This window comes from Poecile atricapillus, chromosome 5 (assembly GCF_030490865.1).
Source record: "Poecile atricapillus isolate bPoeAtr1 chromosome 5, bPoeAtr1.hap1, whole genome shotgun sequence".
Classification (NCBI taxonomy): Eukaryota; Metazoa; Chordata; class Aves; order Passeriformes; family Paridae; genus Poecile; species Poecile atricapillus.
In genome coordinates, this window is record NC_081253.1 from 5,250,203 (window position 1) to 5,527,108 (window position 276,906).

A 276,906-nucleotide genomic window follows, 5' to 3' on the forward strand; every position below is an offset into this window, starting at 1 on the left:
TGATATTTTTTTTTTAAATCTTTGTTTTCATTGCACTTAATATAAAAAGCCCCACAAAAAAAAAAAAAAAAAAAAAAAAAAAAGATTGGTTAAGGTTTGCATTTATCCACTTCTTAATCAGAGAAGAGTGAAATGTGTGACAAATGCCAATACATATCAAAGGGAAAGTTTTAACAGCACTATCTATTTTATTGCTAAATTATTTCAGAAGTCTCAGAGTCATGAACACTGGAAACTAAACTAGACAACACACTGATGAAACAATAGGCAAAACAATCCTGTGCTAATAGAAAAGTGAACAGGATGAATCTTTTCCATTTTCTTTAGGGGTTTTCTGCTTGGCCTGGAAGTTATTGCAACCAAAGGACAGATAAAATTTCTTGTTGAGATTTTGCTGGCTCTTTCAATATTATTTTATTAAATGATGCTGCTATTAGACTTTTTTGAATGACAAAGTAAATAATTTTAAATAAGGGACTGTAATATGTTGTTCTTTACCAAGACAAAGGTTGCTCATGCTGTATTTGTTGACTTTGAAGACAAATAACCTTGTCAGGGAATGCCTAATTGCCAGCCATTACCATATGTGCTTGCAGCGTTTGAAATATGCACTTGTGTTCGGAAACGAAACTCAAGCCAGAGTCAACTCTCCACACACAGCCAAATTTTGATTTTCTGGTAGAATTTTCCTGCCTGCCTCTTCTGAGGGCTTGCATTTGGATGAAATGCACTGATTGAGCCCCAGCAGATGAAATATTCCAGGTGTGAAGGGCTCCTGCAGTGCAGCCATCTCCCAGCACAGCTGACTCCCAGAGAGCTCGGATACTTGCCCCACTCAGGGCCCAACCTTTTATGAGACACAGATTCTCCTTCAAATAGAAGTTAAGCCATTAAGACATTTTGTTTTTGTTTCCATCTTGCAGAAGATGTTGGGTAGAATGTGCTGAAGTGGCAGATGGGCCATACCCAGAGCAGTGTGTTGCAGTGCTTAGCGAGAGCTGGTAATTCATCCAGGACTGATACAACTTGTTTATGAATTTACTTGAGCTTGGGACAATGCTTTCTGCTGCCTCACTTGATCACCCCTGAAATTCAACATGTTTTCACTAGAAAGCCAAACTGAAAAGGAATAGGTAATATTGTGTGAGTAAAAGTACTTTCAATGGATATTTTTAAAGCATAGTAGATAACTTTTAATTACACATTCATGTACATTGCAAGCGTTGCAGCACAAAGCCAGTCCAAAGACCAGCTAGAAGCAAATAGTATTTCCTGCTCTCATTATTTAAGCCAGTCAATAATTTCTAAAAATTTTAAATAGGCAACAGTCAGGTCATGATGCTGATTAAGTTTATGGATGTAAAGAGCAGCTACACAGGGACTGCATGGAAACAAGCAGGGAAGATCAAGGACATGCATTTACTTACCCTTTCATGTGCACAAATTTCCTTTAATATTGACAGTTCTTAACAGCATTAAGTTAAAGGATCACCAGCTTGTAAGGGGGCTGGCTCTCCAAATGCCATCAGGACATAAAAATCCTCATCCTTGCTCCAGACTGCTTTCCTACTACAGTGGTAGTATTCAAACCATGCCTTGTAATTGCTTATCTCTTTGGTGTCACACACATACACGTGGCATTATTGATATTTCCATAAACTATCTTAGTTATTCCCACTCTGACATATTTATTTGCTGTACTCGATTTTTTAAAATATTTATTTATATAGCTATGAATTAAGTAGCTACATGCAGACTATAAATCAAATCATGTTGATCCCACACAGGTAGATTTCAGTGCTAATATTATCCTACTGCTGCATTTGTGACAACGGGAGGAGTTTTATCAGAGAGGAAGAACAAAACTGCTCCCAGGCTGCTACTCTGGAATTGTCAGCAGCTCAGGAACTGCTACATGAAAAAGAAAATTTTGTTGAAAAGTCAACTGTCTTCTTAGATGGAAAATATATTTTATGGTGTCCTTTTTTTTTTTTTGCTTCTGGTTTTGTTTTTGTTTTTTGGGGTTTTTTTTGTTGGCTTTTTTGTTTGGTTTTTTGCTGGTTTTGGGTTTTGTTTTCATTTTTTTTGAGAGTTTTTTTATTTTTATTTTGGGGGGGTGTATATTTTTTTTAAATAAGCATCTTCTACCATCTCCCATTTCTATCAGTTGCAGGTTTTGGATCAAAGACACTTACGGGGAGCAAAATTAAGACCCAGATTCAGATTTGCACCCCCAGAAGAGTTCCCAGGCAAACATGAATCAAAATGAACTTTTGAGGATTTCAAGGTTCCTGAGATAACCTCTTTAAAAGGTTAAGCCTAGCCTAAAGCCCTGCAGTGTCCCCTGCTCACAGATGATGCCATGCAGGCTGATTTTGTACCCCTGAGAAGCAGGACCAGGGGAATCCAGAAATGTCTCTTGGAGGAAGACCTGGAGGTCATCTCCTCCAGCCTGAATGAAGCAGGATGATCACCAGGAGCAGAAATAACAGGAATGTGCAGGATGATCACCAGGATCAGGTATGGCCAAGACAGGAATGACTCCATGTCCCCCTGGCCAAACTGTGCAGTCAACACTGGATTGCAGAGGGCAGGGATGCAGAAGAGAAAGAAAGAAAATGTTTTCAGGCTCCTTCCTCCTCATGTTACAGCTGAGAGCTTAAGCCTCTTGCAATGAGCTAAGTGCAGCCTTTATATAAATCATGACTTTTGCCCACTAATCAGCTGCATTAAAATTAATAAAAATGTAAAGAGAAGATCTTAGATTAATTAGCAATTGAGTATGGACTACATTTTTATTATCTGTAGATTTTAGGCAGCTGCAAGATCTCTTTAGTGCATAGCACACAGCCAAAAAGCAAAGACACGCATCTATAAATCTCATAAATTTATATTGCACTCTGTCTATATAGAATTGCTGCTTCTATGTAGCACACGCATTATTACAGTACTGAACAAAACTGCTGTCCCAAAATTATGCTTTGCAATTCACCTTCCTAGAAAATATTGCAATAAGCAATGTCCAGTTTTCACTCTGGGTCTGTGTTGCCTCTACTTTTCCAGTTTGCTTGAATGAAACAGAAGAAGGTCAAGTGACTGGTCCAAAATTCTCAAGCCACTCCAAGGCTCAGCTGGGTACCAGGGCTTGCTTACACCACACAATCTCCTTGCAGCACACAGCATCCCACAGGGCAGTGACAGCAGAGGATAATGAGATTGCCAGTTATTTTTCTCCATCAAATAAAGTGAGATTGCCAGTTATTTTTCTCTATGATGTAGTATTTCTTATATTCTAGTTTTAATTTAGAAACCTTCTGAGCTGAGGCTGCTACACAGATTTAAGAGAGGAAATACCACAGAAGTACTCTAAGTAATAAACAGTACCCAACCCTTTATCATGACCTGCTTGTCACAGCTACATTTGTTTTGCAGTCCTCCTGATCTGAATTTGTGAAATGGAGTTCTTGGATGAAGCACTGCAGAAGGGATTTTGAAAGCACACTTACAAAGGGATGGAGAGCTGGAGTCTGTTCCCACAAAATCAGCAATAAAATTGACTTCAATGAGCTCAGGGTGAGGTTGGGAATGACTCGAGGCAGCAGTGCACCACTGGTTCCAGTGACCTGTTTCAGTGGGCTTGAAAGCCACTTTTTGAGGCAGGCAGACTCCATCCTGCTTTGCCATCAAACTGAGGTCAGACAGAGCCGGTGAAGGCTGGAAGATCTGACACTGAGAACATCTAAATTCCTTTGTAGGCTGATCACATTTTTCAAATGCAAACATTGAGGCACTTTGGAAATGAATTGCACATGAGAAATTTAAATAAATTAAGAGCTGTAGCTTACCGGTATCCCAGCATTTTTTAATGTAATTAATAGCATATCAAATGGATTGCTCTTCTAAGATAGGTGAATTATCAGAGAGATGGCTCTTATCTACTACAAATACTCTTTTGTTACGTGCTGGGTTTTCTGAAGGTCAGCCATGCTGTGATGTGAGTGACTGTTGCAAATATCACAGAGTTCTATCTTGTACTGTTCCTCTCATTATTACAGGAATTGTATAAATACTCAGCCTTTGACTCTCAGTTTTGACAAAAAGCGTGGTGTGTCCCCGACACCGAAACTACAACAGCTGCAGGGGGAAAACCAGGAAAATGGGTTGGTGTTTTTTTTCCATTTATTGAAACTGTAGAGTGAAATGACAGTTTGAGAGGTTAAATCCCAGTCTGAGTTGCAAGTCAAGTTAAACAAGGAAAAATTTTGCTTTGATGAGTCCCATTTAAGAATGTTGCTGTAATGAAGGATAATTATGATGATGGAAATTAAGGACAGAATGATGATAATTGAAAACTCAGTTGTGGCAGATATTAAAAGACCCCGGAGTTCTGGGGCTGTTAAACATTACCATTAAAATCCTGATAATTAGAAACACTTGACAAAGGATGGGTGAACATTTAGTAGAAGAAAATCTTGGGTATTACTTCCTGATAATCCTGTTAAATTGCACACTGTATTACATGTTTATGTCTTCTGTGGCTGAGACTGCTCCATGGCATTGTTGCTTTCCAGCATCTAAACCTTCCATCTTACTGCTTTGGAAATAGATTTAACTGGGAAAAAAATGAGAGAGAGAGAGAGAAGAGAAAATACTAGAAAATTTCTTGCACTTCATTGTAGTAATCAAGCACAGACAAGATATATAAAGGCCTAATTCCCATGAAAGCCAGCTTGTGACCCCATTTTTGTTTTGTGCACTGAAATGTCCCAGTACCTCTGCAGCTGTCTAAAGTTCATTTCAGGGATGTAGGGTATGCATTATTCCACTCTCTTTGGTGAATTTATTTGGCTGTTTTTTTCTCTAAGTAAGGAAACTGCTTCTGTCTTCTACTTTGAGAGATCTCCTTAGTTTATTTGTCTTTGGGTTACAAGGAAATCTTCTTCTGATCATCTGTGTGGAGACCAAGTGCAGTGAAAGGTCATGTAAAAGACCAGGGAGATGTAAGATTCAAAGGTAATATTCACAGTGGAGGGGACCAGGATGGTTAGGTAAGACTTGATTAGTTTATGAATTATTTTTAACTGTTTGAAAATGAAGAGGTTTGGGGCCTGGAACACAAAGAAGAAAGAAATCATTAGACTATTCCTATTTGAGCCGATTTAGAAGAATTTACCGCTTGACCATCAACTAGTTCCTATTGCTATAGGGTCCAATCCTACAAACCCACAGTCCTGGCAGCCCCAGTGAAGAGTCCTGGTGCCCACAGCAACATTCTGAAGTGTGAAATATTTCTGCACCCCCAGGCTCCCATCCTGGCACTGCTGGGGTCTGGGATCAGCTGTGCATGACTGATCCTGCTCAAGTCACCACTATTTTAACTCCACATCACAAACCTGGTTCCCCTCACAAAGAACACCTCCTCTCTGAGTGGCATGTTTTTAATGTGCTGTTTTATCATTGTCAGATACAGGTTTTTTATAGCTGAATTTTGAATACTGTATTTAAGGCACTTTTTTTTTTTCTGATTGCAAACATTTTACATAAAAATTGCCTTATATTACAAAAATTATATTCTGTAGTTCTCATGAGCAGTCTCCTCATGTCCCTCACGTTTTGATGTGCACCTGAATATTTAATATTCATAATCAGTTATTGCTTTCTTAGCATTCTGATATAGAGTCAGTTAGACCCAAACAGGTATGACAAATTTCTGCTCCTGCTGGCATCAGGAAAATTACCTGCATCATGTTCCAGACTTTGGGTTCATATAAAGTATTCATGAAGACACACAGCAGCTAGCTAAATACGTGCAGCCTCTCATGAAGTCTGCACTGAAATATGTCCTTCCTCACTCATCTGGAAAGCCCCCAGATATTGTGTCAGGCCACAAATGATTGAATATTATCAATTATTATTGAATATTGTTCAGCAAAAAATTTTTTCCAGCTGCCTTTGGATGATCACTCCCAGCTGGTGACTGACCACGTCAGGCTTCAATGGCTTATAATAGTTTTTAAAGTAAGCAAAAGATTAAGTACAGCTTAAGAGAGTAGAGAGAGAGACTCCACCCTAAAAATGCTATTTCCCCTCTCCATCCAAAGGCACAAACACCATCAAATCTGTGATGGGGTTCACTACTCCCTTTGGGAATCTTGATCCATGGCAGCCAAAGAGCCAGGAGAGGAGCTGATGTTTGCCAGCAGCTTCACAGGGAAAAAGACACAACACAGACTGCAAAAAGGAGATGGAAGAGAGTCAGCAAATCTAATGAACTATCTGCTCAGGAGGGGAAAAACAGAGCAGAATAAAATGTTACAAGAACTGAAAAAGAAAGAAGCAGCTTATTGCTGGTAAAGGTGATGAGTAATTGGGTTATCCCACATAAGCTGTGGAAAAGGCTGGAACTCCCAGGAGGTAATGACACCACAAGACCATGGTTCAAATGCTGCTTGTAGCTGGAAAGGAGATATTTTAAAGAATTATTTCTTCCTGATAGTGAGAAGGGGATCTCCCTCATGTTGCCAGCATTTTATTCAAGACAGCTGTAAGAATTCTTAATTGAATAGATCATAGAATGTTGTTCCAATCCCTCTGCCATGGCAAGGACACCTTCCTCTACACCAGATTGCTAAAAACCTCATCCAACCTGGCCTTGAACACTCCCAGGGATGGGGCAGCCACCCCTTCTCTGGGTAACCTGTGCCAGGGCCTCACCACCCTCACAGGGATGAAATTCTTCCTAAAAGTCAATCTAACCCTGCCCTCTGCTAGGCTGAAGCCATTTCCCCTTGCCCTGTCACCCTCTGCCCTTGGAAAAGTCCCTCTTCAACCTCCTTGTAAGTCCCCTTTGGGTACCAGGAGGCTGATATATATCAGTAACATTTATTCCTACAAGAAGGAATATCAGGATGCTGCAGGAAATAACCTGTAAATGCAATAGCTGTGAAACCCTGAACTGACTTTTCCGATGGGATGGTTGTTGGGTTCCCAGGGAGCTCAGAGCAAAGTAGTTGAAATAATACCACCATCTGCTGGGCAGCTGGATAATTCAGGGAGTGGAGAGCTCCTTTGGAGATGAAAGTGTGTGTGACTCCCAGCCACAGCTTCTCTGGAGCACATCAGAACACGCCTGGCAAGCCCTCATCACGTAATTCTTAATTATTTCTGTTATTGATGCCGACTGATGCTTTCCCAGGCTGCTTGCTGTGTGAGACACAGCTAAATAGATACACAACAAAACACATCTGCCTCACACGACATGAGGAGGGAATTGGGGAACATTTTTCACACTCTTTCTGTGTGGGGAGCAGCACCCCTACAGCAGCTGTGCCCTGTAAAAGATATATGAATTTAATTCCCATCAGGACTGATATCATTTGCTCTCCCAGATCTGTTGCTAGGTCACATGCAGCTGCTCTCATCCAGCCTGGGAAGCAGGAACCCAGAAATAGCAACGTCCACTGACAAGTTGAGATGCTTGCCACGGCCAGATGTGGGGAACAGCATGTCACAAGGACCCAGGAATGATTCTTGCAGGAATTATAAATGCAGCACCACTTTCTGGTGGATGTAGCAGACTTACTGCAGCCTCATTTCTGACACAAGTATTTCCCAGGGAGGACGTGAGGCTCCTGTGACACATAGGTGGCATTCAGCAGAAATGAAAAGCCACAAGCCTGCCAGCTCAGCTAACGTGGGCAGGGCTCATCATCTCCTCTAGCCTAAGGCACAAACAGGGATGATGTGCCTGGCATTGCATGAAGCTTTTCCCCACCCTCCAGATGACCAAAGGCTTGCTAACAGTTGGATCAGGGGAGAAAAGCTTTCGTAGGAACCAGAAAAAAAGGCTAAATCATGTGCCTATTACTGTGAGGAGAAAATCTGCTGGGGTCTCTGGAATGAAGAGGAGTGACAGCCCTTGTGTGAAAGTCAGTGAAATTTCCCATTTCTGCAAGGGAAGAATTGTTGGAGCTACAAAAGACCTACCCCCACTCCATCAGCCCGTTGGTTTTTTAAAAAGTTGTAAAAGCTGTGATGCCACCAGCTACTTCAGACCCCCATGGGGAAAACGAAAAACAGGATGAAGTAATTCAACCTCCTGAAAATCCTGCTGGGTGCTACTGAAATTTAAAATGCTTCACTTTTTTGGAAAGAGATGCTCAGAGGAGATGGGATCTGCTACCTGAAGCACAAAGGTTTGCCTGGAGGCAGGACGGTGCTACATGCAGTGAAACCCTGCTGGATGAAGATGGGGAGGCTGGATGAAGAACCCAGCTGTTTTGTTATGGAATTCCTGGAGATTGGGGGAATTTGTGATGATGGAAAGGCTGAGGGAAGGTACAAGCTTAGGCCAGGTTCTGCAGTAGTGTGGGCATGGGTGTGGCTGCTGGGGGCTTTGCCAGGGCTTCCTCCTGGGATGATCAAAAAAGACTCCCTGGGGAGTTCTGTCTCCCTGGGGATATTTAAATTGCATTTTTCCAATGGTTTTTTTGGTGTTTTTTTTTTCTTTTAGGTTAGTTTCTGTTCAGTGTTAGTGTGTATCTTTGCAGCTGTTGGTAAATCCCTAGCCTCCAGAACTTACTATGACTCTCATTAAAATAATAAAAATCCTTCCACTATATTTATTCACTTATATTAACTTATAAATGAAAATTAATAGCATCAGATAGCTAAGATGCAACTTTTCCAGGTAGCAGGAGCAGCAGTAGGTCCTGTGCATTTATAATGATGTATAATGATGAAATAATGATTAAATACCTTTGGTGTCTGTCACACATGAATGAAGCTGTACCAGGAACTATCTTACCCAGAAAGGACTTGGCTGACTGTTTTTTATGTGTTTTTTTAAGCCCAGTACCTGTCCCCCAGCTATCCTCTGGTTCATGCCTAGATATCACTACAGGAGATGCACCTGCTTCAGCACAGTTTCTGAAACAATGCAGAGGATGTGGTCAGAAAGGCTCTGTTAAAATTAAGAGTCCATCACAACTATCAAGGAACTCTTTTCCTTGAGACAGCTGAGAGCAATCACATTACTTAATATCACAGTGTCAATTTATGGGAGAGATTATTGCCAAAATACTTACCAAATAAAGTGGGGAGAGGACATTTTCAGCTCAGCTGTGAAATGGCCACATCTGAACACTCCTGTGAGTATTGCTGACCTGAATGACCTTCAGGCTGTCACCCTCAGACTCTGCTTATTATATTTGTAAATAAAGTCAGGGTGCTGCTTCTCCTGGAGCAACTGCTTCAGAAAGCATCATGTGGAGGAAGGAGATATATTTAAATACAGCATTACAACTGGGTCATCTGAGACAGTTCATGTGCTTTGCAATAGTTTTCGTGCAAATACCAAGTGCCAGATTTTTTTTTCCATATTTTCCTTCCCCAGATTTTTGATTTTAAGCATCCTGTTTCTTTTTAAAGTGCCAGTTTAGCTGAGCCACGTGTTACCATCAAGGCATGCTGCTGTAGTTAACCCAGGAAAATACTGTTTTCTGGGAATGCAAACACTAATAAAGCTATTGGTGCAATAAATTATTTTCTCTTGTATGGAGATCAAGTAATTCAGTGCTTACTTCAGAAAAGACAATACAACATATATTGTGAGTCCATTAGCAGCAACAACAAATGTTTTCTGGCTCTAGAGGAAGAATTAATTATTTACATGTTTCTCATTAACTTTTTACCTACTGTTAACAGTAGGTTTTAAAAAAAGTCCTTTTCTCTCTGTGATCAAAGTTTTCAACAAGCCCATCTACAAGCAGCATATTTAGCCATTTTAAATTATTTGCAGCCTGTCACAAAATGACACTAGCAATTTGTAGGCACTGCTGAAATGCTGCAGGTATTCCAGAAGTTCCTCACAAACCCTTTTTGAGACACCAATGCTTTCATCCACTGTCCATGACGTGCTGTTGGACGTTGTGCAAATGTTAAAATACCACCAATATCTTGTTTTCACCTTATAAAATAATAACAAACCTCATGAGAGGCTGGAAGCTGCCTGTAGACTCATCCATGGATCTGGTGGTCATGTATTTCTCCAGAGTTTAATCTCTGTTTAGCACCTCCTGGTAGAACAGGTAGTGCACAGGTAGTGCAATATTGGCCAACAGAAAATGGGTTCATACTGCTGTTTTAGGGGAACAATTGCAATTTTTTTCCAGCTAAACCTGGAGTCGGTTTTGGTAGGACAGTCTCAGAGAAATTTGTGATAAAATGGTCTTCATAATTCATCTGAAAATCTTAGAGAATCATCAAAATTCTCAGTAATTTCAGCCAAAAAAATGGACCAAATTGTGTTGTGTTTTGTTACCATTTGACTCAGATCCTAAAACACAGAGAAATCCAGAACTTATCAAAAATATTTCCATTTATTCTTTGATTTCATGAACCACTTAGACCCACATGTCTCTGTGAGCTTGTGCAACTGAATCTTTTACTAATTGATTTACCTTCCAAATTATTTAAATAACTTAAAACCAAAACCACAACAACAGAGAAGGTTAATATAGTGGGAATTTAGTGATTCACACCAGAAAAGGAAGCATGCCTTTCCAAACTGGCTGATGAGATTTGGCATGGCTGAAGTGCCTCTTTCCCCGCTCAATCACCTCCAGGGCCGGGCTCTGCAGGGCCAGGAGCATCCTCACTCAGGAGCACTGGGGTGGGGTTTGTCCAAAGGCTGAGAGTGTGGCTGAAACCCCAATCCCTGCTCCATGAAACTGCCAATTTCTGCTCTGTGACCCACTGCAAACACCAGGAAGCATTTGTGATGTGACAAGCCAGACTGTTCATTTTATCAGGCGTTGCCCAGCACCAGCTGCTCCTGAGGAAAGTTCAGCAAACTTGATAATGAGCACTGGGGGAATAGCAGAAGTTTCCTCTTCAGCTGAACGATAGTTGGCTCATATCTTAAATATTTTATGTCCATTATACGCTCAAAAATGCTGTGAAAGGTCTGTGTAAGCTCTTGGTTTTCATATTGGTGTTTGGCCTGCATTAAACACACAGAGAAAATTCAGTGTTGTGTAATGCTATTGAATATCACAGATTTAAGATTTATTACCGAAGGAAATTGCACTGAAAGAGCTTACTGGAAACAAAACAAAACCTCTGACTCGGTGATGGATGACTTGGTTCTCTAGTCTTACACCAATTATTTAACAAAGCATTTGTTACATTTGACTTTAGGCCAAGCAACGATGTGAGCTGACATTTTCTAGAATATTTTAAAGAATTGACAATTTGCAATACATTAGCAAGGCCAAGAAAGAGCAAAGCACGTTTAGATGGAGTTATAAAATCAGATACCTTGATAACTTTGCCAATAGTATTTAGTCATAATTTAGCCATTGATATTGAGTCAGTTCTACTAAGTGTGTGACAAAATGCTGTAACAAAATGAATCATAAGCTCCATGTCCCTTAATGCAAATTATTGAGTTAACTCTTCAGCAAGATGCCGTTACCTGCAGTGATTACACGTTCACAGCATGCAAGGCAGAAGCAAATCTGGCAGGTGCAAACATCTGCTTCTTTTCTTTTTTACAGCTGCAGAGAAGTGTCCTGTGTGCTTCTACTTTACCAGAATTTTATAAAGCTCTGGGTGTGCTGTGGAATAATAAAAAAAAAGCTTTCCTTCCTCCTGTGCAATTTTCTGAGGACTTATTTAGCTTCATCCAGGTTTTCTAAAAGGGTTCAACTGAATTTTTGGAAGTTCTGCAGACCATTGTTTTAGGCTAATAAGTAAAACTAATATGTGCTAACAGGAAACACTGATCTGGGTGTTTTCTTGTGGAAAACACACACAGAGCAGGTCTGTCTTATTTGCATTGTGAGATAATTCAGAAAATGAGCTTTGAGCTGCTCTGACACCAAGTTTGAGCCGAGGGATCCGGTCAGCCCCTTCAGCCAAAGGTGAGGGGGGAGAGTTGGTTGGGATGAAGCCACAAAAATCACCTTTCCTGCACAGCTGTTAGAGAAATAGCTGCTTTAATGGCCTTTCAACCATTAAAAGGCAGAATTAGAGGCTGAATTAGAGCATTCAATTAACAAGCAGTCAGCTGTGTAAAACCCATCATGTGACACTGAGGCTGTAAAATCCGAACAGGTAAATGTTATTAAAGTCCCTGATAAAGTAAAAATTATTTTTCTTGGGTTTACATAAATAAATACCAGAATGTTTTTGTAAGATTTGCTGTGATACACCACTAATTTCATGTACTTGCATTTCACTTTGGTTTGAGCCACAATAAAAAATAAAGCTGAAATCTCTGCTGCGCTTGTATTGTTTTTGTGAACCTTCAGAAGCAGCAACTTCAGAATTTTTGGGTGGTTCATAGCAAAAATCATGTTACCAGTCCAACTGAAAGGACAGAAAAGCTACTGGAGAAGGGAACAACAGGAATAACTGGCTGAAGGCAAGATTTGAATTTTATGAATATTAGAAGCCAAGGGCCATTGCACTGAAGGTGAAATGTCCCTTTAAAAGGTGGCTAAAACAGCTAATCCAAAATGAGGTCATAAAAATGTCAAAATGGACAAGAAGGAAAAAAGTTGTGCAGAAGGAAAGGAATCATTCAAAAGCTAGCCTGAGGGAGGTCTGTGTGCAGGGAGAGACAGCAAGGCAATTATTTAAGAGCAGCCCATTATCTACTGCCCAAAGAGCCACACAGGTTTGTAACACAGAGTTATGATTCCAATTTATGTGATATTTGAAATGAATACTTACCTTGGTGAAAAAACCCCACATGAAATAAAACCTATTCTAGACCCTTCTAAAATGCTACTGGTCTATAACAATAAATATTATTCCATTAGTTTTATATTACTGGGTTTTCAAAGGCAGGTGAATTAGATGAGATCTCTTTACATGAGATGAATTTAAGAGACAACTGTTATTTATAAGAGCTGAAATAATGTGTTTGGAGTGCCTCAGTTTTTATTTAACACCTGCTTTTTCCCTGCACACAATTTTCTTCAGAAAAATTCAGTAATGAATTGATTTTTACCTGTCTCAAAAGATGAAAATCTGGATTTTGCAAAATGTGTGGTGGAGAATACTGAACGGAGGAAGCCTTGTGGAAAATAAATTATTGGGCTGGCTAGAAATTGACCCTTAGCTCCCATGAGGTCTTTCTGAGCTCTGTTGGAAACTTGCTTTTCCAGTGGGGTGATGTGTATAAATCAGATTAACTTCACTGAGAGCAAGGAAGTAAATATATCTGAGAGAATACAGCACTGTATTTCCAACATTTCTATGGTTTCTGGTGTTGTCAAGGTGGCCACTTGGAGGTTTATGACAGTATTAGCAGTAAAAGAGAGGAGACTTTGCAAACAGTGTCTGTGAGAGGTGGAGGAGAGTCTCCCACCCATGGCTGGAGCAGGTGTTTATTTCAGCAGCTCCTGTTCCACCTTCCAGGGCAGCATTAACCACCAAATCATGCATTCCCTAATAATTATAATAATTTATAATTTAATAATTTTGATTTCATACATTAAACAGAGGCTTATGAGGTTTTCTTTTTAAAATCTATGTACTCTGTGAAATCCCTAAAGAAGCTTTAGAAAAAAAGCAAAAGAAAAGCAGGGAGCAGCAGGTCCCTGTGGATGAGAGTTGAGGTGCCATGGCTGATTTATAGGCCTGGAAAATATTTGCAATGCCCATATTATACTTGTTCTGGGGATAAAGAGAGGATTTAATTCACTAGTGCTATCAATCTGTTACCTTTCAAGGCAGTAAATTCACTAAATTCAGTAAAAAAAGCAATTCAGCTTCATGGAGTTGTTGTTATAGTATATCATTTGTCATTTACTGTATGTAAGTACCAATAGCACAAACATTTAAAATCATCAAAAGAACTATAAAGAGATGAAAGAAAAATGTTTCAGAATAAATCTGTCTTTTCCAAAGCAATCTACTCTGTGATAAGGTTATAGAGTGAAACATATGTCACTAGGAGCTTGACATAAAATTCTTATTTGTAATTGCAAATGTTTTAACAAAATTGTTAAACCTCATTTCATATTTGTGTATGACACAGACTGGAAGAGGAGGAGTTTTAAGAGCACACATTGATGCCTTTACAGTGATGCAGTGAGGATTCTCCAGGGCATTTCTCAGGGGTCCTGAAACAATATATTATTTGTTCCTATGGGGGAACCTAACTCTCCTCCTAAATCTGCTGGGATGCCTGTCTCTTAGGGCTTTAATCTGATAGTGATGAATACTCCCATTAATACTTATATTAACCCATCGTCTCTGAAAAGAAATGATATTTGCGGCATTTTTCTGTCTTGAATGAATGTGGAAAGACAATTGAATCAAATTAGGGGAGTGATCTACACTGCAGTACACACATTGCTCTGCCACTTGTTTTCATTCACCCAATAGCTTTGCCATATTTTACATCTCACACCATTTATATCATATTTTCAGTACAGCTCTGATGGTTTTTTATTTACTCCTAGCATCCCTGGCCTGTTTGACATTCTGAGAGCCAGGAGGAGGCAGCATCTGTGTGGAAGAAGTGTCAGCAGCCCCCAGGGCTGCCCCAGAGGAGCCCTGCCAAGGCCAGGAGCAGGAATGGAGCTCTCTTTGAACACAACATCTGCTTGCACAGCCTCTCCTGCAAGATCAAATTGTAGCAGCCAGGATGGGAAAGGAGGATGAAAGAAGAGATGGCAGATATATGGACAGTCAGTTCCAGTGCTGGTTCTGGACTCTTTTCAATCCAAGCTGGTGGTTCTGCTCTGACTCTCATTATTACCCCTGTCTGGAATTGGCACTGCACTGGCCGCCCTTTAGAGTTTTGATTTCTTCAAAAAGGAAAGGTTCCAGGAGAAGGCTGAATGAAATGGTTCAAGGGATGGGCAACACCTTTCCACTTCATGCCTTTCCACTGCTAATGCTGATGAAAACCTCCTGTGGAATGTCTTTTTGCTGCCTTTTCAAAGGAAATTCTTTCCAAAATGGAAAGTTCACTCCATGGGAAAATTCAGTCAGAAACTTTCCTGAGCAGCAGTGACTGCATGAAGGCTAGGAGCAGCCATTTCTCTTTCTTTTACTATCCAGACAAAACAAGTCAAGACTTAGGGAAGAGAGGCAAAGTGTTTCAATTACACTTCCGTAATGTAATTCCATAATTTTGAAGAAGAAAGATCAAAATGCAGTTTGTTTGGTTTTTTAATCATGTATCCAGTTCACTCAAGTTGCACAGTAAATGATGTTTGCAGAGGCTGAAGCAATTCCTTATAGAAGGAATTCAGGCTGCCAGAGCAGTTTGTAAAAGTGAAACAAATACTGAGCTGATCTAGGAAGGAAAAAAAAAAAAAATATTTCTAAAAAATGTTTCTCTTTCATACAGATTTTGTGGGAATCATCTGCTTTTCTGAAAATGGATTCTGATGGGAAATCACCAGCCAGTTCCAATATACATAGTTTATACGTGAGTGTCTTCTTTATGAATATTTGGTAATTGCCAGTCTCTTCACACAGAATAATCATTTTTGGGTTTGAGCTGCTGAGCAGCAACAACCATTCTCAGACATGTCTTGGGGCACTCTGGAGCAGAGGCGAATTGCAATGTGATTTATTTTGACATCTCTGCAACAATTTGGGGTTCTCCATTAAACAAGGAGCTCGTATGAATAATTCACACATCAGTCCTGACTGTGCCCTGGCACCTGGCAGTGGTGCCATCCAGGAAGGGCACTGAGAGGCCACTCTGCAAATTTAATCAGGGCACGCTGTGCCCAGCTAAAGTTCAGGTGCTCAGAGCAGCACATGTGGCAAAAGAGAGAAGAAACAGAGGCTGCTGCCCCTGCCCTGCCAGAGCTGAGGGTGCTGCAGGCAGGTCAGGGATCACACCCTGCCTTGGTCCATGCCAAGGGGCACTGCAGTTACAAGGAACTGATTTATTGCCTCTAACAGGTGTGGTTATGCTGTGTCAGAGCCCAGGCACTCGTGGTCCTGCTGCCCTGAAGAAATCTGGAGATGATCATTAGATGATCATTCCTGCGTTTGTCTCTGCTTTAGAGTTTGGAGTCTCGTATTTTTGCTCACTGGCTAATGAGGAGTGATTCTCCAAAAGAGTTTTCCCTCTCACAAGGGAATTAGGAGCTGAAAGATAAACACACCAAACTATCTAACATAGAAATCATTCTCTGTAATCCCAGAGCTCTGAAAAGGGTTCTGTGATTATATATACACATGGTTATGTATAATGAATGATTACCCTAAAAATCACAACTAGTTCTCACTTAAATTAAGAGCTTGGTCCTCTAAATTACATTCAGTACTTCTTGCATTATTTTCTGAAGAACCAGCAGTGCTCTGTTCTGTACACAAGAACACAAAACAGAGGAAAACACAAGCTCTAATATATTTCCCCAAAATGGGCATGAGATGTTCTTCCCATCCCATGTCATCTGTGCAGTCCTAAGGTAAGAGATAAGGAGCAGGTTTTTTGGCTAACAAGGGGTTTGAATACTGCACTTTGGTGATCCTAAGATTTTTGGAATTTCTCTAAAATATGTTGACAAAGATGACTAAAAGAAATAAAGAGAGAGGATCCCAGAACTGATCCTTTTCTCATCCCTGTCAGGAAAATCCTTTGGTGGGAGGGGTCCTGACTGGAGGCTGCTGGGACTCACTCAAAATCCATTATGCCAAACTTTCCTCCTGCTCAGAAGCTGCAGAAAGGACTGGAAGAATCAGAAGACACATCCTGACCACACCAACAAAGAGGGGCCTGCCCTGGGGACACAGGGAGTTTATTTCTTGTCACTGGGCTTGGCAGGTATTTTCAGTCAGATGAAAAAAAAAAAAAAAAAAAGCAAACAAAAATGGACAGAAGAGGGTTTTATCACATGAAATGTGCAAATTCAGACTTGCAAAAAAAATAAAAATCTGTATAGTGAAGACATATTTTCCCTCTGAAGGACACTGTCCTGCTAGGAAAGTGTGTGTACAGGCAGGGCCATGCTCTCTGTGTCACCTGTGAATAACAAATCTCTTCTCTGCCTAGAAAGCCACCCCAGGGACAGCCTCGTGCTGAGGGTATTCCTCACAGAAAGCAGAAGGAAATAAAGGATTGTACAGCTCCCTGCTGGCTCGAGTGCAAAAGGAAACTGCTTGCCACACTCACTTTTTGAGAAGCAGAGCATGAAACACCCCTCTCCTTTCCTTCCTGGGGTACCCAAGTAGAAGGATACCTCTACCTGACCTTCAGGAAACACGTGAGGGATGGGATTCATCACTTACAACTCCATTTTAGCCCAGGCCTTCTGCAGCGACTCTCAAACCTCCTTAGTGACTCTGGAGCCTGAGTGTTTCATACTTGGAGCAAAGTGTCAAATAGGCACATCTTTGGAGGCCTTAAAGAATTTGCATTTTTATCACTGCCTTATCATTTAGCTCCATCGTGACACTTAGTTCTGCATCTGAAGAAAAAGGGAAAGATTGTTGCTGTTAATACTCTTCCTCCAGCCTTCCTCTTCCTTCTGCTGATCCCCCAGGCTGCTCCATCTTCCCTGCAGAGCCAGCCCATCTCCTGCAGCCCCTCCCAGCACCCAGCTCTGACACCCAGGAGGGATGTTCAAGCAGACACTGTCTCTTTCTTATAAAGTGAAGACATCTGAACACCCCACGTGCGTATCCATCAGGCAACTTTTGGCCATTTCTGAAATGCTCCAGCTGTGACTTTTGGCTTGATTATCTCCCTGTATCCATCCCTACCATAGAAAATCCATTTAATACTAGGATTGGTGTCAGGAATTCACTGTTGTGTTGTTGACAGTGAAGAGAATTGTTCCAAGCACCCACTACCCACACTTGACCACACCAGCTTTCTGTGGAGTTCCAGGTTCTCCTCTTATCCAGGTTAATAACTGTGGAAACTCTGAGGATATATTCTGATATTTTTATGCAGGTCCTCCATGATTTTAATTTCACTTTTTTTTTTTTTAAGAATGATGTTTGGGGTGGAGGGCTTGGGGAAAAGAGAAGCCAGTGTCATTCTTTTTATTCTTTTTTTCTGAATTCTGTAAGGTCTTGTCTTGGATTGGGAGAATGGGAAATATCTCATTGTCTGACCTGCCATTGTTTGTCTTCCTGAAATGAAGGAAGCCATATCCAGCCCAGGGAAAATTCTTACTTGAGACAATGGGAAGCTTCAATTTCATCTTTACCACCCTCAAAGGTTCCCTTTGATTAAATAGATAAGGGGATAAGTAAATCCAGGGCACCTTGAGAGACCAACCTTCAGATAAATATGATAGTGCTGATACCTTTCTGGGGCTACCTAAAACAGAGGCCAGACAAAATTAAGAGAATAAAAAGTGGGTATATTTGTTGAAGGGCCTACACGTGCATTTAGTGCAGATGAAGCCTCCCCTGGAGCTACACCCAAAACAGACACTGGGTCATGGGTTTTCACACTTTTATAAGTTGGGTCCATTTGCACATTGGGGGTTCATCTTCCAATTACAGCTTCAGGTAATGAAGTCATTTACCCCAAGTTTGCTCCTCCCAACTCACTTTTGTTTCCATCTCTCAGGGCCTGAGGCAGTGAGGTGTCCTTGATTCCCAGGCCCAGAGAGGAATTGTTCTGTCTGACCAAAATGTGAAGACAGCAGCTGACACTCCATATGGATTTTAGAGTTATACACTAAAGAACTGCAGGATTACAAATATATGAAAAATATAAAAGCTAAACTCCTAAGGCATCACTGCAGTCTGAGTGATGGAATCCTTCGCTGCTGTTCTCTGTTCTGTTGCTCTGGCTGGTGCAATGACACTCTGAAAAGCCTCTCATTGTTCAGGCCCCTCACACGTACGCACAACACCAGATATGACTGCGGCCATCATCACTCGGTGCTGCCTGCCTCAAAACCCTGAGGATATAAAAAAAAAAATAGCCTCAAAAACCTGAGGCTGGTTTATACCCCCAATTCCTGCGGGATCAGCTCCCAGCAGTGAGGCACAGGCTGTCCTGGTGCTGCGGGTGACACCGGGCGTGCAAATGCCAGCAGCTGTGGCCGCAGCAGCTGCAGGGACACGTGTGCTCTGGGGGGCTGTGGGAGGGGGAGAGGGGTTTGTCTGTGGCTGCAGGGCTTCCCTCCTGGAAATTCTGGGATTAATGACACATTCAGCCCTCTCCAGGAGAGTGGATTGAAAAGAACGAAAGAAAGGCGGAGGGGGAAAAAAAAAAATTGAAGCAGGCGGGCGGGCTGATGGCTTTTCCTGCAAAGTTTAGGACTTCAAAAGTTAACTTGTAAGCAACTACAGATGCATGGATAAAAGCTGTCTTGGACACTATGCAGCAGCCCTCTCCTTTCCATCAGCATCTCCAACTTGTTGCCTACCTCTGTTGGATTCCCTTGCTGGCCATTAGCTCTGAGTCAGCAGCATTAGGTAAGGATTTTGTGCTTTTTAATTACTTGATGGTTGTTTGGGGGATAGAGTTCATGTGTATTTGAAACTGAGATGATCTTGTTTACGTTTACTTTTGAATGTGGGTTGGAGTGACAGAGGGCTATTATTAGAGAGTCTCCGAAATAGGATGGAAGTAAGGTTAAAATAAACAACTGCAGTAATGAAGAAGGTCACAGTGAAAGCCAAGCACACTTTCAGCACATGATGTATATTGATCATTACAGGAGGACATTCTCTTCCCTTTGGCACATTTTAACAAAAAAAAAAATAAAACCTGTGAAAATTCTTACTTCCTGCTAGAAAAAAAAAAAAAAAGTCAAGTGATTTAGGGAATATACATAACATTTTCCCATAAATGGAATAAATGAAATGAACCATAAAAGAAAAAAAAAGGCTTTAAAATAACATTCTATTCCTCAAGGAAAGAATTATATACACCATATATCAGAGGAACATTATAGATTAGTTAATTACACATATAATAATCATACACAGCCCTAAAGCCTCTGGCAATAAAAAGTTCTGGAGTAATTTCTCTACTACTGTACACATTAAATGTAAGTCTTGTTTCACTCTAGGAGAGAGTTCGAAGGGGACATAGATTTTACATATGTGGCTTGTTTACACAGCTTTATTAATTGTACACAGAAATACATTGAGACTCATGTTAGACATTATTCAGCTAGTGAAAACTGGGTTAATAAAAGAAACTGAGAAAAGCAAAGAGCGTAGTGCTGTGAGTGATTATGGATTCAGCTTTGGCAAATTCTGCAGAGGCAGCCCCCCCTTAAAGGAAATGTGTTGTCATATTTTACAAAATTTAATTCCAGTAGAGTCCCAACTGGTCTGAACAGTGACTGTCAGCCAGCACTCATTAGCTCTACGAAGATAAAACAATTTAGAGCCCTCCTCACTTGAATATCAAAGGGTCACACAGAAAGTTTTGCAGGACTGAACACAAAGCAAATGACCTTATCGCCTTTATCTTCAAACAATGCCTTTAATTTCTGAAACCTTTTGAAGGGTTGCCAGTTTTCTGGAGTGTAGCAGCTACTTATCTGATAGAACAAGCTTTTCATCAGGGGAAACGACCTTTTAACTCCTAGTAACTAAGTAACTGTATTTGCCACTGTATTTTTCCTACTGCAGGTAATATATATGGACATATTTATTAAACTGAGAACACGAAGGAATTAAGTATTGTGCTGTCTCTTAGGTGATGCAGAAGGATTCCTCAGACTTGCTGTGGGTTTTTGTTTGTTTTTTTTCATAGAGTGAACTTGAAGTAAATGAAACTGCCCAGAAGGTTTAAATTCTGACAGATCGTGTTGTGACATTACAAGCATATTAACAGAGCTGTTTACTTTTGTAGTCTAACAAACCTACCAATCCCATAAGAATTTCATGGTGAATAAGAAAGATCTGACCAAAAAGGTCTTCACAGATGCTTCATTGAAAGAGAGAAGATGAAAAAGTAATTTAAAGACCGAGGAAGAACATCATGTTCTGCTCTTACTTTATGTAATGAAGCTCCCTGTGACTGAGTGAATTCTCAATATTTGGGGTTTTTGCATTATTTCCCATGACTGAGAAGCACGAAAAGGTTACCAACAACACCCGTAGCTGCTGTCTATTACAGGACTAAGTGAAGCACCAGGGACAAAAGCAACACAGTGAATCATAGATGTGGGAGGGCTGACACAACACAGAGCTTGTCAGACTGTTCTGGGATGAAATTCTGTAAATAAGTCAATCAAGAGAAAAAGACAATAGATCTTTTTACAGTGGTATCTTACAGAAAAAACATTTATCTTAAAATAGTTGCTTGTAACACCACCAGCGGAAAGGAATTTCTCCCCATCCCCTCTGGAGCCTTTTCATAATGTACAACTGAGAAAGTTTTTAATTTGGATACGAGTTTCCTGCAGAGGTACCCTTGAAGCTCCCGAAATCCACTGGGGCTTCACTGCAAGGTGTTACATATGTAATAAACTCAGATAGAGTTAATTGTTTCCAAGCTTACTCCTGTGCATTTCCCTCAACTCTGAAGCACCTGAGGAAAAATTTGAGCATATCCAGAGGTGAAGGAAGAGAGGAGAGGATGGTGTCAGAGGAAGGTAAAATGCCTACAGCCAGCATGGAAAGGTGGTGTGTTTTCCAGCCACCCAAGCGGTCTATTGATTTAAGAAAGTAAATGGAAATAGTCTAGAATGGCAAAAACCACTCAGTATGTCTTGTAATTATATGAGCCCTGGTCTTGCTTTGTACAGAAGAGTGAAATGAAGATCAGAGTATATAATTTGCTCCGTGTTCTACCCAAAAGCAACCCACGATTTCACTGTGAGCTTCTGCTGTAAAACCTGAGTGCCATGGACTGTCCATCCTGGAAACAAAAATCTGCTGGAGCTGAGAGAACATTTCCTCATGAGTACCTCAAAAGGAACTAATCAAACTATTCAGGACTTCTCCACCTGCTTCAAGTATCTGCCAGGGATGGCAAATTCTCCCCTCCCTTGGTCAGGCTGAAACATTCCAGGGCTTCTTCCACCCTCGGGGTCCCTGAGCAAAGAGGGGTGTGACCACCCCAGGGAATCCCCAGGGTCTGAAATCCCAGGCCTGGAAACAGCTTACAGGGATCAAGCTCTCAGGCCATGAGTGGGTTTGGTCAGACCATTCCTGTGCCTCTGGAAATAACACTGGGATTAATCTGGCTCCATGGTTTAGCTCTGTGGGAAGCGCCGCAGGCGTTTACAAACAAACAATAACCCACGGAATGCTTTCCTATGGAAGCAGAGCCAAGACTCCTGGCCATGCCAAAGAAATAAAGGGAGAGGAACAACCTTTACAGTATGCTTCTCTCCCTACATTACTTTTAATGTTAATCATCAAAAGTCATTTACAGGCTAATATTTTATTTCCCTCTTATTAAATCAGTATCAAGTACCAATTAACATGGAGAACAGTTTGATTTTTAACAAACAGTTTAAGTTTGACTTAAAGATCACCGAGTTCCAGCTCTCCTGCCATAGGCAGGGTTGCCACCCACCAGAGCAGGCCCAAATTAAGCCAGTTTGTATCTCTTAAACTAAGATTGAAATCTGGATTTATCTGATTTTGTGCTGTCAAAGGGAAGCAGGGGCTGTACAATGATTTCTGCTTGCTGATAACTTTTTTGTTCCACTCCTTTTTACCTGAAGTACAAGGGCTGTGCCACTTCAGGGAAATTTCATTCATAAGGAAGGAAGAATTGGGCACTGTTGCAGTCCAGGGGCGAGGGAACCTCTGTCACCTTAGTTTTTGACTCTCCTGACCTGTACTGGTATGTCACTATTGGATTTTAGGACTTTGGAATTTTTAGAGAAATAATTTTTTTGCTCACGCATTTGCCTTTTAATCCCCTGATGAAAATTAAATGATTGTTTTCAAAGTTACACAGGCTTAAAGATATGTTTGGTGTGAGAGGGCTGCCCTTCAGCTGCATCTCCCAAGCATTTGCCAATTTCCCATTGGCCTGCCAAGCATGTTCAAACCCCTTAACAGCTATTTACTACTCTGCACTGTGCTAAAATCGAGAATCAATTTATTAGACACTGCTCATAACAGTATAGGACATTCATGGCCAAAATGTTGCCTTTAATGGTCCAGTTCCTCAAAGTTATTTTGTCTCTGAATGCCAAACCTGAAGAAGTATTGTGCGCATCCAGCTTCCCTGGCAATCGATAGGAACCACGAGGAGTCGAGACAAATCTGTGTTTGCTCCTAACCCGACAAGACAGATCGCTGAGCAGAGGGAGCATCATCACTCTGCCTTACTGATGGCCTGGGGACCCAGAGTGGCTCAAGGTCATCAGGAAAATCCTTTGGTGAGGCCTCAGGAGTCACAGCCCAACCCCATCAGCCCTGGCACAGCTCAGAACTGGCACAAAAGCCAATACAGTAAATTGGAGGGCAATAAAAACACTCAGCCTCTGGCCATCTTCCCTGAAAAGTCTGAAGTCAAATGGCCACGCACAAACTCAAGGGGACACAAAGTATTTCTGGTAGGTTTTAATCTGTTTAACATGTTTTAGGTGGCCAATACTTGAAATTCCCCCCAAATTCCCTTTGTTTTAATTAAAAATGATCCATTTACCTTCCAAAATGCTATAAATTCTTTATCATACAGATATAGTACGGGAGCAGAAGGAAAAGTTAATCCTGAATTAACTTCATTAGAGACAGAATTTATTTTCCAATTGTTCCTAGACCACTTCTGTAGCCTATTAAAATGATTCAGGTTTTGGAAATGGCTCTTTCCTCTGGATCTATTTCCTCTGGATATATTTCCTCCCCTTTTTTTTGTGCCGTAGGCTTGCTGCCTCAGAAGGCTGGGAACATTGTGGAAGTACCATTTTGTTGCTTTTTCATTGGGTTTCCATTGCACCTCTTTGAATTTTTTGCTGAGAAAAGTCCTCAAGGCAGCCAGATTGCTTATTTTGTCTAAAAATTTGCTCCTCTGGAAGATTCATACTGACTTTTTTGCTACTTACTACCTGGATGAAGTGTCTTGTCACCTAGCAGATGGAAGTTTAGTGTTGGACTTTGCCAGTCCACAGCAGAAATGGATATTGTCATTAACGTGGTTTCCAGCATGTTGCTTGTTTAAGGATTTTAAAGCTTTTTTCAAAGTAGTATATTTTACCTTCAGTTATGACCTTTGTTAATGTCACTGTGGCAGCTACATTATGTGTTTTGCCTCAGGTAGAGATTATTTACAGTGAAATATGAAAAAAATGTGGATTAGATTGAAGAATATTTTTATTTGCCTTTGAAACAGCAATAGAACCATGTGTTAGTGCATGCAATTGTTTGTACAGCTTTTCTGGGAAGAGCTTTGTACATTAAGCTCTTAGGAGATTTACTTAATGAGAGTATGTACTCATTTGCTTCTTTCTGACACATCTTATTTTGATTATTCTGACATCCATTACTTTGATTGCTGTGTTCACACTGCATGGCATCCATGGGGAGCCACGAGGGAATATTCTACATATTGAAATGGAAAAAAAAAAATTGATTGCCTAATAAAGCTGAGGGATTGTAGTAGTCTGCTCCGCTCCTTTTGCTGGTTTTGTATTAATTCATTGATTGAGAACGAGTTTGCTTATTTTGCTTATTCCCCTATTTTTATTTTTATTTTTTCTACGAAGCAGCTTCCAAAAGCAGGATAGCAAATTATCTGCCTACCACAATAATGTAATGCATCTCCTGTGGTAGCTGAAGTGTTTTACAACTCAGCTGTCCCTTGGCAGCTTTGTGTGCTGACTGTTCCACTAAATGCCCCCTCCTGCAGTATTTGCTAATCATTTCAGTAGCCACTGCACTTCCCCAGACTGGTGCATGCCCCAACTTTTCCTCTTCCTCACGCTAATAAGTGGAATAAAATCCTCCAGCAAAATAAATCTAGAGGATGATACAAAGACAAGAGGGTTCTCAGAAGTTCCTGAATAGCTCTCTAATGATTTTAATGAAAATATGAAAAATAATTTGGGATCTGAACTAGACAATTCCTTTACAGGAAGGAGCCTGTCTTATGTCAACACTTTCTTCCTTCTCATCTCCATTTGAAATTGTATTTTGCTGATGTTTGACCATCATGCAAACTTTTCATGGAATTTTATCTCCCTGATTTCCTGAAGGTCTATATGTAGAGCAAAGGAAGGTAAAATTCAATCAGTGGCTTATTTAACACCTAAGCTAATTTTTTTTAATTCATAACTTAATAATTAAAAATTTTCTTAGAATTAGCTTTATTAGATTTCACTGCATCCATCAGATGTGTTATTTGTTGAACTGGCCTGGGTGCCAAAACAGACCAATTCACAAACATGATTCAGACATGACTTTAATCTTCTTTGTCCCTTTCCTCCAATTATTTACTTTATAATCAACCATGGACCTGCTATAAAACTAGTTGTCTGTGACTGAGCCTCCCTCAACAGCACAGCACAGATACTTTGATTCACTCAGGCTGACTTATCATCAGCTCTGTTCTTTTCTTAATGGACTAGAGGAAAAAAAAATATAAAAATTCACAGAGCCATTTGCTCAGTTTTTCTATTAGATGTTAAGATTAAAGCTAGCAACAAAGACATAAACAGGATGAAATCTAATTAATTCCTTGGTTTTCTTTTGCAAGAAATAGAAGGAAAATGAAGAGAAGGCTATTTCCTACCCCACTGTGCCTGCAACTCCCTCTTCAAATGCTAAAATACATGGACATTTGATTTTCTGAATGTGTATAAAGCAGAATAAAGGTCAAAGAAATCTATTCTTTTCCTTTAGCTAGCCCAGAACCATCCCAGAAGTTTTTTTGTATCAAGCCTTGTGGGTGCCAGACACCCCCATCCCACAACCTTCCTGAAGGATTTGGGCTTCTTTTCTCCCATATTATCCTTTCAAAGTCTCACTCATAGCTGCTAAATATACAAACCCTCCAGTTTCAGATAAATTTCATTTTTTTGCCAGTTTTTTCAATTGATCATGCAAGAGAATTTCCCTGGGAAATCTGGAGTACCTGGCAGCATTCCCTGTCTGGAGCAGAGATGGGTTTGGCTCACCCTCCCCTCCCTGGGTGTGGGTGCCATCACCTGTGGGCTCAGCCTCTGCCCAGGCAGGACTCATTTGTGCCCCTCAGCACAGCTCAGAGCGAGGAAGCTTTGGCATTCCCTTAAGGCATCACAGCCAAAGACCACGAGCATGTGGAAGTTCTCAGTGCTGGATGTGGAGGGATGAGGTTTGACTTAACCCCTGTCCCTGGTGTGATCTCCAAGCACTGATGCGCTTCAGGACAGCTGGACTGGGGCTGCAGGTGATCCCAGCACAACCCATCATCTCCCAGAGGAATTTTACAACTCTTTTCTCCTCTTGACATGATTACTGCCTTACAGTACAAACAGCTCTGACATAAATCATAAATCCACTACCCGCCCCAGTCCCTCGCTGCTGCTTCGTGTTTCCCCAATAACTGATGTCTTCATCATGAAAATCCCCCACAGTTATTCCTGCTGCTTCCCAACGTCTGTTATCCACGAAGATCTCTTCTTCTGTTTGCTATTACCTCTACTCTGCATGGGTGTGGTGACACTTCCTCTCATTAATACACCTCTGACAAAGTTATCCATCAGCTCTTTCCAAACAACTTCATCCTCTGTCTCAGATCTGAGCTTGCAGCTTTCCTCCTGAGGATACCAGCACCCCCATTAGGTGCTGGAATGATGTGAGGGGACCTGGAGAGCTGTCCTTGGTCAGCCCCACACTGCTCCCAAGGGCCCTGGCACAGAAACACTCACAAGGGCAAAAAAAAACATGTTGGAAGAAGGCAGAAGCCTCTTCCCCCCTCAGAAAAGCTGGAGGCAGAGACTCTAAATATCTGTATACATGATGATGAGTTGGAAAACAATCACCTCTGGAAATAAAAAATCAGGGGGTTGTGGTAGCATCAGGCTTCATTTTTTTTAAGGCCCTTAGCAGACAATTTAATGTTGTTCTCAATGGGGCTAAACTGAGTATGAAACTAAAACACTGCAGTCAGTGCAAAAAGGCGACACAGGTGGCTGTGTGGGGAACTAAGCACAGGAAACATCCCTTTGGCCACCACAGTTATCCCTGCTTCGTGCAATTATCACAGCAATTAGTGCTGCAGAAATGCTGTGGGAAAATTTATGGTGACAAAAAATAAACCTCACAAATCTGCCCATTAGAGGGGGTTTTGCCGCTGAATTCCATCACTGCTGATACAGCCCAGCTCCTCACTGTGCTTATCTGTATAAAAGCTATATGTCTTCCCAGAGATATCCTATTTTAGCATGAGTAACCACTGCTGATCCACACAGAAAGGCTTTCTTCTGTCTGATTGCTTCCACAACTCCAAACATTTAAACATTTTAAAACTTTTCCACTGAGACATAAGTAGGAAAAGCCAAAGTGTTAACTGATAGTCTGATCTTGTGGTAATCACTGACAGGAAAGATGTTTTAGGGTACAGGAACTGGATCAATCTCTTCTGTCACAGACAGGTGCCCTCAGAACTGCTCCATCGATTATGCCAGAGAGAATCTCTTATCTGAACTGCTTCACTTTCTATTAGTAATTAAATGCATCTTGAAATGAGAGCTTTGCTGTCAGTCTCCCATGTGTTCAGTAAAGGTATAAATACCTGTGATGGACAGCAGCTTCAACCATTGTATGGCATAATGGATATATGCTATTTATATATAAAAAAATAATAATAAAGCAGTTCCAGCACACTTAAATGAGTAGATAGACTACTCATCAATTGATCAATACATGTTTTTATTGGTCAAAACCATATGCCCAAGTGCATGAGCCTTCAAATTCTTCCTAACATGAAACCTTCACCAACAATGAAAATTGCATTCAAATTTCTATGAACAGTTTCATTAACAGCATGTAAAATAAACAACACTTAAATTCCTGACCAGCTCTAACCAAAACATACTTATTTTCTTTTTTAGAAGAACGAACAAGCTAAATAAAAGGGGTAATAAATTTCAATATTAGTAATGATACTTGTTTGTGAGTCCCCAGCAGTCCAGAAAGAAGTGATTTATGTTCATTTGTGCTTGGGAAGCAATGTTTTAACACACCAAATTTCAACTTCTTTTTTTAATCAAAGGTCCTTTTCTGCCAAAAGAAAGCCATTGAGTAATCCTACATCCCCTATTGTTTTATGCTTAAGGGAAGGCATAAGGCAATTAGATATTTTGCATAAAGAAAAACTGATAAAGTGAACCTAATTTCTACTTTACAAAGAGCATCATTTTGCTTAAGGCATGGAATTCCTTAATTTTGGAGGTTCTGGAAGGGTTCAGGGGCAGGGGCAGCAGGCACCCACTGGCACACAGCAGACAGGGATATTTTGGAGCAAACTCTGTGTGAAGGGCTGGGGGATCTTGGGTTATTTGTGCCATGAGCTGAAATATGACATCTTAAGAACCCTCATAACTTGAATAATATTTCAGCCGGTAAGATAAGCTTGGGAACACCCATTCTTTAATTTCTGAGGCTCTGAGCAAGGGACTGGCAATATATTCCCTGCATCCAGAGTGGGCAGCTATGGATTACAGAGGCTGCTCTTGATCTTGCTCTTTATTCATATCCAATAACTTCTTCAAGGCCACGAGCTTATTCCTGCTCTTTAAAGCCACCTTCATTTCCTAAAGTGTTGCCTAGCACTAAAGTGCTCTGTTAAGCTGCTGCCATGTTTTTCCATTCTGTTAGAAATTATTGTCCTATATAGTTTGATTTTAAGAGTGCATTCTGGCATCCATTTGGGGAAAAGGCACTACGTAAAAGCAAAATCAATTCGAGGGACAGTTATATTTCCGGAGCTTTTTCATTAGCTGTAAGATAGATACATTCGAGGAGGGAGGAGGAAAGAATGTCATTTCTACCCAAACTGAAGGAGGACAAGACAAAGCATGGGAGAACTTGCATAAATGTTCACTGAGGGGAGCACAGACTGTGCAGCTTTCTCTGGGCAGATCTCTGTTCTCAGCACATCCCAACACCCCTAAGGACACTGGCCTCTCCTGTGACAGGCATCAAGCCATTGGAAAAATGCAGAAATTGATGTATTTTAAAAAGAGATTGATCTCTTGACCTGTTCTTAATTTTTGTTAAAGCCAAATTACCACTGGCTGAATATTCACAGGAAAATTTTGCCTTTATTCAGCAGTAAGAATTTGGCTTGGCATCATTTTATTGTTCTTTCCTTCATTCTTTTGCAAAACCCCACTGAACTCCACCCATGTTATCTTTGCTCTTTTCTCCCAAAATATCCTGAAAGATCCATGTTTCTACCTGAGCAGACTGTCCTTGCATAAAGTCCTCACCACCTCATGTGATATATTTTCTAAGATTTGCAAGCAAAGAGCTAGAACAAATTATGAAAAGCTGTAATCTGTATTCCTACAATTTTGAATTTAAAGATATTGCAGTAAGTTTTTATCAGAGTCAAATCATTGAGGCTTTGTTAAAGCCCAGCTGAAAAATTAAAATTCAGACTGCTAAATTAGCCAGTACTCTGACACAGGTCACCAAACCAGAAAGGCAAACATCTTATTTTAGCTTGGAGTAAAATTTCAAATCATGGTGTGTATACAGTATCAGCATGCAATTATGGGAGTGAGGAATTGCACACAAGCCTTTTTTTTTTTTTTCTTTCTCTTTTTTTTTTTTAATACAGGCATTCTATAATGGCATTTTCATTAGCAGGAAATACCTGTTGTCTGTAGAAAAATAATTTGTCTTGCTTTTTGAAAACCAAATTACCCTCTCTAAAAGATTAGCTGAAAAACACTGTATAAATTCATAAGCATTCCAGGTTAAATAACAAAGTTTTGCTTCTTTCTGGTGACCCCTAGTGATGCATTTTGTGAGAGAGTTCAAGAGTAAACCAAACACGTTATTTATTTCTGAAACACAGATAAGGCATCTGGAAGATTTTATCTGTGTGATTTTGCCACTAGCCCATAATTCAGGGAACTGGAAAATAAAGGCCCAGAAAACTTATCAGTGTGTGATTGTTGATTTGAAAGCCAAGTGAAGCTGTGGAGGAACGTGAGCTGGCACCAAGCAGCAGAGCAGCATTTGTAGGACAGCCACTGTCTAAAATCCGTCTCTTGGGTTTCAGGTACCCCTTTCATGGTGTGTTTATCATCAAGAAGTTTTATATATCTCTCCCCATATTATATATCTCTCCCCATATTTGCCTCATGATCTCAGCGTTGTTATTTAAAGAAAATCCCATCCTGTTCTGGCTCCTCTCAGGGCTCTCAGCGAGGCAAGATAGCCAAGCAAACAAGAATTGGGCAGCAAGGTGGGAGGAAAAGCAGCTGTTGAGTAGGATTCCATTTTTATTTTCACAGATATCTGACACAGAGATCAAAACTTATTTCCAAGCCGTTTCATGAGGGTGCATCAGAAGGATGCCTCTGTCCCTGTGTGCCCAGCCATTGTGTTCCATGGCTGAGATGAGCACGTGAACACTGCAGGAGCTCCGTGCCGTGCTCCAGGGAAAGGCTGGATGGGAGAGCAGGAGCCCCCAGCCAGCCCTGCCCTGCTCCTGCAGCCTCACACCATGGCCCAGACCCGAAAGAGACATTCCCCAGTCATTCTGCCCGAGCCAAGGGCTGTGAGAGGAGCTTGAGCAGAAGGTTTTGGAGCTGTTGTGCCTCCTATCCCTGTCCAGGGACTCTGCTGCCTTCCTGCCCATCCCAGCTGCTGTCCAGCTCCTGCTCAGTCTTTTCCTTGGACATTTTGTCTCTCTCAGAACCCTTGCTCCAGGGGAAAAGGGTAGGAAAGCATTTCTTGCTTCATGTCTAATCATAGCAACAAGGCAGGACTTTACATTTTCAGTATTATTCTAATGCTAATTCATCATTTAGTTCTGTTGCATGTCTCTATGCCCTGCTCAAACAATGGAGTCTCAGTTTGATGTCAAAAATAGAAGAGTGTGTGTCTAGTTTTAAACTCCTGTTATTTAGCATGCAATACCGTGTTAATTTAAGGCTGTTGGTCCTGTCCAGCTCCTCTGATTTTCACTGGGAACAGAGCAGCTAACAGTGAACAGGGTTTGGCTCATTTTTTCGTTGTAACAGCTGTTCTCAAACTCATTTTCATTAAAAAATAATTGAGACCAGCCTTACATGTCACAGATTCCCCTTTGCATAGTTTTACATTTTTTTCTCCTAAATCAAACTATTGAAAAAATAACATTCATCATCTTAATATTTGTATTACTAATGCAAAGGAAGGCAAGAAAATTCCCCTTCTGTTTTTATAGCAGAAAATTTATTGCAGCTTGCCAGGATCTGGAGTGATTAAGTCATATTAAAGACATTTCTGTCTTCTGAAGTTTTATATTTGGTTAAAGAACACGTTTTGATTTTGTATGTGACAATATTTCTTCACGGTAATACAAATATTTCTGTCCTTCCCCAATGGGTCACGATGAAGTCAATAAAATATGCACAGAAGAAATGCGAGCAGCATTTGGCTCAATATAAAGATTGATAATGTAACCACCTAAAAAAAGTACTTTTTATCATCATAAGTCTCTCCTGGTTTTTTATAGTTTTCAGTCAGCAAAACAATCCATCATACTTGAACTTCATACACGTTCCTGGAGCCAACATTTAGTACAAGTCAATTTTTAATTATGATATTTTTATAAAACCTACAATTTATTTCCTGACTTTGTAAAACACTTTAAACAGCAAGTCATCGATATAAATTATGCAGATCTCGAGGGACCCCAAATTCATTAATCTGACTGGATTTCCCAGCAAAGCAGAATTACAGCACAAGTGCCTGGCGCTCCCTCTGACACCCCAGAGCAGCAAAGATGGGTACAGCAACGAGGCACAGTGGGAAATCACCACTTTGCTTTACAGCAGTGCCATTTTTAACCTTTTAAATAAAGTGCCCATTATGCTTAGAATACCTGTTGCACTCTCACTTTTAGGGCTAAAGGAAAATTGTTCTTTTAACTGTGAAAGGAGTACAAAGGTTCTCATCCACAGTACTGCACAAAGAGCGATGAGCCCCTACTCCAGAACACTGAGCTTTACAGCGAGCCTGCTCATGAACTTGTGGCTGTCCCATTCCTACAGAAAACCACAGCCAGCCCTGTTGGCAGCAGAAGGAAATCTGGGAGCAGCAGCAGCCCTTTGGGAGCAGCAGCCTCTTGCTGCTTTCCCCCCTGATTTTCTGCTTTGAAGGGAAAACAAAAATGTCTCTCGTGCTAAACCCCTTCCCCATGGCCTTTTGCTGCTACAGTCCAGAGGCTGCAGAGCTGCTAGGATGGTCTTTCCCCCAACCTGTGTGAAGCACAAACTCTCTTTTCTCCTTCCCATCTCCCGTTGCTGCTCCCTTCCCAGGGTCCCCCAGCCGGGGACTCAGGCAGCCTGCGAGGCGATCTCACCTCTCTAACCCAGCACCTGCTTCTCTTTCTTAAACCTCCTGTCTGTGCCTCCTTTAAAATCTTTTTTTTTGTTTGTTTGTTTGTTTTCCAGCTGTTGTCTCTTTTGGTGGCCACCTCAGTCCTCTCCAGCCCTATCTCTTTAGGCACAGCTGTGCTGGCTCCATCCCTTCCTTTGTGTGCATGGACATGGCCTGCATTGAATCCTTCTGGAGCTGATGCTGCTAAAGCAGCACTGAACTGTGGAAAGGACAAGAACACAGCGCAGGGATGAGTGAGGATAAGTTTTGCTCAGGCACAGGAGAGAGAATTGCAGGATTTAGCCTGTGTGCTTTAATAAAAAGAGTAATTTGTGTGTCTATTTTTTTCTTTCCAAAGTAGGATGTGGTTATTGTCTGGGTCTCAGTCTGCATGAACTGACATCACCCAGGCTCCTGTAGACCAAAGAGAAGAGGAGCTGTTAGAAGGCAAAGCGTCCTGGCTGTTAACCCTTTCCTGCTTCTCTTCTTTCAGTGCCTTTTCTTTCACTTTGTGAAAGTCTGTGCAGGAGACCAGCAGGTGAGAGGGAGCAACTGCAGCAGCTGAGGATGTTTGCTAAAATGTGGTTGTAGGGTAGAGCACGATGGCTTAAAAGAAAAAAACTCCAATGGTTTTTTTACCTTTCCTAGGGGACAATTCCCACACACTCCATTCTTTTTTCAGTGCTTGAAACAGTTTCTCTCCCTATTTACAGAGTAAGATATACAGTCTGTGCTTCAGTTCATATTTTCTGAACTTCAGATGCTCTTCCCCATATTCAAACAGCTCACAGGCAAATGCATATCCTTATTTATACTTCTTCTATTAACCCAGTTACATGGTGACTATAAAATTCCATAATAAGAAATAAGAGCTCTCATTGCACATTCACAAAGCCCTCCAAAGAGCAGAGGAAGAACAGGCCATAAGACTCATAAATCCAACTTAATTTATTCATAGTAAGAGCGTAAAAATTGGATATTTTTATATTCCAGGATATTTATGATAAGATGGTGAATGTGTAAACCTCTCCCAACAATAATTCGATAACTGATGATAAAATAACAAAATAGATAACAGGTTTCAAAATTCCTCCATCAGAAGAGTGAAATATTGTAAGCAATGACACGATTTGTAAGCATTCAATAAAATCTGCAGTGGGTGAGGGGAAGAACATAATTTCAAAACTTTCAGAGCTCTCTGATCCCCTGATCCAGAATCTTCCAGCTTCACTCCTTCAGGGTCTGCAGTAATATGCAGGTATTTTCCTTTCATTAAAAATACCCAAGTAACCTGGGGGTACAGATTCTTTGCATCACCCTCATTTTTGGTCCCCAGAAAGTTTTTCAGGCATTATATCCATAGGAGAAAGGGGGTGGAAGGAGAGACCTGTCTGCCCAGTCAGCATGCCTGGGGACATCTCTGGTTTCTTGCCTGCCACACAGAGGACTTGTTTTAGTCACACCCATTTTCAGAGAGAGAAAAGAGAGGATTTGGCAAATGCCTCCACACAGAGCTGCCTCAGAGACAGGGTAGAAGCCCCTCCTGAACCAACCATGCCATGGCTCAGTTGGAGTCCCCTGCTGTAGAGGCAAGGGACAAATCCATCATGGGAAAAAGATATTTTGTTCAAATCACTTAGATCTTTACCTTTCAAAGGAAAGAAATTCCTTCTTTTCCACCTCAAATATCAAATATAACATCAAATATGTTCACAGCTGTTGCTCTTAAAGCAGATGTTTTCACAACATTCTCCCTTACCCCAAGTTCCCCTCCCTGCTGTGCACATATCAGCAACACAAAACTCATCCTCGTTTTCCCTTTTGCTAGGCTAAGCAAATTAATTTCAACCCATACTTTAAAAGCAAGCTCTTCATTCTCCTGATTATCCTAATAGCCTTTCCCACTGCTTGTGCAAATCAGAACAAGCAGGCAAGGATCCAAATGAGCTCTGTACAGTTGCAGTAATTTAACTGTTGCTCTACTGTATTTCCAGCACTGAAAGCAGCTTTTCACATTGCAGTGGAAACATTCACCTTGTGATCAGATAGTATATCCCTTTTTTATTGACCCAATTCTACTGTTAATTCTCAGCCTTGCTAATGTACTGCTCTGCCCTGGAAGTGTTCAAGGCTCATTTGTGTGTGTGTAGGACTTTGAAGGGTTTTTGGAGATGATTCTAGATAACTGTATGAGACATGTGCCTGCTCAATTCAATGTATTTGCTAGAGGAAGGAGGGAAATGAATGTGCAGCAACAAAGGAAATTCTGTGACTCAGCTAGAAAGGCAAAAAGCAGGAATCCAGTAAATATCAGTCTTTAAGGATAATAGCTTTCACTGTTCAGCTATTCTTCACAGGTTCCTTATCTAAAGCCTCTGTGGCAATCACAGAGAGAGAATTCAACCCACTGAGCCTCACAGGCGAAACGGATGTACATTCTGGGCCCACTTTTCAACCACTCAGCAATTATGAATTCTTTTTCTTGATCATTTAGATTAGAAATCAAGCAAACAGGACTTTCCTACCTGCAAGCAAGGTTCTGATTTACAGTATTTCTGCTCATAGAACTGGTTTCTCCCTTTTAAGAATGTTCAAGTATATGTCAAGGTCAGTTTTCTGTCAGGGGCCAACAATGCAAAATTTGTGTGCTTGCATAATTTTGTGTGATTATGAAATCCTCTCGCTGCTCTCAGAAACTGCAGCACAAGCAATCATTCCTGCTTTGTTCTTTCCCATTTAAGTGGCTGCGAAACACTCCACGAAATGCAAATGCAGATCCTCCTGCTTCCTGCCTGACAGCAGTTTACAAAACTGATGGAAAATCTCTTCACAGCTCTGCTTTATTTTATTTTTTTCCCCCCCCCAGACATCCTGGTGAGTCTATCTTTCTCTAGGAAAGATAAGAATTCCTGCCTGCTTTGTTAAAAGTCAGTTTAGGGAGCAACACCCAGCACCACCAAAGCCCTGTGGTTTGCCTGCCTGCACCTCCAAGAAGAAGATGCCATCCACACATCTCTCAGGGACCAATCCTACCTTTCCTTCATAATCTAAGAGGGGTTTTATGACAGCAGGAGGTGCTACCTGGGGCTTCAAGCAGCAGAACAACAATCCCATAGCCCAGATGGCCTTGGAGGCCACCACAGTCCCTTGCTGTGCATAAAATACAGAAAAGTCAGACAAAATATAGACATGTTGAAATAAAACACCTTTTTCTAGAGTGAATTAGATAATAATTTGATCCAAGAACTGAAGGAGAAGATTACTTATAGCTGTGTGGTGTCTGCAGAAAGCTACAGTTTCATCTTAATGATGCTCTGGCATTCACACTTCAGTCCTCAGCAAGCACTCACAATTAACATAAAAAGGGTGCTACTTATGCATCAGTTTCTGTATTTGACTTGAAGAGGAAGATGAATAAAACTAAATAAATGTGAACTTTTAGACCATGGGACTTAATATGGTTTTGGAAGCAGGCGATGGAAGTTTTAATTGCAGACGGAAAGATTTTGAGATCATTGAGATCGCTTCCATTTGACACTAATGACTGTGGTTTCCCAAAGCAAAGCCCAGAATTTACACTTTGCTTAGATCCTTTTCTACAAGCAGTAATGACCACTAATGAAACAGCCAAAAGCCCAGGTGGCTCTCCTGCAAATGTACATTTCAGAGCCTTGAGACCTGATCCTGCAGCTGCCAGCTTCACCCTGGGAAAGCCATTAGCAGCTGGCTTCATGTCTAGGAAAAGAAAATGAAATATGTTGCATTTTCACTGCCATCAATCAGCAGATGCAGTGCCAGGAAAGCTCCATAATGATGTAGATATCACCAGTTGACTTTGCAAAAAAGAAAAAATAAAATAAAGTACTTTTCAGGGGAAAACATATGTAAAAAGAACCCAAACAACAGATGATCTCAGAGCATATTTGTGTGTGTGGTGCCTCCCTTGCTTAGCCAGGAGAGGATTGAGGTCAGAAAACAGCTCCCCAGCCAGAGGACAGTGCTCACCCTGCTCCCCAAGGGTGGCAGCAGCAGCAGGAGGGAACATTTCTCCTCAGCTCCTTGGTACCACCTCACTGGAGCCATGGCAGGGGGCTCAGCCCCAACCTCACATGATTAAATAAATGTCTTTTCCTGTCCCGCTGAGCTTTCTATTATTCTGTGGAGAAGAAAGTTCTGAGAGCAGAAGACCTTAAAATGAAAAAAAGATGGAACTTTAGAGTTGCGCAATGATGCAAATAAGCCCAGAAATAATTTTTTTTAAAAAAATAAAAAAAATCAATGAATAAAATGTCACTTTTGGCATTTTACTGGGTTTTCTTTTCCTTAATGTTCTGCAAAATGGCTGAAAATTATCAGCAGTATCACTGTTCCTAAGTGTTGTATTTCCAAATGTTTTTACGCTTTTACCCCTTTTTATTATCTTTACTGTTTTCCTGAGAGAGACACTGAAATGCCTGGCATGACTCATGCTGTGAGCAATCCTTCTGTGAGAACTGAATGAAAACAGGCTGATAACAAGGGTGATTTCATTAAAAAGAGCTCAGCCCGGTGACTGGTTACACGGGATGTTATTGAAATTATGCATGCAGAACTCCAGCTCTGTCATATTGGTTTAGCTCAAGCTTTCCGTGGCACAGAGGAAAGTACCTTTGTCAGTTCAGTGGAGAAAGGTTGGAGATGATTGAGGTAAAACAGCAGGAGGAGACCAATATGATTAAGTCACACAGCCAACTGCCCATGTATAACACAGTAATGGAGGGGAAAGTAGAGGGCAAACTAAAATTAAGTCAAAAGGACACAGGAGACAAAAGGCTACACATATAGGACATGGAGAAGATGGACAGTGAGCTGATTTGTACAACAGGCAGAGTGCAGAATTGTCATGCCCTGTATTTAGATATTTCCTGTTAATATTGATGGGAGCTCTGTACTAACTAGTGCTGGAATGAAGTCTGTTTAGTGAACATGCTTAGAGAGAGGCATGTTTAATTAATTTTACAGTCATGGGCAGAAAGGTCAGATGACAGCCTGTGAGCAAAATCCCCAGCAGCCAGACTGGACAAGAGAATAAAAAAATGTACAAGGGAAAAAAAAAAAGTATTTGAGACAAAAACAAGATCAAGTCTGGACTGACTCTGGTGGTTGTTCACACCTCTTCAGCAGAAAATAAGGTCTTAATTTTACTGCAGGTCACCAGGTAAGAACAGCCTTATTGCAGGAAACCCTGGTCACTTCAGAGACAACACAGCCCACTGGAATTGTTTCCCTCTGGGAAGAAGGGTGTGGACACGAGTCACAGCACAGGTGCTCACATGTGGGACAGGCAGGGTTCCAGCCCTGGGGACAGCAGCACTGCTGCAATCAGTCCCAGCACACACCACAGCACTGGAAATGTCTGCAAATGTTCACTAAGGGTATTTTTATCACTCTGTCCTTTTCCAGAGGATAAGGAGCTATGAAAAGATGGAGCAGTGACAGACACAAGGTACAGCCCCAGGCAGGAGGGAAAGCCCCAACTCCTCCCAAGGCAAGGGAGCACTCAGTGCCCTGAAGGACCTGGCAGGACACTGCCAGGGCAGAGCAGATATTTCCATCCATCAGCAGAGGAAGTCACAGTGGGAAGTGCTCACCAGGCAGGAAACCCCGAAGTGCAGCTGTTTGCTGCTCTGCAATTTACTCCTCGTGCCTGTAAATCGTGACCCAGCCCCTGTGGCATCACCATGCCCTGATTCCCTGCAGGACTGGTGCTCCCTGCAGCTCCCAGGAGTGGTGACACCCCACTGCAGAGCAGTCAGCCAGTATTTCATGTCACTCTCGGTGTGAGCACCTGGCTTTAATGCATGCTTTGCTCAAAGTAGCAAAACCCATCTTGGAAATCCCATTTATTTCCAGAAGGGATTTTTTTCTTTATTTTACTAACAGGTACCTAATTTGCAGTCATTCATTTACTTTCATCACCTTCATAGGGTGAATGCAAAATAATATCAGTGTTAAAGGTAAAGGAAAGTAGTGCAGATCCATTAACAGGGAAGAAGAGCAGGTAATATAAAGGGAATATAAATGCATTCAAAATCTTTTTTACTTCATTTTTCTCAGAGATGTTTCATTACAATCAGATATTTAGCAGTTTATTTCTAGACCTTAATAAGAACACAAGGTACAATAAAGAGAGAAATAACTAAAAATGGGTATACCACCATGAGTAAAAAACAAATCATTAGAAGCAACAGTTGCCTTCAAAAATGAACGCAGAACTTCTGACATCCAAAGGGCAAAAACAGAGACAAAAATTCAGTGCTTAACAAGAAAAAGTGAAAAAAAGTATGGTTTGAGGTGCTACAAACCAGCCAGACTGCCTTCCATGCAGGTTCCTAATGATTTGCAACTTGCAGGGTTATTAGGAAAAATTAAGAATTGAATTTGTTACTGAGCTTAGTGCACATAAAACACAGCGACTCATTAGACCTGTGTACATGGATTGGAGAGGCCACACCTGGACTACTGTGCTAATTTTGATCATCCTACTGAAAAAAGCTGGACAAATTAGAGTTCAGTTCAGAAAGTGAGCGGCAATGGTAACAAGGGACCTGGAAATGTGACCTGAAAGGAAAGTGAAAAGGAAAGAGGCTTACCTTAGAGAAGGGAGCACTGGAAGGGGCTGTGTTTATTCTTCTAACATGTGAAGCAGAGAGGCAAGAGCTGGCTACTCCTCACAGCCACAGATGGTGGAGAAGGAGGGAGACCACCCTGAGAAGGGCTGGAAAAGAGTCAGCAATGATTTAAATGGTGAGACTCTTTGTCTGGGGGATCACTGCACACAAAAGTGCCTTCATCTGGGACTAGGAGGAGGACAGGCAAACCCCACAGGTGCATGGCTTAACAACCTTAAATCCTCCCTCAGAAAACAGGGAAATAAGGAAAAGGCTGGTGTGGATTATGATGGATTATAGTTGCACCATGTGAGCCAATTCTCTTCTCTTACAGCATTACTGGTCAGTAGGAGGCAAGTGTGAGGTGTGGGGTATCCTGCCTTCACCAACTTCTCCAGGACAACAATTTTTGTTGCAGAGACAGGGAAATGGGGCTGGGTGTGTCCCATCTGCTGAGGTGTCTGTTCCCTGAACCCACAGCTGCCCAAAACACAGCCAGGCACACAGCTGCTCTTCCCTTTCATGAGGAGCACAGAGACCTTTTTTCACTCTTTCACACTGAAATGAAACAAGTTCTTTTGAAATGTTTAGTAAAAGCAAAGAAAAGAGAAAAAAAGCAAAGAAAGAGAGGGAAAGGGAGAAATATCCTCTTCTCCTCCCCTTTCCCCACATCTACAACCCCCTAGTAGCTATCAGCCCAGGAGGCAGTGACATTAATTTGGGAAGTTTTGCTCAGGCAGACCCAGAGCAGAGCCCAAGCCCCTCATTTTGTGGTTTCTCATGTGCTTTGATTATGCCAAAGTGCAGAACTTTCTCCCTTTTCTTTTCTCCCTTTTTCCCCTCCAGCAATTCTGTACTAAAAATCACACAACAAGAGCTTCAATGGAGAAACACACCCTGTGAAAATCTCAGCTGTGGCGAGTCAACATTTTCCAGCAGAAAATAAAAAGATTTTCATCAGAAAGCTCACAGCCAGCTCCAACATCGAGATTTCAGAGGCAGCTAAGCTTTAAGTGCCTCATATTTCTGCATACCAGGGTCGTCAGTCAGGCACCCAGAAAACAAGGAGCACAGGAGTAATGATCACCTCTGACACAGCTGGAGTGACTTATCCAGCATGACACGGCCCTGTGGCAGCCCTATCCATCACCTCCTCGGGGCAGCATTCCTGGAGTAATTTTTTTCCTCCAAAACATCAATACTAGCTAACATTTTTTAAACACTGTCATCCATTTCAGTCAATCTTATTCTTCATAATTTCAGTTTCTTTCTATTGGGAAATTGGAGTGTATTTCACAGTGTGAAGTGTCAGGAGAACAACTGCGTCAAGGAACAACATCCTTTCCCTTGCCACTTATATTTGTTTGCTCGAGCAAAATGTACACAATCACCCCAGCAAGAGATTAACTGTTCTGATGCACCACCACAGCCTGAGCATCTCTCAGACATACTAAAACCTCGACATTCAAAACCTCTGCATGACCAGAAATCAGATTTTTAGGTAGTTTGAACTTGCTACCCAGCCTTCTGCTGCTTATTTCTTCCTTCATAACATTGGATCATTTAGATAAAATCTTAATGGTGAAGCTACTGCTTGGCTAGGTTCTCCATGCCATTGCTTTAGTCTATTTATATGCAATAATCTCCCCAAGAGCTTATACTTTTCACTTTTATCAGCCAAAAAAGCATACTGGAATTAACATATAGTACCTGACTCTCTTTACTTGCAACTGAATCCAAATACTCAGGGACAAGCTGTGAGCAGGGAGAGAGTAAAACAAGCACAGAAAATCCATGCCAAGCCCTGACCAGAACAAGGCCCCCTTGGTGCTGAGCAATGGGGGACTGCCTGGAGTCCTCTCCTCAGAGGGACCTGCAGATATTCCCCAGGGCAGCTCTGGAGGTGCTGAGCAAATGAATTTCTGAGGTGTTTTAGGGAATTTCAGGGAGGTAAATCCTGCTCCAAAGCAACTCTGCTGAAAGCACACACCCAGCAATTTAGCAGCCCTAAAGTTCACAGAGGTTATCTCATGTGTGACAAATGGGGCTGTGCAATCCCTGGGGTGTTGTGTTGGATGCAGGGGGATTAAATGACCTTCCCCAGTCCTTTCCTGCCCTGTTTGCTTTGCCTTTCCATTGCAGTGCCCGAGTGTCCTGTGGTTCCCTGCTCCTGGCTTGGACCTCAGGACAGCAGGGACAGGCAGTCTGTCCCCAGAGCATCCCTCTCTTTCTCCTTCTAGCAAGGTTTTACCTCGTAGACAAAGATTTTTCCCCCCTCTCAGTGTAAGAGGTGCTAACTCAGCTGTTAATTTTACTCGGCCTGAAGAAGTGATTAATTGGTCTGTTTATTCCTTTTAATCTAGACATTGTTTGTTAACAGGTCCAACTTCTGCTTGTTCTGGCAGGAAAACATCAACTCTTGTTTTAATTATTATAAATATCTAATATCTGTATAATATAGTTATTATACACCTATCTTTTAAAAAGGGTGAAAAACAGTCTCTTCTGCATATTTCATGTGCACACACAGAGGATCACATGTCAGTTCTTTACATCCCACTCTCAGGGGAAAAGAGATTTAGCTTAATGACTATTTGCAGAAGCTTTTGCAAAGAGCTGGACTGTCACTTCTTGTGTAATCACAACCAAAATAACCTGCTGTTGTAAGAAATCTTGGAAAGGACTTTGGTGATGCGAAAATACTGCAAATAATATTTAATCTATATAAAAACCTATGTCATTCTTGGCATATACCCACAAAGTCTATCTCCTAAGAAAAGGTTTCCCTTGAAAGAGAAAAGGTAATTTTTCCTACCTTAGAAGAGGATTTTAAAAGATGGGACACATTCCAAGAATAGGTCTGAGAAGAAAATATGGAGACTACAATCCTATGATCAGAGTGATAATGTTTTTGGTCGCTGATTAAAGAGAAAAATTCCACTTTGATGTGCTCTCTGCAGTCAGGACTCATAATGAATAAGCAACAAATACCAAGAAATGAGCTTGAGAGCAACACAGAAATTATTTTGTGGCCAGCTGGAGTCAGAGCTGCCCTGCATTATCCGTGCCAGTGACTGGGACCCCAATGGCAGGTCAGTGTGGCTGCCAACATCAACAAATTTACATTGTGACCATGAAGAATTGCAACCCAAAAGGTCCAAATCTGTAGTAAGAGTAGCTGTCTCTCAGGATGGATGAAGACTGTTGTTCTGTTGAAGAAATATGTAAAAATCTTGCTGGAGTGTCTAGGGGAGGTATTCATTGACATGCTTGATCACTACTGTATGGGAGATAAATTAAAATTACACATCCTTACTTGAGGTGATCTGCATTTTGGACCTGGAATTTAAAAAAAATCAGAATTTAAATTTAAAAAAAAACAACACCAAGAGCTCATCCTACAAAGCAGCTCATGTGAATGAAGGAAATTGAGATAAGGAAAGCAGAAACAGAGGGATAATGCTCCTTGGTGCAAACCCAACTCTGTGAGCACCCTTGGGAGAGTGTTTTGGGTTAACAGGGGTTAAAATGGTATCAGTGACACTTTTTCCCACATCAGCAAGATCTACCATAATTTCATTTTGAATCTGACAAGTTATTTAGCCTAGAGAAAAAGAGCTATATTTTCAGAAAGTTTATTTTTTTTTTCCTTTCAATGTCTTTGCAAACAAAATGCCCCAATGCCTCCTGCTTCCAAGATGTTTAATTTTTGGTTGAAGAGGAGTTTAGCTTCAATTTCTATATTATCAATCATCCTTTGTGATTTTAAAGATTATATTTCTCTGGGAAAATGGAAAGATTTTACTTTAGATTGAAAAAAGTAACTTCTCCTCAGCAGACCAGTGAATTGCAAATCATCTACACACTAAATCTTCTGTGTGCTGGTAACATCTGTTCAACAGTTGCCTTCTCTCAAAATTTACAGCAGCCCACCACAATAGCCATGTCTTTCTGTCCCTCCTACATGCAATCTTTCACTTTCTGCTTTGCTCTGGGTGCTGTCTGCACTTATATTATTGCAGCAGGAAAATGTAGAACATTAGCATCTGTTAATCCTTTTATACCTCAAGCCTTCACATGTTTGTCCAACTCTGCTTTTCATTGTGCCTTCATGTCTCTGGAATAGTCTCAAAATTCCAGACACAGCAAAATAACCCATGAGTGTATCCTGGCCCTGTGGTGCTGCTGGAAGGCTATTTTAGAATTAAGACAATTCAGTGGTTTAAGCGTGTTTGCTGGATCCCTAGGAGCAAACTTTTACCCCACTTTGCAGGGATTTAGCCATTCAGATGTTATTAATATCAAGCCATGCTGCTGAATCTACAGGTTCTGTGTGGGAATAACCTAGATTTGAGTGCCTTGCTTAGCACCAGACATTTATTTCAGCAAATAATAGAAAGGATGAAATGGAACTTGACTTTAGCCTACAGTGTTACTGTGGCATGACAGAGGAGGAATGAGAGGCTAAGGAATATCTAGCAAAGATCTTCACAGTAAATTTGTACCCTGGATTTTCTTCCACACCACATTTTAAATCCTATGTGGGTTAAAAATAGAATCCTAGAGTAGCCTGAATTGGAAGGGACCCACAAGGATCATTGAGGGAGAGCTGAGATCATCACAGAGAGCTGCAGATCGTGGTCAAAGGGTAAAAGCTTGCTTAAGTAATATGGGGTGAGAATGAGAGTCCAGCAAAGAGGCAGCAGAACATTTTGGTATTAGACCTGTAAGTTTTCTTCAAGAAATCATGCATTTTATAAACAGAATTGAATATTCAAATTCAAAGACGGGAAACAGCATTGGAAGTTGGCAAAGTTAGAGTGTTCTTACTTATATTGATTAGTTTAAAAATATTATAGAAAAGAGTGGTTTCAGTGGGAGGGACTGTGCCATGAAACAGCCAAAGGCTCAGGCCATTGCCCCAGCACATGGCAGTCATGGTTTGAAGTCAGGAAAGATCAGCCAGCTCCAAATCTGCCCATGAAGCTCAAACCCAGCAGAAAATGTCCCCAAGTCACCCTGCTCCTGTCACCTGCTTTTTTACCTTCTGCTGGTGTTCTGTAGCCTGTGCTCCAAACACAGCCAGGGCCTCTCAGAGCATTTCTGCTGTTTGCAAGCAGCACTTAGACAACTCAGTTCATCATCAGGGCTACAGAGGGTTAACAGGCTCCTCATTTTGAATGCAAAAGATGAGCATTGTGAGGGATAATAAAAGAGAAGCTGCTCTTGAAGTCACCCGTGGGTAAATGTGAGGGGTGTAAGGGCTGCACAGCAAAGCAGGCACCACCACTCCCCAGTCACAGGCAAACCCTTTTGTTCATGGGCTGGCAGGTGAGTTATGCAAACCCTGGGCTTAAAAACTTCATCACATCTCTGTGCTACCCCACTGAAGGTGCAGTGGGAGAGGCAACAGCCACTCTTGCACGTGGAACCACAGCTGGCTCTGCTCTGCTGTCCACACTGTGGCTTTTAAAGTGGTGTTTGAAGTTTTAAGCGTAACTAAACCTTCTCTGAGCTGGGTTAATTGTAGAAAACTATAGCAATATTGATGCCAGGGTTTCCAGGCTATGTTTGCTTGTGCAGGGTATCAGCACATGTCAGACAGGTCTACCTATACAAAGCCTCTGTTCTCCAGCCAGCTCCTAGAATGGAATCACAGAACCACAGAATCATCAAGGTTGGAAAAAACCTCTAAGATGATTGAGTCCAACCTTTGGCCACACAACACCTTTTTAACTAAACCAGAGCATTGAGTGCCACATCCAGTCAATTCTTGAGCACCTCCAGCCAGGGTGACTCCACCACTTTCCCTGGAAAGTCCATTCTAGTGCTTAACAACCTTTTCAGTGAATAAATTTTTCTGATTCCCAGCCTGAACCTGCCCTGGCACAGCTTGAGGTTATGTCCTTTTGTCATAAAACAACTTATAAAACACAACACAGAAATGACCAAAGCTTGACACTCACCAGGTCTCACATAATCAAATTTTACAAGTTTCAGAAGCAACTCAGCAATGACTGCAAATTGCTAAAGAATAAAGTAGCAAATGATAAATTGATTGCCTGCTGTTTCTTTGTGCATTAATTTGTGTTATGGCTTTCCAATCTGAAATTGCTTGACTACATTTTTGCCAATTGTTTTTATTTTTAGCTCAAATTGCAAAAGAAATGACTGTGGTAACCTGAATGCATCAAGTCTAATGAAGAATTGATCAATTGTCATATTGTTTCTGAACACTGGTTTCTGGCCTATCTTCTCAGGATGAAAATTACAGTTATTAGCCAATTACCAACTAAGAATGCAAAACCGAGTCTTGTTTTGATAACAGAAAGATGGAAGAAAACCTGAAATACTGCCTTTCTGCCTGTAATCACCTTGTTTACCGAGGGATGGAGATGCCCAGATAACATTTCCAGCTGAATTATTCCCTAGCAAAAGAACAGATCTGGTTGCTTCCTCCTTCATCTCAGTAACGCTATTTTTTAAACCATGTATTTCACTAAAAGGTGTAACTTTATTTTATAATCTAAAAGCATGCCGTGGCTGTTATCAGGCAAAAAGGAAGTGGAAGAGTAGAATGAAAAGCTCAGCATGGAAATGGCTCCATGGAAATAAAAAATTGCTAGGATTCATCTCATCTGGTGAGAAGAAACTGTGCTGCATTGTCAGTGTCTGAGGAGGAGAGTGGTTCCCATTGAGAATACTCCATCTGGCAATCTGATTTTCTTTTATTTCCTTTCTAAAGAAAGGAAGTGCCAGTGCTATACCTCCTGTAAGAAACACCACGTTGATCGTGGTGGAAGAAATCCCCATCCCATTCCAGTCCATCCCTGCATGGGAAACCCTCCCACAGCCAGATCAGCCTGACTGAGGGACATTTCTGCTCATTTCCTCCCTTCTGAGGACACAGACCTCCCCAGCACATTTTTAAGACAGCAGAAGCTTTAAAACACACAAACCTACACTGTGATCAAAGTTAATTCAGTGTAAATGAGAAGAAATCAGTAGGTTTGTCTTCTGCACGGCTGGTCCTGATCAAAGCACAGCTGCCTATAATACTCACCATATGGGGCAACAATTGTCTGCTGTTTATTCCTGTGCCTCCCTAATCCCCCATGTCCCCTGTGATCGTGCTGATCTGTACCTGCAGCTCTGGCTGGATGGCCACAGAAAGGCATCTGGCTTTACATATATATATAATTATGGAGATTTTTTTCTTATTATTGTAATTACATCCTAAATGGTTGCACAGGTATCAGCTGTAAATGTGGTGAAGACCCAGCTGATTCCTGCTGAGCTGAATTTTCTTTTACATCAAAAAGCAGCTTATAGCTGAAGGCCTTATAGGTTCCTTAAACCTTGCTATTTTTATTGATGATCCTACTACCCCTGACAAATAAACAGAGATCTGTGGAGCAACCAAAGCAGAGATGACCCTGAACAAAAAAGGAAAATCAGTGCCTGTTAGAACTGGGAGCTAAATTCAACTAAATAAAAATAGCAAATACATTTATCTGGAGGGTTTTGTATACAGGAACTGAGAGAAACTGTTTCAGGGTGTGAATAGGCATTACCAGACCTCTGTCAGGTGCTAGACACACAACCAGGTGTGTGAGATTCCCTGGAATACCATCGTGGCTCAGGGAAAACGCCGCCTGGAACTGATACAATCCTGTTTCTAGGGGAGGAAGGCACAGATTTATTTTAGGTTTGAAGATACCATGACTATAAATACAGAATCTGTGCCTTCCGAAAGTTGAAGAAACAAACAGTGAGGATTGCTGATAAATTTGGATTTTAGAAATCTATTAGGCTTAATGTCGCAATTCCACGGTTGGGAGTACACAGCTTTATCTTATCACAGTGGCCAGGCAGGCTGCTGGCTATTTCTAGCTCATGACCTTTTATTTCAATATTTTTTAAATCCATCCAGAGTGCTACAATGCATGAGAAGAACTTTCTGCATCCACAGCAGGAGCTGCTATGTGCTTGAGCCTGTTTCACATCAACTCTCTCCAAGTTTCACACAGCAGGCAGGCCACAAGGGGATGAAGGACAGGGTCAAAGGAAACCTAAATTTTGGTGGGATGGAGAGATCCTTCGGTGTTTGTGCAGTAGCTGGGAAGTGGAGCATGTCTGTGTACATAATTGCAGCACTGTAACAAATAAAGCCTTACTCCAAAGGCAAGAGGGAACGCGGCCATTTATCCTAAATGTCAGAGCCCTGACAGAAAAGCCCATTATAAACACGTGAAGGGCTGAAGCCACAGTTGTGCCAGTGAATGGGATGAATAACAGCAATGAATAATAGCAAAACAATAGCAGGAAAAATTGCCTCGTCACCCTGCATCCATTAGGAGCTAAATCACAGCCGCGGACCTGGAATTTGGCAGCGCTGAGCCTCCCGCACTCTGAGTGCCCTTATCTGCTCTCCAGCCTCTGCTGCATCCTGGAAGCACTGGCAGCAAGGGAGTGGTGACACTGTCCCCAGCACAATATCACCCACATGCAGCACTGCATTGAGGAAATGCAGGAAAAAGCGGCCAAAATTCAGCATTGTCCATGGGAGCAGTCTGGAAAAATGTGTGGCTCCAGAATGGTAATGAGTGTCGTGGCTGAGGGGTAGGAACAGCTCCAGCTCTCAAGGGGGTAAACCATGGAAATCAAATTTCCATCTGAATAGAGCCCGTTGGCTTCTGAAATCAAAACCTGTGGGTTTGTTTTTGCTACTTCTATTTAGGAAAGCTACATCTGTGACTGTATGCTCAACTGAGATTAGGAGGTAAGAAAGACCCTTTTCCTTTGATATCACTTTTTCATTCTGAGGGATGAGAGCAAAAATAGACCAATCAATAACAATAATTATAATTACCTTTTTATTGATTGCTCAGAAGCCCTTATAGGCATCATCATTAACTTAGAGATAACTTGAGGAAATTTATGAGGTTTTGAATTCTGTTGTGACACAGCAATAGTGATTTCTATATTCAGATTCTCAGCCTTCCTGGCCCTAGGGCTGAGCCAGAATGAGTGAGGAGGAGACTTGGTCAAATCTAATAGAGCTATTGACACAATTTGGCTTTGCTGATTTTTTCTAACTGGCACATTCAATAGATGAGGCTGCATTTTGCAAAGTACTGACTTCACCTGGACTGTACAACTGCTTTATATCCTTGTGATGTTTCCTGTCCTTTTTGTGTCAACCACGTTATCCATGAGCAATTTTCACATTGATGAGAGATGCCAGACAGTGATTCTTGGAGACTGAAACATTTTAAAGGAAAACATTTCTGCTGGACACTTCTCGGCTCATTTACTTCAGCTGCCCATACATATTGTCCCTCAGGATAAAAAATTCTTTCATCTTCTCTATTTATGGAGCACTGCAGAAAGTGCTGTCCATCCCATCTGCTGTGACAGTTCTCTAAACTCCACTGTAACCTGCCAGGAAGCTCCTCAGCCTTTGCTCACACTCTTCACAGGGACTCTTTCTTTTCACCTATGTGGTCAGCCCATCTTGACACCTCTTCTGGCCCCACATAAAGTGCTTTTCTGCCTGTCTCTGCATCCTCCTGTGTGGGCTGTATACACCTTATTATTCTGAAAATTATTCAGGGGATACACAAACTGGAAGAAAAGTCTCACATAATCAATTCCTCCTTTTTAAACCACAAGTTAAAAATAGAAATGCAAGGCAAGATAAGAGATACGAGCATGAATAAATAATTGTTTGCTCTGGAACTGAGCGTTGGCCCTTGGTTTGTCAATAGTTTATTGCTTTACTCCACAGAAGAGCAGGATGACAAGTGACCTTGCTCCCAGACAAATGAAATTCAGATGCATGATAAAGCAACACCTTCGCATTGTAGGAGGGGTTTTTCTTCTCAGATCTGCCTGTTATTCAGTACAAATAACATGTATTAAATGTCATATTCTTTTCAGCAAGTGCTCAGCCTCTTGCCTCTTCCTGGGTCAGAATTTCTATAATTACATTCATTTTGCACAATGGTTCATTTATCTCTATCAATTTTGCCGTATGAATGCTTTGTGACTTGCTTAAGACCTGGCCATTATGTGTGTGTGGTGTTTGTACAATGGGCTTCCTTATCATTTCAGTTCAGTAGGAGGTTCCTCTCCTTCTGAAATTCCTGAAAATAGCTTTACTTATTAGCTATCAAGGTTTTTAAATACAGTTATTATGTTTTATCTACCAGAGGAGCACTCATGGTTCAAGCATTTTAATGTAGTGATCACTGTCATTCACAACAAATTTCTATCTCTGAATATCGTTAAGAATGAAATTTTTTGTCATCAACAGGCAGAATAATTGAAGCAAATTCTTTAAAGTATTGGTGAAATAAGGCAGGAACTTTGATCTTTAATAAACTGTCAGGTGTTCCTTAGCTACAAATATTTATTAATAGATGTTTGTTCACCTGGAATGTGCACCCACCAAAAGGAATTTTTAAATGTTGTCAGATCGATTGGATTCTATTTTTATTTTGAACATGTCTGTGAAGAGCTTGGAAAGAATTTCCCTTTCCCAACATCTGCCTTTCCTTCTCTACATAAACTCTCTTTCAGTGTGTGGTAAACCATAATATGGGGAAGTGATGGCACTGACATGCTGAAAGTTTCAGAAACTCTTATCTGAGCTTTTCAACATCACTGAAAGGCAGTCCCTGAGCATGGAAGGCTGGAGATTAAAATTTTCCTTGTGTTTCTAAAAGAGAAAGAGAAGAAAGGGAACACAACCTTTGTCTGCAATTAATTTGGAGTTATGAATTTTTAGCCTCAGCATTTCAGACTGACTTTTCCAAATGAAAATATTTCACAATTTTCCCGTGAAGAGAAAGTCAAACATGCTGGAAAAGGTTCTGTTTCACTGTGGACTGTAAGAAACAAAAAGCAGAAATATGAAAATCTGCCACAGAGGGAGGGACTTGACAAATTTACTGTATGCTATACAAATGTCAAAAACACAAGGACTCATACATAAGTTGATTTATTTTTTTTTTTTCATATATAGGTATGTATACATATTTGTATTTGGGGAGGAAACTCCAGATTGTGTTCCCACAATGTGGGAGATGATGGCAAGAAGGAAATCTGAATATATGTAATATATGTGGGGACACATCTCTCCTGGTCACAGAGCAATCACAGCCCGTCACCAAATGCTGCTGTTGGTTAGCATTGCCTGCATCAGCCACTGGCTTTTCATTCACCCTCCACACAAAAGTTATTTTACAATTTGCCAGCTATTTCCCCAGGCTTTAGAATGCCCTTTAGATATATTGTGTGGCTTTGCCCAAAGCAAACGTGCACCTCAGGCTTGTGGACTATATTTCTTTCAGGGTTTCCTGGCTGCCATCACCTATTGATATTATTTGATTTGCAGCCGCTATTCAAAGCAAACAAACAAATCTCACAACTTCTTAAACCTTCCTCCACGTAAGCCACTGATATTTACTGGGAGCAAGAGGGACAGGTAAAGCTCTATTACACTTGTACTCACCTGTTTTCAGAAATGAAAGCAAAGGTTTAGCAAGTTATTTCCTTATGATTTTTCAGCCTGCCACTCTTAAATTTCCTAGCTTTATCTCTGATATGGCTGATGCTTCACCCCACAGCCATGAGCACCAGCCAGGAGGGACAGACCCTCAGCAAGTGCCTGGTGGTCCCAAAGCAGCATTTTTTCTGCCAATACCCCTGCCCAAGAGGTGCAGAAGTGACTCAGCTGCTTGCAGAGCATCCAGCTACCAACCTGCTTGGCACAAGCTGCAGCCAGCAGTGCTAAATGTGTGTGCAGGGAGGTATCCCAAAGCACAGAGCATCCCAAAGTGATCCCTAAAAACTCCTTTGCAGAGTTTTGTCTGGCTGGTGCCTGGCACAGCCCTGTGGAGCCTCACTGCCACCTGGTACAACATTGGCCAGCACAGAATGGGTTTCCAGGCTGTCCCCAGGACCTGCTGGCACAAATCATCTTCCTCCAGCTGTGCTCACATGGATATTTCCTTTAGCTGAGAGCTGTCCACAGCAGCATATTCAGTTCAGATACCCACCTCCTGCTCATTTTCCATGGGATACTTCTGGATGTTTCTGCCTCCTGTAGGAGGCTCTCCTCTCCCCAGCAAGCCCTCAGGCTTCCCCTCCTTTCCCACACATTAACAGGTGACTCTCAACATCCAGGCATTAACAACATCCTGGCTTCGATGGAGACAGGCTTTTCCCCAAGGAACCTGCACCAGAGTTACTCAAATGTCATTTTCACTTAGCAGATACAGCAGGTATTATTATTTGTTTGCTTTCAGTGTCAAAAAGGAGCTACTCAGTGTCTCTTAGCCAGAGCTTTCTGACAAAAAATTGTTACATTAAAAAAAAAACAACAAACAAGCTTTTGAGTGTAGTAAAGCAAACAAATCCTTATGTCTTAGCAACAGCTCCTTGTCTATACTGAGTTGGTGGCAGTTCAAGAAGCAGCTCTTTGCAGGAGACTAAAGCACCAGGTACACCCAGCATTTAATTCTAGCAGCTCTGGATAGAGAGCCACAAAATCTTACTGCAACATTTAATTTCTTCCTGAAGGAAAGCAGAATGGTCATAATGACCAGCTCCCTAAAAAGCCAGCTCTTTTTTTTTATTTTTTTTTTTTTTATGGTCCTCTTAAATACAATAGCAGTAATACAGGTGGATTAAATTAAATTTGTTATTTTAATGAAAGAAATATTTCCTTTTTAAGACAACATAATCTGCATGGCCCAGAGCAGCAGTGGTTCCATACTAGGCATGAATGTGGATGTGAAGGGGGACAACTGGGATGCTGAGCATTTCATGACTGTCCATAAGCTTGACACCTGCACCTGAATTAAAAATTAACAGCAAGGTTTTATCTGATTTGAATGGAGCTGCAGCCACCATAAGGTACAAGTGGGCATCTCTCAGATGAAGAACCAACAGGGATAGGCTGTGCCTTCTTGTTGTTTTCTTTTAAATAACATTTTTATAATAAAGTCTGTTTACAGTGATGCCTTTATTCATTTATTCCTGCAGGAAAGCCAGAGGTAATTAACTTGTACCACAGCCCGCAATTTGCATGTTAAAGTTTACAATCATCCTGTCATGGGGCCATAATAAGCACCATTTTACAAGGGGAACTCAGTAATTGAGGGTTTGTTTTGCCCATGGCTCTCTGCAAAACCTGGGTGAGGGTTTTTGTGCCACCAGCTCCGCGTGCCTCGGTCTGATCCGCGTCAGGCAGGGAACAGAATCCGTCAGGTTGGCTCCAGGGGAGTTGACAGCAGATCAATTTTCCATCCTGCCTCCTCAATGACAGCCTGCCAGCATAACTAAACCCAGGCACAGGTACATGAACAGACTCTGGCAGGGAGTTCAGGGTAAAATACACCTTCAGAGGCGGCTGTTTGAGCCAGGGTTCCATCGGGACTGAACACATGGCTTTTGTCCCAAATCCTGTTAAATTTCCTGGATGAACACTGCTCTCCCTAGGGACCTTGCACTTCTCCCCCATGTGCTCCTCCAAGTGCCTCCCTGGCCTTTGCCAGGCCCATCTGCAGCGTTCAGCTCCTCTGGTGTCAATGTGAGAAAGCCTTTTCTAAACTACTGCAAACAAAACCATGCCAGGGATGAAAAATAATTAGCCATGTGTCAGTGTCTGATATATTTGCATTGTTTAGACAGAGTAGTTAATCACTGGTAAGACCACAACATGTGGTGTGAATTTGGATTATAACTAATACATATCGAGCAGAAGGCTATTAGTTACATCTAAAGGCACGATTTGATATTATTATTATTATTGAGAAAGTGGATGCAATTGATTATATCACAATGTCCTTGCAAGATTCCCGTGGCAATACCGTGCAAAGAGCTGTTTGCTTTTAGATTCCTTTTCCTTTTGTTCAGACAGGAGCTAATTCAGGCAAGCAAAAGGCATCAGGAGCCAAGATTCTGATCCCTTTAACAGAAGCTCTGAGTGGTACTGGAGGGGTCAGCAAGGGTCTGCATTTTTTTAAGGGCTTTTAAATAAAGGGTAAACTTTTCATTTTTGTAAAATAGTTGGTCTGCTGAAATGTCACATCTTCCCTTGGGTTGGGAATTAGCAAAGGACGTGTCCATGTGGTCTCCAGAAAGGACTTCTGAGGGAAGGAATTTGAGCCCAGATTTAATTAGAGGTGCAATATTTCCAAGTGTTCCCTCTCTGAAATGTCTCTTACCTATAGGAAAGGAAAGCTTAGGGCATTTCTTTTTTATTTAAAAAGGCAATTGTATTAATTCAGCTGAATTTTGCATTGGAATTACAATGGCTTTGACAGTTTAGTTCCCTGAAAATTTCAATAAAGCCTTCGTTACGCTACATTTTGTCCCCATTTGTCTTGTATACCATTGCCTTGCCTTTGGCACAATCAAAATAATCTTTAAAAATACCGCCATAAATGGATTGACTTTGACCTTCTGAGTATCTTGTCAATAAAATAAAAATGATAAATGTGTTTCAGGGTGCCACTGGCGTAATATTAAAGCAGAGTTACAATCTGAAAAGTGACATTTGAAAAATTAAGTTATGGGGAGGGCTCTGTCAGCAGTGCCACATAAATAAGCTCTATTTACAATGAAAAGAGGTGATTTTGCTCACTGCCAGGTTGTGCAATTCCTGTGATGTGGCCTCTGCCTCTTACATCATCATTAGCAATTAAAGATTACTGCAGCAAGAAATTAGCTGAGCCTTCTGTTGCTGAGGCACAGAGCAGAGCAACTCCACCTCGTCCCCTCCTGTGACCACTCTGCAGCGCTGACGTGGGGAAAAGGGACCTGGAACGCCTCAGATAATGGAGAAAAGGCCATTTTTGCTACATGATCAGCTCTTTGGAGATAAACAACTTCTAACAGAATCACCACAAGGCTTCTTTTTATTAGGTGAGAAGAAAAGAATTGAATATTCTGTAAAGAAGTCAAGAGATGTATGAAAAGAAACAGGGCAGGCGAGTAAACAAACACACGTCAAGGGGCAGCAGCTTTGATTCAGACTTTGAGATGCACACGCACAATCCCTGATGTGTTTGGCTTTTTGCCTCAAGTGAGTCTGACCTGTGGCTTCAATATTTGCAAGCCTAACTTGAGCTGATTTCCCAAAACCCTTTACAGTTGTTTCTATACCATTTCTCTTCTTTTTTTAACATTTCTTGTTCTGAATCTTCTCAGCACATATTTAAAAGCATGCAAAGTGCACTTTACACTTGAGCATCAATTTATTTCATGATTAAATCGCTCATGCATGTAATAAATTAAATTAAAACCCCACATACTTTCAAAGGTCACAAGGCTTTGGAACCTCAAAACACTACTTGATTTCTGAGGAGGAGTGACTCAGATGTTTATCCCAAAAATTAGGCTGAAATCACGTTAAAAGGTGAAGGGGCTTGGTCTTGATTCAGATATGACGAAAATCTAGATAACTAAAATCTTTCTATTACAAAATTTGCACTTTGATATATTTAAATCTGGATTTGTTTGCCTTGAAAGTTAGCCCAATCCTAAAAAGAATGGGGTATAGGATTTATTTATGTTATATTATGTTATATTATGTTATATTATGTTATATTATGTTATATTATGTTATATTATGTTATATTATATTATATTATATTATATTATATTATATTATATTATATTATATTATATTATATTATATTATATTATATTATATTATATTATATTATATTATATTATATTATATTATATTATATTATATTATATTATATTTATTATATATTTTATATATATAAATAAATATATATATATATAATATATATATTATGTTATATACAGAAAAGGGTATAGGATTTAAGCAGCTATTAGCAGCATCCAGTGGAATTAAAGTGATTAATTATTACTGATTTCCCTTTTCCAGGCTCCCCAGCCCCCGAGTGCTGGCCGGGGGGACACCGCATCCTCCGCAATCCCCACAGGAGCACCAGCTTCGACTCCCTGGAGCTGCAGCGAGCGGCCAGCCAGGACCTGGTGTGTGACCACTCCTTGCCACCGGCATGGTACCGCCTGATGCTGGGCCAGCGGCCCGTGGAAATGCCCACCAGATGTGTGGAGGTCAGGAGAAGCTGGGGAGATGCAGTAAATCCTCTCGGGGAGTTTCCCTCCCCATCCCTCTCTGGGCTCTCCTAGACTGTGTAACCAGTGGGGAGAGGTGGGTGGAAATGGGAAAACCACTTGGATGATGATGATGCTGATGATTGATTTATTATTTATTTATTTATGATGTATTATTTATTTATTATTAATTATTAATTACTATTATTATTGTTGTTGTTGTTGTTGTTGCTATTACTATTATTATTATTATACAAGAATAACAGCAACACCAATAAAACCAACAGCAACAAAACTGCCACCACCACCATCAAAACCAACAATACCACTGTCATATTCAAGGCATTAGTCAGAGACCAGGATCCCTACGGAGCAGCCAACATTCAACCAAGGCTAGGAAATAGCCCAACATAAAACCAGGTGTTTCCCAGCTCTACAGAGTAAACTATGCCACCTCAAGCTGTGCTTTTTCCAAGCAACTGTATGGCTTTAAGAATGGATTCTGCAACTTTACTCTTTTCCATATAAATTATTATGAGTTAGGGATTTCTTCTGCTGATGGAATCAGAAGGGAGAAACCATAAAAAAATAATATTTAAAGCGACCTCTGGGGAAACTGAAGGAAAAGCTAAAGTTGAATCTTTTTCTGCATTGAATAATTTCTTTAGTTTCATAAGTATGCTAATGGCTTTGTGGAGCAAAAATCCCTCCACCACATAAGACTACTTTATAAAAGAGACAAAGCAATAATTATCTGGTTTTATGTGTGTTTAATATGTATGACAATAATGTTTAACTTGCAATCATTGTTACCAGAGCAACTTGAGCCCCTCACTAAAGTCATTACCACCTCAAATATCCCAACTGCAGGAGGTTAGCATAATTCCAAACATAAAGTTAAAAATTATTCATAAAATAATAAACTAATTACCATAAATTACTTAGAAGATGAAATATTCAACCTAGAGTGCCAGGATGTTTGGTATGGGGTGAGTCTAACTGGAGAACCCTCTCAAAATTAGCAAAAACATTTCATACCCATTCAAACCGGACCTGTGAACTTGTCACAACTGAAGTTTATCTTAATTATTTAACATTTAATGAAATGTTAAGAGACAGCTGTTATTTCTGTTGAATTTCTAACACTTTGAGTATATAAACTATAAATCTTATTAACATTAATAATTTCGCAGGATTGTTATTGAAAGATTAATTTCATGGCATCCTCAAATCTCCCAATGTGCTATGAAGTTCTCCAGGTTGCTCTACAAGTGCACATATATATTCTATAATATTATTTAATTTTTCATTATATTTTAACAATTTTTGAGTGTGTAGCAATGCTCAGCTGTATGAGATTGCTGTCTAACAATGCATGCTTTGTTTCTTTTAATCTCTTCTCTGGAGTTTTTCATTCAGGTTTGTGAAGGTATATTCATTAGTTTAGTTTCTTATCTTGTAACATAATTCTTGCCATTGGTTTCTTCATTATCCTCTGAATGACAGTAAATCTCTGCTTCGCCATGCTGATGAAGGATTACATCTGTTAGATGTCAAAACTGGAAGAATACGCTTCTTTTAGATCTTCACCTTCTAAATCTGCCTCTACATTCTATCTCTTCCACTTAATTAAATCATTGTTTGATTTGGTTTTCCATTTAATTTCAGCAAAACCTCTGGAACAAAATAATTTAAATTAATAACTGCGCAGCTTCCACTCCTTAATAAGCAGTTATTATTGGACATTCCAGTCTGGCTGGAGCGAGCTGATTTTAATTAAAAAAGTCAAAGACAAAACCCTGAACAGACAGAAGAGAAAAGAGACCAAATAAAGCCTGACAATACAGGGGCAGAATTAAAAAGTACATTACCCCAGCACCTTGTAAAATATGTGCCCGGTGATATCGTGTTGATACTGGCCAGATACAATTAGCTGCTTATCGATGGATGAGATTAACTTCTTAATTCAAAGTGCTGGTAGGTAAGGATTGCTGTCACCCAATTGAGCTCAGGAGGGATTTAAGCCTAATGAAGATTTGGAGGTCCTGCCCAGCCTGGGAGGACAAATGGCACGTGCTGAGGGACACGAGGGATGGGAGCTCCCACAGCCCAGCTCCTCCAGACAGCCTCCAGTGCCTGCCTTCTGAATCTTGCCATGAAATAAACCTCCACAATAAAACATGTCCCTGTCTGAGTGTTGTTCCATAACCACAGGGAGTCCTACATTCAGCAGAGAGAAGAACCAGCCCACACACAGGGGTTGGGAGAGCCCCAAAATGCTGGGGCCACAGCCCAGGGGCACAGCAAGCTTGGCAGTGAAAACAGAGCAGCAGCTCTTAAAGAGCTGCTTCTCATCCCTCATTTAATAAAAAAAAAAAGGGGAAAAAATGGAGAAAAGACAGAAGAAAACCCCACAAGCTACAAAGGGGAAAAAAAAAAAGACAGAAGAAAAACCCAAAAGCTTTTATGTCAGAGAAAGTGAAAATATTAATTGCATTCCTGAACTTGCCATCCCTTGAATCAAACTGCTGCCCATAAACTTATTCCTCCAGTGGCAAAATGTTTTTGATTGAAAGAGCTTTCCAATTTAGGCTTTGCCTGCTGAATTTCTCAGGGCAGGTAACAAATGATCCTGACCTTCCTCCCTCTATTTCTTCCTTGCCTTCCCCCCCGTGCTCCCAAAGGAGGCACAGCAATTACTGGATCCTGGACATGCACTTCTGGCCACAGCCACTTCCCTATCCAAAAATATATTGTAGAAGTCCAATAAAAATTTACAAATTTTAGATCCTCAGGTACTGAGGCTGCTGATACAGATCATGGTATGTTCTTCAAGAACTGACTAATTTTCTGTGAAAGGCAAAGACACTAAATGAATAAAAGTGTGGTGAAGCTTTTACTAAGATTAAGGCAGTGTATTAAGAAGCAAGGAACAATACACAGACATGGCCAGACTGCAGTAAAATAACCTTCAGAGGAAGAACAAAAGATGGAAAAATTAAAGCTCAACAGAAAATCTATTAAAAATACAGAGAAGTACTTAACAGCCAGTATGGGAAAACATACATCAATTACAGAAATTCCAGCTTCTGAATTAAAATAATACAGGGTGTATACACATCTAGACTCATGTACATATGGGCAAACCCCATGGGAGGCATGAACACTAAAAAGAAATGTTGGGGAGCATCACATGCTAATGTTATTGAAGATCTGCTCCACAGTCAGATAAAAGATCAATCTGTGGATTACAGCAGACCAGCCCACACTGCTGCCTATAGTGTAAATCCAAATGCCACACCATGCTCACAGCAAAGCCAGGAATGGCCTGAAAATTCTCTTCTTCCCATGGACAAGTTCCACTGACCCCAGGTGCTTGTCCTCACCAGCAGCTGAATGTCTTTTTCTGGAGGGAATGGCAGGAATGAGGAATAATTTCATTTTTGCACATTGACAGTCTCCAGCAATCCCTGGTTCAGAAACTTCTGGGTTCAGGCATGGGTTGTTCAATTTTCTTGTGAGGGTAAGACGAAGGGCAGACATGGACTCTTCTTTGTGGTGACAGTGACAGGACCTGAGGGAATGGCCTGAAATTGTGCCAGGAGAGGATTAGGTTGGATATTAGACAATGGTTCTTCACGAAGAGGTGGTAGGGCACTGAAAAAGCTCCCCAGGGAAGTGGTCACAGCTCCAAGAACTCCAAGGAAGTTCCACAGATCTTGACAGAGCTCAAGAAGTGTTTGAACAATGCTCACAGACACTTGGTGTGACTCTTGGGCCAGGACTTGGACTTGATGATCCTTGTGGGTCCCTTCCAGCTCCACAGATTCTGTGATTCTGTGATTTAAATTAATTTCTTTCCCATGAACCAGCCCCATAACTGCAATTTTTTGGCATACACAATTGTGTAGCAAGCTTTTCTACAGGCTACTTATGGATATGAGACTGTTTGGGAAATGCCCAGTAATACCTGCCTGTGATGGGGTATCAAGATAACTTCCAGTACCCTTCTTCAGAAATTTCATCCTCTAAATGAGCAAAACCCTCTACAAATCTGAGTATGCTCTCAATTCGTGTACAGCTGTAAATGTGCATGTGTAAATGAATAATTTACATTGAATAATGTTATGCAGTTATGGATTGGTATTTCCTCAATAGTTTCATTTGCAATATAGGTTTACTTTTTTACATGTGTACTAGGATCAAACATAGTTTTAAATGTTAATCTTTGGTGTATAAAACAAGGCCATGTTAAAGCATGTCAAATCTAACCTGCTCATGATGCTTAATATGCCACTCCCTAGAGAAGGGGATTTATTTTTCTATACTTTCCAGTCCTCTTTAACCTCTTCTAGAGCATTTTATACTCACAATCAAAACACAGTACCTCAGCTGCATGCCATTAATCTATTATTTTGTTTCAATTATTATTTTGCTCTGAATCCAGCCCCACTTTGATTTGCAATTGTTCCATGAATTTAAAAGCAAGTGACACTTTCAAGGTATTATTTAATCTGTAATTCTTTCTTGAACATATACGTGAATATTCCAGATCATAATGGTAGGTATGAAGGACCTTTGTTTTTCTTGTTTGTTTTTCAGACATGCAAAAACCCTTCTGTAGAAATTACAATTACAGCCTTTATTGTTCAGAAGCATGTGCTTAAAAGAAAAACAAGACAGGCACCAGTTTAATTGCTACTACAGATATTCCTGACGTAAACTGATTTCTGTGGAGTTTGGCCCCAGACTGGAATTAAAAAAAAACCCCAAACTTATTTACTTTAACTAACTACAAAGAAATAATATATAAAAAAAAAAAGCTGAAGTAAAGTTTTGAGTGGATAACAGATGCAAAATCACAATGCTTTAACTGCCAACCAGCAGCATACCAAAAAGCCTTCCATCTCCATCCAACTAAAACAATGCATTCCTCACATATGGTGCTACTTATTTTTAACAGCATAATTTCAGCAGTACCCAAGTGACAAGAACAATCAAGCTTGATTTCTTTGTGCAGTTATGAAGAACCACAGTGTTCAATCAATCAACTGGTTGATACTCCAAACCCCAAGCAAAAGGAAGGAAACCTCATTGGATTAAACAATAATCGCTTGTTCCCTTGTTTTGGCAAAAGGGAAAAACATTTTTTTTATTGTTTAGGTTTTCTAAATTGGATTATTTAAATTATTATCTGATGCCTAATTAGGAATCAAAAATACTTAATGAATGCTTACCTGCTACACAGAGGTATTGCAAAGATTAATTGGGTAAGGTTGATTAAAAAAAACAATTATGATTGGATAAAGTATGGAAAGATACTAAAGAAGGCTGTCAACAGCCTAAAGTGTCCCTTTAGTGTTGGAGAAGTTCTCCTTTGTGCAAGCTGTGTCTCTGGACACCTAACCTCGTGGAGCTTGCTCTCCTGTAGAGGCAGCTGTGCAATTCCTCCTTCCCTTTGGAAATGCTGCTGGGTGGGGTGTGAGGCTCCCACGTCTCTCCAATATCCTTGGAGCAGCAGTGACTGCAGGTATTGCAGGTAAATGCTCTGTCTTAAATTCCAATCCTTCACTACCTCTGTATTCAGTTTTCTGGTACTCTCCCAAGTGACAGCTACAAAATTCAATGCAAATTATTCCACAGTGGGGACTAGAAAATTTTGTCTCTTTGAAGCCTCTTCTCCTAGATTGTTCTTCTAAGTTTCTTCGCTTCTTTGTTTTGTTTGGGGTTTTTTGGGTTTTGGCTTTGTTTTTTTTCTGTTCTTATCTCTATTGATTGAACACATGAATATACATTTGCCCTTGCCTTCCCAGGTCTGTCTTCTAATTCACAGAGGCCTCATGCAGCAAATCCTTTTGGCTAGTATGTGGCAACTTGCCTGACTCAGAAGGACCACATGCAGCTCATAACAGAAAATAAATTCATGTGTTTCATAGAGCTTTCAGGAAAACAGAAAAACTTGATTTATACCAAAATCCTTCCTTGGCTAGCCTGTAATCCTGTATTACAGTTTGGTACAATGACTTTCTGTCTCACACTCTGATTTTTTTTACCCTCATAAGGGTTGGTCATTGCTTGTAATTTGTGCACATTACATAACAAACTGCCTCACTCAAGTGGTTTTAGTGAAAGATTTGCCAGGGCAAACACAGAAGATCCCAGTGGGGGTTTATCAAAAAGCTGCACTCTGACGTCAGTGATGCTAATCCACACTTTCTCCAGCACTGAAATGGCTCACGGACTTCTGCTGAGGATAAAAACAGAGGGGGAAAATCACCATCCTCTTCTTCCAAGCATTTGTTTTTCCTCCATGTGTTAACAAGAGATCCAGGCCCACTTTTATGTATGGATCACTTTCTGTCTTTTTTCACAGCCAGAATGCACTCACATCTATTTATCTACATGGCCCCCAGCACAGCAGAGAGATGGGTGTCTCATTAATGAATTATCTTCCCAGCACTGCTGCAAGGCACCAAAGTGCAATTCCCATCTCAGCCACCTCCACCTCCGGTTGAGAGATAAGAAAGTGAGGTACACAGAGAGTCAGTGATTTGTTATTTGCCCAAGGTCAAGCAGCCAGAGAAACTGAGGCACTGTTTGTGCCTGGCCAGAGGCAGCCCAGCAGCTGCACTCCCAGTGGAGCAGCACTGACGTGTTGGCACCAATTACATTGGTAAAGGCAGCATCAGATGGATGCTATAGCTCATTCTAAGCAAAAAAAGTTCTTTTACAGAGAATTGTAAGAGTATTTTTTTCATTTGGGGTGGGTAGTCTGTGCTTTGTCTCCTCACCAAACCGTTTCCTACAAGACTCTCTGAGTTTGTACACATCCACTGAAATCCAGTGCTCACTCATCCCTGCTGCTCTGCTCCCATAACTAATTCTTCCCAGCTTGTGTGGTTCCAAATACCTCCAAGGTGAGCTCCCTAATGCCTGCATTTTAGTGTAATTTCAGACAGGATGCTCCAGTCCAGTAATCTTTACTCACACATGCAGAGGCACTGAAGCTTGTGGTTTCCCTGTCTAAGAGGAAATTCAGGTTGCAGGTATCACATCCAGATGAGCATGAAGCAGAGACCTCTGACCTCCAGTTTCCATCCTTCCCTCTTCACCCGTGCTGCTTCTCTGGATGTTGTTTTCTCCACTCTCCCAGGTCATTACAAGTGTATGCTTTGGAAACATGCTTCTTCACACAACATCTCGCACTCTAGATCAGAAGTTCATCACGACACAACAAATTCCCATCATCTGGATTTTTACCAGCAGAGAAAACACCCATGTACCTCAAAGCTGCAAACAAACAAACAGAACAAACATCCTAAAAGTTACTCACAACATGGCTTTTAAAGAAAGGAAGGGATTGGTCTAAAATTCCACCTGGAAGAATTTTTATCTTGGTCCCCTCTTCTCCTTTGCTCACACAATGCTGGAAGGCTTCTCCTCCCCAGGGAGCTGCTGCACTGTGTGAGCTCCAGTGCCACCTGTGGGACCACCAATACAGCCAACAGGGAAGGCAGGGTCAGCCTCTTTGCTCAGCTGCTGCCCATTTCCAGGGGGAAAAAAACAACAAACTTGGACAATTTCAACAGTGTCTTTCTGGAATCCTTGTTTTCAGAAGCCTGACAATAACTAGCTCCAAATGGAAATCAGACTGTGTCATGTCACATTGTTGATTTTTTTCAACTCCCCTTGCTTTCCCGGGTGTGCACCCCTTCTCCCCTAGTGCTGCTTTCTGGCTTGAATAACTCCCAGGAACAACTCAAACTGCAGGAGGGCACTGGTGCGTGAATGAATAAATTTATCCTTTGACTTTCACTGCTTCCCCTGCTGTCACAAATAACTTCTGATCTTGAAAGTGAAGCAGCAAACCTGGGCCAGTGGGGAAAAAATGGTGGGTTTGGCATTTGTTTTTTTTCCCCAATGTGATTTATGGCCAAGCACTCACACTGGGAGGAATGACATTCCCCAAGCTGGACTAGTAGAGATGGTTCACTGTCACTGGCTGAAGAAATGCAAAGCAACAGCAGCCATCATGCTCTGCTGAATATGGATGATATCTGAGAGAAAATTATTGTCAGTATTTGGTAATAATTTCCAAACTTTAGCTCAAATATCTCTGTGCTTTGCATATTGGCAAATGCTAGGGAATGGTGCAGAAAAATGAGTCACCATTGTAATTGGCTTTGTATATTTAATAGGACCCTGATTACACCTAATCTCCTCACCAAGGTGTTTAAATTAAAGACAGCTTTAGAGAACCATGTTCCTTTAGTCAGGGGAGGGAGCCTGACAGGTACAGAGGGCAGCTCAAATCTGAGATTCCTGAACATACATCCCTAAGATGGGAAATGGAAATCAGTCTCTCTCAGCCGTGACTCAACATGATGTCATTTAAACCATTTAGGACCAATGCCTTCTGCCTTGGGATTTCCTGTGTTAAGGGCATTCAGGGAATTTGTTAATAGATGAAAGCCTGAAAAAATAAAATTAATTTTTTTTTTTTTTTAAATTAAGTCATGCATATCCTGCACATATGTTTTGTTCACCCTTTACATGTGTCTCTCTTCAAGAATGAGGGAGAGGTACAGGCCCCACAAACAGGTCCAGTGTGTGCTGGAAGGACAGGAGCTCTCAGGAGCAGGGCAGCTGTTTTGGAGGCAGGTGATCTAGCCTGCTTTCACGCTTTCATCTTCTTCATACAAACCAATAAAAACCAGAGGAAAATACTTTGGAATCCTGTTATTGTGCCCTTTAAGCATTTTATCTGTGTAAAACCGCCTCTCAAAACTGAGCAAGACATTTTCATCCCCACTTACATGGCTTTTTCACCGACCCTCCAGGTTCACCACACTCAGGTCTTGGGTTTTATTGATCTCCACGGGGTCTTACCACACTTGTAAACAGTCCCTTTTGTGTGCACCCTCAGATGAACAAATGTGGGACACAAGCTCCGGTGTGGCTGTCGCTGAAGTCTGAATCCCTGCCGGCTCCTGGGGAAAGCAAGAGGCTCACGGGCTGTGCCACCTGGCAGGTCTTCGGGGGCACCAGGGACTGCTGCCTGTTCCGGATCCCCATCGCCGTCAGGAACTGCGGCGCTTTCTTTGTCTACCTCCTGCAGCCCACTCCAGGATGCATGGGCTACTGTGCAGAAGGTGAGGACCAGTAAAGAATTTATCAATAAGATTACTTATGCCTCTCAGGCTGGGTGTTCAAAGGCCTCGGTGTTGCAATGTACATCACAGTGACCTTGCGAGTCAAGCGTCACTCCCGCTAAGGCGCAGAGCGTGTAGAAAATAAATCAGTGGCAGTCCAAGGTGTTCCTGAAGAATAGCTCCTATTACCAGTGCAAAATGTAATCTGGTGTGTATTACTGAAGCCTTCTTTGCTTGGTTACAGCTCACATGTAACCTTTCCCACTGTCTTTGGCTCCACTTTGGCTTGAAGTTGCAAAGCGAGTGAGCAGAGGCATCTCGGCTGTACCGAGGCACTGTATCCAGGATACTGTCTCTAAGGCCTCTTCTTATCTTTAATAACCCAGTATCCCCCCTCAAAAACAGTAATTCTGAAACTCTGCAAGGAAAAAAAAAAACAAACCAAACTAAATTGATAACATCTTTTTCATGACATTTATATAATTGTTCTCGTCAGAAATAATTTTCAGCCTGCTACGAGAGATGCAACCCCTGTTTGGTAGCTAGGAAACAAAGGGAAAGCAGAATGCAATTGCTCATTCAGTTAAACCTCCTGAACTTTGAGGCATGGCCAGGTGCATATAGATTTCATCAGAAAACACGTTTCTTTCTCAATATGAAAAAAATTACCTTTATACTTTTCTTTTAGTGATTTTGGGCAGAAGCGCAACACTGAGAAGCTAAGGTTATCAGCTTCTCAATCGGGTAAAATCCAAGCTTAAATAAATTTTAAAGAGAAAGATAAATATTTTCTTATCTTTATCAATATTTTAATATTCCCACTTGAAGAAGAGGAAGGAAGAAAGGCTCAAAGAACATGAGATTAATTCACCATTTGAAATTTAAAAAAATCCATTAAAATAAATGAAACCAATTCTTACTCAGAAATTACATTTTAGCTCAACAGAGTCATTTTTCAGCTTATGCTTGGATTTTTTATAAACTATAAGATTTCCACTACTCTTGTTCAAAGGATTTTTTTGCCAATACATTTTGGGTGAATAATCTTGTCCTATTTGATGATTCACCCTGTTCAGTGATGTAAAGCAACCTGCATTTCTAATAAGAGAAAGCTTATCTCTTCCCATCTATCCCAGTCTCATTTTCAATGAGGTTCAGAGTCTAATTTCTTGCCTTTAGGATGTTTTTGCAGTCTCGTGCATTGGATAGAAAACACACAAATCTGGAGTATTTTTGCTGGATATTTTTACCTCACTTGCTTAAATTCAGCTGTAAATACTGCACCACAGGAGGCTCAGCTGGGTCCAGCTGGCATGGTCATGGCTTTGTGTCAGGGTCAATTCCCCAGCCCCTTCTGCTGGAGGTTCAGGAGCAGGACACCAGTCAGCTCAGCTTCTGAGTTGCAAAACAAAATGAATTTAAAACTCTATAACTTGGCAGAAAGGACACAACTGGGAAAAGCAGTGTTCATGTTTGCAATTCCACTCACATCCTCCCGTGAGCTGATCACCTAACTGTCCTTCTGGGATAACTTCCTGCTCACGGTCATGATGCAAGCTGCAGTTTGAGGCAGCTTCTCTCAGAAAACAAAATAGAAAAGGGCATAAACAACTAGTCTTTATCCCTCTTTTAAGTAACTTGTTTCTTTTTCTTACCTCTTGCTGTTTGCCCTGGACAGATGTTAACACATTGGTTTTCTGTTCTGCTGGAACAGATTCATATTTTATTCTCTTGGGTTCCCACATATTATATTTTCTACACTCCTCCAAAAAAGTTACTTAATTTATCCTTTCAAAGCATCTGAACCAGATTCATGTTTTGTTTGAGTCTGGGTCTCTAGAGATGAAAAACATCCCCTTACACTATTATACCTCTCTTTGTTTCTACTTTCCAGGTGAGTTTAACAGGAAGAAAGGTTTCAGACTTCATTAGTTGTTGAAGCCTACAGAAAGCAAGCTGTATTTTTAGAGCAATGACATTATTCTGGGCAGGGGGAGACTATACTGAGCAGACCTAGCCTAGATACATGCTAAAACAGCCTGAAAAGGATCTTCACAGTAAGGCAAGAGGGGCTGGCTGCTTTCTGGGAGTCAGTTTACCTCCGCAACATAATGACTTCTCATACCTCTCTGAGCTTATAGCAAAATTTGGATCAAAAGGATGTGCTCCAGGGAAATGCAAAGCTGATGACCTTTGCTGGAATAATTAATTTCTATTAATCTGAATGCTTCATTTCAATGATGTTTCTGTCACTGCAAAATAAAAAAAAAAAACACATTCAAAGCCAGGAGGTCAGATGGTATAACAACAATAGGTAGTCAGTACACAATTAACAATTTTTGCATTTCATGTGAAACACACCTTCTTAATTGCATGGTTACTAATTAAGTCACAGGAACATAAAATGTAGTGCTTCTCCCCTGTTTAATTACATTGACATCTTCTTGTTAGGTGAACAACTGTAACATCAAAATAACATTTTGTGCTACATCCCTCTTTTGTTTTCCTCTTCCAGACAAGCTCACAAGCCTGGCTTTGCAGCCAGTGATCACTCCCGAGCTCGTGCAAGGCCGAGTCCACCTGAAGTGCAGCTACAGCCCCCCTTCCCCTGAGCCCCCAGCGCAGTACAGGGTGCTCTGGTCTCGCCTCTCCAGCCCTGGGAAGAGGGAGCAGGTCCACCAGGAGACAACCCCGCAGCCCTTTTCCTACGTGGAGATGGACGGCGCAAATCTCCGCTTGGGAGACACGGTACTGCCACCCTGCCCTCAGCAGCACGGGTCACACACCCTGATGGGATCAAATCTTTTCATTAAATCTTTGTTGTGTTTTTATCAGCGCTGCTCCTTCCTCCTTATGCTCAGGGCTACTGCCCAAAAAAGAACAGAAACTGTTTCCCAACAAGATTATTTAATACCATTAACCTGGTTCAGGACCTGTAATATTTCTTTGAATTGCAGTGAGTTCTTGGAAGTTATTTTGCTACATTCTAAAGGCAAATTGAATATTTGCAGTTACATTACACCTTGAATGCTGTGAAGTTTGTATAAGTGGTGGGTACATGTGCCTGAGCCAATTTTTGCTTAGGACTTTTTGTATATTGCAGCAGTGAGATTTTGCAGCAGAGGCAGGCTCAGCTGCATGCACTCAATAATTTTTATATCCATGGATCAGAGACACAATAACATCTTTTCACATTAAAAAAAAAAATGGTACTTTTAAAATAGAGGGAGATTCATTTTATGGTTTTTTCTCATGTTGTTCTGCCTCTCTGATTCCAAATTCCTGGTTGAATAGCATACTGAAAGATAGAGTTCATTACAAAACAATCTTTAAGAAGTATATTTGATGGCTTACACAGCAACAATGATCTGCTCTCAACAACAACAACAAAACAGAAACCAATACAGATGTGAAAAAAATTGACTTGTGTATGAATTCATGGTCTTTTATGGTACAGAAACAAGACTTTTAAAGTTAAATTAGGTTCATAACTTTTACAGGCAAAGGGACATTAGTGATGCTACAGCAAACTGAAAGAATAAATAGGGATAACGGCCTGGTGTTAAAAGTAGGTTGGAAATAGTCTTGGCATTTTGCAGCTCTTCTTTGAGATCATGGAATCATAGAATAGCAGCCCAAACAGAGGGTTTAAGGTTCATCTAGTCTAAATTTTCTTGGCAAAAGCATAGTCTAGACAAGGCAGCCAAGCACCCTTTGCTGCTGAACCTGAAGTGTTCTGGGATGCCGGGAAATCCAACACTGCTGTGATTATTCCAATGGATAATTGATCTCATTGAGAAAAAAATATTTTTTGTGTTGAATCTGAATTTTCCCTCATCTTCTCCATGTTACTACTTGTAAAAAGGGACCTTCCATCTTCTTTGTATCCACTCTTTAAAAACTGGAACATGGTGATGAGGTCTCCCCTAAGCTTGCTTTTATCAAGGCTGAATGAACCCAGTTCTCTCAGCCTTTCATCACAAGACAGTTTCCCAGGCCTTGGCTCATCTTTGTGGACCTTCTCTGGTCTCTCTGCAGCCTGCCCACAAGTTTTGGTGTAGTGGTGACCCAAACTGAACCCATTATTCCAGATGTGGCCTGAGAAATTCTGACAAAGATAACAATTTCTTTAGCCCAGTTCAGAATCTGACTGATGATGCTCTCACATGTTATAACACGAGGCAGATAATCCTGCAAGTTTAAGAAAAGTTTGTGCTATGAAGATATAGTCTCATCAAAATAATTTCATTTGCAATCACTTCAAATCTTGTTTTAACAATCCTGAGGGATTCAGAGAAAATATGGTTCTGTTAACAAGTAGCATTGCCAAATCTCTCTAAGACTATTTTTATTGTATTAAGTTTCCAGTAAGCCCTTCTTTGTCCTCTGCTGTAGCTACGTGTTTAATTTAGTGGGTTTAGTGAGACTAAAGTGTTCTCTTCCTTGCTAGGCTTCTTTAAAGGTCTTCATGGCCTATTTGACTAATTATAATTATCCTTAAATCATCACGGGTGAAAACCAAGCAATGACGCTTCAGCTGCTACTGAGAATTCACTTTTACAAAATAAAGATTTTAAAAAAGCATTTCACTCTGTTTGCCATCCCAGTCTGGGTGTCTAACAGGAATCAAAAAGGAGAAGACTCTCACTTCCAGTGATACAAATCTGAAGAAATTCAGCATTTTTAGGGCTACCCTAGGGGAAAGGTGATGCCACTAAAAGGGAAATCAAACCCTGGGTACCAAACTCCGCCACACAGAGGCAATGGGTAACTCACCTGCCCAAGGAAGATGCAGGTGGAAGAATATTCTCTCAGGCAGCATTAAAGAGAGGCCAGATTCACACTGATAAAAGCTATAAGAGAGAGGAGACAATAAATCAGGAGCACTTTCCAGTACTTTTTCCCTTCTCCATGCAGAGCCCAGTGGTAGCATCCCCAAGGCTGTGGACTGCCAGGGTGCATGAGGGGTATTCAAGGCAGAAATCCCAGGACAGAGAATTTGCAGCATTTTGACAACTACTTGTCTTTTTTGAACCTTTTTAACTCATTATGTCTACCTGCACAATAACCTGCATCTGGTTCCATACATTCATGGCCTGAAATCAGCATCTTCTCTGTTCCTTTCTTGACAAAAAACTACAGCCAAGCAAGACAACTTTTTTTACATCACTTTCTGGGTGGTTGATGTCGATGTTATTCTTTGTCTGTAAAAAAGTCTCCAGATAATAGGTCAGTCACGTAATGGAACAGCTATTGATATATTTTAATACGCAGTCAAACCTTAGAGAAGAGTTGAGATTTACCAGCCAACATTCCTGAACTTGTATTGACTAAACAGCCAGTTATTTTTTAATAGCCATCATGTGTCCTTTCTTTCCCCCATCTTAGGGTTCCAATTTTGTTATTTCAGACAGTAATGCTGGCAGCATAATGTTCATGAAACTATTGCAGTCTTAAATAAATCCATAACATGCCACTATTTCTCTATAAGCTCTGAAAGAAGCCTACTCCATCTGATATGAAAATCCTGGCATTCCTAAGCCTTATTTATGTGATAGTGACAGAGGTCATTTCATTCCTCGAGGCACAGCCATCTATAAATTATAGCAGCACACTGTGAGTAATGAGTTATGCTAAAAAAGAAAGGTGTTTAGGAGAAAACTGTGCAGATTTTGCTCAGCGCAGCAATCCAAAAGTTCACACGGCGAGGAGCAATTGTCACCCTACATAAACCATGGTGCTCGTTGTAAAATAAGAATGTTTAAGCAAAACCAGCCTTTCTGAGCTCTCTGAGAGAAGTGGCTGCTTTGTGTGGAGGAGAAGGAGATTATGCCCCAGCCAAAAAGATATCAAATTATTGCCTCAATATATAAAATAACTATTTTTCTCTCACAAGGGAAAAGGCGTGAAATTTCATAGAGTGGTTTGGATTGGAAGAGACCCCGAAGATCATCCAGTTCCAACCCCCTCCATGGGCAGGGACACCTTCTGCTAGACCAGGCTGCTCCAAACCCCAATCTGGCCTTAAACACCTCCAGTGTTTAAGATGAGGCAAGAGATCTTACAGTCCTCTTGTTCTTGGTGCTGGAGAAAGCCAAATCTTGCAGAGCACTTACATTTCATCTCTCAAGGAAATAGGATTTCTGTCTTATTGTCAGCACTTCAAGAGATATCCCAGTTCAGCTCAGGGGAGAAAAGCAGCTCATACCAGATGATGGATCCACTACATTTATTGCACTTAGATAGAAAATCCTGGGCATACCAGCTCATAAATGCTAAATCATATTAAGTCTATACCTGTGGAAATACTCAAGCACTTAGAAGGCCTTCCTGAGGATTTGCCCTTTCTCCTGTCCCAGAAATAGTAAGGTCTCACCTTACAGACCCTCAGTCAACACTGACTGTCAGCATCTTGCCTTTTGATGAGATGAGATCTCAGCTCCTGCCCTTGGCTCAGCTCTCACTGACCCAGACTCTGCCCAGTTCAGAGGTCTGCACCAGCACCTGGACTCCAAAGTGACAAAGTGGCATTTCCCCTACTTAAGTACTAATCCCCTCCCAACCACTGGATTTGTCAAAATCAACAACAGCAGTAGGAAGACCTGCCTGTTTGTGGGTCACAGCTGAGTTTACAATTTCTTCCTCAACCTTCAGGTAGAAAATGAGAAACATCCCTGCAGAAACAGAACTCTAGGTGAACTTGAACAGAGATTTTAAAGCAGAAAGGGTCAGAGAGCTGATGAGCAAAACTCTGCAGATGATAAAACACCTTACTACTACCCTGGGAAAATTTCCTTCCTTAGCAGAATAATGACCTAGAGTCAGCTTCCACACACTGCCTGGCCGTCTGACAAGTGGGAAGAGCTGTCTTCTTCCTGTACAGCCAGCAGCAAAGTGAGCAGAGCTGGACTACCCACAGTGCCAGGTCACACAGCTGCACCTGCTCCCTCCTTTCCACAGCCAACAGCCCCTCACAGGGAGTGATTTGTGTTCTAAAGCTGGAAGGTCTAGTTCATTAATTAAATCAAAGACAGATTCTCCCTACTTTCCCCTTCCTGCTAACCCTTCTGGAAAGCCTTCCCAGGGACTTTGTTCCTACCCCTTTCTGCAAATACCTACAGCCAGATCATTTTCTCGAGCTAATGAGAACAATTTTTCTTTTCTTCCAGCTTCCCTAGAAATGTCATCCCTCAGCTCTGCTCATCCTTTGCTCCTTTCATCAAGGCTGTAAACCACAGCTCCCTCCCACACACCCTCGCAGCTCCCACAGAGTGGTGACTCCAGGTTTCCCTAACCCCAGCCCATTAGTGTTTCATGGAGAAGGCAATGGGCTCCAGTGCCCTGGCAGCCATCAGGAGACACCTTTCACCTGGCCTGGTGGTTCCAGCCCTCCACCTCCCATCCAGGGGTGTTAGCTGTGACTCTGAGCCCTGCAGGGGCTCTGCCCTCTGACACGGGGGATGCACCTCCAGGAGTGAGGTCCAGAGTCAATAACCATCCTCAGAACAGGCACCTGCAGCTTCCAGCAGCACCCAGATTTCCCTGCTGAGGCAATGGCCAGCAGTAGGTAACCCTAAATGGTTCCCTCTGTTGAGAAGGGAGCTTCCCACAGCTGTCTTTGTTAACTGAGCGCCTGTAGGAGCCCAGGGGGAGAGGCTGATGGACAGGAGACAGGGCAAAGCTGGATCTGCTGGCAAACATCCCATCCATGCCCCAGCCTGCACTCCCCATGCTACATTCAGAATTAGTTAGGGGAAAAGGTGGAATTGAAGACATTTTTATCATCAAAATAAGTAGAAACAACTATTTGTTTTCTACTATTTGTTTTGATTTGGAGGAAACTTAGGAAAAAATAGCCACATTTTAATGTTCAAGTTATTAGGGAGAAATTTTCTGGAGATGGCGACAGGTCCTAGGATTAAAATATTCTCCTAAATTGTTTCACAGAACTAAATGACCCTCACCAAATTAATAACTGACTTCTGCTTTTAGCTAAAGAAGCTCCTCATGGTGTTCATGTCAAAATGGGTACGACTCCATTTGAGTCCATGGAAGGGGAAAATCTGCTCCAACATACATAAAGGGAGACACTTCTTAGCTAAGAAGATTTTTTGGTAAGAGTTTTGTACCTAGAAGAAGTTTTCTGCCCTATGGGAAGTTTTCCCAGCACAGGAAAGCATCCCATGTTAAGAAGCAATCCAGTCACCCTGTTCAAGGACACCTCTCCCTTTAAAAGATATGATGAAAAAATATAATTTGATTTTTTTTTTTTTTTTAACAGATTCAATGAGTTTGTGGAAAAATACTTCCTAACTTGTCACGGCCATCAGCATACTGCTGTCAGTGGTGCTTTTATCTCTTTGCTTTAAAAAGGCTGCATCCTGAGATGGGTGTAGGGGGGGAAAAGAAAAAGAGAAAGAAAAAGTTGATTACTGAAGTGCAGAAAAAAGAGTTAGTATTTAGCTGAAGGCAAAAAAATACCTCCTCCTTGGAATGACTATCATAATTATGTGACAAACTGTCAACCTGTAGCTCAGCAGCTGATGAACATATCTGCTGATTGTGAGGTGTGCACCCAACAAGGAAGAGGCAAGACAAGGGAAGGGATGATATAAAAAGACATAAATGAAATGCAAATTGTGATGGCTGTCCATACATTTTGAATTTTTAAAGTTTGTGCTGACCTCCAAAAGCACTGAAGATTGAGCTGGGATGGACTGATGGTCTACAGATATCTCAGTGTATCATTAGGGAGTAAATTTTTAATTGAGTGTTTGGTGCCTTATCAATAAAATATACCTCTAAAATAAATATGAGAGGAAATACAACGAGGCTGGGTTCTGATATTTACCAGAATATCATTTTGGGGAAGATCAGCAGGCAATGCCTTTGGCAGTGCTGGGCATCCCTGTGCCTGTCCCTGCTGCCTCTGGCTGCAGCTCCCTCCCTGGCACAAACGCTCCTCGTGCTGTGCTCAGAGGGAATCTCAGTGTGAACGTTTTTGGTTAAAAGCACTGAAACCAAAAGTGCAAACAGCCCAGTGAGTGCAAAGACATCATCTGCAATGCGGGTGCATGTGATCTGCTCAATGAGCTCTGCAAGGGGGTCAGTGTTGTTTATTTTTTGTTAGGGGGAATATGCATTATCTGAACCCTTTCTCTGTTGTCACCGCCTTGTCAGATCCTGATTTTGCAGACTCTCCCTGTGGCAGAGGCAGGAGAAGCTGCAGGAGCATGATCAGCGCTCACTTTCTGCCTTCCCAGCAGAAGAACTGTTTTGAAAAGTCTGTAAGCTGAACATGAACCTTTAGGGAAGGATTGGAGATAATAAATATCTAATGATAACAGGGGCTTATTACCTTGAGGAGACAGCAACCTGCTCTCCTTCAGAGGCAAACAGGATAACTATGAAATATCTGAGGAATTTTAACTGTAAAGTATCTGGGTGAGGTGAGATCTGTGCCTGTTTTTTCCCCCAGTACACCCAGTTTGACCTCAAGGCTTCCATCTTGTTAATGTAACAAACGACACTATTTTCACTGGGCCAAACTGTCTGGGGCTGTCTGCAAGAGAGTGAGAAAAATTGTGACGGTAAAAACATCCCAAAGGGCACATAAGCCTGGGACTGAGCTGAACTGGAAATAATCCACTTGAAGAGCACAGAAAACACTTGTTTTTCCCCACAGCCCTACAAACGACCCTGTATTGCTGGTGGGGAATTTCTGCTGTGCACAAATGAGGTAGGAAAGAAGATTCTTCAGTTTGGAGGAAACTCATGATTTGATGGCAATGAGAAGCGATTTTTAGGGTGCTAAAGGAAATATTGCAGGCTGTAATTCAGCCCATACAACACATGAATCTGGGAATATCCTGATGTAGAAGCTGCTTTGCAGGTAGTGGTAGTGAGGGTCGTGACTGAGCCAGCAGGTGAGAGCTACAGGCATCATCAGCATGGCCAGTGAGTGATGCTGGAAAATCTATCCAAAGGTGTTTGTTATAATGGAAAATAAATTTGATTGGTCCAGTTCTTCCTCATGGGTTACTTGAGGCTTAAAAAAGGCAGCAGCTATAAATATGTCATCTGAGTATCTATAATTTGATTTAGCATGTCACAATCTGTTACTTCGTTTCCAAGCCTAAAAAAAAACATATTCAGAACTACAGTTTCAGAGTCTATTGTCATTTGCTTTAAGGAAAATTTCTGTATTTTAATCTTATGATCCTAGAAATGATTTTTGCAATTTGGTTTTTCTGAAACCAATGGAACATTAAGTTGGCAGATGGTGTGCAGGCTCAGCAGAGATAAAAGTTGTGTGGCTGTGCTAGGAATACAACATAAGTGTCCTGGTACATTGTGTTTGGGGGAGTTTTTGGTTTGGGTTAATTTTTTTTATTTTTTTTTTTTTTTAATACAATATAAACCCCGTAGGCACATCTGCATCATCTTTTATAATACAATAAGGAAAAAAAAAATTAGCTTCTCTTATTGCTGACACAGTTTCTGAGACTGGATGACTGTCAAACTAATTTAAACTTTAAAATAAAATGCTTACAAGCATGGTACAGAGAGAAGATATTTGCTCCAGTGGACAGACTGGAGTCTGGGATCCCAAGAGCAAATTTCTGAATTCTGACCCCTATGAACAATGTAATTCTTCCTTAGTAAAATGAGTTCCGATCATAAACCAAGGTGTTTAAAAACTGCAGATGAAAACACATCATAAGCATAAAATGTGATTAATTGTTGAGACAAAAGCCATACTTCTTTGCTTATTAAATGCATCAAAAATTCTTCCAAATCTAAAAACTTACACATAAATATTCTCAAAGCCTAAATCCCCAAAATATATTTCAGCAGTAGAACGAAAGATTAAAAACTCTGAGCAACAGGAAGATGAATATTTATATGAATGTTACTCAAGAAATGCTACAGCACGTGCTGTTTATTTATTTATTACAGGTATTTTGCACTGTCTCAGCTTTTAGGAGGGGCACTCCTGAGGAGCAGTCACTGCCTGAGGACAGCAAAGGTTTCTACGCTGGGATTAAGGTAACACCCGTGGCCCTGAGTCACTGACTAGGGAATATTTGAAAATTGTGAGAAGAAACATAAATTCTGATCATCACAAGCAGTGCTGCCTCGATGCTCACTTTGAGAAAATGGCTTTGTGTGATGGGAAGACACACCTACAAACCTGCAAGGATGCACAGTTCTGTTGTAGCTAAAGCAGAACAAAGGGAAGACAAAATGTGCATTTTTATCCATTGTCTTGTTATGGTCAGGCATTGCAAAGCAGAAGGTGCTGAAGATAAATTCTCACTGAGTGCAAGGACCAGGTCTAACCCCAGTCAAGGATTAGGCTGTCAGCCTGGCAGTCCAGAGATTTTGGGATCTGTGTAGTATCTGAAGAACAGTTTCTGAGGATTTTTTTTAAATGTCAGAATTTTCCAGGGACTTGAAATTCCCATTTCTTTCTAGCCCTGAGTGCTGTTTCTACTCTTTTCCCAGGACAAGAGGCAGAGAGAAAAGGCACAACCCAAGCTCTCTCTCCAGGGGCAGGGGTCTCCAAATCTGTGATATTTTATGTGCAGAGCAACTCTTCTTCCTGTCATAGCAGGGAAGGGGAATTGGCCAAAAATTGCAATTATTTTGCACCCAGTACAGACCACAAACATAGACTCCGTGACCATGAGGTTATACCAGACTTTATGCCATGGTATTTCTCTTCCTGTATTGGCATAGGAGCTCCTTTAAGCCAGGGATATTAAAAATTAAATAATTCCACTGTATTATTCTCAGGCTTAATAAAAGCCAGTTTTCAGATTTGGAGATGAGAAGCAATTACACATTATATATGGGAACTGCAAACATTTTCTTAATTGCCAAAAATGTTCAAGTATGTCAACAGCAATTTTACCTTTTACAGTTTAAGATCAATATTGAAAAAGTTATTATTATTGAGGAGATTATGATAAAGATTATTAATATTTTGAAAGTAATTATATATCTTTGTAATTGATTAAAACCACTTAAGACTTCATAGATATCAGTGTTGTCTGATTAATCTGTCATCTCTCTTACCTGTCAAAACTATCTAAAAATTGTTTTCTTATTTCCAGTTTTTACCAGAATCACTAGAAATTGCAGAGGATGGCAAGGAGCATGTTTTGACTGTCCTGAGCACGGTACCCATTGCCTGTCCTGGGCAGGATGATTCCTGTAAGATTACTTTGCAACTAAGTACTGAAGACTTGGGTAAGAGTTTTACATATTGACATCAAAACAATGTGATTATTTTTTCCACTGTTTAAGTACCAATGAATTCTAATAGAAAATATAATATATAAATAATACCAAAGGGCAGAAGCCATAAAATCAGCAAACTAGGCCATATTTTTATCTGCAAAATAAAACAGCTGATAATATCTGACAGGTTTTTGAGAGAAAAAAAACCCCAAAGCCATAAATCTGACTAGCAATAACCTGAACAGTAGTCTGTTGAGATTTATGGATGAAATAACTGAGAGTAGAAGAACTTATTTTAAATTCCAGGAGCGTAAAATTCCATTTTCCATTTTAAGTTTTTTTGTAGCAGGAATGTTCTTAGGTAGAATAATTTCATTAATTATCAATAAAAAGCTCCCCTGCAGATTTATTATTCAGTAAATGCATAGTGAAGCCTTTTTTCTTTCTTTTGCTGGCTTATAGTTTTTGTCTAACTTAATACAGAAGGAAAAAAGTCATTCTTGTTCTTATGCATTATTCTCTTTCTAAACATTTAGGGTTTTATTTTATTAACTTGAAAACATTGACAACGTCACTGAGAAAACTCTTGCCCTTTTATTCAGTAAATGCTGTCTTTAGGTCAATCAGGTGGAATACCCTTCCTGCCTAAGGGTGGCACGTTGGTATTTATTTTCCATTTGCACTAAATAAAACACCCAAGCCTTCTTCTAACAAGTCACTTCTTTCTCTTCCCTAAGTGTCTCAATGAGAGAAATGTTTAGAGATAGGATTACAGCTGCAGTTTCTCTACCCACAAAAAGCCAGCTCTAAAAAATGTTGGCAAAACCCAGGTCTGATATTTTTCTCTTTTTAATTCCCTTTCCTAGCTCTCCTCACCATCAGCCAAGTGCTTAGACAGAAGAAAGAAAAATAATTTAAATGACATCATAACACAATGATCTTAAACTGAGCAGCACCTTATGGTTCCAGCAGCTGTGTTGGCTCTTGAACGTGGAGTACTTTGCATTTCTCCATGGCTCAGTGCTGCTCTGTTCTACATATTGCTCTTGGCTTGGAGTCTGTGCTGCTCCATCAGGAAAACATCCACTGATCTCATGGGAAAGGATTTCCTTGGATAGCAGGGTAGAGGAGAGGCTGCCTCATGTTGAGGGATTGGAGGCTGGTATGTGCTGGGACATCCCCACAGACCCCGAGTCAGACACTGAGTGCTCTGAGGATCAGACAGGAATTAGCCCAGTCCAGGCCATTTGTTGAACTCACATTTTCTTAGGCGTCGATCAAGGCTTTCAGAATCTCCCTGACACTGAGAGTAAGGAGCTCCTGAGTGGGGGAGGCTGAGCTCAGCACATGGGACTGAGACTGACCCCTCACCAAGGTCTCCTCCAGTCCCACAGCGTGCACGTGGCTGGAAGAAAGAGAGGATACAAGACTTGCAGAAGCAGCTCTATTTTCAAGCTGTCAATGAGCTTGATGCCTTGGTGCCAAGAGGTGCCAGGAGGAAGGCACAACTCGTCCAATTAACTCATATTTGAAGGAAGTTGTCACTGAAGTGGAAAATTTCTGTTAGTTTTGATCAACTCATTTCTGCAGCTTAAACTAAAGGCAGCTCTAGCCCTTGGTTGCTCCATCCTGAGGCTATTTCCTCGGACGACACTGGGGCTGTTATCTATTGAGCTATCTATATATACTTAAGGCTGAGGATCTGCTGCTGGTTGTCTGCACAACCACGTTTGCTCTGAGACTTTATTGTCTTTAGGGTCCATTAGTTTATCTGAAGGAACACTGCAGGCTTCTGAAAAATGCATGCTGGCCACAGTGCTGGAAATTAAAAATAAAAACCATTTTAGCTGCAATTCGTTTATACCGAATAAATTAGCTGACAAGCTCCTTGTCTGGCTGAATCCATATAACTACACTGTTGTGCTAATTATGTAGGGAATAAGTGATAAGAAAGCTAATTACAAGCACAGAAATATCTCTCCAAGTTCAGACAATATCATAATGAATGCCAAGGCACAGCAGAGCCACTGGAGTTCAGCTCCTGTTAAGTTTATCGCTACTATTTTGACATGATGATTTTCTTTGATTTTAAACTTTTGTTCTGGGTTGTGAGCACAGCTCATGGGGCTGTAATGGCAATAACTATTCCTCATGGAAACCTCCAATTTAATTGAATCAAGAACCTTGAAAATGAGCCAGGACTTTTCTATAAGATGTGAGGTGAGGCAGCCTTTAAGGATTTGATATGAGGGATTATATGTCATTAATATCTGTAGATTTTAGTTCAGTTCCCATAGTACTGCACAGGGTTAATTTAAATTATATTTCATGAGATTTTTCCATAAGGAATAAGACACTGATTATTTGATTGTGTTAGAAATGTCATCTTAAAATACTTTAATGCCATTTCTATAAATTATTAAGCAATTCTACAAATGGGAAGAATGATATGAAAATCACTTATTTTAATATCAGAAAATCACTTGTTTTCATCTCAGATTAATTTTATGGCCACCATTTCTAGAACTTTATTCTTATCTGACGATAATTAGTGGTCTGGGACAGAAAACTAAATATTCCTCTAGAAACACTGTAAGTCCTGAAATCAGCAGTTAGATTCTGGCTGCTTCAATGGGACCACAGTTTAATTTTCTATCAACCAAAGGATTCATTAAAGCTTGAGTGGCTTCTTGAGAAGAAAGTTGGCTCAGAACTAAATGCTGTGGTAATTCAACGTGTGTAAGGGAAAACACACTTATGGAAATAAAAATTCAGGTTTGCCCTTTACCTGAGACCTGCACAGGAAGGGTCAGGAGCTGAGAGAAGTGGACACCGCCATTCTGGCTGTGTGTAAAGGTCTGTTTAGGAAAGATATGATGTGCACTACCATTGTCACACTGATTCTGTCACCACACATCATTTCTCTACCCACCATGGATACAGACATAGCCAGTATCTCCAAGATTATTTTTTCTCATTTTTTTAGTGAATTTATCAGCACAATACTTCTGTGAAGGATATAAATAAAACTATCATCGTTTTACAGACTGGGAAGCAAAACACCATAACCTAACTGAGCCAAAAAATACAAATACAGACCTGCTACATTTGCTTTGCTGTTGTGGATCCATAGCTCACCAAAAATTTACCTGAGAATCCTCCCTTTTCACATCAAAACACCTGTTTATTTTAAATTAAATAACTCTCAGCAGATACCTCCTTATACTCCAGATAATGAAAGAGAAATGTTTTCCAGAAGCACAGATTCATCTCTTTCTTTGTCATGAGAACTGCTTGTCTTTGTTCACTGGGCATGGACCCATAAAGATAACGCTGTCATCTCAGAAATATTAGCACCTGTGGAAAAATAAACACCACTGAGGTTTTAGTAAACTTTGGGGATAAGAAACCAGCACAGTGAAGAGGGCAGAGGGATGCCAGATTCAGTCAGACACAACTGCCTTCATGCAAAGCCCATCTGGTTCCAAGGCGTGCTTTCCCTGGAACGAGAAGAGTTTGTGTCGAACAGAACCCGGGGTACGGGCGACACTTTGGATAACTCTTGTCAGACTCTGTGTTTGTGCTCACTGCAGGCAGCCAGGTTCCAGGGCCCCCAGACATCGCCCTCTCGGCCTGCCAGGTGGATCTGCTTGGGGAGCCCTGCTCGGGGAGCAGCTGTGCAGCGGCCACGGTGACAGTGACGGCCGTGACGGACTTCGCGCAGGACGGGAACCGCCTCAGCCGCATCCGCGCGCAGCCAGTCACAACAGGGGATTTGCTCTGGAGGGCTTACACACCCAGGGATGTGAAGGTTAGGTCCTGAAATCAGTTGGAAATGTGGCAAATCTCAATGAGAGGTTATTTTCTTTTTTTCTTTCTTTTTTTCTTTCTTTTTTATTCTTTTTTTGGGGGTTGGTTTTGGTTTTTTTTTGTTGGTCGGGAGGGTTTTAGACTTGGTTGGTTTTTTCCAAAGACAATAAAATTTTAGGGATGGTTGTCATAATGGTTTGGGTTGGAAGGAGCCTTATAGACCATCCAATTCCACCTCCTGCCATGGGCAGGGACACCTTCCACTGTCCCAGTGTCCCAACCTGGCCTTGGACACTTCCAGGCAAAGAGCAGTCACAGCTTCTCTGGGAACCCGGTGCCAGGGCCTCCCCACCTTTACAATAAAGAATTTTTTCCTAATATCTGATCTAACCCTGCCCTCTGTCAGCAGAGTAAAGCAAAAGAGTCACTTTATACACCAAGAAAATTAACATGGAATTCCTTGTCCTTTGACAGATTTAGGGTTGATCATTAGTCAGCACATCAGTAAGGCCAAGAGCTGGAATACAGAGGTGACCAGGAGTGCTTCTGTCTACTGGAAAAGGGGAGAGGGAGAACATGAGTTAGAGAATGAGCACCCTTTTGGGGAGGGGGAAAGGGTTTAGAGAACATTTTCTGAAAAAGCAAAGGCAAAGCCTCAGAAAGGAGAGAGGAGAAGGGATTCAGCAGTGCCATGTCCAATTTGTGACTGTGCCATGAATCTCCAGGACACCTTCAACAGCACACGTGGCTGCTCCATCTCTTCATTTATACCATTACAAAATGTCCAAAATAAAAATAATAACCAATCAGGAAGGCAAGCCACACTTTCCCTGTAGAAAGCCTGGCCAAAGAAATGTGGTGAGCAAGGACCAGCCCTTTGTAAAGTTATTTCAGGACCTCGGGTGGGAGGTTTGAGCACTGTAATCCCACCAACCCAGAGAATTAACTGGAGCACAGATTTGAGTGAGCTAAATTTCTCAGAGCAGGGGCACATCCAAGCTGGCATATCTTGGGTAACTGAAAACACACCCCAGTGAAATCCAAAAATTCCCTGCCCTAATTTTTGTGGATTTTTTCATGACAGAATGAGATTAAACTGAAAAGACAAAAGAATTTTGTCTTCAAAGGTAAAATGCCTAGCATGAGTGTATAATATTTCATCTCCAGAAATGGCTTCTTTTAAACTTTTTAAGATTCTTAAACTAGAAATTACAGCTAATTCAGCATAGTGTGCTCACACACTCATATTTTTTCTTGAAATTACAAATGCTTTCATTAAAATATGAGGATTTATCAAGTGTGAAATTGAATTAATCAATTTTAATAATAAATTCCATTTATCTCAGTTAAAACTTGATCTATGGAAACATAATAGACAATACCTTCCCCCCACCATTTTCCCATTGCTGCTTTGTAGTTAATTAGAGACCTTAATGTAACATAATTCTTGCAACATAGCAAGAAAAAATCCATGTATTAAAATCCACATAATCTTTAATCCTTCTGACTTGTTTGGATATTTTTGATTTATCTGAAAACTGAACAGAAATTGTAGGCAGAACATCCTGACACATCTACACACCTGTAAACAGGATTTCCTCAGCAAACTATTCCTGCCTTCAACCAGGAATTGTGTTTTCTGCTGACATCATGCAAAAAACACCAGAGCAGGAAAGGCCAAAGGATTTGTTTGTGGTAATTTTTACTTAGGAAGTGTGAGGCTGTAGAAAAAATTGGAAAATTCTGAGAAGCTTCGTATCCCACAGTAAATCCAAATTATACAACTGACCCCAGAGTAAAAAGTTGTTCAAAGAAGGGTTCATTTTTTCAGTCCTCAAGACCATCATTCTAAAAGTTTGGTGTGCCAGACACAGGTGTGCATCTAGAAATGGTTTCTGTGTCATGGTTAAGGGGCATTTTGAAATACAGATGATGTATTGCTGCCAGGTGAGGAATGTTGTCACGAACTGAGGTTCTGTCTTCACCCTCTAATTCATTTATTTAATTTCACCCCTGTTCCCAAAAGCCAAGTTCTGCTTTGTCACTGAAAGACTGCACAGGGATATAGCTGCCATCCTTCTTCCCCGCTCCATGGACCCTGGTAGAACTAACTGAAGTGCACCTCTGGACTCCTCAGGGGCAAGGAGGGAGCAAAGAATTGACAGCCCTGGCCAAGAAATCAGTCTGTCAGGATGGATAATGGAAAACCATAACATTCCATCACTCCCACCAGTATGACTGGGAGCTCTTCATACCACAAATCACTACACAACCCACTTCTGCATTTTTGGGAACTGGACAGCAGAGTGCTCAGCCATTAAAAAAAGCACCCTCTGGAGCAGACCTGGCAGTGTGGGTCCAGCACTGCCTGAGATTCAGCTGTTACAGCTTCAGAGCCCTGCCTCTGGCTTCTGCAGGCACCTCTGCTCCCTGCAGGGCTCTCACAGCTCCTCTGTGACCCAAGGAATCAAGGGCTGATGCAGATGAAGAGCTCTGTAGCTGTAGTAGATCCTCTCCTGTTTCACCCACATAAAGCAGTGTGATTTGGAGCCTCCTCATCAATATCTGATCAATATCCATGTCAAATAGATAAATCAGCCATTCAGGTGCTGTAACAGGAAATTTGAGGTCAAATCAGGGGACAGGCAGCTACTACTAAAACGTGCTAATAATACTTAATTACAGCACAGCTTTTTACCATACTTCAGGCATTAAAATTAGTAAAATTTAATGAGCACTCTGTTCTCCTGGTAATTTCAGTGAATGATCTGCTCCTTAGAAAAAAGTTTTAATAAAAAACTTCATCTTTTACCAGATAAAGGAAGACATTACATCAGATGAACAGGAACACTTTGAACTCCCTTATTGGCTATGATTAAACTCCGTTGTTTGAAAGCGAAGCCTATTTTGTCCCCATCCACAATCATGTTTCAGGATTCAGATTGTAGTTTGTACTTAACCCTTGAATCCTGCCCTTAATGTTTTGTGAGGAACAGTAATGAAGAAAAACTGCTGTGTAGACTGTATTCATTGCACATTTCATTTTAACTAGGTCACAGTTCAAGACCTCCCAACAGGGAACTGCTACTCTTTCACTGATCCACACATTATCACGTTTGATGGATGGTGAGTATTTTACTTTGAAATAATTTGGCTCAATTACTGCAGTTATCTGTTTCTGGATGTGGCATGCATTTGGGTTTACATTAGAATATCAAAAAAGCATTGAACAAATTTGCTTACAATGAGGAATGTGCTCCTTCAGCGGCACACGTGGTTTCCTTCCAGCTGTGTACTCCTTTTAACAAAAGGACTAGAAATGGATTAATCTTTGAGAAGCAATGAGTTTGAATCTGAATAATTTTTACAAGACAAAGGTCCAAAATGTTCTTCAAATAGAACTATCACTAGTGGCCTTGAGAGGGTGTCTACCCCACATGGTGTTAGTGACACCCCAGTGCCACCCAAGTGACATGTTGTGTCACCAGGGCAGCACAGCACACAGGGACAGCCTGGTCCTTCCCAGAAGTTCAGCAACATCTGGTGCAAAGTCATCAGAAGGATGCTCTTGATTTCTTCTACTTCCAGAGCTGGTTTATGTCCAGCTGGAGTTGACAATCATAAAAACAACCAAAAAAACCCCATAAAGACAGCTCTAATGTCTCAGATAAAAAAGTCCAAAAATTATAAGTGCCAAATATCAGGAAAAGAATGCAAAAATAAAGTTGTACATCTTCCTGTAGTGTCCAGATGTCCTTCTGTATCACCCAGTAATAAGCTGCTTAAAGACTTACTTAGCCAAAGTGGTGTCTTTGTGTTTATCAGCCTGAACTGTACAGTTCAACTTTTCCACATTTAACTCCCCTAATCATTCATTAATCTATTTATCCCAGCTAATTGGCATCACTGAAAGTTTTTAAAATTTGCAGCTGGCACATTTGATCCAGTGTTGCAGATATTTCAGATGCCATTCCAAGTTTGTCACTCTGCCGTTAACCCCCTGGTGGCACAGACAATGATTTCGGGTGTGCAGCATCCACAAGGGCTTGGCAGGTGTGAATTTCTGCTATCCTGATATCCCAATTTCAGTCCAACATGCTCCGGAGGTGGCATCCGAAGTGATGTCAAAGCTGGAGAAATCTTTTGATGAAATGTGAGCAAGAATGGCAGTGACTCCATTAAAAGTTACACATCTGCTTGTAACAAAGATTTCAAGTAAATTGGGCAGTCTGAGGTAGGAGATTAGCTCTGCTTATCCATGGTTTCCCAGTCCCCCTTCTGCTTTGCTGAAAAGCATTTAAATGTGGTCAGGAACATGTTTCATACAAGTTTGGGCTCTTTTCTTGCTTTGAAAGCTTCATTAGAGCTGCAAGAGGTTCAAAGATATTCCCACGTCTCGTGTAGCTGCAATTATTTCAACTCTGGGATATTAAACTAGATCAGAGTATTATTTCAAACCTCTCTATACATTTATATTCTAAAATACTCCCTTTTGATTTAGGGCTGGGAACATACAGTGATCTGTCAGACTGTTGTGTTTAGGGATTTATAAACAGCTGAAAGAACCTCTTGGAATGGGAACACCCTTCCAGCCATGTAGCACATTTTTACATTGCCTCCATGGGAAAAAAAAAAAAAAGGTGTAAAACCAAATAAAGCAATTTTATTTGAATAACTCATTTTTTAATCCTATTGTTGATAGCACACAGAAATGTTTCTAAGCAATTTATGTGCTGTTTTGACACAGGGAGTTTGGGAAAGCCCATCCTTCTGTGTCATCCTGCCTCAGAGACACACAGACTCAAAAGAGGAAAAACCCAGGATCAGCTTGGCCCCTCAAAAACTGCACATTTTTCCTTGTGGACAGATATTCATCACTGCTCTGTCCAGTGCAGCTTTAAATGAGCCACGTTGATGGGGCTTCCTCCATCTCAATAACTAGGTTATTTCCCTAAGATGTATCACTTCTTGATATTCAGCCAAGTTTCTTACCCATCATTTCACAGTCCCATTACTCCTACTTATATTCCCATTTATTATTGTAAATAATTTCTCTTTCAATTATTATAATGATTAGGCTACCTTATTACACATCAGTTAAGTAACTTCTCTGACTGCCTATCTAAAAAGATTTTTACCATGTTAGCAAATGATTTTAAAGCTCTGTACTTAAGGAGTGAGGAATGCAATTCTTTCTTCTGTCCTGGTACAAAACTATAATCTGAAGGCAAAGGCTGACACAGAGGTCTGGAAGTGAGGCATTCCCCTTTTTTCATGGAAGGAAATGTGAAATGTGGTGGGAAAATGTGTTTGAAATGTGAACCTTCTTGTGGTTTCAATATTTAAATGAAAATCATTAAAAATTTAAAATTTAACTTCAATAAAAATAGTTCTTTGAATAAATTTTAAAAATTGAAAAATTATATAAAAATCAAAAGGCTGGAACTGCTTTTCTTACTGGCAGTAACATTTTCTTACTGAAACAGCCACCTCCAGCACATTTTTTAACTTCTATTGTGCTGTTTCCAATGTTTTTAATCTGACATAGTGAGCTCACATTAAATCTGAGGCAGTTAGCTATTCATTAGACAACTGAAATACCCAACTCCCACTCCTTAATAACACTCCCCTTTGCTGTGCCTCCTGCTAATATATGTCTGTAGGAATATTTATCTTGTAATCTTTTCATTCTTTTCACCAAAGGCAGTGACTGAAAATCAAAGAGGAATGTGTCATATTTTACAGCATAAGCACAATCAATTTGTGTATATTGGAGCGTAGATGTGAAATAACGTTAATTATAGCAGCTAAAATCCAGAGAGAGCACTTCCTTTTATAGCAAAGTACCTTCTAAATTAAACAAATGTGAAAGCCTGGTAAAGCAAAAGTATAGCCCTCATTACTGGTTATGGCACATTATAAATATAAAAGCTTTTCATGCCATAAATCGCAGATTCTTAAATATGAAGTACTAGCTTAAAACTAAATATGCAGAAAATCCTTTTAGGCCAAAGTAAAAATGGGAATATTTTTTGATTGGGGAGCTATATAGATCATTTATGTTATTTTGCATTTTACCTAACCAAAAAAAAATAAAAAATAAAAAATAAAAAAAAATTAAAATTAAAATATTTTTTCAGATTTCTCAAAAATTTACACTAATCTATATTATCCCACCAATATTATCTCCAAGGAAATGTCACTGTTTTCTGGTTGGCTTTAATGACTTTCCTCGAAGGACCTCACAGCAAAGTCCTGGGCATGAGCAGCCCTGCCAGGTGCTGGGGTTTTGATAGTCTGCAGCAGTTTAGTTGTCCCCAGGCATCCAGTGCTTTCTGAATACAATCCAACATCTGCTCTGAGAGCAACGTGATGGGATGAACACTCTGAAAACAGGGAACGTCCTTCAGCATCACCCAGCTCTTCAGAGAGTTAAGCCTACCACGAAATAGTTCCTTGTAGCAAGGAAAGAAGAAGCCTGGAGGGTCATACCAACAAATCAAATCATTTGATGGCAAAGCTGTGGTAAAAAATCTTAAAAAAAACACTGAATTAATACAAAGATGAAGTGCAGCTTGGTGAAGAGGAAGTGCAGGGTGTGAGTTAACTGAACACTACTAGATAGTAGTTGTTTACATATGTCTATACCCCCTTCTGTCCCTCTTATGATTTACCAATATAAATTATTCCTATAGAAGCTCACTGCCATAACCAAACACTCAGGAGTGTTTTATAATTATTGGACAAAGACATGACTCAAGCCATGACTTTGTTCCGTGACCAGAATTTGCTTCTTCCCTTGGAAAACAATCTAGGCACACAGAGGGGGAGGGAGGGAACCCCTTTTCACCCAGTCTGTCCATTGCTGCAGACTGTCAGGAGGCAGGATGGGAAGTGCACTGTGGAGGGAGAAATAGACACAAATAGTGGTGCTTGGTTCACAAGGAACATGAAGAACTCCCTCGTGCAAGAGCTGCTCCAGGTCTGCTTCAGGTATTTATTACTACAGGCAACTTCTCCAACATCATCCCAAGAATCATTAACACAATTACAGCTGTATAAACATCACAAAAGTTTACCTGACTACATCTAATTATCCATTCAACTGATTTGAAGGTGCCTGAAAGCTCTAATTTAGGCACAGGGCAGGTTTGTTATGTGCTATGCAAGCTATGCCATGACTTAATTGAAGGACTCGGGGTGACTTCCAGGAGGGTTGGGTTGGGTCCACTGTCAGGGATTATTAAGCAATAAATAGCTCCCCTTGATATGCAAATGTAAAACCAGCCAGAGATGATTAGTGTGGGTACAGCCAACCTGATGCCTTGTTTCCCATCAGCCTCCCTAAACACCTCCCCTCCGAAGCTGATCCTGTAGAAGGAAACTGTGGAGGTGCTCTCCTAAAATATCCTCTCTCCTCTTTCTCCCCCACAAAGGTGTCCAAATGGAGCAAGAACTCCATGTTTAAAGAAATGATCTATTTTTTATGGTGTCCTAAGTTCGGCTCAATCTTAGCAGCAGCATCTATGCAGCGTACTACAGGAATTTATGTATCTGTTTAGAAAATAGGATGAGACAGAACCATTCAAAATCTTATCTGGCCACTTCATGGCCAACCTAAGGTATTCAAGATGAAAGATAAAGTCAGATGTGTTTTCTAGAGAAAAGGAGTTGGAATTAAAAATTTTTACTGTGTTTTAAGCTACAAAGTTATCTACAGCTTTTATTCTGAAAAGGAACAAAATGTAGAAATATACATGTGAAAAAGTCACAATTCACAAGCTATTTGTTCATCAGTATAAGAAGCATTAATGGCCTAAAAAATGTGGATGTTTATATGGCACTGCTTTAAAAATAATCCTGTTATTTAGCAGAAGCATTTTATACATTTCTTTTTATGTTTTCTTTATTGTAGAAAGAATAAAGCTTATTATTATAAGCTTATAGTTTAGTTTCCATATTGCTTAATTTCATAAAAATCATGTTTAAAACTAATCACAGTGCCTTAAAAGAAAGCAGAATAATCCATTGTTTTTAAAGATGGAAGCTGTTGGCTTATAGGGAAAAAACATCAACAGCATATATTAAGTATATGGCTACTATTTCCTTTTATATAACAGAATAAAACAGAGTGAGAATTAGACAAGTTTATGGAGTGAGAGCACAAAGAACAAGCAGAAGAGGGTCCTCTCAGTTGTGGAAATCCCAGAGGTTCCAGATGGTTCATGTAGAGGGCAAACACTTGCAAAGTTATTAAAGTTATCCTGCTCTTGGCCTCACCAGATGGAGCTGGGACATTCCTTTCAGAAAAGAATGAAAGTCTTAAATCGTTCTCCACGCTGGTTTGTGCTGATTGCTGTTCCATTGAGTGTGAAAATCGTGCTTACAGGGAAGTCGTTAGGGGGGAGGAATAAACTTCATTTTAGCTGGCTTTCAGTAGAAGCCCAGATTTTCATAGGAAGCCTTTAACTAGCCACAGCCAGACTTGTAAAAATTGGTGATTAGTCACAGAACAGGTTATCTGAGCACTGATTTCCCTTTGAAGAACATCGTAATCTAAAAGCATCCAGTTAGAACCAAAATACACTTATTAAGACTCAAAGGCAGGAAACTTCTTCCCATTTGCTATGTATCAAATGTTTATCTGTTTTATCCATGCCCATTTCCATGGCAGCAGCTGGGACACAACTCCTGCTTTCCACAGGAACTCTTAGGCACTTCCAGCTAACAACTGCTGTGGCGTTCCCTTGGATACAGAGCCAGAGAAACTCTTCCCCATGTGTGGATGTGTCCCTCCTCCAAGGCCAGACACCAGGCTGCTCTAATCACTGCGGTACGAGTTCCAACAAACACCCAACGCAGGTGCACGCTGAGGCTCCCTAACCCTCTCTGGTTTTTGATTTGTGGCTGTTTAGGCGCTATGACAGCTATAAAATCGGGACGTTCCTGCTGTGCCGCAGCGAGTCGCGGGCGTTCGAGGTGCACATCCGGCAGTGGGATTGTGGCGGCCACCGCTCCGCCACCGCCTGCAATTGTGGCGTAGCTGCACGAGAAGGGGGTGACACCGTGGTGCTGGACACCTGCAATGGCCACTTCCAGGACAGCAGGCCCCAGCTGACCATCAAAAGCACCGAGGCATCGCCACAAGTCAGAATCCTGAAGTCTTACGGAGGCAGGAAAATAACAGTACGTGCGTGGATGGTTGAGCGCTCTTGTGGCGGCTGTGCTTTGAAAACACACGTTTAATATTTCTGAATTATCAATGAAGGTGCTACGAAAATATCTGAAGCCACCAGAGCACCTGCAGTCAAATGTACCGCAAAATGAGAGGCAGGGAAGTAGCTGGTTAAAGTGTTGGTTTAACAAACTGTAAAATAAAACTAAACAAATACCTCTGGAAATTTCTTGGCGACACAGTGGAGCTCTGATAGCACTACTTACTCTCTGCAGCACGGCAGCCTGTTTGCTTATGCCAGCCACTACCCAGCCACATCACATAAAGCAAATTTCTTTGCAGAGCTCAAGATATAAATATTCAAGGAAAGATCCCAGGTAGCAGAATAATAGAGTTTTTGAGTGGAGCAGTAAGACGCTATTAGTCAGATCCAGAGAGCCTCCAAAAGCTATGAAAATGGGTTGCAAATGTGCAACATTTGCTGTAACATAAAGCATTTGCCTAAACAAATATATGGCCACAACTTACTTTGCATAAGTATTGCTTATCAACACTAATCCACTGAAATCGCTGGAAAAATAAGAGCAGGCTGCACCAGGGATTTTGGTAAGGAAAAGAGCCGCAAATTATGGCCAAGAAGATAATTTTATCCTAGAGTTGTATCATCAAGATTTATTGCCATGACATATTTTGGATGAAGATCGGTCCAGGGCAGAGCCAGAATGATGCAGGAAGTGCCTGCGCTTGGCTCTCCTTGTGATCTCACTTGGAATAGATCTCAGGAAGGTAGTAATTGAAAGTCTGTTAATTATAGAATAGAGAAAAAGCAGGAATCAAGCTGTCATTTCATTTTGCAACTGAATGCAACATAATTACTGTTTTATTACTAGGATAATCTTTGCATGGAATCCCTGTTCTCATTTACACCTGAGGTAAGACTCAGGGAAACAAATCAGGGCAGAGTGGGGACACAATATTAATCCTTCTGTGACATGAGTGGGAATCTATAGGCACTGTGCAGCAGAGAACAGAATCCCTGAGCACACCACTGAGTAGGGTCCATCCCAATTCTCCCAGCACTTGTCCATCATTATCCTCATGCAGCCTGGGAACTGTCTCCCACAACATTCAAGGAGGATTGGAATGGGGTGAGGTCATGCCAAGTGGCAGCTTCCAGCAACCAGACACTAAATAACTCTGCAAACTGAGGTCTCAAAAAACCTTCTTTGAAGCCTCAATTAACAGCATTAAATCCAGGTGGGATGTATTGCCCGGAGCAGCAGGAAAGGAAAGGGTTAGAGCCCTCCAAACTCCTGAAATAAATCCACACCTGGAAATATTAATCTGGACAGCTCATGCAGTTCTGACTGCAAGGCTTTTACACAGGCCTCTAGAAAAAGCCTGAAGTAATGGGGAACTAAAATGGACAGAACTATAATTTAGTGAAGCCAAACTCAGAGTAAACTCTGGATTCAATTACAAGAATAAAGATGTGAGCTTGTTACTTCTTCACAGATATGAATTGATCTGGTGGGGAGGAGCTCCAAATGGACCAGAAAATCCCCACCCAAAAGAAAGGAAAACAAAGGACATTATTTGGATGCATAAATTATATTTAGGCAGGGGTCACTTAAAAAAGGAAAATAATTATTTCAAAATTATTGTAATGAGATGTTTGCAACTCTAATGTATTTTTAATATTAACTGAAAATATTTAATTTTGGATAAAAAGAAAGTATTAAGGTTACTTATCAGGATAGTATGTTCCTGCTCCCTCTTAAGGCCCAGATAATTTTCAAATAATTTTCTTTTTACCTGTAAAAATAAAGCAAATAAAGAAATACATTTCAGTTGAGCAGATATTTTCTTTTTGCTTTTTTTTTTCTTTTCCTTATTTGGTTAGTAAACCAATCTGAAAAATCCATTATCCACAAAGTTACTTCTTGTTTTGAACCCTGCCAAGAATTTTTTTCCTTTTAAAGGTCAGTGTAAGCCTACCGCTAGTCCTTTAATGAGAAAATCGCTTTATCCACTTTAAAACACAATCATTTTCTGGATAATCCGGCCTTGGAAAATGAAATGATTGTTCAGAAGGAAGAAAGATATTTTTCAATCTTGGCAGTTTCTCTAAAAAAAGTTATTATTGTGAAATTATTAATATAAAAGACACAAGGGTGGCCTTATTGTCATGGAAGACGCTTCAAAAATTAGCTGGTAACTTACCACTGGGAGAACTTCAATGGATGCAAATATTAATTTAAGAAGAAAGTACTCATGCAGTTATACATTTATGTAATGCTATCAGATATTAATGCCATGGCATCTGAAAGCAAGCTAAATAATAGCACAAATAAATATTTATAGTGTTTCTAAGTGATCTTAAATTACCTCCGCCATCGCTAACGTCCTGCTTTGATATTTTCGTTTATGGAAAGAGACTTTTTTTTATTGCATAAAAATCTTGGTAAGAGCTTCAATTCACTGGGTTGTTTGGGTTTTTTTCTGCCTCCTCAGATCCTGTTCCCTTCGGGAGCGTTTGTTCGAGCGGACCTGAGCGAGTGGGGAATGGGTGTGACAGTGAGGACAGCGGGCAGGGACTTCAACAGCACCCGGGGCTTGTGTGGCCTCTTTGATGGGATGGCTCACAACGACCTCAGCAACGTGCCCGAGGAAGACTTCATAGAGGAGTGGAGGTACAAAGCCAGAGAGATCCAACCCAGGGGATGCTCTTAGCAGTGTTTCAAACCGTCTTGATGGGTTTATTTCATTACACACTCCCCTAATGACCTGACAGAGAGATCTGCTTAACCTGAGGGAGAAGCCTGAAGACCCATCTCCATCCCAGCAGCACAGGGGTTTAATTTTCAGTCAGCACAAAACACATCAGCAGTCACCAAGAGAGGAATTTTCTATTCACAAGTCATGTCATGTTAACAGCTGTGTTAAGATCCCTCTCAGCTGTTAAAAAAAATACAGATCTCACCCACACTTGAAAATGTAGATAGCTGACAATAGGGATTAATTAAGGGTTTCGTATTTCTCTTGTTCTTTTATTCCTGAACACTAATTACAATATGTGAATATAGATTAAATGTTACATTTTGACAAAGTCTGGTAATATATGTACCATGCTAAAACTTAATATCAACTCTACTAATGATGACAGTGAGCTCTGAAAACTTGTACATTCTGAGACAGATGGTTTGGAAACAGAGCCAGGAGTCTGACTCTCTGACATGTCCCTGTCACAGTCCCTGTCCCTATCCCTATCCCTATTCCTGTCTCTATCCCTAGCTCACATTTTAATTCCTGTTGCTGAACTTCAAACATGCCTGATAGGTGTTCCTAAAACCAAAATGGATTTGCTTGTGTAGCCTGTTTTGTGAAGGAAAAAGAAGGCAAAACACTGTACCATGGCACTTAATCCATACATGGGAGCTCAGCAAAATCCTATAGGAACAATGAATTTTAGAATTCTTGCACTTCAGAAAATAAAAAAAAATACCTCTGCCATATTCTAGTTTTAATCAGTGGGCTATCTAATGTCTATTTTGGCCTGTCATTGTAAATTCTACTATTTAGAATTCAATAGCCATCATTAACATCCTAATAATGTGGTAATCAGTCAGAGATTGCTTCTGGGAAAGCAGATGGAGAAATAGCTTGGTGCAAGAACCAATAACTCACTACCCAAAAAAAGGGGCTAAAAGGGTCCTTGGGAGAACTTGCTCAAAGCAATTTTGTTGAAAGAGCTGAAGCCAAAGTGCAGTGCAAAGGAATTTACTTATGAAACAGTGAGAAGTTTTCTAGGGCTATATGATGGAGATTCTTCAGGGAAGGTAGAAGCTCCTGCTGAGTGAGAAGGGCAAGAGGGGTGGTGAGTTTCATCTTGCAGTACTCCCAAGGATGGATTCCCTCAGAACCTGGTTACAAAAACAAGCCAGTAGAGAAACTAAGGTCACCTCCAGAGGAGGCTGGATCGTTCTCTGATCCACTCACAGGGAAACGGCCCAGTCAAAACCAAAAGCTAGAGGATGATTTTTCTGCTGATTTTTAAATTTCATTTTAAATAACCCTGAAAGTGTGCTAGGTTTTCTCCAGCACCTGAAGCTAGTCTGAGTGCCCACCATCTGGCAGTGCAGAGCTTTCCCTGGCTCCCACCTCTCTCAGTCAGCTGCAGGGCTCTGCACACACGGATCAGTTTTACATGCCAGCTTTCCAACACAAAATTTAAACAATAAAACAACATCAGAGCTTCCCAGACACTAAATAGCAACCAGAGAAGAGATTAATTTTAAAACATGTGATTTAAGTAGGCAAAATAAAATTTTCAAACGTTTAAAAATATATAAAGAAACCAGCAGATGTGCTGTTAAATTTTGGACACTTTATAATAGAATCCAACTCAGTTTGAAAAACTTTAGTTCTTCCTAGATTATAGTAGGTGGCTCAGAAGAATAATAGTCTGGTCATCTCATGCAGGGGACAGAGGGCACATCTGAGCTCAGTGAGGAGCTGCTGGTACATGCATGGCTGTGAGGAAGGATGGGGTTTCCATTCTTTCCACATCATGCACCCCTCTTCTGTGGACAAAAAGAAGGTAATTAATTTCATGCATAAATAACAGAGGATTTTGTTTCAATAAAATATCAAGGCAAAAGAGTTTCATCTTACTGAAATTTTCATTGGTGTGTTAAGTTTCCGTCCTGATTCTGGACCAGTTTATGTGGTTGATTTATTGTTTTTATTAAATAAATTACATTTACAATGTCCTCTAGTTTATGCAGTATTACACCAAAGGAGGAGCTACTTCTGCTGCCTTAGTCTAGGTTTAAATTTACTTGATGCTGAGTCAGGGAAGATTCAGGGGCAGATAACTCCTCTATTAGAACCAGAGGAATGGAGCGTGAAGGACACTCATTCAGACACTAAAATGTGTTGTCCAAAGGACAACTCTCTCAATCATCAAAAATGTTTTATTTTCCTAGACTATAGGGAAGCGTAGAACAGCTTGTGCTGCTGTCACCATGAGCATGAAAACCACCCTTTTGTCTCGTATTGTCTCCTGCTGAGCCCACACTTTGGGCAAAACAGTTCCATAAATGTTTGTGCTCATGTTTCAGGAGGAGAAATAGGTTCATTTTGCCAGTGTCACTGAGATGTTTTATTTAAAAGTTATAATAGTGTCAATGATCAAAATAGTAATATCAGATATGCCATTTAAAATGTATTTTTTAAAAATTGGATAAAGGCAATTACAATTTCCAACAACAGTATCTAGTGTTTGGCTCCGATATGTTGGCGAATCCTTTCACTTTACTGAAACCCCAGCATTCTGGCTGCAAGACAAAATTAATGCCAAAATAATTTAAATTTTTGGTGCTATTTCAAATTTGTCTGCTAATGACATGCTGCCAAATATTGGGACCTCCTTTTCTCTGAAGCTCTAGGATTTCTCTTGTGCTGCACAAATAAGATCAGTAACAGATATGAAATTTCTAAAGAAACTTAATCATGGCTGCTTATTCAAACTGAACTCTCTAGAAGTTCATCCATCATTAAGGACTAAATTTAAAAGGGGGAGGAGAATCATCTCAGCTTATATGATAGCCTAGCCCTATGATCAATAGAAAACTGCTTTGTGTTGAAAGAAAAAAAAATAAAAAAAAACTCGAGTAGAAGGAAAGAATGAAATTAAGTATGCAAAAAAAAAAATAAAAGGGGGAGGAGACATTTAAAAGAAAAAATTTAGCAATCTACATCTTAGAGGAAACTGTTGGTAAGGAGAGAACAGGCACACAGATAAGGATAATTTCATGGTATAGGATTTGAAACAAATATGACTTTTTTGTCATTCTCCAAGAATTAGCTTGGTCACCTAGGGACAAATCCAAGACCTTATTTAATGTATAATACACAAAGGGTAATCCGCACCTCAGAGAAAGTCCTGCAAAGAGAAGTCAAGCAGCTAGGCAACACTAAACCACTTAAACATCTGGTACTAAAAAGTCTCCATGAAGTGCTAGAAAACACAGAGGACAACTTAAGCAGGGCAGTGTAAAAGTGACTAAAGAAAACAGAAGTTAAACTTCAGCATTTTCTCAAGTACTTTTTCATAGACTGGGAATTCGTGCTTACCCCAGCCTCAGGGAAAGGAAGTTTCCTTGTATGATAGACTAACATGTTGAAAGTTTCTTCTCTCTAATCCCTTCCTATTTTTAAATCAGAATTCCTCCAGGGAAGAGTTTATTTGACAAGACTCCAGCACCCTCTGAGAGGAAGGAAAGGAAAAGTTTCTGCAGATGCCAGAAGGGGAGCACCAAGCCTGTGCCCATGGCAAACACAAAGAATGCCTTTCAGACTCCTTCCCCTGAGCCCTCTGGTTGTCATCATGAGCATGTGGATCAAAGCTTTGCAATCCCATATCTGGATGTTACATCTGAGTTTGTCACTCACACAGAAACACAGCCAACTTTGAGAAAAGATGGGAAACCACCGACCAAGACTTTTGGTCAAGGATATTTTTCTAAATCAGTCCGAAAGCGAAGAAGCCCTGAGGTCCCACTAAAGCCCCTCACACACAATATTTCTGTGACTAGCAACAGTTCCATTGGCTCTACCAAACCAGCAGGAGACCTAAGGAGAGCAAAGAGGCAAGACCAGTATTATGAATACTCTTCCTTTCACCCGTTGCGCGGCCCAGCCCAGAGAGACTCAGAGAGCTTTGCGTATTTTTTCCCCGAGGACTACTTTGAAGGGGTACGGATGAAATTTCCACTTTCATGGCCCACGCCCAATGGCCTGACTGCCACCAAAGCTCAGGAGATTTGCCACCAAATTCTTGCAAAATCCACCATTGGCTTGGTGTGTAAAGGCCTCCTGGGGAAACACCTGGATGAAGCGATTGATATTTGCCTTTTGGACCTGCAGCTCAAAGATGACGTGGCTTGGGTGAGGGCACTGATAGCCCTTTTGGAAAATGAGTGTGAAAGGAGAGTGCTGGGAAACAGGAACAGAGAGTTCCCTGTTGGAAACCAGCCATCTGCTGCCAGGGAGGAAATCCTCACTGCTCTCCGCTGTCCCGCGCTCTGCAACGGCCACGGACACTGCACGGAACTGGGCTGCCAGTGCCTCGAAGGCCACAGCTCCTACGACTGCAGCATTGCCAAAAGTAAGTAAAGCATTCTTTCCATATTGGAATTATTAGGTAGAACATCTGCACGAAGTTGTTTGCTCTTCAAGCAGTGCTACCAGTAAGGCATTTGATGAATTAGTAATCAGGTTTTGACCTTTAAGAGCCGATCAAAATATCTGGTTGGCTGGTCCTTCACTTTTTTGCCTCAGTAACTTTTTAAAAATGGATTTTACAAGCCCCTTAGCAAATTGGTTTTGCAGAAGTGATTTTCTTTACATCTGATCTATCACTGGCATGCTGACAAGCGCGCTTCTCACAAAAAAAAAAGGAGCGTCCTGCTCACCTTGTGGTCAATATTCATGTAAACAGTGTAGAGATATGTCTTTCTTCTTTTTTTCCTGGTCAACAGAGGATAAAGTTTGAACATTAATTTCAAACACTGTGCTAGTAACAAAACAAAATTAAAAGTGACAACATGAACAAGTAACCCTGCCAAAGCCATCAAATAGCTACAGGACATACTCGAACCTGCAGACCTGATTCTGCAAATATTCATGAATTACATTTAGTCAGAAGACTGTCCCACTGGGTTTGTTTCATCTTTACAGCTCAGTCTCCCAAAGGGTGATTCCATGTGCCATGTGAGTGCTGAGTTCTTTAAACTAAGCTCATGCAGAAAGGTTTGTGGTGATTTCAGAACGTGAGCTCTGCCTCAGCAAACCACATAAGCTCACGCTTGAAGTGACAGAGGGACTTCAGGCTCAGCCATACAGCTGAGCTCCTTCAGCTTAAGGAGCCACGGTGTTTCAGCTAAACTGAAACTAAATGACAAGGCGTGCTCTCTTAACCCATCCCAAATGGGGGGGAAAGCCTTTTTTTGGGATATGTAGGTTGGTCTGTATTTAGGACAGGTAAAGGTCACATCCAGGGTCAGTCACCATGGCTTAGCTGAGACATCCAAATCTCCAGCCAGCCCCAGGAGCTCAGTGGCACATCTGATACCCCAATGGATTTACTGTCACAGATGGGATTGTGTTCTTCATTAAACATGAAACACGACTTTCATGGGCTTAAAGCAGTTAAAACATATCTTGACATCTGTTTTTTTTTGTTAATGGCAGGCTAAAATTTTGAAGAATAACTTCCCAAATATGGAGGAATTAATTTTCTTTCACACAGACAACAACTGACACCAGGGGCTGAAAAGTGAGTTGAGCAATTTTGAAGCAATTGTCCGACACACAATTCAATGTTTAACTTCATTTCTCTGTGATACAGAGGGGTTAGGGGGCTTGCTTAGGCCAAATTTTAAAATTTTGTTTTGCTATGGCTGAAATCTCTCAGATTAGAGGAAAATAGCTTCAATATGACCTTTCAAGTAAAAGCTAATGGCACCTTGTCTTCTTGCTGTGACATCAAATATAAACAAGGACAGAGAACAGAGCTCAGTCTGAGATTGCACAGGGAGGTGAGAACTGGAAAACAAACACACATCAACTGTGGCAAACACCCCCAAAGTCATTGCCTTCCTCTGCCCTGACTGCTTTGGCTGTCTCTAGCTGCCTCTGCATTGTACATTTTCAAGGTTCAGCTGGACAGGGCACTGGGCCATCCTGTCTAGACAATGCTTTTTCCTGAGTTAGAAAAAAATTGAGACTAAAAAACCCAGAAAAACTAAAACCAAGGTAACAACTGGCATGTTTATTTTTCAGGATATTCTCCCTTGTCTTTGGTATAAATGCAGAGAAGTTAGGAGAAAACTTCACACAATAAATTTATTTCAACATTAACTATGGAGAGGAAAAAGTACTGCCACAGTCTAGAGTGAATCAATGGAATGAACAGCAATGAGGTCCATCATTAAAGACTATTTATGAATTCATGTATTAGTGATTTAGAATATTTTTATATATATAAAAAATAGAGAAGCTGTTTATATATATATATATATATATATATAAATAAATAATTACCTGATATTGTGAATGTGATATAAAGTAGACCTACACTCCTCTACAAGGAGAAATAAAATCTTAGTTCTGGCATGCCAATCACCCTGACATTATAATACTTAGAAAAGGTCATCTAGATAATTTGGTACAGTCAATCAAGACAAGCTTCCGTGGGAGCTTCACCTTTAGCTGTTCTTGATTTTTGAATTTCATTCGGTCTATATTTAAAGATATTTTCTTGTTTTCACATTTTACATGCAGAAATGTTCTACATAGACAATAGAATCATTTAGATTGGAAAGGACCTGGGAGATCATGGAATCCAATCCTTAACCCAGTACTGCCATGTTCACCACTAATCCATGTCCCCAGGTGTCAGCTCTTAGGTGTTTTTTTGACCATTTACAGGCATGGTGACTCCACCACATCCCTGGGCTGCCTGTTCCAATGTCTGACCACCTTTTCAGTGAATACATTTTCCCTAATATCCAATTTAAACATCTCTTGGTGATGACAGCAACAAGATCCTCTTGTCCCATTGCTTTTTACTCAGGAGACCTGATACAACCTCCTTTCAGGTAGTGCAGAGAGCACTAACATCCCCCCCAAGCCTCCTTTTCTGCAAGTGAACACCCCCAGGGCTGTTCCCCTCCATATCCCAAGGTACACACATGATGGGACACCTCTTTCCAGGGAAAAGCACAGCAGTACTGCAGAGTAACAGCCAGCCTCTCAAATGTCACTCCAAAGGACTGGATGCACTCAGACCCGAGGTTCTGCTGACATACTAAAGCCAGGCTTTCACACCAGAACAGGTTATTAGAGATGAAGAATTAAGATCAATCTCAGAAATAAAGCTGAACAGCTTGAGCCCCATCACTGGCCTGGCTGGCAGAGCACAGGAAATCAGCACTGTGCAAGCACAGGCAGGATAAGCCCCCAGGCTTTGTGACTAATAAGCAGAGGTTCTGTAGAAAGGGAAAGAAAGGAGGAGAAATTAAGAATTGAATTAGGTTCCTGCAGGACATATAAAAGTGCTGTCTCTTTCACTTTCTTTTCAAAAACTCAGGACAGAAGAAACAGGAGAATGAGTGTTGATCTCAGAAATGCTGAGTTTTAAGTGCTATTGCTAGAGAAAAGTTATTTTCCAGGAAAAGTTACATGAATAATGAAGGAGAAGGCAACTCCTTTTGCTGGCTATATATTTTCCCATCAGTTCCAAAACAAATCTCCGTCTAATTTTCTCAGGTTGGAATTATAGATGTGAATTAAAACTCCCCCAAGATCAAGGAGGCCATCAACATAATTCAAACATCATTTCCAAGGTCACCCAACCTCAGTTGTGCTGCCAATACAAAACAATATATTCTGCCACTGGTTTTGGCCAGCAAACACACAAAAAGACGGCCCTGCAGTATTTTTAGGAATCAAGAATACAGGCCATAATATTTTTGGAGTAATTTTAAATGAAAACACAAATAGAGAAGATGTGAAGTGTGGCTTGCAGACAGGCTCTGCCTGACTCCAACAGGAGCAGTCCAGGTGGCCAGAGCTATAATTATCCTCACATGAAAATTGCTATTTGGAGTTGAAAGGCACCTCTGAAATTTGGCAGCACTCCAGAAGCTTAGAATTTCTTAATGTTGCTTAACATTTCATAACCCCCACCCCCCACAACACCTGTATAAGGTGCTTAAAATGTCATTACCACCTGTAATTAAAGGTAGAATCCAATTACAGCAGATAGCAAATCAGGTTGGTGCTTACCATTTGTATATATTGACCATGTTGCTTATTAAAAAAAATCGGGACTAGTAAAGCACACATAGAGCAATGTAATATGCAGATTATATGAAGCTCTAAAGAGCAATTACAAGATAAAAGGTAATGAGGAATAATAAGGACAAATTAGTTTCAGTGAAGTAATGACACTTGAAGTTTAAAATTCTATGTGGAAAGTTCTGGGGAGAAAAAAAAAAAATTAACCAGAAAAGAAATCAAAGCAAGCAAAAAATGGTGGTGAGAAGGGAACACTCACCTACCAGACTTACAGATATCCCATTTTCATATCAATAAATTTCATTGGTGTTATTAAGAGTGGCTGTGAACCCAACTCCATTTTCAGAGCTGTGAACCACAACTACACAGGTCCCCCAGACCCATCTGCCACTGCAGCTACATCGATTACACCCTGTTATTTTTAGAGTGGTTATATAGACCTTCCTGAAATCAGCAGTCTGCTTTGGGTCCTGTTCATGTGCTATAATTAAATTATATGAATTAAAGTATGCGATATTTTTTAAAATATATATATATAATGAGCAAAAGTATGAGGTCAGTTATTACAGTTCCTCAGGCTGGGTCTTCCAATGGAAAATGTCTCTCCCCTTTGGAAGAATAACCTCAAGAGTTTTGATCAGACCAGGAATGCAAGGTCAGGTACATATTATAGAAATCTGACTTTTTATATAATTGTGATTTATTTTCAAGTTTAATTCTCATTTTCAAAGATAAAGCACGAGGAAGATATTGAAAGAAAATACTTGAATTTTTTCAGGATCCCCAGGTGAAAAGGGGCAGAGTATTTCAGTTTCTACGCCAAACTCCAATCTGCTTTGGAGACTTTGTATGGGAGCATACTGACTGAAATAAATAATTCTCTCCCACTTGAATCAATTCAGCAATCTTTAAACTCTAGATCATAATGATTATGTAAGGGCTGTAAAGAAGTCAAGTAAACTAATACTTTTTGGCATTTTCAATATGTGTTTTGTTGATGTGATGAAGAGGGAGCCATCAGGGTGTACTGGCTCAATAGATGCTGTCCTTGAATAAATTCAGCTATACAGAGTAAAAAATGCATCTTAGACTTTTCAAAGGAAATATAATCCATTTCCTAAATCACCAGGATATCCACAATGAAAATACTACTCACTGTGTGTAAGGCTGGTGCTCCCTGAGGCTGGGACCAGCTTGTGGTGACCAGACCTTCAAGGGAGAATTCCATTTAATAGCACCACAAGGGCACCAAGAAACAGAGTTACCAGAAACTGTGACCCTTTCCACATGAATTGATAATTTTTCAAATTGTTTGGGTTAGTAAACAAAGAAAAAACAACCAACCTTTTTGCTAATATGCCAAAACATATTCTGTGGCAGAGAGGATGCAGTACACTTAAGCAATTCCATTGATTTTTCAAAATTCATAAGTCAAATATGCTTGTGAGAACAGCAAAAACCATGCTTACTGTTTTATTTTTTCTCACCAGAGTACTATTGCTATAAAAAAAATGTTAAATTGCATTATTCCTTAAAAAGTCCTTCTCCTTTTCAAATAATAAGTCATTGGGCTTAATGCTACTCTTTGTTATAACAATTCCATTGACTTTGGTGGACACAATAATAACAAAGCCACAGTTCCTATCACTTTGATGAAGTTACACTATCAAGACAAAAATCAGATCTCTTTTTCACAAATGTTCTTTTATTTTTCCCTTTTTCTCTTACTAATTGTTGGCTTTTACATTCCACAATATTGAATTTTCCTGTCTATCCAACTGAGGGAGGTTTGAAACTTTCCACTGCCTGTGGCGTCCCCATTCCCTCTCATGTCTACGGTTCTCTCAACAACTGATGGGTGTGAGGCAGTGTTCTTGTAGTAAAGTTGAGAAGCTGGGGCATCTCTTTCTATCAAATACATTTTTTCTTCAGTAGTGAATTCTGCATGGCAGGGAATGTTTCAAGGAGATCTCTCTGTACCAGCATAAACCACACTTTTATACACAGCTCCCATCCCACTGGGACTGTGTTCTTTGCACTGGGCTTAAAGATATTAAGGATATATTCTTATTTCCATAAAAGAGGTTCTATACAACTTGAAAATTAAAACTTTTCTTTTGAGACCTGTTATCTCCACTTACTATGATTTTTTCTTCTCAGCTTACTGAATAATATTGGAAAGTAGATAAAGAATAAATATGAAGATGCATATTATTCAATTCAAGATTACATTGGGTTCAGTTAGTCAGCTCTTTCCTAGTTAAAACAATTTGTGATTTAATACTGAAGGAAAAATGGGGAAAATATCTTTTAAATGTTCATTTACAAAACATACTTTCATTCTCCCAGCTATCTAGAGTGGAGTGGTCCTCATCATCACTGAGGGCCTGGCACAGGTTGCCCAGAAAATCAGTGGATCTCCCATCCCCGGAAGTGTTCACAGACAGGTTGGATGAGACTTGGAGCATCCTATAGGAAGAAAATGATTCTCTAGCATCTTCAGGTCTGGGCCATAAGAATTTACACAAATACATTCTTCTCAGGCTAAAATCAGAGCCAGTATTAGCAGACATGATTTTAAAAGGTATAACGATTAAATATCAAGCTTTGAGATTACTTGTCAGATTTTTGAACATAGGACTTGTCACCTTTTGCAAACCACACTCTTGTCCTTTTAGAGGAATGAATACCTCCAACCACAAAAGTTTTAGTAAGAACTACAAAATTTACAAAAGAAAAAATAGTTTAGAATGAAAAGAGTAAAAAAGCATGAACTTTAACAACCACTGATGCATCCTCACTGACACCCACATACTGTGCTCAGAGAATCATTTTTCTCAGTCACACAAAACATATTTGTGGGCAATTCTCAGGAATTGGGAACATCTTGCTAGTTTTGAAGCCTTTCTTATTTTCATAGCAATTTTTCTTTCATTTTTTCCTGGTGCAGATGCAATAAACAAGCATCTGAGAAGGAAAACATCAATACCAGCTTTAATCTCCTGGTTTAAGTCCCAGTTCTTTCCGTTTGAGGCACAGAGCTGGCTGAGCAGGAAGAGGACTATTAGCTTTACAGTTACAAAGCCAATAGAAAATTAATTTTAAAAGGATATCAAATCCTTGTGATAAGGGGCAAAGAAGGTTGAATGTTCAGTGATCCATCCATACTATTCCTGCAAACCAGATCAGGGAGATTAGTGTTTTCTGCTGATTGGTTTATTTTCTTTAATGCAATGTAGTGAAAACAGTCCAGTGAAACATGTAGCTAAACAAAGCCATTTTCCAAAGAACATAGAATCAAGTTGCTAGAAAAGTTTAAAAAATTATAGGTGTGATTCAAACTGACCAAAGCCAGACATCCCAGGAGCACACCTACAACGTTTTTACATCAGGCTGTTTACAGGTACCACAGGAAATTTCAGCCTTAAATCTTGTTAAATCCAAAAGAAAAGAAAAAGCCTTGAAAAAACAACTTCCTTCTCTAAATACTTACAATGCACATACAAGATAAATAACAAATTCACAACAGTTTATAAACCAGAATTAAAACTTGCAAACCATTCAAAGGTCTGATGTAAATTGACCAAAGCCCAAAATTTAGAGCAAGCCTTTAAGGCCTTTATATAATATTTTATGTTGTGTGAAGAGCCCACAATCCACTAGATACAGAACATTCAACCAACTGTAAACAAAACCCCGACTGTAATAACCAGATTTAATCTAATTCAGTAACTTTAAACATAGGAAAATTACTAAAACAAACTAATTGGGCACGAGAGTGGACATAAGGACCAAGATGACACCACGATGATCCAAATCCCCTTAGTGGCATCACTGCACACACTCACAGGGAGCCTCAGGATGCTGCCAAGGGTTCTGCCCTAAAGTGCCATTGAGGGACAGTAACTGAGACCTGTTTTGCTGTGCCAGTGAGCACCATGAATGTACAACAAGAACCTTACCTGAGGTCACCTCTCCAGTCTATCTGGAAAAGAAGAAATATTCTGTAGTCAACAGCAGAATTCTCTTCTTTTCTATTGCTGAAGTACATTGCTAGCAAGCCTTTTAAAAATAGAAGGATTGAATAAAACTAAAATGTCATAGCAAGATTTCTAAAGCAAAAAATAATCTACCATATTGTTGCAGCACATGGATGCTTTCAGTGTGAAATTGAGCCAGGCCATTTCTCACATGCAGGGAGTTCTTGCAAAATGCTTTTCCCCCACACTCTCCCAGGGCTCGTTTCTGCAATCCACACTGGATACCAGGGACTCTCAAAGCAGAAAACCAGATTCACTCCATGCCAGCCAAAGGTCATCAATCTAGAGTTTGGTACTATGGAAACAGAGCTGTTCACGTTGGAAAAAATCCCTAAGGTCAGTGAGTCTTACCATTAATCCAGCAGTACCAAGCCCAGCACTAAACCATGTCCCCAGGTGCCACATCTACACAGTTTTTAAATCCCCCCAGGGATGGTGACTCCACCACTTCCCTGGGAAGCCCTTTCCAGTGCTTGACCATGCTTTCAGTGCAGAAAGTTTTCATAATATCCCATCTAAACCTCCCCTGCTGCAATTTGAGTCCGTTTTCTCTTGTTCTGTCACTTACTGGTTGGGAGAAGAGACCAACCCACAACCTCCTTTCTGGGAGTTGTAGAGAGATGGTCCCCATGAGCCTCCTTTTCTCCAGACTGAACACCCCCAGCTCCTTCAGCTGCTCTGATCCTCTGAGACCTGGGTTTGGAAGCAGGAATAAAAAACAGTTTTCATTTAGAAACCAGGGAGGTCACTGATGTGCAAGACTTCTGGCAAAGAGCAAATGACTGCTGATAGATTTTTTTTTAGGGAGGATAATAAAATGAGCTTTGGGTCATGGACAGCACAAGTTCCAGGATAATGCATTTGATGATTGTGTCTGGGATTACCAAAATAACATTATATACAAAAAAAAAATACAATATTTGTGCAAACATTTGAATGGAGGCAGACTCAGACTTGCACTGTCCAAGCTGTAGAGATAATTAAGCATCAATTTGCTCTGATACCTATGGTAGCTGGAGGTCCACATCCACACCAGCAAGCTCTGGCATGGAAAGTTTTTCAACCAGCTACCTGATTCCAAGGAAGGGGCAGCTGGGCCTCATGGGCCATTTACTTTCACACTTCAGTAAAGATTTAACCCAATCCAGCACTTATGATCTGGTTCTTGGTTTGCTGTTCATGGCTTAGACTGCTTATTTATCATCCCCTTTTTTAAGAAAAGCCCGGCAGTTCCTTTCCTTCTCTTTATTCAAACAAAATTCTTGCTGGTTTCAATTTCAGGTTTGCTGCTCCAGCCCAAAGCTCATGTGTAGTTTTCAAACATTGCAGAAGAAAGTTTATTTGTGCTGGGATACTTTTCTAATCAAATGTGTAAATCCAACATGAACCATTTCTATCCATCAGTAAGACTCCAATAAATGTAGTTTTGCAATATTCTTGATTTTGTGTCAACTGTCTTCATTTTACTTCTACAACTGTGCATATTATTTACATAATACACAGTAAAAAATACCTGTAAAGCCAACTATGTATTTATGTGGGGGGTTTCAGTCTATTATTTAGCCTGTGCTCCTTGTCGGGTTTGATTCATGTAAATGATTACAGAATGAAACCGCACTGTCAGCAACTCTGAATTTACTGCTCTTTTCTGGAAATTCCTGCTGGAGATGGGAGGAGAAGGAAGGGAAGGCAGGGGATGTGTTGTGCCTTGAGGGGGGCACAGCACAAGCATTGAAAACCAAACAGGAAAAATCCTTTATTCTGGCACCTGAGGCCTGGATGCCTTTGAGATTCTCACCTTCGACTCCAGACCCTTCTCTCCATTTTATCTCAAGACAATTTCATTAAAACAAGACTTTTTTACTTTTTTTCCTCACCATTTCCTGCTGTTGATCACTGTCCCAGTCTGCCAGGTGACAGGTGCATTTCTTTGCATTTCCTTGCAGTGTGTGCAGACTGGGCACTGGCAATGCAGTGGGATTTCCTTGCCAGTGGATGTGAACACACAGCTCCTGGAATCCTCCTCCATAACTGCTGCACCCTGTCACACATCTGAGCCCAGGTGCCACCCTGAGCTTCAGGTTTTTTATCTTCTAGTAAAAGTCAAAGTACATTTTTTTGGCCTATAGGCCATACAGAGAAAGGAAAGATGATGCTCTGCCTGGATTTCGTTGTATTTTGACATTAACACTCCCTAAACATGAATTATTAATGTTCAAATATATCATACTTTTTACAAGCTCCTTTCAGGAACTGCCTAATTACCTACAGATTTCTCTCCTCTCTAACTTGCCCCTCTGCAGACATCAGACATCCATCCCAGGCATCCACAACCTCCACTTTCTCTGCATATCTGCACTTTTGCCCTCACTCTCGCCTTTGTGATGTTTCCCAGCTCTTTTTATTGCACCCATCCTTCTTCCCTCCAGTCTCCAGCTGAACTACTTGCAGCTCTTTTGCTGAGGTTTTTCAGGCTCTCCAATATTTCCTTCTGATGCCAGCACCTCCCTGGACTTACAACCACCCCTCTGCTACCACAGATCCCGGTATCCCCAGCAAGAACAGGGTCTGGATGTTTGAGTGCCCAGCTGTTGACTGCCAGGAGACTTTTCCAAAGGCAATGGCATGGAGATTTCCTCTCCCTTGTTTGGTTGAAACTGGCTAATGTGCAACACTAGAAGGCAGAGGGGAGGACAGACAGAAACACTCATTAAAACCAAATGCCTAAAATTCTTAAAATTCCTACACCCATTACATGTGGCACTTAAAAAAAAAAAAACAGATAAAAAAAGCAACTCTTGTCAATATTTATGTACTGCCTAAACTGAGATCTAAAGGCTGAACTCTAGTACCCATTTCTTTTAAAAAGTGACATTATAATTACTTTTATTTTCCGTCAGACTTAAAGCTGGTAAGAAGCTGATGGTTTTAGTTGTTGCCAAATAGTGTTTATAGTAAGGAGAGGACTTGCCAGGTCCTCATGCCCTGCCAGCAAGGTGGAAGGGGACACCAGCAGGACAGCTGACCCCACTGATCAAAGGGATATCCCATTCCATGTGGCATCACTCTCAGTACATAAACTGGAGGGAAAGCTGAGCAGGGATCACTGCTCAGGTACTGACTGGACATCTCTTGGCAAGTGGTGATCAACTGCATTGTACATCACCTGTATACTCTGAATATTTTATCATTATTTTTATCTTTCCTGTATTTTCTTCCTTTTCTCTCCCATTAAACTGCCCTTAACTCAACTCACACATTTTCTCACTGTCTCCCTTTTGATTTTCTCCCTGATCCTGCCAGGAGGGGCAATGAGCACGTGCCTGTGTGATACTCAGCTCCTGGCTGGGGTTAAACCCTGACAAGAGTGTACAGAATGGTTTGAGAGAAATAAATACAAAATGCTGAGCTGATACTGTAAGTCACTGGGCAAAGCACAGGGGCTGGGTAATCTTGCTCTGACCCTGACTCTGGAGTGTGGTCATAAAGATGTAAGGAAGCCCTCGGGGAAGTGCAGGGGTTTAATCAACAAGCAACTGAGCTGAGAGAGCTTTTGTGGAACAGGAAGGGCTGCAGGAGCACAATCCTGTGCCTCACTCCTTCCCAGGCTCTGAGATTCTACTTCAGCCACAGAAGCCTGAAAATCTGCAGTGATAATGAACACATCAATGCAATTCAAGCTACCTCAGTACTAGTGGGGCTAACTATTAAAATCTCATGAAAAACATAATGAAGCTTTTTTTTCTTATTTCTTTTTTTATTTTTATGCCCTAACCACAGAAGAAGGCAATTTATCAAAACCAGTCACCACATCTGACTAATAGCTTTGTACATTACAGGAATCCACCAGTAACTGATGAAAGCTGATAAGCTGTAAACGATTTCTCTTCTTGTAAATATTGCAAAGTGTCCAGCAGTGTTAGTAATACTGCTGCAATAAAATCAATTAAAAAAAAAAAAAATTAAAGAACAGCTAAAAGCACTTCAGAAGTGCAGGGAAAAAAAGTATTTTCATTATTTTTTATGTCTGTGTTGCCTTCTTTTTCTCTGGAAAAACATGAGTCATGCAGCTCTGTTGTTACAGACTGCAATCTCGTGGGATGGCAGTGTTTAAACAGCATTTTTCCTAATTACAGCCCAAATGGCAGAGCCCTAAAGGAACAGCGAGGTGCTGGGGAAGGTTATCAACTCTGCTCAGGGCATTTTGCCCCTCAAATCAGAGCTGAACTAAGGTACCATTAAAATATTAGGTGATGGAGAGCTGCTGTTTTAGCCAAGCTCCAGCTCAGAGAAAACTGATGGGCAACATTGCTCTGCCAGAGCAGTGGTGATGGGGCAGGGAAGAGGAAGCTAAGCAGGGATAACAACTGGGACTCCACTCTGCTGGTGAGCAGCATCCCTCCCAGGGCTCCTGGCCATGCCCCTGCTATTAAATGTTGTTCAGGAGACAAGAATAAAATGTTCTGCTTTGTGTCACTTATCATCATCGAGGCTTCTCCTGACCACTAGATCTACAAATACTATAACAGAAAATATGTAGCCATGACCCTGACCTACTGCTATTTTTGATGTATGATATTGGAGCCATTCTGAGTGCTGTACCACTCAAGAGCTGATGCAAATATCTACCAAATTATAATTTTTCTTAATTAAAGATGTGAATTCTGGCATCCAATGGACTTGCATTTTCCCTCTGTAGAAATAACCCCAATGTGAAAGCAATGAGCAATTTTAAAAGGTGAGTACCCAAAGTATAACAGAACCCAAATGAAACTTAACCTGAGAACCATAAAACATTTTAAAAACATTAATGGAGGAAAGCCAGGCGTGTAAGGGGGCCAGCACAGGCGGTACATCACTTAAGCTCTACTTAAGGCCTCAATGTAGGACTTAAGTGAAACTTAGCTGGTGCATGACCTTTGTGCTGACACAGTGCAGAGCTGAGTGCTACCATTTAAAATTTAACCCTCACAAGAAAGCTTCACTTTGAGAACCCTTTTACTGCCACCAAAACTATAGGGGGAAACAAACAAACAAACAAACAGAACAAAAACATAGGGCTGGCTTTTACCCTGCTTTTGAACACTCCAGGGATGCTGGTGGCATGGTCATCTCTTCTTCCCTTGTTTCTCTGTGCTGTGGGATGAGGCCTTGTCCTCTCAGCTGTGCTCCCATCCTGTTGCCTGGGTCAGCAGATGTATTACCCCTCTCACCTGGCTCAGCAGATGTATTACCACTGGATACTTAGGTCAACAGAAGTTTTACCCCTGGAGACCTTCTAACACAAAGCCACAGCCTCAGTGAATTGATTCAGGAGCCCTGACACTCGCTAATACATCTTGCAGCACTGGCTGCACAGGACAATATTTAATGGAGGTTTGCTTCTTCCCCTTCTGACAACTGCTGTTTCTCTGTTCAAAAGAAATCCACAGGGAGGCAAGGAGGACCCTAAGGAAAAGTATTAAACCGCAACAACCAGGAGCAACTACAACAAAATCTCTGATGAAGCAGAACGGAACAGCGTGTAAGTGCTGCTCTCTAAAGCTTTGTATCTCTCTCACCCTTGCAGAGCAAGCTTTGGAAATCAGGGCCTTGGAGAACGGGGGCCTCTGTGACGTCCGTGCCTCGGACTGCAGCAGGATCCGGGTGTTCGGCCTGGCATTCAAGGAGTCTCCCAACCTGCACTGCCACCTCACCAGGTTAATCGTAAGCAGCCTCCTCTTGGCTCCTAAAATATTGATGATACAATCAAACTTTGACATGTTTATATAGAAATCTTTGATCTGTGCTATCTTCCCTCACTGCTTCAGCAGGTTACAAGTACCTTCCAAGTCCAATGCCAATGGTGAGGGGAGCTGAGGAGCCTCAGACCTTTCCAGGACTGGTTCCCTGGAAATGCACAGCTATGAGTTCTTGCTCATTATCTCTGTGGAGTTTTGTTTGACTTCTGTTTGTTTCAGCTGCTCTGTAGTCCATTGAAGCCTGAAATCACATTATTTCTCATTTTTTACATCTGGAATCACTACATTTGGTTGTTTTCCTAAACAAATTTAAATGCTGCACTTTGTGATGAATATAGGGTTTCCTCAGCACGGTTACAGAGGCTCTTATTTTAATTTTCTTAGTCATACTTCAACACCAAATCAGATGTTTTAATGAGCATCAAACCCATCTCTTATGCTAGCACTGTAATTTTATCATAAACAACTATACACAGGCAATGCTGCAACTGAGTTATTTGGTGGATCAGCACCCTCAGATGTGAAATGTTTGATTAAACTCATAAATCCACCTCAGAGCAGCCACTCAGCCTGACTCCCGGTCGGTGCAGGCATGCTCACAAGTCACATCTGAGATTTGCTGTGTCCCCTTAGGGCTCCACAGGCTCTTACCAAGCTGGAATGTTTTGTGCAGCTGATCTGGAGGAACAGCTGACATCACCTTCAAGGAGCCACGAGCTTGCTGCTGAGCTCCAGGAGGATGCACAAAGTTACTCGATTACATCACCCTCTCTCATCCCAGCTGCTCATCCCAAGTGCAGAGCACAGCACTTCCTAAATCAATAGACCACCTGCATGCCTAGCTAAGCATGGCTTCCCCTTTACTGTAGCTATAATAACAACATGTTTCCTTTTAAATAAACCACCTAGGAATGCCTTATATTATTGATTAGAAATGTAAACATACATTGACAACCAGAATCTCTTTATGAGCCTTCAGTTTCTGCACTCTCCCTCTGTTTTACTGTAGCATCTCGATGGCAAATGGATATCAAGAGAACAAGAAAGCACAAAAGCAGATTTTCTGAGCTCTGAGGCTGTTGACTGCCAGATCCCACTCCTGAACATCACAGAGGCTGTGCACTTTGTGGCCGGTGACGAGCCGTTCGCAAGATGGCAAGTGAAAGTAGGAATTTTATTATGTTTCTAAGAAACGTTTTAGAAAGAGAAAATCAGTTGTCATGGTAAATTAAAATGCAAAGCACAATTTGCTTTCTTTCAGAAATTAAAATGCCTGTAGAAATACTCACAGTAATGTCACGTAGAGAAAAAAAAACAACACGCCACCAACCAAAACAATGAGCTAAACCCAGGTGTCTCTGTAGCCAATCCAAAAGTGCAAATTACAACCACTTCTAGAGGTAATCACCTGAGATTGATGCAGTTGTGCTAATCAATTTTTAATCATTACTGTTCCATTCCTGAAAACCCCAGCTCAGGCTCCTGATTAGGCAGCAAGTGTCAGAAAGCTTTGACTCCCTGGATGTGCGAGGTGCAGGAGAAGGGCACGGGCTGGCTCCTGGGCAGGCTTCAGCTGGGATGTCACAGTCAAGGTCTGAACGGCTGCAGGAAGAAGCAAGTGCAGAATCTGCTTGTTTTGGGGTTCTCTGCTGCAGTTTTAGCCTCTTTTGTTGACAAAATGGTATCTATTTTCTAAATATCCCCAGGAAATCAGTGCCTTCCCCACCCTGCACGCCTGCTGCCCTCAGTCTCGCTCTCGGCCTGGATGGTTATTTCCTCCAGATCAGTTGTTTTTTACAAGACTGAGATCTTTTAAAAGCTCTGAAGCTGAGAATATATTGCCATTGTAGAGAGACTGCAGATGTGCTCTGAAAATTGCATCATGCAAAATGAAACATGTAAAACACTCCCCTCACCACGGTGTTACTGCCTGTCCTGCACCCTGCAGCTGCCTGCACCCCAGCTGGGAACACATGCTGCCACTGGCCTGGGGGAAACACAAGGATGCTTGGCAGAGCACATCTTCCAGTCAGCCATTTATTTCAAAAAGATAAGGATTTGGGAGTTTAGGACATTAGGGTAAAACCCTGTGAGTGCAGAGCCTGACTGTTTGCTGCTGGGGTGGGCCTTGGACCTTCCTTGTGTCACACACCAGGGGGGAACCAGGAGGGAAGGTCTTCTGCTCAGGGCTCCAAAATTTCTCAAAAAAGGCATTGAACTCTGCCAGCTGTGAGATAAAATGCTGCCTCACAGTGGAAGGATCTGAGAGGGAGGCACCCTGGGCGTTCCTGGCCCAAGAGGACAGCTAAAATCCTGGTATGTGCACAGGAAGATTTCTCCAGCGTTCCCAGGACATTGTCCTCACAGCACAGGTCTATTACTATTCTGATTGTGCTTCCTTTCAGCCCTGTCTGTACAATTGTTCTCATTCTTTCCCCTCACAAACAGCTACAAAAACTCTTTCCATGCACTAAAGCTCCAGAAAACCTCTGCACCTGTAAGATTTCTGCCCTTTCCCTCTCCTTCAAGCCCTGCAGAGGAACCAGGCTGATGCCTACACAGCGAATGCTCAATTAAATCATCTCAGTCTGCACGTGAATCTGGTAGTCCTGTGGACCTTTTGATGAGCAAATTGGGAAGGCAGAGCCCAGTGCTCAGTTTCAAAGGCAGCTGGCCTTGCATGGCAGCACAGAGAACAAAATCATGGAGCTTTTCAAGATAAAAAATTACTTTCAATTAATTCCACAGGTGTTCAAAAATTCATGTTCCAGAAAATTCCTAAGACTTATTGCAGCTCATAAGACTTATTGGTGATCTGGGTTATGTATCTATGTATCTACTTTTCAAAACATAGCTAAAGGATTTTTTAGAACCAAAAGTCAACACAATTCTTTCTGGAAATATCACTGTTCAATATTTTCTGAATCTCTCCTGCTTCCTAAATCAAATTTCAAAGGAATCAGAAAAATTTCACTACAGCTTTTTTCACTGCCAGCACTGGGAGAGCAGGAGCTCTTCTCAGTGCTCTTTCATTTAATCTCCTCTTGTATTCATGTTTCAGATTTTGCCCATTGTTTCCATGACATGCTGCTGAATGCAGATAAGAAAGTACATGTGGCTACACCAGGGTGTTTGGCTTAATTAATTGAGATATCAAAATACAAACCCATGCTTGGGCAGCAGATGACTTGAGCTGTCCAGGCAGATGCCTGGGTGAAGAGGTGACAGAGCTTGGCAGGCACTTATCTAATTTGGGAAGCAGCTCTCATCCTTTTCATTAAGTTGTTGTTGCTGCATTTGTCTAAAATCACAAAAAATTCAGCAAGGCAAAAACTGAATTTGAACTCAGCACAGTTTTACACCTTCCTTTTTTTTTTTTAGAAACTTTCATACAAAGTCTAGAATGATGCCAGTAGCCAAGATCATTTCATGATGGATGAAAAATGTGAGGCAGAAGCAACGGAGCTCCTGAAATCCTTTGCACTTATACAGAAGCAGCTCCTTCTTTCCAGATGATTCCTTTGCCCAAGCAAACAAGGCCCAACTCTAAGTGGGTTTTTGCCTCTTAAAGTCCAAAAAAATTTGAGGTTTGCTCAGCTTACTTCTCATCAAACTGTTTGTTCCACATCACTAAGATGACTAATGAAAAAGCAATTAAAATAGCTATAAACCAGCTCAATTCTAAAAAGAAACCAAAATAGATGTTTATAATAGAATGGAGAAAAAAAAATACAGATTAAAAAAATAATCAAATTGCAGGAGTTACATTTCACTCACAACACTCACTTCAGACAGAACAATTAGTACAATTTTACAGCTTTTTATGTTTTTCCCTGTATAGCCATTTTTTCACCCATTATTAGTGCACCAGTATTTGAGACAACATTGGACATTCTGGTAAAATAATGAAATTAAATTAAATTTAAATTGCATTAGGAATAATAAATTACTAATGGAAGTCTTGCTGCCAGAGACTTTCAGTGGAGAGCAGGAGGGTTGCTTGTTTCAGTTTTTTCTCAAACTGCAGGAGAAATTCTTTATTTATTTCAAAAGCATTTTTACCTGCACACTATAGTCTAATATGTCAATAGTCTAATATTTCTCTTAAACCAATTAATTTTTCTAGATCAATGAATTATACTGAATTTTTGGACCAATTTATATAGTCCAAAGAAGTTATTACCCTTCCACAAGTTGAAATTGTGAATTTCCATGAATACTGCTTGTTCCTCTCCTTGTGGTGGTTTCTGCAGACACAAACACTCAGCTCACAGTGCATTTTGAGCTGAGAACCATCCCATGTCCCACTGTGGGAGAATCTGCTTTATCTTCCATGAACTTTCAACTAATTCATGATAATTGCTGCTTTTTATGAAACTTAGTATTTTTTCTCTTTGTATTTCTGTTTATCATTTTCCAATTAAACTTAACATTCCTTCTGTGAACTGAAAGAATTTATGGATGGATCAAAAATTTTATGGCCTCAATCTTGTTAAAATCCCCTGTAAAGGGACTGAGGATGTTTCAGCTTTGTGGTCTCAGGAGAGATGGAGGAAGGCTGGGGATTGTTTTTTTAATAGTAAGAAAACACAGGGGTACCAGATGAATCCAAAGCAAACCCTGTTAGATTTGCTAAACACCAGCTTTGTTTTGACTGTGAGAAGAAAAAACTTTAAAATTACCTGAGAAAAGGGCTTTGCTTTCCTGCTGGTTCTCATCAGTGTCTACAGCATGGCCTTCTCCAGGGTTTTGGGGTGCTCTTTAAGGTTCACACCACTCAAGATGTCTCACAAAGCATTCTCAAAAGCTAACCACTTATCTACACTTCTCTGGTATCTTTTCATTTTAACTGTGGAAAAAATTAAAATATAAATTTACTCCACTCTTTTGTATTGTGTAAGCATTCTTATATAAAAAAGGCCATGTTCAAGGCTTTCTGAATTACCCACATGTATCCATTATGATCTGGGACAGGTGACTGCTCTAATGTACTTTCCTACAGAAATGAGACTGTTTCTCATATCTGCCACCCTTGCATATTTTATAAAGTTAATTTCAAGTAAACCTATATAATACACATTCTTCTTTTTCTTTTCTTTTCTTTTTTTTTTTTTCCACTTTCAGGCCAAGGATTTTACTTTACTTTGATTTGCTATTAGTAAAAAAGTCATTCTGAGTTCCAGCCAAAAATGTTAATTGTGTTTCACACTCCTTGAAATCCCCCTGGTAGTACTTGAGTGCAGCTTCCATAAGGGTATGAGAAAAAAAAAAAAAAAGAGAACCTTCAGGATAAAACCTAATAGCAATGAGAAAGCTGAATGCCAGCTGAGCCTAAAGATCTTTTGGTTATTAATGAAGAGTTTCTAGTTTGGAGCATTAAGTAATTTGTTAGCTCGCAGAGCCACTCACAAGTGTTTAATTTATCTCTCTGGCACACATCCAGTTCAAGGGGGCAGTGGTATATGCTCCACAATGAGCAGACAGTCTCCATATGGAACATTATTACTTATAAAGATGATTTTTGTATCATTTAGATCACTAACGATGGCTTCCAGTACAGTAATTCCAGAGTGCTGACCCTGTACGACGCAGTCTGCCAGGTCTGCCAATTCCATCCGACCGGACTTTGTAAATTAAAGGTAATTTAAAGATCATAAAGGTTTAATACGGATCGTCCATCTCTTCCTTAGCCCTCCCCCTCCCTCTGATGTGCCGTGTGTAATAACTGCTCTGGAAGGGGAAAACCCATTTCACAGATCAGCTGCACAGCCCAACACTTTGCTTTTCTCTTTCACAACCTCACATCTACGATATTTTATTTCTTTTTCATATTTACGTGGGGTATGAACACCTGATAGAGCATGGATGCTTTATGATGGACCTTAATCACACAAACACCTCAGGAAAGCCCATGGCTGGCAGCATTTATCCTTTGCAGCTGTTACTGGGAGTAAATAAGAGTGAGGAGCCTGCCCTGAGAGGCTTAGCTTCACTTCTGAAGTGTCTCTGCTATTTTCCCTCTCCCAGCCTGTTTGGTGAGGGTATATCATTTCTATTCCCATTTTCTGCCTTAGCAAGAGGCACAAAAAGATGCATGTTATACAGTTTTTGTCATGTGAGAACACCCTTGAGAGAACATAAACCATTCTTGCTTGCATTAAACACTGCTAAGTACAAACATATAGTATTTTGACAGTTTCAAAACCGTACCAAAAGTCTAGAGCTACATTTTAAACAGCTAACATGTTAGAAACTGCCTGCAGAGCACTATAACTCTCTGTTTTCCTGGGGAATCATTGGTCTAACATCCCTTAAAAAGGTCTTCCCTTCTCTTTTTTCCAGAGATTTGCATTAAGCAAATTATCTGGTTTGCAGTGGGGCTTCAAAAAAATTTTGGAGGGTATTAGGTGGGATATTTGAATGTGATGATCCTGCTTTCCTGCCCTGAGGCAAGCATGAATTAATAGGAGGCCACCAGTCTGCTTTTTTATAAAATGAAGATTAATCAGGTACATCTTAACTAATTTGATTCACAGTTCTCATTAATGCTAATGAGAAAATACAGTTTTAAAACCTGCACTGATTGCAAGCACATACCAGTTACCAAAATTTAAACAGAAAAGTTCACCTTTTTTCCAAGTAAGTGAGTGAATAGAAGTTACTTGATAGGCCTATGTGGTAGTCTGGCCCTGACTGGATGTCTCAAAGTCCCTCCATCACTGCCCTCAGAGAGATAAGGGCAGGGAAACCCAACACAGCCCAACTGAGGGCAAAACCATTTCAGTTTCAGATTAAAATAATCGTGACAGAATCATTTCACTTAAAACTAAGGTGAGGGATTTTTGTCAAAGACTTTACTTATTCTTATGTTTTTGAAACCTAGAAATGTATATGGTCTCTCAATATGGTGTTCTCTAGGGATTATAGCAATTTCCATTCTAGGATGCTTCAAGGGAATATTTGAACCAGGCTTTCAATTGCATCAGACCACAGTCTAATTACTCCTTCTGCATTACTCTGCAGCACCTATCTTGTTTTCAGAAAAGGTGTTTCAATTAGGGGACATTTTATATCAGCCCATTTCACATTCTGTGTTCTTTTATGGAGCCCTTTCTGTACCACACTGTACCACATCAGAAAAAAAAATAAAAGCATCTTTTTTTTTTTTTTCATCAGAGCATCAAGCTCTTGAAAACAACAATGTAATAAAATCTAATTAACATCCAGGTTTTAAAGCTGGAGGTCTGTCATGTTCTATCATGTTGTGGCCATTATGAGAATGCTTTTTGTTTCTCTACCTTATCCATTACCCTAAAGTGGTATTATTTAAAATATTGACTAATGCAGTTTGCAAAAGAAGTTTGGGACACCAGTAAAGCAGTAGACAGAAAACACAGGGTCAGTAGCAATATCAGTCTCAGAAAAACAAAGGAAGGAAAATGAAAAATGTGTTTGGTAGTTCATCCATCCCGCAGTCCCACTGTGGTAAGGACATCCTCCTTGTTCCCAGAAGTATTCCATGTTTTTCTGGGAATCTGCATGTTCAGATAAAGTCCCACCTGCCTGTGTAGCGCAGCAATGGCTACAAGGCCTAACTCCTCTTCCCATGGGACAGATGTTAAACTCCAGCTGTTAATTATGTCCCTGTGTTCCCTTCTCACATAACCCAAGTGCCTTCAGCCCATGTGGGACCCACACACTCCCAGCTGGGAGAGGAGCAGGTCAGCCCAAAGGCTGCTGTGCCCACAGAGCATCACCTCACAGATGAGAGGGATGAACATTTTGGGATGTTCTGCTCCACCCATGGATGTGCTCAGCTCTCCTCAACAGCTCCCTCGTGGAGCCTAAATTCTAATGCACTTCTTTATTCTGCTTTTATAGCGTTGCTCTTGCAAATGTTCACGAAGAGTGGGATTCCAATATTTCAAATGAAGCTTTTGTCTAGTCTCAGGTTTTGTGAGTCTCGTGGAGCTCACTTTCATGGATTCCTGATGCTCATATTGACACTCACAGCTGGGAATGGTGACCACATACACCGCATGAGTGTGACAGTGGGAAAATAGTCACATTCTGTTGCATCCATCATCCATCTATGACAAAGCAACACCCCATTGCCTAAGCTAAAACATTCAAAGCTAAAAGGATCCCAAGCTGGAACTGGAAAACTTCCACAGTTTCCTCACTGTAAGCACAAAGCACCAACATTTAAATTGCTGCTTTTTCAAGGGACAAGTGAATTTCTGCTTATATCCAGAAATTATTAATTGCTAATTTCTTATGTTTCTTATTCTTTTTTTTTTTTTTTTATTGCCTTCACCTCTCACCAATTTTTATTCTTTTTTATTTTTTTCAGGAAAATACATGCAATATAGATGGACTTTGCTATGGTGAAGGAGAGTCAAGCCCTACAAGCCCCTGTCTTCTCTGTGAACCTGACATTTCTAAGTTCACCTGGTCTGTTAATGAAAGTAAGACAGGGGTTGATTTTCTAGAATTTAGAAGCACTTACCTGGGAATTTATGACTCACTTTATTAAATATATCCTTCCTCCACTTATCTAACTTGAATCTATTCTGGGCAGTGCACATGGACTGTTTGCAGTGGGAATAATTGGGTACATCAGAAATGCAGACTCCACTGCATGCACTGTACATCTTGTTCTGCCTGAAACCTGATAAATCTCAGATTAATAATGAAAAAAAATGCCTGAAAATTAAAATTTCATATTCCAGTGCCCCATGTCTGTCAGCTAAAGGTGATGAACCCTAAATATCTCTGTCAGCATCGTGCAGGTACAAATCTTGAAAGAGGCAATTTGGGGAAAATACTGTTTTTAAAACACTAGCGTATATTTTTGATGTCTGGAAGAATTGCTTCCCTTCACTGAGCCAAATCCTTTGAAACAAGCTCATAACAGAGCTTGGCTTGGCAGGGAGTCCAAGTGATAGGGACCAGCCACTCATTACCTGCCCTGCCACAGAACCCAAAGGCTCATTCTGCAGCCCCTCGAGGCAGGGGTCATAGAGAAGGCTGCCTTTTGAAGAATCTCCTGAAGGATGAAGACTAAATCACAGTTTTTTCATGGCTACATGCCCAGTGTAAACAACAACCTTTGCTCACCCCACGCTGTACAGACAAGCCATGTTTCCAGCAGCATTATCCTCACAGCCCATCTCCTCCCTTACCTGAGCACATTTGCATCCAGTCAATATAAAGATTATATTGCTGCTTTTATGAAAATCCATGTGGTGTTTCTAGAAGGAGTTTCTCTGCACTTTAGGCTTTGTAAACACAAACACATTACAGAAAGGTATGTGAGTCACAGAACCAGTCTGCTTGGTTTGTTTGTGGTTTTATAACATCCCCAAAGCTGGCCAACTAAAAATCCCTTTGGATATCACTTGGATGAGTAGTTACAATGCCTAAGGGTGAGTCAGATCTGAAAGAGAGCCTGTACACTTGAAAGCTGTGTGTTTTCCCCCAGAAAAATATTTAAGCCCAATGAGGGATATTATCTGTGATTCACAGAACTTGCCTCCTTTCTGTCACAGAATCACAGAATCACAGAATCACAGAACCACAGAATCACAGAATCACAGAATCACAGAATCACAGAAAGTTTTGAAGGGTTTGAAATGGACCTCAAAGACCATCTTGTCCCACCCCCTGCCATGGGCAGGGACACCTTCCACTAGACCAGGTTGCTCAGAGCCACATCCAGCCTGGCTTCCATTGTGTTACCCAGAGCAGCAGCATCCCTAGGGATGAGTTGATCGTGAGTGTTACACAGACAGACTCATTACTAATACCAAGACAGATTGATTTTAAAATTCAGGAAATGGTTTAAAAAGTAAAAACTGCATTTGTTGAAATGCATTGTGAAATTTGTAAAGCAAGAAGTGGTTTGGGAACTCTGAAACATATCATGGTTCACTTTTAAATGATGTCAAAATTTAAAAATATTTAGAAGAAAAGGTTTGTCAAACCTGTTTTTAAAAGTGTGAAAACTTCTTTAAAAGTTCTGCAGTAATAGGGAGAGTGTATATATATTTACTGTATGGCAAGCAGATCCCTGTAGGATTAGAAGCACTCCTCCACAGACTCCTTTCAGAACATCTGATTTTATGTTATTTTGTGCCTACCCCTTCCACTTACCATCCATTCAGTTAACACCTTTGTGTTTATCCATAAATGCATAGCCTGCATCAATATTTCATTGATTACTTTGGGCACAGCTTTTATGGGCTCCATGGCTTTAGTGTTTGGGAAATAAAAGGTAAATGAATAGATGGAAGCTTTCAACAGTTATGCCAGGACAATCTGCTGGACAAGCATTTTAGAAAACTCTCATAGCACAGCAGCAATAAAGGAGACACATATTTAAATAATTGCATCATCTAAGCCGTGCTATGGAAAGCAAAGTTGGATAAAAATTATATGCACCACAAAAAAACCCCTAATGATGATTTCCCATGAGCATAATGCAAGGAGTCCTTATGAGAACACGTATATAGTTCATAATGTTATAGCACAGCTCGAAATTAATCCTTGGTATTAGAAATGTGCTTTAAGTTAAACATAACTATGGTCAAATTACATTGTGAGAAGATTCCCTTAAATATCAATACCTGTCAATTTGCACTACTGGCTAAAAAGGAAAGATGCCTTGAGACTGAGGAGGCTTAAAACACGGAGATGAAATTCCTGGCCCTGAAAAGAGCTGCTGTCACCTCAGGGTACTCATCTGATCTTACTTCTCCTTGGTTTCTAATTATAAAATGTAATCATTTTCTCTGCCTTGTCCTCTTTACCTATGTACATTGAAAGTATCTTCAGGTAGCATTTATCTTCTGCTGATGAATAGCCTTGTAAAATTAGGGGTTTTTATCTTCATTAAGGAAATACTGAATGTAAACAGCAACCCTAGAAATAACAGTGCCAAAGGTGACATGATACACACCACTGTCACTGGGGATGGACAGTCTCAGCACCACTGATGTATCTCTGCTGGCACTGAAAAGACCTTTGTTCCTGATAAATGTCCAACTGAATTCACTGAAACTGCTCGTTTAATTACTCCTCATGGGTAAAGGCAGGAGAGCCTGCTCAATGGAGGAGTTACAATTTATTTTTCCTTCTGAGTTGCCCACCCAATTCATTTGTCATTCAGCATTTTGAGATTTATTTTGCTTATGTCTAAATGGATGCCTGGTAGGTAGATTATATATGTAAGTATAAGAAATATAGCTAATTACAGTTCTAGGAAGAATCAGGACTAGGGGAAGGTTATAGAAATCATATATTATTTACTACCATATATAGCACTACCATAGATAGCACATCAAAATTTACCAAAGTGCAGGATGGGACAAAAATTCAGCATAGAGCACAAAAAAAGGGGGAGAAAAAAGGCATTCTTTTGGTAAAGCTATTTGCTGCCTCTACACCCAAATCCCTTCCTTCATCAGCCTCTAGGTATGGTCTGTATATTTTCTTTGAGAGCATTCCTTCAAAGACCCACTCTGAGAATCTTTACGTGGGAGAAACCAGAGTTTATGTAATCATGGTTTCATTTTTGCTGTTTAGACAACCTGCCTCCTGTGTTCCAGGCCCCCTCCAGCCAGCTGCTGACATTTATTGGTGAGAATTTTGTTTACCAGCTAATAGCAATGGATCCAGAAGGGTCAGCTGTGCTATTCATCTTGGAGGCTGGGCCACGGGATGCCAGGCTCTCTCCTGCTGGCCTTCTCCTCTGGAAAGTTGATTCAGAAGAAACACAGACCTTTGAATTCACTGTGTCAGATGAGTGCAATGCACAGAGCAGATACTCTATTGAGGTAAGGGAAAGAATACTTTAAAGGAAAAACAAAACAAACCTGTTTGTCATGTCAATGCAATTGTGCAATTGTCATCATAGCTAATAATTTGTTACTGCCTTGAAAAACAAGGCTTCAGCTATTTCCTCGTAAGTGTATAATATCCAGCACAGAAATAATGATCAACTAATGGAATAAATATCTCTGAGAACATAGAAACTATATATACAGGGAACAAGAGAGAGTGCTATTGATTGCTGTTTGAAAGAACATTCTTGCAGAGCCTTTTAATGGTTCATTAATCTGCTTTAAAATTCACATTCTGCATCTGGATTGCACAAAAAAAGCATATAACATAAAAGACCAGGCTTTAGCTATAAAAGGGAGATTATAACTCATTCTCAATGATATTTTTAGAGGATGTCTTGCTCTTATGTCATTACTCCACAATCTAAGTTTTTTGGCAGAGCTTGTGCATGGCTTTGTCTTTATTGTATAGGCTAACATTAATCCTCTGATCGGATGAGCTAATAAAGCAGGATGCAGACTCTTGACATAAGAACAGTTTTGTGAAGAAAAGATTTTTATTCCTAGAGATTCCTATTTTTACTCATTCAAACCACAGAATACCAATCTGCTGAACCCACACAGCAGAGGGGAAACTGGAGCCTAGATATGGCTTTAATGGAAATATTTCAAACTAGACCCGTGTTATCTGGGGGAGATAATGCAGAGCTTTGAATCTGTAGAAATGCAGCTCTTGTACATACGTAAAATACAACCATGGATCTCCCTTCCCTGAAGAGAGAGACCAGATAAGGAATGCCACAGTCATGTTCCTGCCTGGGAGCCATTTGTAATGTGAAAGAGAAAGGTGGGAAGGCAGGCAAAGAGAAAAGATTTTTCCTTTCTTCTTTGAAGAATAAGGAACAAATTCTGCCTTCAGATACGATGTGAAATCTGCTGTTATAGCAAATAAGGTTGGGTTTTTTTCCTTATAAGAAGTCAGAATGTGCCCTTAAATGATGAAAAAAGAAATCCCTTTGAAGTCAGGCTCTCAGTCAAATAAATAAGTACAGTGAGCATAAGACCATCTATCTAGACAAAGGAAATTGGTTAGAAATAAGTTTCCATAATACTGGATAACATGTTTGTAGTGCAAATCTCTCCTTTCCTAAAGGGTAACAACACACCTCCCAGCCATGATTACTCACAGGAATCTTACCACAATTCCCTTTGCCTTCCCCAGGTTGGAGTGAAGCCCTGCAGTTGCCTCAATGGTGGCACATGTGTCACCAATATCAAATATCCTCCAGGTCTTGGTGAATACCTGTGCTTGTGTCCAAATGGATTTGATGGAGAATTCTGCCAGGAAGACATCAGGGACTGCAAATCCAACCCCTGTGGCAGTGGAACCTGTGTGGACAGCGTGGAGAGCTACTTTTGTAAATGCCCCCCTGGTTTGGGAGGTAACACCTCTCTGTTTGCATCTCTGGTTTAGCCACAGCTGTATTGAGCTACAGGATTTTTTAAGCACAACATCTGCCAAATGGACTGCAAACATAATCCTGCCCTTCTGCTGCCATGGCTTAGCTTTAGACATGGAGATGATCTCTCTATCTAATGATAAGGAAAAATGACCTAAAGCTCTGTTGTCCTGAAATGATTGCTCAAGGAGGATGTGAACCTTCCAGATCTCTGTTGCTTCCTGCTCATTTCCCATGGATTTGTCCATCCATGAGATGATCTAGGAGAAGACTGAGCGAAAGAGAGAAAAGGCAAAGATCCAGGGCGCCTTCGCACTCGACAGAATTTCACTTAATTAAGCTGAGGAAAGAACTAGGATTAAATGAGGTTTTCTAGGTCTAGGAAGAAGTAGATATAGAAAACATGAAAAAATAAATTGTCCTTTAGTCCTGCTTGAAGCTTCATTAAATTTAAGCATTAGAAAGTCACAGAGAGTGACTTAGAAAGCGCAGTGAGTTGTCAGATATGATGATGGAACAAAATCTAACCCTTGATATTCCTCAAGGCTGGTGCCCTGGTTTCAAAATGCTATCCAAGCCAAAACCAGAAGAGCTGGCCAAAATGGGATTTTAAGAAATTAAGGGAAGAAGATGATCACTTAACCCCCTGCTCTGCTCACACTCTCAAGCCCCATAAGGTTGGCTGCTGCAGGTGTTAGAGATTTGAAAAACAAAATAGACATAACATCAAATGCACATCATTATTACTGCTAATTGTGCATATATACAGAAAACCCCTAATTTTTAAACAGAAGCAGTGAACAAATTTTACTCAGTGGGCAAGGTACCCTTCCTGCCTGTCAGCAGTTTGTGAAAGCTTTATTGCTTTGGTCATGTGGGACTGCAAGCCCAGATTTCATTTCTATAAAATTCCAGCAGAAATGAAAAATAAAATTCTTTCAGAAGTCCATAAAAAGGGCCTAAAAGAGCTGTGACACCTAATCTGTGTTGACTCTGGGTAATGCTACCTAATGGCCAAAGCCTGCTGCTGTCCAAAGGCTCTACACCACCAGAGACCCCACTGAGACAAGAACACACAAGCCTAAGCATGGAGAATAAAGTCCTTACACAGAACTTTGATCAAAATATAAAAATCCCTAAGCCAACCAAACATAAGTAGAATGTCTTTAATCCCCTGGAAAGAACATTCCTATGAGCACAGGAGAAATTGGGAACTTTTTATGGTGAAATTTATGGAGATACACAATGAGAAACATTTGATTGCCTGTAAGGAGTTGGATTATATGAATAAAAATCAATATAATTCCATGAGTTAATAACTTCAGTGGACCTGCTGACTAGAGAGACAAAGGGCATACAACACCTTGATGGCCAGAGAAAAAACAGGTTTTCCTGCACCTTTAGTTCTTGCAAGATAAATTACAGTGCAAGAGTTTTGCTGTTCGCCTCTGTTTTTCCAAAAATACCAAAACAAAAGAAACAAAAGAAAATAAAATAAGGTATGATTGAGCGAAAAAGGAATACATCTCAAAGTTTTAATAGCAGGTGAAAAATTATAAACAAGTGGAGCTGCAAGCCAGCTGGGAAGCAGATGATTTTACTTTAGGGCAGGTTTGGTGACAACAATAAAAGCTCATTCTTGATGCTATGTTTATGTCTCAATTCCCCAGAAAACCATCAATAATCTAATGAGAAGGCAATGCTATGCAGCTCAAGTGACAGCACCACTTCACCATCAAATCTTTACAAATGACAGCAAACAGGCGACAGAAACAAGAACTTGTGAGAGGTTCCCAAACACCCCTGCAAGGGAAGCAGCAGCTCAGGTGCATCAGTGCGAGGGTAAAATGTAAGAATGCGAATGAGGCAGGGAGAAATGCCAGTAGAAAATCTGAGAGAAGGCTGACTCCAGGATTATTACTGGATCTCTGAGTGTTCAAAGCTCGTTCGTTTTTCATCTGCATTGTCAACAAAATAACACAGATCCATGCTGTTTATTATTTTGGCCACAGAAAGCAAGAACAACACCACTTGCAAACAGAAATCCTTGAAAACGATCCCAATCACAAAATCATTATTTCTTTCCCCATATACCTGTACAAAGTTTGGGGTGGAATGGGAAGCAAGATGGAATAATAACTTAATTTTATATTTCAGGAAACTGAAGAAACTCCCAGGATTTGTTAGTGGTTCCTAATCACCATAGAGACCCTAAGTGGGATTTTTCTGTTCCTTTAGAGCCAACTTAATGTGAACACAGTCAAAAAAATCTTTCTTTGCATCTGTAGGTGGTCAGCTCCTATTGAGGCATGAAAGGACTTTATTTTCTCAAACAACTTCCCATGCAGGGATGGAGAAATATAGCTGGCACATAAACAAGGTTCAGCCTTGGAACTTGATGAACTTCTATTCCTATTATTTTTATTTGCACTGTAGCAGTGCCAAGACAGTTGAGTCTCCCCTGTGCTACAGTGCACAGGAGGTCGTGTAAACAGAATAATTGACACTTCTTGATGCAGACAGCTTCCTGTCCATTTCTGCTGCATATTCAGCATCATTCAGCCAAGTTTGCAAACATTTCTACTTGGATTCATCAGGATTGTCATTATGCCAAAATTGGTCAGACACTGTTTAAAATCAAATCTCTGTGTGAAAAGCAGTGCTTGCATAGTTTCACCTTTACATCACAAAAATCAGCCAAGTGGCTGAATTTTATCTTGTTACTTATGGTGTTCCTTTGATTTCTGTAATGCCCTTGTCTTAAGATTTGAAAGACAGCCCTTTGCAGTGAAAATAGAGCATTTGAAGGTGAGAAGGAGAGTATGAGAGGGACCAAGGGAGAAGTGACTGTTACTGAAACTGGGAACTTTGATCCAACATTGTCTATGGTGGCATGTTACATGTCTTTGTATGATACTCAGAGAAAGAAATTACTAATCTAATCAGAGGGTTACTTATTCAGTATTTTCCATGTGATGTCTAATAATTTCCCAATGCATCACCAGAAATCAGCATCAGAGGAAAGCAGTCTGATGCCAGGAATGTGCTAATTGAATAATGGAATATAAACAGTCAGCCAAAATTTAACGAGGGAAGGAAAAAGTTAAGCCTAGCCTTGCAACACTGTGTGATGTCCAGTTTCAATAAATGAAGCAAGAAGCAAGAAAACCATAACAAATTAGCTCGAGATGGCGCAGGAAAAGGGATGTGGCTTTCATGCTGCTGTTCTTTTTCTCCTCAAGAAGAAGCAGGCATGGGAAGGAGATGTCACTGGCTTTTTAGGCAGCTCAATCTATAGAGAGATTTCAGTTTGAGTTTTCTACCTTGAGATGCTGTTTTAACTTGAAAGGACTAGTGAAAGCTGTCTGCAATGCTGAAGCAATGAGAGATTATGTTGTAGGAGATGAATAACAGTGCTGTTTTTATCATCCTGTAATTAATTCTTCTGTGAAAATTTTATTTTTTGAAGGAAAAAAAAGAAGATTTCTTTATCCTTAGACCTTTTGTCACAATAAAGCTGGATATCTGACATGGATCAAACCTTCCTGTACCTGGTGCTATGTCTTGAGGCATGCCCCTGGATTCTCCAGAAGCTGTCCCAATCTCCTTGTGTATTCCTACAGGGAGAAAGGGGATGCCTCAATAAAAGTGGTCTGGGCTAGTTTGTGACTGCCCTCAGGGCTGTACATCCTGGGACCAGCAGTAGCCAAGTTTGCCCAAGTGCACAGAGACAGCAGAACCTGAAGCCTGGAGGAGTTTTAAACAGCATTATATTTGATTACTCCTCCTCATTGCTGTTCAGATAGTGATTTTATCTTTTGGGTCACCCTCCCCTAGAGGTATTCATTAAATCACTCAGAGTTGTGAATTTGAATATCAGTTAAGGGATATTTAAGGGGTCTAAAATCAGCAATAGTCAAGAGAGATTGTTTTGGATTCAGATCCTGTGGCAACCTATCCACCAGTACTGTGGCTCAGTGACATTTTATGAAGTTTTCAAATGTTGATTTTAAATAGAAACACTTGGGTTGTTTTTAAAAATCTGATAATGTTGTAAGGTTTACCTTCAACCAGACTCTATCAGGCTGGTTTACAGATATATGAGGTTCACATAGAAGCAGAAAAGTGCAATAGAGGTCAGTAGATGGCTCCTCATACCCTAAAGCCAAAATGGTGAAATTCATGGGGTTCTTCAGTACATGACAAAGATCTCACATTAGGAAGACAACAAAAACAGCAGCAAAGATGTGAAATGCAGGGGCAATATTAATTTCATTTATGTGCATTTTTATTTAACATGCATAGCTTTCCATGAGGAGTAGTCTCAAATTCAGCACTTCTGGAGCCAATAACGACAGTAATAAACAGTGTGATAAAAGCAGGATGAAGTGAGACAGTGGGGAATTTGGCTGGAACATGAGTGACATACCCTGTAATGAGTGTGCAGCTGAGAAGTGAGCCTTTGTCTGCTTCAACATTCAAGCTGAACGATAAACAGGGAACCTTTCCTGATTATTAACTTCCCCTTTGCTTTGCTACAGGGCTTACTTGTCAGGAAGACAAGAATGAATGTGAAGAGAGTCCTTGTTTTCCTGGAGTGTCTTGTTTGAACACCTTTGGATCTTATGCATGTGGAATTTGCCCCACTGGGATGGAAGGAAATGGTAAAACTTGCAAATGTAAGTGTTTTACATGATTTATTTTAATAGATGGGAGGGAATGGGTTCAATTCTACTACTATAATCTCTAATCGAGTATTTTGGCACTCATTTCAAGTACAGACCCTTGAATGTACAAAACAGACCATTGTCATGTTATATTAATGGGGATATATGCAAATTGCTCTGCTATTTTTCATTTCGGTAGAGAACGAACACCACAGCATACAAAAAAGTACTTTACAGATAGATCATTTGCCAAGGGACACTCTGCACATTCTCCACTATTTCACTCCTAAATATACACCCATGAGTGAGTGTTTGGGGGGCACCTCCAGGGCTGATTTTTGCTTTGGGTGACAGCTGGTAGGAGAGGAAGAGAAAAGTCAATGTGCTAATCCTTTCCATCCTTTCTCCACTTTCCAAGGTGTGCTCTCATTACAGGACACAGCCCAGAGATGCTTGGCATGAAGTCATTCCTCAGATCCCAGCTAGAAGAAAAGGGCCATGAACAGTTTTAGATCTGCTCAATATTTGCTTTTAGAGCCACAGACTCTTTATGGGGGAGCCTACGGTGACTTTGTACTCGGAGAGCTTCCCAGTGCACTTGACATGACTCACACACACTCTGCTTCTTTCAGTCACATAGACAAAAGCCTTCTCCAAAACTATTTCTATTTTTAACCAGAAGGAGATAAATAACACCTGAAGACATTTTCACTTGTTCACTGGTATTTCCAAAGAAATCCAAGAACTGAAAAATACAGATATTTACTGTGCAGCCATTAACATTTCCTCATATTGACTAGAGAAAGGAAAAATAAAAAAAATCCATTGTAAACAGACTGAGTAGTAGCTGCAGGACCCTGGCACAAGCAACACTGCCTTTGCCAGATTTGCCAAACATCTGTAGATAAAGTTTTCTGTGTTGTATCATTTGGCCACATTGGTTATTTCAAAGTGGTTTTGCATCTGTTTCACAAATGAATATTTTAGTGGTTAATTTGATCCACGAAGGAAGAATATAGCAAATAAATTGCTTTTGAAAAATATTACATTTCTTGCTTTGAATTTTTTTAATTACAGAAAAAGAAAAAAATCTGTTTCTGAAATGCACATTTATTAGAAAGAATAAACCCGAGGGTTTATTTGTTCCCCTAGGATAGGATAAAAATCATTATTTTTAGCTCTGATTCAGAGACTCAACATTTCTGCTCATAACTCCCTTGCTTAAATGAGTATAATGGGAAGGAGGGAAGGTGAGCTCAAGTAGTTCTAGAGCTCCTAAATTGAGCAAAAGCTCATTGCATTGTTTAATATATATAGAGTCAGAGTTTCAGGCTCTGTTAAGAGCAGAGAATATTCAAGAGACCCAAGGCAATAATTTTTTAATTTGCAGTACTATCCACGTAGACTTTTCCCCTAATTCATTACCTTAAAATTATGCAGAAAATTACATTTTTCAGAGTCTCCTCACTGCATCCACATGCATTTTAACAGGTATTTGGACACACACAAAGCTGGCAGCTGAACTGACTGAACAAACACACTCACCAGAGTTTCAGAGAGAAGGAGAGGCTTTCAAGGAGAGGCAAAACTCAGAGCACAGCTCCCAGGGTGAGGTGTAGCATCCCCATCCAAGGAGCAGTGCTGTCAAACACTGCTTGACCTGAGGCTTTCCAAGTGCCCTGAGCCCAGTGAAAAATCACAGTGCATATTAAGACTCCCAGACAAGCAAAATTCAGAAAGCTTGCGCATAATAATTTTTTTCTATACTTGGTTGAAGCTTTGCTTTATCTGCTTGTTGGCTTCCAGAGTAAACTTGTGCCAGGTTACCTGATTTGTTGTTGCTGTGGCTTTTTATCATCAATCACAGCTCAGCTCTAACACCGTGTTTCCTGTCTCTGTGATATTTTCCACAGCTGTGCTTGCTGCTGATGTTACAGAAGCTTTAAGCAATGGCAAAGGTGAATTGAACAGGACTAAGGTTAAGCAGCCACTGCAATCCTTAGAGGCAAAGGATTCCCCTGTAATTAAGAATTTTAACATAAGTGATGGACACGGTAGGTATACAAGGATGTGAAATCTTTTTCATTTGAGGCAGTTTATGTATTCAGAAATCATTGATTTGAACACCTTAACAGTAAATACAAACAAGCTGTTTAAAACACTAGAAAATTGGAGTTAGAAAAGAAACACTCTTAATACATCAGATTGTTGCTGAACAATTTGACATGGAAGGGAGGCATTACAACAGGAACAGTCAGAGTGGTCAGGCTTAATTAGAAATCACACCACTTCTGAGGCAGGGCAAAACCACTCCAAATTGTTGTCATCAATGGAGAGCAAGATGATAAAAGTGGCAGCTTATGCCAGCTTGCCATGACCAAGTGATGCTGGTGTTTTATTTCAGTATTTAATGGGCAGTCACTGAATTGTCACTGAGTTTTAAGCATAAGTGAAGGTCAGCTCGAGGAATGAACTTATCTGGGGCAGTAGCTTTTCCCAGAGGTGCAGCACTCTCTGACATGGGTGTGCACCTGCACAATGCTTGTGTTGGTTGTGCTCTAATGAGTGTTGCATTTTTAATTGCTTTTCCAGTGAAAGCAGGCAGCAAAAATTAAGATTGGTCATATCTGTTGTACAATGGCATATGTAAAATAAAGGGTTTTCTTTTTTTTACCCTCTTTTTTTATTTTTTTATTTTTTAATATGTGTACCAGGCCAGCCAACCCCTAAGCAGAACTCTCCTCTTGCAGGTATCCTGTATCATGATACTGTAGGTAAAGTGCAAGAATAATGCAGAAAATACTTGAGAATCATGATGGAGACCTCACTGGAGGCAATTAAAAAAATATCTACAATCATCATTAAGATTGTATTCATCATCTGTTCTCTGTCTTGGCACTATTAAATACTTCACAGGCAGTTCATATACACTTGCTATTCAGTGACATCATAAGTGGTAAAATATTATATACTACCAGAGTGGTAAATTTTGCACACAGTCCTAAGATAATTAAAGCAGTTTCCTGTAATACAAGGTTTGACGCATTAAGGATGATTTCCAGATCAGAAATATATGTACTTCACAGTGTAACTTCCAAAGTAGGGTATAGGTGCTGTAAGGTTTGATAATTACCTTCCAATTATAAAAGACCAAAAGAATGTCAAATAATACCTTTTCTCACTCAATTAATCTTTCACTTATGCTGAAAATTACAGTTTCTATATTTTACATGATAAATGCCAAACCATTTCGAGTAATAAACTTGAAAACATGTAATTAGAAGACTAATAAATCTTGCTTTAATGAGAAACAGCTGTTCTGTTACACTGTGCCTACAGGACATTCTCATGTTTGGCTCAAGGTTTGGGAACACTTTGCATTAATTAGATTTTAAAAGAATAAAAGCAGTTATAAAGCTTTAGCTGGGCTCAGGCAGTCACTGCTAAATTTTAGATATGCATTTCAGCTGAGAAATTATTAATTTGATGCTTGAACTGCCTTGTTTCTGGCCGTGCAGGTGTGTCACATGTCCCCAGCTGTGCCAGGAGGCCGTGTTTCCCTGGAGCACCGTGCTTTGACAGGAAAGCCCCTTACGTTGGCTACGTCTGCGGCCGCTGTCCAGCAGGGCTTGTTGGAAATGGTCGAATCTGTACCAAAGCCCCCAGACCAGGTACTTTCTATTTATTTAGAAGTTTAAAAAGGTTTTGTACAGTGAGGCAGTGTGAGCTAGCATGGCGTTACAACACGCTGTCCTCTGGAATGAAATTCTGCCGGCTGTGTTCTGTCACTCCCACCTGAGGAGCAGCTGGCAGGACTTATTTCAGGAATACCTGGCTCCATGAGTTGAAATCCAATAGATTAACCACCTCATTTGCTACTGGGGGGAATTCTTCACATCAGGACTTGTTCAAGGGTATGAATCACCACATCTGTATTCCTGCCACAGCACTGGCACAGGAATGCAGTACTCGTTTCCTCCTCAGTAGGATCAGAACTCAATACATGCCAGTATCACCCAGCCCTCCTTCTTTCCGAATTCTTCTGCTGCAAGGCATCTGTTCCACAAGGTGACCGGTGAGGACAATAATAAACAAAGTGTCACACAAGAACAACCGTACCAACAACTGAAGACAACAGATAATTAAAGAATTTCTATAGTGTTGGTCATAGCCCGAGCAATAATCTTCCTTGGGGAGCTCTGAAAATCAGCTGCTCCCATTAATCTCTGAGGACTGAAGAGAAGGCCTCATTATAAGAGGTCTTCTGCTGTGGTGAAAGAAAAGCTGGGTCCTGACCTCAGGCACAAAGTGGCAATGGCACAGCAACTGCTGTCCTCTGATCCTGCTCTCTCTCAATGATATTCCCATCATCCAATGGATGGTTCCATAGGGACAGTCTGGATGATTGTCCCCTTTTTACTGCACAGACTGCACTGCCAGGAGTATTCATGTTTGTTCCTTAATAACAGTAGTTTTCAGGTTAGATTCCTTTAAATCTTTTTCCTAAGTATTCAAGACACAGTGGTTTGAAACCTGTCAAATTGTTCCCTGACCTCCTACACTTGACCAACCCCCCTTCACTTCCCATTCTGTATCCAAATCAATGATCGTTACCTTGGTGTTATATTTTAACACACTATATCAAAGTGGAAGCAATTTTACTGCTTAGTGTAGGTATCATCCAATCTCTTGGAACTATAAATTGATTTTAGCCAGTTCTCAGAATCTAAAGGTCACAAAAATAAACTCAACATTTTTCTCTCCCTAGCAATGAGTATGTACAAAGTATTACTTAGTCTGCCAGCATCACTAAGCCAGCTATTGACTCTTCTATAACTTGGGGAAGCTGTAAAAGTGGTCGAGGAAGAAAAAAAAAAAATCATTGTGCATATAAATAACTTTTCTGTTATTGCCCAAAGCTGCGCCTTGTCATTAATGGGATAATGGGATACACACTGTGCACCCCAAAGGTCCTTTAAATGCTGCTGAGCAGAACAGACATTCCACAGCTGCAGGTATTGGTACAGTAAATCAGGCACACTTACACTGTGCTTATATAAACATTAACCAATAAATTTGTCTGTGTTCTGGAAAGGGGAGTGCAGAGGGAAGCTGCCATTTGGTGTGATTCATACCTGTCATATACAACCCCAGGCAAAGGTTTAAGAAATATCCCAGGTATCGGGATCTGAAACAAGTACATGCTTCCTTCAAAAGTGAGCTGTATATCAGAGGCCGGGGGATTGTTTCACATTTTTCTCTTGAATATGCAAACTGAGCCAGGACTTCATGCTGCAAATGATACCAGCTTGAACACTTCAGGAAGGGAATGAAGAGGAATTACTTTTTTTGTTGCAACAGAACCTTATATTCATTCCTGTGAATTGTATCACAATAGAAGCGATGAGAATCTTGTGCCTCAAGGTTAAATGAGAGCAGTCATTTGTTTTAATACTTAGAAATTAAAGCAATTGTTGCAGCTGTATGAGTGTCCTTAATTATGGCCAAAATGATGGGTTTAACTTTCCTTCCCAAGTGCTTTGCCAGTAGAAGCAGAAGTATTGTATAGCACTGTTGACTAAAAGATACCAGACAAAAAAGAATTGACTTTCAATTATATCTATGTAGAGTTGTGGATTATGATTATTGTGAAATCCTCCCTGCTGGAATAATAGCTTCTCTCCCTTGTAACTTATGCCATCAGCCTTCAAATGAAACAGAACAAATCCTCTTCAGCTTGCTACAGTGCTCGTGAAGGTACTGAGATTATGTGCCACTTCTTTCCAACTCTAGTAATTTTAATCTAAAAATACTCCTGCTAATCCCTATTTTGTACTTTTATTGGCTGCTTTTGACATGAGATTATACTTAATTGCAGTGATTTAAGGATTAAAGGATAAGTATTTCTTCATACTGAAACCACAAAAATTACCCAACTGCCTTTGTAGGCTGCCAAGGAGAAAAAAATTCCAGAAGAAAATTGTTTCTTAAGTCAGTGTTTGATGAGCTGCACCCAAAAAGTCCTTTTTTGATTTATAATCAACAAAGTACCATTTCCTCAGCATTCATATGTGATGGGCATTCATCTGTTGAAGTGCTTGACTTACTGCAAACTATGTAACTCTAAAAATAAGTTTCTGAGCTACATTTATCTGCTTTAAAAATGCAGGGCCTCATTCTGTTCTCACTTACATATTTTACCTGGCCTATATCTGTAGCTTGTACCACTTTAAATCAACCAGACTTGGTTGCAATTTTTCGTGAAGTACATCAGAACAATCTTAAGGAAAAGCCAGTATGGAATTTCACATATATAGGGAAATAATTTATTTAAAAAAAAAAACAACCATATTCTCCTATCAGAAACAAAAAGCTATTCTTGTCCCTTTCAGACTCATAAAGCAGGTATCCTACATTTATTTAAGAATTTACAAGTGGAGTCAAAAGTCCCTTAAGTCTGCTGGCATTGCAATAAATAGGAAAGCCTAAGGAATTTAAATCTATCCAGGCTTCCCTGGGCACATTTCACTTTTGTATAAAATATCTGTTTCTTTTTTTGCTAGAAGAGGCAGATCCATTAAATCAAACCACCCAGTATCATTGGTCATATTCCTGGCACAAATAAAATGAATATATCCTAATGGGGATGCTGGTGATGTTCCTGCACACAGCAATATCAGCTCTCGTCAGGCGCTCTGGGTATTTCTCCAGCCTGGTTTCATCACTCACAGTCACACAGATACCCATCTGTTTGCACTTTCTTTAGCAGGTTAGAGAGGTTGGTGTCATCACAAAGGATTTATTTTTTAACTATTAGTAAATCAGCAATTTTACTGGACAAAGCAGTGCCACATCCATCACCCATAAAGGATTGTTTGTTCAGAGCCAGCTCTTTCTGCCTCTCCTGGTTTAGGCAGCTGAAGATCAAGGAAAAGGGTGATTTTATGATCTCTGTACTCGAGTTCTGCTTTCCCATTCAGAGCACCACTGCAAGATCTCCTGTCATAGCAGTTAATTTGCAGTATTGTAGACATTTGGCACTTGCTATACTTTTGTTATTTGTTATGTTTACGTGCTCTGTGCTTCACACTCTTCCAGTATCTGCCCTGTGCATCTGAATTCACTTTGATTTTACATCAGAGAGACCTCTGTCACCTTCTCATTTGCACCACTGTCAGATCAACATCAAGATGTGGATTTAAAAGGAGAATAAAATGTTTTGAAGTAAAAGAATGTGTGTGTCTTTAAACATATGCTGCTCAGTCAAACACCAGAGGAACATATTAACGTTAAGTTTCACGTTCTTAAATTTTAACTTGGAAATCACTTCTGTCATTATTAGCACTCATCATTAATCACTAACCATGAAAAATAAATATCCCCAGTAAGAGCTTTGGTCACTAACCCAAGGTTTCACGTCTGGAGCTAACTGCAGGAGTAGGGACTTCTCACTGAACCAATCAAATGATTTTGTTTCAAGAGATGACTGAAGAATGTAATAGATTCCTTTCATCTTTTATCTAACAGAATTGATGAATTTGCATTAAAGAGATCAAGGCCCAGATTCCAGTCTCACTTAGCCCAGTGTAAATCATGAGTGATTCCACTGAATGAGTAGCATTACCTTAATGGACTGAGCTGAGCACAGTTCCTGGAAGACACAAAAAACCCTGTTAAGGCAGGCACATCACACACAGGACTTTTAAATATGAGATTTGTGCGTACCAGTAGGTGTAGATAAAAGGCAAGCACTGCTCAGCATTCAGAGAGTGCTTTGCAAAGAGTAACTAACCCATCCTGACATGGTTTATGCAACGAGTTACAAGGCCTACGTGAAGGCAGGGATGTAGGTGCTGCAGCCATGAGCTGTGAAGTTGCCTGAGATCCTTGCAAAGACAAAACAGAAACACTAAACAGTAAAGGAAACTCTGATTTGCTCTCAGCTCTCAGCTCTCAGCTCTCAGCTCTCTGCTCTGACTGTGGGCTCCAAAACTGGGAAGCATTAAATGTCAATGGCTTCCAGCTCCTAGATCTAACTCAGGCCATGGAAACTCTGTCCACAATTCATTTTTGGAATATGTGGTGGGAGTTGCTTATCCCTTCCATAAACACCATTTCAGTGTTTCTAGCTGGTGTATTTCAGGACAAAATGTACTTTTTTTTTCAGATGGACTAGTTATGATGCAATGATGTCTCCTTCAAGGGATATGTGATGAAATGGCAACTGAAGTGGGGTTAGAAATGCCACACAAAGACATTCCATATAAATTTGGTCTTATGAAAGAGTCAGTTTTGCAAATGGCATACCAGTAATCTTCACATGAGGCCTGGAACAGCCTGGCATTTTGGACATAAACTCTGACCCTTTCCTGCCCTCTTAGTCTGTAATTGCCACTGGAAATCCACTCCTGTACTTGTCAAGACAGAAAGGGAATCAGAGAGAGTCTTTCTGATGTTTTTCTTCTCCTTAAGGATACCTCATAAAATATTAAGTATTTTGAGAAAAATATCAAGAGACCTGTACAGTATATGCTATGACCCAAACATAACAACCAAAGTAGGCACAGTGGGAAGAATATGTTTAGATAATTTAAAAGATAAATGGTCTCCAGCTTCACTGATCCATACACTCTGTCAATCCAGAACTTGTTAAGTGCTTCCAATACAGATGATATATTTAGGAAATGATGTAGCTCAGCAATAGAAGACCAATGAAGCCCAAGCCATAAAACCACTAGGGAAGAGGACTCAGCTATATGCCATGAATAATATTTACATTCAATCAGAATATCAAGTACAGATTACATTTCTCTCCTACCAAGAATATGCCACCTTTTGCTTAAGCAATCACTGGGCCATCATGACTTTTAAGTGATAATAACAACTCAGTCTCCAACAAATAATCTACACAGGATACAGGCTCAGTAGTTTTTTTACATTGACAGAGCAGAGCAAGATTATCTTCTCTTAGAATTTCCAGGCTCATTTAATCATCCAGCTATAATAGCACACAGCTTTTAAAGGGAGCCAACCCTGTTTGCACAAATTTGACAAGATTGCTGTTTTGTTAAAGGCACTTAAAGGCCCCTTTAGAACTGGAAGTAGCTCAGACTGGACCAATATCATGGCCCCATTAAAGCAACATAAGAGTCTTTCCACTAAGGGATAAAGCAAAGAAGGATTTGAAGAGAAAGGAGTCGTAAGCAACACAAAACCCAACACACTACAGGGTAGGGGGTAAAAATGGGTGTGAACTATACAGACCTATCATGGTCAGGACAAATTTAGGACCGGTTCCTAAACATCTTGCTGGTTTTGAACCAAGGTATATAAAGGTACAGTAGCACCCACTTCACAAGATTTTATTTCAGAACCAGGTGATGTCTACTGCCAAGTCATGTGAATTTTGCCCCAAATATCACATATCACATGAATAGTGTTGGTTCATTCCTGGAGGGATACAGCAGCAGCCAGAGTTAACACAAGGCAACCAATCCTCTGGGATGGAGGAGAAAATCATTGCCCAGGCTGATAATATATTAGATTTAGAATTTCAGAGAATCAGAATAACAATGTTGGAAGGGACCTCAAAAGATATCCAGCCCAACCTTTGTTTTTTCAAAGAGAACTAGCTAAGTTCTTTTGTGCCACACCATCTGAAATCTTACTACTGTAATTCCTTACCTTTTGTTTTCTAAATTGCTAAGAGAATATAGGTACTTGTCAACTCAATTGGTTGAAATTGTGGAGAATTCCATAAAAGCATGATTTCACTGAGAGTATTTATACATGCTTACATGATTTTAAAATAAATTCATTACTGGTTCCCAGTAAGGCATAGTTCATTTTGTGTCTTAGCTTTCATATGTAAAATAACTCAATTTTTATATGTTTACAGCACAAAACAACATAATTATTGTTTTAGACCATTTATTTCTTGAATTGAGTAAAAGAAGTATTTCAGTAATTTATTCTTTGCTATTTCTTTGCTGAAATACTTTGAAGTATTTCAGCTATTTTTTTCTTTGAAGAAATATTATGGCTTTTCTTTTGAAGAAATGAACTTTCTTTATAATCTATTATTACTCTTCTAAAGGATTCTACATAGATATTTCAGAGAATTAGACAGGGATGCTTCAGAAATGATCTGCCTTAATTTAGCCTATTTTGTATATATCTATCAACCTGTTCGTGCCGTGAGAGAGTCTCAAGACCCATGAGGGATCATCAGATAAGAACAGAGTTTCTATTAATTTTTCCATCTCTCTCAGTTCTGAGAAGTAAAATATACTGTCAATTCTTGAATAGAAAATATAATTTGGTTCCATGAACTCTATCTTAACACCACCTTTGTAGCTGCTGAAATAATGCAGTTTCAGGCTCCAATAATTGGAGGAGGCAGAACACAAAAGAGGAGAGGTAAAAGTTCAGGCCCGAAAGATGGACAAGGGATAATGAAAGGAAGAGTGATAAAACAGCTATGAGGGGATTAAGTGGGTGATCCAGGGTGTTTTGAAACACAACCACACTTCTCCTTGGCTTCCTGTTTTCTTGGCTGGGTATTCAGAGAAAAGCACAGGAAGAGCACTTCTGAAAACAGCAGCAGAGAAGAGGTATATAAAGATATAAAGATCCAAGGTATATAAAGAGCACGGAAGGAGATCTGGCAACAAAGCAGTGAGAGGAGCACGGCTCCTGTGCGAGGGGTGAGAGCACATCAAACATTTTGAGTTTTTTCCAACCCACAGGAGGGAAGTTTTCAATTAAATCTTGAAATAAACTGGAAGGTAGAAGATGTGTTTGAGAAAACACTGTTTGTAAAAACATAGCAGGTCTATAAACCTCCACAGGCAATCAAAAAATAAAAAGATACTGATAAAGGAAATTGTTGGTAGAGAAGGGGGGAAAAAAAATCTATGTATGGGGAGCATGCTCATATCTTTGCAATCAGCAATTCTTACACCATTTTTAAAATGCTGTCTCTGGTGACCGTGGTGGTAAAATTTGTATTGAAAACGTACAGAAAAAAAATCACAAAATAAATAAAGAAAACCTCCCAACAAACAGGGTCTGAAAACAAAGTGCTCAAAATACATCATTTTCCTCAAAGATACATTTTTCTGTCATTGTGTTAATCACCTTCCTACGCTTTGCCTGTATAAGATGTCGTGTCCCAAGAATCTTACTTGGAAAGCAGATCCACATAATAAGGGGAAATGTAATGTATTAGGATAAATTTCATATTTAAAGCTGTTTTTTCATTTTCAGAATGGAGTGTCATTCTAGGACTCCAGCCATGGCCTAATAATACTCTTATCTACCCAGAAGACTAAAATAGGAGCTGATCATTTAAATCTGTGAGACATCTGACTTAAATGAATATAAACTAAGGCAGTATTAGTGCCACAACTCTTTGTTCTTCTTAGTTTTTTCTGTCATGTAATCTTCATAATTACTCTTTAATTAATCTTCACAACCTCTTTAATTTCATAAAAGTTTTTTTTTTCCTTTCTTAAACTCTAAATCACAATGTTTTCTATTGGAAAAGCTTTACAAATAGAAAAATATTCCCTATAAAAAAAGAGCTATACCTTAGCAAAATCTTTCTTAAAATTGTTTTGTATTTGTTCAGTATGAAAGGGACAATCTTTATGTATTTCTTGACGTATCATAGATAAGACTGAAAATTTGTCAAGTAGTTGATACTATCATTTGTATGTTCATGAACTGTTTCTTTCCTTGCTAACCATCTCAGAATCCCCATTTTCTTTAAAGAAAGCAGTTAATGAATGGAGATGTAAATTATATTGCTCTAAAAACCTTGAAGCAATGAACTGCACAGTGATGCAAAACTTATAAATTACTTTTAATGTGACTTAAGCAAACTCACTACCTCACATTCAGGTAATATTTTCTTGTATACTCACACAGGTTTTCAACATCCCAGAACTGGAAAAGGACCTCCCTTATAGCAGAGTCTAGATCCCCTTGCATTTGTGGGAATCCTTTACTCTGAACACAGAAAGACTCATAAACAAGGTTGAGTGGGTGAGCTGACTGAAGATCCCAGGTTTTCTCCTCCCCAAAAGTGTTGTGTTACAGCAGAATGACTTTGTATTTCATTGACACAAGACAAATTTGCCTTGCAAATTCTGAATGCTGTTAGAGAATTGCGTATGTGCAGCTGCAGCCACATTGGCAAACAGAGTCTGAAGGAGAGGAGTTGTTATAATCAGAAGTGGCTGAGTGATGCAGAGACCACAGACTATTCCCTGCTGCTCATGATTTTGGTAGGTGAAGGGGAAGAAAATTGCTCGCCAGACAGCAACATCAGCGACACAATCTCATTTTCTATCAGGCTGAAAGAGCTCAGGGACAGTGAACTAGATGTTCACCTTTTAATTTCATCATTAAAGCATGGAGTGAGTAAATTTACCCATCACAGAAGTGGTGGTTTGAGATCACAAGGACTGAATACTCCTGTACAGATGGGTACAGTAGTGTGACTCCTTTGCTCTGTGCTGAGCTGTGTGGATGTGAGGCACACCAGGTTTACAACACATTTGATTTTCCACATTTTTACATTAAATAAAAGGATTATTAGGTCAAAAATTTAGCTCCTATCTAAATTTACACTAATATCCCAATCACAATGAGCTTTTGAAATGTTTTTGTTGCTACAAAAATAATCCTGGATATAACTCTTTGCAAAACATGGGAGGTGAAGCTGTATTTCACTTAAAGGTGGTGAGGAATTCATTCTGGGAGTTGCTGCTTGTGATTGTAGGAGAAGGGAAATGGTGACTGGGAATTCCACCCAACATCTAATGTGAGGAACTTCTGGATGCTTAACAGGAAGGAAGGGAGAATTGAAACTATATTACTGAATATTTAGGGGAGGGAAGACATTGGGGTATGATTGGATGGCAAAACAAGTAATTAAGGAATTAAACTCACTCTGAGCAGAGAAGAAAGTAATGCCAAAACATAATAATGTAAAAGAGGAAACTAAGAATTGATGAAAAAAAGAGAATTTCCCTGGAGCATCCTATTGACAGCTGCTCTTGTTTCCCTTTTCTCACTCAGTAAATACAGAAAAAAAATATTAACATGGAAGCATACAGAGGGAAATAGGAATATCCTAACCACTCTGGTAACAAGACTTCTTCGACCAGTGTAATTTTTCTATTCTCTCTTGACATTTTAAATAAGATTTATGTGCTGGTAGATGTTTCAAATTTTAAATGATGACCCACACAGTGTAATATGTCAAAAGAGCATTTCTCTGCCAACACTCTTCTGAATGAGAAATGGGCTGGACAGCAGGTACTACTAAATGTTAATAGCTCTAAAACTACACAAATTGTAAATTTATTGAATTGTGTTAATAATGAATCCTTAAACTGTTCACAGAATTCTGAAGGAGTCGTAACTTGAGCAGAATTAAAGGTGTCCATAATCCTCTGAAGTGAGAGGCAGAAGTGGTCACAGCCAGAGGATTTTGTTAAGGAGAAGGAGCCAGTCTCCACTTGAGGAGTAGACTGGTTTGGGACATTTTATTAGATTAAAAGGGAGAGAAGCACTTGAGATGACATGGTGATGCTCATAAATAAATAAAAGGTTACACCCCTATTTTAAACCCAAAAGGTAAGTCTCTAATAGCTGCAAAGGGAAGCATGGCAATGGAATGGTGATAAATACTGAGATCTGCAGGCAGCTTAAGCAACTGTTTGAAGTGTCACCACTTTTGGTGAGGATGGGGCTGTCTCCAAGGCACGTGGCTTGGGAAGAACAGTGTGAAGGTGTGTAAGTCTAACCCCAGCAAAGATGTGGGGGAGCAGCACCAAGGAATATAATAAGCAGCCTGTTCTATCCAGGGTGTGAAATGTGTGCTGATTCACTGGGAGCAGAAATAGTTGGGGTCAGAAGAGGACATAACTTCTCTTAATTCCAGTCTGGATCTGGTCTTTTTCTGAAAGACTGTGGATGCAAAAAAACCTCCAACCAAACAAACCATAAACTGAGAAGAGAAAAATATATTGGACTTCTTTTCTGTTTCAGAATGTTGATATCTCAAAACCCTGTGTTTAAGAGATGTCAAGTACCTTCTCTGTGAATGGCTGTTTTCACCAACTTAAACAGTCATTTTTATTCCCTTTGGAATGATCTTGGCAACACCGTGATGGCACTGGAGAACCAGGGCTGGTTGTGACAGTTCTGATTTGTGAGCTTTGTGTGAAACCCTGGAGAGCCAGAGGCTGGAGCATCACAGGCTGGGGGACTCCTGCACCACATGGATGGAAAGTGTCCTGGTGTTGAGCTGGATGAGGGATGTTACACCTCTGTCTCAGAAATTTGGTCACTGTCACCCTTGCTCCAATCTTCCCCAGACGAGGGACGACAGAGGAATCTGTCTTTTTGGGACCTGATCCATACAGAAATGATGCCTGCTTACACTGGGACAGTCCATCAATAAAAACACAGGTCCTGCACATCTGGAGCAGAGCAGCAGCATTTCAGTCTCTTATCTACTTCTGCGAAAAATAAACTCAGTTATTCCACTGCTGCACATTTCCCTGTTTGTATGGGGGCAGAAATACTGACAGGCAGTGAAAACGTGGGTTTGTTCCATTGTGTAACCTTGAGCACTTGGACTTGTTGGGTTTTTTGGGTGATTTCACCCAGTCCAATATGCAGTCATATGCTGGCATAGCAGGGAAAAACAGATTCACACATGCAGTTTGCATTGATAATGGGTTATACATTTGAGGATATTGATCAACAGCAAGGAAAATAAACTGAAGTAATGCAGGATTTGAGAAAGCTGCTGACTACAGACAACTGAGACTACATCTTTTTGGTTTGCTTTCATTATTTTAGCTTATTTAGATACTTAGAAGGCTGCAGAAAGACATTTTCAGGTATTTCAGAAAAAATCTATTGTGTTCTTATCTGAACTAAATTGCATACTATCAACATAAGTAAAAATCTGAAACAATGAAAGCGGAGAGGATACTCTGGTCAACACCCTTGAATGATACCAACACCTTATGAACTTCAGTCACCTCTACAGAGTGGCTGAGGGACCTTTATCAGTACATATCATAATGAACAACCAACAAAAATGCTGCACTACTCTTCAGAGGCAGAATTTGAGATGTAAAAATTACCTTATCACAGAAATACTCCAAAAATACTCCAAAAATTTTTATCTTTTCCTCTTACAGGGAAAGATGAAGTTTATTTGAAGGATGGGTATTTCACCCCTATCAACTGCTAAAGAAATAAAAGATTTCCCTTTCTCAGGTAGTCAGTCTGATCCCCTTACTAGTTACTCAGATTTAATTGGGAGGAAAACCCATTTAATTATGACACAGTGGAAGGAGCTCAAAGCTATAATCATGGCTCATTTTGGAAATTTGTCAGAGAGGTCATTCAGTCCTTCACTGTCATTCCTGTTGATTTCTGGTCCCTGAATCAAATTTTCTAATGTCTATAATGATCATCTATTACTGATAATTTTCTGTGGAGATATTTCTTTCATCTTTCCTTCATTCATTCATTTTTAAAAATCCTTTGACTTCTCCTATCTTCATATGCTCTTTTTGCTGATATCCTCCTGCTTCATCATCTCTGTTCTTCCATTCTGTGTCTCTCATCATTCACCAGCCTTACTTTGGATACTGAAATCCACGTATTTGCCTTCTGCTCTTCTAAATACCATGTATTTACCTGCTGATGGCCACAGCTCAATCCAGTACCATTGTAAATCTCCGAAACATTGTGCTTCAGGGCAATAGAAACTCATCAGCTGCCAGCAGAATGACACTATTTATCAGCCAAATAAACACTACTTTGGCTGCCAGGATTTGCTTTGGTCCATTCAATGCCCTAACTTTCATCTGACCCTTGCCAAGCATCTGAATCTCTTTCCTTGCTAACTATGGTTGAGATCTCCATCAGTGGGAGTTTTTAGAAAATGATTAATATTTATATTTAAAAGAAAAAGGTGCATCATGCATGGGGTTAACCCCAGAACCAAGAGAGGGTTTTTGTTCAGGATCCAATATATTCCATATCCTACAGAGTGAGTATGCCAGAACCGGTTAAAAATAGTCTCTTCCATTCATTAGCGTCAGCAGATGGCCATTAATCTTCCTGAAAGTATTGATTCAAACTACTCGTCTCCACTTTCAAGGCCCTTCACAGAGTCCCCTCTGGCCATCTATCATCCCTCCTTACACAGCTGAAAAGGTGGCTGGCTTTGGGACAAGTGGGTGACAGTAACAAACCAGCCTCCCTCACACGCTGCCCCTCACGTCTGGAGGGAGCCGTACGCAGCACCAACAAAGCTCTTCCATTTGTCTCCTTTAAAAGCTTTCCTAAAACTTCCCTTTGCCATCAGGGCTACAGAAGCATTCCAGAGTCACCCACTGTGATGGCACTGGAGCCTCTTCAGGGCACGATCTTGCCAAGGGCCGCGTTGACACTGTGTGTTTCTCCATCTCCAGCATCTGTCTGTGCCAAGTGCAATGTTCTGTCTCCTTGACTCAAAGAGCTGGAATGCAAATTCTCTGAGTTATGCCCCCAGAGCATTTCCCAGCACAGCATTGCAGTACAAGCAGGTAATAAGAAGCAAATCTTGGCTCAGGAGGTCAAGAACTGGAAGATTCACCACAAAAAAAAGGTGCACAGTACCAAAACCTCATGGACTAAGTCAGCCAAAATTAGTAAACCATTTTGCAGCCAATTGCAAAACCAATTGCAGCCAAGTTTTTGGTTGGCTGGAATTTAATCCCTGCATGTCAGCCCAATGCTGCAACTCAAATAATGTCTGACCTTCCCTGAGACTTGCTACCAAAAATATATATTTCATCTGGTTCATGAATGCCACCTTCTGAGTGTCACCACTGCAGTTCCCTGCCCGTCAGTGCTGGTGTCACCCACAGCAGACAGCCCCATATCATTTCTAAGCCAGTTGGCACAAACCTCCCCATAGCATATTTGATAATTAACTCTTTTACTTCTAGAATTGATGTTCTGTTGTTTGCTGCAAACCAAAAGGTTCACTGTGGTTCCTTTCAACTCTAGACCAGCAAATTTAGCTAATATATATCTTTCTTCTGCCCTAGGTTCAAGATCCTTCCAAAGCCACATGGATTTTCCTGGAAGAAATATTGAAGATGCTAGAGGCTCTCACCAAGAAGATGTATCTAAGACATCAAGAAATGTATTTTCCCTTCTTTCCCAACCTCAAATTCCAAGACAAGATATTGCATTCCTTCTGGAAAGAAACCCCAGAGTCATTCACACTCCATCCCTTACAATCGAGAGGAAGAATTCCCAAGCTCAGATGTCACCAGAAAAACAACCTGATATGGAGTTCACAGCACCTGAGAAACAACCTTTTCTTGAGAAGCTAAGTGACACACTCACACCCCTTCTGCATGAGGAGCCAGAGCCCACAGCCCCAGCCGTCAGTGTGACCTCCCACCCCCCTCTCCATTTTAAGCAGCACAAAGAAATCACGGCACAGACTCCTCCTCATCCCAACACAAATGCAGGTTCATTCCCTGCAAGGTCACAGACTCCTTCCAGGCATGGTTATTCTCCCAGGAAATGGCCCAGTCGAATCCCAGTGCTGAGGAATAAACCACCCCAGGGTTTCCCAACAGAGCAGCCCAGAGCATCTCCTCTGGCACCGCACGTCCCCTCCCCTCGCCGTTTGTTAGGTCCTTCCCTTGGTGCTGCACCCCCGAGTGTTGGTGTCCCAGCAGGGTCTGCTCCCGGAGCAAGGCTTCCAGCACCCACCACAGCAGCCAGGAAGGTGCTCAGCACAGCAAGGGATGGTGTGGAGCTGCCAAAATCCAGCGGTGGGGTGCACCACAAAGCCATGTGTGCTGATCTGCCGTGTTTCACCGGCGTGCAGTGCGAGCCAGCTGGAGATGGAGAGTTGAAATGTGGTTCTTGTCCCCCTGGATACAGCGGTGATGGAATCTCATGTGAAGGTAAGGGAGAAAATCCTCTTTAAAACACTCTTATAACTCCAAATCTAACAATTCTCCAAAGTAAAAATTATATTTTATTATAAATTTGGAGATTTTTGTGGCTGGGACTATTCTGTTTTCAAAACCAATTATATCTCAAAATAATAAATAAAACCTATAACTTCGAAACAGCTTTTTCTGCTTACAAAAATGACATATTTATTTGATACCATCTAATCTATTAAAACCAGGGACAGATTGTGATCTTGCTGAATGCCAGATTCATTCTACTAAAGTCATCACATTCAAAACCATATAAAATTTCTGTGAGAAAGAGTGAAATTGATTCTACTTCTCTAAACAACACATTCTAGGAAAAACTAATTTTTCTAACATCTTAAAAATTACTTGTAAATACCTATCTAATATCTTAAATATGAAATTGAACTTGTCATTTGACATGTATAGCACCAGAAGGGTTTTCACAATATATTGAGTTATTTATTAGGCAGCTGAGATTCCCTCCATAAAACAATAGGATTATGCACTTTGTTGAAGCAACAAATTCCCTGACTTTGCTATCATTAATCACACCTTTTGCTGACATCCCTCTGATAAGCTGATATCTTACCTGGCCTTCCACCATACAAAGCAAAAGTATTTGTATCATTCATTCCCCTCTCTTTCTTGTCTGGTCTCTCATCCTTCATGCAGAGACCAGTGAGCACTGTTGGAGACGTAGCACAAAATGTACAAGAAAAGGTTACTATATTCTTGGCCACTTTATATTTTTGCCCATTTGCACATTTCTGAAACGCCCCTCCTAAAGGATGTGGAGTTACTTGGCACAAAGGACTCTGTCTTTAACTTCTGTTCTATACCTAGAGATGGAAAAGCACCAAACAGGTTCTGGTACTTAGAAGCTCAAAGCAAGTCTGGCCACAAAAGAGCCTCTCCTCAAAGACCACACCCATGTATATATGAATATTTACTGTATGGACATAAGGCTGCTGTGTGTTTAGTAGATCCATCAGTACACTCCTTAAAACATCAATCTACCTTAAAATGTAAATCTGTCTCTGCCCTTTACTTGTGAGATGTTTTCTTCAGTTACTGGTACTGCTGAAAATCTCCCTGGAGAGTCCTCAGGATAAAATGCTTTATTACCAACATCATTCTGCATCCTGGGGCTTGATGACATGATGCACAAACATCCTTTTTTTGTCTCTTGTCACTGACCATGACACCTGACTCAATAATTAGCCTGTCCCTTCCCTTTTCTCCTCCATCCTGGGCCCTGCTGCACACCTGCACCCTGGAGCAGAGCCAGTGCTGTGAACAGCACCCATTGTACCTGCAGCCGTGGATGTCTCCCCCCACGTCAGATGAAGGTGATTCATCATGACAAATGAGGTTGAAAATGAGGGTAATTTCTTGGATTAAGGCCTGTCAGAACCTCAGCTATCAGCACCTTGTGACTCCCACACTACACCAACTCCCCTCAAGACAGTAGTGCCCTCTGAGAACAGAAGACACAAACACTGGACAAAAAAAATCAAAGCTTACATGAGACCAACATTTGCAAAATCTCCAGACTTCAACATAACATCCTTGGCAAGTGAGCAAAAATGTCAAGAGACTCAGACGCTATTGATAGTTGTCACCATCTTATTTCATATCAAAATCCAATGAGATAAAAGAGCCAGCTCGCTGATAGAAAGTTTTAATACCTTTGGATCTTGAGGGGATGTGACCTTTGTTTAATAAGAATGTCTGAAGACAATCTAAAATAAGAAGTACTTTACCAAGTGGCATGTATATTGTGATAGAATACAATTTATTTTTTTCCAAATGTGCAGATTCAAAACCAGGCTTGGACGACTAGTAGGAAAACAACTCAAGCAGCATCCTGAAAACTAATTTCTTTCCTAAAGTATATCATGACATATTTTATATCTTTAATATTATTATCCCTCAGTGTCCCTGCCACAGTTCAGCTGGAATTCCTCTCCCTCTGCTTTGTCACCCTGAACTGGGGGTCACAAGAGCACAGGATGGAGGAGACACCTGGGGACCATCAAGTGTAACCTCCTACCTTCTCCTGGAAGAACACAGCTAAATCTCAGTGTATTTGGCTCATATTCAGACATCTAAACAGAGATATTTTCAGAAGATTTTAGCATTTCCATTTGGATCACTCCCTTTGCTACTGACATCTGTGTTGTCTGTCAGAAGTAGAACCCTGCTTTTGTTCCTTCTGCTTTGGTGCAATAAGAATTACAGATTATTTTCCTTCTGTCAGCAGCTACGTACTCTGCAGGTGAGGGGAGATAAAACAGCTCCTCAAGGCTCGACAGCTCTTCCCCTTCCTGCACAAAGGCAATAAAACCTCTTATTAGTAGCCTAATGTTAAAGTTTCACAGGCAAACAGGCCAGCTTTAAAAGCTTCATTTCAGAGCAGTGTTTTGGAGACAGTCAGCATCGCCTATACTAAAATAAAAAATAAGCAGGGGAGGTAAGGCCTGCTGTAGTACACTGGATTCCCCCACATTTTCTCTTGCAGAAGATGCTCTCTGGCATTTATGGAGTAAGCTTAACCAAGCATTCCTCTGGTGATGAGGGAGGTTGCTAAATACCTAATTTTCACTCTGAGTGCTGTTTCCAAGGATATATGCAGTGAAAACCAAAGCATCGTTACAGACTCCTTCCAGCAGTTTTCAGGACAGCACGAATCACCTGCCAAAGGGCACTGCAAGAGCATCAGAGCACCAACAGAGCTTTACATATTTCAGCTCCCTGTGCCAGTTGAATAAAAATCTAGCAATGTGATAATGCAGAGAGAGCCCTAACAGGACTGATATCAGAGTGTTTCTGACATTTTGTCTGGTGTGTTACAAGTGGCACGGGTGCTGCAGTGATTTGTAACATCTGGGGCTGACGCTCTGAAATATTTGCTAGTGTTGGTTGTCACCCTAGAGCAGCTCCTTGTCATCCTCCCTCAGTTCCCCACTCTACCACAGATGCTCAGGTCATCACTTGCAAAGATGCTGCATCCACTGGACAAGGAAAAGGGCAAAATGTCATTTCCCTGGTCTCAGCTGATTCCCCAGTGCATTTGGCATGGCCTGAGAGCACCTGTTGTACTCCTGCAGCTCCTCAGGGTGCCCTAAGGTGGAACACTTCCTTCCCATTTGATAACAGGATTGAACTTATTGAAAAATTCTGCTTTGGGTATCATTTTTGTGCTTCTTTCTGAGAGACCTAGACCTGAAAACTGATGAAACACAAGAATTTAAAGCAAATTTCTGGTCATCCTTCTTTTGTTTGTTTGTTTCCCTAACTCCAAGCTCCTTTGATAGGGAGTGTCTAGTCACTAAAACTGTGCCAATAAGAAGTCAGTCTCCATTTCATAGAATACAGACAATTATTTAAAACCATTTTGTATTAGGTTGACAGTTAAGGACTTTCTGGTATCTTTCTGGTATTTCAGCAGCCATAGAAGAGCCTCAGCATTCCTGTCAAAAATAAAATTATAATACTTTAGAAAAATATTCTTAAGAGGGTGAAGTCAGTAAAAATCTGGAATATTTTATTAGCTTTGTATAGTATTTTCTAAGAGAAGGGGAAGTCTAGAACAGTGGGAGTCATGTTTTCTGCTCAAGAGTTAAAAGCACAGCATTGCCTTGACATTACAAAACCACTTTTCAGACCAAATAATTTTCAAAATAAGAGGAGAGAAGGAGTAGTTGGGAAAGTAAAATGACTTCACCATGTACAGCTGCATTAAATGAGGAAAAAAATCGGGTAGCTCACATTCATGTTTTTGACATTTTACACCCAAAAAGATCTACCATATCAAACCAGAAGTCCTTTCCCTGTTTCCAAGAGCTGCCAAATGCATTTGTCTGGCAATGTGTGGGAAAGATATAGGAATACTGTCCCAGAAGTTATGGATCATGTGCTCCAAAACACCAAAGGTGATGCCATGGAACTTTATCCTGTTCACCCTTTCCAGGTCATGTTTGATTTCACAGTTTTCTATCCTAAAGTCTCATCCTTCCCAACGACCTCATATATTCACTTGTTCCTTGTGCAAAAGCTCTCCTATAACTTTGTTTATTTATCCTTGCATCTTTTTCTGCATCTTCTCTACTTTTATTGTAGCTTTTTTGAGCTGAGAGATAAATACCTGCCCATGGTATTTAAGATGGAGTTCACCATGGATACAGGTCATAATGAAGTCTGGCATTTTGTGCTCTGCTCCTTTCTTAACAATTCCTACCACTTTATTTGGGTTTTTTTGGCTGCAGATGAGCACCCAGCTGACATTTCATAAAACAAAATGCATTGGTACCACCTAATCAGCACTGGTGTCTGCATTTGTAATCCAAATTTATTCAGTCAAGTTTCTTTTGTTAATATTCCAATTGCTGTCATGGACATTTCTCTCACAACTGGGCTCCAGACTGCTGGACTATTTAAATATGCAATGAGTTAATTCAATTGCAGGAAGACATGCTTTAATCCTATGCTTCATTTCATTTATCTGTGTATCTTACATGTAAAAGAAATGCTTCAGTCCACAGCTTTCCAAAAGGAAAAACAACAACCTGGGAACTTTCTTTTCCCTTTTTTCACCCCGCCATTGCGCTGAACACATTAAAACTTCATCTGCACATTTAGGAAGTTAGGTTAATGTATCTTTGGTAGGAAATAAATAATGTACAATGAAACGAGGTAGACTAGGCTCCCTTCAGTGAAGTCTGTCCTGATCTTACTTCTGTGTAAAATTTGAAGCAGGCAATGCTCTCCCAGCTCCAAGCCTGGCTTTATTTGCACAGACCCAGGGTCTCACGTGTGGATGGCACAGGGAGTTACTCACTGTGGAGATGCCAAGCAATAACTCTGTTCTGGAAGACATTTGCTGATTAGGCTATGGAAAATGAGGGAAACAACACAGCATCTGGTATTCCTGAGTGCCCCTGAAGTTATTGCAGAGAAACTTATAAAAACTGTATGATCTCATTTTAATGGAAAATAGAAGTTTGGGGATATTTCCCAAAAAGCCTTTTCAAAGAAAACAATAATGCACTTCTCCATTTTCACCTCCAGATTTTAAATTGTAAACATAAACATACATACACTCAACAGCAAGATTGACCATTTGCAGCAATGTTTTCTTCTTTGCTGTTATTTTTCTTTCCTATCCAAAACTGCTTAGTATAAAAACACCTTTCTACAATTTAGCAAATGCTCATGGAAAGAAGTATTCATTTCAGAAGATGAAAGATAGAAGTTTGGGAAAAGAATTTGACATAAGCAGTATATTTCTATTACAGTGGGAAATGTTTTTTAAGTGAATATTACTCTCACTCTCACAGAGGAGCCAGTGTTCAGTTTTTATCTTTTGCTATTCACCAGTAATAGAACAGTTTTCAACATTTTACTATTAAATGTCACCATAAGAGCTAAATGTTTTAATATCCAAAATACCATGTTCTCTTCTGACAGTTCAGATGCATCTCGGAATGTTCAAAGGCCAGATGGAAAGTGTTCTATTCACACGGACACACTTGCTTTAAGTGCTACACACAATCCACGCTGAAATAAAGTGTAATATGCTTGAATGTCACCGTGCTTGGCACAGCACTTAGGCACCTGGAGGCTTTATGCAACCATCATCCTACAGGAAGAGCAATCACATTTAATGTACTTTAAAAAGAGTGGTTTTTTTCCCCAGGTTTTGTCCCCCCCTCCCTTACCTCCACACACACATTATTAACCAGTTCTACCTGCTTTTAATTTCTAATTGCAAAGAAATCACTAGACCAGGTGGCTCCAAGCCCCATCCAACCCGGCCTTGGATACTTCCAAGGATGGAGCAGCCACAGCTCCTCTGGGCAGCCTGTGCCAATGCCTCATCATCTTCACAGCTAATAATTTCTTCTTAAGACTTTATCTAAACTTATCTAAATCTATTTAGTTGTCCAGACAAAGGTGATTTGGGTTTATCCCTTCTTTTCTTTTTCTTTTTCTTTTCTATAGATGTATACTTGGAATTTCAGCTAAGCACACGTTGATTTGCAAATGTCTAAACCTTACAGCCCATCCAATCAAAACTAAATTTAGCTTAATGACATTTTCAGCATATAGAGTATGGATCTAAAATACACCTTATAAGTTTTCTATTTTCAGGAAGGTCAAATCCTAAAGTTGTATAATGCAGCACTGAAAATTTCACTGTTAAATACCAAATACATTTCTTCAATGATATTTCTGTCAAAATGGTTTATTTAAAAGCACCTTCTTGGAGTTTGTCTTTTTTACTGCAATTGGAAAATGTGTGAGGGCTTTCATTATATTTTTGGATGGCAAAGTTCATATTCCGTGGCCTGGTGACAATCACAAGAGGTGAGGAGGTCTTCCACATAATAACTGCATTTAAATTATGTGGCTCCCCAAGAACTAGTCCTTCATTTAGCTTTCCATTTCCATAGCACATTTTCCAGCTTTAAGAAAAAAAATGTAGTGCATTAAGGTTCTCTTCCATTGTAACAATACTTAAAATGAAAGATGCTTTGTTTCAGGTCTCGTTAGTTTCATTGTGCTTTTTCCTTGGAATAACCTTGCTAAGCTTCATATCCTTCATAAAAGACAAAATTCTGCCAGTGAAGAGAGCCAAAGTATAACATTTTTCTCTGTATTCACTTCCCACACACAAGGGAAGATATTTTTCATTCTGCTAAGTGAGGTGCCTTTTTTTCCAGAGGCATGAGGTGCCTCTGGCACGGGTTTCTTGCTCTGCTCCTGCCACAGAGCTTCTCCTTTGGGTGTCAGTGCTCATCCTGTCCCTTCTGTGACCATTTTGTTCCTTCAGTGATCATCCTGTCCCTTCAGAGATCTTCCTCCTCCTCTTTTGAGTTTGCCATACACAATCACCTCTTATTAGAGGGCTACAAACAGAATTGTCAGGTACCTGCCTTAGACTTTAGGTTTAAAGGTCCAAAATTTCCAGGCTCCCTGTACAATTAAGTTTTTAGATTCAGAATTATGAACATATGAAAAACAATCATGCCTCCAGCAAATAGCCTGTTTCAGGAGCTGCAGTCCTTTCCACACTCACCCAGTTTCTTCCACAGAATTACATTGCATATTGCAATAAATCAAGAAATCTTTATCTAATTTGCTGCACTGTCTGCAGAGCTCATACTACTCATTAAATATTAACTTTTTGGCTTAAATGTTTGCCATTTTGCTGACAAATCCACACACAACTCTTTTCTATAAGGAAGAAACACTTAATCTTGGCCCTTTTGTGAGATCTGTTAAGGCTTACTCACCATCCACAAGGCAAACTTGTGGAGAGGGATGGGCAAGGTCTTGAATTGTAACTGCATTTGTACTTCATCCATCAGCAGCCTTCAAAATATGTCTTTAAAAATGTGCATGCTCAGAAGTTAAATATGATAATGTTAAAACCATTCCCTTGCAGATTTTATACAGCTGCTCATTAGTGCTGCATTGCTAATGTGGTACCTACTGCTATCCTGCAGTGTTTTCCTCAGCCAAATTACTGGCTGGATTAATAAAATGGGATGGGGAAAGAAGTAACCTGTGCTGTGCTCAGAACCACGGAGAATGTCATATTTGAACTGTATTTTTTTCCTCATGTTTCGCTCTTGCAGCGCTGTGTGAGCCGCCGTGTGAGCATGGAGGAACTTGTCTGCCTCAGAACACCTGTTCCTGTGCTTATGGGTTTGTGGGGCCTCGATGTGAAACAAGTATGTATGAACTCACCCAGGCTTTCTGCATTACGTCTTTCAATTAGCAGAAAATTAAAAGAGTAAAAACAAAAAGCAAAAACCCAACCTTTTTTCTTCTTCTTTTCCTATATTTCCCCTTAAAATGATTATTGAATACAAAGGATAACACGATGAAGTAATACAGTAGCTATTTCAGAGCAGATATTTACCAGCAGCATTGTTGTATTATGTAAAAATATGCACATCTAGATCAACATTCTCTACGTAAAATTGCTTCTGGAAAAACAAACAAAAAAAAAAAGAAGGAAAAAAAAGGTGCATGTTATTTATAGTAATATTTATGAAATTTAGGATTGTGAGTGAATGAAGTAATGCTAATTTTGAGAACACAAAATACCAGCCATACCTATTAAGAGTAATGCTACTCTGCAATACAAGTATAAAAGGAGGTTCAATACAGAGAATATCTTAAAATCAGCCTTCAAACCCTTCTATATCAGCAAAACACATGCACCTCCATCATTACAGTCCTCACTGCTTATTTAAATATCAGGTTGCCCTTGAGAGGAATATAATTTTATCTATGAAGCCGAGTAGCTGGAATACTTAAAAAGCAAAGAATTTTACATGTCTGCCTTCTAATAGAGAAAGCAAAGCAAGGGAAGGGACAGATTCCACCCTCAGTTTACCTCCTGGACTAACACTATCAGATATTTGCTGTGATAGGGGAACTTTAGGATCTGCCCTGGTGTCAGTGATAAGAGATTTGGATCATTTTTGTTTGTTTTCCAGTGGTGTGCAACAGGCACTGTCACAACGGGGGGGTCTGTGTGTCACCGGACGAGTGCCAGTGCAGGCAGGGCTGGAGCAGCCCCTCCTGTGAGACAGGTGAGTGCTTGGCAATGACTGATCCTGCCCTTTGCTGCCCAAAATCCCTCTGGTTGCCCCACAGTTCAGGACTCAGTATGGGAATTGCTGCTTAAAGAATTAAAGCCTAAGAAGAGGAGACCAAGTATAGGGCAAAACCTCAGAAGGCCTTGATTTTATGTATCTATTCATAAGTTTAGATGTTTATGTAAGTATTCCTAAGTTTAGATGTTTACCTAGATCTCAGGGTTTTATAGAGGGAGCCTACAAACAAATTCTTTTCACAGCTTTTTAAGCGTGTGTGATTCTGGAGTTAATTCTTAGCGTGCTGTGCTACCAGAATTCACACTGCTCCTCCTGCCTGCATCTCTCACTTGCAGAGCACCTACAAAAAGCATCCACAGGAGTGTGGGAACTCAGGAAAAAACCACCTCCACCCATGCATATGAAATGACAAGGTACTAGAACCAGGAACCTATTTCTGAAACTGGAACTAGGTATTTATTTCTAGTCAGGGCTCAAAGTTTTAAACAGACACAGCTCGGACCCCCCTCTCAGGATCAAAGTCTTAAAAGCTGGGGTGGATATTTTCTCCAAAGGCACAGAAACTACAGCACCCACCTGGGACAAGGCATGCAAAATAGTGAAATATTAGAAGATGAGGACTACCTGAATCAGTGCCAGACCTCAAGGCTCCAGAGGCAGTCTGCCTCTGCCACGGTGAATATTAAATGACTGAGACACCTTCAGCCTACATTACCTCTCCTGGAAGGTGAGAGATGTCATTTTAACCTCCATCTCCTGGAGACTGCTCTTCCTGTAAGTGTTAAAATGACAGACCTACTGAGGACACATAAATTAGCTCAGCTATGATCCACAGGAAATTACTGGGATTGTCACTGCTCTTCTGCTTCCCACCAGCTCCGCTTTTTCTTCTCAAGGAGTTCTTCAATTTTATTTTGGGGTGGCTTTAAGGAGAATCATTACAAGAGAAGGACAGACAACAAGCAAGAGTAGCAGTAACTTCCAGAGCAGAATAACAGAAGCAGGATTTTTGATCTCTGACAGCTTTGGTGAAAGGCTGCCAGACTCACCTCTCTGCCACTGCTTTGTGTGCTCTGCACAGAATATTCTGTGGGCACGGCTGGGGTTTCCCACCTCAAGTGTTATGATAGGAATCTCAGGAAGAATACAGGTATGAAAATGGAAGAAAAAAAAAAAAAAGAGGACTTTACCACTGGAAATACAAACATTGACAGACTGACAAGATTATGGATATCTATGAACTAGCCAGGACAATGAGAGAACTAAACCAAATTCCCCTTGAGCAATGAATTCAATCCATTTTGACTTCATAAGCAACTGCTCCTTAGTCAGAAAACCCTCTCATCTAGACTGCGATTTCACTTTTTTTTCTCTTTCCAAATTGACATTTTATTTCTTCTTTAGTTCATCTGAAACATTTTTGTGACCCTTAATTTATTTAAGCTTAAATGCATTTAATTTATTTAATGGGCTATTCTGTAAGAGACTGAAAGACAAAGGGAACAGAAGGATAAAAGCTGGTTTAAAGTGTCATTCTGCTCTACAATGAAAACTTTATCAGATTCCTTATTCTTAACACCCTGACTTCCCGTCTAAATCAATTTGAAATTCTAATAGTTTTTTTTGTAACAGTCTGATACTTGCCACATAGAAATATGCAAGACAGCTTTCAATTCCTAATGCCTGTAGTATCACCTAGAGTAATAACAGATACATAAAGAGGCAAAGGGAGCTCAGCCAGTGGCTTTGTTGGTGATGAATGAGCCAATGTGTTGTGGGAACTGGCATTTAAATGAGGCAGAACAAACAGGTTTTTTGGTGCACACCTATTCAAGTCCATGGAAATGCCACAATGCTCTGCTGAACACAGACAAAGCAGCAAACAATTAATATCTCAGCTCCAGGTTATCCAGGGTGTATTTTATTTGACTACATTTACTACCTTGGGATCGTGCTTGGTGAGAATACTGGAATGGAAATAAATGAACTGTGTGAATCAAAGGAATACATCCGAAATAAATTAAATTATTACATTGAATTATATTCTATTTCATCTCCCAAGCTATTCTAAAACACCACTGACATGCTCCCGCTGTGTTGACCATGAATAAATGCTGCAGCACAACTGACCTGCAAGGGTTGCATTAAACTTTTCACGGTATCACTAGAAACATTAATTCTAATGACATGTGCAGCAGTAAAAGCGTCTACTCTAAAAAGTTCAACATTATCAGAGATTCATAAAGTTATCTTATATTCCCATCCAGCTGTGTGTAATCCTGTGTGCCTGAATGGAGGAGTCTGTGTACGGCCAAATATGTGCTCGTGCCCTTCTGGTTTCTATGGGCCACAATGCCAGAGAGGTAAGAAAATTCTATTTATCATCTTGATAAAGGGCCCAGGCTCAAAATATAAATATCACCTATAACATTACCTGCCCCACATGAAATATATCCAGAGACTCTCCTTGTCATAACCATGTGTGTTCCTTTGTTGTTATAGTCTGTCATAAATCCACATTTTATTGTTCCTGATGGTATTGGGAAGAAGAACTTATGGGTGATGCCATTAATGGTGACTAAATAATTATTCTAAAATTACCTGAATCAGTGATATCATTAATTAGCAACTATTCAATTAAATGTTAAAGCATGGCAGTACTTTGTTCATTTTGGTACCCTGTGGTGTGAACTACACTGTGTTTCAGAGACAGGTGACAATTTACCTTCAAATGGGGCTCACAATGTCACCTACTTGACCACCTTAAAGTGTTGTGCATGGGAGACTTCTGTAGGACTTCATCAGATCCTTGCTTAAAAATTTGATCCAATATTGCTCTGATTGAGCAGGACCTGATTTTGAATCCCTGCCTTAGCTCTAAGCTGAGGCTAACAGTATCCTGGGCTTCTCACTCACCCTGTGCTGCAGAAGGCAAATTAATGAATCCTTTAATGACCCAGTATCAGGCAGAACATACAAGAAAGAGAACTTAGGGCCCAAGCAGCTGGAAGACCCCTGTGCTAAGACCACTCACTTTGCTTTTTTCAATATGGATCTAGTCACTCCTCCTGAATCTGGGAATATAAATGTACCTTTATTACCAAAACTACTTCAACATTAAAAGTTCTTTGCTCTTATTCTCTCTCTTTTGTTTCCCTGGGCCTCCTAGATGAATGTGATCCTGATGTATATTTTTGCAAGTGAATGATTCACACAGAAAAATCTAATTGCAAATGGAGCTTGCTGGAAATTCTGTTTTTATGATGTTGGGGATGAAGGAGAGAGTGAAAATGATAGAGACTGTAACTTGATGATCTTGCTCTTGAGCACAGAAGGTGATTTTCAGCATCTAGGTGATTTGAAATTTTTGCTCTTAGGTGTTCTGGTTTAGACAGAGCAAAAACTTGAAAACAAGTATCCAGACTCATGGGATCTGAAGTTGATAGGAGGATACAATGGATGGATGTTGAAGGAAAGCAAAGACTTTCTTTCTGCTTCTTTGAGAAAGAAGGAAGAAACAGCACCAAGGCCAAGTTAGCAAATGTCAAACACTGATCTATATTTCATGGGCAGAAACCCTTGAGGAAGCCCTTTGACAGAAACTTAAAAATCTGACACCACTGGGAATATTCTGACCTCTTCACTGCAAGTATCTAAGAGACCCTTGGGTGCTAGGAATCACTTCCAGCATTTTCTCCACAAACACAAAATCAGAGTCTCCATCCAGGCAACTGCCCAAACCACCCTTTGGGGAGACACCTTCCCTACCCCCGCTAAAAACAACACCTCTGTGAGCTGCTGTCCCAGCAGAGGCACCTAAATAAGGAGCCTGTGTTTTGGCACTGTTGATCCCCCACATGATTTTGGTGCACAGAACATTTCCTTTCCTTTCCCCAGCTGTTTGCATTCCCCCCTGTAAGAACGGTGGTCACTGTGTCCGCACCAATGTCTGCTCCTGTGCCGAGGGCTACACTGGAAGAAGGTGCCAGAAAAGTGAGTTACACATTTCCCTTTGTTTTCCAACAGTTCTCCAAATGCTAAACAGCTTTTCTTCTTTTTGTGCATGTCCCACAGAACATTTAGCCTGTATTTATGCTGTGATCACCTATATTTCTATCAGAGCCCATAAAGCTCTATGTTATACCCAAAACCAACTTGTTAATTAGAATAAGCCAAGTGGAAGTTGGGAGGAGAACATTTTGCTGGAATCCTCTCTAAATATTTCATGCATTCAAAATGAGTAACATTTGTATTTGGAGATTAATTAATTATTTTGCATGAAAGATTTTTTTGGGGGAAAAAATTAAAGCCAAAGGCTGAGAAGCTGAATAAGATCCTTAAAAATATTAGAACATCACAGTTCCAGCTTAATTAAGGTAATTGGTTAACAGCACTTCATCCTTGAATTTGTTCTTGTCACTGAAAACTCCCTTTTCACGTTACCATCAGTATTAATACTTGATTCTTCGATTCTTCTGGGGAAATAGGTTATTTTGGCACTTCTACAGACTCCATTGCTCAACAATAACTGTCAGCCAGGGAGTTTGGGATATCTATGTGAAAACTTTTTTTTTTTTTTAATATTATTATTATTTCTTAATCAGTTTGAAATTGGCAAGAGGGGAGCTGTGAAAACAACCATTCTTGGCAGGAAGAATCTGTACATTTCCAGAGCATTTTATGTCTCTCACACATAGAGGGAAAAAAGCCAGTAAAAAATTCCCTGCAGCAACAAAAGCCCTCTCATTCCCCACACTGCCGCTCTCCCCTCCTTCAGCAGGGAGGGTCGTGACGCACAGTGCACAATTGAATAGTTTGTTCTGGCAGGAATGTGCTGGAGGGAGAAAAAAGAAGGAAAAAACCTTATGTTTGGCATCCTGTTTTTGAGGTTAGAGAACATTAGAAAAGTGCTGTTTCCAGCTTTAAACACCCTGCCACATCTCCAGGCAGATCAAAGGGAAGTGCACTGATGATGATTGCAGTCTAGCAAAACGCTCCCTGGAATCCTCCAAACTCCACCAACTCACAGCAGGTTTCTTTCCACTTCCCAAAAGTTTCTGAGGTTTTGTTGTCCATCTCGGTGTTATCTTTTGCAAAAATGTTTTTTGACATGATGAAAACATTTTTGTTCTGTCTGATCCTTCATTCTACTTCAATAACTGCTGTTTAGTTTGGTTTATTTAGCTTAGTGTTATAAAAACTTAAACAAAGGGCCTGTGAGTGTGATGGATGAAGAGAAACATAATTAAGTGTAAGGAAAATACGACTTTTTGCTGATTCTTGCTGGCCTCTGACTGCTAATTAGTGAAAAATGTTGAGTAATATTTCTTTTTTCTTGACTAAAATCAAGAGCACATGGGACAAGTATCAAGATCCACCAAAAGAAGTAATTAATTCACAAGATTTTATAACAAGCAGTTTCTCTTAGAGTTGTATGTCTTCTTATTGTTGTTATATAGAATAATTTCTCTCTCCTCTGGCAGAGGTTCCAGATTTTGCAGCTCTTCTGGAGGAGAAACCTGCAGGGCACAGCAGAAGTCAGTCTCAGCTGACCTTTGCAAACTTTCCTCCACACAAAATGGAGAAAACCAATGCTCCCAGCAGTGGGAGGCTGCTCTCTGTCCCATAAACCTCTCCCAGTTCAAATGCAGAACAGGTCTCACCCCTTTTTTAGGCATGATTTCATATCATTTTGCATCAGGCATAAACTAGATTGGGGGATTAGATAGAATATGTGGGATACACTGAAAGGCTAAAAGTGTAAACACAGGCACATGTTCCTAACTCACACACAGACAAATGAAAAAGTGGAGAATAAATCCCTAGCACGAAGAATTCCCACTACCCAGCCCCTTTTTTCTTCAATAAAATGTGTAAAAACTACAACAATATCCATTTGAAATTCCAAAAGGAGCTGAGCGTCATGTAGCTCATTCTGCAGTGTCACTAGCAGTAAAAATATCAGTATTTATAAAATTATCAGGTTAATTTTGATAATCCTGAGCCACCTGGGGTAGCTGACTGCAGAGGTGAGACAGCCCCATGGGCTGAGTGCCTGAGTGCTCAGAAATCCATCTGGGAGACTTTTTGTGCAGTGCTTCTGCTGACCTTCCTGAGAAGGGTATGGCAACAAGGAATCAGGAAAAACCAGTAGATTTCTGCTTTACAGAGGGGGTTTTTTTTCTGGATTTGAGCATTTTTTCTGTTGGGCTTTAAGGACTCCATGTAAGGTAGCTGAGCCTCAAGTTGCACAGGACATTTCAGCTCACACAAAGTTGTAAAATCCAGACAAAGAGTGAGGAAAAAATACACATATCATGATAGCAAAGCTGTGATCAGATGTGAAGTTTACTGGAAGTTTAACACTGCATCATCTCCCATTTCCAAATCACCAGGACAGTGTCAGAGACTGCTAAAGGTGAACCTGTGGCCCAAATCACAGCTCAGAGGTGTCTCCTGTTACTGCCAGGTGACCCCACACTGAGAAATGTATGGGTGGCTTAGCCACAATGATGAATGTGACAATTCTGATTTAAAAAGTCCTTTGGAAAGATTTTATCATTATTTTCATTGTTCTTTGCACTCTGAATATTAAATTGCTGTGTCCTTATGTACTTTTACATTTCTAGTACATTTTCAAACACCTCTGACAGCAAATCAGCTTTACTGTGTTCTTACACGGAGTCTATAATCACATTTGGGGTGGATTATTACTTGACTAATAAAATCTATCAAGATATCATGAGTAAACTTAATACTAAGGCAGACAAATTGGCAGTTTATTCAATGTTGTCATTTTCTGATACACTGATATTTTTCCACTGCTTTTAGACGTTTCTCTTTCCTTCTTAATATCTCACCTGCATGGACAGAGAAAGAAAAGCCTCTATTTAATTTTGGCAGCTTCAGCTCCTCAATTGAAGGAGATAATTAAAATAATTAAAAGCCACACAACCCATCAAAGACAGGTTATTTTTGAACCGAATCCAAACAAGCTATTGGTTTATTTCAAATACAAAGAACCATGGTTTAGGATTTTCATTTTCATCCCTGTATCGTTTGGAAATTCTGCCTTATGACTTTTAGTTTCATCCCTGTACAGTTTGGAATTTCTAATACTGTCTGCATGACAGCCAAAAACATGCAGGACAGAGTGGTGGCACCACATCTCCTCTATTCAGGCTCACCCTCCCTTGCTTCCTGAGTGTATGGAGAAAGGCATTCAGCCTGAAAGTTTGTGTTTTATATCTAAATAAACATCACTCAAAACCCCAAAAAGTGTAAATCTGCGAGGTGTGATTGGCTGCCAGCTGCAATAAGTGCCTGGTGATTATGCAAAGCAGACACCCACACCCCTGTGGCAGCGCTGACAGGGAAATGTGTGGTTGTGCCTCAGCAATCTACAACCTCACATCCTCACTTGAGAAGGATTGTTCCCAGTATAATCAGTCTTGTTGAAAGGGAAGAGGCAAATGCTGGCAGCACCTATTCAAAATAAAATATATTTCTGGATCAACTTTGCATCCAGCAAACATACTCGGGAGCTAAAGAAAAACTGTTTGTGCAGTGGTTTGAATTCCCTTTTGAAAAACACAGCTTTCACAATCCTGGGATGTCACTGCTTTTCAGGGGCTTTAAAGCAGGGTTCTCACTGTTATCTACTGCATCCTTACAAAAATTATGAACAAAGACAACACGATAGATTTCCTTTATTTCCTACATGTATTTTCATAGGACTGCTCTACAAACAACCTTTAAAAATGAAAGCCCATAAAAGATGAGTTTTCTTATGAAAGGTTGGAATGAAGAGAAGGGGAGAAGAAGAGGGATCCACGGGACCAGTCATTTATCCATTCCTCTGCTGTCTGCTTCTTGTGAGTGCATCTCTGAGTGAAAAAAGGCGAGCCACAGCTCCCTCTGGAGCTCATCAGCAAGCAGAGGTCACGGGAAAACAGCATCCTGTTCCTGCCTTTTCCAGCACACCAGGCACACCTAGAGCCTGGCCTCAGCCCCTCTTTTGGCACTACCTCATGGCCATGAACACAGCCAGAGACCTGGGCTTTGCTCCCCATTTAAAACTGAGTTTCTGTGAGCATCTGCTTCATTGTGTCGGGCTCCATCCTGACCACTTCCTATTACATAAATCATCACACTGACACCGGGCTTTGCAGATTGGATCTCAGAGTAAGGAGATAACTATTTCTCCATTTCAGTAATTCCTGCAGCCAGGATTTATAGCCATTTCACAGTGTGCAATGTAACTCACAGTCATTCCTCCAGCTCTGCTTGCTCCTCTTCCCTCCTCCTTCCTTTTCCCTTCCTGGTAGCATGAGGACTTTCCTTGCATGAGAGCTAGAGGCAAACTAATTGGAAATATGAACGCTGGGTTTCAAAGGCAGCTTTTTGCTAAGCAATGTCATATTGTGAAAGTCACTGATTTCTCACATTTCAGCCTTCCCATGTAATGTTTCTGTACATTACTGCCTCACCAGCTGCATAAGCAGGAAGTTTTACTGCTCAACAAATCAGACTCCCACCGAGTTGTCATCTTGACACTGTGTGATATATTCTCTGGAATGTCTTCACTGAGTAGCCAGATTGACTTAAGCTATCAAAAATCAGCCAGTTTGCAAGCCAAAGGTCCAGCAAACCCTCCCACACAAGCAAGCAGGGAACAAACCACATATCTCATCCAAATGGATGGAGGAATCATTTACATCAGACTTGCTTTTCAAACGGCAAGGATGTGCTTAAAAGCAACAAGTGTTTGTCTAAGATTCCTGGATGGCAAATATGCTTGAGCAGGGGGTGTTTGGAAGCAAATGAGCAGCTGCTTATAGCAAACAGACCTGTAACTTCCTGTTCAAAGCATTATCTACGCAAAATACAAAGATTTGCTGTCTGGCTTGTCCTTTGGTTGGTGCCCAGTCTGGAGACACAGGAAAAGGAAACACTGCTCTCAGTCCTTACTTGATTTTCTAGTCTATGTAACAGAATGGGTTCATATTAGATGTCATCTTCCTCCCCTGGGCAGGAAATACAACAGAAGATGAACCAAAAAAAAAAAAAATCAGGTTACTGCTGTCTTTCCTATTCAGCTGAACAAAACATGATCTGTGCATCTTGCCTGGGGGGAACAGGGAGAGAGAGCTGTGACTTCCCAGAGGAAGGAATAGAGCCCAACAGGAGACAGTGACTCAGAGCACAACCTGGTTTTTGGTCTGCTCTCAGAGTAGAGCTCCTCACTTCTCACTCTTAGTAAGGATTTGTGACAAAACATTAGTCAGCCTTTCTTAAAAACTACATTTTTTCATATATATTAGTTGATGCATTTATTTTAATAGGGGTTTGAGCACATGCATTTGTCTAAATTTATTTTTCAGGAAGGGAACAAGAATACATCTGGGTAAGAATTGAACATATTTTCTAAATAAACCCAAAAGCCTTATTAAATTTTTTATTCATTCCATAAGTAGACCATTCACAGACTACAATATGAATTTTACCAGAGTAGAACAGCTAAATTTTAATATTCTTTACCTGTATCTTAAATGCACTGAAGAAATGTGCCAGATCTGATGCTGTATGTAAAAGCATGCCTAAAGCAAAAGGATTTCTGAATTACTTGCATCTCTTTGCAGTGGGCTTCTGTGCAAGAATAAGTGCCTTTTGCCCACTAATTGATTTACAAAACAGCATTTTGGGGATCTATTTTTTGATTAAAATATTTTTTAAGCATCTCTTAAAAAAGGAGCAGTGGATCTATCACTTGAAAAGCCCAGAGGACAGATGGTCATGGAGATTAATGTTGTCTGTTTATCCACAAAAAGACAATCCTCTCCAGCACTGATTTCCATGTAAGCTCAAGTTTATTTCTGAGGCAGATAATAACAGGGTGATGAACAGATTAGTGCAGTGCCAATCCTATTCCCATCTTCCTGACCAGGTCTTTCCTTTTTGGCTGGGTTCTCAGCCACACCACTGCAGCCTGTGGCTGCTCTCCTTGTCTTGAGGCTTCAATCTCCCTTTTCCTTTGCATAGATGAAAATGAACCAAACTGCACCAAGCACAGGCAGTGCCTTAGCCCGTTCAGGGCAAGAAGAATGTGCCCAAATGGCCTAAATTGCAGGTCATCCCCAAAACAGAGCTGCAGAAACAATCAACAGAGGAGAAACTGTGTGTATGAGTCCTCTTTCACTTCTCATTCAGGCATGACAAGAAAGCAGCTCAACAGAACAATTTATAGACAGGCTGGAATGCTTCACTGACCTAATAAAACACAGAGCATTCTTCAATGAAGAGAAAATGTTACCAAATTCAAGCCCCTAACAAGCTGGGAATATGACCTGTGCTGAGAGTATACTTTGCAATTCCCCACATTAATTATACACTAACAGTTGCAAAGATGAGAATGAAGTAGAGCTATAGTCTTTCTTCAAATTAATAGTGTTGCAATCAGACTAAAACCAGTCCGTAAATGAGAAAAGGATTTACTAATGATCTCAAAATATCACAGTTCCTAGCAGAATATTCCCTGAGCATCCAAATGTGCATGTACACATGCTTATTTTATTTATAGTGGTTTCATTCTGAAAGATACTGAAGTATCCCACAGCTATCCCAACATGATATAATTGCATGTCCAGAGTTTCACCTGAGGACAGAAAATAGGCAAAATGAAGATCATCAGAAGAAGAGGAAGAGACATTTCAGTCCAAGGAGAGTGGAGAGTCCCCTGCCTGTATTGCAGTGACAATCCCACACTGGTTTCCTGTGGTTTAGGAGTCTTGCCTACCACGGACTCCCAGGGAATCTGGTATGGATGGAGAGATCAGGATGCTCCTTAGCTGACAGAAAATGTTATGAGCTGCTGAGAGTGACGTGACAGCAAACAAATGCAGTGCATCACACACTGACTCTAGGAGCACAGTCTAGCAGCTCAGTAGTTTTTCCATATAGTAGCAATTATTTTTCTCATTTTTACTGAACTAATAACTAAATTAGATTTATTTTCTGCTTTAATATCTCTAAAAGGCCTCATAAGTATATCAGAGTACTCATCAGAATGAAGACCCAGACATAATTAGGCAAAGCACTGACATTGCACTGCTATCTATATGGTTTACAATTTTTCTGACCATTTTTTCCTTCTGAAATGTGTGCTAGGTCATGCAAACTAACTCTTATTGCTAGAGCTCTGTGGTAAAGTGAATATATTAGAAATGCAAACTGTCACCACAACCATCACAATTACATTTACAGCTCCCTCTGTGTCTTGTAGTAATTTGTTCTCCCGCACTGCATCCCTCAGAGGTTTCTACCAGATTATTTTTTACTACTCAGAAAGGTAATTTATTGAAGAAGTGCTTTGCATCTCCGTCAGAGGTACATGAAGCGAGAAATAGGGATGAGCAAACCTCGAAATGATTGGTAGTTTGATATGGATAAGGATCCAAATTTTAAAGCACTGCACAAAATTTGCAATTTTGTTACATGACAAGTATTCTTTCTCCCTAAAATTTAATCTATGGCTATAATTACTGGCATTCAGTGGATCACACATCCGAGGTTACCCAGAGCTTGCAGAAAAAATTATTTCTTTATTTACCAACCCAAATCAACACAGATGAGGAATTTCAGATAAAATCAAGCTGTGGGAAAACATATGTGCCTAAAACTCAGCGTGGGCAAAACTATTTCCTCACTGCCCTTGGAAGCAGAAGAAAGGGGACTAGAAATTGCTGGTGTCCCAAATCCATAACGTGTTTTTCAGAGCTGTGTGCATTTGGGACCTTCACAGCAGCAGATATATTGGTACATCCATCTCACTAATGATCTGTTGAGCATCAGTTATACCCTCTAAAGGGGTGAATGACATTTTTTTACCTCCACTAGTTTCCGCCAGTAGAATCCAAACAATGGTGCCCTTTGTTAGAAACATCTTTTTTGGCCAGAACACACCCATTTGGGGATATTTTTTATTTTTTATTTTAAAGGATTGAAGATCACTCAGCACGATCAAATCTTTATTTGGAGCCTAGAAGCATCCAAGCAGTTGTTCCCTTTCTGCAGCCAGGATAATGTTTCATCTGAGCAGTGCTGCTTGGGTGCATAATGCACCCTGAGAGATGGAGAACTCTCTTCCAGTCGATCAATTGAACTGTGCTATTTTGTGAAACTGCTGCTCTGACCTTCCTGTTCGTGTCCTGTGAAAAGGATCAGCAACATCCCCACACTTTAAGGCTGCAGTGTCATGATCGTGCCATTCCTGGCACAGAGTTTCTCCACATTCATTTTGTTTTATCAATAGGTAATGTATTTTACCTACAAACATTTGAAAGGGCTAGAAGTGACAGCATTAACACAAAATCCACTTCTTTCACATTTACTGGCTTCATTTTTGTCCACAGCTCTACTTCTGTCAGCTGTATTTTCCTCACAAGACCAGTCAGTGATATTTTTAAATCTGTCCCACGCTCTGTGTCCGTACTGGGTTGTATCTCCCCAGCTACAGCTCTTTGCTTTTTGAGAATGTCACACCAAATCAAGGTAACCACTAAGCAGCAAGGAGAAAACACATTAAAACAACATGTACCCACAGAAAAAACAAACCCGAGACTGATCAGGCTCCCTGCTCCACAAAAGAGCAATAGAACAAATTGAAATATGCACTGGACCCACAGAGAAGTCATCAGTTCAAAACCAGCACCAGCCAGAACTAAAAGCAGTGCCTGTGAATCACCCAGAAATGTCAGCACGGGGATGGTGACTTAAGGAATAAGTTGAAGTATGTATCTACCAGTAGGTGCTCTTTTGGCTGCATTTCTGTGTTCTTTGTCAGCAAGATACAGCCTGATGCATTGCCTTAGCTGGCCCACACAGATGTTACTGCTTGAGGCTATTTTCTCTCTTCCATCCAAAGGATGCACCCAGAAGCAGGTCAATTTACTCAGCTTCCACAGGGAAAAAATAAAAATAAAATTAAAAAATAAGAAGAAAACAAAAGCTATTTTGAAAACTACATCTTCTAATCAGCACTGCAGCTTGATGCACTGTCTCCTCATCAGAGCCATGGCTCAGGATACATGATGACAGGTAATTTTTGATTAAAAAAAAAAAATTTCTTCAGTCTCATGGCCAGGAAAGGATATGGATATTTCTGTTTCTGAAACATTGCAGAGGATCCCCCTCTTCTAAGATTTTAGGGCCCTGGTTTAATATTCCCTTTCTTTTCACTTTCTGAGGGTGGTGATGAAGATTGTCTCATTTCAACAAAATTAAAAGCTTTTCACTACTTTTCTCATTCTAGTGAGAAAAGCTGTAATGAGGTCCTTGTGTCTAAAGGTGGCTTAGGGTAAACTAGGAAAGTTTTTGTGTGATAATCCACAGAAGCAGTGGAAGTCTAGAGGACATGTCTGGCTGTTTCTGATCACTGTCTGGCCAGCAGATACAGCTGGTTAGTAGTGTGACCCTTCAATAGAGTCAGTTCTAGTATCCACAGCCCAGCAAAGCACGTACAGTGCTTAATTTCACCCCCAGTCCCCTCTGGCTTTGCACAACGGGGACATTTTGCTTAATACTGGGTACATTTTAGTAGGACTGTTACTGTAGAACAATGGGAACAAAAGCAGGCAGCAGAAGTCACTGAAATTGTGGGTGTCATTGTGTGTGAAATTGTGGATGGTGCTACTTCCACCAGGAGGACAGGCTTCACTTCACACACAACATTTCAGCTGCTGGGTGGTTTTAGTAATCTCCAGAAATATCTGTTTTGCAGACAAATTCTTCTCTTTGGCTGACAAAGCAGAAGGTCTGACTGCTTTAAAGATTTTAGGGCTGAAGAGTTTGGTATGGAGCTTCACAGAGGTTGATAAAAAGAGTTGCAAGAAGCACTTCACTGGGTCAAGTGAGCCTAGAGGGGATAAGCTATGAAAAGGGTCACAGGAAATTTTAAGTGATTGTAAGGTCAAAATGCATTAAAGCCATCAAAGAGAAAGAGCTGCTGCATTAAACAGAAAGCTCAGCAAGTTGTGAATGCCTTTCAGCGCGTGGGAGGACTGTGCACGTTTTATGTGATGTTCTGTGCAATACCTGTGCTTTATCTTAACACCTGCAGCTGCTTGTTACCTTATCAGAATCACCCCTCAGCTGAAATACAACACAGAACCAGGCTTCCTCTTCAACCTGCACTATCACCCTCAGCATAGGCTTACCTTATCTAACCCACCAGTTCAGGGAAACGTGAGATCATGGAGGTGGTACCGAGCTGTAAATGGTGGCCTTACAGAATTGTGGCGCATCACAGACTCGAGTAACACCATTGCATATGAAATTCTGTGCTTTGGTTCTTGCTGGAGAGCTTGGAAATGTCAGCACTGGCAGCAAGGGGATGATGAAGGCTTTAGTGATCCTCACTGACTGCCAGCACCCAGGATCTGTGGATAGCACAGGACTCCCCTCACTCCCAGCGATATATCCTACCTAACTGCAACAAAGGGAAGACACAAATGTGTTCATATCCATGGCATTAGGACTAGTCCCCAAGAGACATGGAAAACTTATCAAACCACTGCTGTCTCTGGGTCAAGATGCCAGGGTTTTCTTAAGAGAATGGCAAAAAAAAAAAAAAAAAAGTGAGTCTTTTCAAAGTTATGCCAGTACCTGGGAGGATTGCAATAATTTGATTTGCTCTCCTAGTGTCTGATAATTTATTTAGTTTTCCTGTGAGAGGCTCTAACATTTTTGTTTGCTATTTTGAAATTGGAACTCCTCCACAGAGACCAAGGAGTGGGACTAGAAAGGATCCGAACTAGTTATCATTAACAAATGTTGAAGTCTGCCTGATGGGTATTGAGATGGAGTTGTATTTAAGAAAGTCAGAGAAAGGGAGGACAAGGTGAAGATGTCAGGAAGGAAAAGGGGAGAGATAACACTGCATTCATTTACCTAAAGGTGCTTGTGAATTCCTTGGCAAAAAGAGAGTGTCTTCCCTGGAGGGCAGGCAGGCAGAAGTGCTCCTCCAGTTCCAAACAGGTTTGGTACTGACTGGAACCCTTTGTTCAAAGTTCACTTTGAATTGAGCTCCTTCAGATTTATCACTGGAGTCAGAGGTGCCATAAGTAATGAAGGCAATTCATGTTATATTTTCATAGCTATTTGGTCATTTGTATGGCAATTGAACAAAAAAAAAAGGGAGAAATGGAAAGCTGAAAGTCAGTTTGAGCTTACGTGTTTTATTCAGATCAAGACTGGAACTCACCTATTGCTGAAACCTTTGTTGAATTACTGATTTGACTCCCTGCAACTGAGTCTGCTGTCAGTACAAAAAAAATTTAAAAAAACATGCTTGTTTGTGTAAGGTTAAAAATATACAGAAAATGTAAGCAACAAAATAAAAAAAAAAAAGGTGAAATATCCATCTGAACAAATGCTACTGTCCTCTGCCTTTTTTTGATTTTACTTTCTAAGAGTTGGTGGGAAGATATTGTCCAAGTTTCATAGGGTCTCAAAATGACACTTATAGATTTTCAACTGATTTTAGGAAAGCAGATTAGTGCTGGGAACACTATTGTCCATGAATATCAAAAAGAACAAAGTGAATCTAAATCTAGAACAAAACTTTATGGTTTGGGCTCATTTATGCTAAAATCTGAATGTCTGAGCTATTTCATAATTGAAACATGAAGCTAAATACAATACAATGTAAGATTCTGGATCACAAATCTCTTATTGGAGAGGTGAAATCAAAGGGGAGAGAAAAAGGAAGAGAGAAAATAAGAGATTTAATTATTTCAGAGTTATGGATGCCATGACCCTTTGAACTGATCTAGGTTTTAACCAGTGGTTGCAGCATTTTTTTAACAGCTCAGCAAGAACTGGAGATCCCTGTTAGCCTTAGTAAGCAGAGGCCAAGATTACAGCATGGATCAGGAGAGGTGGAGAAAGCAGGAAATGGAGGATGACAGTTTGAGGGCTGGGGTCCAAGCAGCCCCTATAATCATGGCCATGTCTGTCCTGCCTAAGGGCAGGTCACAGTGCTGAGGGATCCAGGAGGATTGGCACAGAATGAAATTCAAATGTAGCAGCCAAGCAAGAGCAGCAATACAGCTCTAAAAGCTGCCAGTGCAGCAGCAGCTGGACTGAAGGGAGAGACCAGCACACAAAGTGGCACAAAAGCAAAATTTCACTAGATCAGAGGAATAATCAGGGAACCTAATCTGCCTACTTAAAAATGCCTGATCATCCCTGAGAGAGGAATAAAAGGTTATCCTCCCATCAAATAAAAGCATTTTTGCATGCTGTCTTTTAGTATTCGTCTCTGTTTTGAGGTTCTTTTCGGGTTTCCACCTCTTCAGCAGAGGTCTGAGTGGGGACTGTGGCTGTTCAGAGTCCTGCATGCAGTGACAGCTCAGGATTGCTGCAGCATCAGCATTTATTCCCGTTCTGCTCTTGCTGCTGATGTGCTAAAAGGCAGCACAGCCTGGAGGCTGACGGAGGCACTGCTGTGGTTTAGCTGTGAGCCCCGAGCCCCCTGGTCCCTGCTGGGGAGCTGGGTGTCCCACAGGCACCCATCCCTGCAGGCAGGGAGGAACGACACGGTTCCAGGGATGGAAGGAGCCGCTGGCAGCTCCCCTGTGCCTGTAAAGCTTTGAGCATGGCAGGAGCCCATGGGCACAAATGTGTTCTCACACCTTGACTGCCAAACTCCTCCTGACTTGGCTCTCCTACCCCAGCCCAGCCTCTTGCTGTGTTACACGGCTTTTTGTACTCCACCCAATTATCCAATGCCTTCTTCCATGTAAAATGCAAATCGTTCCCACTCCCACCCTACCGGCACTGCCATGTTTCTGAATTACCCTGCTTCTGATGTGACCCAACACTTACCTTAACAGGCAGGAAGGAATTCGGGTACCTGCCTATGGCATCTCCCTACATCAAAGCAGGTTGGGATTGCAGAGTTTGAGTTCCCAGAAATGTGAGATTTTTATGCTTGGTGTTCTAAAACAACACTGATAAATATAGCTTAATCAGAGACACAAAAACTAGCTATTCAATTTTTAATGAAATCAACAAAAAACCCATCTGGTTTCTTGTGTTTGAAAGAACAACTCAGCTCTCACATCTTATTTGTACAAAAGAATAAAGTAAAAAGGTAAGTACTTGAACAAGTAATGGTTCAGAACTGCAATGGAAGGATAGATCTTTAAAATTTATGCTTGGTTGACTGCAAAATCATACCCAAAACTGTGTGAAAACAATCCATCCTGATCTAGGCTTTTCTTACCCAAATGAACATCTGAGAAAATGAAGGAGGAATTTTCCCATAGGGAAGTGAAAGTTCTAACAATCTTTGGCCTGTCCACTTGCTTTTCTGAGAATCTTTGTAATCAGCCTCTGTGCTCTGTCTGGTGAGGCAGCTCTCACTGGAACTTCAGCCAAAGAGTTTCCACACACGGCACAGCATTTCCCATGAGGATTTATGGGACCTATCAAGCCTCTGTGTTTCAGATTCTCAATTCCAAATTACTTTTCTGTTCATTAATTACAAGCCAACTAACCCTCTGCAAGGAAGCAGGTGAACCTCCACTAAAGTCTTCCCTCATTTCCCAGCTCCCTCCTTTGTTGTGCTCCTGCAGGTGTCTGTGATCCCACGTGCATGAACGGGGGGAAATGTGTCCACCCAAATGTCTGTGACTGCCCCGCTGGCTGGAGGGGAAAGCACTGCAGCAAACGTAAGCACCTCTACTCCCATCAAACAGATCATGTTAATTAGTCCAATTGTCACCAATTTGCTATCTGTTAATACTAAAAAACAACATAGGCTCCGTTTTGCTACTTCAGCAGTTTGAAGAAAGCAGTTTTAAGTACAGGTAATACAAAATGCTATAAGCACTTGATGCTTGCAAAGGGGAAAAAGCTGTGTGGGGGAACCCTGGTTCTGCTTCATGCAGCTCTGTTATACATCTTGTTATGGAAATTCATTTTTATAGTATTAAACTTGAAGCACTGATTTTATGTTTTAACAGCTTCACATATTTTGTTATATTCTGCAGAGAAATGTCATGTATTTCAAAGTACAGAACTATCTAAAGCCTGCTATAAAGCTTTCCAAAGTGATGTACTCTCAAGGTCATTGGTGCATAATTTGGAGAATGACGTGTTCTTACTCTGTAACTCTGACTACAGTTACATAAAAATGTAATTAAAAAAAAAAAAAACCTCTCACCCTAAAATATTTTCAAGGAATATTTTTCCGTACATGGCTATTCATTACCATGAAGTTGACAGATAAACTGAATAAATTTATAATCAAGATGACATACTGTATGCAAACCAGATTAAAATATTGGCTTTTTACCCTTTGGGTCCTGCTAGTAAATATGATTTCAGAACCAGTGGCTTGAATTTATAATATTAATAATTTATTCAGAAATGCTGAAGGAAGGAAGTGTCTCTCATACATATACACCAGATCATGCACTCAGTCTTTCAGGATCTCTGAACAAAAAATATATGCAATAAACATATCAAACTTTACTATGAAAATATTTGGTTTTTACATGGAACATGTAGTAGGCATGTAACATGAATGAATGTATCATAGAGAGATTATTCATAGCTGATGATGAGCGAAGCATTAGAAATGCCAAGTCTCCCAGTAGACACTTATCAAAGATAAATTTCATAGGAAGAAAATATCAAATAATCCTGCACACTGATGATGTGATGAACAGAACACACCCATTCCTTTGGAAGTCAGCCATATGGAATAAAGCCTAGCAGGTCACCTCTCAGAGAGCTCTTGAACACACAGATACATCATGTACATCCTCTCACTTGTTTCATGTCAACCTGTTCAGCTGTTTGCCTGCAGAAATGTCTCAATGGAGGGGAGTGTGTCGGTCCCAACACCTGCGAGTGCTCCGGAGGATGGGCAGGAATGCTGTGCCAGACCCGTAAGTGCTCCCTTGATTACTGCAGCTTCCTAACCTAACCTAAAATTCACAGATTTTTACACATTGGATTGTCTGCTCTGTGTATATTGTGTTAGGTTTATGCTTGAACTCAATCATCTTAAAGGTCTTTTCCAACCTAAAAGATTCCATGATTTTATTATGTGTAAAAGTCAACCATAACATGATTAGCACCTAAATTCTTCCTCTTATTTGTCAGAACCATCCTGTGCTGCCAGTAAAACTGGTACTTTCAAAGATGTCTCTAGACTCAACATGAGGCCTGACTCATCTTTTTCTCACATGGATGCTGGCATCAACCTGTCAGACAAAATAAGTACTTTTTAAATTAAATAATTTGAAATATGAGGTAAAAAGGAGAGGTTGAGGAGAAAAGGAAATGGAGTAACCATTCTCTATACTGAAGTGGCATTAAACACAGAAATTCTGCGTGTCTGCTAACCTTAGAGCCTGACCCTGTAAATTCTACTTGTTGAGACTGACCAAGGTGGCTGGAAACATTTGCATTTAGGGGGATTTGAAAACCTGGAATGGGAAGAGATCTGTTATTGCCAATTACATCCAGGGTCGCTTCAGTTTGTGTCTGCCATTAGCTTTACAGCAAAAGGGCATGAGGAAAATATCAAGGCATTATCCCCTGTAAAGGGCATTATCTCCTTTATCTTCCTTTCCCCTCACATTCACAGAGCATAATTACTTATGGAAATCTTCTGTCAGCTAACTCCCAATGGCTGTGTAATTGTTTCTCTGTGCCAGCTGTCTTCTAGTTCAAACATGGGAATGTTTAAAGTTATTGATGGAAAATTCTTGACTCAGTTTATAAAATAAATAAACAAATCATGCTTGCTCCTGTGAAAGGCAAGTTAGACTAACATTAACAATTTCTGCTGTCCTATGCAGGAGCACAAGCCCAGGTAATTTTTTATAGATTTATCTAACCTTTGAAACTTTGCTCCAAATCCCTTCATTTGCTAGTCATTCTGGTTTTACTATTTCTTCCCATAGTAGAAGGTTAAATCATTTTTTTTTTTTTGTCCAAAAGAACCTGGCTGAAACTCTCAGGTCCCACAGCAACCCCAAATTTTTGGTTTTTTAAAGAGAAAGAGAGAAGACTATTGTCAGAGAGCAGATGGTGAGGCCTTACAATGTTGCTCTAGGGTATTCACAGCGAGGCAGGGGCGAAGCAGGGGAACAGGAAACTCTTCATCCTCACAGATGTTAGGTATAAATTTTGCACAGAATTGTAACCCTAAAAGTAAGTCGTGTTTCATGTTTTAATGGGAGGCTATTCCCTCAAACCCTGGGCTAGATGAAACAAATGTATTTATCCACCCAAACACGAAAAGCCTCCTGAACGCCTCCCTTGCTCACCTTCTCCTGAGCTCTGGCAGAGCTGCTCCAGCTGCAGCAGCACAGAGAGCTGGAACCAACCCCTGGTGACTCTTTCTGTTGCTCTTGTGCTGCTTTGGCCTCTGTCCCATCTCCCAGCAGCACCGTGGGCCAAACCCAGAGGCTCTTCCAGAACCCGTGAGCTTCTGGCAAGGAGCTCTTTGCTTCATCACTCCTCTCCCCCGTGCAAAACTGCTTTGTCACCTTAAACTCCTGAGGTTTTCCTGAGCTCAGCAACCCCATCTTGTTTGGATGTGTATGCCCAAATTCTGAGTTCCGCTGTAGTATCTGCAAGGCTGAATTCAACCTAGATTTGCACCACTTTAACTACAGACTTTGGCTGTTAAACTCAACAACAGGCAAAATATTCATGTTGTAAGATAAGAAAGTAGTAGCTGCCACATATTTTTCATTATATGAAAATATTATTTTGTACTTTATTTATTCTATGACATTAAATTAAATCAAAGAGACAGTTTGTTATACTACATTTGAATATATAAATTCATAACATATATTAATTTTATGGTTTTATATGATTGACCTCAATTGTTTCCATTTTGTTAATCTCAATAATTTCCATTTCATAATGCAAATATTCCTTCTCACTCCACATGTAACAATTCCAGGGATAGGTTTTTTCAACAATCACACTGTAATCCAGAGTCCATTAGGGCAGGATTGTTTCTCGGGGGCTTTTTCAAGAGTAGGAGATAATTAGATAATCCCAGCTTCATTCTTTGTTTTCAGCCCATGAATTCACTCAACTGCCCTTATCATGATGGTGATGGAAATGCAGATACAGTTTTAATCTACACACACTGAACCTCATTTTTTCCTCATTGACTTCCTAACACATTGAGGAGGGTGACAAAACCACAAGATACACAGAGACTTCCACTACAATTTTCTGGATATTTCCTAGATGGAACAGGTTGTTGCAGTCCTTTATACTGGGATAGCCAGAATAGGTTGTTAAGCCAACAAAAGGGACAATGGACAAATACTAAGAAATCATCTTGGACATCTATTTGGACATCTACATTTTGATTTATCTTTCATAAGTCACAGATTACCTCCAAACACTTTCTTTCTTCAGTCTTCTACTAAATCAGAAAAGGCAAAACATTCTCTGCTTTTAGGTCTCTAATAATTTAACTATTTACAGCCTCAAATACTGATGTCTCTGATTTTCTTGTCACCTTTCACCAGGAACAAAGACAGAGATCTCTATCACAAGTGATGACCCAAAAGACTTCAACCTTTCAGCAGACAAACCCATTGACAGAACAGAATTGACTAGAACAGATTTTCCATTCTATTGCAATGAAGATTGGCAGTGTCTAAGGCAGAATAATTTTATGTCTAAAATATTTCCAAAATGCCTCAAAGAGAAGGCTGTAATATCAGAGGTATCCACTCTATGCTAAGGAGTTTATAACTAATTTGGAACAGCTCTGCTACGTTTTGGAGATGCAATCACACAAGGAAAAACTCTGCCTCTTTTGCAATGGTGCACAATGGAATTGCATGTTCATGTCATGCAGTGAATGATGATTTCCTAATGCTACAATCAGTCAAACTCACAATGACATTCCAGAGACAATCTGTGCAGCAAAGTTTATTTACAGTTTCACCGGTCCCTGGCTGCAACTAGAGAACTTGGCAAGAGCAAAAGAGACTTTCAGTAGACATTGATAATGGATAAAACACAATAGTCCTCCTTTATCAGACTGTAAATAAAGAGGTCAGTCAAAAGCGTAGTTTTCTTCCCCACTCATCTGTAACTGAACAGAATGCTTTCTGAAAGAGAATCGATAAAATAGGTCATTTGTCCCAACAAATAGGGTGTATGGTGGAATACACAGGTTATCCTTGATAAATACCTATGACTTTGAAGGGCATCCTTTAAGGAATAATGGTCAATTTTCAGACTGTACTGCAAATGTAGGGAAATAACCTTTTGGAAGAGGAGGTTAAAAAAGTAATTTGAAATATTCAACGTATATCAGCTATAAAAAAGAGGAGCTTTATAGATGAGGGCTCTTCCATTAGAAGCTTTTTGGTCTGACTCTGTTTTAGCTTTCATGGCTGCAAAAATATCCAAAAACTTGCCTTTCTGAAAAAAAGAAATGGTATCCCAGGGTCACCAAGTTTTCCCATCAGTGATTTCCTTCCTATTCCATATTAGATACCCAGTTTAAAGCTCCATGCCTGTGGCTTCCCCTTGCCTCCTGTGCTGGTATCTCTTTTTCTTGAGCTCAGAAAGAAACATTAGGCCACAGAAATGACCATCTGGCAGCAGAATCTGGCCACCCTGACAGATACACCCGAAACAGAACCCTGTAAAGTCAGAACTCTTCTGGCCAGGGGTACAGGTCTGTTCTTTAAGGCTCTGAATGCAGGCTCAAGGTATAATTCTAACAATTAATTATAAAGTATAAGAAGGTTATAGTTGTGAAGGATGTTAATCATTAAAATTCATGCTGCTGTCTTCTGTTCTAATATTATTGAACCCATACTGGCTCCTCATTGCCCTTCAGAATAACTTCTCTTTATTTGCATGTTATAAGTGTCAAGCTTATGGCTTTATAATTTCCTCAATATTCTTCCCATTCTCTCTCTCTGCCTTGAACAACATCCTAGGCAGGATTTCTTCAAGCTTTCCTCTGTAACCCTTCCAAACCTTAAAAAAAGCAAATAATTTTGAAAAGAATGTGTTTCACATGCAAATTATAGCTCTGTTCTTTTAACATGCAAGGATAAAACTCTTTCTAATTGGCATTTATTGATTATAATTTTAACATAAGCTTAGCTTGTTAAATAACTCTGCTGAATCTGTACAGGATAATGCATACATAGCTGGTGTCATTTTTAGTGTTTAGTGGCTTAGCATCCCTTGTAAATACATTTATGAAATATTCATTTGAACTTCAGCTCTGTTATTATCCTCTGTGATGTCAATTCCAATTTTCCTCCAAAATGTTTTTAACTTTTCTCCTAACTGAGTTCTTGTTTTTCTGAGCACTACAGGAAGAAGCTGGGGGGTGAATAGGGAGAGATAGACAGAAAGGATGAAAAATGGAAAAAATAATTTCCCTTTATAAAATTTATTTGCATCCACTGAGAATCAGGAAAACCACAGACAGAAGGAAAATCCTAGTACCTGATCTAATGGCCATGTGTATCAGAACACCCCCAGATGCTATAGGGATCTGCAGAAAATCCACTTCTCTTTACATTTCCTGTTCCTGTTTTATCTGCTACCAAGATGAAAGAAAAATCAGCTCCCATTTTTCTCCAGACCATATTCATATCAAATAATAGAAACATACACAATTTTTTCTCTAATAATATCATCACACACAGTTCTCTCTCTTCCTGCTAACCACACAGAGGAAGAAAACTTGCTTGGGCACAAGGAGCCTTTTCTGCAGACAGTGCAACCCCTGTTGGGAAGTGGTTTTGTTCCAGTGAGAGAAACTCCAAGAATTTTCCAGCTGTAAATCTGTCCTTTCAATGTTCTTGGAGGAGCTGGAGTAGCACTCCAGAATGTGATTTCATTCCTACTCTGCCCCCTCCACACCCAGAATTCAAACTTGCCCCCTGCCCTCAGAAAAAGGAGAAATTCTGAGGTTTGCAGTTCACAAGTCTGTATCTTAAGGAGATTTTTGCAACAGACACACAAAAAAAAAACAAGTTTCCTCCTTAAAATTTGTTTCAAGAAAACAAACTTTCTGCACTTTATTCTTCAAAGTAAACTGCTTAAAAGTAAAAAAGTAAACTCAAAGTTTACTTTTCAAACTTTACTGCACTTTTACCTTTTCAAAGCGGCAGGAATACATCAACAAGCTCACAGACCAGGAAGGCAGGTTCCTAGCTCCAGGTCACTGGACTCCTACAGCAAATAGCCACTGACACAGCTGCCTTTTCCAAAAGGAGCACCTGAAGGTCACCAGCACATGCAGGTCTGTGTGTGTTCTTATTCTGGACATGGTCTGGGGCAGTGGTTTTGACACAGCACGAGTTTTCACTACGTGATTATAAAAATACTCTTTTGCCAAGTTGGTAAGAGTCTCTCCTCTTTAAGATGTGTAGTGAGGCACTAGGTCTGGTTCTTTGCTTCTCTGCCCCATAACTGTGAAGTTTGTTATAGATACTTAGATTTTAATATTCCTCCCTCTGTCAAAACCTCAGCCTCCTCACTGGCATAATAACCTGATAGAACAAACCCAATACAAATTCCAGGTGCTGTGAAACATGAGGCCATTGGCCTTCCAAGGTCATTATAACAATTATTAAAACTCTGAGAGTCACTTTTGGATGGCTTAGGATCCCACAATGTGTTTCCTAAAGAAGTTTGCCCTGGTCTGTCCCCAAGACTTCAGATCTCAACACAAAGACTTTGCACTAACTTAAATCTGTGTCAGAATCAGAACCTAAGTGCAATAAACTGAAATTGTGGAATTTGATCCTTTAATTTTTTTAAGTTGATTTTTTGTAGGAAGGAGAAAAATTCACATAAGAATACAGCAAATTCATTCAAATCTGATGGAACATTTTGCTCCATCATGAAGGAGACTGGTCACAAACAGGTGTCTACTTTATATTCAGTTTTGTCTTAACAGTGCATGGTTGGCACCTTCCTGTACTCCTCTGCCACACAAGAAAATGAAAGAAACCACTTGTTGAGTCACATCTGACCAGTTTTTAAGGCATTTCCTTTGACTGTCTGTAACTAGGATACAATATTCTGGCAATATTTATAGAAGGTTTAGCTCATGAGATCTAATTAAAATACTGTGACATGTGTGTTCTTCTTGAATTGGTGCCCTCTGAATTGGCTGTTCTTTTTCTTCTATGCCAAAACAATGTCATAACAATGGAAACTGCTAATGAGGATGAAAATCCAGCTGAAATTTGACTAATTGCTTTTTCCTCTCTTAAAAAATAATAGAACACTGATTCTTTTATTAACAGAATATCTTCAAATTGGTAGGCCTTTATAAATGCAGTGGCACTCTAGATAAAATATTTCTCTGATTTCTTTTTCCTTGGGATAAGTGGTTCATTAGTGATTCTCTGTGACCAGGAAATCACATATTCCTATTTGGTTTCCAGAGGTATAAAGTGTGAAGTTCACCAAATTCTCCCATTTACTTATTTATTGTGATAGTATCATCTTTGGGAGTACATATTTAACACATTCTTTCATCTCAGCTCGAGGTCAGCACTTTTTACAGCTGTTATTTATTTTAATTGGAACAAAAGAAAATAAATCGTGGCACAAATCTTGCCCAACCATCAATGCCCAGGTTATATCATGGCTCTCAAAATCAGGCCTTGCACTGATCCATTTCCAGCTGAGCTGAGGTCATTACTTTGTCAGTCCTCTCTTTCCCCCCATCACTGGGAAAAAAAGGAGAAACTAAAAATTGTAAACATAAGACACAGAGGCATGAAATGCCTATGACAAACCATCTTTGATTTTCAATATTTCTAAATATTCACATCCTGATTATAAGACTTAGAATCAGTGCATTTCTAAAGAACTTCATCTCTCATTTGTAGCACTTTGTGAGCAAAATTGTCAATTTGGAAGCAGATGCATCAGACCAAATGTCTGTGCTTGCAGAAGTGGCTATGCTGGTTCAGCATGTGAGAAGAAGGTAAGGCCCAAACACACTGTTCTTTATGGTAACAATAACTGACCTTTTGCATCCCTCAGACCAAGATGACCAGGACTGCTTTAAGAATTATTCTAGTTATGAATGTACAAAACATGACATTTGTAATTTCACAAATGAAGTGGAAGTATATTACACCTAGAAGAAAAAAAAAAAAAATTAAAAAATTGAGCTTCCTTTTCCACACGAATAAACCATTGCACACTAAACCAGTGCTGACTGAAAAGGAAAGAAAAAGACTTTGCAAATTCTGTATGTCCAGAATGCCAAGTCACCAGTGACATGTACAAACACACGTGTCTCTCTAGCAATGATTCATCTCACAGCTTTTAAAAGTCTTTGAAGCCCTCTGCAGTTTCAGGGCTTATTCTGCAGGAATCCTGATTGGCCGCTCTGACATGGACATGTATTGCTTTGATGTAGAAGGAAATCTTCTGAATAAAAGGGACTTAACAGGTTTCCTTCAATCTGTGAGCCTTGCTGAAAGGTAAATTCAGTTAGTAATTAAAATTATGGATTTCATGGTGTCTAATATAAATTACATGGCTTATGTTATATGAAGGCAAATGAGCTACTCCTCCTAAAAGTCAGAATTCTGTGATATATGGAAATGAAAAGCTAATTTATTAGAATGGATTATAGTAAACTGTACACATACCCATACTTGTGTAAGAAATTTGGGATGATAAACCTCCCAAGAGTTCATTTATCAGACTGCATTGGATGTAAGTGAACAATCTGTATAAGCTTTAATCAATTTCTCCAGGCCTGTCAGTCATGGAAACTTCACAGTTGATCAGAGTAATTTTTCAAGTATTTAACTACATTATTAGAGCACAGTTTTGACTTTCCTGACACTGAACATAAAGTCTGCTGTGAGTGAAATTGGTGCCACCTCCATGGGTGCAGGGGAACGTTAGCTCAGGTCTCTCAGTGGCAGCACATACATGTCTGAAGGGAACTCGAGGCTCTGCTGCCTGATTTTATCCCATTTTCCTGAGCCAAACCAACCCAGTTGCAATCCCCATTCTCTCAGTTTCCTCATGTCCTTCCTGGTGCGCTGTGGCTGAGACCAGCCCCCAGCAGCTGCCTCTCCAAGTGGCTCCTGTCTCTAATTAACACTTTTTAAGAAAGAGATGTCTTTCCCACAGCCCTGACACCTTATCCCTTATTTCCCATTTGGTGCAGTTGACTTTTCCTCTGAAAGCACCATCTTTATTGTCTTTACTTAATTTTGTCTTGTGGATTTCAAGCTGTTTCATCCATTTATCAAAAAGATTTTTAATTCTAAGCCTGCTTGCACTGCCTCCAAGTGTGACATTGCTCAAAAATGTGACATCTCATTGCCTGAGACATTAAGGAAAGTAGTGAATAGAAGAAAAATCAGGACCTACAGACTATTGATAAAATTATTCCTTGATAATGTTTTCTCAAACAGGCCTTGCTCCTTACTGATTTATTATGAATCATACTTACTGGCATGACTGTCTGAGTCATATCAGAAGTCTCTCTAAAGTGAAAAACATCTGTTCTTTGTGGCAGAGTGACTTCTCCCCTCACTAAGCTTGAGGAGCTCATAAATTGATTGTTTAATAATTTATGTTAGCATCTCCCCAGATACCAACTTAGTCTGAATCTTTGGCTGTCATTCCCTCGCTTTTTCTTCTTTTTTCTCATCTAAAGACATGCACTATGCTTATTGGGACTATTTATACCCTTTGGGAGTTCTCAAAGCAAGTCACTGCTGGTTTAGAAACCGCATCTTTAAATATGCTGGGGTAACTCTGAGGATCTCTTGACCTGGAAAAGCTGCTTCATGTAAAAACCCTCTTATTTGCTCAGATGTTCCATATGGGGAGTTAGTACACAGCAGATAGCATGCCATAAATGCAAATCCCAGTTTATTGCCATTTAACCTTGTAAACAGACCTTAAATCTGACTTTTCAGAATCTAAATACTCAGTTCCTTCCCTATTCTCCCTTGCATTCATGTTCTCTTGCTAATTCTGATCCTGTCAAGCCTTTTGTCACACTTAACCTTCCTGTAAAGAGTGAGGAAGAGGCACTCAGCCTTGCCTCTGTCATCTGCAACCTGCTCTCCTCTCTGCTGGATTCACCACTGCATTTTGCTATGGGAGTTAATACTCAGGCTTTGCTCTGTTTCTGTTATGAATCTTCGAATACTGGGAACAATACAGTAGCAGTGACATGTAAAATTTCTCTAAAGAAACTGGATTAAATTGGGGAGGAGCAGCCTCTTCCCTCCCTTCAGCAGCAGCTGACAAGAGATGCTCTCGGTGACTGCACCTAAAGTTAACTGGGGAAAAGAATGCAAAGTAATTGCTTCCTATCCAGTTTAGGACACTGATTTTCTCCTTTAAAATTAATTTTTATTCTTCAACTTATTCTCATAAAATTAGAGTGAAATACTAATTTTCAGCTTTTTTTTTCAGAGTACAGACTGAAAACACTAAGGAAATAGAATCATGGACTTTCAGAAAGGTCCAGGTTGGAAGAGACCTTTAAGACCACCTAGTTTCATCCTCCCTCTCCTTTTTTTCCCTTTTCTTTGCACCAAACATCTGCAGGGCAAGAATTATTTACTGTGGAAATACTGAAAACATCACAAATTCAGTCAAATTGTCTGATGTGAATAGAAGCAGAGAGCTGGGGGGAAAAAAAAGGCCTCACTGAAGAACAATTATTATTTTTTTCCCCCGCAGTAAATAGTGCTTGGAGTCTGGTTTTGCCAGTGTATTTGGAAAAGCTGGATGGCCCATATTTGTTTAATTAAGTTATTCCCCTTTCTCTGCTGTAATCTTTAGCGTTGTTCCCATTCGTACAGTTAAGATTCCTGGAGGAACAATATACATTTCCCTAAATTATTTATCATCTACATCCTATTTTTCACATTTATATTGCCAATTGATTTGCAATTCATTTCATGACATTTTTGGTTTACTTTGTTTTGGACTTCTGCTAAACAAAGCCTGCCAACAGCATTCCTCAGAAGGCTAATGAACTTGCTAGAATAGCAATCACTCTCTTAGAAACCTTGTGCGTATTTTTAATTTGTATTGACTCTGAGAGATCCAGATAATTTAGCAAGTTCCATGGCAGACATGAAGACAAATGCTCGTGCTGACTTTTACATTCAAACCTGCCATTAGAGCACATTTGTTCAGGGCTGCAAGGGGTGACCCAAACAAAACAGGCTAAACAAACCTCGTTTCCAATGGAAGCACAGTTTAAAACTTTGGCATTAGTCCCAACAGGGACTGAGACAATCACTGCATCATTTGTACAGCAGGGAATTTTGTGGGAAGTAGAAATTGATATTGTATCTGTTGTCTTAACTGATACCATCACGCTCTCCATGTTGTTTTTGCCTTCCTAAATGGATTAAAGTAGTAGCGTTAATTAAGCCACAGAATTAATTTAAGCTAAACAATGTTATCTAGTTAGGTATAAATGGTACATAATACTACATTACAAGCTATTATGATGGTGTATTTTCCCAATAAGAGTTTAAATATTAATGTGCTAAACTTGTCTGTAACTTGAATATTTATTCTAAGGCCGAAAGGCACTGAGAAATATAGCCTGTTGCAGCAAACAATAATTAAGAAAAGGTAAATCTTATAGAAGCTATTTTTAATTCTGGAATTTACCCATGAATGGAACAGTAACTGCCCATCTATTCCCCAGGAATGAACCCAGTGAGCACCTCCCAAAGATTAAACACACTATTGATTTCAGTACAGTCTGAAAATACACAGTGTCTTTAATAAACTATTTCTCATATTAAGGCAATCCTTTGCTGCAGCTAGTGACCTTCACATCACTATTACTTAGTTCATTTATACATTAAGAGACATTAAACCACAAATCAAAGGTGCTCAAGTTATCCAAGCTGCATTCAGCATCAGTCAATGTACAAGTCAGTCATCTGTGGAGTTTTCTGAAAATACAGCTTGTCTCTTTGTAAATTATTTGACAAGTAAATGGAAGTAATATGAGATTAGAAAGGAAAAGTCAAATACAAGCAGTATCGAGCTGCACACATCTGCTGGTCAGACTATTTGTGCATATATGTACATATTTCTATGTATACATATATAAACTTACACATAAAAATAACAAAAATATGCACATCTAAAATCCAGATAGACATTTCAGTATAAATGGGTCTATACATACATGGAAATATGACATGTGACACAGACATGCACACAAATTTTTATATGACTTCAATAAACATATATCACTCTTCCAGACATTACACACTTCTTTTTCTCAAATCCTTATTCTAACTAAATCTGTCTAAATGCCAGTAGGTACTTGTAGGGGTCTTGAATATAAAATAAATGTGCCACGTACTATTCACAAACAGTGCCTGGATACCTCACTATCCAAAAGTAAGGAATGGTATTTTAGATTCAAACTGGGAAGGAAAATTTGGATACATGATGCTAATATCAAGGTTAACCTGTCACATCAAATACAGTTATATCAAGATTAAGAAACACCTTTCTTCTTGTCCTGAATAATAAAATAACATCAACCTCTTTATGTGCTTTGTGATAGAGATTTCTATAAAAATGCCCTTCAGAACGGGTTCTTAAATGTATATGCTAGCATAAAATAAAGCTTTTCATATCATCTATTATCTTGCTTTGGGATAAAGCAGATTTGCTCATGTATTTAAAATGGGATGATATTCACGGACAACTTCTGCTGTATGAAAATGGGATAAGTGCCCTGAAACGCTTTCAGGCAAGAAGCCAACAATCTCCATGCGTTATACAGAAGTGGCAGAGTGATTTTTTTTTTTAAGGCACACCTGCTTTAGATGAAAGAAATTGAATTCCAACTCCATAACTGTCAAGCGCCACCGCAAATAATAGAGCCTAAGCAGAATCATTCCAGCAATATTGCTATTTTCCTGTAGGGGCGATGGAGCAGAAACCAGCCTCAGCTCGGTGATAGCACTTTACGTGCATGCTTTGGGAACAGTTCCATTCATCATTCCACTGCTTAAGCCCTTTCAAAAACATGTTCTTCATTCCTGGGTTAATAAAACCTTTGGTTAGCTAAGTCAAAAGTGTAGGGGGAAAAAAAAAGGGGGGACTGTGATTTTGCCAGAATTACATAAATCCCAAAGAAAAGACAAAAACTACAATAAATCATTTGAGCGCTTGCATGTAATATTTCTTACATGACACCGCATGCATGAGGCTGTTTCTTCTGTTATCCCATAAGCAGCTGAATCCTCATTTCTTTTTTTCAGCTCCCAATAGGATAAAGAGAACAGCAGGACAATGAAGACAATAATTTGGGCATTGGTGATCTGGCACTGAGCACGTTTTATGTTCGGGAAGATGCAGTGTGAAGAAATTGCTAGTTCTCTCCTTTTTACCCTTATATAATCACAGAGAAGAATAAAGGAAAAATATAAAATCTTTCTCATATTTCAATAAACCAACATTTATTTTCTAATCTGTCTATGGCAAGACTCAAATTTATGATCTGCGGCTGCAGTGACACCGTCAAAACTGCTCCTAACAAGATTTTACAATGGTACAGACCACTTTGTAATAAAAATTTACTGCCATGTTATTCTGCTTTCATTAAAATTTGATGGCACAGATGAATTCCCTCATTTTCTTGGATTTTTTTAATGCATGTTTCCCGCAGTCTAGACAAAAATGGATAAATAAGATCCTGATTTTACTGAGATATTTCAGTGAGTACCAGTGAAAAGACCTCAGTCATGTTTAATTAACACAAGTGTCCTTCTGCTGAGTAACTGCTAAAGCCAAATGTTTTCGTTTTCTGAGTTCTTAATGTGTCAGCATTTCTTTGGGGAGGTATCAATGCAACACCTGAGGAAACAAAGGCTTTTCCTGGGTCAGTCAACCATTGATATGCCAAGGACACACAAAGCCCCAGGTAGACAAACAGCCTAAATCCCTGGAAACATTTTAGAAAGCCATCCTTCTAATCATACAGCTGGTGAAATACTGGATAATCTAGGTGGGCTCAGAAATTTGCAGCTTAATCTACAAAATTCAGATTTACAGGAACCAACCATTGTCTCACCTTGTGTTTCATCACAAGCAGAAGCACTGCTGTGGAAAAATGGGGGAGAGGACAAGGGAGTGTGAAAAAGGGAATAAAAACAACAAGTATAATTTTAACTGGAAAAAAATAATGTTAAACTGTAACTTTGGACAACTCAGATTCAGTAAGGTAAGACCTAAACATCCTGGATATCCACCCTCTCCTTTTGTTTGTCTCAATGGGAGATTCAGGGCAAACATAGACTGAAATCTTGGATGTCTTGATTGAGGAATAGAGCAGTTTTGATATTCCCTCATTCTTCCTGAAGAAACTTAAGGGAACAGTGATACAAGCAAGGATTTTTTGATTGAACCTTCGGGACCGTAACAGTAACTAGGTGTAATATTTGATCTGACTCTTGCTGTCAGTTTATAAGAATAAAAAAGCCTGGCTGTGACATGCTTGAATACTTCAAATTAAGTCTTTTTTTTTAAAAAGCTTGGAAAAACTGTAGCTACTATAATTCACTGAAACACTCATCATTCCTTTCACCCTGCTTCTAAGAGTAGCATTTTTCCCCCACATTTAACTAACACAGCAAATTGTTTTTAAATCTATGTATTCTATTCTTCAGTAGATGATTTTCTATTCTTGATTTCTGAAGTTTCATTTTATGTTACCAACAGCTCCAGTGTAGACAATATCCCAAATGCAAAAGATTAAAAAAGCAAATTACACTCATTTCTCCTTGAGAGTTTCCTACAAAGACTTAGACAACAGACAAGACTTCAAAAATTCTTCCTATATTTTACTAATACACACTGATCTAGACCACAATCAGCAATGTTAATATGATGTGAAGCTTTTTAGAAGTTCCAGGAAGACATTAATACTAAAAGAGAACATTGGCACCCGATGTGTATCTACAAGATTAAATTTAGGGTGGCAATTACACCTTTCTTCAAGTACAGTCACAATCAATAAAAAAGATTTCTATTACTTTGCCTCCCTGCCTACCAGAGACAATGCTAATGATCAAAACTGCTTGCCAAGATTGGATTTGAAAATCTAAAACAGTTTTCCATGCCTTGCAGTCTCTACTGTATTTCTAAAAGTGACTACTTGAGACAACCTTCATCCCTGTCTGTTTTTAGACAATTCAAAAATGTTTTTGGGTTACTGAGGATTGTTCATGTGTGGTTAGAAAAGAGAAACTATTGCTAATAAATAGCAACACTCGAGCTCCAGTATCTGATACCAAACTGTGGGTAACCTACAGCTGCTTTGGCTCACAGGCCATGTCAGTGCAACTCTCTTTTCTGAAGGATGAATTTGACACTCTCCCTTTTCTCACAGTCACTTCAGCACTTAACTGATATGTTTCCCTTGATTGTTCAATATATTTTGCTAAAAACTCTCTAGATGTGACAATTATTTCACTCCCTGACTGTGGTTTAAACAAGCTATCAGATAAAAGAAAAATTTCTTTAGAATTTCATACATGTTTTACACCCTGTTGAAAGCTATCCAATTTTCTTGAAAATAAATTAAAAAAAAGGTCTTATTTTTCTAAACCTTGTCTATATCATTACTTCTGTTATATTTCCAAAAATACAGCAAGGAGCTAAAGCAGAAGCCCTAGTAACTGCATTCTACAAAAAAATAGTACCAGCTCAGCACAGTTACTTGAAGTTGCAAGTTACTTAATTCTAACTTCTAATTGTCATTATGACTACAGTATTCTTTGTTTGCTGAAGACTTATTTCAAAATCCTATTAAACCCAGAATAAATAGGGTACAATAAATCATGATCTCTTTCTATGGGAATAGCAAACAGAACCATTAGGTAGAAGGGGGTTTTTGCTTAATATCAATTTTTAAGAGCACAGTAATAGGCAGCTTTAACTCATCCATGGCTTATAATATTCATTCATGTGGATGTTTAAACATTAAGCCACTGCCTCTGTTCTTTTAGGATTTTCTTAGGGTTTGTGTTGTTTCCAGGCCAAAACTTTCCCCCTACACTTTTTCTGCCTAGAAAGCAGAATTTCTGCAAAATGTATAAAGAAGTTATTTTTTGGGGGCCTATTTTGCCACTATTAACCTCTGCCAAAAAGATGGGACAGGTTATAAGCTCCACTGAACATAGGTGTGTGTGCACAAATGTGCATCACCAGAGTATATCAGCTGAAAACCTCAGCTTAAAGTAAAAATTGTCTGGAAGAAAAAAAAAAAAATTTAAAAAAAGGGAAAAATAGACATGTTATTCATCATTCCATGAGGGAAAGTACCATTTAATTTCAATTTTTTTTTCTCTCTCATTTTATGAAGTGCCATTTAAGTTTAAAGAAGTACATGCTCTCCCTGTAGAATAGCTAAACATCTTCATTCTTTTTAAAACAGGCAGTTTTGCAGCAGAAATGTCCCAGTTTTGGGTGTCTGCAGATCTCATTCCTTGATTTTTCCACAGATAAGCACAACAGCAGAAGCCACTAATTCTGACTGAGGATCTGCCAAGTCATATACCACATCCCAAATGAGAAAGTAATACTCTGTAGTACTACATATACATAAATAAAGGAACATGGAATTATGCATAGAATTATTTTCCTTTTTAATTATTTAACTACAAAAGCTGTAGCTAATGATATGCTCTGTGGACCTTATACTACATCTTTATGCTCAATTAATTTTTTAACATTAATATCATTTGGAGAAGGAGCAGGGCTTACCAGAATATACAAAATATGCATAACAATATGTACCTCTAAAATTACTGTTTATACTTGGACAAACTAATTCATGCTCAGGGGCTCTAGATAGGAGCTGCCACATCCAAAATTAATGGCCATTATTCAGAAAAATTGTCACTGTGCTTGAGAACACAAGCTCGGGGGCAGGTTTGGAGAGGAAGAAGGTCTCTGCTTTTCAGGACACAGATATTCCTCTGTCCTCAATACTGCTGCCTATCTATTTCTGCTGAGGTTTGGGAGATTTTAGCCAGTTTCTCCCAGGAAGAGGAACACACAGATGCTCTGTGCAGCTCTTTCATGAAAGCTCCAGGCCCTGCACTCTCAGCAGAGGTGCAGGAGCTGCTCCTGCAGAGGTGAAGTCTGGCTCCAGCAGCACAGCCCGTGCCTGTCTTCTCTCCACACCCACTCCCATATCCAAGGGGATGTGTTCTGTCTCTGCTCATAAGCTAAGACACAAATTGCCTTTCTTTTCTGCCTCTGTCTGAGTCCCAGGCAATTCAGTTCCAAATTGACATCTTAGTTGACCTCTTCAAAGAATTACATCTTTCTCTCTCTTCTCTGCATCGGGCCCAGTTCTGTTATTACTTTCCAGTTTGACAGGTAACTCCACATCTTCCCAAACTCTGCAGCTAACCTGGTTTGGAGAAGCCTCTCTATTAAAACTGGAAAGTGGCTCCAAGGAAAAACCCTAGCTTGACAAACTCTCAGTCTGAACTTTTATTCTCATGATCATAATTTTGTCAAATTTCTCTCGTCCTAACTTTGCTCCTGAAATTTTATTCTTCTGTCATGACAGTGTTTTATGTGGAATCAGCCAATTTCCCAGATGATTTCTTTGCCACCTGGCTAGATTTCTTTTCCCTTTGTTTAGAAATAATTTCAATCTAGATATGCAACTTGCTGGCATTTGTACTGCATCAGGACAATGGGAAAAATTTACAATGAGTTTACCAAGAGGACACAGAGACTTTTAATCCATTTGCCTTACAGCCATGGGAAGAAAGAAACCTGCTCCTGATTTGCTCTCAAGTCCCTGCATTTTTCCTTCCTTATTTTTTTTTTCCCTGCAGCAGCTTTCAGCATGCATTACCCATGACTGATTTATTAGATTGTCAGTGCTGTTAGAGTCCATGTCAGGTGTATGACAGATTTGTCATAAGGGTGCAGCAAACCCAGATTACCCTGTTCAAAAGCTGCATGACTTCCTATACTCTGTGTCAAGCTTCTGAGAGTTAACAAAGGGTTTGTCACTAACCTGGATGTCTCAGAGAATGAAGATCCAAACCTTTTGTAATAATCAAGCCTGTTTATTTCACATTTTAACTAAGTCTGCTGGACTGAAATAGAATTTCAACGTGCACAAGATGAAGCAGCCTGTTTAATACCACAAGCCACTATCAACCTCATATGTTCATTTGCCCTTTAATACAGAAACAATTTCAAAATCTTTCTCCTGCTATTAAAACACTTTTAAAAGCTTATGCCCTTATAAACCAAGCAATCATTTTCCCCTCGACAGCTACGACCTGCCATCACTTTACCAGACCAAATTACTGAAGAAGATTAGAGGTTCATAAAGGCAAGAGGCAGAAATTTCCTTCAGGACGTAAAAGATGACCAAAGTTCTATTCACACACAAAAAGAAATTCAAATTCAAGTTCTATTTACTATTTCTTCATACAGAACAAAAGCTGGTTTTGCAGCTTCTACTTGGAAACACCTGAGAATAAAGATAAATGTCCAGACATAAGAAATGAGCTAAACAAAATAGTTTTAGACTGTAGCTGGGAAGATCATTAAGGAAAACCATCAGTTATTTAAATTATGTTCAGGACATTATAAAATAAAAAAATGTAATAAGTAGGGTGGTATCTGAACAAGATGAGCAGAAGGATTAACTATGTCATAAGGATATACAGATATTGCAAAATAATCCCAGAACACTGATTTGCCTTTCCTTAAAAATAACCAGAATAGAAGGGGATAAATGAATTCAAAATAGAAAGAGGAAAGCCAGCCCTAATCTCTCAACTTGACAAAAGTTGAAGGTAAATTATTTTTGTGTCACAAGGTCTGGGGGGAAAAAGAAACCAAACCCTGGGAAAGGTAGCAGCAGCAGTTGAAAAAAGCTGGGGGTAGATAGGATCTGAATTAGAAACTGTTACATTAAAGACTACCTGGATTAGAAAAGAAAATTAAAGAATGTTTACATAAAATAGGAGGAAAATATTCTAGGATTGCAGTTGAAACAGGAAGAATATTTACATGTGAAAAGTGTGCCTTATAAAGAAGATGGGCACTCCCTTTTTATGAGGAGTTATGTAGAAAGACAGGAGGTGATGGGTACAAATCAGTTCTGGGAGATTCTGGTTAGGGATATGAGGAAAATTTTTCACAATGAAAACAATCAGGTGCTTGAATTTGGAACCATGTTCTGAGGGAAGTGGTGGATTTCCTAATGTTGGACACTTTTAAGATTCAGCTGGACATGGTGCATCACGTTATAAGGAACACTACTCAAAAGTCATAACTCTTTCAAAGTCCGTGACTGGTTTTAGGGCACAGACCACCATGAATATAAGCTAAAACTCAGACAAATCAAAATCAAAGCAAATGTTTCCAAGACCTGGCTGCCACTGTTTAGTACACAGTTCAGCTGCAACAAACTTTAGAAAGCAAATTTTAAACGTATTTTTATAGCTTAGTTATAGCATGAACCTAAATGCACTTGTACACTCATCCCAGTTAATTAGCAATCTGCAAACTGATAAATATTCCATAGACAGGGGAAAAATTGTCCCTGTGCTTAAAAAGAAAAGTTTTGTGCCAGCAGCCCAACACCACAAAGTGCTTCCAATGTTTGTGTGGTGTTTTGTGCCCATGAAAAGAACTCTTAGTCTGCAAATTTAATACTGTACTGACAGTACAGTGCTGCAATCTGTTACTGCCTGAGTGCTGGAGAGTGCTTTGCCTGGATGCTCTAGGCTAAGTCCTGTCCTTGGGTGCAAGGGCGCAGCAAAATGCATCTGTGTACTTGAGAGCTAAATTTAGACGAAGGAGAAAAGGCCACATGAGATAGAGTTTCATTTTGGATCATTTCATGCTTGGATTTGTAGTCAGTAGCTTTAAATTTTCCTGGTTAAGAGAGGGCACCTGAAATACATTTGGTTTTATCCAAGTTAGGGGTGCTCACAGATCTGCAGTACCCTGCTGAAGTAGCTCTTACATGATCAAAGTTTGTACAAAATTAATAGCAGAACTGAGTGGGGGGAGGACTTAAAACAGCAGCAAAACAAATTAGGCAGAGCTTTAGAAAGTTTTCTGGTTAATTTTGAGGTTGAGCTCACAGCCCTTATAGAAACAAAGCTCCCTGTAACTCCTCCACAAGCTTTCCAACACCACTTTACCTCTGCTGGGTTCTTGCCCCAGAATTCTCTCTTTGTCCCTCAGCCAAGGTGGGCCATGTCAAGCAAATATTCAATGTGCATACTGTCCATAAAGAACTCAAAACCCACAGACCTGAAATCTGGAGAAAAGATCTTGTAACTAAGTTCTAGGCTGTAACAGCAAAAACAAAAGCCTGAAATTATTTGCAAATTAGAAAGACGTCTAGTAGACACTGGGATTTCAAACCATTCCTCAGAGTATCTTTATTGAAAAGAGTATTGTCATTGTTTAATATGCCATAAAAACTAATCAGAGATTACTTTACATTAACAAAATTACAGCAAGAGTTACCGAAGACAAAAGCTAAAACATTATTAAATAATACACTTCCATTAAAAATTATAAAATTATCATTTACTTCTCTTTGATAGAAGTAACTACTAGGGAACACAAATCCAAGTGGACATTTATTGAGCACAATGCACTTAGTTTTTAATTAGTAGTTTATAGGTAAAATAATGTATAACTCAAGAAGACAGAATCAGACCAAGTTTGGTTGTTAGATTTTTGAAAATGTAATTTAATAGTCTTGTGTCTCATCATTATTTTATAAAATTACCACCAAGACAATGAAAATATTTACATTTTATCTTTCCAATCAGGCAAACGATTTCTAGTGAAGAAAATATGCCTGCTCATAGCACCAAATCTTTAAATGGACTTGGATCAAAATACATAATGAAAAGGGGGAGAAAATTGTATAATCCATCTTCAAAATGAGGAAAAATAAGTAATTTTTTTCAGCTAATCTGAGATCTCAAAATGTAAAGCCTCATACATGAGTAAAATGACTCATTTCCTATTTTTGTATTTATATTATCACTAAATTCACTTCAATTGTTATGTCCTTGCTTTATAAACTGTTCATATTAGCAGAAAAAAGCTAGAAGTCAAGTTTTGAGCTGAAGAAGAGATTAACAGTTAAAATCAGAGTTTACCAGTACTTTATAATGAAGAGAGGAATTATATCTGAAATATCTTTTAGGTTGTCACCAGACACAGGGCACAGCCAGTGGAACCTCACTGGTGAAATGTTCCCACGAAGGTGCTGTGAACCACCAGTAGCTCCTCAGATCTGCTCAGTCCTCTCCCCACTGCAAATGCAACTGGACCAGGCTTCCTCAGCTGACTTAAGAATTCTGAGACAATTCTGAGGCAAAAGGCAAACACAGCTTTCCACAGAAAACAATTTGTTTGACATGAATTTTTCTTAATAAATTCATTTTGACTATTATTCATGTTGTTGTTAGTGTGCCCTCTGTACATATAGAGACAAAAACCTCACCATCAACCTGCTCCTCTTTTTTCTCTTCCTTTAAGTAGCTCTCATTGTAACTCAAAGCCCTAGAGACAGAAGATATTCCTTACTCCTTATCTTTGGTTTCAAAATAGAAGTATGATGGATATTCTGACAGAAATGAGAATAGACATTAGGCCATAATAATCCTGTGTTCTCAAATAACTTAAGGCACTACTTCAGCTTCACTCATTCAGCAACACAAAATATTATTTATTGGCTGTTAAAGAAAAATATGGTAGATCTTGATGGCAAATTCATCCTGTTTCTAAACATATGTTATCAGTGCTCAGAAGGGAGCTGTAAGCATAGATTTTAAAATAGTCCTGCAAAGACATTAACACTGAAAAATTGAAGGCCAAACTGATGGAATTCAGTTTGATCCCACGTTGACAGTCAGAGAGTCATAGAATCACAGTGTCACAGAACGTTTGGGTTAGGGGGACCTTAAAACTCATCCTGTTCCAAGCCCCCTGCCCTGGGCAGGGACAACTTCCACTGTCCCAGGTTGCTCCAAGCCCCGTCCAACCTTGGGCACTTCCAGGGATGGGGCAGCCACAGCTTCTCTGGGCACCCTGTGCCAGGGCCTCAGCACCCTCAGCAGAGAATATCTTCATAATGTCTAATCCAAACCCACCTTGTTTCCATTTAAAGCCATTCTCCCTTGTCCCTAGGGCTGCTCTCAATCCCTCCTCCTCCTCCCAGCCATTCTTTGTGCTTGGGATTGCCCTGGCAGAGGAGCAGGACCTTGCACTTGGCCTGGTTGAAATTCATGATGCTCACAGTGGCCCCCTCTGGAGCCTGTCAAGGTCCCTCTGGATGGCATCCCTCCCTTCCTGCGGGCTGACCACAGCACACAGCTCAGTGCTGTGAGCACCCTTGTCTGGAATTCCTGTGGCACATTTCCCATATTTACAGCAAAATGCATAAAACACAGGTGGAAGCACAGAAAAGTGCTGGGCAAAGGCAGAGCTCGCTCCACACATCCTCTGCCACTGCACACACACACAGCACAGGCTGGAGACGTGTGGGACAACACACAGCCTGAAACTGGAGCATTTTTAATCCTCCAGACACTGAAATAGAGGTCAAATATCATTTACAGCGTTTAAAATTTTATTTTTAGGAAGACTGATGACATTACATCTCATTGGATATTTATGAAGAGACAGTAGTCTCATTTTCATGGGTAGCAAACACTGTGGACAGCAACATTCACACAAAACCCAGCTGTTGATGATCTGCATTGGGAATTTTTTGCTATCTTGCACATATTACCCACAACACTGACATTCTTACAACTGCCAAGCCTTATTTTGAGCAAAACAGCCTGTTTGGCTGGTGATTTCATACAGCAGAAGGCATTCTGAGAAAAGAGAAAGAGGCAGGGAGCATTCACTAGCACAGGTTCATTAAGTCATTGCAGCACAACTTAATTTGGCCGTGGGACGTTATTTTCCATGGAAACTCTGGTTTGTGCTAACACAGTTCTACAGGAGGCCTAATCAGAGAAGTCTGATGTATTTAGTGGGAGCAGAGGGAGAAGGGCCTCGGCTGCCAGGACCATGGCTTGTGGGAATAGAAATGTCTTTAGGTTTTTCTCCAGCTCCCCAAAATGCTGGAATCCCTCAAGGTCCTGGAACGCAGTTGCAGGAGCTACAAGGGCAAACTGTGCCTGGCAAAGGTTGAGACATGGGATGGCTGTAACATCATGCAGGAGCACTGCTGCATGGCAGGAATAACCTCACAAAGAGTAATTTTGTGTCTGCAAAGCCACTTTGGATGCTAAGGAAGAGCCCCACATGCAGCAGGTCCCATAAACCCTTTATTCCCCATCTCAGGCACCCACACCACGGGACTGCCAGATAATGTCCCTGCTCCTGCAATGGCACCAGGAGAATCAGGATTGCAAGTGCAACAGACTCTACCAATATCTTCTCTAACCATGCTCAAAGGCTGCTTTTCTCCTAAAACCAGACCATTTATCTTTTAAAACTTCTGTGTCGGGCTGTCGTTGTCAGATAATGCCAGACAGATATTTATCCTGTAAACCTTGACAGAACCCTCATAAATGGAGTGATATGGGCTTTAATTGCAAGGACACACTTTTCTGTAGGATCCTGCTCCATCCAGTGCACTGTATGGACATAGGAAGGGGTCAGACCCAGATTGCACACAGTGCCACAAATCTGGCATTTTTTACCTCTCAGCACAGAGCAGATTTCCTTCACTTCACTCAGACACCTTCCCTGATTAAACACTGATAACTAAAAGAAACTGGCACTAACTCTATCAGCAGGATGAGAAAAGATTGTGGAAATAACCTCCACTGGAGATCCTGGGGGATGAGAGTGAAATGTAGATAAAGCAAATAAGGAAGAGGTGAGGAACATTACAAACTTCAGTGCCTTCAGGCTTCACTTAGAAATATACAAATAAAATACAGAGTTATGATAATCAGGCTGGAATAATAAAGTGTTATCTACTAATCTTTTGAATATTAAGTGCAGCTATCAGCTCCACACTAAGCAGGACTTGTTACCTTTTAACATCCCCTAGAGACTTTCAGCTGTCTTGACTGCTTGCTGTCCCATTAAATCACAAGTACAGTTTTCCAATTAGCTGGGATATTTGATAGAAGTTTTTCCCCTTAAAATAAAGTCAATTTTACAAGCAAGAAAAGCTTTAAGAGGTGGCCTTTTACCAGTTTAGTACATAACTTTCATTAACTGAACTTCATCTACTATGTGAAAAAAGCCAGTTAAACATAGATAGATAAAAAACTTATAAAATTTGAGTTCTAGAGTTATGCTGGTTAAAATATAATTGTTTCCTAATAGTTGGACAACCTTATTATTTTAAAAATAAAAGATTATGTTGAAGGTAAATACCATTGTCATTGTTACCATGGTAAGACAGCATTCAGTATTCATCTCACAGGATATGCATGTCACAATAATGAATATAATGTTCAATTTGCTGATTATATTCACATTAAAATACCTCCTTTTATTTCTAAATAATTTGTTATAGGTTGAACACTCAACTCTGTTATTTTTTTCATTTATAAATGCAAAGTTGATCTGTAACAAATTACTTCTTTTAAGTTTAGAAGGAAAAAAATAAGGAGAAATTTTTAAATAGAAGATATTTCAGGTGGTAGCTTACAAAAAAGTATTATTATTATTTATTTTTCCTTCTCTTAATTCCATGTTTCATATCGATGAAAAACACTTTTAATTCTATTTTAGATGACATTTACATAGATAATGAATTCCCACATCCTTTAACTTCTCTAAGTGCTACACTTGCTTTCTACCTGAGCTGAAGAAAGGAGGTATCAATAAACCTTGAGTTCACTGTAGCTTAGTGTGGTTTTATGCTAATATAACCTATTAACTGGAAGAGAAGATTCCACTGACGTATAAAATTCACTAATCCTACAGAACTTTTTCACCTAAAAGTTGGCATCTAGCATCAATGCTAAAATAAAACAGTATAATTCAGCAACAGTCTGAACTGACAAAAAATACATGTAATAAAGCTTACTCTTATCCCAAAGTATTAGAGAATTTTAACCTCTAAGGCAGAAAAAAGCTATAGGTTTATTTCTCCAACATTTCTCATCTTTGTGAACATTGGTTTAGCTCCACTGGTTTGGAGCAAATTGAAGTCTGCAACTTCACAAAGCTCCAATAAAATGCATAATGTTCAATTTCATCCTTTCTGAAGCTCTATGTCCATTACCATAATGGACTTAAATATCTATCACTCAATTCTCAAACTGTGTGTTGAACACACAGAACAGACACACATTAAACACAGGTACAGGCTTATGACAAACAATTCAGGCAAAAATGTGCTAAAAGCATTCAGAAATCTGTTTGCATTTCCATTATTAACATACATCACAGCTATAAGGTTCTTTCCCACTTAGGCCTAGATTTTAATATAAATGTTCTGATTTTGGATAAATAAGTAAACAAATGTAACTAAACTTTAGTAAGGTTGGTTTATTTTATTATGAACCTTAAGGCTCTTACAGACAGACCATGAAAATACACTATAGTTACTGCACTATAAAAAAATCTAGGCTATGACATATTCTCCAACCATTCTGGGAAAAGCAGTAACAATTATAAACAAGGCCCTTGAGGTTATAAACAGATTTTCCATAAACTATCATCTCTTCCCAGCTATTACACTAATTTCCTTCTTACTGCCATCACTAGTTTTACCAATAATATCTTTTCAGCCTACTTATGCAATAGCTAAGTAATACTGCATGTAGCTGAAAATTTATTCATTTTAGAGAGATCAGACTCAAGGCTGGGCAGAAGGAACATATTGGAAATTACTCTTGAAGTAGATGTATTCTTCTACTTGTTGTTCTAGAAGAGAATTTTATTCATTAGTAACCTTCTGACAATATCTTGTTTGTACCAAGGGTCAGAAACTGATCGGTTTGTTGACATTCAACTTATTCTCCTCCAGGGCTTTTTGCTGTTTTAAGATTATCATCCATTCTCCCATTTCCAAATATTTATGGCTAGGTTTTGTTTACCACAGGAGGGAGCAGAATACATTGTGGGATTGAGTTAGCAGTTTATAGTTTTTGGAAGATCCTGACAGACATAAATGAGTCAGAAAGACTCTGTTAAATCTCTGTGGGATTGTGTTTAGGACTAGGAGGAGAGAAAATACCAATTTTAATCCCAAATCTGCCAAAAATTTACCAAACACCTTCAGCAATAGCATGAAAATGTTCTATACTTCAGTAACTTCCATTATTAAAATGTATAAAGAACTCCTCTGGTTTTGAAAATTTTCCCTTTAAAAGGATCATGGAAAGGATTACTGGGGGAAAATTCCCTAATGGCCCACCAATCCTCTAGACCATTACCTGCTGCTTCCAGGAGTACCACACACATGTGAGGATCAGCAGGGAACACGTCTGCTTCCCTGTGTTCTTCAATTTCCTTCTACCCTCTTCACCATCCCAGTATTTGGATCCTCTGTGTCTCAGTGATGCATCAGCCTCACCAATGAAACCCCTGTGAGTCCCTGTGCCCTTAGAGCACATAAGTAGCACGGTCTTGAATTTGAACTCAATTTGAGTTATGCCATGAGTAGAAATCCATTCTTGGCGTATGATAATCTGCTCTGGCAACAGTTCCCCTCCCTGTTATTTTTGATGGTTGTCCAGCAAAACAAATAACATCTGTAGCCTGGAATTATTTTTTTGAGATTATCCAAATTCTTGTTTATCAATATGTGAGCTGCCATGAGGTAATTGGCACAAAGATGCCCTGGCATGAATATAATGTGTGCAAGAACCCAGGAAAGGAGAGGTCCTTCCTTATTACTTCATCCCCTTGGCCATCATTTGCAGTGGAAAAGAAGGAGGAGGTGTACAACCAAACCAGAGGTATGAGAAGGGAAGAGGCTGAGAAAGGAGATAGGTAGGACAAATTGTTTCTGGTGATGAAAGGATGGAAAGGAAAGAAGAGAAAAAAACTGAAAAGAAGCAGTTACAAAGATCACCCTAGGGACAGGTAATTATTTCTACTTAATTGCAGTTTCTGTCCTCTGATAAGCTGAGTTTTTCAGTGAGCTTCCTCAAAATCTCACATCCAATCTATAAATATCAAATTAGCACATCATTACCCATGCTTTTTTGGTGGGATTTTAGGTCCATAGAATGAAAATGCAGGTCTGATTGAGACAAAATTCACGCTGAATTTGACTCATTTCAAACAACTGGCACCCATCTGAGATGAGTCCTGAGTTTCTGAAAACTCAGCTGGGCTTTGAGCCTTGCTGCAGTTTTCTCTGGGCTGATGAGAATTGTGGTGACTATTTCCAAAGCATGTGCCAAGCCTCAGAGGAGACTCAGCTTCAAGGGAGAAAGAAGGAAATTTAATTAAAAGCAAACTAAAATCACTGCACTGAATCCTTTGGAGAGTTTCACCTAGCTCTCCATTTTTAAATACTGCTGTAGCAGGACACACTGCAAGCAAAGGAACTATAAAACTCTTTGGAAATTCTTGTATGGAGTTCTGGCATAACATTTCACAGCCAATAACAGGCAAAATGCATCACATAACACTATCAGGCTGTTAAGCAATATCATGTTCAAAAAGACATTAAATTCAGTATGGCTAAATTATCAGGGAGGATTCTGAAAGAAAAGGATTTAACCAGGCTTCATAAAGGTCAAAAAAAACCAGGGAGGAAAGTTAAAAGGAGGCAATTTTCTTCCTGCTGTTTTTATAGATTCTGTAAAAAAAATGGATAAGACAGGCTGTCACCTACCACAAATAACCAGTCTGTTTTGTGTAACCATTCTCCAATTTCTATTTCAGACTTTTGCCCAGGATGGTGCAAGGAATGCCACCAGAAAACACTGGTCTAAAGCCTGAAGTTAAAACCTGGTTAACCAGTGGAAGAGGCCTTTCTGTTCTCCAAGCCAGTGCCCAGCCATATATTCCATTGTGCATGGAGCCTTAGAAACTCCTGCTCCTGGGAAGGTGAGTGGTGAGGGAGTAGGATTGATGATTCCTTGGCCTCAAAGAACTGCAGCTTCCCTGTCATGGGGTCCTGCCTCAGCCTGCTATTGATTTCTGTGCTTCCTGATCAGTCAGAGCAGCAGTTAAGTCATTATAAACATGTTTTTCATTCAACTGGGACAGATGTTCCTCCACTGCAGTGTGCAGTTGTAAACTCTGTTTAATACATTAAGCTTCCGAGCTAAATTGCATTGGTAATTTTATCCCCTTTCCTTCCTGACCTTCATAGGTTTAAAAATCAGGTACTTAACCTTGCATTAATGGCAGGGGTTTTATTGCACAAGATTACACATTTAAAGCCATTATTATAACCTCTGCTCCCAGGTATAAAAGGCTGAGAGACATCCAAATACATGCCAGGAAAATGACTGGAAAGGAAGAATAGGAAACCTTTCTGACACCATCATTTTCTTCCTTTTTAACACTGCTATGAAAAATGGGTCCCCCAGTTACTACACAGAAAGTTCTCAACCATAACAAAGTTATATGAATATTTCTAATATTTTAAAGACTGACCTGTGCAACGTTAATTGAGGGATTGTAATTTAGGAGTTAGGCCTTGTTTTCACATGGAAAACATTTGCATTTGCCAATTACACATAAAATTCTAGTAAGAGCAAAATTAGTGTCATCCTAACATGATTTTTTTGACCCTATTAAAGAAGAACCTAATCATAAAACTTCATTTTCCAAACATTATCTTTACCTGTCCACAAGTTCACAAAAAATCCTCTCACTCAAGCTTTTTGTGCTATTTAAAATCCAAGGTGTTGGAGGTGTAGGATGCAGCTTGCAAACTCCTCCCAGGCTGAATTTCTCATGTGTGCAGTGAAAACCCCCTCATGCTCAGTCTGTCATCTCATGCCTCCTTCCCCTAGCGTTGGACTTTGCCTTTTTACAAGGGCTTAGAGTGTCAGGACAAGGGGAAATGGCTTCAAACTGGCAGAGGGCAGGGGGAGATTGGATTTCAGGAAGAAATTGTTCCCTGTGAGGATGGTGAGGCCCTGGCACAGGTTGCCTAGAGAATCTGTGGGTGTCCCATCCCTGGAAGTGTCCAAAGCCAGGCTGGATGGGGGGGCTAGTGAAATGTACCCCTGCCCAGAGAAGATGAGCTGGAATGAGAGGGTCTGTAAGGTTTCTTCCAGCACAAACCAGTCCATGATTCCATGATTAAACCTGTGGAGATGCTGCTGGCCCACCCTTGCCGTGCTGCTGCAGAGGTGCAGTGTGTGGGCCAGGTCTGACAGCCAGCCAGACACCCCCAGGAATTAGATCTATTTCTACATAAACAGTTGTTTGGGGGTTTTATCTCAAATAAATATTTTGGTTGCAGAATTTCAATTTCCAGGTCTTTGGAGCAAAGCAGACAGATTCTAATTGGAAAGGCCAAGTGCCCAGAAATGTTACCCACAGCATCGGCAATTTTGCATTCAGGTGGAACAATCCAGTAGTTACCAGACCTTATCAATACACAATAAAAAGTGGCAGCTCTTGTTCATGCTATCCCTGGGAATGCCAGATGGCTTTTTCTGGCTCATGACCCAGATGGATTGCTGGTTATGTTGTTAGTTTACTTCAAATATCTATTTGCTTTAATTGCCACAGTGCTATGTTTTCTAATGATGTTTCTTGAAGAGGCAACAATTTATTTGTTTCACCAGCCATTTCTCTCATAAAATGTGATACTAAATATAAACTGAGATAATATTGGCAGGATGGAAGTTAGTTGTTCTTGGTTTGGTTTTTTTTAAAGAATAAAACCAACAAACTTGGAAAAACAAAAACTTTAAATTTCATTGTATCCATAGGTCTTTATGGTTCACCTTAGATTTACTAGTATCCTGTGGAGACCTTTATATGCAGTAAAATGTCTGCCCCAGGTAAAATTGCCAGCACTTTAGAACAAAGGTTTTGTAAGTGGTGGTTTATAATGCGTGTGGGATTTGAAAAGTACATTTTTTCTTGTCTTGAAGATAAGTCTTATTAAGATGGCATACCACCTTGGAGGCAATAATGGGTTTTTTTCATACCACAAGTTTGCAATAATACTGTTTCTTGTAAGAAAGGCAAAGAGTGTTTTTCTTATCCTAGATGAGGTTGATGCTTTCTGACCTGATATTGTTACAGTAAGATACAGATTGAAAGGAACTCTTGAACTTCTAAGCACAGAAATCACTACTGCCAATATAAATCACCAATATTCAATCTATGGCTGGACTGAAATCTTCAATTTTTCACCCCGTGTTTCCTTCACATCCTCACGAGTAAAGCTATTTGGGGTATACAGCTCAATTTTGAAATAAAATTAATTCCAGATATGATAGAAGTCTACTATGTCAGCAAACCTGATCAGGATTTTTAGTACAGTTCTAGTTATACTTCTAAGTTGATATATTTTCTAAATGCTTTCAGGAATCACCTTGCACCTCTGAACCTCACCAGGCCCCAGCTGTGCCATCACCAAACTGGGCTCCAAACTGTGTTTTACAGGCATCAGTCAGGCTTGGGAAGCACATGCCCTGTCACTCTGTTAGCCTGTACTTTGTTCACTTGACTTGCCAAAGAGAGTTACAGCATTTGAAAGCTGCAGGTTGTTCTGAAATGTTCTATTATATGATGCTGGGTATTAAGGTAAATCTTGCTGAATGAGTGCAAAGGCAGGTGAATCACTTTAAACAGTATAATAGGCAGCACACTTCAATTATTCTGCTGTCTCACCTGTATTGTTTCAAACAAACCAGATTTAACAGAACATTGCCTTTATAGTAGCATCAATTTGTCAACTAAACTAGAATAAATATAAAACAAATCTTGCGATAGACCTGCATTTTTAATCTGGTTAAAACAATATAGAAAACAATTACCAACACAAAATGTCTCATAAGTGGCTTCTGAGGGCATGGTGGGATCAGATGGTTCTTCAGTGCCCAGCTGAGGTCCTTCTTCATAAGGACATCCCAGTCAGCTGCCAGCTTTCCATGGGATACCTCAAACCTCTGTGAGACTACACTGGAGCTGGGTTACAGCATGTGCAGTCCTTAACCACAACCTACTTCTCAATTCCACTCAGAAACTCTCCTCACACAAAACTGATCCATTGGATTGTTCCCTCTCTCCCTGCTCAGCCTGTTTCTCTGAACTTCCTCCTTCAGCAACAACCAGATCCTCTGGCCATTGCAAAAATCCCAGGAAAATGCAGGCTGGAGCTCCCCCTGCTAGAAGCAGGGCCAGATTCCCAGGGAGCTCAGTGTGCCAAAGATGCATCCACTGGAGGTTAGAAAATCTCCACAGCCCCTGTGGGCTCCTGTGCTGGTGTTTAACCCTGCTCACTGTGCCATTTTTATTTCTGTATGTCCAACCTGAACGTCCCTTTCTCTTCCCCAGGCTGAGCCAAGCCAGCATCCCAGTCTCTCCTCACAGCTGAGGAGGTGCTCCCACCCACCTCAGCAGTCCTCCACAGAAAATCCTCTTTTTGTGTGCATTTCCTGAAATGAGACACAGCTTTGTGGTTTCTGCTGCCCCAGTGCCACCACCAGGAGGGGGATCCCCACCCCCAGGTGCTGAACCTCAGGCTGGCACTGGGAGTTTTCCACTGGCCAGTCTTTCCAGTCTGTTCAGATCCCTCTAGGAGATTTGCTCCATGCTTTCCTCAGGCATGGAGTGAGACTGACACCCCTCTAATTCCCTAAGTCCCCGTCCTTGCATTTTTTAATTATTTCAGATGCAGAAAGTGGCATTAAAATCTGATATTTCTCTCAATCTTATCCTATTATTCTGAAATTTCCTTCTCACGTTTCTTTCCAGTAAGCCCTATTGCGTTAGAGCTTAAGGGAAAGTTTAATAAGCAAAAAGACAACAACTTTACTGCATATTATTTCATTAGTTCCAGAACCAACCTCACTAACTCCTCTGCCCCTTCTATTTACATTCTGTATTTGCAGGCAACTACTGTGTCCTTCGCTTTAGTAGTTGTTAAGCCATGCCATGCATATTTAACTCTTAATCATTTCTCATTAGTTCATCTTTCCTGTTCCTGACTCACTTTTGTGAATATTAATTAGCTTGTTAAGAGCTTTGTGCCTCTGTTGGCCTCGGTCCTGCCTTTATGGAAACTGAGGGAAGATTCCAATCCAAAGGACCAGGCAGCTCCTAATCCAACCGTGACATCTCTGGATAGGAAGAAGAATAATATCTTCCTTTCTTGTCTTTGCTCGGGGCATTTCTGTCACTTTTCCAGGCCCCAACTGCTATTGACTCCCCAAAGATTTCCAGCTGTGGAAGGCTCACTTTTATTACCGAAGAAATACAGTAACTTATTCTCTCAATAAACTAGAGATGCAAAGGAACAATTTATAGAAAGGAGAAAGAAATATTTTAGTTCAGTATTGGAACAGACAAGTTGTTATAAAACCGCTTGGTTAATGTGATAAATATTGATCAATAGAACCAAGCCATATTAAAATACGTGTTCTTTCTCATTGAGAGGTAAAGCTACCCAAAGAAATTTACACCCAAATTTTAAATAAAAATTGTTGTTGATAACATGGAATTAAGAAATAGAAGAAAAATATACAACAAACAGGAGAAACACACAAGCTCCTTCCCTTTTAAATAAAATCTCTTGATTCTGCTCTCTTTTTAAATTATTCCTTTCATAGTTTCTTTACCAGGCTTTTCTTTAATAAGGTGGAAATGTAAACACTTTTTTTGACTGGAGAAAAGATTTTAACAGCTTTCGATTTGGAAAAGCACTTGCTTTCATTCTCAGATTTTAAAAGTCAAATGAAGAAATCTATTTCTATCCAAGTTCTATTTCATTTTCCCACCAAGCAAATCAGTAAACAATATTTGATAGCTAAAAGACAGTCCATTAAGATGCTCAATTATCTATTACCGTTTAAATGTGTATGCTTTGAATACTGCTCAGTCCCTAAATCATGAGAGGAAATGTTATCTAGAACAAATAAAACCTAGGGAGGAATGCTTTCATCTTAAAAAAGTTTGTGCCAGTTATTACCGCAGGTCACCTTCAACTTCTGTATTAAAGAAAGCACTTATTTTTATGCAGAGTTCTATCTGACAGAGGGATATGTATTTTCCTTTAGGATAAAAAACAAATGGTACTGAAACTCCTGCAAGTCCCTAAGCTCATTCATTATGTTGAGAGAACTGGAATATTAGTGCAGGAAACAAAGTATCTGAAGAAGAAAATGGAGGTGGTTACGGTAGAAAAATATTATTAGTGCATCCCTCATCCTCCCAGTGCTCCCCACGCAGGAGGGGGACACGGATCCTTGAGCAGAATGCAAGGTCTGCTGCTCACTCATGGATTCAATCTTTCCTTTTCTTAAAAAAAAAATAGAAAATAGGAGAAAATATGAGAAATGCTGATCTTGTATTGCAAATAAATTAATCAGTGTGCTGACATCTTTCACGGCATTGCTACACATTTAAAACAGTGGCATGAGCCTAGGGTTTATTTAAAATTATTTGCATAATTCTGTAGGAATGGCTTTAAAAAAGAAACAGAGTGAAAGAGAAAACAGGGTGATTTGCAGGAGTTATTTTTCAAATCCAGCTGTAGGACATATTCATTGTCATTCCTTAAAAATGCATTTTCCTTTACAGAAATGGAGTAAGAAATACGTGATCTAAAATACTTGAGGCTGCCTTAGACTTCCAAAGAAGGGATCCACAACTGACCAGTTGTCCTTGGAATCATCACCACCTGCAGAGGAGACAAGGACTTCCCAAAGAGCTGAATATGCATTCTTCACTAATCCATGATCTAACTTACACAATCATGGAACCACAGAGTGGAAGGGACCTTAAAGATCATCTAGGGACACTCTGTTCTAGCAGAGACACCTTCCACTATCCCAGGTTGCTCCAAGCCCTGTCCAACCTGGCCTTGAACACTTCCAGGGATGGGGCAGCCACAGCTTCTCTGGGGAACTTGTACCAGAGCATCAGCTACTCACAGGGAAGGATTTATTCCTAAAATCCATTCTAAACCTGCCATCATCAGTTTGAACCCATCCCCCCTTGTCCTGTCACTGCAGACTCTTGTCCAAAGCCTCTCTTCTGCTCTCAGGTAGCCCCTTTAGGCACTGGAAGGTGTTCCAAGGTCTTCCCAGGCTGAGCAACCCCAACTGTCTCAGCCTGTCTCCATAGCAGAGGTGCTGCAGCCCTTGGATCACCTCCTTGGCCTTCAGCCATTGCCATCACCACATCTGGCACACCTTCCCCACGGACACACCAAATATCACTGTAAGAGCTGTGCAAGAGCCACAAAAGTCTCTTGCACAGAGAGGACATCTAGAGACATCTAAAAGGACATCTAGACATTCCACCTCTATTTCAGCACTCCTCACCTCCCAAGGAAGCAATAAAAAACACTTTGGTCTATTTGTGCCCATTTCCAAGATTTAGATGTTCCTGATAATTTGCATAAGAAACAATCTTACTATCCACAACCTGCTGTGATATCCATCATAAAAACGTTATTTTTCATAGTAAACTGATATTCAGAACACACCAATAGCTGTTCCTGGCTTAGGTGGTCTAAACCAGCAGGATGTGATGGACAAATGCAGCCCCCCTTGGGCTGTGTGGGTGAGCTGTAGCCTGGCTGTATCTGTGCTGAGTAACAAGGCACCGGTATTAACACAATGAAAACTTGCCAAAACAATTAACAGGATGTGATCTCCCTTCACCCCTCATGCCAGACCTGAACTGATTACTCCTCACAGCCGTATTTTTCAAAAATAGCTGCTTGCTGTAATCAGTCACTGCTACATCCCCCCTTGCTGAGGGGTGCAATGTGGGTAACGTGCAGGTAATAAAATGCTTGCTCTGCAAACAAGCAGACCCTGCATTCAGCACTGAATGAAGTTTCCATATTGGATTTAATTACTTTTACTTTAAAATATTATCCCTCCTTGTAGAATGAAACTTCTGTTTGTGTAAATCACCGTGTCAGGGAACATGCATCATCATCATTCAACTTTCAGTAGAATAATTGAATTTGGGGGTTTTCATCATGATCGTGCAAGAGATCCAGAAGATATTTCTCAACAACAGTGAAGTAACTCCAGGGAGTGTAGTTATCATGATTATCATCAGGCAATTACAGTCTAGCTACTGAAGGATAAGAGACCTTGAATTGCATTACTTGCATCATAACACTGACATTATGGGTTCAATTATCACATAATTTCTGCTTGTTTATCCTGTTTTACTATTTAACTTTCTAGGATGCATAAAGGGAGACAGGTAACAATAAACACACACAAAGGGCAAAGAGCACAATGAGAACCTGCATGGAAGTAATGCCTAAACATCAGGCTGATTTTTTAAAAGAAAGGAAAAAGAAAAATACAAATCTGTAGAGAGTAATATCCAAAGCTCTTTTTCTTTTTGGAAAGCTTCTGCAACATTTTCCCTGGATTTTAACTTAATAAAACACAAAGAGCTACTTGTAATCAGACAGCTAATCCCACCGTGGATCCATAAGGCCGTGATCCAGCAAAATGCTGCTCATTCTGACTCACTCCAGCAAAACACTTAACTCCTGCTTAGTTTTGAGCACTTGAGAATCCCTCTTTGACCTCAGGAAGATTTAAATCTGATTAAAACAAAGCATATCTTTCACGTGCTGTGGGATTTGGGGTTTGAGCAACAAGGAGGTTAATTTTATATTTGGCCTGGGAAGAAGAAAAAATAATAGTTCTGTAAAATCTAGTGGCAGCAATATATTCCAAAATATTCTGAGGAGGCTAAAGTTCTCTAAGAAACACGTCACTCCATGCCTGTCTTACCTTGTGCTGTCAATTAAATGCACATTTGGTAATACATAAAATGTATTGTCTATGCCTGTTTCCACTTATCTATGGAATTTTGCTTTCCAACATTTTATCTGTAATTATGCTTTACCTTACTGTGAACAGGACAAATACAGACACAATTTGAAACTGCAATATTTGCATGGTTGATTTGTCTGGATCATTGGGCCAGTAATTTTTTTTTTCCTAGGAAGATCTCAAATTAATTTTATGGTGTTCTATTCAGTTTCAGTGGAAGGTCTTACATTGAAAAAAAGGATTTTTGTGGTTGACACCAACACTGAGATAGTTCAGAGGAAATGTTGTATCATACAAATATGGTAGTATAGGCAATTTATTACATTTATAGAATCTTTAAGAAGCATTGTAAGGGTTTGGCTGTCATTGTCACTTTTTTTTCCCTAAAGATCCAAAGAAATAGCCAAAAACAACAGGGAGGGAATATGTCTTTAGGCAAAGGTATACCCAGCATAGGACACATGTGAGGATATTTACCATCACAGATTTCAATTTCATCATTTTAATTTCATCATTTTAATTGAGTCTTTTGTTACCTTGCAATGTTATGTGTCACCCAACATTTGTATATAAATATACATTAATAGAAATTGTTATTTATAACAATCATAATTGACTTTAGTACGTTCAACATCTAAAATATCATCATCTCCAGGAAATGCTTTTATGCAGTGTATGGTTAACTTCAAAGGCAAGAAGAACTGGGGTTGAAAGGGCAAAAAAAAGAAAACAATTGTGAAGTAAATCTGGAAGCAAGAACGATAGGAAAGTAATGTTATTCCTGTAATTCATGTTTAGGAAAGCCCCGTTATTCTTCATCTCTTGGTCCTTGTGGCAGCCACATGGATAGTTTATATTGCAGTTTCCTATTGCTAATCCAAATGGCACATCAGGTTCAAAGGATTTACAGAGAGGTTTTTTTTCAAAGCCAGTTAATTTGCTGTGGCCTGCACTTCATTCCTAGCGGACATCCAGCAGTGCTCCCTGGGCTGATAGGTAGCAGCGGGCTAGAGAGATGTTTACACGGCTTTTAAAACTAAAAGGCAGCCTTGCCACATTCGGTGACCTCCAAAGTGAGTAGAATTGCAAATGGCAAGGACTGAATTTAATTCAGTACCCAGCATACCACTAATGTTTTACATGCATGATCAATGAGCAGTGCTGGGATGAGAAAAGTACTGAATATTCATGTAAATGAAATTCTCTAACCCTAATTTCAAAGATAAAATACCATTTTCACTTTGACAAGACTGTTCTGGGTGTTTTCCAAGAATATTGATGCACAGAAAGCTCATTAGAACTTTTAAACTGAATGAACAACCACTGCCCTTTGTCAGGCCTGGAATTATTCAGGGTGGAATTGGTTGTGTCCACATGACTTATCAGCTGTGGTAGCACAATGAGCTATCCATGCCAAATCATCCTGAGGAGCTTCCACGTCGTGATTGTGACCTTCACACTTCCCCTGCCACCCCTGAAGCTTTGTTCCTGCTCTTTGAGGCTCTCAGATGTCCTCAGAGTTACTGGGTTTTTCTGATTCAGTCCACTGGAAACCTTTGTGGCTTGAGTTCTGCAGACACAAATGCATCAGGCACAGAGGGACAGAGCTCTAGGAACACTTCAAATCCAGACTGTATAGTCTCCAGTAGGGATCACTGCAATCAGGCAATTAGATGGACCCTGTGTGGTACCACCTATCTGAGTTATGGCAGGGAAGATGAATTTCAGTCCTCCCTCTACCTATCTTCACAGGCAATTCATCACATGCTCACTTCAGGCTGCTGGCCCTTAAGACAAGAGCTGTAGAGCAGTTGATAAAAAGAGGTGTCATAACCTGTGAAATTCCTATCATTCTCTGTCCTAAACCCAGCATGGGATCCCACTGGCCTGTGTTCAGGTTCATAAGTATTGACATATTCAACCTACTTATAACATATCCATAAATTCAAACCACATTCAACCAAAGATCAAAATTCTAAGCTTCTGCAGAGAATGCCAAAAATCTACCAGACTGAAGGGCAGTTATGTCTAGACAGAAGATCTTTCTAGATATCAAGATTTCTTGATAATCATGAACAATTCACTCAGGACAGACATTGCTTCAGTTTGACCATATCAGGAGCAAGATGTTGGACTCCACCAGGGAATAAATTACATCCCTGCTGGCACTGAGGCATATCTTGAGCTATTCCTTCCACTATTTTTTACTTCGAGCCAACCACTGTAAGAAATCTCAAATTAGTTTAATTTTCAATCTGTTTCTATACAAATTTTTATTGCTCCAAATTTACAGTAGTGATTTTTCTAGGGAATTATCTAGCTACATTCATGGGGCTTTTTCCAAACAGTTTCAATTTTCCTTTAGAAGTCTATATTTAAATTCCATTTTTATTACTATGATTCCATTGAATGCTAACAAGAGCGCTGGCAGTTGTAAGCATGTAGCATTCTAATATTACCTTGCAAGCAAAATGCCCTTTTTCTATACAGATAAAAACCCCTTTCCTATTGACACAATTCTTTTTCTCCATCACAATATCCTGCAATATTAGACGAAGTTGCAACACATGCTGTTTTCTCAGAGATCTGTTACCACGACTACATATTAATAAAAGATTTCAGGGACAGCTTTCCCTTCTTTAGAAATTCCACACTGCAAATGTAGAGGGTTAAGCTCCTAGCTGGAAGGATGGGAGCACATATATCTGGGAGCACCAATAATGCAGAAAGGAGATTTGTGAAGATATACAACAAAGACACAGGGTCTGGTGACACACATTTTGGAGAAGTAAATGGTGCTGTAATTTTACTGTGTCACCTGCTTGAGCAGATTTTTAGGGTTTTTCTTCTGGTTTCATGATGCACTTTTTCACTCTGGCTTTAATAAAGGAACATTCAGTAATTGAACTCTAGACTGGGAAAATAGGGATTTAATTTATTGGAATTCATGGTATTTTCACACATGGCAAGAAGGGCAACAATTATCTCCTGAACTTAAGATATCATTACGATAAAATTGGAACTGGTAACTACTTGTTTATTCTGAAAATTGCCTTCTGCAAACAGAAACAGCAATTTAGACCAGAAAGACAGGTGGTCAATTAATCCAAAGTATAACCAGAGAATTAGGTGAGGTTCCTCAGCAAGAATAAGCCAAACCAGACCTGGAAACATTCAGACATTTGTGAGCAGTGGCAAAAGTTTGGTTGTCAGGTATTAGAACAGCAGAATCATGCTGGGACACCAAGTCCTGTGAGTTTTTATTGTATTAATTAAAGCTCCCCTTTGCGAGAAGCAGCATCCCAAAACCCTGCTCTGACACACTGAAATATTGCTGACAGGAATCAGAAATACTGCAGGATGTTATATATGAATTATTGTCTCCTATGCCAAAAATATAACTGGAACCACATTAAGTGGAAGAAAAGCTAGTTTTTCAGCTATTCATGTCTGTGGATAGGTTTTCCTCATGTCTGTGATGAAATTTGTAAAGGCTAGTATGTTTTGATTCTTAAGAACATTTTACATAATTCACATAGATTTCCAGGTAGAAATGTAAAAATGTAAATTTTGGGGGAGAAACATAGATTCCTCAGACAGGTAGAAGTGTAGTTTTCCTCTTTGTTCTTTATTTCTGTGTTACCTGAACAGAAATGCTGTGTATTTGTCTTCTGTGGCATGGCTGGAGGACAAGAGGCAGCAACACATCCCAGCCCCGTCCTTTCCCTCTCTGTGCACGGAGATCCTCAAGACAATGAGTAATGTGAACAGGGTTGTGGCTAAATTGCTCTGGAGATGACTACTCAGCAAAGAGGATTATCTAGAGGCAGGTTACACAGGCAAGATAAAGTTCATCGTGTAAAAAAATGGCTTTTTGTCTAATTAACCTGTGCTGATCATGTTCCTGGGCTGATTTACAGATCCATCCTTTGGGGTTTAGGCTGGAGGCCGGGTTACACAGAGCCCAGCTCTGCCATTTCAAGGCCATTGGCTCTCTGCTCTGAGTCCCAGAATCCCTATGCAGCCACAACAATGCACTTCTGCTGTGTTTTTTGAGTGGCAGTTCTTAAATTGTATCAAATTCCTCATTAAAACATCTCTCACAGGGATGGGAGTTGAACACCCACTTGCTACCTCTAAGCAAGACTCTATTTTATATAAGTATTTTTAAGCATGAACTTCTTTAATCTCAGTGGTGTGTGACAGCTGCAGTTCAGGTGTCTGTCCTGACTCTTGTGCAACATTTCAAGCCATATAGTGTTTAAAATAATATCTTTTTGCTGATTTTTTTTTTATTTTACTATTGTGCAAGGAAATTAAATATGCAATGAGATTTAAACCCCCTACCTTTGATATAGGTAAAGTTGAGGGGCCACGGTAACATGAGCTGGCTTTGCTCCAGCTGATAAACATAGAAAATGAAATAAAAAGTGGGTAAGATCCCTTTTTGCTACAGTTCTATAAGCAGTTGAATAAATTCCAAGTTTGTGACACATGGTAGCAATGAAAATGGAGAAAAGCCATAAAGATCATGCTGTTATTATCACATGAAGGTGAGTAGCAGACATGCCAAAAAAACTGAAAGTGTAGGAATTTCGGGGGGGACAGATTCTATACAGCACAAGTACCTGCACCTCCCAAAGTCATGGTTTAACCCTCACTTGAAGCTTGCAGGTAGGTTTGCACATTCACATTTTATGGCAATTTGATATAATTTTCATAAATGATTGAGAGAAAAGAAGTGAGCAAACTTTAAACTGTTTTTGTTATGTGAAAGTGAACTTTGAATAGAGGAGTTCTCACCCTGTAGATCCATGCCAGTGAAAATGAGAGAGGAAGAATCAAAGGGCAGATATTGCCACTTGTCAGTGAACATCAAGAGGGGTGCAGTTTACTAACTGGAAAGGTGAAGAATCTTGAGGAAGCTGGCTCATAGAGAGGGCACAATCATAAAAATAAAGAACAAAATAATATCTGAATAAATATTTGGGTCCTTGAGAAGTTCAGTGTTTCATCAGAGTCCTGTTCTTGAAAAAAGACACATGAATTCCAAGGCATCTGCCAAAATAAATAGGAGGATATAGTTCATAATTTAAAATAATCTTCACTTGGACAGTGATAACCACAGGAGAGAGTCTAGGAAAAAAAGCTTTCCCTTGTAATTTATAGTTAAATAAATTATTATTCTCTGATGGACTAAGATGATGTCACACATTGTGTGCTGCAATGAGAAAAGAAAACATTAGAAGAAACAGGTTATTTGCATTCAGAGAGAACAGAGAAGGAAGAAGGCCCAAAGAGAGAAAAAAAAAAAAAAAAAAAAGAGGTATGAGAGAAAAAAAGAATGAAGGAGAAAATGGGAAAAGATGAAGAATCTTGGCTGTTGGTCCTCTCAGATTCCAGAGCACCAGTTTTAGGGACCCCAGATGAACAAATCCTTTCACATCTGAAATAATAAAAAAGTGAAAACCTTGCTTAAGAACTTAAAAATAAAAAAACATCTAAATTTATATGGGAATGAAGGTAAGAAAAACAACATTACCCACACCACCATTGTGAGCAGATTTGTACAGCCTGAGCAGAAAAAGAGAGAGTGGCAAGAACAGCCACAGCTCCAGTGACGTTTCTTTCAGTCACAGATGTACTAAACAAAAACTCCCACTGGAGACAATGTCCCAACAGGGCTGTCCCCAAAAGCCTCATCCTGCACTTCTGGAAGTCAAAAGCAGAGGGGACAATTCAGGACTGGGCAGTGAACTGGGAGAGGAACCACAGCACAAGAGGGGCTGTGGTGCTGCATGTGAGAACAAGATGCTGCTCCTCATGCCAACAGCACTGAGATTCGGGGTGTGATGGTTTCTAACACACTGAGCCAAACCTGTTCCTGCTGCAGTTTCACCAATGGCAGCAGAATTCCATCACAGATCAATCTGAAGCACTGTCTTTCTAGAAAGATTTTGGGACAAGGTAGGAATCGTCCTCTTATTGCCACAGGCAGGCTGAAACTCATTGCTCAGTTCAATCAATGAATGCCCTGAGCTTCAAAAGTTTCACTTAGCAGAATATGTTATGACAAAAATAATAATAAATTAAATTTTTCAAATGAAAAATAGGAAAGGTTTTGCTATATAGATCCCAACACTACAAGATACAGTTATTAAAAATGGTCTGACCACCAAATTATTCCTGTGGAGAAGCAATACTCCACTGCTGGCGGATTTCTCCACCAATATCTTTTCCACCTGGTGGGTTCCTTTTTTAATACAGAAACTATCCACACTATGGGATTTAAAACTAATCAGTTTGCAAGCTGTTCTTAAACATCTACAGCACTATGAGTCTAAAAATAATGTTCAGCCATACATTCTCTAGCTATATCATATCATTCTCTAATTACATTTCACCACAAGGGCATAAAAAAGGAAGACACAATCCTTTAACACTGCAAGGGTGGGTAAAACTGTCATCTCAATATTCAGGATCACTTAGCATTGAAGTTTCTTCTGTACTGATGTTTATTCTTAATTGCATGAGCCTCCATGCCAGCATGTGAACGGTTCCTCCACATTTCTTTCCAGGAGCATTCTACCAATTACTTCATCTTCTCCCTCTCCCATGTGGTGACTCAATATAAAACTGATAGAAGTAAAATTGTAACAGGTTCCTGTCTTTGGATTTTTACAATTTAAAAAAAAAAAAAAAGTATTTGGAAAAAAAAATTACATTTACTAATAAAAGAGAACCAAACAAAAGAGGAATGAAAATTTTCATCTGATTATAATTACTATTGCTGTGGCTTGAGAAAAAAAATCTATTTTTTGTGAAATAGATGAAAAAATATGAAAAATTAAGACGTATATTTTCTAATTTTCTGTTATAGAGGAGAATAACTATCTTGTATTAGAAGGCAGTTATCCTTCTCTTGCTCAGGAAAGCCATGATACAAACAGAGCAATAATCTGAAATGTCCACTGTTTTGATTTCCTGCACTGCCTTCTTTGGGCTTGTGCCCCCGTTTACTGAGCTCACACAGAACCAGACATAGATCCTTCTCCTGCTACCTCTCTCCCTGAGCAAACACTCAGAGTCTGAGCAATAGGGTTGTGAGGTTGATCTCATTCAAACTCTGTCTTTTCTGGGGTAAAAGGCCCAAATTTCCTCTTTGTCATGGATAAAACATTGATTAAAAAAACCCCTCCAGTGCCCTCAGTGGCACTTGAACCAGTTTCAAGCTCCTGGGGCATGACAAGATACTTGAAGCAGGATTCTGTGAAAGTGCAGTGGGACCCATCTGCCCACACCAGCTTCAAACCCAAGAGGGAACTCAAGCCCAGAGGTCACCTGTGCCGTGTTCATTCAGTATCTCTGCAAGGATTTCAGCTGGCAAAGAGCTGATAAAGAGCCTTGCAGATAAACCAGCTCAGCAGAGAGCTATCAGCAGGAAAACACCGTGATTTATCAATAAATGTACAATCACGTTGTCAATTTAAAATATTTGAGTAAGGTATCTAAATAGTCAGCATTTATTCAGTATTTATAGACAATATGCTGTTTAATACCTCCATCAGTGATATGGAAGGCGAGATCAAGTGTACCCTGACAGAGTTGGCTGAGGACACCAAACTGAGTGGGGAAGTGGACATTTCAGAAGGGAGAGTCAGCATGCAGGAGGTCCTGGGTGGGCTGGAGGATAAAGGACATGTAAGCATTAATCATGAAAAAGGATTTATTCTATGCCTAGGTCTCACTATTTAAAAGGTGGGTAAGATCAGAGTACATGTCTGTACCACAGAGTATTGTGGTTCACCCCCAAACAATCCCTTAACTGTCCAAACCATGGCTCTGCTCCATTAGAAAGCCTCTTGTCACTGTCATCATTCTTGTCTGGTTGGATTACACATGATTAGACAGATTCATTCACACTAAGCAGTTTATTCCAAGGGAGCCCAGCCCATTGCTTCCTCTCCATACATACAAGCTGAAAACTCTGAGTGCTAAAGAAAATGACTCTGCTTATTTTAACAGAAAAGCAGCACTCTAATGAAGGAAGAACACAGCTTTCCTTTTCACATATAAGTTTCCCAAGGAAATTTCTGGTCTTTAATGCCATTTAAACCTCAGCAGAGAGGAAAAAGAAACAAAACCAAAGAAAAAACAAAACCAAAAACCCACCATGTAGGTCTAATTTAAAGAATTGGCTCACATTTCTCACGCTCCTGCCTTTCCAGACCCTTGTCCTTCCACTCCTCTGTAGAGGTGAGGTTTGTGATCAGAAGCACTTCTTTGCAATCAGTATAAATGGTCACATTTACAGTGGGTCTTTAAAACAGCCCATGGCCTTTAGAATCAGAGTTTAAGTGCAAGGGAAAGTCTGCTAAAAGACCTCCTAGCCCAGCACAAAATGGATCCCATTGACACGACGTAAACCTATGCTGACCCTGTTTGTAAGAAACTCAAGAATGATTTTCAACACAGGCTGTTACATTTACCAAAGCTTTTACAAGTCCCTTCAAAACATTCCACCGCCACACTGACATTTCCAGAAATTAAAAACAATATTAATTCTGCTGTGATTAAAGTAGGCAAGAGTTGCCAAATAAAACCAATATTTTCACATTTTTCCCTGAGTTTTAAATATGCATTTTTAGATTCCTATATTTCAAAACATGACTTCCTAGGAGATGGTTATTATTTTTTTCCCTTGGCTAAGCACAAAGCAATATTAGCATCTCTAGCAGAAAGCCCTGGTAATTGGTTTGACAATTAAAAACACAAATATCAAACCACTGAGGGAAGATTACCCAGGACCAGTAATTTGCAGTTTTGTTTAGCAGGACAGGAAGCTTAAGGGCATTCAACAAAGAGCATAAAATGTACTGTATAATGGCAGTGACATTTTCAGTTATCATTACTGTAAAAGGCAACAAAAATACATATTGTCAGCTAACATACCTGCAATGGCTCGTGACCCCAGAGCATTTGTTCAAAGACATTTTTAGAATTGTCCCGGATATTTGGGAAACAATTTCCTTTACTTGAGAAAATTCAAAGCCATACTTGAATCCTGACTTTCTGGAAGTCAACTCTTCATCCTGTTTTGAGCACAATAATACCCTAAAATAAGGAAATGGCAACCCCAAGGGCTGAAGATCCACAATCTGTGCTACCACCTCCAGCTTCTCCAGAGATGCACAAGCTTAGCAAAATACCACGGATGCAAAGAGTGCCTTGCTCCCTTGCCAGCACCCAAACTCACACATGCCCATAAAAAACAGTACAAAATGTGTGTTTCTTTCCTTGGGCTTCTAAATATTGAAGATTTCAGTACCTGCAATACCTTTGCAATGGTTTTATCTCTAAGAGAAAGTCATTGAAATTAATGTAAAGAAAAAAGGTCAGATGCAGCCAGAACCCTACCTGCAAATAGTTAATCTACAAAGAAAGCTTAGCCAGCTGCTCTATCACATTTTCCTCAGGAAGAAGTAACTTTTAAATTACAGTAGCAGAAGAAGAATAAAGATGTCACAGGGAAAAATCCAAGGAATCCAGCTAAGAACACTGCACATAAAAGAAGGATATTTTCCTTGTTTCCACCATTTTGACAGAACCAGACAGTACCTGACAGAAACAAGCACTCAGCTCAGTCTCTAAAGAACATAAAGCAGGTCAAGATTTCCAGTTTACCTTTCTACCCAATCCAAAATGGAACAATTTTTATCTCTTATATATGCTACAGGAAAGTAGAAATTTGATGTAACTATTGTTGTGTGACCAAAACCACTTTTGCATATACTTTTTGAAGTACAGATATTAATTTCTTAATGTGGTTCCTCTTTGGAATATCTTTGGAAATGTTTTTAACGCATTTTTTGCTCTGATACTCTTTTCCTCATATTGGCCTCATAAGCTTAACATTCAGTGTGGTGGGAGAGGGTTTTTTTTTATATTCTTTGCTAGTGTTCTATCTTTAAATAATAAAACACTGGCATTGCGAGGTGCCTGGAAAGGTAACAGCCAAAACAGAACTGTGGCATTCCACATCTGCTGCTGAGGGGAATCAGAGCCATCTCCCTCCCTCCCACCAGAGCAGCATTTTGGTTAATTTTGCCTAAGGATCTGGTCCTCAGTTCATATTTGATATAAAGTAAGTCTCACTGCTGAGATCTTCCTGGGCTAATGAAAACAATCTCATTTGGTTTGTTCTGTGAGATTGAGTTTCTTAAATATCAGCTCAGCCAAAGGAGAGAGCGTGGGGGGAATGCAGAGCATCCTCTGCATCATCTATTGATCTGTGCTCCAGCCTCCTGAGCCTCTGCAGCTCAAGGCAGGACACAGTGCCAGCCTCCTGTATCAGGGCTGATTAAGGATCCTGACTGCTGGTCTTATGAGAAACACTTAAGGAAGAAATTGCGCAAAGGATGTCAGAAGCTTGAGGGGGGAAAAAAAAGGGGAATGAAAGAATAGAAAATGAAGTGTGAAAATAGCAGACAAAGATATAAAGGGGCAAAGACAGTGATGAGTCAGGTGAGCTACGAGGATGAAAATTACCTTGAAAAGAATTAAAGGACATTAGAGATTGGAAAAGGAGAACATTTTTAAAGCTCAATTTCATTTGGGAGAGTCTGGTTTTGAAGAAAGAGAAAGAGGTTAGGAATAAGAAGAGTAAATAATGAGTCCATATCTAATTTACTAATAAATGAAAGGCAATCACAAACCCAACTAAACAACTTAGAATTCAGTTGGGATCCTCTAAAAGGCTACTGTAAAAATGAAGAAGGGGCATTTGGGAATTATATTTCAGTTACCAAATTTTTAATTATCCTTTCCTTGACTCTCCATACATGCAGCAGATCACTTTGACAGAAGCACTTACACTGCCCTCCACCTGGAGGCTCTACAGCAGCAGCTACTAAAGCCAGCAGGATTCCCTTCCTTCTGCAGGGCACATAGTCCACAGGCATTTCATCCATCACTTGTATAACCTATTTAGACATCAGCAAGATGGTTGATGATTTGAGGTCTGCTCCTTGAGCTATAGGTGTAAAGGCCCAGGTTGCACAGTTTAGGTTCTGGATGTGAGGCACACACAGAGGTTGTATCACACAGATTATTGAAGGCTGACTAATAATAATTGCAGTAACTTGGTGGAAAAGCTTGCAAGGCACAGGTAAAATTATGCCTTTCTAACTCACCCTTTTTCCAACTCGCACTCTCAAAACAAGAGCACTCATCTCCCTGAGAGAACTGAAATGGTCACAGAATGACCTGCCAGCCACAGGGATCAAAATGCCAAAGGTGAGAAAGAAATGGTAATGAACTGCAGACAGGAGATGATAGGAATTCTCTGAGAGACCTATTACTCCACTGCTGGCTGGCCTACGAGACTCACTCTGCTGACACCTCCAAGGGCAGCCAAGAATGTCAAGCCCAGCACTCCTGCCAGCACTGCTCCTTCCTCAGCTGATGTACCAGGCTGCCCAGGAGCCACCAAGCCTCACTTTCCTGCAGCATCATGCAACATCTTTGTCAGACACTTCCAGTACTGCTCCCACAAAACAATACATGTTGGTCTTCAAGGCCTCTGCACCACCAGTGTCCTTCATAAATATGCCTTTGCTCAACTCATTTGTAAAACAGACAGTTCGTTTTGTTTTTAAGAAACAGCTCTGAGGAACAAGTTTAATAGGAAGTTGGTAGAGGCAGGGTTTGATGAGGGATTCCTCCAGGCCCTGATAGGATTTAAACCATATTAACGCTCTTGCTCAAAGGTAATAAGCTCTCCAAAGCAGGCACTCTGCCTTCCTGCATTAAGAATAATATTCTGCACATCCCAGGGATTATCTAGTACTAAGAAAACAGTTATTAAAAATCTATACTAAATCATTCAGACCTTAAATTTTTCCCATTTTGTAAGACAAATTGCATTTTTGAGTGAAAATTAAAAGCATTTTAGTCTACCCAGACCAAGGTTTCAGTTGGAACCTCCATCATAAATAACAGTTAGAAATGAAAAGCCTTTTCAGCTAGTGAGCTATTGGCCTAAAAAGCAATCATCTGGGTCTGCAGCCAAATCCCAGACTCCAGCGCTGTAAACTAAGGAAAGAGTAACTCTATCTTGTGCCTTTAAACATTTCCATTCATAATATCTGAAGAGGTATCTGGTTTGGCAATTTGCTCTTTTTTCTCTTTATTTGCAGGAGAGACAGACTTTTAAAGATTTTTTCAAGACTTGCCAGCTTTCTGAAATTCAGATGTTGTGAGTATTCCTCTGAACCCTACGGCCCTGCTGTTCATGGACAAGAGAGATGGTGGAAGGGCTGGAATTCTGAGCTCTTCCAACAACAAAGAGATTCCCTACTTACTACAAAGGAGGAGAAGAAACTGCCCTACCACTAAAATTTTCCTTCACTGAAACTCGAGTTGGAGAACATCTGCAAAGGGTTTCCTTGTTATTGCAATTCATCCTCACAACCAAGTTTGTTTTCTTGGTGTTTCACATTGAAACACACAGAAATTTAGCTGGGAAAACTGGTACAAGATCTGCTAGACAGCACCACCAAAACAGGCAGCAGGCCAAGTTCAGCACCATCTTCAGTGTTTTTTTTCCTTCTGTCTTTCCTCTTCTACTGAAAGAAAAGAAAGGATGTGGGGGGGGAAAAAAAAAATAAGAACAGATAGGTGTTTCCCTTTGTTCTTTCCCCAGATCCCTGCAGTTGTGTTTGGTGAGTGCAGCATTGAATTGGCCAAATCCCTACTGAAAGTGTCTTCTGCTGCCTTGTCTTGTTTGTTTGTCCTTCACCTTGTTCTTTGCTCATAATTTAGGTGTTTACTTGCTGCAGCCTGCAAAGGACTTTTCCTCTTTTCTGAACCCTGGTGCAATGTGACATTTTCAGCTCTGAAGGCGGGCTCCAGATTGTTCTGCTTCTGAAACTGATACATTTTTAGTAGTCACATTTCCTTTTCTCCCCTCCTGATTTATTTCTCTCTTGATTTCATGCCTCCTCCTTCTATATGACCTGCTCTTATATGGCTGACATCTGTGGATGCAAGAAACCCTCGACAGCTTTGGTGCTTGGAAACAGAGACACCTATTTGTCAGGATCACGAACCATCTTCTCCATTAGAAGTACAAACTTACATTTCAGGCAAACAGAGTCTTTTCTCCTTCAAGACAGGTAAAAGATGTCACATAGAGGCCAAAATAATTGTTTATTCTTTCTCCTTTCTTGTCATTGACACCAAAAAATGGATTTATGGGAATTTAAACTCCCAGTAGAAATATTCCTATTAACTACTTTATATTTATTACTCAAATATTTGTTGTTGCAGCATTTAAACTTGATCAGTCTCTTGTTTCAGCAACTCAGCAAACTCACTAAAGCAAAACTCAAACATGACATCAAGGTCTCATATCTCAAACAAAACCTTCACAGATCAAAGCTGAACCCCTAAATTAAGTCACAGAAGACCTACTACCTTAGTGACAGACAAAAGAAAAACATCTCCAAAATAAAAGGTCAACATTTCACTCTGCAGAAGTGACATCATTGCCATCATGAGCTGGGATTTTGGACCTCATGTGAGTTTCTATGAAAAATTAGTAATCAATTTTATTGTGAAAATTGCTTTTATTGAGGTTACAGTATGTTCTAAGAACCATTTACAATAATTCAGATGAGAAATTCATTGACTTTATGTAAAATCGGTATGTAGGAATTAAAATAAAATATTACAGTCAAACCCCAAAGACAGAATTTAACAATACCAGGTGGAACTTGAGTTGAATTCATTTAAGCTGGAACCTCCTCTGCTGTAAAAATAATTTTTGAAGTACCCTGTCCTCTTAGCTCAACACTGTTAACTTGCACAAAGGTCATGCACCTTGCAAATTTCTATCAATTAAAATCTACTTTAGATCACAGCAGGTTTGAGCCAGTCAATTATCATTTTACCTCCTCATTACTGAAATGTGCTACCTGTGTCTTCATTTATAATTCACATACATACTCTGAAAATCTTGCTTGTTCCCTTTGGAAATCATCACCTTTGCTGAGATAAACTCAGCCCTGATAGATAACAGCTCTGTTAGCACCTAGTAATCTAGATCAGATTATTAGATTAGGGCTGAACGTGCATTAGTACAATAAAACAGAAATCTCTTTCAAATAGAGTGCAAACAAGCCCTACTTTAGAAAATAAAGGAACACAATTCATTTTTGAGTACTCCACTCAGTAGAAAACAAAGATGATCTGCTCAGAAAGCCTGGAGGAGAGCGTGATTTGTGGAATGGGCAGAGGTCCAGGAAACATTACATCTTGCTGGTCCTTTCCTCCTTTCTTTATAATGAAATCATCCCTGAGAGCAAACATCCACATATACACTAATTAGAAACCGAAATAAGCCACTTGAATTTTTGCTATCATGCTGGAAAAATATCCTAACTCTGCTTTGAACACGGTATATAAACAGTGGTCCAACTTTTTCAGTTTTCTGGAGTCTTTCTTTCATAAATTTATGCAACAAAAAGACATGAATCTTACTCTACGCCTTTCCCCAGAACTGTTTCTAGGGGTTTTTGCTTTGGGATCTTCCTGTTCCATTCTATAATCTCTTCTGCCCCAAAGGGACTCTTCAGCTCTTTATCCTTGCTCAAGTTAATAGGGCTCCAAGGATTTAGCAGAATAATTCTTCATCTCCAGGAAGGGCTCAATAGTTTCAAAATGTGATGACTTAACAATACACCTTTATCCACTGACAAATTTCTTGGATTTCTCCCTTTCCTACACTAAAACAGAAAATTCAGCTCAATCCATTCTAATTCCCAGATCCACTTTTGAGTTCTACAAACTAGCAAGAGAGGCTTCTGAGCTGCAGTGTCTTTGGCTGAGATGTATGACAGGGTTCTCCTCAACCCACATTTTTGGTTCATCATTGGGATTAGAGATGTCTTCCTGTGTCTTGATTTCTCTGGACAGGACAACCAAGAGGATGCTGGAGGAGAGCCATTGAATATTCTTCCATCATTCAAGCAAAAGAGCTCAGCTGTGAAATCTCTGCCCTGTGGTCTAAATATAACCTTGGACCACATAAATCAGACATAAATTAAATATTCCTTGAATATTTAATATATATAATATATATATAATATCTTGATTTGATGATAGATGAAGACTGAAGATAGAAATGGACCTCCAGGCTGGCTCTTCTGGTGAGCACCCATAGTTCAGACTCACTCAAATATCTTACCCTGCACTGGAAATAGGAGACTTGCAGAGCTGATCTGACTTCAGTGCTTCCTTAACTTTATAATATTTAAATAAAATTGGAACATAATGTAAAAATAATTCAAATATAACTTTATTTTTTTTAATTCCTAATATTCTTCATTTTCTAGGAATCCCTGCTAGTCAACAGGTCTGCTTTTCTGACTTTATAAAACTCTTTGTGCTCTGACGCTTCATTCAGATGGATTACAATCTTCTGCTCTTCTGCTTGCAATTCTGCTGGAGTTTTACAAGGAAATCGAAACTTGAAAAAAATATTTCAACTGCCAATTAAACGTTGTGAAAAGACAGTTTAATCTCAACAGACCTCGAAGTTGACAAAGTCATTGTTTAATGTGTTTAGATACAAAGCTATAAGAAATTTGATAACAGCAATAAGGCACTTCCAAGAATATCGTTACCATGAAATAATTACATCCCAATAGGATTAGGGGTAATCAGCCACACTGTGCCTCAGTACACCTCAGGGGGTGATTATCTTACCATAACAACACCACCCATTGTGCTGCACTGCTTAAATGTGTTCTGATAAAATAACATACTTTTAAAGTTTGTGTAGCTGTTTGTGTCAGCAGAGGAGCATTATTATAGTCAAATTATAGTCATCGTGTATTTTCTTTTCCCCAGTAAATTTGTACTTGAAAAAATTTAAATCCCACTGGAAATTTGCAAACATATTCATTACAAAAATATGTTCAGCATTTAGACTGCAGCATAAATAATCAGAATTAGGACATTCACATTTATCTTGGCAGCCTGTGCTTCTTTTACGCTGCGGTGGCTTTGACTTGTGCCACCATTTTAATGTTATTTAAATATGGAATTGTAGTTAACGCATTTATAAATTGCTTGAATGAAAGAAAATAAAGAAATGATTCATAGAAGATTACCAGCCACACAGAATATTATTTATTTACTTATTTACTTAAATGACCACAAAATAAAGCAATAAATTTTCGCTCTCAAATAAATGAAACTATTATGCCTGATTGAATGCATTTATTTATACCAATAAAAAATAATACCTCCACAGGTATTACTTGGCTGTTATTTGTTATGTGTGGTCAGTGTGTTAGGAAATATAAAATCAAATAAAAACATGCACAAGGACAAAAGTTTGACAGCATTATTTTATACAGCAGAGTATTGGGGCACCATTATTGGTTCTGCTGATTTCCTAAATCTACACAAGGCAACCCAGAGCTCAGGTCAGCTTTGAGAATGGATCATCACAGGCACTGCTCCTGCAACCACAGGCAAGAGATTCTGCATCACTCACCAACCACTCCAGACAGACCTGCTGGTAGCAGTTTGGTTGCTCTGCAGATATTCAGGGAATTCCTGAGATCAAACCAACTTCTCCCAATTCTTTTGTTACCCAAAAATACCACTGGCACTTGACTCAGCTTAAGAAAAAATACTTACCACTTTGCAGACTCAGCTTAAGAAAAAATAACTTATCCCAGACACACGAGAAGTTTTGGCATTGGAGAAGCACAGAGAGTGCAACCAATAAATTACAAATGAAAGGGGATTTATCAAGAGTAGTGGCTACTAAGAGAAAGAGCATGTTTTGGTCTTCTTCACCTTTCTGAAGACAGACTTCCTGGCTTATTACCAAGAACTTTAAAGACTGTTATAAATGGTTAACTCAGCTATTCTAGAAATTAATTATGCAGGCTAGAGAGTGAACTTAGCTGAGCACATATACTACCATCTTTTGAATGACTATATTGTTTGGAATTAAAAGTCAAAGGGAAATTAAAATGGTTCTCTTTATGACTATTTTAAGAAATTTTAAGTGATTGAAAGATAAATATAAAAATGTGCATTTTTTAGTGCATTACTCAAGAATCCCAAAAAATACTTAAGGTATGGGATCCCCATCTTACAGATAAGAAAATTGAGGCAAGGACACAATAAAGACCAAGTGCACCCAGAAAACTTACTACTTTTTACTAACAGAAACTTCCATTAATACATCCCAAGACTACATTCCATTAGTAATTACTACATCATGTCATTTTTACACCAGTTTCTGCTAGAAAAACTTACCTTTCAAGAACACTAGCATTTTAATGTTCAGAAAGCCAAATTGAGAAAAAAAAATAAAAACATCCTTCTCCCATGTTCACTGTCTTCTTTCATAGGACCCTTCTGAATTCACCTATTTTCTGTTCTTACTGAGAACATCTAAATAGAGGTGCTAATGCTGCATGTTTGAAGAGAATCAAAGCTGAAATCAAAGAGCAAAATGTCTTACAGTGAAGGCACCCTTCAATTTGTTCTGTGCCATTTTGCAGACAAAGAAATAAAAGCCTCTGCACCATCAATAGGGCTTTGTTTAAACTCTGCATCACAGACTTGTAAATCTACTGCTCCAAAATTTCTCCTTCAGTCAGCCAAAATCAATGATCAAATTAGAGGTTTCCAAAGGACTTTTTTTTTTCAAATTCTGAAAACTATTTATTTTGAGTGTTAATCACTGCTGTTTAAATCTCACAGTGGAACTAGTACATACACACGAAATGAAGGTAAAATGTTGCTTTACCTATTTGGTTTTTTCTAATGTCTGTAACTGCAACAGCTCCTGAAATCAACAGCTATTTTGGGCTTTGTGTGCTTTTCATGAAATTGCAGTTGGTAGAATTTTTTTCCCTTGTGATCTTCAAAACTCTGATATATGTGTCATAAAAATCTATTCATAATTCAATATCCACATTAGCACCAGTGCCATTTGGGAATACATCATTTCGACAAGGACTCAAAACACTTACATAAGGATGAGTGGATGAGAAAGATTTCCTTTCTAGTTAGGCACAACAGGGCAGATCTTAGTCTGCTTCACATCTCCTCACAACAGGCACAAAGGAAAAAAAAAACAAAGAAACCCCAAGCAAACAAAATAAAAGGAAAAGAAAGCTAGTGTAATTAGCTACCTTGAATTCCTTGCAGGGACTGGAAATACTGGGTACCCAAAGAGAAAATGAGTGTTTGGGAGGATCCTGAGCCCTGCCACTTATGGGTTCCACAATTAAAAGTCAGAACACCAGTTCAGAAATTGAGGGTGAACTGAAGATAGTATCAAGATAATATCAGAGGATCAAATCCTACCCTCTATCTCTAGGCAACCACAATGCATGAGTTTCTTCATGAGCCAAGCAACCTCTGCATCACCTGACTGTGGTCTGCTCCTTCCTATACTGCTCCCCCTGGAGTGTTCTTCTATTATCACTCTATATTCAGTGTATCACATTGACCCTTCTTTGTTTGTACCAGATCAGGCTCACCTTTGGGCCTCCCTAAAAACTGAAAGTTTTTAACAATAATTTTTACCTAAAAAATTTTAAAATGTCCCTTAGCAGACAGAAGGAACTGGGTGACGCAGGGATTCTTATGGCCCTGCTGGCATCACATTTCACTTTGCAGAGCCAGGCTCAAGCCTCTCCTTTTTCCATGCCAGAGGTCCATAAATTACCCTGTTCATCTTCTCTTCTGCTTGTCCATCCCAGCTTTTGATCTCCCTCTGACTGCTCTTTCTTCTCTCCTTGTGCTCTGGCCATCGCTGTGGAGCTTTGCTGGCCCCCTGTGCAAACCTGGGAGTTTCACTTTCATTGATCCCATTTGTTAACTTTCTTGCCTACAACAGTTGATTAGAATTCTTTTTGTGTCTCAACCTAGAGCCACTTCAATCTAGCTCTTAGCTGCCATTAATTCAGCCTTGATGTAGTCTCTGAAAACCTGAATTATCTTCCATGCTTCATTTGTGAATGTCTCTGTCTGGCAACCAGCCTGACACTTGAATTCTTGTCATCCTTTGATTCTGTCACCTCCCAGTTTGCATTCCTTCTCCTTCTTTACTTTTTAATGAACGTTTCTACCCTTCTTCCAGCTTCCTAGGTGGTTCCATGGAACTGCATCCATTCTCACACTTTTTGCTACTATCTCACTATTTATTCAGATAATGTCATCAAAACCAAAAACTCTGTCATTGCCTTCAGGCTAATGCTTCACAGAACTGCTTTCCAGTTCTGCTTCAGCAGCTCTGTCCAGGCACTCTCTGTCAGCATCCTCCACAAGCCAAGAACGCATCCAAAGGCCAGGAAGTTTTCAGCTGAGTCGCAGAGGACCCTTACATCCACCACAGACACAAGCAGTATCCTCACATGCCCAGCCCATGGGCATCTTCTCTGACTCAAACCTTAGCCCTGTTTCTCACATCCAGGCTGATTCCAGCACGTTCCTTTCTCTTATTGCCGCAATCCCTCCGCTCCCAGCCCCAGGAGATCACCCGACTGGCTGCAGTCCGCCGGGGGTGGGAGGGGGGACAGCAAGGACAAAGATAAAAGATGAAGGAGGCTCTCTCTTCTGGGACACTGTAGCCAGCGTTCGGGGTGGAGGAGGTATTTTAAGGTATAAAAGGTATTAAAGTATGTATTTTGTTTGTATATAATACAGCTTGTCAGATCAACAGACACCCCTCAATGATCTCTCTGCTGAGGTATTTCAAAGCTGCGTCTTGTTACCAAAACTTTATTTCAGTGGTTTATCTCTTGCTAGATATTTCTTCACGTGATGCAAAAAAAGAAGTGAAGCTTTAAGAGTGAAAACACACAGTTTCCCTAGACCCAAAAGTTTCCCAAAAGATTCCACAACTCATAATGGAAGCAGTGGTTACATTTTTCTCCTTATTTCATCCAGCGTGGGTCTCTTTCCAATGCTCACTGCCTGTATTTCTCTTCTCAAAATAAAATAAATAAATAAATATTGTTTTGGAGTAAAGAAGCACTCAGAACTGCTGTTAACATTTCTTCAGTGTTCTAATGAACTTAATTAGCTCCCGTGATGCTCCTTATAATGCAGAGAAACCTTCAAAAATATTAAAGTGACTTTGTTTACTCCTGCAATAAGGAGTCTTCCAGGTGACTGGGGCAATGCATCAATATTACACATGTTCTTAATGCTGGAAAGGAGCTCACCAGAGGAAACAATTATTCACTTTGAAGCTTTTTAATATTTCTGAATGTGACTCAATTACATAATTCTGCCTGTACATGTATTTTTTTGTTTCACCTGAAATATCAGTTGATTTATGATGAAGTCATATTTTCTCACCCAGTTCTAATTCCATTTATACCACACTTATGAGTTCTCTGTAATTCAGTGGAAGTCACAGTTTGACACCATTCCTCTGACACCAAAACGAGCTCCATGAGCTAATGAAGTCCTCTGATTCTGCCAAGAGTTTTGAGATAAAGAAATCTTATTTTTAAATATTATTTTTCCCACACTGGGTGTAGACACTCAAGAAATTATTTTAAATATATGAAACAAATAAAAGCAAATTATGTAAATTATTAGAGTAAATAATAGGATTTTATAGATAGAGTAGGATATTAATAGAGTAAGATAATAATCCTCAAATCCCATTTTCATAAAATATCCTTGTGTAGAACCTAGTTGATATATAAAATTTCATAGCATATACATAAGTAATTCTTAAATAATCATTACATATATAACATTAAATATTACATATGCATTATATTCGTTACATATAATTGTCTGAAGTATTCCTAGAATTGCATAAGTAATTATTTGAGGCAAGGCTTCAGCTGAAATGAGCCTGTTGTCACTATCAGAGCAACAGATGGGGCTTGGCAAGGCTCAGCCTGCTCCCAGTTCCACCAGTGGTTCAGAGGCTGATTTAATCAGTGAATCACCTCACTTCCCCATCTATAAACAGGAAATGCGTTACAGCCCCTTCTGTAAGGCATTTGGAAATCCAGTGATTATGCAAGTAAATATTTCACATATCAGTCTTGTGGTTAATTGAATGTTTGAACTTTAAGGGTAACTGAATTTGTATAAGTAGCTATTTATTGAATGTAACTGAATCAGAATTGAGCACCTACCTCAGATACGCTTTTAAATAACTTTTAGAGAGGTAAATTATTTTGAGGCTGAATTTTTGGGGTGAGAAAATCGAACATGTTGCTAACAGGAATTACTAAAAACTGCCTGTTTCCCTCAAAACCTGTGGAAATGATAAGGGAAAATAAAATGTTGAAATGGGCACATTAGCAGTAACAAGAGACTTCAATTTACAAACTAATTGGGAGGGAGGGAAAAAAATAAACAACATCAAGAGAAGCAGCTTGCAGACTGAGTTGTTCCTAAGAAGGAACCCTGGAGGAAGCTGGAGCATGGGACAGCTGGAAAAAGGGCACCTGTGCCAGGGTTACCCCAATCCAAGGATAACTCCCAGGCTCTGGCCACACTGGCTGGGAGCAAAGGGCCTGATCACAGGGAGCAACTCGAAGGTGCTGCAGTTTTGCTTGTCATTAGGAGATTTCATGCAAGAAATAGTGCACTTCACTGGCTCAACAAGTCTGGAAATGAGCACAGACTGCCCCAGGGATCAGGCCATCAGTGAGGCTGTCCTTGCTTTTGTCACTCCCAATCAACAGTGGAACACAAGGAATCACCATTATCTTCTCCACACACATTAGTTACTCTTCTGCACGGTTTATTTTGCATTGCCAGCACCTCCTTTTCAGACACCCCTCACAAAAACACAAAATTACAAGATTTAATAAACCTCTAGGAACAATTAAGAAGCTTAGTTAGGAAGTCTCACATGTTACATCAGCTGCAGTGTAATCACACCAGCTGGATCTTAGTCTGCTTTTCCACAGGGACTGAAGTTTCCTTCCCATCATGATCTTGTGTTTTGGAAATTAATAATATTAATCTGGAAAAATAAATATACTTAGTTAATAGCCTATTTGGTGATTCATTTACTGATAGCTCAGTTGTATGGGTAATTGCTTACAATTATATAATAGCAGATTATGGTCTCAGACCTTAAAATTCAAACAGGCTGCACTTTCATGATACAAAAAAAAAAAAAATAAAAATTTTAAGATGGGGGTGAAGATAGAAAAAGATGTACACCATCCACTGGCTTGAAAATGTTACAGCAGAAAAGGGCCTGCCTTGCTACCTCATCCTGTGATCAGGAAAAGAGAAGCTTTGGGAAGAAGAAGAGCACTTTGAAAAGAAATACTCAGATATTCTTCTTTTGCTAAAGTGGGTCTACCCCTGAAAAGTATTTCTTCTTTAAATAGCCAAAGCATCAGTCCTTTCTAACTGCAGATTTTGATATTCTTTTTCTCTATGCTTCGGCTTCATAATCTTGTAAAACTCTTAAAGGAAGAGGTTATGGATTATCAAGCAATCAAAGCCAGAATGTTTTTATATTTCCATCTGCTTCTACTATGCTCTCATTTTATAGAAAATCATTTTCATTGCATCTTCTGTCTTTAATTTTACTGTCTATTTACTTCTCCAAAATAAACTGGGAAAAAAAAAAAAAAAACTAAATATTTCACAAAATTCTTATTTAAGGAAAGCGCCTGAAGCACTAAGGAACCATGCTTGGAAACTCACATGAAGGATGAGCAAGAATTTAAGTCACTGAAACTGCAGCCAGGGAGGTGCAGTGGCAGCTCCAGTTTCCCTTCTTAAAGGAATTTTAGCAGAAGAATCCTTATTTTTCATGTTAACAAGTCTGAACTGCCATATTTTTATACAAATTATGTACAGAAGTAAGGAAGGCATAACAGGAGAAGCAAGTTATTCAGTAAAGTGAGTGCACCAGTGATTTAGTAGAGACATAAGGTTGAGATTTTTTTAAGAAGAAATAAAGAATCAAACTCTTTGAGGCATAAAGATGTTCTAAAGGAAGAAGAGAAGGAAGATGTTACAAAGGATATGTGACTTTCTATGACACAGATAAAATTGACCAAGAAACTCAGACTAAGAAAGACCAGGCAAAAAGGGATTTAAGACAGAACTTTTTTTTTCTTCCAGCAAGACCATAAAAATTTAAGCTAAAAAAAAAAATCAAATGGCTTGCAATGAGAACAAGCAGTAAACATTATGAATTTTTAAAATGTGTTTGAAGGATGAGAATCCTGCCTGAGAACAGAGAGAGAATGGCTAATTAAAGCTACCAAAGGAGTGCAGTGTCTGGGCTGTTTCCTCATGCCGGTCTCAGACACCCCACGCTGCTGTATCCAGTACAGCAGGCAGGTTGCTTGGCTTCACTCAAAATGTTCTTTATCCTGGTAAAACAGAGCACATTTCTATCAGAGCTGGGTGTTTGCACCCTGCAGTCTCTTGTTACAAATCAGCTGCAAAGGCCCATCCAGTTATGCTGCACACATAGCACTGCTCCCTCCAAGCTCTGCAGCACAAGCAGCAGCAGTTTTCCATGAGCTGCTGAAGTTTCATTTTCTGTTTGTTGCCAAACACCAATCTTCTAGTTTTTAAAAAAAAAATCCCACTGAATTTTTCTGTGAACTGATTATTTTGTTCTGAGTGCAGATGGAAACAGCCAGTGTGGGTAAGCTTGCAGAAATATTTTCCAATGCAGCGGGCAATTTTTCATTCACGGAGGATTTTTGAAAAATCCACAAAAATTACTGAATTTGCCATTTTTTCCTCAAAGGATAATTTTGATTCTCTTTTACCAGTTTGAGGGTGAAAAAAAGTAGGAATAAAATCTAAAATCCCAGTTCCACTGTCCTCTTATTTTTCTAAGGGAAGAAAATCTGCTGTATACCATGTCACACTATTCAGTTGGCATGAATATTGTAAATATACTTGCAATATTCCTACAAGTTCATAATTTTAATGTTCCAAGTATCTGAATTTTGGAGGCTGAATACTTGGTACTTGAAGTCAATTGGGAAAATCATCAAAGAATTCAATTAGGAAGAAAATAACTGTAATTGTTGCTTCTGGCATTCACTCTGGATTTAGTTCCTTGCATTCACTAGACCACAAAAGACTATCTAAAATTGCTTAAGTTTGATCATAATAAAAAAAAACAAGTCTTTCTTTTCTGGTTCCATTAAGCAATCTCAATTTTGCAGGATGTAACACTGAAGTTTGCACATTACGTTCGTTCCTGGAAGCTCAATTTTCTATTCGCTAGTGGGGAAAAAAAGAGGAGCAAAGTAGTTTTCACTTGGAAAAGAAATAATGACAGCTCCATGTAAAAATGTATGCTAGAAAATGTAATTTTTGGGTGGCTTAACTACAGGAAGAAGGGAGGTCAAAGATGCTATTAAAGAAAAAGAGGATCTATCTCTAGGCCATTTAAATAATAACGTGCAATTGCTTTTCGTGGTGTATTTCCTAATGTCTCATTCGTAAGAGTTCAAAGTAATGAGATTCTCACAGTTATCTTTTGAAGAATATTCCATAATCCAGTGACTGAATCCAGACTTAAGTCAAGGTCCTGAAAGAGTTATACATCCCCAGAAATAAGAGAGAACTGGGAAATGCAAGACTTTACAGGATTAGCCCTTGGTACCTCATTCCCAGCTAAAAGGGAAGAAATACCAGGAGACTAACATAGGGAGAGAATGTAAAGCAAATTAATTAATTAATGTTAATTTATCTTTTTCTCTGGAGTGTAGGTATGCCATGAAAGTGAATCATCTTAAGTACCACTTACAAAGGAAGCAGATTTTGGTTGGCTGGGGAAGAGTTATGCAAGATCAGAGAGAAAAAAGGCAAAGAAAAGGTCACGCTTCAACTCATCCATGTTTTGTGAGTTTTTGGAAAAGCTAAAGTAGGAAATGGTGTCCTGAGCAGCCTGAGGCCAGCAGAATTACAGATGTGCGGCTGGAAGTCCAGAACACCAGTAAGAACTCCGGGCTGTCTCTTGGCATGGTCCATGGCTGGGCTGTGAGGCTTTAAAGCAAGCTAAATTCAAGAGGAAATGGAATCTCTCAGAAGCTTTTCAGGGCAGATAACTGGAAGGTTTTTTTGGTGGAAAAAAAAGTAGGAGGAAATCTAGCACATTTGCAATTTTTTGCATGTTACTGGAGTATTTGAATATGACCTAAATTTTTTGTCTGACCCAGAGGAAAGTCTTTACATTGGGTTAATAATTCTTGATGCCTGTAGTTAAGCATATTTAGGATTTTCTATTCAGCATCCAGTTTTTCCTTGCACCTAAATCTCTCTCAGAGTAACAACAGAAAATTTCCAAATGAGGTGTTTAATTTTTGGACCTTGGTTGATATTTTTCTTCATCTTGAGAAGAGCAGCTCAGATGTTTTATTGGAAATAAGTCTAGTGAACCCATGCTTTTTGCATGTTAACATTTGGGACAGTCTTATCTAAAACTTTCCTGCTCGGAAGCAGAGAGTGAATTTTTAGCTGAGGGATGAATTGCACAGAAGGAAAATCCTGTTGCCGTATCATTAAGCTATTCAAATCTGGCCACATTTCCAGGCTCTGAAAATATTTTCGCAGTTAGGCACCCACTAGAATTCCATAGCTAATTTCTCAGCTTACTGCCCTGTACCCTCACAGCTCCTTCAGTCTGAGTGGACGTGGCCTGCAGAGCCTCGTGCCCACGCTCGAGCAATCCCAGCACAGCCAGAACTCGGTGTGTTCTTCCATGCAGTTGTTCCTTGGAGAAGACAAATTCTCCTGACAAGAACCTTCTCACAGCAGTCAGTTCACCTCTCCTCTACAGTTAGTGCTTCCACCCTGTCCAAGGGGAAAGGGGTCAAAGCCATTCTGTGTTAGGATGCAAAGTGGAATTTTATATATATGTATTTTAAATATATATATGCAAATAATTTTAATATATATATGTACATAACATATACTATACATACATATATATAAATATCTTTGAGAGATCCATTACAATACACTATGTCAAAAAAAAAAATTATTAGGGTTGTAAAATTCAATTTCTCCAAAAATAAAAATGTCAAAATGAGAACTGCACTTGGACATTTCTTTAGCTCCCATGGACATAGAGCTCCTGATACAACTTCTATGTACATGACTGTATTAATTTTTAAAGATGGGAGTTCCACCTCATTCAGAAGATAAGGTTGTGAATTCAAGCATAGACAGGTGAGGTTGGATTTTCAAACACTTCTGTAACTGAGACCAGCATAAAATGCAGTTTGAACATATAGAACGCTACTGAAGACACATTACTTTGCAAAAACTAAATGTGAGTAACTTCAAACTGGGTTTATAGAATTAACACTCACTTTTAATCCATGTTCTAGGTCATATTCACATGGGGGCCAACACTGCCCCCATGGTGTCATGCTAATTAATTTAGGGGTGTCATGCTAATTAATTTATCTACAACACTGAAACCATGATGCAAAAGCACTAGAAGACTATTTCTTTCATTTGATGATGCAAGGCTTTGGTAGCACTCCATAAATAACTAAAGAAAAAGGAATAAAATAAATACTGACCAAGTACTGATTCAGTAGGAACTCTGTATGCTGAGCAAAGCAAAGCTTATCTGGAAATAGGAAAGAGGTGATTTAAAGTTTCATAGGTGACTTTGATCTTGGGATTTCTAAGTGCTTGACTTACATGACTTTGTACTCTGAGCTTTTCCCCCCCCCCCCTTTAATATTAGTATTGGTTTGGCAAGGTCAGTTTTATGTAAATTGGAATAATTTAATGATACTGAGTGGAATTCAGACTGGAATGTAGAATGCCCCCTACAACACAGATGAAATTTAAAGGGTTCCTTGTTGTAATTAAAGGAGCGCTAAATTGATATAGAAGAAAATCTGTCTGGAGGGAGCATAATGACCGCCCTGGTAATGAGTCACTCCAGGCAGAGAAATGCTCAGACCCATAATGTCAAAGTCACCTGCCCACATAGGCAAAAGAGCAAGAAAGGCAACCATGTATGCATTTGACATCTCCATTGTCTTTGTGATTTCTGTTCTATCAGCAAACACTGTTCCAAGTATCATCATCGCTCAGAAATAATCGGAACTGTTGCCACTTCTTCTAGAAACAAAGTCCAAAATATCTTTCAGGATGAAAAATCTGTACAAAAAGTGTGCTGTTCCCTTGGTGGGTAACTCTTGCCTGAGTATTTCCTACCATACACAAAGGAAGACTGCAGAGTATGTCCAGCTGAAGCAAACACAGCAGCTGCCATTCAAAGCACAGAGTGCAAATAGATTTAGTCATCTTGCAGGGTTTGCTCATATAGAAATCTGAGCACTGAATTTCTTGAAGAGAAAATTCCAGGTCTCCCTATGTCCCAGTTTTGGTGCCCAAATCATCTTTCTGGGGCTGCCTGGGGTTCAGTTTGTTCATGATAATACAGACTAATGACAGGTGAAATTTCCCTCCCTCCTGGATGTCAACAGGAGGAGAAGGAAACTCCTGTGTTGGTAGGAGCAGGTATCTGCCCATTTTCAGATTCTCCAACAGACCCCTCAGTGCAGGGCACCTCCCTGAAGTGGTTTGTGTTTGACATCAGCTCCCAGGACCTCTGTGATATGGGTCTCTAAATCATATCCCCTTGGCTGGTAATTGCCACTTGCCTGCCAGACTCCTCTCCAACTGAGGGGTTTTTTTGTGGAAGACAAGAAGCACTACTAAAAGGCTGTGATGCGGAAAACAAATTCTTCAAAACAAAGTGTGATTTATTTTGTCAAAAGGTGTGCAGCACTCAGAGAAATGGAGCTAAAATGGCAGAGCCCAAGGCAATACTGTTACTGCCTGGCATCACCGTCAGCCCCCGGGGAGATGTGATTTAACCCTGATGTCCACTGCTCCCTCAGGTACCTTGTCACAGCTGCCCTGGCCCGTGGCTCTCAATCACCTCCAGCAGCCCGTGGCAGCTGCCTGCTCCTGTCTCCACCAGGCTACAGCACTCCAGCCTTGTTCCACATCAGGGTCTTCTTGCCTCCTCCTGCTCTTTCTCAGCAAGACAGCCCTGATGCTGCTATTAAAACTCTGCAGCTGCAGCTCATGGATATAAATATGACCACTCTGTTCAAGTACTTCTGAAGTGCTCTTTTTTAGCTCCTTATTTTGCTTTTCTTGCCTGTTTTTTTTTCTTCTTCTTTGTTCCCCTATCTCCCTATTACATATTTCACTTCACATGATGGAACTCACTCCACAGAACCAGACAGACTCTATAATCATGGAAAATAGTTCCAAGATACAGGAATGGAAGTATGAGTAGAAATAGAAGACCTTGAATTTATACCTGCTCCCACAAAAGTGTCAAAAGCAAATCCCAGTAAGTGTAAAGCCCTTGCATTCAGCCCAGGGCTATTTCCATCCCTCCTCCCATACCTGGAAGTTGTGAACTTTATTACCCACTCTGAGATATCCTCTTCTCCCTCTTCCTCCAGGATACAGAATTCCACTCAGAAACCAGATTTAAATATACACTTTAAGCAAACACATCAATCTTACCCTTCTCCTGTGGTATTCACCCTATTGCAACTTTCCTTGGGAGCCCTATGGAAATGTCATTTTCTCTCCCACAGAAACCTGTAACTGTGTTGTAAACATTCAACAGAGAGGTGGAAAAGGGAAGCATCAAAGGCTCAAGACACACAGCAGCATTCAAGACTTACTGGTCATGAAATGACATGGCTAAAGATCATGAAAGGAATTATTTTAATGTCTGCACCTTGTCTACACTTGGATTTTCAGATTCAACATTTAGTGATATTTGCTCCTATGTTAGCCAAGTCTTATCTTACAAAGTAATTTTCACTTTCTCACAACCCAGGGGAGTGGAGTTAACACTGACTAAATGAAATGCCATGGCATTTTTTCCATCTTTCTCAAATGCTGGGGGTGTGAAAGTCCAGAGAACAAGCCATAAACAGCAAAATCACACACTAGGTGGGAAAAAATGGGGAGGAGGGAGTGACTGGATGAACCCTCCATGGCTGATTAAACAGGACAGCACATTTGGACAAAATTAAATTTCAGTGTTGAAATTATGTTGCAGCACTGACGATCAGAGGAAAATATTGATAGCAATAAAACGAAATTCTAAAGAAAGTGGCACTACATCAGAAGACAGCACGTTGACACGATTTATGTTAATTTCTTCAGGTTTCATCCCCATCTGCATTAATGTTGACACCTCATGTAACCAAGCAAATAACTCTGAAAGAGCCAGGGAGCGAAAGTAAATGATTGCAGCTGCCATTAGGCTCCTATATATTGTAGTAAGCAAATGCACCAACTCATTACGACCTTGATCTAACAACCCCAGGAGATGGCTCATCGAGCACTACATTTTTAAAAGTTATTTCATGGAGAATGTTTATAAAAAGTTACATTTCTCTTACCAGTTTTCAATTATAACAAGCAAAAGACAACGGCAGAGAAAAGAGGGAAAGTAAAAGTGAGAACGCAGAAGGAAATCAGAGGCAAGTGAATCACAAGCAATAAAAAAACCTCTCTTTACAGTCAGGTGTGTTTTCAAAACTATTTAACAGGTCACAGACAGCAGGGGACACTTACTTGGGTCACCTTAGCATTGTGTTAGTGAGCATTCTATCCAATCCCATCACTGCAGAACCTGACTCTCTAAGCATACTCTCAGGCAGGAAAATAACTTTAAATAAATTACAGCAAAGTCCTGTTGCCCTGAAATTCAGTCACTCTTGTGAAGCTTCTTGCAGGGGCTCTTTCCACTGGGAAAGAGGATATACTGAGTCATAAACTCTTATTTATTCAAACCAGTGAAGGCCTGATTTGGGCAACTGAAGTAAATAGAAAAAAACTCCACTTACTTCAGTGGACTTTGAATCCTCTGCTAAGTTCTCAACAGGTATTTGCCTTGGCTTTACTTCAGCTGTTGTCCCCTCTCCTTCAGGTGCAGTTGCCATTTGGTCAAATTAACTGTTGTCAGATTGCAGAGATAGATGGGATTGTGGATCTAGCTGTGTGGCTGTCCCTGTTACATTTTCATTTTATAAGCCTGCCATTCCTGTTTTAATTTGAAAATTACTTTGTTTCATTAAAATTGCTTTCAAAGGCAGTCTGTCCAGGCCAGAAGATGCACTAATGAGGGTTCTTTATATTTAAAATGTGCAAAGGGTAATTTTGTTTTTTCATTTAATTTTAAAAATATTTTATTCTGTTCTTTTTTGGTTCACATTTAATTCCAGAAAGAAGGGACAGAAACATAAGATGCTTTGTTGTAATCCTTAATGGATTAGTGGTATTGATCAAAGCTTTGGGTGCTGATGTGAATTTGTCACTTAATCTTATGGGCATGTTTATCTATTTACCAAGAATTCAGAGTGCCACGCTAGCAGTGCTACAAGGCCAAGGGCCAGTCCATCTGCTTCCACAGCTGGATACACTTGCTGAGGAAAAGAAATAAATGGTCAAATGATACATCTTTGTGTATTAGGGTGGGAATTGCTGTTTCTTCTGCTAACTCACAATTTCCCTTAAATTCATCTAAACAGGGCAGTTTCATCAAGAACGGAGCAAAGCAAGACAACATTCTGTATTAAATTAGGTAGTAACCTGTGCAGTGAATGTTAATGGGAAGAAAAGCTGCATCGCTGGGATTTCTTTCTTTTTTAATTAGACACAATCAGTTTGACAAAAAGACATTGAGTGGTCTTGATTTTCATTTCAGAGAGATGCGATCATACTTACAATATATCTGTATGACAATTTTTTAAAAATGCCATATTAGATTATTAAATTAACTCTTCAAATATATCATATTGGTAAATTAAATCTGAAGTGACCTTGAAGGAAAAAAAAAGTCTCAGATTTTAGAAAGAGAAGTTTCTGAAGGAGAAAATAAAAGGTGGAAGAGGACTTATCCCAGCACTGGTGGGACTGAGCAGGATGGGGTGGGGAAATGGGCCAGTGTGGCTGCCAGCTGCACAAAGGCAAAGGGAAGAGAGGATTTACTATGGTGCCAGGGAAAGAAGATTCATGATGAGAATGAAGATGGAAAAACAGAAAACACTGTTTATGCAAGGTGTTGACATGGTCCAACATCTGTAGTCATGTGCCAGAAAAGGTGGAGTAAAAGCATTGCAACACTGTGAGAACCAGTTCTGAAATGAAAACCGGTGCTGCAAAGTAACTGAGCTGCCAAATGGGCCAGAGAGGGTGCAAAGCACCACTGTAAACCATGGGCTCCTTATAATCCCATCAGATGGACAGCCATCTTCATGAGGTGTGTTTCAGCAGACTGCAAGCTGAACCCAAATGTAGCCAGTCCATCCTCCAGATTTTCATGTAATATTTGCCCATGAAAATTAAAATTCATAGCATTTTGGATGATGTATTTGCATATAATAACCCCTGATCTCTTTGATCTTTCTTGCTGCCTGGCTCCTGGTTCCCAATTCCTACCACCAACTCCAGTCCCAACCTGTACTTTCTGTCAATCCTGTTCCTTTAGCTGAATTTGCTACTTATTCACAGCAACTTCCAGCTAAACTGACCACCTCCTGCAGACTCAGGAGGCTGTAATGTTTTTCCGCATTGGCACTGCTTAAATGTGTCACCTGAGGCCAATTCTGTTTCCATATGCTTGAAATTTTTCCTCTGTAGATATAATGGTTACTCTGGTTATAAATGGTTATAATGATTCTGTGGTTATAAAGGTTGCACTTTAATGTAAAAGACTTTCTGTCTTTTTCTACCCAGAACAACTGCACACATTTCAAAAGCTGCGATGATAACTACAAAAGCCTGGCAGCACTGACTGGAGAGTTTTTCTGAAGTACTGATATGAACCACTCTCATCAGTGACTTTGTAAGAAGAACATTAACCCTGATCTTTAGGAGCCACCTTCAGCTGTATCAAAAGTATCCCACTAAAACAGACATCCAGGTCCTTCAGGATATCCTCAAATCAGTTGTACCCTCTTACCACTTTGGGTTAGTGAAAACATGCTTAGACTGTAAATAACTTTTTTGCATCTCTGTTTGCAAGTGTGAAGCAATGAGACTTCTGCAATTTATGTTTCTATCAGTGTAGTTTTCCCTGTACCAACACCTTAATTTTCTTTGTTGAGGATATATTCCCATAAAACTCCTGCGAGTTGCAATGACACAGCTCAGCAAAGTTTCGTAGCGGCACATAATTCACAACCTTTCCCTCCACCTGCTCCAGGCTGGGCAGAGTCTCAAGCACAGACACAATCAGAAGATCTATAGAAGGTCTATAAAGGACATTATCCCAGGAAAGAGACACTGGGATTTATAACCTATTCTCTCTGGGCCAATGCTTTAATGCAAGTAAAGGCCTACAGCTATAAACATTCTGCCAACAGTACAATGAGAGTGACATCCACTAGAAGTTAAGCATTCTTGTTTGATAAAATCATTGCCCATATTTTTTTACCAGAATAATTCCAAACATCATAGAATGGCCTGATTTGGAAGGGACCTTAAAGATCATCTGGTTCAGCTCCCCCTGTTGTGGTCAGGGGCATCTTCCACCAAACCTATTTGCCCAGAGAACCATCCAGCTTGGCCCTGAACATTTTCAGTGATGGAACATCCACAGTTTCTCTGAGCAACCTGTCCAGTGTCTCACCATCCTCACAGCAAGGAAGTTTTCTTTTAATATCTAATCTGAGTCATCTCAGTTTGAAGCCATTCCCCCTTGTCCCATCACTACATGCTCTTGCAGGATGACTCTCTCCATGGTTCTTGTAGGCTTCCTTTATGTACTGGAAAGATCATGAAGAAAAAAATCATACTCTTGTCCTGTGAGTTATCTTTCCTCTGGCTTAAACAGAGGAAAAAGTCACAAAACTAAACCTACCCTATAAGCCTTAACCTGAAACAATAAAAAACCATCAAATGCCTCTGCAGAATGGAACCCCATTCCAGCACTGAGCTGGATGCACATGGAATCAGGCACAAAGACCCTTTGCCTGATGCTCCCACACACACTACACTTGGTTCTTTACCATTTTTTCCCCATGTGGAGGAGATTCAGACCTGGCATCCTACAGAGCTGTCCCATTTCTGCATAAGCAGCAGAGGTTGTTTATAAGAAATGTAAGCCATTAAAAAAAGATGCTGAGGAAACTTTAGAAATGGAGCTGTTGTCAGCAGAGATTAAATTGTATACCAACAGCACGACATTTATGCACTGCTACTTAAACTGTGACAAATGGTTGCAAACATGATAGTTTCAAGATCTTTAAGCTAAATGAATGGTGCTTTTAGCCTACCTCTGACTGGAATTCATTTTGGAAATAAAGAAGCATTTCCTACCCATCTGTGTACAGAACTACACCAGCAATGACTGAAAGGGCAGGAGTTGCAGCTCTCGACTGTACTGTGGAGCACTGAAAGGATTGGAACAGGCTGTCTCTATGTATTTGTTCTCTTCATTCCCAAGCAATGTCTGAAATGTAAATTAAGATTTTACCTACCTGTTGACCTCACAGAAATTGTTTTCAAGGAGCTTTTTCTCCTCTTTCATTTTTCTTGTTACAACAACACGCATAATGTAAGCTCACATAAGACAGCAAAGATCACATTAAAATGTCGTTTTTTAAATTGCAAATATCTCAAATAGCATTTTGTTCAAAAATAATTTCCATCATTTTCAGTTTAAATGTAATATTAACTACTGGAGAAAACTGATGGCATAGGGAATTTGTCCTACTTGCATTGAACTTATTCCTGTGTTGTCCTCAGACACTCAGCTGAAGGAATTAAACACGATTCTTACAAACAAGTATTTACAAAGTGATTGGTTTAGTGTTTATAGTCTTGTTATAAAATATTCATAAAATAATTTAATCTCAAACATTCCAAGGTGTTCTTCAGTTGATAGCACAACAGAAAAAAATAACTCTTTTATCCTGCCCCAACTACCCACCCCATCCCCAACCCTGTTCTCAATCAGACTTGACTGTACCCCTTAGAGATTTTGGAATTAAAGAAAAACAAAGAAAAATGTAGGAAAAAAAGAAACAGGAAGATGTATTAGGTGAAAAACCTTTCTTGAAAAGGAAACTAATTATCACAATTACAAAATATGTGAATTTGCCATACAGCCAGGTGACCAGATTCTAATGCTTGTGGGACATTTTCAGTCCCTCTGCACAACTGCAAGATTTGCAGCTGCAGGGTGACCTGAGGTGGTGAACTGGGTGACACACTACAAAAACATCCTCCCAGGTTGCCCCTTCAAACTCTGAAGTTTCCGCCAGCTTTTTTTTACAGCCTCTATATTTAAAAAAAAAAAAAAAAAAAAAAAAAAAAAAAGAAAGAAAAAAAGACAACAAAAGCAATCTTCCCCGTTCAGTTTTTTGAGGGAAAATAAAATCTTTGCTGAGAAGAAATCCTTCTGATGAAATCCTTAACTTGCAGCAAGGTTAAAGTGAAGCTGAAGCTGCTGGAAGAGCAGGAACGCAGTGCCATCTCGTGGTGCCCGCGCCGGGAGCCGCCGCAGCCCGCCTGCCGCAGGGCGGGAAGCGCGTCCCGGCCATCGTCATCCTCTGCGCACAGAAAAGCAAGTCCCAGCGGCTTTGGAAGCTATTAAATTTTTTCCCTCAGGAAATACATCTGAGAAAGTTAGATAAAAGACCTTTAAAATCCATCTAATGCAGAGATCGGGGTGAAATTCTGCGCTGTCTCGAGGCTGCCTCTCTCTATACTGGGAGGTTTCCAGCCCGCTGCAGGAAGCGGTGGCGGCACAGCGGCAGCTGGGGCAGGGACAGCCGCTCTGTGTGCTGATGGAGAAGCGACACCTGCCACCAAAACCTCCCTTAGAACAGCAGAGCACAGCTTAGGGGCAGCTGGATGAGCCCGGGCTCCTGTGGGCACTCCTTGAGTGACCCCTGTGCGGCCCTGCCCGGGAGCGAACCCGCGGCCATCCGGCCGGCCCTGAGGGAAATCGCCCGGGTAGAACAGAGGATCACCCTCTCATTTTTTTATATCAGTGCCTGTTATTGCAATGTATTAGAGCTGAGATATTCAAAGCTGCCTGAGGGTTTGGAGAATTAGATTCAAAATGTTCTAGGCAATTCTGAATATTCCTAAGAGAGTGATTTTACAATGCTATGAGTCTGATCCTTCAATCCCTCCTTGTGTAAGGAGTACTTACTTAGAGAAATAGTTTAAGTAGTATTGTCCTAGAGCCAAATTTTGACATTTAGCTGCTGGCCATGCCAGTAGCACATTTTTCTTCATTCTCTCCAATCTACAAGTAAACTCGGATTGAGCAAAAGCTGCCATGTTGCCTTTGGGCAAGGTGCACTCCTGGACATGCACCAAGAGAAGAGAGCCCGTAGTTCAGAGATGATGTAATGATGAGAGACAAATTCAGCACATGGAAATGGAAAATATGTTCCTTACATGCTGTGTTAGAAGTGGGGAAGACTTTAATTATTTTGCAGAGAAGTATGGCTTGATTTGCTTGCCTGCTATTGTGTTGTGTGTTTCTGGTGAGCTTAGACCCAGCAAAGGCCAACAGGCACAGGGACAGGGAGAATGGACCCACACATTGTACCAGGATGGATCCGCCCTTAATGAAAAGATGCAGCAGAGAAATGGTGCTGCCAGGCCAAAGCCAGAGCCCTGCTGAAGGTACAGAACCAGCTGGGAGCAGTTTCACGGCCCCAGGACAGGCAAAGGCTGCATGGTTACAAGTCAGACTGATGACTGATGTCAGTCAGATCGATGGAGCAAAGGCAGAGCAAGCTTAGCTCCAGCTTTAAAGGGATGTCAGGGACAAACAGGGCCTATGGAGAGTGTTCAGTTCAGGGAGGGATGAAATGAGTTAGGCTTTTTGCATGGGTTTTCAGGGGAAAACAACTTATGCAAGCAGCTTGCTTGTGTGCCTGTGTCTGGCAGTCCACTCAGTGGTGTTTAAGTCCTTGAGCTAGTTTAGCCAAGCCCAGCAGAGACTCAAAGGCCCTGTATCCCTAACACAGTTTATCAGTACAAACACCTAGACAATGATGATAAACTTCACAGCCCTGTCAAGAAAAAACTGCAGCATGAATCAGAGCTCAGTCATAACCCAACTCCAAAACAAGCACAAAATCACAAGAATCTAGAATCCAGGACTTCTGCATTTTGTAGGACTAATGTTTACTCTAACACATTTCCCTCCATCACTACATTTAGTGGCTGTTTTTCCTTCCCAAAGCATTTAAATTATTACATCTCAGGTGGCAAAAGGGAGATGGGGTGGAATGCTGATTTGATTTAAAAACAGGATGAGCAGTGGGATTTCATTTGGAAAGGAGCACAGAGATAGACCCATTTTTTGAGAGAAACAGCCAGGAGAAAATGAAAAACAGGTCATAGCTCACCCTGAAAACATAATGCCTGAGAAAAAATCTGGCCCAAGTAAAGGGTGGAAGTAAATATTCTCCATTCATGTCTAAAATAGCACTTCCAGGCAATTTACTCTCTACCCACTGCATCAGAATGGGTATTCACACCCCACAAAGTAACCTTGACCAAGGTGTAAAAAATGCTGTGCATAAGAAGCTGGCCTGAGTTTCTAAAATGCCCTGAGTGTCTGATTTGATCCAGTGAAGGGTTATGAACTGAGGACAAGCTGAGGTTTTTCCACTTCACTCCCAGCTGGTAATTGCACTCATCATTCTTACTGTATATAGGAGACCATGGCATACTGTGTGAGGAAATATTTTGTTATGCAGGGTAGAGATGAAAAACATGGACGGTATCAGCAAAAGCCTGGCAGGGACTTCAGCATCACAAAACCCAAACTAATAACTATGGAGAGCTCAGATCTGTGTTACCCTTCATTCATTATTGAATTCACTAAAGCATGGAGGGTTCAGAGTTTTGGTTACCCATGTCTACTGCAGATTCAGTTCCCTAACACAGTCACTGGATTTCAGTATCTTTTTTTCTTCTGTCCACATCTTTTAAAATCTTTAGTGCTTGATGTTTCTCAAAATAAACATAGATGAATGAGCATCAGAGGATTTTTGTGCAACACATTTGGCAAACTCCAAAATGCTGAGTTAGAAAAGTACACTGCACCAATGAAAAGAAAGTCATAGAATTATAGAATGGTTTGGGTTGGAAAAGACCTTAAAGCTCATCACTTTCCACTAGACCAGGTTGCTCCAAGCCCCATCCAATCTGGCTTTGAACAATTCCAGGGATGAGGCAGCCACAGCTTCTCTGGGCAACCTCTGCCAGGGCCCCCAGCCCCACAGGGAAGAATTTCTTCCTAAGTAATTGATTCCTAGTAATACCTTCAAAGTCTTTGGTGAAAACTGAGGTTTGTACATTTTTTTCAATAAACTTTGATGCTTCAAATGTACTATTCAAATTACTTCTCAAAAATTATTTTAATATATTTGGACCAGTAACTTGCCACCTGTTATCAACTGATACATGTGCAACAGCACATCATTTTATTATAAACATTTTCAGGTCTTTCAGAAAGAAAAATATGAACTCAAATAAGTATGGTTCCAGTCCTGCTGATCAAAAGCTACTCCAGTTAGTGGCACATAGCACCAGGACATCTGGTGACTTGCAGCAGTCTCAGCCTGGTTTATGAACAGCAAAGTCACCTGATTAAATACAGGCTGGGAAAGTGATTGGACACAGCTACATCCCATGAAGGCAGAATTATAATAAATATCCTACACCCAAATATTATACCCAGTTTGATTACATTTTAGCACTTGCAGCTTTTTATTTGTAACTGGGCATTTGCTCCCTTCTCAGCACCCAAATCTCGTCTCATGAGCAGGTCTTGCTTTTCAGCTCCTCCTCACCTGTGTGTGATGGAGAGATCTGTGCTGTCATTCGTGCTCCTTTGGAACTGTGAATGTTGTCAACGCTGCATCTGACTGTTGTGGCACTACCCAAAGGTGCAGTCCGGTCACCATTACACTAAGTATAGTCCTTGCCTCTGAGGAGCTATTTCACAATGAATAATTTAGCTGACAAACTTAGTCTGCTTGAGAAATACCCAGGAGCAGATTTCAATTTCTTCAGCCACAATCATTAGTCAAAATACGCTGGAATAAAGATGGGGTGAAAGAGGTTGAGGGAAAGAAAGATGAGAAAAAAAAAAATGGGGATCATACCTGTATTTCTGGATATCACAGCATGTCTTCAGGCTCCTAATTTCTATTCCTCATGCCCAATGAGTGAAATTAATTTAGGCAGAAGAGGGAGAAGAAAGCCTATGAAACTAGCCTAGATCAGAATTAAATCACTAATAAAAAATTCACTGCTTTCCTTTCCAAGTACAAGATTGTCTTTTTTAATCATGTTTCTTCTATGATACAGAGGCACCAGAGTGCCTATAAGGAGAGGGGGAATATCCTCCTAAATCCCCAGCCCACGTGCAGAACTGTGCAGCAGAAACCCCAGGTTCCATGCATCCAGGGCTATGATACAAATCACTCTGGGCCAGCCACCAGCTGGGAACAGCTTGCACTGGACATGTGTCTCCCTTCAGCAAAGTGCTCCTGCATTCTACCTTTGCTGAGACAAAGTGCACCACCCCTAAGTGCTCTTCACGCAGAGAGCCCTAGCTGAGAGACTTAAGGGGACTGGAAGAGGGAGAAATTATCCCTGACAGCAGATGTTAATCCAGAACTGAACTGGATCAGACTACAGGAAGAAACAGAGTAGGACCAACAGGTACTGCAGTACCTACTGTGAACTGCTGCGCTTCCTGAGTTAACATAATGTTTTCCAAACACATGGGATGTGTCACACTGTATCCAGGACTAACATATCTAAAGTTAAATTCCTGCTTCCTCCACAAAACACAAGCAGAACTAAAATAAGAGCCTAATTCTGGGCTCATTCCATGCCTGCCAGACTGATTATAACCGACTGCAACCAACCTACTGCAGAATTACACTGATATACGTGCACAACAATATTGCACCAAACATAAAAATGCTTAATACCTGATCTATCCTTTATCAGGTGATTTAACTGCTTCTGGTTTATGGCCTTGAAGTATATGAGTCTTTTTTCTCAAGTCTAATATCTGACTTGCAATCTCAATTTCTCTAAGAAAGGAAAAGAAACCGAAATGTATTTTACAGTTAACTAGTAATTACTCTTTTCTTTTCCAGTAAAATAAAGCACTTCTTTGATTAGAAATGAGCATGTAGCACTTATGATGTTGTATAAGTGACTGAGAACTGGATCCCTGACATAATAATAAGATGCCATTTTTAAGACTGAACATTGAAATACGGTGTCCACCTTCCCTTTCGTCCTTCAACACAGCATAGCAATTTTTAATTATTTTTTAAAAAGTCTCCCTACTCCCTTCTTCCCCTTCAGCAAGTTGGCAGCCTGATTACTGCCACAGAAACCAGCATGTGCGAGCTCTGTGCTACATTAGCAGAAATTTTTAACAAGTTCTTTATTATATTTTTCAAAACGTGGGAGAGGGATGTTTGTTACAGTCCTTACATGTGGGAGGTTAAAAGATAACACCAGACACAATGATCAGTCAGAACTAAACACATTTGCAAGTTCATATTGTAAATGTCCCTTTTGGAGAGATGCTGCTTGGGGTAACTGATTGCTCAGGATTTTCTGGAAGGAAGATGATCAGCCCGAGTACCTCCCAGGCACGCAGCAGCGAGCCCGCTAAGGACACACAACTCTGTGTGGAGCTGCTTCAAAGACAGCAGAGATAACTAGACAGATCTGCCTTGGAGGCAGGTTATCAACAAAGGGCTGTCTCCCAGACAAGTATCTGTTCTTGTCTGCCTGGAAAGTGAGTTATGAGCCTTTATACAGCACCTTTCAGGCAAGCAACTTATTCAGGTCTGCCTGGAAGGCAGGTCAGCATGCAGATATGCGCCTAACAGGCACAGAACTGTGCAAGTCTGCCTCTCCACCTTCAAAGATCCCAAGACAAGTCAAGAATTTCATTTTAATGATCTCAGAGGAAAGCCATTATTTCCTGTATGTAGTAATTTTTAATATAGTTGATGGATATGTCAACTGTAGTTTCTTTAACCACGCTTTCTTAATGCCAGACACAAGAACAGAATTCGTTTTTACAAGGTTCTGGTAGTATTTTTGATATAAAAGGAAATGTTGTTTTATAAGATTTGGCAGTGGGTTACTACAGAGAGCAAAGTGTCCAAAAGAACCAGTAAGTTCAGCAGGAAAAATAAGAACTGATAATAAACACACCAAGAAATTTTATGTACTCTATCCATACAAATACAGTTGACTTACTGTTCTCTCCCCCTGTAAGTAACATCAATGATTGCACTGGAGGTTTAGATAGAATTGATAAAAACAATAAATGAATTTAAATGTCATTCATTTCAAAAAGATTAAATTTTTTTAAGATCTCCATTCAGGAAGCGCTTTAGTAAGTTTAATCACTTAACTAGAGAGCTTTTTAGCAAAGATGCAGGGCTTACTTTGCACATAACAGAGGTCATAGACAAGCCGTAGTTCTGGGACAGTGTTTGAAACACCTTGGCCATGTGTGCTGACCCAGAGTGAAGCAGGAATCTTGGGGAGAGAGCAGTTAGCAACAGTGTGAAGTGAGGAAGGACAGCCTGTGACACGAGTCAGTATTTGAGGCAAGGAAAGGCTCTATATCTCTGGGGGAGCCCCAGCAGCAGCACTGTGACAGAAGTGGTTTGGACAGTGGGCAGTGGCCCATTCCAGCCTAAGGGGACCCCACAAGGCAGCTTGGAAACTCTGGTTGTTTTGAACTAAAGAGAAGCACAAAAGAAGAGTTCTACAAGGCTCCAAAATGTGCTGCAAGGTTGAGAGCAAATTGGGAAAATTTCAGGGAGACATCAGGGCGTGTGCAGAAAACAGAAGGCGAACAGCTCTTGTTGAAACTAAAACAAAGAGCTTGGTTTAATTCAGAGCACCAATAAGCCATTTCATACTTGCACAGTCTTTAAAGACTCAGGATGAGAGACCTTGCTCTTGTGTTCTGGAGGACCACCTGACCTGCCAACTGTCAGCAGGAATCTTAATGAGAATTATTTATCTTTCCCAAACAATATCCCCATAGGCACCCCAAGAAAGGTCAAATAATCTTCACAGAGGGTTTTCTGTGTCTGAGCTTGATCTTTGGAGTGCAATCTCTAATCTGTGTAAAAGACTTACCATATAACAGGATCAAGATAAAGATTCTATAGGTATAAAAACACAGGAAAAAAAAATTAATTCTTATACTTGCAGTACACATGAGATTGTTTTGATCTGCACAGATTTCTAATATAACTATCTTAGTTAGACTTATTTTACATGATACTATCTACTCTGACAGAGCTAGAAGCTCATTCCAAAAGTATAATATTGGCATTATTCCATGTTTGTTTGGCATAACAGAATATTCTTTTAAGCTTTCAGACGGTAAACTCTTTGTTTGCTGTAATTCACCTATTACTTATTAAACTGTATTAGTTCAGCTCCAAAGAACCACTGAATACATCTTCACCAACAGCTGTGGATTTTGGCTTCCAAAATACTCTTTCCAATTACTGTATTTTAGAGTAAATTCTATTTTAAGTAGATCATTGCTTTGGTTTAATTTTTTCCAACTTGTGAAATTACCACATTAAAACTTTCAGGTTTAATAAGTGATTGATTAAAGGAACTTTTTAGAAAACTTTCCACATCCCTGTCTGAAGATAAAAGTATCTACTACCTCTGCCTCAAATGTGAGTAAAAGTTCAGGGATGAGACAATTTTAGTATAAACTGTAGGATCACAAGGCCCTGGCTGTCTTCTTTACAAAACACATTTGAAACTGAAACAGCTTTATGTTTTTGTACACATTCATATATTCCATTTCAACTTGTCTGGCAAAAATTGAGAGCATGAAGGAATTTACCTTCATGCAGCCTCTAATATCAGTAAAATATTTCCAACAGCAGCTTAAAGCTTATTATTGTTCTAATGATGCCACCAGCTACACTGGTGCAGGGACAGATTAACGCAACTGGAGGCAGTGGAGTCAGCTCTGACCTGAACCTGAGTGACTGAAATTGAATCTGTCCTTTAATCTAATTTGAACTACGGAATCATGATCAGAGATGTCTTTGCCAACAGAAATGCTCGTGTGGAATTGAAGCACTAAGGAGAACAAAGTGAAGTACTTAGAGAATGTCAGATTTTGAGTATCTTCATAGGAGGAGACTCTAGAAGCTGAGAAGAGGGACAGAAACCATACAAACAATTTCAGCTGCAGTGATAGTGCAGAAGCTGGGGTAATTATACAATCAATTATATTTCTTTCATGGGCTTTGGGATATCTTTGGATTAGTCAGCTCAAAGCACTTTAAAGATATTGTTGGAAATACATTCTTTAAAGTACCTACAAAATCTTGTGCAGTATAGTGCTCTTCATAAAATGATATTGTAAAAGTAGAAGTATGGGGTGAAAAAAAGCTTTTTTTGGCAGATGTAACTATGATTGGGAGGGGAAGATGGAACAAATCAAATTGCAATAGGCATTTTGAAGTATCTGCAATAGCTGTTCCACACAACTGGATGATTCTATGTCTCATATTCCTGTTCATTATTACAGTAGCTGAGTATTTTTTATAACTAAAATTCAGTTGCATTTCTACAGCAGCATTCCACCTTTACAAGAAAAGAAAAGAAAAAAGAAAAGAAAAGAAAAGAAAAGAAAAGAAAAGAAAAGAAAAGAAAAGAAAAGAAAAGAAAAGAAAAGAAAAGAAAAGAAAAGAAAAGAAAAGAAAAGAAAAGAAAAGAAAAGAAAAGAAAAGAAAAGAAAAGAAAAGAAAAGAAAAGAAAAGAAAAGAAAAGAAAAGAAAAGAAAGGAAAGGAAAGGAAAGGAAAGGAAAGGAAAGGAAAGGAAAGGAAAGGAAAGGAAAGGAAAGGAAAGAAAAGAAAAGAAAAGAAAAGAAAAGAAAAGAAAAGAAAAGAAAAGAAAAGAAAAGAAAAGAAAAGAAAAGAAAAGAAAAGAAAAGAAAAGAAAAGAAAAGAAAAGAAAAGAAAAGAAAAGAAAAGAAAAGAAAAGAAAAGAAAAGAAAAAGAAAACAAACCCAAGTAAACACTAGTCTGTGTGAAAATCCAATGCCTATTTAATACTATACATTCTGCTTCTCAGTGACCTAGGAAACTCCAGAAAAGCTGGATTTCCATCAGTGATCCAAACTGGTGAGCCTGGATCATGAGATATTGCAAAACAGACCTAGCAACCCTTAGTCTCTGAAAAGGCAGAAACATTCCACCGACTGACCATTGTGTGACAGCATCTGGAAATGGGCAGAGAGCACAAAGTGTTGGTGCTTTGTGATGAGAAGAGTTTGAAGAGCACGACACCATGCTGGGTGGTGCTCCCAGTCCCTTTCCCCTATAAAACCAAGCTGAACACACTTCTGCATGCGTGTGTGCATGTTTGAGGCACAGATTCATGTTTGAGGCAAAGTACAGGGGAGTGGAAGAGCCCCTCCTGGCACGCCAGCCAGCTACACAGACAGACCCAAGCAACCACAGCTTCATCTAAGGTCTGGTTTCTCACCAACACAAGGATCTCAGCTCCCAAACCATGCACAGCAGCTGAATGTTCTAGACAACATCTTCCCAAACACTAACCAAGCTCTGTCAGGATGGATTTAAAAAGCAGTGAAATAAGGCAGCAGGTAAGGGAGGGCTCTGGCAGCTTTAATGAACAAAACAGAAACACTGCTTCCAAAACGTTTTGTTTCCAAGGGCAGGCATATTGTCCTTACTTTGCTTCAGCCTGACAGAGAAAAGAACATGCCTTGTCATCTTTCTGCTGAATGCAACCACAATCAAAAATTACTTCTGAAGCAGTTAATAACAACTTTGAGAGTATCAGCACAATGGTGTAAAACACCACTTAGACTTGGCAAGTTTAAATGGTTTTGAAACAGCAGGTGAATAATATATTTGGATTTGCTTCTGTGGGCCGCCAGAGCAGAGAAAATTACTGTAAGACAAATTTTTTGTCAAAAACTTGAAGATAAACAACTCAGCTTCTTTTTGTCAAGAGTAACAGAGTGGGTATATAAATAAAACGCAGTAGGCAGGATGTCCCTGGCGTTTAAGAGGGCCTCCAGCACTCCACCACACATAAAACTCATTAACACACCGGAGAATCGTGGCACAGATCAATTCAGATGAAGAACAGAGATTGTAAGTGAAGAGATTGCAAGTGAAGAGATAAGTGTCATGCTAAATCTGGCTGGCTGGAATATCAAGAAGGGACTTGTTAGATCCCACATTAATCAACTACCAGCAGTGCAGGGCAGAGCTGCTCCTGCTCCTCCCCTGCCTGGGAACTTGTACTGCAGTAGCAGAGAGTTCAAAATGTGTGCAGGATATTTATTGCAATCTGGAAGGTTCACCATCCCACCTGGCAGGATTTTAACACATGAAGCCTTAAGTCCACCTCCTGATTAACCTTTCCTCATTTAACATGCTCTGCACAAGCCCTTCTTCTCCAAAAAATTCTCTTGCACCATCCCATATTTTGACTACTCCTCAATCTTTTCTCCTTAAAATCACGCCCTTCAAGAACCCGTATAGAGTAAAATGATACTTGAAAGACTCTTCAATCAACAGGTATTTTATGGCAGTCACATTTATTAAAAATTGCAATAAAATGACAACTTCATCACCCAGGTTTGTACAGGACAGTAGCAGCTGTCACAGCCAAAGTCTGAGACAGACACATAATTGATAACACTTTGTCAAATATATTATTTTCAGCTCTGCAGACATTTCCAACCATCAACATCCTATATTTGTTTCTCTTTGTTAGAGCTGGACTCTCCCTTCTGTTAAATGTGACTGAAGTACAGCATGCATCTGCTTCATCAGGTAAGCACTGCAGAAGTATCCTACTTAGTAAAACAGATAAAAGCTGTGGTTTGGAAATCTGTACAAGATCTGTGCTGCTTTTGCCTACAACACAGAAATATCTTCTCATCTGTGTGAGCAATGTTGTATGCAGAAATAAAAATACATGTGTATGTGTAATGGCTTTGATGGAGAAGGCAAACAGAGCATAACCCTTCAAAAACATAGTGTGTGGCAAGAAGCAGCATGGAGTGAGGCAGAAAAATATGAACAGTTGGGAAAAATAAAACCAAAAATTTTGTCCATAGGATGCTGCCATACTTCTGCTCTTGAATAAACAAGTGTCTCACTGAAGTCAGTGTGACCTGCAGGCCCAGAATGAAGCTGCAAACATTCAAGTACTTCTTTTTAAAGGCATTTTGTCTCTGAATGTCTTCTTTTTTTTTGAACAAGTGAACAATTCTGTGTTATACTCCCTATTTAATGGAAATACATTTGGAAGGTTTCTTGGCTGTGACCAGAGACATTCAGCGCTGCTAATTTAGATTTGCTTCTTTTGTTATCCTCTAAATAACTTGCTCTTTTCATAGGTATAGCTTTTCCAAATTGCCTTCTCCTGAATTCTTTTTTTTTTTATTTCCTATTAACGCTGCTCTTCAAAAAAATAAAAGCAAATTAAAGAAATACCAGCCACTAGACTGCAACTAATCAGTGAGATACTTCATATTTCCAGTCTTTTGAATACTGTTGAATGCTTCCTTACAATGGCTATCAGATAACTTTCTCCATGTAGCACGAAGGCAAATTTCAGGCAAAACCTTATCACTGCACATAAGATATTGCCCACTCTTCTGCTTTGCATTCATGCAGCCCCATTCTTGCTTGCTATTAGCGATTCAGCAAATTGTAAAATAACAGCAATGCTGCACCTTCCTTGAGGAATATGCTCCCCCTAGCACTTGCATAAATATTATCCCAATCAATAACCTAGTAATTAAAGTCACCAGCATTTTGGCCTTTTTACAAGACTCCTTATCTAATAAAAAAAAAAACAACAAAACATTTCTTACATTACTATTTCCAACTGCCCTGGAAACAGCACAAGAATTGTTCAGCCACCCCTTTGTCCTTAACCCCCAAATTAGCTATTGCTGTAAAGTCACAGAAAATCATTCTGGTTTTCTCTGCAGACACAGCCTCATTTTCTCCCTGAGTATCACTTCTTCCTTTTCTCATTCTTGGTTTATAAATAAACCATAAATTCTGACTTTGAGAATACCAGTTTTAGTTTTGTCTCGGGGTTCTTTTTGTTGAAGGGGGTTGATTTTATTTTGATTTACCTTCAGTAATAAAAAAAATTAAAAAAAAAAAAAAAAAAAAGAAAACAAAGAAACTGAGATGCTAAGGACAGGAAAACTCTGGTAAGCAAATGAGTGAGTCTGACAAAGAATCAATTATCTCCAGTGCTCAGCTACCAGAACATATCAAGGGTGAAATCCTACCCCCATTAAAGTCAATGGGAGTTTTGTCGTTGGCTTTGTCTGGTCAGGAAATACTGGAGGTGACAAAAAGGAAGAAACCTGCATGGAGGACAGAGCAGGCTTACCTGGAGACTTCAAAAAAGCAGCACTTGTAAGGATTGAAATTCAACTCCAGAACTTTCTAGACCATGTAATTTTTGAAAGCTTAAGCAGACAGAATATCCTACTGTGAGAGTAGGATATGGTTATTCACAAACTTTAGGAAAACTCCATGACTTTGAACACAGTTTTCCCCACCATCTGCTGATGAAGGGCCACATCCTGCTCTCATTGCAAATGAATTCCTTTAAACCAAGAGCATGGCATACACCTGCCCATCCAGTCTTGCATTTCTTCACCCTTTGTATCAAACACCTCAACCTCAAGCTAATTTTATTGCAGCAATATTTTGCTACAGAAAAAAAAATCTCCAAGACATGATCCAATGGGAAATCAAAATACTTTCCCCCTCTTTCTCCCAAGAAATACAAAGGAAAGTCACATGAAAGAAGTGTTGCTCATTAATAGGCCAAGGTAGAATACTGCTGCAACTGGCTGACAGAGCTGTTTGTCTATTTTTTCCTACAACTTCTGCCCAAACAGAAAGTGCAACCAACATAAACCAGCACTTTGCCATCCCAGCAGAGGAATGTACTGAAGAGATGTAGCCCTGCCTGTTGGTACCAGCTGTATTTTGAGAGGGCACAAGTCCCAGCCAGATATGTCTAAGCAGCTGCCTACCCTTAGTGTGTGCACCCATGATTAGAGAGATATGACTCTGCTAATCCAGCCCTGATTTGGGAAGAAGGATTCATATTTAGGCTACCACATAAGCTTCCAGGACCACAGAAAAAGAGTCAGTTGAGGCTGCTTAATCAGGTAGAGATGATTCATTTGAGTAAACCTGTGCCATGACCTTTCATGAGTCTCTGAGCTCAGACAGGATGTCAAATTTTTATGAAGAAAAGAGGTGTAATCAATTAGTGCTTATGATGACCTTTTAATAAGTAAATGATTGAGGCAGACACTCATTCTGAACAGAATGAGAAATTGGATTTGTATGTGTGTCTAGTGTTGCCTGGGGAAGGCAATGAAATCCACCTCCATGCTTGATCTATTAGCCCACTCCAGCCAAAATATAACCTCAAAGGAAGTTGTAGTCAGGAGGGGGCCAGCATTTTCTCCAAGGTAACTGGTGAAGGGACAAGAAGACATAGCCTCCAAGTTCAGGCTGGGCATCAGGAAGAATTTCATGACATGAAGAACTGTCAAGCATTGGAAGGCACTGCCCGGGGGTTTGTGGAATCACCACCCCCGGAGGTGTTCAAGAAACAGCTGGACATGACATTCAGTGCTATTGTTTAGCTGACAAGGTCACCACCTTGTCCACTGGTCAAAGGTTGGACTCGATGATCTCTGAGGTCTTTTCCAGCCTGAATGATCCTGTGACATACGTACACACACACATATACACACGGCCGGAACAGACATAGAGTACGGGGGTGCAGAATGGGCAAAAACCGCAGAGGTTTGTACATCCCGCGAGGAGCCACGGATCGGTCACACCGGTGGATGCGGGAGCGCTGCTCCCGCGGGAGCCGCAGGCGAGGCCCCCCCGGCAGCGGGAGGAGGAGGAGCGGGGGTTTTCCGCGGAGCCGGTGCCGAGCCCGGGGCCGCGACAGGTGCGGCGGCGGCGGCCCCCGGCCGAGAGCAGCCGCCAAGCGCGGCCGGCGGGACACGGGGCGAGCAGGGGCGATGCGGCACCTGCCGCGCATAAAAGTGATGGAGCGGCGGGGCGGCGGCGGGCGCGATGCGGGGCGGCGGGGGCGCGGCGGCCGCGGGGCAGGCGCGGGGGGCGGCGGGCGCGGGGCGGCGGCGGCGGGCGCGGGGCGGCGGCGGGCGGCGGGCGGCGGCCAACGCGCGGGAGCGGGACCGCACGCACAGCGTCAACACGGCCTTCGGCGCCCTCCGCCGGCTCATCCCCACCCGCCCGGCCGACCGCCGCCTCTCCAAGGTGGAGACGCTGCGCCTGGCGTCCAGCTACATCTCGCACCTGGCCAACGTGCTGCTGCTGCAGCAGCGCCGGCAGGACGAGGCGGCCGCTGCCGAGCAGCCCTGCCCGCAGCCCTGTCCACAACCCTGCTCGCAACCCTGTCCGCAGCCCTGTCCGCAGCCCTGTCCGCAGCCCGCTCAGCCCCCGCAGCCCTGCCCGCAGCCCTGCTCGCCACCAGGTGCCTCCGCGCCCCGCTCCATCTGCACCTTCTGCCTCAGCGACCAGAGGCAGCGGGTAAGGGCCGGCTTCCGGACGCCTCTTGCGGCTCTGTTGGGGTGGGTGGTTATTGGTATCCCCCGCTGGTTTGGGATTGAACCAGCCAAGGGTTCAGTGCTGTCCTTGGTACCTCCTAACCTCTGTTTTTATCCGTCGAACAGCACCGAGAAAAAGAGAAAGCATCACCTGGTCCAGCCGTAACCGGACTCTGAACAGGCTGAGGGTCTCGCACCACTCCTGCTCTGACTGTACCACTGCTCTGGGTAACATCGCCTCACTCGTGCTGCACGTTTACATTTAGATAGCACAGTCCTAAAAGAGTTACTTTTTAAGCCTATGCACTTTGTTTCATATTGTGAGGGGTTTTTTCAGGGTGTTTTGCAAATGAAATTCGCTGCCTCTATTGAGACGGTTGCACCTGGTGCGGCAGCTATTTTAGCGCGAGAAATGTTAAACCTCAGCAGCCAAGCCCTGATCCTGATGCCTCCTAAACCTGTGTCGCATGATGAAACTTGAACTTCCAAACACACGGTGTCCCCTGTCAGGGGAAGCTGCCGTGAACACGCCGTGCCCTACGCCTCCAGCCCAGCCCGGGCTGCACGCAGCGCTGCCGCCCACTCCTCCAGCTGCACGCCAGCCCTCGGGGCCAGGGGCCGATGCCGACAGCTGACGTGCTTGAGAGGTCTCAGCGATGCTGGAAGATTATTTTGAGGTGTTCACAGAAAGTCGGAAAACTTCCAGCGAAAGCAGCCCGGTTGGCTGTGCACAGGCGGTGCGGCACGGGATGTATCCAGCACAGGAGAGGAAAGGGGAGAAGTGCAGTGTAAGCGATGCTCTTTTCTTATTAACAGGGCGAGTCGTGCCAGTCCTTTAAATAGCACAGGATATTCCTAAATCTGCCGGGAAAGGAGGGTTTCCCAAGGGCTTTTACCCATCACCCAGGTAGTTCCATAACTGCCCCGTACATCACTGAGGTGATTGTTTCTCCCCTCAGTTTACTAACTTGTATACTTTTTTTCAGAAGTAACTGTAAAAGGCAAATAAAATTTTCTATTTTCAGATTTGGACATTAGTGAAGCAGCAAGCTAAAATCTTAAACCCCAGTAATGCTGGGGTCTAAGAAACACAGAGATAGGTTAATTTTGCAATGTTTTTTTAATAGCTATTTATAATACAATTAATTATGCTTTAATTAATCTAAACTCGTTATTTGGGGAGGCACTCTGTAACTGTAACCACTCCAAGTGCTGCAAGGAAAACTTTCCTTTTTCCTCCCCTGATGCCATCTGTGCAGTGCTCCTGGCCAGCCTTGCTGCTCTGGCCAAACGTGAGGGCTAAAGAAGCAGCTCTGTGTTGTTCACTTTCTTTTCTGTACAGAGTTTTCTCTCCTTGCCCTACATAAGTGCAAAGCAAAATCTGGCAGTTGTTATGAAGAACTTGGCAAGAGCAAGGTCGTGGTGTACTCCTACACAACTTCACCTTTTCAGTTTCCCTTTTCCCCTGCTCAACATACAGCCACCACTTTTTCTGTAGCACAATGAGGAAAAATCTGCTGTACCTACAGAAATGCAATGAGCTCTTCCTTTGAATTCTAACAAAGCAAAATCCCAGCGATTCCACATCACGTCAGTCTCTTCAGTTATTAAAAGCTACAGGCTGTATTTTCCTGGATTGAGAGGAGATTCTTGTTTTTAGAAGGTTTCTATCATTAATCTTTTTTTTAATGGGGAACTTTCAATTGCTGCCAGATCATGGTCTTTGCTTTGGCACTGATTTGTGAAGCTGGAACTCTTTATAGCTTTGTACAGTGTTTTTTTTAATATTTGTGTTGTGTCAGCCTCTGTGTGTGGGTATAGAGTTCTACGAACATACCTTCCTGGATTTTTTTAAATCAATTTGAAAAAAATTGCTTTTTAAAAAGTCATTTGTTTCACAATTAAAGCTGATCTTACAGTTTGGCCCAACATTCTTATGAACACATTAAACCAAAACATCTGACCTCTTTATAGACAATTAACACTAATTTATTCATTTAGCTGTATCATTTCATATGAACCCTAAAATGGCAAAACATAATGCAGTTTCAAACAATTTTAGGAAAATTTTGCATTGAGTATGCTCTGAATTTTGAATTTTGTAAGAAAGACAATAAAATCATTTATTTCAAGTTTTCAAAATGATGGGATTTTTTTTCAGTTTTAAGAGTTTTTAGTGTAGCTCTTGGCAAATAAAATATATTTGGATTTAATAAGATGTCTTTATACTTAGTTATTAAAGGAAATGAGTACAAAATGTGAGGTCCATTTTTGTACCAAAGTATGAGCTGAAATCTCACAAATTGAAACTCTCATGAATAATTTCTACAATCCTATAGGAATTTGATGTTCTTCCTCTAATGAGGATTTTATCTCCCTAGTTTTGCAAAGGGTTTATACCAAATGCTTTTCAATGACAAAAGCAGGAGCAGGCCCTAACAACTTAGGCTTCTCTCCTGTTTAATGTGGCTCAGTGTAACATTAAATTCTCTCTTTACTCAGGATAAACTGTTGAATTCAACTGGGCTTGGAGATTTTCTCAGGGTTTCAATTACTAAATAATGCAGGAGTTTCAGTAACACTGATTGATTGTGGCAGAAATTAGACCCCAGAGCACTGTGGCCCAAATATTTATGGTATAGACAGATAATGTCTATCCAAAGCAATTATAACCGTGATTTCTCTGAGGAACATTTATATATGTGTAACTCTGTGTATTTAAATGAGGAAAATTGGGGACAAGTCCTTAACTTTGCTGAAATTTACTTGTAATGTAAAACTTCTCTAACCCCAGGAGCAGAAAAAAAAAAGATACAGGATTGAGCTGTTACTCTGTAATGGATTTTCTATAAATCAAGGGGTAAAAAAGAATTTAATTTCTGGAGACACAGATGAATTGGGAGCTTGGATTGCACATATAAAGAGCTCATCATCATTAGGTGTTTTACTGAGTTTTTACTGTATGAGCTTGTGTATCTTATCAGACCTATTTTTTAATCATGGAGCAGCGTTATTCAAGGCATGCAAAATATAAAAGTCAAAATCTTGAGGGTGTCTGAGAGCAAGTACCTGACTTGAGGTAATTGACCAATGAGGCACTGGAATGATGTGAGTTTTTCCAGAGGTGCCAAACAGCCCCTTGTTCTGCAGATATTGGGGGTTTGACTTATTTGTGAGCACATTCTGTTCTGTATGTATGAACAGAGGCATGCCTGATGCCAATCCCAGCTTTGTTTTCCTGTAAACACTTGGCTATTCAATTTATGATGCATGAATAAAGCAGAAACAGTGAGATATACACCATTTGGTCTCAGATCCTATTAAATTATTGTTAAAACAATCCAAGCATAGTACTTTGTGTAAATCATTGTACTTAGCCTGCTACATCACTGTATAAAAACAGCACCAAGCAAAGTGAATAAATCATGTTGTTTGATTTTACAGGTTAAGTTTAAAGAAGCATTTGAACATAGTTCTTAGATATTTATGAATTAATCATAATGTAAGTCAAAGTAGTTTCATATGTTGCCTTCTATTTTCACTTCTGTTCTACAAAACAGAAGTTTCCTTTCATGGAAAATCTGCTTCTTTACAAAAATCTGTATTTGTTTGCAAAATGTGATTACATTTGCTAAAATAAACTATTTTTGTTACTAATTTAAACAATAAACTGCAAACACTAAGCTGGAAGTTCTCTTCCATAGCCATCTTAAGATACTAGTATTTAATTATTTTCTTTACCTTTTTCAAATCTATCTCTCCAAGATTTCAGCAGCAGACTGACATGTGTATGAATGCACCATGTGTGTGCATTGGCAGGGGAGAAGGGAGGTGGGTGGAAGCTTGGGAAAACGAAAAGTGAACTCCTCTGCTCAGGGCCTGAGCAATATCCTAAGTGCCAAACACAGGAGGAGATGGAGGGAGGGAAAGGATGGGGCAAAACAGAGGGAGAAGAAAGGAAGAGAATTCATCAGTGGAAGTTCATCAGGGCAGACAAGCGAAAGAGCCTGGAGTGTGAGCAGACCCTGCCATGTTTCTGTGCTCTGGCCTCTTGCACTGTGATACTACATTGAGAGAATAACACCAACATTTATATAAAACTTAAACTGACTGCCTAAATAACACCTTTGAAAAGAGAATGATGTCTTGATTAATAGTAAGAGCTACTGAATAACACAAGGCGAGGAGAAAGAATTTATGTAAAATTAGCTAAAATAGACAGCATGCTACAAAGGGAAGAGATCTGGGAGATCTCTTACACCAGGAATCCTTTGAAGGTTGAAGAAAAATGTTTTGAATGAATCAACATGTGGAGTGTGAGGGAAGAAAAGAAAATTATTACTGAGATAAAAAATACCATAGAGTTTCATGAAAGCTTAGGGGGGAAAAACCCATTTCTTAATATAGAGAAGAACTAAACTGGCTGCTCTGGATGTATTTCTTCAAAAACCTTCTCAAAATTTGAATATACATTCATATCCAGGCAGCCCAGGTTCTATTTCAAGTGAAATCCTTTAGCAGTTACAACATAATACAAAGTTTTAGAAACCTTGAAGATTCATCCCACTTTTGACATTGTACAGCAAGGAACACAGGCTTCCTCAGAAGAGGAAGGAGAAAGAGAAGGCATGGATGAATAAAGAGTAACCCACCACTGAAGATATTCCCCATGATGCCAAGAAATCTCTCTCTTTGTAAGGATTTGACATCTTGATAGAAGTAAACTATGGTGAACCAAAAAAAGTGATCTCTGTTTTGGTGATAGATAAAATGTAGCAAAATACTTAAGACAAAAGTTGCCCTAGAAAGGCCTTATCTACTCTCTTTCATTTAGGTCATTCACATCACAGAAATGTTGTGAGATTTTAATTAACAATTTGGAAATCACTATGTGTTCTTCCAAAGGAGGAGCCAATATAAATAAGACAATTACACTGAAATGGGTGATGGAACAAGGAAGTGATAAAAGTAATTCTACTTGTAATGGCATCTCTCTCCAACATCTTATTGTGTTTCCTTCACATTATTAAAATAAGCCCTACTTTCCAAGCATATGTATGCAGATCATTTTTAAATGCAAAGATTGCACGAACAGGTAATTATTTCAATAAGACAGTGGAGTTTGGTGGGAAGGGTAGGCATCTGTCAGGCTCAGATAAGATCAGACAGCTGTGCTCTATCCTGAAAGGGTGCCATGAAGCTCAGTTTTCCTAGGGAAATAACATCTTCGGTATGAAAAGCAGCAAAATGAAGTCTCCAAACAAATAAGTAGAGAAAACATGAACTCTCAGGGCTCATTTTAATCTAAAATACCAACTCTATATCAGGTGAAAAGATGCAGCATGAGAGAAGGATAACAACATCTTTACTAAACAGTAAAAAATAAAGAGCAGGAGGATCTTTTCACTCTATAGTCTCAAATTAATCCTTTATATTAAAAAAAAAGGTGATTTTAGCAACAATAATCTCTGCAGAGAGCCACTGGGACAGCACGAGGATTGGAACACAGGACAGCCAGGACAGGCTGTAGGAAGTGGGATGGTTAAAATGGAGCCAAGAAGGTGGAAATCCAACAGCATTCTCACAACAGCTCCATGGAATGGTAAAGCCAGGCTTTCCCAGGGACACACAATGAAAGCACAAGCAGCAAAAAGCACAGGCTGCAATAATTGAATCTTTATTTTCTTTTACTTAGGGAAGAAAGCTTCTCACCACAAGCACGGTTAAGCACTGGAACAGGTCAGCCAGGGAGGCTGTGGAAGCCTCTTCCTTGAGAGCCTCAGAACTTGACAGAGTGAGGGCCCAGTTGGGTCTAACTTTGAAGTCAGCCTTGCTTTGAAAATGGAAGATATATCAAATAACTCAAAAAGTCCCTTTCAATCTAATTTTTCCCATGATTTTATGAAATGATGAGCTTAGGGCTCTCTGGAAAGAAAGTTTGTAGAATAAAATAAAAAGAAAAATGCAAGGACTTCACAGGAAAAACCCAAACTTTTGGTCATGCCAGGATCTATTATGCCAGACAAGATGAGGGGCATCCAGGTATGCATATCAAGAGGGGAGCAAAAAAGATTCCTAGAGAAAGCAGAAACCCAACAGGCCTATAAAGGGGATTTAAAAAAATAGGAACAGTCAAGGACAGGGGTCTGTTTTTATCAGAAGGACCTCTCAGGTCTGAATTAGTAAAGAGTTTTTAATTGTTTGTTTGGGTAATGGTTAAATTTACAGGTGACAACTTTGGAGGGCCGATTAGAATCAGGGATTAACTCATAGAAAAATAAAACAAGAAATGTTCTTAAAAAGAATAATACAAAATACAAAATGTAATACAAAATTGTAATACAAAATGTATTTCAAAGTAGAAATGTTGGTAGTGCCACACCTGGCAGGAATAACACACAACACAAACATATGATGGAAAACGAGAAGCAGAAAATTATTTTTGAGGTGTTGCATATCACAGACATGACAAGCCTTCACAAGAAAAGCAAACCCCACACTGGATGTAAATTTCACCAAGACCACTTTTGGCAATATTTTCTATGTTTATTAGAACTTCCCTGAATTTTGTCTGAACCATCTGGCTGGGTGGGAAATCTGTTAAAAGTTGTAACTTAGAAGATTCTTAACTACTGTGTCTGTGCAAATGAAATGATGGAGAGGGACTTGAGATTGTGAATGCCAAACTAGGTAACAATGAAAGAGGATCTCTGTACCTTAACTAATAAATGTCTCCCAAAGACACCAGAAGCAGTATAAAAGTAATAATAAAAATAATAAAGAAAAAGAAAAAAAGAATAAAAAGAATAAAAAGAATAAAAAGAATAAAAAGAATAAAAAGAATAAAAAGAATAAAAAGAATAAAAAGAATAAAAAGAAGAGATGCTGAAGTTTTCAAGGGTAACGTTTAAAGAACCTGTGGTGCTTCTAGTACTTGGAGCCTGAGAATATACTAAATACATGCATATACAACAATTAGAGTGTCAGAAATGCACAACAGAAGTTTTTGCATCGTGGTAAGAGGTATAACAAAGTGATTCAAGATATATCCATGGGAAATAGGCACCAGGCTGCAGGGAGCAAGGTCCTATTGTGTGTTGTTTTGTTACCACTGCAACCGATTATTTTTATTTGCCACACTGCTCAAAGAAAACCTGAGTGGAAAAGACAGGCTTTAATAACAGGTGCTGTGAAAGATAACAGGATAAGTGAGAGTTTCTGGCTGATGTAAGAGGCAGTCTCTGGAACTCTCAGTATCTACAGCAGTGTGAAACACCAACCCTGGAGCAGCCAAGCATAGGTCAGGCACACTGAGGCACGAGCAGTGGCCAGCAAGACAGTCCCAAAGAGAAACGGCCAACAGCAGCAACCCACAACGTTCCTGCGCTGCACAAAACCGAGCTGAAACCAGCCAGAGGCAGCAGGAAAATCAAAGACCACTTTTCTGCTACATAAAACATGTTAGTGCTTATTTTAGCCTCTGCAATGAGATGGAGCAGAAACAAAATGTACGTTATGGGGAACCTCTGCATTCCAGCAAATGCCGCAACATTGCCGTGTCCTCCATCACACAATCCTTTGGCACATGGCAGCTGTCACCAATGGATTGTAAATGAGCAGATCCTCTTCTCTGCAGGAATTGTTTCTCTCTGCCATCTTGGTGTGTTTGCCTCTCCTCAAGTGGCTCAGCTTTGGGAAATACACAGGAAAAATTACTTGAAATATCACTACTGTTAGAAAAACACCGCCGCTCTTGAAATGTTTTAATTAAGATGGTTACACTGTTTAATTAAAACTATTTAAAAGGCCTATTCTCATTTTCATTATGAACTTTAGAGATCTTATGGCCTCAAAGAGTACAAAGGTGTCCAAAAGTCTCCATAATGTAAATAAGAATTAGTGAATTTACTTTCACTGGCATCATTTATAGTTAGTGATCTTCTCATGTTGGCTTAATTATCATCTGATTCTAAAAGACTAATAATTTCACTCCATTACTCTCCAGATCTGCTTCTCTTTTACAAGTAGTTTAACAGATGCCAAAAAAAAAAATAAATTAAAAAGTAAAAAGAAAAATTAAGAGTCAAAGTAATGCAGAAAATCAAAGCTGTTAAAAGAAGGTTGGGCATTTGCTGAACCAGTGATTCAGAATTTGTTGCTCACCACCTCCATCTGCTGAAAGTTTCTGCCTCTACCAGCAGAAACTTTCAGCAGATCAATTCAGCAGGTCAAATGTTGTAGGTACCACTGCTCCTGGACAGAAAACAGCTTAAAATGTATCAGTAGCAGTTCCAAAGAATGTGTTGGTTCTGGTGGGTGAGGCTCTGGTTTCTTTTGCCAGCTCTGCTAGTCCCTTATTCTGCCACAGACAATGACAATGCCTTCTAAAACTGTACAGTCGGGTAATGCTGGAATTTACCTCTTAATATCCAAACTCATCTGATTTTCAACAAGATTGGGGTCTTTGAAAATGAAACTAAGGCTTTATGGGGGAAAATTTGCTAGACTTCAGATGCTGGATAAAAATCATCATGCATACAAAGATCAGCATCTACACACACACACACACAAACCCCTTCTGTGCATGTACTTCCAGATCAACCATGACCTGAACCACACAAGAACTGAACAGTGTGGAAAGGAGCAGGAACAGAGGGACCATCTTTGTGTATTCCAAACTGAGAAAATGATCAAAATAATGCAGAATAATTTGAAGAGATGGACATCAGCTAAGAAGTGATGAACAGAGAATATGTTTGCTACCAGCCTACTTCCACAAAGACACAACTCATTCTCTATCCCTGCTGAACAAGAGCAGCCATGTAGAGGGAGGAGGAGCTGGGAAAGAGGCTCTGCTCAGTGTGTTTTCTCCTTTTCCCACTCCCAAGACATAGAATTGAAATGAACATTTCAGTAAATTAGCTAAAAGCAGCACATTCTTCAATTTCCAACTGAGCAGGTCCCCAACGCACAAATGCTGTTCCACAACCAAATGTCAGCAGAGCAGCTGAGCCACACACAGGCCTGGGAGGGAAAGGGAGAGCTCAGGAGCCTGGAAGGAAAAGGGAAATCTCAGTGCTGACCAAGGAAAATAACAAAATACACCTTCTGTTTGGCTCTTTGATGACATGGGGTACATGGTTTGAGTTTCCTTGTGAATCCCTCTCAACTACCAAGCAGAATTGGAATATTACACCAGATAATGTCCCAGTCCCAGTCTTCTTTCAGGATTGGTACTCCATTATGCTCCCACTTTAGGTGGAAATGAAACCCACAGCCCACTTTGCCTCAATGTGTAAGGATAGGTTTCTAATAACTCTGTGTCACCTTGGAAAATTAAAATAGTACCTCTTGTTCTGATTGTATATGAAAGTATAGCTAAAACAAATTTCATGGCACTGATTAAGTGTCGCGTTCACTAAACTTTCCAATCCCATTACGGATCTTTCTATATTGGTGTTTGCGGAGGCTGCACGGTGAGTAAGAAAAATCAGATTTCAGGTGCTCACAAGCATGACAAATAGGCACTGAAGTAGCCTTGAGCACTGTGATGTAGTAACAGAGAGGAAATTGAAGCATTCAATATGCTGAGGTGCCTGAGCCCTCTGCAGATGGCTCTTGGATAGTTGTTCGTAATGTAGCAAAAAGAAATCATCTGTTTTGTGAGGGCTTGTTGTTTATTTTGCTTTGACACTACCAAAATAAATAATTTTAATGCAGGCAGCATAATATGAGTAACAATAATACACACACTAACTTGCAGCTCTTACTTTAGGTGCTCACCTCTAAATGAAATCAATGCAAGATTTAGCAAGTCTTTCATACAGTAACAAATCTCCAGTTCCGGGAGGCTACTTTACATTTCTGTGTTAATTAGGAGCTTTGTGGAATTTAATTCAAGGTTGCTGACAGAAAGGCTTGTGATGAGGGGTATTTTAAACCCATGACTGACAGTAACAGCAGTGCTGCAGTTTATTGCCTTAGTTGGACTATGTGTTCTGTCCATCTTCATACCCCACCATTTCATTAAATAACTTGATGCTTAATAGCTCATAAAAAAATATATTTCTCTATGTTAATCTTTGTATCATTCTGTATTTTATAATTGGATGAATAATTAAAATGCAGAAATTTAATTATATGCTTTTATTTTGGGGCCTTTTTCTATCTGGCAAGTAGACCTGTGCAAAGACATGAATTCGTAGTTGAATGGATGATCTGAAAATATTTATACACTATATAATCAATTTAGATATTCACTTTCAGTGAATGAAGACAATATCAGTAGGTATCTGATAATTAGGTGTCGTTAGCACATGCATAAAGATAAATTTTAATCTGTTATACTGCACTGAAATTAAGAAGGTTTAATATTTTTAAATTAAGAGCATCACTGTTTTAGATTTTCATATATATAGAGGTGCCGCAATTCTGAAATAAATTCTAGTATTAAAGAAATCACAAAATAATAGAATAGCGATATTTCCCCTTTAAATTGTCAGGCACGGCAACTGTGAGTCCCAGCAAAAATTTCAAATTTGTTAACACAGATCTCCCTGATCTTCCAACAAAAATAATTCTGTATCTTCAAATAAAATTAACTCAGATTAGCTTGCAGGTTTCATCAAACATGTAGAACACAGATCAGAATAACAAATTGGCTATTAATCAGTAATATGCACAGGTGTGACCCTGCAAAGGTCAACAGTCAAGCACTTTGTTCAAGTATGGAAAGTTAAAAATAGCCTGTGCAAGTGCAGTTTATATAAATTGGTGATGTACAGTTGCCTTTGACAACGAGTGAGAGTGAAAAAGTATATTTAATTACCTCAAATTTAATTGGCCTGTACAGGAGAAAAATATGAAATATGAACAATCCAGCAGCTTTATGAAAGAAATGAAGTGGTGCTTTATAAGACTGTTAGAATTTCTATTGATTTTGTGAATAATCGTGTCCTTGATTATTTTATCTCTTTCCACACATTCAGCCATCCTCTGCAAATGAAATTTAATTATTGTTTAGACAGAATCTGAGCACATCCTCAAGCAAAATAGTATAACCAGCAATGGCACAACAATTTGACAGCTCCCTGCAGCAGTACACAGAATCCATCCAAAATCGGATTGTGTCCCAGCGTGCTGCAAAACTACACTTTGCTGCCTCTCCTTGTGCTATCAGACAAAGCCAAGGCAGCCAAAGGATGAAATTAGGTAGCTGTTGGTGGAATTCCTGTTCCTCCCTCAAAGCCAGCACTGTCATACTTAGAGTGCTTTAGCACCAAGCCTGATTCCCTGCTGGTGGCCCTGTCCTTCAGGAGCACAGAGTGAGCTCTGTGTCCCTGCTCAGAGAGGAAGAGCTGAATTAATTGCCAGAAGGAGAGCAGCACGTGCAGGATCGGTGGTTTGGTAGCAACCAGGACACCCCAATATCACAGGGCTTGTGCAATGCAGGTCACAACACTGAGCTGATGCTTCAGACTGGCTGAAGACTCAGGCTGGTATCACAGCACCAGTAATGCCAAGAGCTGGAAAGTAGGAAAACCCACTTAATTTTGGGATATTCTTCATGGCTTCTTTCAGAGGAAGAAGAGTTCTTTCAAATGCACCAAACACTGTGCCCAGCCATGACATTTCTGTAAAGGTTGCAGGAGTACAAACAAGAGCTGGACTCAGCAGCTGCCTGTCATCCATGCCAGTTCTGGATGCCAGCATAGAAGAGCGATTTAAAATTGCATGATGTGGTACATTTAAAATGTACATCAAAAACCTGAATTTATACAGGCTGGATTCATCCCTAATTTTATAAGTACATCTTGTCACATTTTCCAGGCAGCTTAACCTTTTGAAACTACTACCTATTAGTGGGCCAAAACCAATCTTTTAGGTTTAGAAGGGGTTTAAATTCAAAATATACTTGGCATTTCTGTTTCAAGTAAAGATTAAAAGCTGGTAAAAAAGAGTCTCACACTGAGCTAAAACAACCCGAGAACGGTGTTATAAATATGCAGAGGCTACGGGGAATAAAAACAAAAAAAAACCCCTTTCTTTCAGCAAAAAAAGCTGCTTCCTTCTCAGGATCAAATGTGATCCAAGAGAAAATGGTGAAAACTATAAAAAATTACACAGAGTGAGAGTCTGCAGCAAAATATAGAAATATTCTTCAGTAATATGTGAGAGAACAAGGAAATAAACATCAGTTCTAGTTTGAGACACCCAAGTTAACTCCTAAATACTCACCAAGATGACCATACTCAAAGCCTGAGTAAAGATATCAAACTGCAATGAGACCAAGGAATGGATATCAGTGAACCCAAAGGGAAAGTAAAGCTTGGTGTTCTCAATTTGAACATGTCCAACAGTCACCATTAATAAAGTCTGATAGCATGATTTCTCTCACAAACCTAATTCAGGCTTGAAAAGAGAAAATACACTGTGTGTGTTTTGAAAGGTAGAACGGAGTCACTTGGGAACTACAAATTCACGAGTATGACCTCGGTAGTTTGTGAGTCTTTAGAACATACTTTGAAAGGTTTGATATAATGCAGATAAATGGAGATAAAAAGGATGGTCCTGTACAATGACCAGAAGAGCTTTTATTTGTACATTTTCTCAAGAGAGAAAATACAAAGGAGAAAAAAATAAAAAGAAAAATAAGAAAAAAAAGAAAACCAGAACAAGACTCTACCCATACTTGTAGGCAAATGAGCATATGCAAGTGGAAGCTGGAGCCCTGGAGTTTTCTGTAATATTCCATGTGCAGCTGTGAATGCTTGCACTAATGCCAGTTAATCTGCAGAGCTATGGGCTGAGGGAAGGCAGTGTTGGCCACAGCACTGGAGTCATCTACTACTCTTCAAACACTGAAACCGAATCCTTCACATCCTCCTGGGCTCCACCAGAAGGGAGCAGATGGAGCCTCACTAAGCTGCTCGTTCAAACACAAATGCATAATAAAGCAGTAAACATTAGGGTTTTGACACGATACCAAAGCAGAGGAACAGCAATAGTTTTAGTAAAAGTGCTTCTCACTTAAATCTTTCTCTGATGTTTCCAGTAGAGTGAGAGTTCACGGCTTAAACCAGGACTAGCAGCATACAATTAAATCCGAGTAAACATGGTTTATATTAAAAAACAATTAAAGCTAAAGAAAAGACCCTTTGCAACGGCAGAGTCTGACTCTGCTTTTATTTGATACGCCAATTTCAAGCAGCTCTGCAATTTGTTGTTTGCATCCTTGCAATTAAGGCTCATCCCTGACATCCTGCACTAAGATGATGCCTTTCAGCTTGCTTTTGGTTTGTTTTTTTTTGGAAAGGTCTGACAATTTTCTCTTTCATTCCTACTCCAGATGAAATATGGATTTTTTTCTCTTTCCAGCAGTCAAAGCTTTAGAGAACAAATAAAATGAGGATGAAAAGTTCTTCTTGCTCAGCTTTTTAATTTAAAGGTTTTTCTGCTTTAATTTTCTCTCGTTCTTTTTTTTTTCTTTTTTTTTTTAATTCATTGAAATCATGTAGGGTCAGTAGTAAATGTGCCATTCAAGTATCTCTTCTTCCTGAAACCATAGCAGAAAGCATCCATCCCTTTGGAATAAACAAGCTGAAAGAAGACTTTCTTTTGTTTCTCTTTCCCATGACTGAAGTGAAATTGCTTGCATCACTGGATTATAACTTCATTTTAAGAGTTTTCTTAATAAACATAAAGTAGGATTCAGACTACACAGAAAGATAGATAGGACAGAAAAGGAGAAGGGATCCACAAGGAGAATAAAGCTCAAAAGACTTTTCTCCTACTTGGTGGATATCTTATTCTAAATCTGACATCCTTCCTCCTCACAGAGCAATTCTGACTGCAAACGTTTCCAAACCATCTCTTTCGAGCTGAGGGACATTTTCACACATTTTGTGATCTGATGCATTCCAGCCACTCACAGGTGGCCTCACTCTTTGTTAGGATGCATTCCTGCCTCACTTTATTAAGTACCTTGAGGATATTACTTGTTGCAATACAGTTGGGCAAAGAAGAGATTGTGAAACAAAGTCTTGATTCTGAATTCCCTGGCCAATCTTGTCATTCAAATAGAAATAAAGAGTATGGAATAAATCCAGAGAGGAAAAACAGAACACAGTTTTTTGTGCTTATTCAAAGGATAATGATGTCCTAGGGGAGACAATAAAAGAAAATGAAGCTGTATGAAGGACACCTCCAGTACATCTCGTAAACCTTGTAGGAAAGCACAACAAAATCAATAATAAAAAACTATTTGTGAGGTTGCTAAATAAAGCAAGCTAGGAACAAGACCTTTGAAATGCACATATTGTAAACTGAGTTCTAATACTTCAAAATAATTATTCATAATCCAGGCTGAGATTCAATAAGGATATTTACCCAGTGCTTACCTCTTCTTTTGTGCAACCTGACTTCCTATAAATGATCAGGGAAAGAGAAACATGGCAAAGCTGTTCAGCATAGTGCACACCATGCACTGTTCTGCACAAAACAATGCCTGCATTTGCCCAAAAGCTGTGTGAGTGTTTAAGGAACATCATCCATGTGCTGTTTTGTTCTGCATGGATTGTTACTGCTGTTAAACCTTGGTGATTTTTATGTAAGAGGAACAGCAAAATGAAAGTGCAGAATACCAGTCTCATGCTGCACTATTTTACAAATATACTGGCTACATAGAGTCCAGCAGCATCCCAAAATCAACCTTTTGTAGCAGATATAACAGTGTATTTTATATATTCTACTCATTTAAAAGGGATAATCAGATTTTCATCTGATTATAACAATTATCTCTTTGTGCTGAAACTAAGCACAATGGAAATAGTCTAAATGGATTTTGGAAAGAGTGGGATAAAGTCACAGAGTGAACTGGAGTAATGCTTGACAGAATGGCAGGAAGGAATCTACAGGTTTGCTATAAAATATATGTATTAAAGAGAAAAAAACCAACAAACCAACACATACCTCTAGCCCAGTACTTCAGTACATAAAACAACTTATAATCATTAATGATCACACAATACACCCCTCTCAGTTTTAAGAGACAAGTTCCTAAATACTTATGCAATGCTTTGAACTCTGAAAGTCTTTTAATTGAAAGAGACCTGCACACCTCAGCAGTACTTAAATGTTTTCAGGTAATCCAAAATTCATCTGAAAGTTCAAAGAGATTCATGTATAAAGTATTGGCATTTCAAGTGACCAACTCTTAACCTGTCAAATGATATATCTTAAAAACTACAGCAAAAATCTCTTTTTAGAATACTTTGGTCTGGTCATGCATTGCAGTTTATCAATAGCAGTAAAGCTTGGCAAACACAGAAGCTGTGGTTGAAGTTCATGTCAATATAACACAAGGTCCAGGAAAGACTTGCTGTCTCACTAAAAGCTTTTCTAAAGATTTAACTAGAAAAATGCTAATGCTATTGTAAGATTTCTCTGCACTGCACCCACATTCATCCTGCAAGAGCTTCCTGCACATTCTCACAGAAGTTAAGCATAAATGTAAGTAATGAATACAAAACAAAAAGTCCTTCTGCAGTACTACAATAAGCACAGCATTTACATTTCAGGAACCGCTGAATGATAACAATCATAACTCTGAAATTATTTACTGCAAAATGTGGGCCACTAAAATAACTCTAAATACACAATTCTCAAGTACTAGAAAAGTTCAAGGAGAAAAACCCTTGGTTCTTATTCCTGCATCATATATTATAAATTAAAAATTAGTTTTATCCAAGTCTTAGAACATTTAATAATTACATTTCCATCTTCTATTTTTCCCTTGAGGTGTGCTTCATTACACAGGTGCACAACTGAGTAGGGATGCTCTGACTGACCTCTCCGTTCTCCTAAAAGTCCAAGATGAATTCCCACTTACTATAAATGATCAAAGTTTTATGGACTAATGACAGTTTAAAGTACTTTTTTTCCCCCACTTTTACTGCAGTCCTGTCATTAAGACTAACAATCTAAAGTAGCTAAGAGAATGAGTAAGCAAGATGATTTACACAGATGATAGTGCAATGGTAAGAAGTAGGGAAAGATCCTTTGAGATTTTTTTGTAGCTGAAGCATTAAAAAGATTTACACCAAGGTCTTTAAGTGAAAAGAGAGCATTGCCAAAGAGGTCTGGCAAGCTCTTCTATCAATAAAATACTTTGCCCCATAAATTTAACCAAACTCTCAGCTTAAAACCTGATTAGCACTACAAGGAGCTTGCCTTGTTACCAGAGAAGCCCACCAGCCCAGTATCCAAAGGGTCTGATAAAAATCAGACAAAATAGCAACACTTCTATGAAATTTTCACCACCATGGCATCTCCCATACTTTTTGTTTTCCCATGATGCTACGTACAAAAGCTGAGAAAATATTTAGCATGAGAAAGCACAGGCTCTAATATAGGACAAAGTCATATTGAAATTGCTTAGGGCTGGGCACAGCAGTAAAACCTTGTATGTTTCTGTACCTGGCTGATCTGTACCTTTATAGCAAGACTTACAAAAATCATGCCATAGAGTTTAACTTCTTTCAGAATGCTCTTCAGAAAGAGGTCAATTTAGAACAATCTTGTATCTTTTCCATAATCCAACTCCTACTATTTCTGTTCATCAGAAATAGCCTGAATCAGACCTGAGTTCAGGTGTAGGGCAGGTTCCGATCAAGGTTTAATTTTATGACTGTACCAGTACATGCATTTGACATTTGAAAGCAGAAGTATTTAATACAGTTCACAACAAAATTTCAAGGCAAAATCACAGAAAGAAAACTGGAGGTTTGCTGTTGCTCAGTATAACAGAACATTATTTGTTTGGTGCTAAAAATGGGCTTAAGGTTGTAAGCCATGAGTGTTTTGACAGTCCTTGCTTCCAGATCAGCTGTTCATGACATTTCCATCAGCTATCAACTTGGATTGCAGCCCATCCAGATCTAGAAAACAGGTGCCATCTAGTTTTGGACTTCACCCAAAAAGAGTAGGGAAGATACTCATATATGTCCTCACCCTCACCCTGAAAGTCTGAATAAAGTGATAAACTTTATATAGGGAGCTCCAACAGTCAGATTGTAGCAGGAAGAAATGCAAGGGGCCAAAGGGGTGAACACGCAAAAGGGCCTCTTGGTTTCTTGGTCTTTTTATGGCACAGCAGCACAGGTATCTCTGCTGAGGGCAGCAGGTTGTGCCCATTCAGACATCTCTGAGCCAAATTCTTTCATTTCCAAACAGATACAAACAAATCCATAGAAATCCACTCGGAGGGAAGCCAGGTTTGCCTACTGACCAGGACACATGTCCTGTGCAATTCTACTCAGAAACTGAATCAGGACACAGCCTTGGATAACTGGTCCATCATAGTAGTGCTGAGTTTCTATGGAAAAGGTTGATAAGCAGCTGGATATCATTCAGGAATTGTTGTGCTCCTTTAGCCAAACAAGGCTGGAAGACAAAGCCACCAAAAATGGAGGAACCTCCCATAACCAACAGCCTTCCCAGAACACTGCTGTGATTTGGCAGTCTACAGGCAGCCAGAAGTGTCAGGAATTTAAACAATTCTGGTTACATAAAAGTTACAAACTTTGCTGGCAGCATTTACAAACACAGAAAGAGGCAGATCCCATTCCTCTTTCTGCTCAGCCTTTCCTCAACCAAACTTTAGGACTTGCAGGTCCAGTTTCCAATTCTCCAACTTTCACCCAGGTCTCAGACTAAGTACTGGACACTATCTACACCCACGTGTAAAGTAGTGTCACAAAATCCAGGTATTGGCATGGTAAAATAACACCAAAAAAATTAATAGGGAGCCAACATACATTGAAGAAAAGTCAGCTTACAAGTCTTACTCCAAATATTTTATCTGCATCAAAGAATTTATTCCTCTATCCAACCACAGATATTATCTACTGCTGCCTAAAATACAGTTAGTGTTTCTAACGGTATTCTGATTGAGATCTAGAAAAAAACACTGAAGGTTACTCATAAAAGTGCTTGCCAGTGTTCTTCCTTGGTCAGAATTATCAGTTTTATCAAATAAATTCACTATTTCAAATTATAGGAGAATCTGTGCCAGCATTGCATGTATTCATTCAAAAACAAATGCTCATATGTGCATAGGAAGCTCCAAAAATGGATTTGTCCTAAGCAAGAAACAGGACAGAATGTGACCTTCATGGCAACAAATATTCAACTGAATACAGAGATTTTAAGCTGTTTTAGGAAAATGCTTGTTTCACATTCAGCAGTTTGGAGAGGGATTCCTATTCTGCAAATGCAGCTACATCAGCTCTCCAATGGCAGATGGCAGGAGTGATCATAAACAGAATGATTTTACTTTCTGGTCAGCATCCAGTTGTCAGGATTTTTTTATAGGTTCCTTTTTCATTGAAATGAAGGAAGAGCTGCATCGATTTCTTCATTCACATACAAAATATATAGGAAAAATTAGGAAGAAATTCTCATAGAAACACAGCATCTTCCCTCTCACTCCCTTGCCTTAGCATCCTGTACAGCAGCCTGGGAAACCAAAACAGGTCATGCATTGAAAAACAGTTTTCAGAACAATTCATTAAAAGCACTGAAGAGTGCTTGTTGCTTTCATGTTCTCCCCCAATGATGTGTTGACTGCACATCATATATGCAAGCGTATTTTCCTTACAGACCTGGTCCCAAGAGAGAGTTAAAAGTGGGAAGACATATTACTCATCCAAGTATGAGAAGTTAAAAACGTTCAGAGTGGATTACAAATGTCATTTTTCCCACTGATTCACTTTCATGCTAAGTCCTGTTCACTGCACATGTTCTCACAACCATCCCCTTTGGCTGCATAATTGTAGAACCATCTCAATCCCAACTGTCTTCCTTGAGGGAAATGCAGAATATTTCTCTTGTTTTCAGTGCTTTGGGAAAGACACAAAACTTATTTATAAAGAAATTGTTTCTTCTCTCCCATGTTTTTCCTCTCACGTGAAATACAACTTTTACATCCTGCCTGTATGAGTTGTGTACAACTGTGATTTATAGCACTTGCTTCATCCACTTTCACTGCAGTTTTCTTTACTCCGAACAAATTTTTTGTTTGTTTTGTTCGACTTTGTATTTCAATTACTGGGTTTTCTCCTACAGCCTATGAATTTAAAGAAGCTATGGAAGTGACACTATTTGTTACAGAGGCCTGTTGTCAGTAGATGGCAGCATGTGGCTGCTTAGCGCACAGACT

At 40.0% G+C, this 276,906-nt stretch overlaps 2 protein-coding genes across 5 annotated transcripts; both read left to right on the plus strand.

Annotated features, from left to right (window-relative positions):
* Positions 1 to 19,086: 19,086 nt before the first annotated feature.
* On the plus strand, positions 19,087 to 189,489 carry LOC131579915 (von Willebrand factor D and EGF domain-containing protein-like). Of its 4 annotated transcripts, XM_058840489.1 has the most exons (30): positions 19,087 to 19,422; positions 55,030 to 55,223; positions 64,150 to 64,375; positions 66,891 to 67,123; positions 75,335 to 75,424; positions 76,495 to 76,630; positions 80,215 to 80,432; positions 83,484 to 83,557; positions 89,347 to 89,617; positions 92,121 to 92,299; positions 95,834 to 96,777; positions 110,082 to 110,218; positions 111,263 to 111,418; positions 115,788 to 115,892; positions 118,607 to 118,721; positions 121,840 to 122,090; positions 123,319 to 123,538; positions 128,098 to 128,235; positions 130,137 to 130,277; positions 131,742 to 131,894; positions 145,356 to 146,231; positions 153,896 to 153,991; positions 154,766 to 154,861; positions 157,153 to 157,248; positions 158,783 to 158,878; positions 172,522 to 172,617; positions 173,746 to 173,841; positions 180,820 to 180,917; positions 186,226 to 186,515; positions 189,402 to 189,489. In XM_058840489.1, exons 1-29 carry the CDS (start codon positions 19,326 to 19,328, stop codon positions 186,238 to 186,240), a joined length of 5,643 nt encoding a protein of 1,880 aa, XP_058696472.1. In that variant the 5' UTR covers positions 19,087 to 19,325; the 3' UTR covers positions 186,241 to 186,515; positions 189,402 to 189,489. The 4 variants fall into 4 exon arrangements, with proteins under 4 accessions (XP_058696472.1, XP_058696474.1, XP_058696475.1 ...); XM_058840491.1 differs by lacking the exon at positions 180,820 to 180,917; XM_058840492.1 differs by lacking the exon at positions 180,820 to 180,917 and having other exon boundaries at positions 173,760 to 173,841.
* Positions 189,490 to 256,892: 67,403 nt separating this feature from the next.
* Positions 256,893 to 261,385, plus strand: LOC131579574 (basic helix-loop-helix transcription factor scleraxis-like). The gene is given in 4 exon segments (XM_058839738.1): positions 256,893 to 257,162; positions 257,195 to 257,279; positions 257,282 to 257,670; positions 257,814 to 261,385. Coding segments are annotated over 4 exon segments (795 nt in total). The 3' UTR covers positions 257,865 to 261,385.
* Positions 261,386 to 276,906: the final 15,521 nt, after the last annotated feature.

Excerpts from the sequence above, each read along its gene's own strand:
- LOC131579915 (XM_058840489.1), top strand. The coding sequence starts at position 19,326 with ATGCAGCAGCCCTCTCCTTTCCATCAGCATCTCCAACTTGTTGCCTAC. Across the intron at positions 92,300-95,833 it reads GACTTCATAGAGGAGTGGAG|AATTCCTCCAGGGAAGAGTT; the intron begins GTACAAAGCCAG and ends TTTTTAAATCAG. Across the intron at positions 128,236-130,136 it reads AAATGGTAAAACTTGCAAAT|CTGTGCTTGCTGCTGATGTT; the intron begins GTAAGTGTTTTA and ends TATTTTCCACAG.